General features: G+C 39.1%; 10 protein-coding genes and 1 long non-coding RNA gene across 18 annotated transcripts in view; 7 read left to right on the plus strand and 4 right to left on the minus strand.

The window, feature by feature from the left end:
- Window positions 1-1,446: 1,446 nt before the first annotated feature.
- phactr3b (phosphatase and actin regulator 3b) lies at window positions 1,447-64,105 on the plus strand. Of its 2 annotated transcripts, none has more exons than XM_088083884.1 (13): window positions 1,447-1,714; window positions 23,426-23,584; window positions 25,559-25,633; window positions 25,779-25,919; window positions 27,780-28,007; window positions 28,085-28,292; window positions 29,903-30,093; window positions 32,213-32,366; window positions 59,120-59,175; window positions 60,924-60,985; window positions 61,158-61,298; window positions 63,027-63,103; window positions 63,555-64,105. In XM_088083884.1, exons 1-13 carry the CDS (start codon window positions 1,606-1,608, stop codon window positions 63,568-63,570), a joined length of 1,617 nt encoding a protein of 538 aa, XP_087940010.1. In that variant the 5' UTR covers window positions 1,447-1,605; the 3' UTR covers window positions 63,571-64,105. The 2 variants fall into 2 exon arrangements, with proteins under 2 accessions (XP_087940010.1, XP_042349787.1); XM_042493853.2 differs by lacking the exon at window positions 1,447-1,714 and adding an exon at window positions 16,954-17,257.
- A 1,135-nt stretch (window positions 64,106-65,240) lies between these two features.
- On the plus strand, window positions 65,241-71,043 carry LOC121953773 (uncharacterized). 2 transcript variants are annotated; one of them, XR_015777865.1, is made up of 3 exons: window positions 65,241-66,439; window positions 69,268-69,907; window positions 70,746-71,043. It is a non-coding gene; the product is annotated as an uncharacterized LOC121953773 (long non-coding RNA). The 2 variants fall into 2 exon arrangements; XR_006106527.2 differs by having other exon boundaries at window positions 66,280-66,439; window positions 69,268-69,527; window positions 70,746-71,026.
- Window positions 71,044-71,053: 10 nt separating this feature from the next.
- Window positions 71,054-75,128, minus strand: ppp1r3db (protein phosphatase 1, regulatory subunit 3Db). 2 transcript variants are annotated; one of them, XM_042511524.2, is made up of 2 exons: window positions 74,905-75,128; window positions 71,054-74,307 (listed from the first exon to the last, which is right to left on the minus strand). In XM_042511524.2, exon 2 carries the CDS (start codon window positions 74,285-74,287, stop codon window positions 73,391-73,393), a length of 897 nt encoding a protein of 298 aa, XP_042367458.2. In that variant the 5' UTR covers window positions 74,288-74,307; window positions 74,905-75,128; the 3' UTR covers window positions 71,054-73,390. The 2 variants fall into 2 exon arrangements, with proteins under 2 accessions (XP_042367458.2, XP_087940012.1); XM_088083886.1 differs by lacking the exon at window positions 74,905-75,128 and adding an exon at window positions 74,714-74,890.
- A 3,783-nt stretch (window positions 75,129-78,911) lies between these two features.
- LOC121952610 (solute carrier family 41 member 1-like) lies at window positions 78,912-112,099 on the plus strand. Its single transcript, XM_042499388.2, has 10 exons — window positions 78,912-79,834; window positions 81,667-81,774; window positions 83,160-83,231; window positions 84,636-84,780; window positions 84,916-85,062; window positions 85,482-85,626; window positions 85,807-85,886; window positions 89,757-89,891; window positions 91,705-91,853; window positions 109,537-112,099. The coding sequence occupies exons 1-10, from the start codon at window positions 79,640-79,642 to the stop codon at window positions 109,714-109,716; spliced, it is 1,356 nt and encodes a 451-aa protein (XP_042355322.1). The 5' UTR covers window positions 78,912-79,639; the 3' UTR covers window positions 109,717-112,099.
- Window positions 112,098-136,909, minus strand: chst13 (carbohydrate (chondroitin 4) sulfotransferase 13). Its single transcript, XM_042497245.2, has 3 exons — window positions 136,459-136,909; window positions 122,082-122,161; window positions 112,098-114,328 (listed from the first exon to the last, which is right to left on the minus strand). The coding sequence occupies exons 1-3, from the start codon at window positions 136,550-136,552 to the stop codon at window positions 113,483-113,485; spliced, it is 1,020 nt and encodes a 339-aa protein (XP_042353179.1). The 5' UTR covers window positions 136,553-136,909; the 3' UTR covers window positions 112,098-113,482.
- Window positions 136,910-145,633: 8,724 nt separating this feature from the next.
- On the minus strand, window positions 145,634-164,608 carry txnrd3 (thioredoxin reductase 3). Of its 2 annotated transcripts, none has more exons than XM_088083906.1 (16): window positions 164,265-164,608; window positions 163,516-163,576; window positions 161,435-161,544; window positions 158,842-158,949; window positions 158,639-158,711; window positions 158,332-158,514; window positions 158,105-158,247; window positions 156,523-156,638; window positions 155,686-155,911; window positions 155,250-155,342; window positions 153,872-153,948; window positions 152,709-152,865; window positions 151,254-151,361; window positions 149,818-149,913; window positions 149,565-149,699; window positions 145,634-146,871 (listed from the first exon to the last, which is right to left on the minus strand). In XM_088083906.1, the coding sequence occupies exons 1-16, from the start codon at window positions 164,379-164,381 to the stop codon at window positions 146,803-146,805; spliced, it is 1,872 nt and encodes a 623-aa protein (XP_087940032.1). In that variant the 5' UTR covers window positions 164,382-164,608; the 3' UTR covers window positions 145,634-146,802. The 2 variants fall into 2 exon arrangements, with proteins under 2 accessions (XP_087940032.1, XP_042355334.2); XM_042499400.2 differs by having other exon boundaries at window positions 158,395-158,514; window positions 164,265-164,606.
- A 3,451-nt stretch (window positions 164,609-168,059) lies between these two features.
- bin2b (bridging integrator 2b) lies at window positions 168,060-181,380 on the plus strand. 3 transcript variants are annotated; one of them, XM_088083941.1, is made up of 13 exons: window positions 168,060-168,516; window positions 171,572-171,652; window positions 173,148-173,202; window positions 173,662-173,756; window positions 175,770-175,865; window positions 176,034-176,141; window positions 176,249-176,334; window positions 176,944-177,019; window positions 178,089-178,171; window positions 178,370-178,730; window positions 178,761-179,096; window positions 179,483-179,575; window positions 180,885-181,380. In XM_088083941.1, the coding sequence occupies exons 1-13, from the start codon at window positions 168,424-168,426 to the stop codon at window positions 180,993-180,995; spliced, it is 1,674 nt and encodes a 557-aa protein (XP_087940067.1). In that variant the 5' UTR covers window positions 168,060-168,423; the 3' UTR covers window positions 180,996-181,380. The 3 variants fall into 3 exon arrangements, with proteins under 3 accessions (XP_087940067.1, XP_087940075.1, XP_042355345.2); XM_088083949.1 differs by having other exon boundaries at window positions 178,370-178,724; XM_042499411.2 differs by having other exon boundaries at window positions 168,061-168,516; window positions 178,370-179,096.
- Window positions 181,381-190,905: 9,525 nt separating this feature from the next.
- On the plus strand, window positions 190,906-236,336 carry LOC121952645 (integrin alpha-5-like). The gene is made up of 30 exons (XM_042499446.2): window positions 190,906-191,281; window positions 199,677-199,801; window positions 202,321-202,421; window positions 204,170-204,293; window positions 205,368-205,429; window positions 205,605-205,650; window positions 205,847-205,972; window positions 207,536-207,580; window positions 207,824-207,867; window positions 207,973-208,029; window positions 211,411-211,463; window positions 213,247-213,455; window positions 213,927-214,118; window positions 214,211-214,256; window positions 214,344-214,457; window positions 216,013-216,068; window positions 216,618-216,775; window positions 218,863-219,000; window positions 222,755-222,822; window positions 226,993-227,143; window positions 227,562-227,654; window positions 228,149-228,228; window positions 228,877-228,957; window positions 229,079-229,184; window positions 229,674-229,832; window positions 229,961-230,068; window positions 233,748-233,861; window positions 234,179-234,280; window positions 234,385-234,507; window positions 235,524-236,336. Exons 1-30 carry the CDS (start codon window positions 191,085-191,087, stop codon window positions 235,605-235,607), a joined length of 3,162 nt encoding a protein of 1,053 aa, XP_042355380.1. The 5' UTR covers window positions 190,906-191,084; the 3' UTR covers window positions 235,608-236,336.
- Window positions 236,337-237,312: 976 nt separating this feature from the next.
- fbxo2 (F-box protein 2) lies at window positions 237,313-250,491 on the plus strand. Its single transcript, XM_042505405.2, has 7 exons — window positions 237,313-237,560; window positions 243,796-243,917; window positions 245,442-245,507; window positions 247,665-247,791; window positions 248,198-248,290; window positions 248,368-248,506; window positions 249,910-250,491. Exons 3-7 carry the CDS (start codon window positions 245,471-245,473, stop codon window positions 250,042-250,044), a joined length of 531 nt encoding a protein of 176 aa, XP_042361339.1. The 5' UTR covers window positions 237,313-237,560; window positions 243,796-243,917; window positions 245,442-245,470; the 3' UTR covers window positions 250,045-250,491.
- A 913-nt stretch (window positions 250,492-251,404) lies between these two features.
- svbp (small vasohibin binding protein) lies at window positions 251,405-254,812 on the minus strand. The gene is made up of 3 exons (XM_088083978.1): window positions 254,652-254,812; window positions 254,021-254,143; window positions 251,405-252,856 (listed from the first exon to the last, which is right to left on the minus strand). Exons 2-3 carry the CDS (start codon window positions 254,132-254,134, stop codon window positions 252,770-252,772), a joined length of 201 nt encoding a protein of 66 aa, XP_087940104.1. The 5' UTR covers window positions 254,135-254,143; window positions 254,652-254,812; the 3' UTR covers window positions 251,405-252,769.
- wnt4 (wingless-type MMTV integration site family, member 4) overlaps window positions 254,028-285,518 on the plus strand; it is a 160,222-nt gene continuing 128,731 nt past the window's right edge. For both annotated transcript variants that reach the window (XM_088083962.1, XM_088083971.1), the window contains exons 1-2: window positions 254,028-254,161; window positions 270,290-270,432. The gene's annotated coding sequence lies outside the window, so the exon portion shown is untranslated. The remainder of the gene's footprint in view (window positions 254,162-270,289; window positions 270,433-285,518) is intronic.

Consider the following 285,518-nt stretch of genomic DNA (forward strand, 5'->3'; position numbering starts at 1 on the left):
CAATAGATTTATTCAATTCGACACTCTAAAACACAGTGCAATTAAAACTGTAGTAGTTTATAGGCCATTGTTATCAGTTTTACTCATTCACTTGGAGCATTTTCAGGGCTTTACAATAATTGACTAGCCTTATCATAGCATAACTAAATAAACATTAAATGTCCCATTTCCCCCTGTGTGTTTGTCTTCCATTTACAGCTGTACACATTTTCTATCATATCCTGCTGTAGGACCTCACACTATTCAATATGCAGATGCTTTGGTCCAGTGGGAAAATGTCATTAAGAAAGTCCTCATTTTCTACCAATCCCAAGCGGACCTGAATCCAACGCTGCCTTCAAGGGTTGTGGGATATTTTGCTTTAAATGTTGGCCTCACATGAGCTGTGAGCTAAGAGGTATCAAACATTTGAAATTGTCCATAAAAAGGTTCTGCTCGCTCACACCCACAAACATGAGTCAAACAGTTTAGTGAATAACATATTCCTGTAGCCTAAACATTTAATATGTGTAGATATTGAAGATGTAGTCATTATTGTGGACAGAGACCTTTAATTTCAGGTTATTTCTCCTAACATATCAATACAGTGCAGCAACTCATATTGTAGATATATTATGTTTGTTAGAGTGGCCATACTTTCCCGTTTTCCGGTGACAGTCCCCTGTGTTTGGAGAGGAAATGTCCCAGTTTTGACTGCAGGACTGACTCGGAGACTCATTTCACATGATGTCACCCGATATATCCATGGGCAGACTATAAGACAATGGGCTCCTGGCCACAGCTATGTAAATGGCCCTACCACCTTTCCAACACACTTTTGGTGCTTTTAAATCCTCTTTTTTAATTTTTAAAATTTTTTTAAGAATCCTTTTTTTTTTTTAGATTATTTAACATCTCTTTGTTGTCTTATTTTGTGTCCCTTTGAGATGTTTTTTTCTTTTGTTATTTGGGGTGGTTTTGCCCGTGTTTGTATGTATTTTGTTTCTTTTTGCAGTTAGTTAGCATATATATATATATATATATATACTGTATATCTTGAGAGAGAGAGAGACTTAACCATGGTCAAACAAAACCGAAATGTTCTTCCTTTTTTATTTAATAAATAATAACGCTAAATATTTAATGATGATGACTGCCAAAATAAAAATGTCCCCAGCTGTCCCAAAATCTGGTCACTTTAGCCTATGTTTGTCGCCATGGCAGCATCACTGTAATTGGTCTCATCAGTCAGTGGGGTGTGACGCCATTTAACATTTAGAGAGCGGGTTTGTGTTAAACACGTTATGCATCTGAAGCTCCTCTGCAGTACCACGGCAAATTGTCTTTTTTGTTTTCCTTGTTTGTCTTTTGTGTTTTTTTGAAACCACAAGAAACGTCAGGTGGTGTTGAGATTATGCGGTTTACGAGCAGCACTTGAAGAAGGCATGATGCTGCGCGCGTAATGGATTTCCCCAGCACTGCTGCTGCTGCTGCTTATCGGGGACCAGGAGCTGCAGCTGCAGCAGTCCAACCTCTTTAAAATCTGCTCCACCACCACTTGATGCCGGTGACCTTGGCTTACGGTGATTACGCCTCTCAGTCTTGCCTTTTGCTCTTTTATTCACCATGGCATCATCGGACGGGCTGGATGAGGATTGCGTGTTGCAGCGGGGAAGATCTCAGAGTGACCCGAGCAGCATCACCGAGGTCCGCCTGGGCGAAGCGCACAGAGCAGGTAGGAGGAGAGGAGAGAGACGGGTGGCTGAACGCATGTTGGACATCTGTCATCTGCTCGTTAGGTTGTGCTTTTGGGCAGGTGGTAGATGAGGAAACACATCACGATGTTTGGGGCTCGCCTGCAGTCTATCACGGTGATCCCTGTGAATTTGTATGCAACAAACGTAGGCTGTGTTGTAAACGTGCGTCATTTACTATCCCCTACATGTAATCACTGCTGTGCTCAGCTGTAGGCGTTATATGTTAAATTATCATAATAATAGATGAATCATGTTCATATGTGTCATGCAACATGATCTATGAAATGTTGTCCAACTGGTGTCACACCAGTTAAATCTGATTCTCTTTCAGCAGTATATTCATTTAATACCAATAAAAGCGTGCACTGATTTCCAGATTTAACTCTTCTGTATGACCATGTATGCTATGGCAGTGGTGTGTTACCTCATGTCGTCCACTGCCAATTCCTCTCCATATCATCAAGCTGCATCGACAACCCTAATTGTTGTCACAGGCCTACCTACAGTTGATGTCATTAGTGCAATTAAAACCAGCATGACACAACTGAATGTCCTCTATGTATGTTTTATGATCCAGTTTTTGTATTTCTGTACATGGAAAGATAGAAAGTAACCTGCCATCACCATCACACATGGACTGCAGTATAGCCGAAGCCGATGAGAGGACTGGTTGTGTATTTGGTTGTTTCCATGGTGATCCAAATGGCAGAAGGCAGCACTTGGCTCTCCAACTGTGAGCCGACATGGTGTTTGTCTGCTCCACTTACTGATCTTTTTTTTTTTCAATGCACTCGGTGATGTATAGCAGCCAGCCATTCAAAGTGAAATGCCACTTAGACTGTGAATCGTGTTTATTTGCGAGATGGGATTCACAGTTCCACTGGGAATCTCTGGGCCCGCCATTCGCCACTCCTCAACAGCTATACCGAGCAGCTCAGAAGATGTACTGCTTTGAAAGATAATGAATGGTGGATCCATGGAAAAACGGGATAAGTAACTAATTTTACCTTGCAGGCCCCTTTGATGTTTGCCAGCAGTCATAGAGTACCCCAGGGATGCCATTTTTATGCTGGATGCAGGGAAATTTAGCATAGCTCGTCAGAAGGCCTATGAGATTTTTCCATTGCATTTTTGCGTGTGGTGGAAAATAAGTTCTATGACAAACAAACATTTATGACACTCACTCGTTTTGTTCAACAAGATAATCTTCACAAATGAACACCATTTTTAGGATTTTTGATGATGCATTTGCCTTAAGTAAAAAGCTTACAAGAGGTTATAAATGAACTGCACTACAATCACATTACTTGGCGTTGCCACCACTACCAGGTTGTAAAGCTGTGTTCAGTGTAGTTGGCAGTGTTTCCAACAGTATTAGTGTGTATGTACGATATGTTCTCATCTCAAATCCACATATTGCCACTTTGCAGTGGACTTCTCTAGGTATCCTTCTACATCTGCTTTTCACATTCCAGGATGCGGCTACCATGAAGCCAATACAAGCACATGCTGGAATTATGCTGCAGGTTGTTATGTTTAGGCAACAAAAGCACATGGCAACCAATGCCAGGACATCAACAAACGCATCATGCTAGCATGGATGGTTAGGATAAGGCAACAAGGGCACGGGGAGTTAGAATTAAGGAAAGGAGGCATATAGTCAAGTGTAGGAAAAATATATCACATTCAGACAGGAAGGGAATACCAGACTCCTGCATGAAAGTCTAGGGTTTATTGGACCCATCCACTGCTCCTCCCGCTTTTCCTATAGACGCCCTTGTGTTCCTTTTATTATATTGATACCGATAGTGTTTCAGCCTGACGCAGTCCAGGAGATAACTATGCCGAAACGGCCATCGCGAGTCATTCTCAAGTGGCGCTGCCCATCCGCATATCATGCTGCCAAGACATGTGCCAACTGGCCGTCCACTGGCATGTAATAACACCGCAACTGGTTCTGTTTGGGTGTGTTCTCAGCTGGTGCTGTCCAGTGATGTAGAATGAGGATGTGAAAGGTGGCTCTTGGCATTGGGATGTTATGCAGAAAGCACTGCAATAGCGGCAATATCTTAAGACCTCATAATGAGAGTGGACTGGTATGTTTGGTGGTAGCTGATGAGAGAGGGTAGCTGATGGGAGGGGGCACCTGACATTCGGTATATATATACCAGTAGCGCTCACATTAATTTTGAGACCAGGGAACCAGGAGTGCTGAAATGCTAACTCATTTCCAGGTTTTAGGACTCATTTCTGGGGTACAATTACCCACGTACTACATGTTCACATGCCAGAGGAGTTGACACTGCAGCTGTTGTATCTCTACAAATAAGGGGCTCAGTTACTGAGTCACAGTCTGACGTGTGTGGGGGTTGCAGTATAATGTACGAGACAAGATTCTTGGCTTGATATTATAGCACACATATTGAGCCACACATTCATTTTGACTTATGTGTGATGTTACAGTCTGTTTGAACATCAGAGCATTTGACAGGGCCGGCTATCTTTAGATTCGAGGGCCACAGTGATACTGCGGGAAGGATCTTCAAGTTCTCTTGGATATTGTTGTGCTTCATGCCCTCCAATCCAGGGCTTGTCACGTTGTCGTGGTTGTTATGGTTACATAACAGCGTTGGTGTATGTGCAACCCTGAGACAACACTTGCAGGAATGTCCTGTGATATGCACAATTTGTTAGTGATATAAGCTTAACATCAAATTCACTCGGACCCCCACCCCCCCACCCCCACCCCCAAATGCAGAAGCAGATTTCATCCAAGTCTGACGTTTCTCTTTGCAGCTTCAAGGCAGACAGGGCTTGGGCAATGCAGCACTGAAAAAAAACGCCCGCCCTCCCCCACCCCTCTACCCCTCTCTGCTTGGTGCTAACCCTTTCGTAGCCCTGGCACCCCCACTGCAGCTTTGGTCCAGGCACTTTAAGAGCCGTTTCCGGTTAAGGGCAAAGAAGGGGGGACTGACAGATCTCTGATGGCGGCATTATCATGGCACCCAGCTGGGCAATGTCACAGTGAATCAGCTGCACTACTGACTGAAGATACAAATGACTTATTCCTCTATCATGATGCTTTTGATGATTTGTCAATGCTTTGCAGTACCAGCTAGAAACAGCAGACTGAGAACAGGATTAAAATATCTTTATATGGAGTTCTGTAGCTTCATTTGGAGCATTAATAAGCAGCCACCTTGTTCAGCCCATACAGGTTACAGTGCATTACCAGCTCTGTAAGAGATGATGCAGAACAGCGAGTGCAGCCAAGACAGTTTAGCCCAAAGGTGGAACTCGTGCTGCATTCAGATTTTGGCATATGCAGTCGTTGGCAAACTTGGTATTCATTACTTTCATCAAGAGAGAGACGGCGCGGGTGCAATGTGACACTTAACGTGCCTTCAAACAGAACTTGGCAGAATGACTCGAATTTTTCCAACTTGTACAGTCTGCTGGCAGTGAAGACGAGTGTGATTTTTTAAAAAAAGCCAAATTTGATGTATCCACATTAGGCAAATACCCAATTGTTTCATCAAGCAACAATATAAAAACCGTATAAGATATGTCCTATTAATGGGTTTGGCTCAACATGCAGTTGTAATCAATATCTAATATGTAAGAGATACTTTTCAGTGCAGTATAATCTTGGATCTGCTTTGAACTGAACTCAAAGCTGCGCTAATCAGTCTTTATTATGTCTGCCAGACGTATACCTGGAGGTTATTATACATTTGGTAGTGCGTGTGAATGTTTGTGAGTGTGTATGTGTGTAAGACCAATTTTGCAAACTACTGGATCAATCAGCCTAACAGTTTGTGAGCACATTAATGACTGTATTCTAAAGGACCCTTGTGGTAATTCATATTTGGTGAAAAACCTGTTATTATGGCTTATAAATAAGCTTGAAACAGCCACCTGCAACACGCTAGACTAAATAGGACAATTTTACTGTATTTGGTTGTACTCACGGTTATGTTTGATGATCCAGGGTGCTTGGGGTGTCAATTGATTTGCATGATGTGTAACGGCGAGGTAAAGCGATTGAAATACTCAATATAACAATTAGTCGTCAATCGGTCATTGAAAATTTAATCAAATGTGAAATTTAATCAATTAATCGATAGACTATGCAAAGTTGTCAAACTATATGAAACATGTTGCTGTTGGTTTTGATTTAGGAAAAAATCCCTTTGGAAATTTTGAAATAAGCAAAGTTTTAATGTTCTTTTTAAATAACAATTAATTGATTAATCAATTGTTAATTTTACCAATAATCAATTAAGGAAAGTGCTTTCAATTTGCAAACCTAGTCCACTTGGAGTAATGTTGATTTTTTTTTCATTATTTTTGTATTAGGAAATGTTGGTGTATGAAAAGAATACAGTGGATATGTACATAGACGAACATTTCCTTTTTTTCTTTTTTAAAAAGACTGATATTGATTTTTTTAAGAGGGCCTTTTTTAAAGTGGCTAAAATACATTTTGATATTAACCCATGTGGTGTGGGCACCCTGTTTGTTTGTGTGCCATCCACTACCTACTGTATGTAATACACTGTGTATACATAAGTATCTCATACAGTTCCGCCTCCAAAATCCCACACTATCACTTTAAATAAAATGAAATATTCAAAATGAATAGCGCTTCTTTTTTTTGTTGCACTAATTAGCATCTTTAAGGTATTTTGACATAATGTAGGTCTCTACAGTGGAGCAATGTTGCAGAGTTGTTTGAATACAGCATCAAACTGTAAATATCCTTTATGAAGCACATTCATAGAAATGATCGAGGTGCCTGCAGGAGTCTCTTCTCTAGCTTGCCTCATCTCCCTTTTGGAGCTGGTGCTGTTGTACTAATCTGACATGCTGCTCTAACATGAAAGGCTTTCTCCCTGGGCTGCTCCGCTGTCCTCCAACTGCTACACACCCTCCACCACCGCCCCACTCCCACCTCTCAGCTACTGATAGGCGTCAGTTTAGTCCTCTCTTTCAGTCAGAGGAGGCAGAGGGGGCCTGATGAGGAGATTAGGATTCCTTTTATTTGATTCCGGGTGCCTCATGTTTTATTTATCAGGAAGCCTATACATGAGCCAGTTCGTCTCATTCCATATTCAGAGCTGTGATTGAACAGAGAGAAAAGCAAACCTGGCACCTGGCAGCTCACTCCTACATGCATGTTCAGCTCAGCATGGAACGTGCAAAATCTCCTCACTGCCACATGAGTCATTTCAAGAGATGAGATGGGATGACAAATAATAGATAGAAAAATGATAAAGCATTGTCACTTCCATTGTACACAGGTGCTTCAATGGAAATTTCATTAAGGCTTCTGGCTATCCATTATGTCACAGTGTTGACTAAATCCACAGAATACACTGAGCTCACCGAAAATGTCTTCTAGTTCTTTCTACAGCGTAATTTTTGACCATAATACTTACAATTCGCACCTTAGCAGTGTCTGTGAAAGCACTGTGACAGAATTCGTGTGACGCTGAGGGTGTAGCGATTTTAACACGAGATATCACCAAAATACTAAAGTCCAGCTGCAGACCCCCGTGCTTGAATGTATGATTTACAAGAATAAAAGCAAAACAGGCATACTTTTATGGTTAGGTTTATTGCTTTTGCTCAGTTAGAGGGTAACAGTCATGTAACAGCTGTAGAGAAGAGACAAACAAGAGTCTACAGCCATGCTGGAGGCTCTGTGAGGCGGCTCCCGGGCACGGCGGTGCTTTGAGAAAAATGCCAAATTTAGCATGTAAACATGCTCACAATAACAATGCAAACATGTTGATGCTAAGCAGGCCTAATGTTTGCCATGCTCACAATTGAAGTTCAGCATGTTAGCTCACTAATCTTTGCTAAATAGCACAAAAAAGTACATCTGGGGTTTATAGAGGCTGGAGAATAGCTGACAGGCATTTTAAACACCTGCCAAGGAGGAGAGGTCTAAAAATGCTGCTAAGTGGGATCAAGAGCAGTTGAAAGTGAATCAGTGGGTGAAACTGCCACAAGAGGGCTCTACATGGCAGATAGATAGATGAAGCATAAATGAGGTAAGCTGTCACTGTCACAGCGGCTCCAGCACTGCAGTCACCAGACCTCTCATGTAGAATAGGGACAAATGGAGTGTCCAAGGTCATGCTGCATATAGAGCGGAAATGGTCCAACACTTTCTCAGGATTACTCAGCAATATACTGCGAGCTTTACGATGAGTTGAAATTAGACTTAAGGGAGAAGCTCTTGAAGTGAATAGTTACTTTTTGGCAATCAAGCCTCAGACTGTGAGACATGGATGAACAGTGGTGCTGGCAGCATTAGAAAAAGGTTTGAAATATTTCCAAATTCAATCAGAGGAGGTTAAAATTGAAAGCTCCAAACAGAAAACCAAACTTTGCTTCTACTTCACGGCCTTCAGTGGGTATTTTTAGAGCTGATGCAACTCCTCCGAGTTTTTTTGGATCTCATGTCATCTCGTTTCAAAAGTGGAGCATCGGAAAGCAGTGATGAAGGATTTAGCATAGACAGCGTGGTGATGATTAATGTGGAGCATTGCAGAAGTGATGTGACTAATCTAGGGCTACAGATGAGAATGTGACTTTGCTGAGATGGTAGTAGGTTGGTCCTTTAGTGTGTTTTACCCTTGAGTCTTTGGTGCAGCATTGATTCTTTTTTTATTAGCTGGCCAAGACTCAGTGGTATGCTGGCTTATTCAAAAGCACCTCTTTTTTTTGTGCCAACTCATCTCTCATGCCAGTATGCACTATGCTGAGACGTCCCCGGGTCCCACTGACGACAGGGCCCCGGGGAGCGGTGCAGAGGCAGGGCAAAACATGACATCATCCTCCAACAATGTAATGAAAGGACATTAACACCACTACGTAGGGGACTGTCATAGATACAGGGCTGTAGCAAGAATTTTAGAAATGCTGAGGTCACAAGCCCAAATCCAACCAAAGACAGATAAGTTAGGCAAGGCAAAACAGCTTTATTTGTACAGCACATTTCTTATAACAGGGCAGTTCAAAGTGCTTTACAGAGCAATAAAATATTATAAAAAAGGACACAGATTTATAATAAGAGTAAAAAGATAAGATATACAAGCTAAGATTAATTATCAAATGATTTTAAGAAAAATTAAAGTAAAAATCACATTAAACCTAGCAAAAGTGCAGACAAGATGTGCAAGGACAAAATATGTTTGTACTTATTACCGGGTGGAGTAGGTAGTGTAAAAAAGAAATGTTTTTAGCGTTGACTTAAGATTGGTCAGAGTGGTCAAGTCAGCATCTGTTGTAGCTTAAGACTACAAATTTGAAAATGAAACTCCTGAAAATATCTGATTAAGCTGCTAAATGTTCCACAGTGTTAACCAGCTTGTTTCGTGAGTCTGTCTGCTGTTTGCTGCTGAACAACTTCAGGTTTTCAAGTTATTTATTGCCATATACACAACGATTACAGAGAAGCAGTTGTTTGCAATGAAAATCTTAGATCTCAAGTTCCAGCAAGGCTCATTAAATTAAATTGTATAAAAAGTAAATCACACAATTGAAAAAAGTGAATGGAAGAAGATGTTGCAGCATGCTGGCATTCCAGAGGCAAAAGAGGCGAGGCGGCAAAATGGGGTGATATTTTGCGCTTTTATGCCACCCTGCCTTTCTTCATAAAAGGCACAATCCTGGAATGGGTTACAGAGTTGTCTTGCCTTGAAGTCAGCAAAGGAGGTAGTAACAGTGTCGAGGTCTATGTAAAACTGTGAGCTGACACAACCAGACCATGGGCAGGACAGATGTGATGTTTTCACTACATCTGATGCTTGATACCCACCATGGGAGATTCAAAAGGCAGATGATAGCAGTTAGCAGCTAACTCAAAGAAGAAGAACTGTCTGTAAATAGGGGTGGGACAAAAAATCGATATGGCGATAATCGTTGTCCTTCCTATATATTGATATCTTAAATAATAAAATATGGCGCTTTAAACAGATGTCCATGTTGGTTTGTCAGTCGGCATCACTACTTTAGACTCCTCGCGGGGGCACTTCACACTTTAATGAGTAACATCTGGTTTACTAAGTTTACTAAGATCCTCCAGCCTCATTTAAATCCAAGGTATGGATACACTTCAGCTTCTACAACACTGAAGGGACAAACAAACTCGACAAAGACTTTGCTGTATGTAAGAACTGTCTGACAAAATTGAAGTACACAGGAAATACCATAAACATGCAGAGCCACTTTCAGCGAAAAATGAAGGTTTTCGCCAGATGCTACAGACGCTGGAGCCAAAGTATGAAATATCGAGCCGTCAATATTTAATCCTGCACTTGACCGTTGTACAACTATTTTGTATTTTCTGGTTAGACATATTTTGTGATGTATCGTTAAATGATTTTCTTGCAATATATCGATTATTGCAGAATTGCTGTATCGTGATAATATCAGTATCGTTGACCATGTATCGCGTGTCGTATTGTGAGGTACCCTGTGATTCTCCCCCTTAGCTGTAAATGTCTGCAAATTTGAGCACAATAAAAGATCAGCCACCATATAACAGATGATAAATGAACTTTGTTGACATGTTATGCCATTGCTATTGTTAAAAGCTGACAATGCACATGTTATATGTCACAGTAGAATCAGATGCTGTTGTGTTAAACATCACACCCATTAGGCTCTCTTGTTTCAGCGATGCCAACATGCTGTCTAAAATCACACACCGGAGCGGCATGATGCCGCCATTGTTTGGTATTGTATAAAAAGGCAAAGGCGACTTAAAGAAGGGACTTTGTAGCGTCCCTGTAATGTGCTTAGTCATTTCTCATAAGTTGTTGCTGTAATTTTTGGCTTGATTGCATGTGTTATACAGATTTGGTGCTCAATTCACAGCATCTGAAGGGATGGGAAACACCAGCATCCCCATTGTGTAGAGGAGGTTAAAGGAAGAAGCACTGAAAAACAGGAATAAAACAGTTTAAAATTGAAATTGATGGCAGTCAGATAATAGGCTGGTACTAAAGCATCTTAAAAGTGAACCACTATCATACTTTTTGTCTAGCTTTGGATAGATTTAGTCATCGGCATGAATGGAGGGTAAATTTTCTGAAATTACGGGACATAATTAGCATCAAAAGCATAAATAATGAGCTAATTTTATCCCAAGCGGGTTCTCCCTTTCAGAGAACAGACAAAACATATTATTATGGGGAGACAGTCTTTGTCTTCCTGCACAGACTTGATTGAACGACAGCAGAAACAGAAATGGTGAACTGTACAACCCCCTCCCCCACTACACACACACACACACGCACGCACACATGCACGCACGCACGCATGCACACACACACACACACACACACACACACACACACACACACACACACACACACACACACACACACACAGCTTCCCCTCCCCCAAGAACTAAACAATATGGGATTTTCAAACAACAAGCATGAACACATACAGAAAGACTTAAAAATGGTTAGTCTGCTGTGTTCAAGCTCTCTATAAAACAGGCCAAATTATAAAAAAAAGCTGTGGTGAAGCCATGGCCAAAGAGATGAAAGGTTTGTTGCATGTCATCCACAGCCAACTCACAGTTTTCTCTCCCAGCAGACCTTTGGTTTTATGCTCTCTATATCCATGATTTGTACTTGAGCAACACTGCCTTTATGAATTGTAATAGACCTTGCTCTGCATGTCACACATGTGTAGTAACTCCTGAGGATGGATGTGCACATGCCACAATGTGAAAGACAGTGGAGAGGCAGCAGAGATCTACCCAGCAACTGGGCTACGCATGTTGGGGAGAGCTACTTGACTTAAGCTGTCAGCCATTTACACATAATGTATCTTTTATGAATGTTTCATGTGCTGACCTAATTCCTTTCAGAGCCGAGTAAAAGCAATATGCTGCACACAAGAACACAGCGGGGCACCCAGATGATCCTTTAGACATCCTCATCCCACAACAAGGGGGTAGGCAGGGCCAGGCAAATGGAAACAGAGCTGCGATATGATCACTTGGATGGCCTGGAAAAGGCAAGAATAAAGGCTGTAGACCACCCCAGCTGAGTTATTTTTAGTCGTTTGTTTTAACAAAATCTCTACTGCATCCCACAGAGAAAGAGAATAGAAACAGTCAAGAGAGAGCTTCATCGCGAAAAGAGATATTTTGTGCTGTGTGGCAGATGTAATTAAAGCAAATGCTTAAGCCCAGAGAGTAGGAACGGAGAGCCTGATCACTCACAGACTTGAATCTCTCAGCAATTTAAAAGAAGGAAGAGGGAGGAGGGGCAGGGGCAGCAGCTGCACAAATCTGCCGAAACTGGTTGCTGGATTTGAAGCCCTTAAAAGTAAAAATGAAAGCTACTAATCAGCGCCGAACGGCTGTTGTGATGTGACTCGAGCTAACCCCATGAAATGCATGCAATTAAAAAGTATGGCTGTTTACAGGGAGCCAAAACGCAGACATGGGCCTATTATCTATTCTACAAATACATAGCTTATTCTCTAGTTTTCTTCCAGACAGCCTCCCTTGTTGTGAAACATGACGACACCAGTGTTACCAAATCAGGCTGTTCTCATGCAGTGTTGGTATGTATATCTATAAAAAGCAATGTACCAGACATGTAATATAACCAATGTTTTCATGAAGGCTGCAAACATGTGACCAGTGCGTGAGTAAAGAAGGAAGTACAGTATAAAGTGCAACAGACAATCTAAAGACATCACCATGGGCTCTGGATAATGTGTTAGGCATTTTTCAGGGTTTTCTGACATTCTTAACCATAAAATATAAAGTGATTAATCAAATCAAAATGGTACATCCCCGCAATGTCGAGGCAGCACCAAGTCCGACCTGAAAACCTGGCCTCCTCCCAACCTTGAAACATCCCCTCCAGAGGAATCCCACAGACTATTTTGTTTGCAGCTCACACACTCTAGTCTACGCAGTCGAGGCTGTGTCTTCCCCGCTGCTTCAGTCCCCTATCTGTCACTGTGACTCCGCGCTGGCTCGTAGGCTGTGGCTCTACCTGATGAATGATTCAGCAGATTTAAAGGGGAACAGTGCCGGAGTTGAGCAGCAGCAGGGTTTATGAACGTCAAATTTATGTTTTTAAACTGGCAGCACCGTCGCTAAGCAGTGATTGTTCAGGAGGTAAATGTCAAACGCGTCATGAAAACACAGTCGCCCTCCCACTTGCTGCCTGTGGAGTGGTTCCCAGCCTAACATGACAGCCTGGGCTATAGTCTTTGGATCCTAGCTTCAGTGCTCAGTTTCGTTATAGCCATTGGCCTGTTGTGGCTTGGGGCACATGTTTAAGTCATTTGACATCTTGTCATTAAAATGTCTTTTATAGCCACTTTTGAACTATTCATAAGTACTGTATTTGATCATCTAATATTTGCTGTGTCTAACACATTGCTTCCTCAACAGAGGAATAATTGCTGCTTGCATGAAAGATGGGGGAGCAGGAACATGCAGAGAAGCATCCTAAATTGTTTCTGTACTCCTGTTGCATTCATATTTTATTATGTGACTCAAGGTCTGGAGGTTAATCAAGATTACATCATTCTAACATGATGACCTTAAGGTATAAACTTCATAAACACTCAGTCATTAGTTAAAGGTCCACGCATTATAAATTACCACATATTTCATTTCATTTCATAAAATGTAAACAACATGTAAGGACTAAAGTTTTGATGGTGTGTTATGATGGCGACCCATTTAAATAGCAGCGAGTAGCCAGAGGAAGAGTAGCCATAAATGTACATAAATTGGTGAAAAAAATTATGTCCAGGAGCTCCTTACCCTCCAAACAGAGGGTGAGAACAGCTGCCATGTAACAGGGATGGGAAATGATTCTTATTGCCATGTTATGCCATTGTCGTACACCACACTTCAGGCAGATGATTGTCATGCTTGTCACCCCTCTTTTGGTTCCGCGATGCTGGCATGCTGTCTAAAATCACACACTTCAGCAGCATGATGCCACCGATGTTTGGTTCTGAGTAAAAATGCAAAGGTGGCGTAAAGAAGGACTTCGTAGAGGCCCTATAGTGCGATCTATGTGAAAAAGGGCGTTTGGTTCTTGTCAAGTGACGTGATAATAGAAGGTTCCCAATGGGACAGATACTGTGTAAGGCTGAGATGACTGTTCTGCATTTAAGGGTTTTGGTGTGACTATGTCCATACGTACCAAGATCTTCTCTGATTTGAGATTTGTGCTGTAATTTATGTCTAATTATACATTCAAATAAGAACTGAGGCTCATTGAGTTTATTTTATTATTCATAAAAAGGAAGACTGAGTTAAAATATTTCTACATCACATGCCACTGCTGCTTCAAAGAAAACTGTGCAATCATCTGCATATGTGAAAGAAAGCAGGAAACAGTTTTAACTATTTTGTCTTTTTTTTTTTAGCTCTTTATAGCCCTTGTATAGGTATAATGCATTAGTTCCTAATGCAGATCTAATGTAAATGGGGACAATCCTATAACAACATTACAAAAATGTTTATTATGTGTAAAAAAAAAAAAAAAGTTCAGCCGAAGCTAATTTAAAAACTCCTACAGTCCAAGCCAATCAAAATGATTTAAAAAAAGGTAAATTAATCTAAAGTAAATTCAAGCTTTTGTTTAAATACTGAATTTCAAATAATCCACACAGAACCACACACAACTGCTACGACTGTACAATTAGTCAAAACATTATTAAAATCACAACATGTTGCTGCAATTTTTGATGAAGATCAAATGTTTCACAACATACTAATAAAAATGAGGCACTGTAGTGCTATAGAGATGATGATGATGATTACATTATATTCCAGATGTAAGGCAACAGGCTTGTTTGTTACAAACCTGAGCAAAAATTACATCAGTATCATTTTACTTTTTTTGTGTGTGTGTGGTGAAAATGAAATGTAAAAATGAACATTCCCACTAAAACCGTAATAAATTATTTGCTTGCATATATATTGTGCAGCCCTAACTACTCATAACCTAGTTAGCTGGTCTGCTAGATGAGACTGTGTTCAAAATTACTCCCCATTTAATGCATATACATGATATTGTGTCCCTTAAAAAATTCATTCATTGATTGTTATGGCCTGTACTATACTTTTTGCTAAACATAACTCAATGCGATGCATTCTTGCAATATTGGCAGAAAAGGAAGAGGAGGAGAGAGGAGAGCTTCCCATTTTTTTATTTGAGAGTGTTTATTATTATTATTCTATTAACATTATTCTAGGATGGTTATAACTACTGGTGGCGTTTTGGTCACATGATTTATTTTCATATACTGCACGTTGTGACTACATTCCTGCAGTCACTTCAGATTTCTTCATCGTCAAGTTTGCAAGCCTGAGGTCAAGTGTCAGTTATGCAATAAGTGACGGCAATTTGTGTGCACACCCTTAAGGCATTCCCTCCATCCTCAGCCATATTAGATGTCTTGTAAATATTGAATGAGATTCATGTCGGGTGAGTAGCCTACACCATTGTTTACATTCTTTGCTTACTGCTTGTGTGTCCCCAAGGAGAAATCCAGCCATTGACTTTTATCATCTCTGATGAAGCTCAGACCTTACTGCCATGTGTATGAGTGGCCCTCGAGAAAATCGATTTGAAACCACAAAGGCTTTGTTTACACACCACGTGATGTCTGAATAATTAATAATTATTCTCCTGTGCCGATGCAGTGTGTGCAAGTAAAGGAAGATAAAAAATATATACATTTTTTATTATTAGCAGTGTGGGGAAAAAAAATCACATAAGTAGCAAATCACAATTTATTTTTTTCCATTTTTTAAAAACATTTTTCTAAATATAATTCTTATTTACAAACCCATGTCTACCTTTGCAAAAGCTTCAGTTTTCAGAAGGCAGGGCCTACTTTGATCATTGGAAGGTATCATGTGAATAAGTGCTTACACAGAGGGCATAAAAACTGCATGTCCTACGATACGCAATGACCTATTTCTCAGTTTTCATGCAACTACATATCTGACATTATATATTTATTATGTAGTACCCAGCATAGGCGGTCCCATACTGTAGGGAATTCATTCACATATGATAATACGGAGATATGGTTTTAAATAGGCAATACCAAAATGAAAACTTGAGATAACTCTTAGGCTATGAATATTACAAAACTAAGACATACATTTGCAAGTTTGTTTACATATTCACTCACTTTTTTAGTGTTAGTGAAATTTTATGGTCATTTTGTAAGCTTTAGTTTGTTTTGCTGTTATGATGAAACAATTTGCTGATTAATCAAGTGGTCAACAAAAAACAAACAAACAAACATAAAAACATAAATTTGCTAATAGTAATTGTAAATTGACCCCCACACAGGGGGGATGTAGTGGGGGAAACTGATTACCAAGGACCTCAGTGAGAGGGGGCTCTTAAAAAGTCTAACATGAGGTATGCATCTGTTTGCAGTTAGTCTAATCAATACCATAACTAAATTAAATTTTGCTGAAAAAAATTGACTGATGTTGGTTTATTATTTGGTTGGTTTATTTCACTGTCTGCAGCAGAGTTTGGCTCTAAACACTGTGAGAGCAGATTGAGTGACTGCTTATGTTGCTGGAGCAAAGACAGAAAGGAAAGTGAAAGAAAACAAACTGACTTTAAAAAGTAAAAAATGAAAGGTGCATGAGAGAGACATAGATCAAGACATGGACCAAAACATTAACAAATAATTGAGAAAATATGTTGAATTCAGATTAATTCAAATTTTATTGATATAGCGCCAAATCGTAACAAAAATGATTTGAGGACACTTTATTTTATTTATTTATTTATTTTATTTTTTGCAGCTCTACATTTTATTGCATTACACTAAGTTGTAATTCATTATTTTTTTCCGCCCCATTAAATGTGAGGAAGGGTAAACTAAATAGGTTTTTAGAAACACTTGTCTGTACGTTTAATATGTATTTAACGGCGCTACCAACTTCGCAGCAGCTGAGATTACTTTACTGCACACTGTTGTGTTCTGGTGTGTGTGTGTGTGTGTGTGTGTGTGTGTGTGTGTGTGTGTGTGTGTGTGTGTGTGTGTGTGTGTGTGTGTGTGTGTGTGTGTGAGCGCGTGTATGAATTGTAACATGCAGTTATCTACTGTAATACTATGTTTTGCAGTAGGGGGGCTGAATGTGTGCCAGTTTCTTTGCCCTCCTCCTCCCGTCCAGAGGGGCGGGGTCCACATGGCACATCAACACTAGCAGCTAGCCGCAGATGTAACCCGGCGACCCACACTTTGTTTCCGCTCACTCGGACCGCTCCCGTCGCCGGTAAACTAGACTTCCACACCTTTGTGAACGAGGTGCCGTTACATAAAGTGTTTTCTTCGTCTGGTTATCTCCTAAAATACACCGCGGCTTCGAAGTCACCCGTTCTCCGGTCAGTCCGATCCCGTCGCCCCCGGGAGCAGAGGATGTGAACACCGGGAGCTGGAGGAGGACACGGCAGCTGTGTATCATATGTTATGTACGTAACTTCTGCTTTATTCTGAAATATTTGTTTTTGGCTCAGTATTCCATTGAAATACAGTCAATTTGCGGTTGAAGCATCCCATGTGTTTACACTAAACATACTAATGTGAATGCAATGTGCCTGCTGGGACTCGTAGTGTTTGACTTTACGACCAAAAAGCACTTAGAGGTGCTATTTCCTCCGATGATATCAACTTAATATTCCCAAAGTGACATACACAGCGTTCATTTGCGAGTTTGTGGTGACGTACTTTGGGACTCTTCTTTATTTTTCAGAGGAGGAGGGTGGCTGGGGTGGGATTTCACTTGTTTTTTTGCTGTTTTACCTTCCCTAAAGCTACAAATCTAGCCTATTTTTAGATGAAAGTTGAAGACAAAATCCTGCATTGGTTTTCCACTCTTGTTTTGCATGCTAGTTAGTTAGTAGTCAATAGGTATTTTACAATTTTAAATGAGACAAATAATTAAGTGGTTTTGATAAAATATTGCTTAAGCTCAGAATTGGGTAATCTTTATTTTTTAAATTTTTTTTAATTTGTTTTTCAAATATTGAACAGAAGCATCCTATACATAATGTGTTCATGTCGGACTTACTAACTGTTTAGCCATGAGAAATGGTGTAATTTTGGCAAATTTGAAAAAAAAAATAGTTTTATGTTTCCCAAACCAGCCTTTCGAAGTCATGTTTTCTTTGATAATCTGCTGTAAGTGAAAAACAGTCCCTCCACAGTGCTTAAAAAATCATTTGACATGGCTACCTCATTTTGCCTCTCCCCCTCCCCTCGCATTTATAGGCTATCAAACAGTCCCAAATACGATTTTTCTTTTCTTTTTTTATGTGATATTACAGTGATAACATTTTTCATTCCCACTACGTGGTTTCTTTGACTTTTTCCTTGTGATAAAAAACAGTTCTCTTCCACCCAGGAGCATTAACTCTTTAAAAGCCACTTCAACATTAGTTTTCTTGTGCTGCATTCAGTCACCTCTCACAAGCTATTTAAACCTTTGAAACCTGAGCAGATTGGTTTGATTTCTTTCCAGAAACATTGGAAAAAAGAGCAGTGACCAACTGGAAAAGAAATGTCCGACAAATTGCAAGAAATTAGTAAAAGGTGAAGAAGAAAATGACCTGAAAATTAGTTTCTAAAAAAGAGGGAGTGTTATTAGAAAATTGGGAAAAACTTGGGAAAAATGTGCAGAAATATATTCATAATTGTTTTAATTATATATTTGAAATTATTATACAGGAAAAAAAAGATTTTTTTGACACCTTTTCTTTTAAGTCATTATCTTGTTTTATTTGATTATTTATTTTTAAATTTAATTTTTGCTGTTTTTCTTGTCGTTTTCTGATACATTTTTTGTAATTACTTGCTATTTTTTGGCCATGTGTTTCTTATTGACTTCTTCTCACTTTTTTTTTTTTTAAAGAAATCAAACCAATTTGCCCAGGTTTCAAGGGTTAAACCCCCAACAAGTGAACAAATGTGAGTGATGAGGATGTTGTGAGTTCCCAGGTGCTCTGTGTTTGGCTCATTATCTGCAGCAGCAGACCCCTGCTGCACGTTACAGCACACTGTATGCCTACTATCTGAATTAATTTCCTTCTTTCTGCTTAAAAAGATGATTGTTCTACTTGCATTTACAGCAAAAAAAGTGTGTTAATGTTCACTCAAACCCCTACCACCTGAATGAATATTTCAACATAACTCGCAAATTAAAAATACAGTGGCTCCCTGACTTACATTATGCATCGTTACACGCTGGGCCGCGATTGGCTGCAGCTCTCCATCTCTCTGTGTGGCAACAGCCTTCCCATCCGCCCAGCAACTCCCTATTCCTCATGCTGTGGTGCTTCTCTGCCTCCGAGGGCCTTTTCTGCAACATCCAGCGTGGTAACCATGGCAACGGCAGCCTGACCCTGGGTGTGCTGCTACAGTTACTACAAGCTTGACCTGAATTCGTCATCTGAGGCAGGCGCACATGACTTGGGTGACTGACCTGCTTCTCATTGTTGACGGTCAAGCAGCTCTGAGTGTTGGTGGAAGCCGAGGCGTCAATACGCTGCTGTCCAAGGATCAGTAATGATTGGCCTCGTGTTGTTAGCGGAGTCTGTATGTTTGTTATCTTATCTCTTGAGTGTCGTCACAGGTTTGTTTAGTTGCATTTCTGGAAGTGATTGGTGAAAATAAGATGTGGCTTCTGTGAAACAGCCGGAAATGAGTTTCTAGCTTGCTAGTTTCTATAAAACGCAAAGCAAAAGTAAAAATGCCAAAAAATGTCTGGTTTTAGCCTCTCCATTGTGAGGACTGCTGCTTTTCTTTTGTTCATCTTCTAGTGAATGGGCTTCCTTTGGCTTTTACTTCGTTGGTCACACAAAAAAAGACTGAAATAATAAAAATTATGAAGGCCATTCATAACTTTTTTTCTGACATTTTATTGACTGAATTTGGGATAATGAACTTGCGTTGATTTGGAGTGGTGGTGGGATGTCAGAATGGTAGGAATCACCAGAAACCCCACAATATGATATTTTGAGGATACTACATATATTGTGATATATTAGGGTTTTATCGCCTTTGCCTCAGCTGTAGATTATGTACACTCATATGACTTGATGATCACTAAAATAAGGCAGGGAAAAAAGCGGATATATCGATATCGCCACTCATCAGACAAATGAGTTGTTATATTTGACATATCAGATATCTGCAGAAAATCTGCATCTCTTTCTCCTAATCAGTGGTCCATTTTTAAAAATTGAAAATGTGTTTATGGTGGTTATAATTGTAGGCTGCCACAAATTAAGGACTTTGTGGGACACCCTGTCTGTTTCTTTATAAGGTGAAGTTTTAAAAAATAAAGTTTCTCACTTCACTTTTACTGCAACAAGATGTAGCCATTATATTGGAAAAAAAAGATTTGTAAAAAAAATATTTTTGTATCAATACTTGGCGTCACTGTATCAGTATAGTATTGTCAATTGCATATAATTGCCTGGTCAATTTTCTCCTTCACCACTACCAGTTGATAAACAAACATTAATAATGAATATATAAATAATTAGCCTGGATCTCTGTCAGGGGGCCCAGAGGACCCATCTCTGGCACTTTCATTTATTTATTTATTTTTTACAAACAAGCACTATTTTCATGCTTTGTATGCACTCTGGCACCTTATTTACATACAACAATTTGGGTGTGAATAGATATATTTTTATTGTGAATTAGAAAATGTTTGGCGAGCCACTCGGCACTCTTTTGTGGGCTGCATTTGGCACATGGGCTGTAAGTTGAGTATTACTGGACCAAACCACCAGTCAATTGTGAAAATAATTGGCGGGCGAATTGATGATGAAAATGATCTTTATTGGCCCTCTTCTCCTTGTGAACATTTTGATACGAAACATTATGCTGACATGATGGCTTGTATCTATGTAAACGTACCTGACAGTTTATATCCCCGGCTGCTCCCTGCATCATTTTGTCGAACAGGAGAATGTTTTTCGGCTCGGTTTTGACCTTGTTTTTAATGTCACATATGTGCCCTTTTGCTTGGGTTGCTGTTAAGTTGGCCACCTTCCACATGCCTGCACCATCAACCCCAAATCTCTGCCAAATCCATCCTCTCCTCTGAAATATCCAAGTATAAATCGCAACACACCTCCTGCTGTCCTCCTATCATGTGACTGGGGGCAGTTATAAGTGTATGTAATTCATTTCTTAAGGGATATAAATGAGCAGATGTTGTGGATTTAGATGCAGAAAATGAAAGCCTTCACGGAGCGATCCCTGCACAGCCCACGACTCAGCTGTAGGCTCCCTGAGGTGTTAGCTTGTTGTCGGAGCCAGACTGTGTAGGAGGGCCTATTTCTGTCCTTTCTCCAAGGAACCTCTCTCTCTGTCTCTGCGTCTCTACGCCACTGAATGCAGAAGTCGGCCTCTGAGCTTCTCTGCCTGCCTGTGTGTCTGTCATTGTCATCCCACCTCTACGGCCCAGCCTGCAGCATTAAGAGAAGAGTATCGACTGACAGGATAAGCTATTGATTGACAGTCTGTGTTGATGGAGAGAAATCAAGCTTCTGTACATGATTAGTCAAATGATCTATAGGCTTATTAACCTTATTTAATTTTTTAATTTTATGTTTGCTTTGACTTTATGATAATAAACTGAATATCCTTGAGATTTAGACAAAAGAGGCAATTTAGATGTCGCCTTCAGCTCAGGGAAAACTGATGGATGATTTATCACAATTAATTATCCCCAAAATGGGGTAATGGATTAATAAAATCTTCAATGATCATTTTGCAGATACCTATAGTAATTTTTTTGAAGCTTTCAGTCGCACAGGCTTTAGTTACAGCATGAAACATACATTACTGCAACACAGCAGTCACATGTTGTAATAATCACAGAACTCTTCCACTGATTTTTTTTTGTTATCTGCGTCCAAAAACAATCAAGTACTGGAATTGTTTGACTGGATGAGTTCCAGTACTACATGGTACTGGTTTACTTGAGTTGATACCATAAAGGTATCAAGTACCAATACCAGGAGTGTATAAAACATTCAGTGGGGATAAATATATCAATTAAATAATCAATGATTCATTGTTGTAAAGACAAAACTTAGATACATATTGCCATCATTAAGTTCTGCCTTTTTTTTTTTTTTTTAAATTCCCATGGCGCCTGCGTTACCTTTTCTGTCCAAGCTCACACACTCGTTCCTAAACATTCACAGTGCTAGTGAACTAGCACCAGGAAGATAATGGCAGCATATTTAATGATATTTTGTCAAGTGAGTTGCAGACAGCTGCATTGAATTGGATCAAAATTCAGTTGAGTCAGACATTGTGACATCAGAAAATATGGTATCTTTGTCCTAAGAATCGATATATCGTATTGTGATGAAACTTGAAATTTACACCCCTAATCGATGCCAGCCCTAATTACTAATTCTATTTTTTTCATTGATGTTGAGTATTCTTTTGATTAATCAAAAATTGTTTCGTCTTAACAGCCCAAGGTGACATAGTCACGCTGCTTGTTTTGTGTGACTAAAATGTAAAACCCAAAATATATTCCATTTACAGTGTTATGAGTCTGTATTATCTGTCAGTTGATTAATGTAGAGCTGAAAGGATTAGTTGATTAATCGATTAGTCAGTGGCCAAACAAATCCAGAACATTAGTTCAGTTTTTAGTTTGATGAGTCTTCTATGATAGTAATCAGAATATATTTTGAGTTAGGACGCTTACGTATTCAAGCTTTGGCTTTTGGAATTTCTAATGGCCATTTTTCATAATTATCTGACATTTTAAAGCCCAATTAGTGAAAAGAGTCTGCTGATTAATTGATAATAAAAAAATGCAGCCCTAGATTATTGAACTAATTGTTGCAACCCTCATGAACATAAATGTGTAAATGTTTCAATATATACATTAAATAATAAATATTACGTAAAAACACTTAAACTGCAACTACAAGACACCTTCATCCCCAAAACTGGCCTTCCAAAACACAGGAATACATGTTTGTCATTACCCAAAAATAATGACAAATGCAAGAAAACAAAAATAAACAATTGCAACATGGATACACAGCGGGATGCTCTAAAAAAAATACCAAACTGTCAGCAGCAGAAGGGAAGATTTGTACAATTCTGTCACTACCGTGCTGTAGATCCACCAAGATAAGGACACAGCCTGAAACAGTGTAAAGTCATTGAGGACAGCATGCTGCAGATGTCTGCACTGACCTTAGAAAAGGCATTTGTGCTGAAGCTGATTTTATTTCTTCTCTGTGTGTCTTTAAAAAGTGCTCTATTGTCAGTGTGTTTGGGGCAAGGAGGGTCTGGCTGCCCTGAAACCATGTGAGTCACACAAAAACAATGCGATTCTCTGTCTTCTCCCCCACTGCTCGCTTCTCCTCAGAAATTAGACTGGAATCAATAAGGCATTTACAGCCAGTGACCCACATTTGCTACTCTCATACGATGATGGGGGGGATGTCAGGAGGATTCAGCCAATTGTGTTTGAAGGGATTTAAGAAATTCCTTCAGTCCTCGCCACGTCAGAGCTCTTATTGACGTTGCTGTGTTCAGGATGGATTTTTTTCCCTGCAGCCTGTGTTAATGCTGTTTGTTTTGTGTTGCAGACGTGATGGACCAGCAGAGGGCGCTACATTCAGGTTGCCTCGTCTCAGGTGTTCGCACACCTCCCGTGCGGCGCAACAGCAAGCTGGCCAGCCTGGGACGTATCTTCAAGCCCTGGAAATGGAGAAAAAAGAAAAACGAGAAGCTGAAGCCCTCGACAAGTGAGTGTGAAGCAGGACTCGTGCTTCCATCACCCAGCTGACAACCAGTGTTGTTAGACATTGAGATTTGGTTGAGACATCTGGGGACCAAAATATAATGTTTGGACAATGTCTAACTAAAAACAGATGACTATGATATTTTGTTGGTTTAAGTTTTCAAAGCCCTACATTCTCCAAACGTCTCATGCTGACAACATCTAGACGTAGAGTAACAACATTTAATCATAAGGTATAAAGTATGAAACCAAACATCTGCAAAGCAGCAAATTTTAATGTTGACATAACAGGAAATTATAACGTTGTTAGACATAGAAATTATCATCAACGCAGTTATAATTCCAACCAAAATTCATCATCTGTCAACAAGAGTCCAACATCTTTCTGGCGTCATACTAAGGTCTGGTCCTGCTGGTGGTTCATGAATGCAGTGCAGGCAGAACTTGTCATGAGCTCTTTTTTTCACCAGCAGCACTTTATGAAGTTTGAGTCATGAGCTGGATAATTGATCTGTTGATCCGATCGGAGCTGATCAGATTGATTCATAAGAGGAGCAGCTGCTGCAATTGCAAACTTTTAGACCCAGCACAATTGCGGATTAACCTTCACTTTTACTGTGCCTGCTGCTCCGTCTGTGCCCAGAATACTCTCTGTACTCCAAGATTGTGATGCAGTGAATAAACAAATGGTATATATATATATATATATATATATATATATATATATATATATATATATATAATATATATATGTATATATATATATATATGTGTGTGTGTGTGTGTGTGTGTGTGTGTGTGTGTGTGTTTGTTCTAATAGCGCTTCTAAAGAACGGATCAGCTCCAAAAATTTAAAATCTATTTGTGGCTGCAGATGTTTACATTTATTTGCTGCAACAAATAAATAAATCTGTGGGAAACCCTGCTGTACTCAAACCTGACACTTCTATATATTATATCTGGACCCTACCTGAGCTAGACGCACCTAAGGTAACGTTATTTTTATTACCATGATTACAGCTTGCTTGTATGCGGTGATTGCACAATTAAAAGGCACGCACACACACACACACACACACACACACACAAACATAATGTAATTTCAAATCTTTAAATGTATTAGTCCTGAAAAATAATTTTAAAAATATAGTTTAAAAAAATACCAGTAATACTGTCTTCTTTGGTGGTCATTGTGTCAGTGAAATGAACTGAATGATCGAATTGTGGAGGGTCTTACCAAGCTAACTATGTGTGTAGCATGTCCATATTGACAAAAGTTGAAACATATATAAATATTGTATGTGTAATCCAAGCAGCTAACTAACCTTATCTTGTGTTATCTAAGTTTTACGGTAATGATTTTTGAGTCTTGCTGTTGGCGTATGTTAAGTCTGAATGTCTACAAACTCTTCTCAAACGTTAACTGCTGAACTACTTGCAATCCAACCGTAGTGTTTTATTTGGACTCATCGTGGAGGGACAGCATCCACCAAGGATGGCTTCAGTACTGTCCTCTTTTCAATAGTTCTTCCAGTAACACTTAAGTTACATTTGCTGCTGCTGCAAGCTGAAAAGGCAAGATTGTCCTGAGAAACTACACCAAGCTTCGGGTAACTTTAGGTGATGGCAACGTTTGCTTGACATCCTCCAGCTTTAGCCAGTTAACTTTAAAAGATATTTATTGGCTGAAATAGCCAATATGTCGTTTTCAAGTGATGGCATGTGAATGACAAACTTTTGCACTGTACAAGAAGTAGCCAAACAAAGACAATGGGTCCCTCATTCCCAGGCTGAACCGGAACATTATTTGTAAATGTTTTGCCTGACCCATCAGGTCCTATTGGGCTCGGGTTGGATCTCCACATATTATTGGGAACAGTGACACAGAGGGTGTATTTGAAAATGGACTCTGGCTTGTTCATGTTTTCATTGTCTGTGCAATCAGTGGACCAGTTTGATAAATGTTTGTGTTGTTTAGCGGTGGAGAAGAAGGCAGCTGTACGACAGAAGAGAGATGACCTCGTCAGGAGGAACCCCGGGGAGACGGAGACAGGTGCAAAATGAGAGATGAAAACACACACACACACACACACATGCACATGACTCCAGGCTGATCACGGTTCACTTGTTTAGCCACATGATGCTCCAACTGCTCTGCAGACTCATTCCTGTCCTCTTCCACTGTGCGCTGTGTGCAGAGTCAGACCTTGCTTGTGGGGGGAACGGTGAAGATCCAGACACCCCGACTCACTCTGATGTAGAGGACAGAGACGAGGAGCCCGTGGCACCTCTGGCCAGCACCAGCGAAGACCTGGGCAGTGATTTAGAAGCCTCAACAGGTACATTACCGAGGTCTGAGAGAACACAATCAGAAAATGTATAAGCACAGCACTTGCTTTGATGCTTTTTATGTTACGGTTTAGACAATTACACATGCAGAGAGTACAAAGAAGTAAAACAAGGTAACTGTTGGACTTAAAACTGCTCTAATCAAAAGCTCTAAGCTGTTTTAGAATACGGGGAGATCATTTCTTTTTGTTTGATCACATTATAGGTATAGTTAGGCTTTCCTTTCCACTTCCCCATTTATTATATAAAAAACAGAGAAAACAGTGAGAGACTGCATCAGCAAGATGAGAGAGAGCAACAGTGGTGCAGTGCTGTGAGAAAGCCAGTGAATGTGAGAAATTAAACCTTATTTTCTGATTGTTTCACCGTCAAACACTCAATGGATGATTTATGCTGGAAACAGAAGCTCTTAGTTTCATTCTCCTTCTTTGAATTTTATACCTTTTGTACCTTTTATACCACATCCAACTTGCAGCAGTGCCATGCAGCAGTAAATGTCGTCACAGTGAGAAGACAAAACCTAAGAGGGTTTTTTTTTTGTAGATTAAGCAGGCAGGCACACTGAACTGCAGGGTGCAGAGTGTGTTCACCATTGCGACCAGCTGCAGCCGTCGTCCTGTCATGTTACGTTTTCACATGTCAAGCGGACGAATTTGCCTCATCTTCATGGGTCTTTAGATCTCGAGGAAACACAGATTACAATGGTCATGATGAATCTTTCAGTTCCTACAAAAGTTGTCCCTGGGGCTACAAGCTCTGCGAACTTTGGTTCAAAACATATCACAATTTGAAAAAAAGAAAAATATAAAGGATCCATATCAAAATGGACTGTTGAAGTGTTTGCGTAAGAAAAAAAAGATCTGCCAATAGATCGTCACTGAGTATTGGCCTCAGAACTCCTGTATCAATTGAGTAGTGCATGTCTTTGGACTGTGAGGGGAAAGCCAGACATGTAGAGATTAGAACAAACAAAGCACAGAAAAAATGCTAAATTCAAACCACAGACTTTCTTGCCATGATGCAACAGTGCTAACCTCTGCACCACTGTGGAACAGGATGTGGAGTGAGAATAAGAGCACCCTCCATAATGGACTTGAATTATCCCATGGTGCATGGTAAAATTAATGTACCACAACTTCTATCATGCATTTTGCAAGAGATGAATATAAACAAATTAAGCTGTGATGATTTCCTGTCAGTGGCCATATCCAGTGCCAGTTTCGTCATTTTTTTTCAATTTTATTTATTGTTGTTTTATGTACATTATCTATAAATGTATGTACACAAGAAGTAATCAAAGGAATAAAGGTTAGAAAAATATTATTAGAAAAATGAAGGTAAGTTAAATAAGTACATGAAAATCTCAGGTAAAGCAATAAAGTGTCAATGTCAGGCAAATCAACAAGGTGTAAAAAACACAAAAGAAGGTTTTCAGCTTGTACATATGTTACTTCAATAATGCTTGTATTTTAGGACATACCATTCTTTTGGGGGAATCCTCCATTCTTGTATTTTTAAAAAAATATTTTTTAGGCTCTCACTGAATATACTCCCTTTCAACATTTAAAGTTTTCTTTTTTTCTTAAGTTTTCATTATTGCAAATCAAAATGGAATACTTCTCTATGTTGTGGCTCCACTCAGTAATTTGGGCTGATAAAATGATTGATTATTAGTGATTAAATGAGCGATTCTGGTTGGGAAAACTGCCTTGCCATGAAAATCGTTCCTGATGCAGCTACTGTACGTGGATGGCAGCTCCAGGTACGCCATGTCCCTGATTGTCCACTAGGTGGAGACAGAGACTTCCTAAACAAACCAAACCGCCTAATCACCACTGCTGTCATTTCAGTGCAAGATGTGACTGAGGACACGAAGACGGTGGGAGATCCCAATCAGAGTGAGGACGGAGAGGATGAAAGCACCTCACTGAGCGATCCCGGTGACGGGCAGCCGAAGGGGAAGGCAGAGGCTGTCGAAGGGAAACAGGAGGCGACGGCGGCCCAGCCGGGACGAGCCAACACCTCTCCTCCACCCAACCTCCCAGTCAAACTGCTCACCAGACTGGGCAGCCTAGAGAGTGAGTTCACCAGGAGAGCTCTGGTGTGAGGCCCCGCTGGTCTGCAGCAGTCTCATGTTGATGATTTTCCTTCCCAGGTGCTCCTTCAGTGCCAGTTAAGAAGTCCCCAGCCACCTTACCCAGGAACTTCACTCTTCCCAAAGACCCTCATGGCTCCCTGTTGAGAGGCAGGATGTCCACACCCACTGGGTCCCCCCATCTCGGGGCCCTACACTCCCAGCTGCCCCCTAGCTGCATCATTGAGGAACTGCACCGCGCCCTGGCCACCAAACACAGACAGGACAGGTCAGACTTTGGAGCAAAATGTGCAGCATTTGTAGTATATGTACTTGAAAGACTCTATATTGCATCTTTTTGTATATAGTTTTTATTTTGTTGGTGTTAGCACATGAGAGCCACATTATATGGTGTATTTGCATATTTTTACATTTTTATTTAATTTATTTTATTTATTATTTCCATTTCTAATGAAAAGCAAATCCATTCAAAAGTAAGGGTGTTTGAAAAAAAATGATACAACCTAGTACACTGATACACTGTGTAGCAATATTGTGTAAATACACGGACCCCAGGTATTGATTCTTTTATTATATAGCTTACTAATATTGCAAATACAAATACAGCTTTTGGAAGCCAACTAAATCGATTGCTTTTTCAGTCCACAAGATACATTTCACTGCAATAAAAGAGATTGAACTGATGAACGCTATCGTATTAGATAAAACAGATTTTGGCAAAGTTTTCCTTTCGCAGTTGAAAAAAGGTAATTAATCACAATATTTATTATAATAATATCATATCATGGTGATCCCATGATATGATATTATGACATAATGATTCCCATACCTAAATGATATGGTGTTAGCTACATGTGAAGTGGTACAGCAGATTCACGGTTTGGTACATAGCTTTTTTGGGGGTCAGAATTTGGTACTGTACATTTTGGTACAGCAAGGAAAACAAAAATAATGTAGAAATTAATTTTGTATATTTATTCTGAAAAATGTTAACAGTCGATTGTGGCTCATTGGCCATTATCCCCAATGTAAGAGGTGAGGCACTCAAATACTGCCATATTGTCACTTTCAAAAACTGAATAACACAAATGTAATGTAAATGTAATGTTCTATCATAAGACTCTGACCTGTTTATATTTCCTGTTATTACTTTGGCATGGTCCATATTGGTAGTCGGAGGCTGCCTGAATGCTGTGGGGAGAATGACTCACCTTCCAGTCTGTTTGTGTTATATTCCGCTAATCGACACATTTGGGTGATGTCGTCATAAATGGAATGTTGAAATGTGGCCACTCGAATGGCCACTTTAGGCTGGCTCCAAACCAGAGTCAGTCCCCGTTGACCCCCATGTGAAAATGCCCAACTTTACAGCAGAAATGAACATGTTCACAGTCTGGTACAAAAAACAGTTTTGGTCACTTTAGCTAATATCAACATTCAAGACAGCTGTGCAAGGGGTGAAAACCAGTTTACATTTTATGAAGTTCCAAAGTTATTCATATTTATGTGTGGGGCTATTTGAGTGACAGGCTGTCTGCAGATAATGTTGCTCTCACCCAAACATAGCCATTTCTAACTCCAAAAAAACAAGATGGTGATATTCCAAATGCCACACTCGATGCTTTAAAACAGCAGTTGACAAACCAATGGTTGGCGTCAAGATAGCTAGGTTCATTATTTATACAGTCCATGATTTAGATTCAAATGGTTGTCAATTGAGTTTGAAAATATGAGAAGAAAATATGGAGATTTGCTTTCTTAACCTACAGTTAAATACTAACACATTCAATAGATCTGTCTATCTATCTAAGAATTCTCAGCAGCCATGGAATAATGAAGTTGTAACTGACAGGCTTGTCTTGTGATGTGTGAACTCAGTTTCCAGACAAAGGAGGCGCGCTCCTCTCTGAAACGCCGGCTGGATGGCCGTCTGTCCCGCACGTCCAGCACAGAGAGGGAGCCTGCCGGGGAGTCGGAGAGCAAGAAGGAGTCAGATGAGAACAAAGAGAACTGGCGTCTGGACGAATACTTGAGTGACCAGGACAGCTGGAACGAGTCTGTCATCTCTGGTAGGTCTGCTGACTGCACACACGCGGTGCAATATTTGCTCCGCTATTATCTGACGCTTCATGTGCAAAGCCAGCAAATTCTGGGCACCCTGTCAGTGGATAATGAAGCAGCATAATCTCTGCTGATGTTTGTTTACAGTGGGAGCATGACAAGGAGATTTACAGCGGTGATGAATAGCGGACTTACTGGTGTTAAATTTCAGCTGCCCGTCAACATCTGCTCTGGTGGCCTAATTCTTGGCCATTCATGTGGGTCATTGACGCAAAGCCGCGTGCACTTAACATGTCTGTGACCCGGGGGGATAAAAATATGGAAATGGTAGACTGTGAAGTTATGATGGATGTGACAGACACACACACCACCAGCATGAAAGTGATGTGATGCAGATATCTGCAATGTTTGTAATGTCTGGTGGAGGAGATGTCGACAGAAAAGGGAAATTAGATTTGAATTTACAGGACTAAAATTAAATTTTTGCAAGACCCCAAAATATCTATCAGTTGTGCTGACGACATTAATTGTATTGCAACGTCAAAACCGACCCAAACTGACTCAAAGCTGTGACTGTAAACTGTGATGTATTTTGACTGTTTTCTATGTGTCTTCTCACTTTTAGACTATGACTAAGTTTTAACTTCCATTTAACCCTTGAAAACAGACTGTATGAGGTCACATTATTCTGTTTAAATATATCTATAATAAGAACCTTAATAGCTATAACAATTATTCCTTTTGCAGCAGAGAGCCAGGACTTCTCTTTTCTTTCCCATCATGTCATGACCTTATGTGCAGTGCAAGTGTGGTATTTTGCTGCAATTATGCTGGTATTTCCTGGTAATGACCACAGGAGGTTGCTGTTTGCACAATGTCATTGAGCTATGTTACCCGTAGTGCCAAAACAAAATTTTTGCACTCTGCTTATAAAAATGAGCATATCTCAAAAGCTAAATAATATGCATACATCAAATAACTTATGGAGTGTTAACAAGTAGTTTGTTTCTATATTTGAAAAAACAGTGGATCAGTATGTTTTGTGTTTCTGATGGAAAAACAACTCTGATGTTTTTTAAAAATTTCTAATGCAAAGTTAAAAGGGTTAAACATTAGGAAAATTAGTCGTAGGGAACACCCCTTTCCTTATGTCCTAAGAGGTAAGGTGACAGATAAATGTTTGCGAGCAATGTTGGCCAAAACCTACGTATGGCATATCATCTCCTACATATGGGATGTTATTTTCCATGCAGGAGATAATGCCTCCTATGAACTGACGAATGAACAATCTGTTATGGATGAATTAACGTTAAAATCGGTGCCTCCTTGCCCTCTGTGAACTGTGGTGCTGAAACAACAGCTAGTAAACACCCAACTTGTTGGTTGGTATTTGAAATGCTTGCAGTTGGCCTATCAGAGTGTTCTGGTGGCATTGTATTGGTATCTTTAGTGCAACAAAACATTGATCAATCTCTCTTTCCTTTGCTCACTCAGTTGCTTTCTGAGTAGACTACGTATGTGTGTGTCCTTAGATTATCCATTAGAGTCCTGCCAGCACCACACAGTCATATTATGGTTTAAAGTGGACATTTGTAGATAATTAACTAAGATAAAATCATTTGTTTATGCTGCATTTGGCTGGGCTGTTTGAAGCACTAAGCACTTCATTCTGCATGGCTTTCTCCCTCTAAAAGCAGCCTAAATAAGCCTAAAAGTTTATCTTCTACATTGGAGGTATTATCTCTTTCATTGAAGGTATTTAAGTATTCAGATTAAAATTGTACATTATGTAATTTTTTTCTACATTGCCGCTCAGGGCTTCCGTACTGTACTGTATTCAGTTTGTTGTTAATAAATATGTTTGTCTGTAGCTAATTTTTTAAACAGAATTGTTTCATTCATTCATGATTCAGAGCTGTACTAAAATCATGAAAAGGTCTAACACTTAGTGCACACTCTAACATCTTGAAATAAGTACACAGACCTGGATTTAATTAATAAGGTGTTAGCTTAGGTCTTATGAGTGGACACAAAAGCACACTGTGTGGTGATTAGCATCAGTTCAGAAGGTTTAGCTGGAAAACCACTGTGTTGCTCCTGACCTTAATTTGTGCTCCACAACAACAGGGACCCTCCCACGCAGGATGAGGAAGGAGCTGCTGGCCGTGAAACTTCGGAACCGACCCAGCAAGCAGGAGCTGGAGGACCGCAACATCTTCCCCGTCCGCAGCGACCAGGAGCGGCAGGAAATCCGCCAGCAGATAGAGATGAAGCTGGCCAAGTGAGTTGCTCTGTGTGGACCCAGATCAGCCTGCCATCAGCCCCCCCACCCCCGCCCCTCAGCCCCCCTCACCCTCCTCTGCACCATGTATGTCTGTTTCATCACTCAACATCACTTTTGTCAACACTTTGGCTGGTGTGTGTTTCCCCTCCACCATCCCCTAATACATGCTCATTCTTTACATATCACAAAGGCTTTTCACTGCAGACGCTCACTGCAAAGCCAAAAGAAATCTGAAAAAATATCACCTTAAAATCTGAAGGTGAACCCACTCAAACTCAGTTTAATGACCATTTGTTTCAGTTTACCTGCAAATAGGATTTTTTGACAAACCATTCAGTGCTCATCATTTATCCACATTTACCCCATAAGCATCCTGGCCATATGTCTGAAATAAAAGCCAGGAAGTCTTGCACACTTAGCTTAATCCAGTGCAAGTCATGTCTGTCCTGCAGTTATAGGAACAGTGTTTATGTTTTAAAGGGATTTAGTGGCATCTAGTGTTCAGGATTTCAGATCGCAACCAGCGGAAACTTCTCCCGGTTAGAATTCCTCCAGTATTCATTGTTGAGGACGTTTTGACCAGGAGCTGAATTATCTGCAGAGGTCTCTTCCTCTCCACAAGAAATGGACCCAATGATTTAAACCAGTAAAAACACTGAATAAAGCAGTTTCATGTTACAAATCAGTGTTTCTTAAACGCTGTTCGGTATGTCAGGGACGGCTTGTTAGCCCAGCACCTGTTAATGCGCGCTCAACTTTTTTCTCAGATAACTTAAGCTCTAAATGTTCAGGAGGTTTTTTTTAGCAGCTGAATCATCTGTAGAGGTCTCTTCCTCCAAAACAAACTGGTCTTGTGATATAAACCAGGAAAAAATGAAATTTTCACATTTTAAAAAAAATCAGTGTTTCGGATACATAGATGCTGCTATCTTCAATGCCTGATGCGAAAACATGAATGGCCTTATTCAGAGCCAGGGTTTTGCTTTTCTTTGTTCTGGGCTGTTGTAGAAACATGAAATAGACAAGAACCGGCTTTCTATGTAGACATAAAAGCCAAATTCTAGGGAAATGAAAACACAACAATTCCTATTTTCAGATGATTATACACTAAAGAAAACAAACTTATTATATTAAATTATTTTTCTGCCAAAAAAATCCCCCTAAATCCTACACGCAACCTGTGGTGTTATTGACCTGAGATAAACAGCAGTGTGCAGACAGAGCCAGGAAAGAAGAAACCGGTAAACGTGGATGTAAACAATGCAAGTTTCAAACAAATTAAAATCAGCTGTAGAATTGTTTATCAGGAAAGAAACTCACTTTACATGTTAGACCTTAATGATACACAGAATATGTTTTTGTGACTGACAATGAACATAAAAGAAAAAAAAACCCTCAACACTTTGTATATTATATTTATGCAGGGTAAATATTAGCACACCTTTTAATCACTGTATAGTACGGTACACAGTCCCAACAATGGTCAGTTACACAAAGAACCGGAAAAGGGAACAAAGCATCTTGACTTCTACTTTCCTACCAATGCACTGTGTGTATTGCTGTTTATCCGCCTCTGTCTCTCACAGTTCATCATATCATCTTTCAACTCTCCGCGCATCACGACGCTTTCTCTCTATCATTTCTGATGCATGTTGCAGACATATACTAACAAAAGTCTTGAGAACTATGTGGTAAATTGCAGAAAATGTGACATCGTAAACAGTCACAACAAAGGGTTTTATTCAAATTTTTTCCTCTCTTTTCCTTGGACGTAGTGTTTCTGGGTCAAGTGGTCGGATATTTGGAGTGTGGAACAGGATTTTCTGAAAGGCAGAGGAGGAATGCGACAGAGAATATAATCGTATTTGTCGTGTTATGTAAAAGGCCATAGGCTGCTATTATGGTGACTTTAATAGGATTAACAGTCAAATCAGGTCTGTTTTTTTGTGAATAATACAGTGGCAGGGTGTGCTGGTGGGCTTATGCAATGCGCGGGGTGGGAGGAGAAGGCTTTGTGTTTTTGTGTTGTGTATGCAACGTAGTGACTTTATGTTAAAACAACACGGCTGCCTGCTGATATGTAAGTCAATTGTGGGGACTTGACAGTAGAACTGCAGCTCTCTTGACAGTGAGTTGTAGCGGTTTGCCGTGCTGTTGTAGCGGTTTGCACTTTCCCCTCTTTCGACTATTAACACATTTAGTTGTTTTTCATACCTTTGTTAAAACAGGCAGCTGTGATAATAGCCTGTTAGCGAAATGTTCACACTTCACTGTGTGCTGAATGCTTTAATTTGAGGTTGACCTGCTTTCAGCTGCCAATTTGGGTTGAAACAGGAGCTATTCTTCTCAGAAAATGACAAACAAACCCTAAACTTCTAATTAGCATTTTCAAATGCATCATTACCTTAAATGACAGCTCGATATAGTCGGTAGGCCTGTTGACTAGATGCAGCTTGAAAAGACCTAAGAAGCCATCACATTGTTAACATCTGTTTATGTCAGTTTGCATCATAAGAACATTATAAACACATTATAACTGCATCACGGAACATCCTATTTATACACAACAGTGTTCCATTAATCAGTATTGAGCACATTAACACACTTTGTTGTGGGATGTACTTTAAAAATGCTTGTTACTAACTATGTTTTAATTTCACTGCAACCATTTCCACCACTTCTTATTGCAGTGACAGAACTGAATGCCCTGTAAAAACACTAGTACCCTCCTGCCATTAAAACTGATGTGTGCTTGCACGGCTCTCAAAAGTGGGTAAACCCACTAAAAATAGGCTATAGACTGCTTTCCCATTGCCAGTAGAGCAGAGCTGTGTACATGGCTCTGCAGCAGACGAGTGTGCCTTTCTGTTTGTGCGTGGGTTTCTTTGGTGTGTCATTTCAAAGTCTTGGACGGGCCGGAGAACAGTTAAACAGTAGAAAACAGCATGGACAGCAGTCTGTGAAAACTTTCATTTGGTGACTCCTCTTTATATATCTCTTATTTATTCAGTTTCTCTTTCAAATTTTGTGTTGACTTATTTGGATTGATGTTTTAGGTACTTAGGAGGAGACAGACAGTAAGTAGTGGCGGAATGACGTTGCATCTTACTAGTTAAAGAGCTGAAATTAGTGCGTTCACCTGGGTGTTGTGTTTCCATCAATGCTGATCAGAGCTGCTGATTTGACCCATGTTGTAGCGATTGTACACTTTCCCATTGCATTAAAAAGCCGGATGTTGGCGGGTGTTAGTGGTGTCTGAGACTTGACTGTTTGGGTTCAGTCTCATAGCTCCTGCAACAGCACTATTTTCAGTGAAAAGAACCATAAAAAACCCTGTTAAAGAACTGCAAAATAGATGCCTGGTACCGAATAATGCACACAAACTTAGCAGCTGATGATATTGGAACATTTAGCAGCAAAAGCCAACTTTTTCCCTCAGGAGTTGGTGGAGACCAAAATAGGGCTAAAATGAGGCGTGTCATTTTAGTCCTGTTTATTTACTTTTTATGAATTTTTTAATTTTTAATTTTTCTTTTTGAATGTATGATTAAAAGACTCCCATTTGTTATTTTACAACCACTAGTCGAGCTGACTCTGTAGATTCATATGATTTGAGCCAAGTTATTCACGTTTTGTTTTTTGGCATAGATTAATTTTATAAATATTTACTTATGTTTATTTTAATTGAATAAGAGTGCATTTATGTTTCTTGTAAAACAGTACATGCACCATCATTGTTTGTGGTGTCTTGTTCAGAGTATGTGAGCGGGGCGGAAGGATTTTTGTTGGAGTGCTTGAGTGGATTTTTTAAAAAGTTGAAGCGTCACCTTATCTCCCACTCCATCCCACTCATAAACAAACGGAAATTCTCACCGCTCCGCTCTGCTGCATGCTCTGTTCTTGATAAACCTCACAGTGACTGTGTCAATAGATAAATAATAAATAAGCCCGAATGATTTTTAATTACATAGTCCGGGACAGTCAGGACTAGGCTTTTAAGTATTAAACATAACAGCTTGGTAGGCAAACATATGCAATAATAATAATAATAATAATAATAATAATAATAATAATAATATGCAATAATTAAGATAAGTGTACAGTATATGATGGAACAGTGAGAATGTGCCAGAGACCACCAAATTTGGGCTTTTACAGCCTATTTTTTTCTTGTGGAAAACCCTGCTTTCATTAACAGAAAGTCCAAATAAAAATAAAATTTAGTTTATTGTGTAAAGCTAAGCTTATGCAATTGCCGTATCTATTAGGAAATTATATTGCTTGTTGTACTGCAATCAATTTTTTTCCCAACAAAACGATAGTGTTTGTGTGGCGGAAGCTGTCGAAGGGTAGGGGGTTTGTTTTTTTGGCATCTGTTAGAGGCATCTGTAATGCCTGTGTGTCATTTGTGTCTCTCTTTCTAGAGTTGGATGTTTTTTTGCGAGTCCATGAACGCAGCAGGTGGAGCTCTGGATTTTTTTTTGTTTTTCTTTTTTTTGCTCAGCAGCAGTTTGTTTCTTGCAGAGTGTATAATTAGTTATTCTGTCGATCCATTCACAGCTGATCAGATCACATGGATGTATAAAGCGATCTGTTTTTGAGGTGAAAATAAACTTTTAGACCCAGCAGAATGAATGGTGCAACTTTAAATGCATTTAAAGCATTAAAACTGACTGCAGCTTAAAGTTGCCAGTAGATTGAAAACAATAAGCAGGCAGCAACAGTGTTACTTGTCATTTGCTAACGTAACTTAACAGCTGCAGTATGTGATATAGCTTGTGTGGCATGAAAGTCTTTCTATTTGCTGCTTGCCTTGTGTTTGGGAAGTTTAGTCAAGATCTGTTAGGATTTGAGCAGGACTCTGTTGTGTTGTCATCTAATCAGTCTTATTGGGTGAACTTCTGGGCATTTTTGGCCATTATTAGATAGGACAGCTGTATCGTTAAAGGGGGAAAGAACGAGGGGATGACATGCAGTAAAGAGCCGAGGGTGGAATCGAACCCGGAGGTGCTGGGGCAAGGACATAGCCTTTGTACATGGGGCACCCGCTCTACCAGGTGAGCTAATGGGCACCCCCAGGATGTTGTCTTGTTGAATAGCAGTCCTAAAAATACTCTGATGAGAGATGGATTAATATTCTTTCTTGTACCTTATTTTTGTTACCTTCTAGCAAAGGTATAAAAAAAACATAAAATATAATCATAAATGTTTTTATTTTCTGTTAGTTTATTACAGGGCTGTATGTTGGGCAGGGCAGTTAAGAAATGCAGGTCTGCAGCATATTTTAATATACTTAATAAGAAACAGATGATTAATACAGTATACAAAGCTTCTTGTAAAAACAAAATATGTATTTATTATTAATTCATAATGCTTTACAGACTAATGCTTCACCACAATATACTTTTAAATACATTTTATATTCACGCTTTCAAGAGTCCATGTGTCCATGTTTTCATCCACTTAAACTGATCCCAGGCTCATTTTCTGTGCTCAGGACCTGGCTACAGGTAATACAGTATCAAATAAGATAAGCCTTTAATGATACCCAGAGGGGAAATTCAGGTGTTGCAGCAACACAAGGACAAAAAATAAGCCCAGATAAATAGTAAAGAAAATAAAAACTACTATAACTACAAAACTCATTACTCAGGGACATCAGAGGAAGACAGTGTGCTCATGTTTACAATCGAGCGTGCCTGTTAACCAAACGCCTCCATTATAAAGAGACTTTGCAGTGGTGATTTTGTGTGTAATTGTTCCTTGGAGTGTGCCACAGTGGGTGCTGAGGAGGTGTCAGAGTCGAAAACAAAGTCATTACATTTCAAAAAATCTGAAGTCACTTTGCCTTCATCACCCATGGAGTGGCTCCAGAAAGTGACATAACATCACAGATGGTTTCTTTTATTGGGTCCTTCATGCTCACACATTCTTATTTTACTGTCAAGCTAAATTAAGAATGTCTACAGAGTCGTAGTGGAGTAAAAGGAAGAGAATCTACTTCTGAAATATAATAAAGTAGGAATTCAAAGTAACAAAAACTGAAATGGTCATGTAATGTACAGGTACCTCAAAACTGCGCCGAAGCACCATACTACAGTACAAAGTTATGTCGATGTCCAGTTATGCCGGTCCAGTCCGGTGTTCAAGCTTTAACAAGTTTAATTTCATGCAAATTGATTAAACCAGTATTTGTCGTTACGACATATTTGAGCAAATTAAAAAGTTGCCTATGTTAGCTGAAGGCATCACAGCACTACATGTAAATTGTACTGTAGGTTCAAAAATGTAGAGATTTAATTATAGATTGTTTTGTGATTCTCCAGGTATTCCACAAAAAACATTTTTTCATTTTTAATTTATCAATGAAAGAAAGAATGCAGAATTTTTTTTAAATTGGCAAATTAAGTTTTGAAATTTAGTGTATTTTTAGTGTCATCTTCATTGAAATGCAAATCGATTGTTTCAATTAATTTATTTATTTATTATAATTAATCACTTAAAAATGTGTATGTTCCAGTGGCACAACCCAGGCTGTAGAGCATCTTCATTTATCTAAACAATTGCAATTTTTGTCTTTTTTTGTGTAGAACAGTTCTGAATGAGAGAATGTGAATTAGTTTTAGGGAAACTACACTTCTGGTTGTAAATGGGATATAGATTTTGAGCTACAATCTGGTAAATATGTAGGTGCTTGCAAAAAGTAACAACTGTTTCATTGATGTCTGAAATAATACTATATGGCCTGTGTAGAAATAGTTACTCCATAATTTGTGCAGCATAAAGGTCATGATTGGACTCAGTGAACTCCAGGGAGATTGCCCCCCTGTGCGTCCTGGGCGTAGTTTCATTACATCCCCAGCGCCATCACACAGGTCAAAGCAGCTAATTAGAGAGATGAAGACTTTGAGCTGAAAGAGGCAGAGAGATGGTTTCCGCTCCTGTCCGACCACACTGAGAGGGGAAGCAGCGAGTGTTTGATGAGGCCTAATTAATTTACGGCTCAGCCTTTTGCTCCTCGCTTTGTAACTAAACTGTGAGAGATGAGTAAGGCAGGGTGACATTCACACAGGCTAAATAATAATACTGTCCATGAGCTTCTCTGAGCCTGGCATCACGCTCCTCCATGTGCCTTTTTCCTACGCCCTCATCTGAGGCATTTCACAGCTGCTCGTCAATCTGGATAGTCGGAGCAGCTACGCGTGCATCTGATGTATGTGACGCTATCATAAACCAAAGCTGTTCCAAACACGCCTCGCTCCATGTGAGCTCTTTCGTGTGCACATGGACAAATTCCAGCGGGTAATTGCGGAATAGCGAAAGGCTTTATGCAGCATGAAGTTAATGACTGAACTTCTGTACATACCAGAGAGGATGCTGGGAGCACTCTGGCCTGCAGTCTGCAGGGGGCATTATTGTGGGACATGGCCACAAAGTGCTTACATAAACTGAACTCCTGATCACTCTTGCATAATAAAAACAGGAAATGATCAATTATGTGTCATAAGGGGGGAAGTGTGACAGTGGGATGCTGGGTTACGGACAATATGTACACAGTGCTGGTGAAGAGCAGAGGTCAGAGCAGCAGGTTTGTTGTGAGCCAAGTTCCCTGCTGCTCATCGAGTTCACTCAATGTGTTACATTACTGCACTGATTAATTCTCTGACAGGGGCATCTACGTTAAGCACTTCAGATTTTTTTGAGTTGGGGTTGAGGTACTTATCCACTGAGTCAGTGTATTACTGACAGTGGATGTTGTTTAGCATGCTTCCACTTTTGGGGACAGGAAAGAGTCTGTCATGGAAGCTAAGGGGCTGTTTACACAGCAGTAGTTTGTAAAGGTCAATTGGGTTTACCTTTAGAAGAGGGCATTCTGCGATAGAGAGTGTTTTTTGCTCTGCTATCACTTGTGTGAGTGCCGAATTTTAGTTGCCTGTTTATTTACTTTATATATCAGGGCACGGTTGGACAGAGATCTGATATCATTTATGTTTGTAGAGTATTTCTGTGTATGTATATTATGTTTATTTATACTTAACTGATGTATTGTAAGGGGAAGTGATGTTGAAGAGGGGCGAGGAGTCAGTGTCCGCACTCGGTGTTTGGGAGGTCGGCACTAGGAGCTCCAGATGCGTTTTTTGTTAAAGGGTTTCAACTGCAAATTGTGGATTTTTTCTTGCATGAAACGTTTGAAAAGGCCACACCTTCTGTCACTGTGTAAACTGGCAATGCACAGATCCTGTGAGAACAGTGAAGTCACAGCCGCACTTTGCTCATGCACATTACATTTCAGACAAATAGCCGATCAACACCCTGTAATTTGGTTGCTTTACAATTAAGCATCACTCAAAGTAACAGTCCCACTTCATCGTCCATCCAGACAACGCTGTCGGCTCTGATATGTGCGTTCGACATCATCCTCTGGTCTATTTATACTCACCGCTCTGGATAAGAACACCTTTGTGTGCATGTGCGTGGTGTTCTTCTATGGTGTGTCATTACAAAGTTACACTGCCAACTACCGGCCTTGCATGCATATTTCTGTTTTTAATAGGGCCGTTTTTGTCTAAACGTGTCTTAAGTAATGTATTGCTATAGAAAACCAGCAAAACCAGGGTACCTGCAGATCCTAAAAAAGTCATTTTGAAATTATTATTATTAAAAAAAGGCATTAATTGTTTTTTTTTAAAATGCCTAAAATCAAAATTTCAAAAGTCTTAAAAATGCTTTGACTTGGGAAGTAGGATTTTACGAAATAAAAAAATCCAAAAATGCATTGTAAAAAAATAATAATTTACTGAATATTTTACCAGAGCAGAGGATCCGCTGTCTGCTCTTGCTGTCATTGTACTCTGTCACCAATGGGCAATTGCGGTTATTGTAAAATTGGTATTAAATTTCCATCTGAGTGGCATTAAAATAAGTCTTGCCCTAAACCATAGGGACTTTGAACCTAGAAAAAAATCAGTCGAAGTGAACACTATATTGAGAGTATTTTCATCTTGTTTTATGCTGACAGACAGCCCTTTCCTTCGGCATGTCATTTTCTCAACCATAAAACTTCCGTTTTCATAAGCATCTCTCTTTTTCGGCTCATTCAGTCTCCCCGTGCAAAACTTCTTCTGTATACTCTGGGTCATAATGGTATCCTTTTATCTCCACAGTGAATGACATTACGTCATCGCTGTCATAATCTTTTTTTTTTCTTTGGTTTTGTCGTCTCTTACATAAACCACCGAAAGTCTGACCCAAACATCTGATCTGCGTTGTACCACAGCGAGTGGAATGCTTATGCCTAGGAATAGAGAAATACAGTTGAGAAAATGTAGTGCCAAAGGACAGTGGCTATCCATGCAAGGTAAAGTAGTGAAAACATTGTCAATATAGCATCTGCTTAACCTGATAATGATTTTTTTTAAGAACTTCCTTTTTGGTGGCTAAAATATGTTTTTCTGTTAACCCTAATCCAAAGCAGTATATTACTTAGCCTCAGAGTTAGCACTCCTGCTTGTTTCTCCAAACTGGGAGCGTACTGATAGACATGTATTGTGGTTAATACATTGACTATGGAGAAGTACCTTTTACAGCCTTACTCCAAAAAGGTTTTTATAGTAGTAAACCATCCAATAAAGCAATTTGAGCTCTTCAGGTTCTGGTGTTGGGCAGCTTATCTCAGGAAACCTCCCATGACACACATAAAGTGGTCTTTTTTATGTTCTCATTAGCAAAACACTAACAACTAGATAGTTTGCATTAGCAGTGATTGCCACCGTGGGTGAACTGAAAAGAGAGCCACCCACAGAAACTTCATCAGCAGAAAGTCTGAGTGGGAGGCATCACACAGGGGGACATAGTTAGGTCTTTTCCAGGGATCTCTGTAAAGTGCAGAACAACAAAACAGCAGCAATTAGCACCCAAAACAGAGCCAACAAAATAGTATCTTAAAGAAATAGTTTGGATTTTTTGAAAAAATGTTTTATGAAGTGCTTATCCATAGACAGTATATTGCAGTACAGTAGATGTCAGTCAGCATGCCCCCAGTTTGGAGAAGCAGGCAGGACCTGAACATAAAAGCTAATTAATGTACTGCTATGGAGGGCCCAGCAACAAAACAAATTTTAGCCTGTAGGAGCAGACCTGTGTACACAGTGCTGCAGCAGACAAGTCTGCCCTTCTGTCAGCTTGTGAGTGTGTGTGCATGTGTGTGTGTGTGGAGGGGAGTTGTTTTGTTGGTGTGTCCAGGTGATGTCGCTGATAGGCCAGAGAGCAGGTAAACAGTAGACAACAGCAGAAACATTGGTATGTGGAAACTTTATGGTGGTTACTTCTCTTTATATATCTCTTTCAAAGTCAATCGCTCTCTTAAACTTGGTGCAGACTAATTTGGATAGTTTTTTTCAGCGCTGCTTAGGAGGACACAGATTGTAATTGGTGTTGGTGCGTCATTGCATGTCCTAGGTTAGGAGCTGAAATTAGGACATTTACCTGGGTGTTGTGTTCTCATCAATACCGAGGTGGTAAATACCTGTGTCTACTGCAGAGTCATTTTACCGCGGTATGAATACTGATTATATGCATTCCCATTGCACTACAAAGCCAGATGTTAGCAGGTAGTTAGCGGGTTTTCAGTGCAGTGGGAATGAAGCTTTACTACGTGATCGAAGCAGCAGTAGACCAGCAGCTCCTGTGTTCAGAGATCTAAAATGACTGTTTTTCTCAATAGAGTCTGGTGGCTTTGACAAGAGCATAGATGGGAAACTGAAGCCATTAGCAGCTTTCCAGTGGTAACGGGCTGTGTGACAGTAAGGTAAAGCGGTAAAAATACTCTCAATATAGCATACAATTAAACTAATATAGATTTTTTAAGGTGGGACTTTTTTTTTAAGTGGCTAAAATATGCTTTGCAGTATATTGCTTAGTTTCCTTGTCTGACCTCAGTTTGCTTCTCCAAACTGGGGGCATGACTACTGACATCTACTGTATGTAATACACTGACTTTGGATAAAGATTCCCTGTAAAGCTGTAGTGAAACAGCTTGAATCAGGTATTATAAAATAACATAAAGGCACATAGACACAGAAGATTTATGCTATTTTCGAAATAGTTTCTGTCAGGTTTTTGCTTTCTCCTATGAAAAATGCTTCCAGCACAGAGAAATGGACTCAAGTTTCCAGAGTTGAAAAAGAGCATGATTGTGTGCAACAAGTGTCCGTGCTAACAGAAAAGGCTGTGGCAGAGTTCTGTGTGAATGTCACCATGGGGCCAGGTCCTGTGGCAGACGCTGTGTCTGCAGCCTGGCTCCGCTCTCTCAGGTGCTGCAGTGCTCAGCTCTGTCTGTGACTGACGGCAGGACTGGCTGGTCAACACGAGTCGTTGAGATGATCTGACTCAGAGCCGTGGACAGCTGAGGCATGCCATTGTTTGGGGTGACGGCACCATGTGCTCGTCTGCCAGCGTCTCTGTCCTGCTGACCACATGGTCTGCATGAGGACATGACGAGCCCCTCCCTGGCAGCCCGAACAGAAAAAACAACAAAAGCTGAAGGGACCCTCTCTAAACATCCATCCTGTAGCAGTGATTGTTCCATGCCGAATGAATCATACTGAATCTGTCGCATTGAATAAGTCGTGCTGAATGGAACAGGGCAGTGTTTGTGGAGGTGGATAGCACACTGTGTCCTGTCTGAAGCATTCACGCTGTGTTTGAGTGCTGTTAAGGGCCTTGGGCAGTGCAGCTGTTTGTACAACATCAGGAACAGAACAGCCTTCATCAAGGACTGAGAACAAACAGTCATTTCCACCTTAACTCCTCTGCAGAGCAGCAGCACCCAGCCAGGCAACACAATGCAGAGGCATTCATCTGAGTTACCACGTGCAGAGTCGACATCAAGGGTAAACAGAAACAGAGATGAGCTGTCTAGCTGTTTGTCACAACTGGACTGAATTGCTTTACAAACTTTTGTAGATTATAACTTTGATTTTAACCCTTAGAAACCTAGTTAAATTGTCTTGATTTTATAATTTTTTGTTTTGAAAACTGGGAAGAAGAGATTACCCAAAAATGAGCAAGAAATTAGTAAAAAGTGCAAAAATTACCTGAAAATTAGCCAACAAACATAAAATGGTGAAATTTAAAAAAAACAACAACAGGGAAATGATCCAAAAAGTGCCTAAAATATTATAATAATTCTGTAAAATATCTTTAAATATATAATCACGATAATTATAAATTTAGTGTAATTTTAGACATTTTGCCAAGCCTTCTTCGAAAGATTGGAAGAATCGAAGAATTCGAAGAATCTTTTTCCTGCTGTGACGTTCTGAAACAGTCAGACATGTTATAATAATATCCTTTATTTTTGGTCTGTGTCATGTAAAGAGTGAAGTTCAATGATGTGAACATTGTCAATCCCAGTCTTAAAGTGTGTGACGAAAAATTCACATTGTCTTTAGATTTGAAAGGGTGTCAGGCTTCAGTTTTATAATAGTTATTTTAAAGTCCTCTAGTGTATGGTAGATAAAAGTGTACATTTCTGCATTGCTGCACTGCAGTGACATTACCTGGAATACAAACACGGTGAGGACATGAGACACAAAGGTACAAAATAGGTAACTGGCATTAACCATTTGAAACCTGGAACAACATCTGTTTTCTTGTGCTGCCTTCAGATGCTTTTCACAAGCTATTTAACCCTTTAAAATCTGAGCAAATTGGTTTGATATCCTTGAAAAAAAGCATGGGGATAATGGCAAGAAATATTCCACTAATTGCAAGAACTTAGTAAAAGATGACAAGAAAATGACCTGAAAATTGGGGTATTTCAAAATTATCAAAACACTAGGTAAAAATGTCCTGAAAACTAAACTTCTAATTATTCCAATTGCATATATTCTGAATTGTGTTACCTAAAAATGTATACATATTTCTTTCATCATGTTCTTTGGGTAATTTTCTCTTTTTTTTGTTCTTGTTTTATGTTTTTTTTTTCTTGGTTTGTCTATTTTCAGATAACTTTCTTGTAACCATTTTTTAAAATTTGCTAATTTCTGGCTAATCTTTGGACCATGTCTTCTCATGGTTAATGCCTTCCCCCTATGTTTCTGAAAGAAATCAAACTAAAATGCTCTGGTTTCAAAGGGTTAACCTTGTAAAAGAATTATTTTAAGCATCACTTACAAATAATATATTTAATAAACTGCATTTTTCCTCTTCTGTTATTCATCAGTTAATTGTACATATACATGGATAGATTTGAATATGTTACAAAGTTGTGTCAAAGGTTGAAAGACCGAAAGAGCTAAACAAAGCTAAATGTCTTTTTTTTACATGCAGTGCATGTTTACAGTGTGCAGTGCTCTTCTCATTTGTCCTGTGATGCAACACCTCCTCTGATATACAGTGTATTGAATAGCTCTCGGCATGTTGCATTGATTTGCAGTACATAAGCGCAGCACTCTGCAGCAGAATGCAGAGCAGTGGGCTGGCCCGTGACAGCAGAAGGGAACCCTCTGTTTCTAAATATAGCTCGCATTGGCAAAATGCTGCTGCAGCAGCCATAATCAATGGCCCATGTACGTCACAGCCCAGCTCTCCTTCCCTCCGCCCTGGTACCCGCTGATGGAGAGATAACACTTTCTCTCTCCCGCTCCCCTCTCATTGAACCCTCCCCACTCCCCCTGCGGTGCTGTTCTGGAGAGCTGGACACAGTTTACTGCAATGATCTACATCTCCATCTCTGTCCCCTGTTACATGCGTCTATGCAGGCATCCTTGGCCGTGCCCTCAGCTGAGGACACTGTTATATAAATATGACAATGCGAAGACCTTTTATAACACTGGTGACATTTTGCTGCAGCCCGCATGATCCTCTGTGAAGTTGTGAGAGCGTGATCATGGGTCTGATGACTTAAGAAAAGTCCCTGAAGCATCAGTGCCCTGAACTCCCCCGAAGAAACGTGTGGCTTTTTATTTTTAGAAGGGCAACTTTTTGAATCCATTGTTACCTTCTACCTGTCATGTGACAACCCTGCGGGTGACGACGCAGGAGAAAAGAGAGGGAGAGGAGCTGGAGCTGCCAGCAGGAATATAAAAGGAGGATAAGCAGATATTTTGAAGTGTATTGTATTCTTTTATGAGCATTTTTGTGCAGATTGTAAGTTTAGTTGTGCAGTCATAGCTTGGTGGCAGAGCTGCTGTGGAAGCAAAAAAAATGGGTGAATTAAAGCCAAAAGAGCAAAGCCAAGAGCCACAGTGTTAGACTGTAACCCAGTGCACACATTTACATGCACACTAATATTAATTTCTTATTTTGAATACGAAAATATTCTGAATATAATATATTTTGAATTGTATGCAGGCCATGCAGACAATATATTCTGCATTAGGTCTTATTCTGGACATAGCATTTTCAGATTAAGACATGTGGCGTATGTTGGTAATATTTGGGTTTTCGGAGCATTCTTTGGTCATGTATACAGCACATTTTGAAAATGTGTCTAAATTGGAGTTTTTACAGCGGTTTGCTATACATAGCCTCTTGCCTGTTTATGGGCCGCCCAGTGTGTTGTCATGGATACATTTTACACAAACCAACTAAGTAACGCTGTGGGGTGGAGTTGAAACACCCAAAATAAAACCCCACAGTTTTGCTCTGAAGGAGAAACACATTTAATTCTAATCTTCTTCTCCTAATCATGAAACCTTGGATATCAGTAGGTGTTTGGATATGCACTAAATCCTGCTCCTACATTACCCACAGTGTAATGTAAAGTTAGCGTGTGTTATGCTAATAGCGGCAAATGTAGCCTCGAGCTTCCTGCGTCAATCAGAGATGAGGAGCGTCTTCAGCTGACACTGACTCAAGCGACATCATTTGAGGCATTTTGGATATTTTTGACAAAATACTTTGATATCGATATTGCAACAATATTGTAGGGATGACTGTTGGTGCTTTCATAAATATTTTCACAATTAAATTTTTGATAAATAATCCTCAGTATTGTGGATCTAAAGTGGGTAAAGGCAAATAATAGAACAGCTAGAAAAGTCTGGTAAGTTCTGAAAATTACAACAATTTACTGTAATGCAGCCTTTAAAACAAGGGAAATTCACAATATTACAATATCAAAGAATCTAGGACGATATCTTGTCTCATATTTAATTTTAATATAATGTCGATAATATTGCCCAGCCCCCAGTTTATGATACGATTAAGTTAAGCCCTCACCTTAAAGCTTTCACTCACAATAACCACTTAAAGAGGAAAAAAAAAAAAAAAAAAAAAGAAAAAAACTAGTTTTAGACTATATCTTGTGATCCAGAAGGACAAAGATATAATCTCAGTAGATCAAGACGCTGTGGATGGAATAAGACATTGTTTACATGACTTAATGTGTGTGAACAAAAACACTGTGCTCTGGCCAGATAAGCTTGTCTGAACCTCCAACTTTAGTCTAGACATGTAGCATGAAGCTATTAACATAAGCTATTTACTGTAGCTGACTGACATAACAAGATTATGAAAATCATGTTCGTGAATTCATGAATTGGACTCATGCCATTGCTATGATTGTGTTTTATTTATTCCCCCCCCACAATATTTTTATTTAGATTTTCCATTATGTAAAGTACAGGTTTTTTTGTAATCATATAACACATTACATAACATATAATTATATCTTAATACAGAACAAAATAAAAAGAGATAGAACAAGAAAAAAAATAAAATAAAAACAAAAGTGTTCTGCATATGATAAAAAGTGGTAACCTATACAAAATAAAGTACAGTAATTGCGATAAATGCTAAATTATGAGAGGAATTTAAAAGACAACAATTAAGTAAATAATTTACACTGGCTCAAAATCTTTACTTGATCTTGTGATAGATCTAAACACTTTCCATAATTTATCAAGGGACTCCATATATTCTAAGATATGTGCTGATTACCTTTTAATATTTAAGTTATGCTCTCTAATAGAAGACTTGCTAACATCAGTCTTATCCACGGATTCGTACTTGGTCTGTTAAAGCTTTTCCATAAAGGTGCAATATATATTTAAGCATAAAGCAAGCTAAAGTCTATAAATACTTGTTCATTTTTACTATAGTTTTGTTTCACTGGATACAGGCCCACCAAAAAAAAACCTTTGGGTCCAGTGGTTATGTTTTATTTAAATTTCCACAACAGCTCTCTGCAATTCAGATCAGCTGTTAGCTCATTTACCTACTTGTCTATGCTCATTAAGGTGTAACTCCCCAAGATCATTTCTGCCCCAGTGATTATCTGTGCAGCTAAATCTCCAGTCAGCAGATAGTGACAGGAGCAATGGTACAGGAAGAGGAAGGCAGAGGGAGGAAGACACCCAGCAGTGATGGCGATGATTTCAGGAGCAGTGTTTTCCACAGTCCGATGAGCCACGGAGGAACCAATAATTGGATATTTGTGGCACATAGAGCAGTTTCTGCTGACACCACATCTCAGCTGCTTTCCACAATCGCTATAAATAACTGACACGGCAGCTGACTGCAAGACAGCAATATTAGCATTTTAGAAATCCCAATGCTTGTGCTTACAGTCCAGCTCTTGCCTGTTTTATTCTTTGTGAGTCACTCTGAACAGTTAGATTCAGTGGAATATTATTGTATGTCCTGAGATTTTCAGCCAGTGTGTCCACAAAGGAGGCTGCATTGATAATTTCACTGACTTCAAAAGAAACTTGATTGTTAATCCCATTCACGTTCCTTTGCAAATATTCGGTATTCGACACAAAAGCAATTTCCAGGCAACCAAGTCAGTCTGATGGCGGCTGGCTGCTCTTCCTCTTTGGAGCTGCAGAGAATATTTTCAGTTTCGTAATCCCTTTCACCCGTGATGAAATATTAATGCAGGCTCCACTTGGGTTTCCCTCCCTGTTTTTTTCCCTCCTACGGGCACATAAACTCAGCCAGGCCAGTGATCGCTTTGATACCAGAAATGTCTGTATGTTCAGCTTTCACAAGAGCACAGTCATGTCCGATGCAACAAAGACATGGCATAAAATTAAATAATTAAAGTGTAATCGATGCAGAAATGAGGACCCAGGAGTCCAAACCAAGCCACCAATGGGTGGAAAATTTCAGTATCGGAGTAAAAGTTTTAGCTGTCCCCACTTTGACCTTTTTTATTCTTTTATGTAATGCTGTTTGTGTGTGTGTAAGTGTGTGTTTGACCTGCAGGAGGTAAGGGTTTTGTTAACTGGAGCATATTTTCGGCTGAAGAGTGCAGAGAGAGTTATTGAGTGTCCTCTGTCCCCCCCAGACACTTCGGAGAGAGAAGGAAGCTGTACATGTATGGAAGTAAAATGGTGCCATCGTATCAAAAAAGAAAAAAAATGCTTGCTTTCTTGTCATGATACGAAGTAGTTCTTGTTATAACAAGAAAATGTTCCTGATATAACAAGATCATTTTAGTTGATAAATAATTTTCTCGCAAAAAGTAATGTAAAATTATTCAGTTTCAACAAAAAAAACTTTTGTGATATCAACAAATTACATGATCTTGTTATATCGTAGCAATTTATCTATATAACACAAAATCAGAGTATCTTGTTGGTGGTGATTATCATTCGTGTGTGCACTGCTGTTTTGAAACTTACAGTTCGACATTTGGGATGTCACCATCTTGATTGTTATTACACGAAAAGGGTTTTTTGTTCTTGGAATGGAATAATTTGGTGAGTTCTAATAATAAGAAAAATCTATCATTTTTACGACATTTTTCACAAAATTAAATATTGTTATTTTAAGCTAGTCTGTTGCAGAATGTATGCTGAACTTGTGTGGCCACAATTGGCAACTTTATTTTTCTGTTTCACTATTTATTTGCAGTTAAGTTTGTCACATTGATGACGATGATGATGCTTATCACTATTATTATTATTAATGTTTTTTGTTTGTTTTGTTTTGTTTCAGCTAACAGGTGTTAGGTTGTGTAGAACTTGAAACACACAAAACAGCAGCATTAAGTGTGTTTTGTTTTAAACTGCATTCATTGCCTGAAGGGGTGATAATATCATGTAAATAATCCAGTTTCTCTTAAATCCTTTCTGTTTATTTCTGTCCTCACTTGGTCTCCCTCCCCCAGCACCATCTGCTTGCCTTTTTACTATCCTTTTATGTGTAATTGCTCTTTTTGCATGCTTTTGTCCAGTTATGGTTACAGGCTCTCTCTTCACCTTCCTACACACGTATTTTGAGTGTAATACATTTGCCAAATAAGAGACAAAACACACACTTAACAAAGGTTGTTTTTTTTTCAAGTGAATTTTACTTACAACAGAAGTATTTCTGCCTCTTTTTTCCCAAATTTTCTATAGATATCACAATAATATCATTATTGTGAACTCTTTTGGCCATGATAATAGTGCAGTGAAAATATGATATTGTGCCTGCCCTGGATGCAACTGTAAAAAAAAAAAAAAAAAAAAAAAAACTGTAGGTAGGAACATCAATATGTCTACATGTGCAAGTCTGAACTGCTGCTGCTATTTCTTACCTCTCCTATAGGTAGCTCAGTTTGATAGATGTGGAACTGGTCTGAAAACGGCCGCAAATCTGCAGCCTACTAAATGTGAATCAGTGTGTTTGTGAGTGACTCACAAGCTATTTATTTTATCGTGTGTGTGTGTGTGTGTGTGTGTGTTCGCAAAGAATATTTTGCAGCAACACAACAGTGTAACAGTGTGATGCTGTGCTATTTTTTTTAAAAACAAAAGAGCACTATCACTGAATATTTGTTTGCCAAAATCCCCTTGACTCCCTTTGCTTCCACCCACTACTGTAGCTGAGAACACGTCTACAGTCAGCTGAGGGTTAAAATACTTAAGACAGCATGTAGTTTTTGTCTGTGCGGTTTTCACACGAGGAACGTTCCTCTCAGGATGTGCCTCTCCACTTTCTATTTATGCCTTTGAAGCAAGCGGCATCACAGCCGGGCATCAATCCAATTACACGACTGGAGTTGGCAGATATTGTTAAGAAGTTGGAGAGACGCAAGCACCGGATGACACAGCCTGCACATATATGGCATGAAGTGAAATCCTCAAATTACACGTTGTCACCGCTTTAGACCATCCCTGTTCCACATGCAGTAATTAACGTTACACAATGGGTTTTTTTCTCGGGATCTGGCTGCAAGTACCCTCTAATTGAGATGTCAGAAGTCTCAAAGCCTCAGCACCCACTCAAGGAGCAGTGGTTGTTTTTCTCTCCTCTCTCGCCCTAAGTTGGGGTTAGATCATCAGTGATCAGGAGATGCAGCCCGTGTCATCTGCGGCTAGATTTGTTTGCTCGTCAGCTTCTGCTACATTTCTCAGGCTATAAATAAACATATACAGTAGGGTGTATATTTGCTCTCTCAGTCTGGCCTTTGTCCTTTTTTACAGCACTGATTATGGCTTCCCAGTTGACTGTGTGAGTGTTCATTATGCAAACAGAGCCACAAATTGATTTTTAAATAGGGTTCATCTGCCATGTTGGCTAATGGATGTCCATTTTTTAAGGAAATCAATATTTGGTCAGTTGTTTCCGGACAGTTAATGTACTTTGAACAGATAAGACACTCAGCTCTGACTCAGACATTTAGCCGAGCGAGTGGCATTGCTCTAGGGGTGGCCGTGTCGGTCTGTTTGATACAAATATTCAAGGTCCCCAGATGATGAATTCTAATGACTCTCTCGCCATCATGACATTTTCATTTGTTGTTATGAGTGAAATACCTCCACAACTATTGCATGGATAAAATTTGGTGCAGACAGTCATGTTCATCTTAAGATAATTTTTAGGACCTAAAAGTCCGAACCAAGGTCTAAGTCAAGGTTTGTGTTTTTGTTACATGGTATTTATTTTCATAAAGTTGGTTTTGGTTTTGCATTTTGATGATGCAGGAACACAAAAAAATTATACATGACATACCTATGTCCTGTCGCCATCACCTACCTGAGCTGCGTCTACTTGACATTGATTGGTTTTGTGTCCCATCATCCCGTATCCCCATTTTCACATCCTTAAAAATGATTGAAAAGGCTCAGAGCTTTTTCCAACTGATTCTTTCTGTTCTTGTGTTGCTTTGTTCATGGACGAACTGAAACATATACTGTACATTTTCTACCACTTGACAATAGGCTTGGGCGGTATGGGATATTTCATATCTTCGTGCTTAGCTGAAATTTCACCAGGGCAGATGGTATATGGCAGTATATACTAGTGTGGTGCTAATGAACTACCCGGAACAATGTCCGAACCAAACAACTAAACCTTGATCTGATGAGAAGAGGTAGTTTTTGTCAGAATGAAACTGAACCATGCTTTGGTTTGCTTCTCGGCTGAAAACTTTTTTTTGAATGGTTCTGACTTTTGCTTCAATTACAGGAAGTTTTGGCAGGCTGTTGTAGTGTATCGCAACAATACTACGCTGATACTGCTCTCTGTCCAAATCTTACATTGAGCATTTCAAAAAGGTAATTGCTTACACACATTTCCACTTTTGCCCTCTTTATTCCTCTTATTTCAGATGTGTGTGCCCTGCAGGTTACACCACATTTTCTTTACTGCTCCTTGGTCAAAAAACTCTTGACGGTATGGAAAAAACACAGCAAACTGAACCAGTTCCAAAAACTTTAACGATGGACAAAAGTTTTGGAGTCGGTGAGCACACATGATTGACACAGTATGAGGTTGTATTTACTTTTAAACCAGAAACAACTTTGACTCTTTGAAGGTGTAGTGGGAGATACTTCAGGGAAGTGAAGCAAGGGAGCAAATATGTCTACATGTTTCCTTGTTATGTGTATTTTTGTAATAAATAGAATAAAACACACAAGACTCATTGTGCAAGGTGTATGGGCATAATGATTTTTATTGGATGATGGATTAAGAAAAAATACATTCCAAAAATATTTACTTGGTGTGCAGAGTCCTTTAGTGTAGTCTCATAATTGTTAAACCTAGATTTAAAACCTAACTTAGGAAACAGCTACTGTGAAAGGTCATGGTGTATGTACAGAAACCTATAGTCCTCTTTAGTGTTAAAGTTTATGGATTGCTATTTGAAGTTGCCTCGTACACACTGAGCTCCCACCAGGATGTTCAAGAGCCAGACATGACCCCTCCCTCCCCCGTCCCCTTGATCTGTGGATGTGCGCTACAAGGCAAAGCCTCTCAGACAAACAACTGGCTAGATAAAGAATTGATTCTAGATTTTATGTCTGAGCCTTTGAATGTGTTCCATTCATTTCCCATCAATAGCACTGTGAGTCCTTGAACAGACAGAGTTTTAAAGGGCAGCTGGAAGGCTCTTATGTGATCAGCTTTTTCATAACTTGGAATGTAGTAATGAGTGCAGTAGAGTCTTCATTGTATATATATATATATATATATATATATATATATATATATATATATATATATATATATATATATGTATACAAGAACCATTTTCCTCACACCCAGTCTTTCATATTCTTGTGACCTAGTAACAGTTGAAACATCCAGGTCAACACTTAAACACGACCGTGTCCTGTTCCAAGTTACATAAACGTCAAGCTTCTGGTAGGCTACGATTAAAGAGGGTTCCTTTAATTATTCCTGGCAAGTACTTCCCAGCCACCCCCTCGCATCCCCCGTCCCCTGGGTGTCCTGGGCACACTCCGACTCCACATCCGACCGTGGCGCTGCTGTCCTCGGGCTCTGCCACTGAGGGGAAGAAGCGCGGGATTAGGATACACCTCAGTGGGCAGTAGCAGGCCGCCGCCTGGCCCGTGGCGCCTGACTCATCCCATTCTCCTCCACTTTTCATGGGCTGACATTCCCATCAGCACCTGCTCTCACAGGCAGCTCATTGCTTTGACATGCTGGTGAGTTCTCCAACAAAGGAGGAACTTTTACCTCTGACCAAGCAGAGTGGGTGAATACTTGTGAAGCGCGAATCGCTGCAGGAGGCTGTGACTAAAGGCCTGTTAGAGCTGTTTGGCAAAATAGAATCAGGCTGACTCACCCCAGCTTTTCTGGTGTTTAGCGTTTTTGTTATCTGCGGCACCTAAATTGTCAGATGTACACATCAGATGCATCTTTTCTGGCTTTGAGCGTGCGGCTGCAGCAGATTTGATTGGCTCTGTGAACTGAGGCAAATGCTATTGACCTGAAATGTTTTCCACTGCAGACCACACATTCTGCTATAGCTCTGCTCCATATAGCACATCCACTCCCCTCAGATTCCATTGTCATGTCCGTGGTCCTGTTTTGTAAGCCGTCAGTGGTCCCAGTTAGAGCTGAAGCTGTCACAGAACGGGAGGCTTATTTTAGAAGTACACTCTGGGTGCCATCCACCCTGTCAATTACAGGGGTGTGGACAAAATGATGCAGCTTATAAAAGGTTTTCCATGATTTTGTCCTTGCCATAGTTTAAGCTCAGCTGATATTAATCAAATGCAAATAGGTTGTTACGTCTGTCAGAATTACAGGTGATGATATGGAGAAAATCAAAATCGAGATATTTTTGACCAAATACCTTGATTTTGATATTGCAACAATATTTCAGGGTTGACTATTGGTGCTTTTACAAAATATTTACACAATGAGATTTCTGATAAATAATCATCAGCGACATATATATAACGAAAAAGTAGGTCAAGGCAACTAACAACAGCTAGAACAGTCTGGTAAGTTCAGAAAATTACACTGTAATTAGCCTTTAAGACCAGGAAAAGACAACACCTATGATATTAGGATATCCAAAATCTATGACAATATCTATCATTATAAAGCCTGGCCCTAATTACATTGTTACAAACTGTTTTTAAAATGGCTACATGGACTTTTTAGCTCTTATTCCATCTGCTGTTTTCAGTGTCAAGTATTGCTGAGCATGACTTTACATTTGAGTTAGTTGCAGGCTCGGTGCATCTCATTAAGAAGCTAAAGGGTGCCTTTTGCCCCAATATCACACAGTGAGGGGCATGACTAAGCATCTTCATTTAATGTCTTTGGAATGAGATCAGGCTGTTACTAACTGTAGCCACAATATTTTCTAAACCTCAACTAAGTGTTCTAGTTGCCTCACCTTAGCCATACCTTGGCATTAGCATTGGGCACGGTTATCCGTGGTTTTGCTGAATCGTCTAATATTCTTGTCCAGAAATAGCATATAGCATTGATGCATGTAAGAATAATACATCTAAATGAAAATAGTACAAATAACAAATAGAAAATGGTGTGTCTGCGAAGTGTTTTTACATTTTTAAAGATTATACTTCGTTATCAAGCCTATCAAAAGTCATCACAAAAGTTTTCCAAAATCCCTGTTACGATTTTTTTACTTTGGAAGAGCAATTGGAGGGGTTTAGTAAGTTACTCAGTATCATTTTGACAATTTAAAGATGATGCCAGCTTTCCTTCGGTGAATCCAGGCTTTAAAAACTGTCCGTCCACCTCAATAATTTGGGGGATGGGGGTTGTCCTGCTCCGAAAAAGACACTGTGTTCCCAGTAAATGCAATGTCCCTTTCTCGGTCAGCACTTTATGCTCCTGAGCTGGTCAGAACAACATCTGATCTAATTTTCTGCTCCTTCAGTCTGCTGTACATTGTCCCTGCTGCTGGTGTGAATCATAGTTTCATCTCCTGGCAGTTAGAGTGTGAATACATCGTGGTCTGACACTTTGTCTGGGTGATTGTAAAAGTAGATTTTATTATGAGCTCCCTCACACCTTTTTCTCAAGTGTGTCGTGACTGATTATCCCTATTTAACCTGTTTTTTCAGGGAGGGTCTGTTCTGTGCACCCGTTGTGTTTAGAAACACTTAGCATCGCATTAGTGCATCTAGTCGTGGTTGCATCTGGGGGCTCCACAGTTAAGCATTTTTTGTCTCCCCTTAGGGCAACGTGACAGCTTGTGAAAAATTCTGACTAAATGGTACTAGTAGAGAAAATAGAGTTTAAGTTTCCAGGCTGGCCGGTAAACTGTGTAACAGGTAGAACAGAAGTAATGCTTTAGTTTTGTGCCTTATTAGGATAATTATTTTACCCAAAAAATCACTGTGAAAGGACCTACATTACCTCTGAAAAGACTGCCTTTGGACAATCTCATGAAATACTGCATGAAAATGTGTTCTCTCAGCTTTCTTATGCATTCAAACTAGTCTGTTTTAGAAAATTATCCTAAATTTGATTTTTATGAATTAAATTTTTTATTTTATATAGCCCACTATAACAAATCACAATTGGCATTTTGACAATTATCTGTATCAGTGTTTTGTGATAAATTAGCTATTTTGACATATTATTTTTGATAAAACATTTGCTAAAGGCATTTAAACAAGGTTTTGATTTTGAGTTTGTCATATTCCAAATTCTAAATATTGACAGAAAGATTTTCATTTTTATTGTAAATGCACATCGGTTCCAAATATCTGTCATTGGTCTCATTACATATTTATAATCGGTATCGGAATTAGCCATGAAATACCAATATCGGTCGGTCCAGGCTGTATACTGTGTATAGCAGAGAATGTTAATGTGATGGAAGTTAGAATGTGTCTCTGTTAGTTACACTAGTGTCAGAAGGTCCAATCGCAGCAACTAAGCTAATTAGTTTAAGCAGGAGTTTAGCTGGGGGATGTGGTGGGGATCCTCATGAAGAATAACTAACTTTATTACCAGACTGTTGGTTCATTTTCAATTTTTTTTTAAATAACAATTAAGGTAAAGCAGTGATGTAGCTTTAACTTCAGAGGTCTTTCTCAGCTGTGAGCTAGCCAGTTATACTTAGCCAATAAAAAATGTTTTCACAGAAATTACACATTTTATTCTATTATATTTTGAAATTATGGCATAGATTAAAAAAAAAAGAAAAAAACAAAGTCAATTCAGCTCAGTTTCGTTCACATTTAGGCTACTGTCTTGGTCTGGGGACTTAAACTAGTAATCTTTAAGGTAGAATACAAGTATGTACATATAAAAGATTTTATCCAGATAGTTAAAGGGTTTTTTGAGTAATAACATCAAAATTGAAAAATGTCACAATTGCCCCCGGTCTCCCCTATATGGGCCATTTTATAAGTAATCACTATCAATTTTGTCCATTTTACCCATGTAAGGAAAGTAAGGAAGGTATTTTTTTAATACATGGATTTGGATTTAACTGTAACATTTAACTCAATCTACATTTCCTGTGAGGCACTATATGAGTTTTCTTTGTGGAATCCAGTGCTGTCTTATAACAGCTGTGTGGCAAATTTAGTGGCAGTGAGTGTGTTGGGGGTGGGGTTGATTTATCTTAGAAAGTCATGTGAGGAATCCTACAACTCAGGTGATGTGGAATGCTGAGAACTAACACAAGCTAAATCTGATTGTGCCAAACCACCCTGTCTTGTTAAACACGCAGGCTGCATAGAATGACCACGCAAATACAAATGCTGATATCGTCAACCACATCTCTGATTTCATTTCCTCTGTGACCATGTGACTGCATTTATACCACCATTTCACTCTGTAGTTCTTGTTTGTGTGGAAATCATTCGTTAATTAATCAACCAATTAATTAGTCAATAAAGCCAGGGTAATTTATTAATTATTTAAGTAATGTGATAGGCAAATATGCCAAACATTTGCTGGTTTGAGCCTCTCAAAACTGATGTTTTTGCTTCTCTCTGTTGTATATCTCCGTAAATTTTTGTTTTTTGTTTGTTTGTTTTTTCTTGATTGGGTATCTTTACTTTTAATACTTCAAGTACATGTTCGCAACTTACTTTTACATAATTTAGTAACATTTTCAATGCAGGATGTAACAGTATTTTGCAGTGTTGTATTAGTACTTAAGTCAGATACTTCCTCCAGCGCTAGATATTGATTTTTATTTATTTATTTATTTTTAAAGCCCTTCAAACCCACTTTGGGGGTCTGGGGTTCTGAGGGTGTTTAAAAATAATTAAATAACATTTAAAGTTGAATATCCCTCGCCTAAATAAAAACAAAACAAAAGCAAGTCCCTTTCTTAAAAAATGATTTGTGCTTAAAAATCTGAAGTACCACCACATTTTTACACCACCCTCTCCCCTCTTATAAATAACGAACAGTCCCTTATAAAGACTGGAATAAAGTGAGTTTAGATGGGTTTGCCTTTAGTTAAAGATTGTTTATAAGTATGTTTTTTTCTGATAGAGCTGTCAGGTCCTAGGTTTGTGTGAGTGCGCGCTCGCGCGCGTGCCCGCATAGGGAATCTCCTCCTCAGTCCCTCCCCTTCACATGAGTATAATGTGCATGTGGTAAAAAGGAGGCAGGCTGTGCTGCAACACTCACTCCACTCAGCGCACAGCTCAGCATCCTCCGCTCCGCTCCGCCGGGATTAAACAACCAACGCTCCTCTCTCTCAACTTCCATCTGACCAACAAGCGAGCCGCTCTTAGAGGGGAAACTCTACCTCTTTTTTCTTCACCAAACTGGCACTGACGCGTGACATTAAACGCGCAGCCTGACTTCTTTCCCGATGTGGAGCCTTACATGTTATAATACCAAACTAAGCCGCTTTTTGGACTCGAGGTGGGACGCGGTGTTTGCGTTTTGGATGTGCGGATCTTGGCGCTCTGCGCACCGGCTCAAGCATCCAAAGTGCTAGTATTAGTGAAAAGACTTTGTGCCACGAAGGGGGGTTGAGGAGAGAAACCCCGGCAGCCTGAGGGGGCAGAGATGGTCCAGAACGTAATTCTGGTGTTTTTCCGCAGGAGACTGAGCCAGAGGCCGGCCGTGGAGGAGCTGGAGAGCCGGAACATTTTAAAGCGTAAGTACTAAAACCATCCAGAGCGGTTTATATCGCTAAAGCCAACAATGATAGGGATTATGTTGGTCTCTGATGACGATCCAACACATTTTCTTCTGTTAAATCTCGCAGTAGAACGTCCCCAGTTTATTTTAGTGTATTTTATTTTATTTTTTTATTTCCGACATTTACCTACACTTTTAATTTGAAAAGCTTCCGATCAGATTTGATTCGATTTTCTGTTGATTTATGTTACTTAAAAAAAAGTTAATCTTCAATATCTCTAAAGTGACTATAGACTGCTCTGATGTGTCATAAATTGGAATTTCAAAGTAAGACGTTTTTATTACTATTAGTTCATTTTTTTGTATTATTTTTATTGTTTTTGAGCTTTTTACAACCAAATTAATTATTCTATTAATCAATTTGTGGATAACTATCATAAATGGTCAACTATTGTAATAGTTGGTTATAATAGTCAACTAATAGTTTGAGTCATTTAAGAAAAAAAAAAATCCTATTACTTCCCATTTTCAACTTTATATCATTGTAAATTTAATATATTTGAGTTTAAGACTAAGTAAACTAGAGACATTACTACTGGCTTTGAGGAGCTGTGATGGAATTTTTATTTATTTATGATTTATTTTATTTTATTTTTTTAAACTATTTTCTGACACTATGAATTAAGTTGAGAAAATAATCAACAGAGTAGTAATTTTTATCTATTAAAAAATAACATATTTGCAAAAAAACCCCAAAAGCATTCAAATACTGACGTCACATCTTTTTTTGTTCTGCAAAAAGAAAAAGCACCCTTAACTATATATCTAGTGGCATTTCTCTGTTATTTCCATGGGGACTTAAAGTATCAAGATGGTTGACCATAGTCAAAGTTGTATGTTGTTTTCCCTTAATGATCTGAACTCATAATTGAATCTTCATAATTCCTTTTGCTCCTTGTTGACACGCTGGCAATGTTTTATTTCGAAGAATCGCTTTACTTGAATGTGTCAGATCGTAGCACTTCAAACTGTGAAACTGCTCGTGCTGTCCTGACGCTACAGAACAGTTATAAAACATCAATGTGAAGAATGGGATTCCCACGTTCGTAATGAACTGAGCCTCCCAAGTCGAGACGAGCCACCTGTGAGCTCCGAGCAGCTGCCTGTTCCATCACTGACCCCCGTCTCTCTGCACGGGGACATGTGTCGTAGCGAAACGCGACCCTTCGAATCACCCTGAACCACAACAAATTCTCTGACCCAATATCCTAAAAGCCTTTTTAGTAAAAATGCAAATAGTTGACTCATGTTGCGCCCTAAGTGAAAAACAATCCGACAGTGACAGGTGCCGGCCTCGTGTTAAGCTGCCAAACTAGTTCAACGGCCCCAAAATAAAACTGAATAAAAAAAAAGAGAGATTAAAAATAAATGAAGCGACATCTAGTGATGTTTCTGCCGCATCTAATAAAGATCAATCCTATTAGTGCTCTAATCCGCCCGTGTCTCGCTCTCCAACTCCCATTCAGCACTGATCCACAGCAGAAGTCAGTCCCCGCGTCCTGTCCTCAGCACAGTCTCAACACAGCTTACTGAGGGGTATTGATTATGAGGAGGATCACACACATTAGCTCCGTTAATCATCAGTCCTGACTGCATGTTTACGTGGCCTTTGCTACCATGACTTGGCATCTCCGAGAAGCCAGTCAGTGTAAGTGATTTAGAGCTGCTTTTTGATTTAATATTTGTCTTTTGTTGTGTCAACAGAAAGAAATGATCAGACAGAGCAGGAGGAGAGGAGGGAAATCAAGCAGCGGCTGAACAGAAAGGTAAGCAGTGATCCGAACACGCCAGCCATCACACACACTATTAACCTGTCAAAACACAACCTGAATACCCCACCTGCTTCGGTTTTTAATATTTAGTTTCCATCGCCAATCTCTTTGTTGATTAAATGCATCGATACGCTGACGAGAGCCGATGTTTCTTTTTGTTTCGCAGCTGAACCAGCGGCCGACGGTGGACGAGCTGCGGGACAGAAAGATCCTCATCCGTTTCAGTGACTATGTGGAAGTGGCCAAAGCTCAGGACTATGACAGGCGAGCTGACAAGCCCTGGACCAGACTGTCAGCTGCTGACAAGGTAGCTAAAAACACTCTCTGGTGTTCAGCAACACTGGTATTTTAAATATTTAAAGAAGTACAACTGTTCCATTCAGTGACTATATTCTGACATTTTCCATGAAATAGAGCTGTGTCCGCCCCTCTCCAGGGTTTCTGCAGGTCTTAGATAGACTTAAAATCATTGTATTCACTCCAAAAGCCCTTAGCAAAGTATTAAAAAGTCTTAAAATTAGATTTACAAAAATATAAACTGTTCTTCTGGGCAGGCTTTAAGGAGAAATTCCACACCTGTAGACTAAACATGGGATTGTTGTGCGGTGGATTTTGCTGATAGAGGCTGTTGAATTGATTTTATGGAGTTTCAGTCAGCATCTAAGGATTTAGATTTGTCTAACATTTAAGAGGACATGTTAAGCAGGGGGTCTGGGGTTCCTGCCCCAAGAGATTTTGAGTGTCAAACAATTAATTTTCTGCCCTCTGGTTATTTTTTGTTATGCACCGATTGTAACCTTTTGAGGTTGTATCTTGCCACCAACTACTTTACAGGAGGCATTGTTAGATCCATAAGTTGTAGCAGAAGGGGAGTAACGATACATTGATTGTTCAGATGGGGTGACAACAGAACACTTCCCTTTTTTTCCTTTTTTTATGCCTTAGTGTCCCTTTGAGTCATTCTGTGTCCCCCCTCTAAATTCTGAACTTTTTGCAGGTCACTTTGATGTTCTGCTGCTCCGTCTCTGCCCAAAGTATGCTCTGTGCTCTGACAGCGTGGTACTATAAATAACCAACCGGCACATATATGTCAGCAGTGCTCCTAATGAACGGTCCAGCTCCAAAAATAGAAAATCTATTTGTGGCTGCAGATGTTTTAATCTTGGCAGGCCACCACAAATAGATGAATGTGTGGGACATCCTGTTACTGATTTTAAAAGGGCCCTTCAGTTGTATCAAATAGAAATTTAATCATAGCAGACTTTGTGGCATCAGCAAATGCTATATTATTTCTAAAAAATGAAGACAACATCATATCGTGATGAAACTTGTGATTTACAACCCCATTTTTTCAGTGTAAAAGTCCTTTGCTTATTTTATTGTTTTTACTGAAAGGGACAAATGCATGGTCTAAATATTGAAGGGGGTATGTCCCCTGCATCCCCCCAAATTACGGCTATGTCAGCACTATGTCAGTGATGACAGTAAACTATACTATATAGAAAGGTTATCATCTTTTTATGGGCAAGTGTCAATTTAGCACTTAAATAAACTTACATGAATTAATCAACTATTTTTTATGTCTTATGTCTCTTATCCTGGTCCAGATGGCTTTCTTTAATTGATAATGTCATAAGGATTTTTATTACATACTGCTTTGAAGTACTGGAAGAATTTTTATTGTTCTAGGTCATATAGTTCCTTCTGGTTTTTTATTATGAAACAGGTAGTAAACTGCATTCTGTATGGTATTAAAAGGTCTTAAAACATCTTAGATTTAGCTTTGTGGACCCTGCAGAAACCCTGTCTCACACAATGAATTTTCCGAAGTGACATCCTGGTTTTCACAGACTGCAATATTTTTAGTGCTTGACATCGTCAACAATATTTCTTTGACATAAAACACAGTTAAAATTACATAATCTTCACCTAAACAACAGATGTTTCTCCATTTTTACAACATCCTCATTTGGGCTCACTTCACTTACGATCAGACACACCTGGGCTTACGCTCAAAGTCTCTTTTGTTCTGCAGGCGGCGATACGGAAAGAGCTGAACGAGTTCAAAAGCAATGAGATGGAAGTGCATTCTTCAAGCAAGCATCTGACAAGGTTGGTTTGAGCGCCTGTTGTTCGCTTTTGTGCTCCTTGTGTCTGCTTTACAAGTGGATGATGTGTAAGAGGGTCAGTGTGACTTTGTGAAGGTGCACTATCCCACAGTTTCACATCAGTGAGTGCACACCCTGCAGAGTAGGCCTTAAATTTAGCTGCAACCAGGCCTCTTGAGACGACAAAGTTGCACATTTTTGCACCACCTCTCCACTATAATGAATCGCCATGTATTTTTAGCTTACGTTTTGCTTATGTGAAGACTGTCTATAGCTAAAAAAAAAAATCCCTGAATTAGCCGGGGTTGTGCTTACGCAAGACCCCGTTTTCAAGGAGAGGCCATTGGCTGATTTTAAGAGCACTGTCCATCAGGCTAATAATAGGACTTTTGATTAATGAATGCCCAGTATGTGAATATTTTCGCTCACACTTTGCCCTCTTTTTCGCCTTGCAGGTTCCACCGGCCATAGCAAGGTTTCTTCTGTGAAGAGTTGCTGATACCTGGTTCTGTCAGTGAAGACCTTTGCACGGAGTCTTCCAGCGCCCTGGCCCACAGTTAGTGGGTGTCCTGGTATTTGAGTCCAGTGAACCTTTGGAGGCTATGTCTCTAGAAATGGAGCCGCCGGTAGACAGGGACGCATGCAGCGAGCTCCACTTCTGCTCAGAGGAACATCTCTTTAACCCTCACTTCACCTTGTCAGAGGAGTGGGAGGAGTCGAGGTCGTGTATTCGCCATAGACAAGCAGAGACTTTTTTTTGTAAACAGACTCTTTTGAAAGACGTCCTTTTTGATGCCACAGGGGGGAAATGTGCATGTGACCGAGTCGACCAGTCCCACTCCAGTATCAGTAGTCACATCCCCGAGCTGTGTCTGAGTCTCACTGATTCAGTTGATGCGTTTCATATCAACAGTGTAAACAGAATCCTTGTCTGTGTAAAAGACAAAATTCCCTTTGTAAGCACTATTTATTGTCTGCACAATACAGGTTTTCAATTTCTAACAAACGTTGTTTGTCTTGTTTAAAGCTGGATGTAGGTGCTTCTTCAAACACATTTGAAAGGAATACCTAAAAAAATGATTATTTATAAATCATTTGATCTCGCCATGTCACCTTGAATATGTGAAGAAAACTGTTTTTCTGGCATGCTTCCACAGAAAACAGCTCATATATTGATTCGTTGATTGAGGGCTGCGTTCACAAAACTACATCAAAACATCCCTTTACAGACTCATGCAGTATAATTCAGGTCTCATTAATCCAGTTGTATGCTCAGTGCTTTCCAAACACACGCATTTTCACTGTAACATTTTAGTATTTAAGTCTGGCTTTGAAGAGAGCATAGATAAGTTTCACTTTCGGTTCAGTGTTAAATAGTAACGTTTTGTAAAAAGGCAATGCCTGTATAACAGAACAGTCGATATACATCACTTTACTGTAATTTAGCCCGTAAAACCAGGAATACACAACACTTACACTAGATTACAATATCCAAAATCTAAGACGATATCCTGTATAATATCTTGATATCAATATAATATTGCTATATTGCCCAGCTCTCCATCAGATCAAGCAGCAATTAGTTTACAAGTGTAGGCAGTGACCTGTTGTGTTATAATCTCACAAATAAGGACAAGCATGGAGGGCATTAAGCAGGTTAGTCATGTTCAATTCCCTAATGAAAACAAGTTCACCTCTGTTGATCTAATAGCTGTTTGTGCTGCTGCGTCACAGCAGCAGAGAAACGAGCCACTGACTGATGGCGATGTGGCATCACACTCCCTGAGCTTAATATTCCCAGACAGACACAATTAAGTGATAGGTGCACGTGAGGCCGCCGAAAGCCTCTTTCAGAACCTTTTACCTGATATTAAATGTGGGAAAAAAATATGAAAAGCAACCCTGGCACAGTAACAGCTCTATCAGGCACATTCAGATTGGCAGTGCAGTTTTTAGCCTCACTGCTGACATCAACACGTACATAACGTGAGTCACAGCCCCCGTCCTGGCACGGGTGCAGGGACAGATGGCAGCTCCAGTTAAAATAACAGCGTACTCCAGGACCGCTCACTGTCTGGAGTAACGGGCAGCTACTGGCCGAGAGCTGCTTCAGCTGATAGTGGTCAGTCCGGTCCAGAATGACCCGCTCACCTGTGGAGCTGTGTGGGAGGAACAAGGGATGCTCTCATGGTCGTGAGAGGGATGTCCTGACTTCCGGGTGTCCCCTCAGATGAGTAAAGGCTCAGGGCACGCTAAACATATGTTCAAGAGTTTTAAGCCAACTGTAATCGTGATTCAAAAGTAGGCTATGGATTATGAATCACGTCATATTTTGGAACATTTCCTTTTTTTCCATATATTCCTGGAAAATATTTTTCCAGTAATTTAGCTGCGTTACGTAAGAACAAAACGCGTCACCATGCACACATGCAGCTTTACATTAACCCTTTAAAACCTGGGTAGACATCATTTTTTTGTGCTAAATTTAGACCCAAGTATTTAAAACTTTCAATCCTGAGCAAATTGGTGTAATTTCTTTCACAAACATGGGAAAAAAATAATATGCGACCTGGCAAGAAATGTCCCATAAAATGTAAGAAATTAGTAGATTGAGAAAAAAAAATTAAAGCTAGGGAATAATTTCTAGACAACAGCATTTCGAATCATCATAAATATACATAATTTCTATAATTTTCTGCTTTTTTTCCACAGGTTATTTCCGTGTTGTTGATGTTTTTCTGTTGGTGTTGTTTTTGCTGTTTGTTTTGTTTGTTTGTTTTTACTTCCCTGTTTGTGTTATACGTCTGGGTTTTTTAGTGGTAATTTTCTTGTACTCTTTTACTAATTTCTTGCTCATTTCTCGGTCATTTAATTTCAAGTTGCTCATTGCCTTCCTCCCATGTTTTTGAGGGAAATCAAGCCAATTTGCTCAGTTTTAAAAGGGATAAAACATTGCTTCTCCAAAAAAATATGTCATATGCTTTAGACTAGCAATAAACAAATATTAAGGGTGACACAGTTCTTTAATTCCAACACATTATGGTTTTTTAAAGACTCATAATCACTGGGATGCATAATGATGGAATTTTTACATTTTAATCCTCGCTGCAAACGTCACCATTGAGCGTCATGTTGGCTCCTAATATGGTGGCCTCTTATATAACTACCGGCAACAAGCACAAGATGACAGCCCCAAATAAAGGCACAGCGCTGCCAGGCAGCATGGATGTGTGCCCCAACAGCACACTGGCATGACAGCAAAGACTGTCAGTGAAGAACATCGGTACAAACGAGCAACGTGTCAGAGCGATGAAACCCAGGCAGCCCGGAGCATCTGAGGGTATGTTTGTATTTGTTTCTGGTGAAACTGTCAAAGGTTTGGGAGAAACAATGAATTTGTTTAAAGTAGAGCGACACACTAAAGCCTCAGAGCACTGAGAGCATTTCTTGTTGCAGTTTGCCCTTTATTGCTACATGCCTTTATCCACCGGGCCTCCCGGTGACTGCTACAGTCACCGTCTGTGAATTCAGTAATTACAAGCAACCTACACAGACCAAGTGCAAGAGACTAAAAAGTTGCCAGGTTGTGAGTGCTCTCTGAGGGTCCTGAATACAAAGCACATGTCTTTAGAAAAGGGCAACTGCATAACATACACAGAGACGGAGCTACATGTTGTAAACATTCAAGGCTCAGCCAAAAACCTGGGGGGGAGGAGGAAGCAGGACCATTTTTATTCCCATTAACAGCAATATGCACTAATTAGGGATGTCCAGATCAAGGTTTTTTTTTCGCCCACGATCAGAGTTATTTGATATTGAGTATGTGCCGATACCGAGTCCTGATCCAATACTTGTTTTTTCCTGGAGCTGCAGAAAGCACACTTCAAGTGCTTTAAAGTTATAAAAATAAATCCAGTGTAAACACTTCACAGACTAATTGCTCTGTAATGCACTGAAAGAAAAAATTTTCTGCATCAAAACTGTTTTTATTTATTTTATTTTTACAAAATAACAAAGTAAACACACTAAAACTATTTTATACTGCTCTTATCACAATCCCACTTAGTGAAGCATTTGGGTTTTATTTTTCAACAAAATGACAAAGTTGAGATATAAAACATGTCTTTTGAAATTGCTCTCAATCCCGCTTAGTGAAGCATTTTCTTTTTTCAACAAAGTAACAAAGACAACCAAATTGTGTCTTCAGAAACTATTCTCAAATCCACTTAGTGTACCTTTGTAATAAAAGAATACAGAACACTAAAAATGAGTCATATAATCACAGTTCCTCTCCAAAGTAGTGTTACAGCTTTACTTTAACATTTCCAGTCACAACAAATAAAAATCTGATCTGATCAGGACATCCCTCGCACTCATTTTCAAACCATTTAAGATAACAGAAAAACAAAAACCTGTTTATCATTTAGAAAAAAAAAAAAAATCAAAAACAATCATCCTGTAACGCCTACATCTTTTTATGGATCTAATCGTTCTCCCGCCGTCTTCATCGCTCTGAAACCATAACACAACAAATGTTGAGGATGACTCATTTTCACTCCTACAAAGAGGTGATAATTGTCTGATGTCTGACTATTTTTGAGTTACAGAAGTGGGTCAAGAATTTGGCGAAAACAGCCTTGCTTATTGTGAACCCTTTTATTGTTGTACTTTGCTAGAATTCACAGAAGTAATGTCTTGCGGACAAATCTGCAACATTTGAATCCATGCCATAATAATCTGGGCTACTCTGATTGCAAATTAAGGATTCCCAACAATGCCAAGTAAATGTGGTCTTCAGTAGTCTAAAATACTAATTGAAAATTAGGCCAAAAGAAAAACACTTACTTAGTTATATTACATATGTTTGGGGAATGGTGTAGAATGGCATAAAACCGTAGTGATTCAGGGATTATGAATCATATCATAAAAACTATCAGTTTGTAGTCCGTTTTTAGTCCAAGTAGTTGTTGATCAATCATATTAAAATGTTAAACAATCAGCATGGAGAGACTGAAATGCAGTCTTGGAAGCCTTCTGCTATCATATGACAAAGAGTTAGCATTATATTAGCTTGTTTTTACATTTATCTGGATTGAGTTAATACAGATCAGCTGAAATGAGGAAGTATTGGCCTGGATATTCTCTACACAGGATCAGCTTGAAATGTTGGCCCTTGCCCTCAGAGGTGTATCGTTGTCAGACAATAGCCAGTGGGCTGTGATATTGGTGATAGGATGGTAAAGGTAAACAAGCATGTTGATCAATCTACAACCAATAGTGCTGTAGTGTTTTTTTTACAATAAGAGATCATGCTGACACTGGTGATGCTGTCCATTAATTCAAAAGTCATACAGTCTCCTCTACTTGAGTTAACCCTTAGAAACCCAAGCAAATTGGCTTGATTTCTTCCAAAAACATGGGAAGAAGGAAATAAGCAACCAAAGAAGAAATGACCATAAAATTACAAAAAATAAAATAGTAAAAAGTACAATAAAAGTACCAATAAGTTTAAAGCATTTTTCTTTTAATTAAACCAAATTGAAAAATTCAACTGTAAAAAAGGGGGGGAAAAAGAAAAAGAAAATGACCTGGAGTGATTAAAAACTAAAATAATTATGTGAAATAATTTTTAATATGAAACTTTATAAATATAGTTTCTCCCTAGATTGTTTCTCTCTTCCCTAGACATTTTCTTCATCCTATGTTTCCTTTTTTGGGGGGGAAGAAATCGCATTTATTTGCTTAGGGTTTGAAGTGATAGCACAGGATAGCACAAAAAGGAGTAATAGCACAAGAAAAGTGATATCACTCCAGATTTTGAAGGGTTAAAAAGTGAATCAAGAAAGCATCAACAAAAGGACTGATGTTTACTTTGGGCATTTATATAGTTTAAACAGGAAGAAAAACTATGAAACGCTTTAGTTACATGGATCTGAAACAGTGGGAGGTGTAGAGACAAACAGGTGAAATGCTACTTTGTACATTTGCTTGATTACTGTACACAGGAGGTGTGAATCTGAGGTACTTGTACTCTGCTCGAGTGTAAAACTTCACACTTTTTCTACAAGTACGTATCAGGGGTAAATACTGTTCTAATTATTTCAGTACTTTTACTTGACAGCTACAGTTATTGGTTATGGTATTGTGGTGTCTCCCCTGGCCCCTTAGTAAAGAAAGCTGGAGAACAGGGTGCAAAGGACATCAGGTGTGTATGAAAAATCTGGAGTATTTCCACTGCCAGCTCAGCCACAGCTGCAGAGATCCCAGCTGAGGACGATCAACAATTAAGACCTGCTGGATAAAGAGGAGAGCAGCAGCAGTCAGAGGAAGAGGGACCATGGTGGCAGTGGGACAAAATGAAGAGCACAGCTGCCTGTCTGTTCCTGTGTGTTCCTCCAGGAGGACTTCATCCCCACATCACAAGGGAAGTGAGTACCCAGATTTGGAGTGACATTACAGTATTTTCAGTTGAAAAGCAGTATAGATGGGTATTTAGTGTTGATTGATTTAGGTCAATATTTTGAGTTTTGAGTGCAAGGTATTAAGTGAAGGCCCTCTAAAGACTAGCCCTCTGACCAACTGGCCCCACCCTGATACCTGCTTATCTCTGCCTCTCCTGCAGAAAGCAGCATCTTCAGACAGTGCAGACTATGGGGGGAAGTTCATGGGGCAGACTGTATGGATTGAGACTGGTGATTGTTTTGATTGATGCATGCCTGTCTGTGTTTGGCAAGGATGGGTCAGCACTGTTTTGTTCCTGGCTGCAAACCCCAAACCCAAACCTCCAAACTGCACATTTCTTTAACTTGTAAGAGAGTGTTTTGACATTATTGCACTGCTACTTTTATATAAAGGTCCAGTGTGTAGTATGATTTAGGCATATTATATTTTGGTCATTGGATTTTCTGTTCAAAAATGGGTATGTAAAAAAATAATAATAATAATAAAAATAAATAAATGATTATTTTGGATTATTGGATTTTTGTTTTAAAATGCAAAAATTGAAATACAAGGCGTTATTTCAAATACAAAGTTGGTGTGATTTCGATTTTCTATTTAGTGTATCAAAAAACCAAACCACTTAAAGGCAGAAATGAACATAGGCCAGTTTTTTTTTTTTTTTTTTCTTTTTCTGTGTGCAGATATGGTCATAGCAAGAGCGCCAAATACAGTGGATCAGAGTGTCAGTCATGGATGTATTATAGTGAGGTCGGTGCCAGTGAGCACGAGATAAAACGAGGGTGACCACCAGAGCGGCTTTTCTGAAGTGGCGAGAGCTAAGGGGAGCTGAAAGGACTCCGGGGAATTGGTCTCATTTCTGCTTTACAGCTAAATTATTGCATCGTACCGCTGCAGGCTGTATGTTGTTACTGCGGTGTTGCTGTGGAGCTAACGTTAGCGTGTTTCCAGTGCTAGGGCTGGTTAGCATTGACTTGCTGCACAGTGTTTAAAAATGCCTTTGAAGTGACAGATTTTGTAAGTTTGGGTTTATTACTGGTGTTTATATATGCGGTTTAAAGTTGTCATCACCACTGTTGTACCGCTTACTTAGCTATCTGTTTACCACAGTCTGAAATGGTAAAATGTATCTGGTGGTGAAAGAACTGTCAGATTACACATCTAAATATTTGTTCCTTTTCCTACAGGCCCGACGTCACCCCAGAGAGAAGACTGGCCTTTGCATCAGGCATCAAAACTTCCAGCACTAAGTAATTTTAGCATATTATGGTCTTGTCTAGTACTTTTTTTTTTACTTTTGTTTTCATTTATTTTATTGTAGCGTATAATGCACATATTTTTAAATAGATTTTTTAAATTGTGTATATAGATTAGAGAGCTAATTGTAAATGTCTGTTTCTCCTGGGAATCAATAGGCATTTATGATTCTATTCCAACCATAAATTTTCTATTTACCCATGTATTCTACCTACTTTGTACTTCAGTCATCTACCAAATAAAATGTGAAAATATGTAAAGTGTCATTTGTTTCATAAGCTTCTCAGGTATTACTTTTGAGACATTACATTCTAGTATTGACTGTGAATCTCAGTGCTACAAATGTTGGTCATTATATTGTTCAAATTTGTTTCAAAAAGTAATGTGATAATGTAAGGTATGAGGTAGTTTTATGCAAGTAGAAACAAGTCACTTTGTAAAACTTAATTGTAGAATAGTAAAGTTGCATATGTTTTAAAACAATTTGATATAAGGGGTGGCTGAAACACAATCTATTTACAGTACCGCACTGACCACAAGAAATAAAAAATAAAAATACAATTTTAAAGTCTTTTTTCCTTTCTGCCTCTTAAGGGATTTTTTATTTTTTATTTTTTATATACTAAGTATAAAATGAAAAACCAATTATCCCTTTTGGCCATGGAGGAAAAAATGCCTTGTATTTCAATTTTTGCATTTTAAAACAAAAATCCAATAAGCCTTTTTTTTTTTTTTTTTTTTCTTAAATACCTAGTTTTGAAATGACCAAAAAATACACCGACCTAAAAGCTGGTTGCGAGCTGCAGTCCTTACTGCTGGATGCCATTAAATCCCCCTAAATCTTATGCACTATTCAAAATAGTGTGGATACTTTCTCCAGTCCACCACTAGGGGAAAAAAAGCAAATTCACTTTCATATTTGCTGTATTTAAATGGAACATTTTGGTTTGTACATTTGAGCAATGCTGCCATCTAGTGCCCTGCAACTGTGCACCATCTCACTGCCTCACATGCACATGGAAGTGCTCTGGATTAAGTGGCTGCTGAGTGTATGATGTTGCTCCAAAGTAGCACTTGAATCACCAGTGTGCAATTTACATTTTCAACACAATGTAAATATAAGTATCAGAAAAAAAATTAGATTATCTACTATCCTTTTGTCCACATTTAGATCACACACTGTACCTTCAATAAGCACTCCCTTCATTTTGTTTCCTCTGACTCATTGATTCCTTCTTTATAGGCTAAAAATGCTTGGCAATGTTTTGGGTGGTCAGATCGCTGCGATCATGTTTAAAGCATGCCATGCAGCTGTAGTGTCTAATGCAGGCGGAAGAATTTCCCCCCTGTGAGCCAAACATTGCAGCCTGCCAATAAGTTCTCTGGCATCTGGCCTCTGATATCAGTGGAAACTTTTTGGTGAAAGGTTAGTGCTTTGGGGGGGATCTAAGGGGAAGCGGGTCACAGTGCCACAGAGGACCTAACACTGCTCGCTGTAATCCTCCTCCAAAAACAAAACAAGCTCCAGAAGAATGGGGTCGAGCCCTGTGGGTCACGGCAGAAAGCACACAGTCACAAACAAGCCGCTCAGCAGATATTAATCCCTCTCCACGTGTGTGAAAGCAGCAAGGAATATGGATTTGTCACTTTCTACATATTGTGTTAAACTTTCAATCATCGAATGAGGTCAACAGACATGCTAAAGTGCAAAGTGAGCAGATTATTATTGTACAAAGGTGTCAGGGGTTTAGACTAAATAAAGGCTCAGCAGGAGGACTGAAATCCTCTCAGGAATTGAACCAGACTGTAATTTTAAAGGGGTTATCTCAGGTCTCACTTAAGACTTAAAATGTAATCAGAAAGCTGTTATAAACTACAGGTGTGGGTGGTGGTGGCGTGCTTTTGTGCTGCATTGTGGAAGGTGTAGGATTCTGTGTTTTTAGAGCTCAACCCATATTAAAAATCTGGCTAACTTGGGCTTCACTGCTGTTTTGTATAAATGCATTACTCGTAAAATTACTCATTACTACCGTAAAGGTTTATTTTTTTTATATATTTAGATTTGTTTCTTAAAGTAATTCCAATAAAATAGAAGATTTTTTTCTCTCAAAAATGTTATTTTTGTTGTGTGACATGTCCCTTGTAGTGGACATTGGGTCAATCGTTTCTACAAAAAACATTTACATTGCATTAAATTCATGCTGAGGGCAATAATATAGGTGTGTGTGTATATATACATATATATGTGTAACTTAAAGAGAGAGAGAGAGAGAGAGAGAGAGAATATAATTTTCTGGACATCCTTGTTTTATGATAATTTTCTAATAATGCTCTCTCTCTTTTTGTCATGAATTTGCAGGACATTTTATGCCATGTTGCTTATTGCCATTTTTTTAAAGTAACTCAACAAATTTGCTCAGGTCTCAAAGGTTTAAATGCTTGTGTAAGGTGTCTGAAAACAGCACAAGGTACGTGTTGTCGATCCAGGTTCCAAAGGGTTAAAGGGGGAAACAAATGTGATATACTGCACTGCATTTTGCTTGTTTGTTACATATATCTATGTGCAGGTGGACACTCAGGTAAAATGCAGCATGCTGTCCTCACACTCCCTCGGCACAGTCACCTTGTAACTGTGGCATGACAGTTTGTAGTTTTGTCCGTTGTTGTTGTCCCAGTAATTAGATCCTTTCACACTGTAGCAGATGGCAAATTCTAAAATGGTTCCCGGCTGCAAAATAAAAGGCGGGACAGGCAGGCGAAATCTGAAGATATCAGTTTCTGGAGCGTCGTACTCCCCCCCGTACCCGCTCGATACCCAGGAAGCTGTTGTCACTGTTTGAGTTCTCCAGTTTGTGAAAGAGTAGTGCACTGTTACTACCTTCTCGTAAGCTAAATTAAGGACTTGTATAGTACCTGTTATCCCCTGCTCTGAGCACAAGACCTGCTCCAGACACACACTCTGAGTGCAGAGGTGCTGCAGAAAGTCAGATTCAGCTCCCATATTTTCAGGGAAACAAGGTTTGAAGTAAGGCAGAGACAACTCCAGTGACCTCCTGAACGCCAGTTCGGAGCTCATCAGTAGTCTGAACATGACATGTTGGGGTATCAGGGGGCGCTCTTGAACTTTGAAGACCTTAACTTCCTCTAATTCTAGGCCCAACGAGTCCACAAAGCGTACCTGCAGACTCTGAAATTCCTTTTTCCTCTCTGCAGTCGAAGGAAGAGACTGAGTTCGTCTCCTCATGATTGTCTTGGTCGGAGGATCACTGGGCGAGCTGTGCTTTAAGTTGAGTTCCTTTACTGATGGAGCTCTTGGACCTGGAGGGCGTATCCGGACCGGGGCTTTGGGAGGTTGAGGCTTGGGATCGTAAATGTCCCGAAGACGAATGGTGGTGTTTCTAGTGGTAGATGCATTACTGGAGCTGCTGATGAACCTTGACTGGGTCCTGCTCTTCTCACCAAAACTGGCCATGTTTGTCACATTAAACACACCTGGAGAAACAAATCATTCAATACATAAACCTAATCATTAAGTTCTTGAAACCTTTACATGCAAACATGCTGTTACAATCACCAGTTTTCTAAAGAAAACTGTAATTATTTGACAAGACCAATAGTCATGCTTATAGCTTTTTGAAACCTGAGAAATTGTCTGGATTCCTTTCAAAAGCATTGGAAGGCAATGAGCAATGAAAAAGAAATGACCCCCAAATTAGCAAGAAATTAGTAAAAAGTACAAGAAAATTACCTGAAATTTGTAAGAACAACCCCCATAAAAAACAAGTTCTATAAAAAAATAAACCAAAAAAAAGAACCAAGGCTAACATCAGCTATCATATTTTATAAAAAATACTTTCTAAATGTACTAATTTCTTGCAATTTGTGGAACATTTCTTACCAAGTTGCTCCTCGCTTTTTTTCCTATGCTTTTTTTCCAATTTGCCCAGGGTTTAAAGGTGTAAATACTTTTGAAAGCTGCATCTGAAAGCTGCACAAGAAAAGTGAAGATGATCCAAGTTTCAAAGGATTAAAATCTAAAAAAATCCAAATGTTGCTGCATGCTAAACATGCTAAAAAAAAACCCCAAACCTTTTCAGCAGAGACTTCTTGTGTTCTGTTGTTGATCTGGCCCCTTGCACTGACCTAGTTCACTGTCTGGAAGTTGCTATGAGCCCAACTGCCACCAGATGACAGACAAGAGCCTTCCTTTGCCAGCAAATGCCAGGAATGCTTCACAGGAAACCAAACACAACATCTTGAGCAAAAAATTAATGCAGCTTCTGCAAGCCACAGGCAGCAGATGATCTGGCGAGAGGACTTTATAAACAACAAAATCTGCCTACAAAGCTGCCAGTGACACAAACTTGATCCAAAGACCCAACCGTGATATATGCTCACACCCTTTGAGCTCAGCCCTTGACATATAACATGACCCTAACTGGAGATGGGAGGTGTAGTAGAGTGAATATTTATAGCAGGTAGTGGGTTGTGTCTCTGTTCTTGAAAGATGCCATTCTTTGCTTCTTTATAGGTACTGACATAAAAACACCCCAAATCTATCGTCAGACTACCAACTATAGTTTAGACAAACAACAAAAAATGATAGACTTTAACGAACATTTAATTGCAAATACTTAAAGGAATAGATCCATATTTGTAAGTGGGGTTGTATGAGGTAATTATCTATAGACAATATAGTGCAAGCAATAAATGTCAGTTGGCACGCCCCCAATTTGAAGAAGCAGGCTGGAGCACCCCATAAAACCCCACTTCAAAAAATCTGTGCTTTATCTTTAAGTAGATTTTTAGATCAAGACTTCTTGAGTTGTATTTAAGCTTGAAATAATTAACCATTGATCAATACATTCAAATAATTCTGCTTTGGTCTCTCTTTAAGTTTTTATTTAGGACTATATGGTATTGTATTTGTATTCAGACTGAATATGCTCATATGTTTGTAGCTGTTGGTGCAGATTCTCTGTTTTAGATAGAAGTAAGCCTCTTCTGCCTTTGCCTGATTCAACTCTTGGAACACACAGAGTAAAAAGTCCCTACTATGAATTTGGAAATGCACAAATGTTTATGATACATTATATTTACCTTTACATTAACAATTTTAAACCCTCGAGACATTGTGTAGCTCTGCATGAACAGAGTGCAAAGTGATCTCATCAAGTCATTCTGAATTGGAAAAGTCTCAGGGAAAACTCCGACAGGTCTAGTATGTTCTAACTGCTTCCAGTTCTCTAGTTTCACAGAAAACAGCAGAGGAGTTTTATGACCCATAGGCATTTCTCCTTCATTCTCAGCTCATTCTGTCAGATGGTGAAAAAAAGCAAAAATACAGAGGATACAGATGAGTCCTAAACTATCATCAGTAATCAGATGTACAGTATAATATCATAGTATTGTCTTTGACATATCAAGCACGTGGGTGACCATGCAGGTAGATAACACAGGACAGGGCAGGCTGACAAACTGAAAGACAAACAGTGTTGTGCTCTTCTAGTTGGCAGCAGTTTGGTTTAAATGAGCTCAGAAAGTTGGCAGCGGTGCAGACCAGACATGAATCTCATCAACAGGAGCTGTCCTGACGAGACGGAGGAGCAGAAGCTTCACATTTCCTCCAGAGAGTCATCCACGGCCACATTCCTTCAGGTGCTGCCCTCATACCTGCTGGCCGGACTGGGCATGGTGACGGCCGGCATGCTGCTGGACCATGTGCAGGTCAGTGACACACTGATGTTCAACCACACAGCTCTGTGACACCAGCAGACTACACATGATATGTACACTGGACTACAACATAGTTATCTCCAAAAAAACATCGAATAAGATTTGTTTTAAGTTCATCTCAGTGTATGCTATAACTGATGAAGTGGAAAAGTGTTCTTAGATTATTTCTAAAGAGTGGACCTAAAAAGAACCTAATAATAGGAATATTAGCACATAACTATTCCACCTGGGTGTCTCTCTGGCTCTCATATCTCTCTGAGGTGAATAGACTGAGCTGTGGTGGACGGGATTTGGAGGTCACATTGACCTAATGCCATCTAAAAAGTGACTTTGCCCCATGGGAACAACAGGTCGTGGCAATAAATTACAGCTAAACATGGATTTACAAGTTAATTTAAGCGTAGAATGCAACTTTTTGTGTCATGCGAAGGATGTGGACCCAAGTGCAGGAGATGGCCGGGAATAGGAACTTAAAAAGATCAGTTTAACTGAACATCACATGACCCAATCAAGGATCCAAGAAAGACTGAACTGAAAACCAGGACTTAAAATAAAAACTAGACTGATGAGGGGATGAAGTGCAGGTGGAGAAAAAGGGCAGAGAAGCTCAGGTGAGGTGAATAAGGTGATGAGGTATAAGAGCATGTAGGGAGCTGATTGGCTGAGAAAAACTGAGGAGCTGGAAGGACTAATGACACTAATTGGGGAAGGTGTAGTGGTGCGCTTATTTGGGGGTTGTTTACTGTGTTCACCCCCTCATCTGGTATCTATGACCTCGTAAGCAGAAAGTAATCTACTTATTATTAACTTCAGTAATACCACACCATAAAGTTTAATAATGCTTAAGAAGTTAAAAGTGACATTATAGAGAAAGATGCCTTAATTAAATAAATAAAGGATTTTTATAAAAGGGCATTTTGAAATTATAATTCTTATTATGAAAATGAAAATTACAATTTTAAATGAATTGAGGGGTAATTTCTTTCATTCGTGTATTTTATGCAATTTATTCATATGACAGTTTATCATATTTAAATGTATTAAATATAGAAAACTTTGGGGCTCTTTTGTGTCTGATGAAAAACAGGACACAAACTTGGATAGAAGGCAACAAATGGAATCACTTCCTTGTTTTTGGTAATGTCATATTCAACACTTACTCAGGCCGAGCCGCAGTGAATCATTGCTGACATTGAGACGTGTTGACAGAAGCTGTAGTTGCCACTGTTTTTGGACAGAGGCCATTGTAAGCATTTTATGAAAAGTAATGACAGGTTGAGGAATTAGAAAAAGCTGTTATGGGTACCTCACTAAACTGTGGTGGCCTGAGTTCAGTTTCTGCCTGCATGTGAGTGATTTAACTCCTTTACTCAAACACCATAAACCTCTAGCAACTACTCCATCTTTCACAGCTGTTGCTTCACAATACAAATTACAGCCAGAAGTCAGAAGGGGGAGCTGCAGAGGGAGCACCCACTCCAAGCCATGTCTCAAGGACATTTTTCAGCTGAATCACTGTCCTTGTGTGTATGTGTGTGTATGGACAATGTCTTACTGAGTATTCTGCTTTGTTTCTTCCATGTTTTACAATATATAGCGTGAAGAAATTAGTGAGAAGAGTCCAAAAACTAAATTTAATTCTGTGTGTCTTTCACAGCTAAATAGCACTTTAGATGCATTTAGAGGCAATTGATTTTTATCTCCGTGCCAGACCTTGGCAAACTGACAAAAAGACAAAAACAGACAAATGAGTGACGTAATACATTGTGACAGAGTGAAGAGGTCCCGCAGACAACGGTGCACGGCAGCCTGTGTGTCTCCTCCAATCGAGGACGATAAAACTGTGTCCTTCCCAGGCAGCAGCAGCACCACGTGTTTGTGACAGGTACAGCACCTGCTGCTGCTCAGAGTGCGTCACCCTCTTATAGTGAGGACATCGAGAGCGGGGAAAGGAGGAGCTATCAAAGAGGGGGAGAGCACAACTGCAGTATCCTCAGTCTGGACTGATCTCAAAAGAAACCAGAAGAAATAAGAAAACTGAAGAAAAAGGAGTCAGTCTCGTCACTTTGCTCATACAGATATCGCCAGCATCTTCCCCTCACACACTCACACACTGTCCTCTGTCTTGTCCCTCCCTTCATCACACAACGCCGTCACGACTCATCTATCCGTCTGGAATCAGAGGGAAGCCCTGGCAACGACACGACAGTCTCCGTGTCTCTTCAGACAATCCTTACCGTCCATCAGCGTCACTTCACTCAGCCCGCAGCCTGGACGGACATCCCTGCGCTCCCCTGATCAAAATGAGGAAGGGGCATCAGAGTGGTCAAGCTCACACGGGGCACCAGCACAGTGGCGAGGACAAAGAGAAGGAGGTGTGGAGGGAGAGGGAGGAAAAGGAACGGCAGCACAGGAGGGCTGAAAAGAAGCTGCTGGCCTTTTGGATGTCCTTGTCCCACAGGACCTGGACACTCTTCAGGCCCCGTGAGAGACCAGGCTTCCAGCGCTCCACCTCGGCCTCTCGGCTTCTGAAGAGTGAGGCATGAAGAGAGAGAGATAGTGTGTGTGTGTGTGTGTCTGTAGTGAGTGTGTATGTGTGTGTGGAGGTCTGTCAGGAGCAGAGTGTCAGAGGAGGCCTCACAGATTGGCTGTCAAGTGGACCCGTGAGTGTGTGTGTTAATATGTGTGTGTATGCCATGCAAGTGGATGAAAGCTTCCTCCGCCTGGTCCACCATTTGCAAAAGTACTTATGTTGCTGCCCTACCAGAGCCGGAGTGACAGGTGAAGGGCAATACAAGCCTGTTGAATCCATCTTTGTCTCGTTTATTTGCGAAACTACTCAAAACTACTTTGTGGAAACTGGTTTCCAGCAAAGAACCATCAGCTGTGACTTTTGAAAGAGCCTGGGGTGAGCTGAAGACAACTTGGAAACTGTCAACTGACTCATTAGTGATCCCTCTGTTGAAATGAATCACTTCATTCTTCTCAAATCAGCTTGACTGATACAGCAAAAAGCTTGGGAGCTCATTTTTGTGGTCCTTCCCTAACAACACTACAACAGGCAGGGATGGGTTAACAGGGATCAGCCATGGTGGTGACCCATCTTACTCTGGAGCTGCGTTTTGAAGGGAAGAAGCTAAGGGGCTTCACATGCAAACTGACCCGCTCAGCCCATGGCTTACTGTTGGAGAGCTCGTGGAGCATCGCAACCCAGATCCTGCTCCCATACCTGGTGTCCGGTCTGGGATTGGTGGCGGCTGGGATGGTCATGGATGTAGTGCAAGTATGGAAAAAAAGTGCTCCAAAGTGTGTCTCTGTGTGTGAGATGGCACTGACATTCATTTTTTGAGTCTTTTGTTGTTTGGGCCTGTAACACTAAATGCTTGACCATGAGGGGTAGAAGTAACACAAGTTAACTGATGAAAATGTATGTGAATTGGAAAATAGATTGATATGTAATTAATCTAAAGGTTATGTAGGTAACTTTTACACTTCTTAATTGTTTTTTACATGTTTATTGCCAATAAGTAAGCAGATTGTAACGTAACACATATTGAATATAATTTAAATTGCATTATTCCATCAGTCTCCCACACTGCCAACCCCTCTTGGCGCGCTAAAGTATTGTCCTCGTGGCAGGGAGTCAGGCTCATTTTTGATCTAATGAACAGTAAATTGATCAAATTCTTGTCCTTGGTGCTGAAAAAAAATCGTGGAGGAAAAACTGATGTGAAAAAAGTGCCTTGAGTGGAAAATGTCAGCTCATTGTAACATACGTGATAACTTATAATAATAATAATAATAATAATACTTTTTATTTATAGAGCACTTTTTACAATACTCAAAGGCGCTTAACAGAAACAAAAGCAAAGTCAATTAAAGTCAGTAAAAACCATACAGAATAAATAAAATCGCAATCAGTAAAAGCAAGTCAAACAAGCTTTATCTTCTTACAAAGTAACCAGATCCAGTGTTGCAAAGCCACAGCTAGCTGACTAACCTTAGCTTGCTTGTATTACTGATAAATGCAATGCATTACTTTGTAATGTTACCTTATAATGCAGCGTTACTTTGTCGTTACACCAAACACCGATCTTTACAAAGCAAATACATTGTCATTTTTGTTGCTTCCACCCCTCATATTAAGACAGGTGTATTTAATTCTGAACACCGTGTTGTTTTATGTTTCATGACTCACAGAGGTAGACGGAGTGCGACAGAGGATGAATGTGATACGTAACACATTTCTCATCTATTTATCAAGGATCCTTGCAAACAACAAACAAAAGCATGTTAGAAATACAACAGAGATTACAAAAAAGAATGCTGTCTGCAAAAAATAGACCATTTCTATCTATTGAGCTCTCCTTGCCAAAATAACAAATTTAAAAGACAATTAGACAATCTGCCAAGCATCCTCTGGCTAAAAACTACAATACAGACGAATGTTCATGTCTGATAATATGTGGCCTTTAGACAAGATATGTCCGAAAGGCTAGTGTACTTGTGCAGGCAATCAACAGAACACAATGTACGGGACAGAGCCAGGCAGACAGCAGTATCAGAAGCCTTGTCAGATAGAACAATGCCACCTAATAGCGGCTCCCTGTTTAACCTCTTGTAAATATCTCACCAGCAGCTTGACATGACTGACACCATGAATTATGCAGCAGGTTCACCAACTGCTATAGTTGAAGTATAATGTGATGAAAGATCAAGTTTCATGGGAGACAGAGCATGGAAATACAAGCACTTATCAAATCAGTCAATACTCGCTGGTCGAACAGTTCGGAATGTCTTAATTCTGTGCCACATGTGAGGGGTGGTAAGAAACACGATTAGGCATTTGGATTCTAGACACTTACTATGTATAGCCTTGTAACAAATAATAGGTCACAAAGCCTGACAAAAGATATGCTTTTTAAATAGAAGTATGACACTCATGAGGTCTTGATTGACAATATGATTTAGCGCTGGGAACTTGTGCAAATAACCTGTCATTACATTTTATCTGGTGACAGCCCCGCTGTGTAATACTACTTAGTTTTACTCTGATATATTTAAAATGTGGGCTGCATATGTAGAGCTCGTTGGGATCACTGTGGTGTTTTTCAGCACTGGGAGGTGTTCAAGGAGATCTCGGAGGTGTTTATCTTGGTGCCGGCCCTGGTGGGACTGAAGGGGAATCTTGAGATGACATTGGCATCCAGACTGTCAACAGCAGTGAGTGCAAACACAGTCACAGAGAACACACACACACACACACACACACTCACCTGCACGTAAAAAGAGATGATGACAATTGGATACAATGTAGCCTACACACGTACAGTGGTTTGTATGATATCAAATGAATTAGCGGCCAATGAATTAGTACCTCTCCCTAATTTTAGGAAAAGAATCATTGTTGGGTATTGCCTAGGTATGTACTTGAAGTAAAGTTACCTAGGTTAGGTTTAGGAAAAGAAACATGGTTAGGCACTGTAACATAAAGTTACATACTTGACATAATGTGACGTCGTACCTTAAAATATCTTATTTCCATACAAGACACGATCACTACTTCCTTCTTTACTCCCGTCAGCGCATTGATCACGTGTTTGTAGTGTGATTGCAGCCTTCCCAATCACATCTTTATGTACCAATTACTGGCTGATGATAAGGTAGGTTATGGGTTTTAGGTAGGTTAGGAATTTGGGTGCATTACTTTTAAAATTTATACATACCATGAACATTGCATGAGAACAGCCTGAACTGTGATATTGAAAATTTTTGGTTGTTTTTATATGGAAATGTGGCACACGCTGGCCACCATCTTCCTACAGACTGAACTGATTGTGTGCATATGTAACAGGTATTGATTAATATGCACTTGTCATGCTACCATTCTGTCTGCCAGCTGTCTAACATTAGCAAATTTCCAACAAGGTTCCCACCGTCATGGAAAATCTGGAAAAGTCATGGAAATTCACAAAAACATGTCCCAGGCCTGGAAAAGTCATAGAATTAGTAAGAAAAAGTTTTGAAAAAGGCATGTAATTTTGTTGTGTGTAATGAAATTGTTGCAGCAATCTTCTCTGGATAACCTACCATGTATAATGTAACATAATTGCAAATTTATTTTCTGTAGCTGTCGACCTAATGAAGCTCTATTTGTTTACCATCATGTAGGTGTCTCCATTTTTTTATCTTAATGTTCTCCACTGTCTCTCTGTGTTTGAAAACCCTGCGCAAGTGGGATAAGAAAAAAAAAGGTCCTTGAAAAGCTTTGGAATTTTGTCGATTAAAAATGTGTGGAACCCTGTTTGAAGCCAGATCCACACAAAACTCAGAGAAATATGCTTTGGGGAGCAAGAGCCTTAACCTTGGCATCCATCTATAATAATTATCATAATTATAAGTCACTCAATGAGTAACCTCCTGACTACAGTCCAAGTGATAATGACTCATTAGCTATGCAGACTGTTGACCAATCAGGCCATTTTTCAGGGTAACTCTGTCATGATGTTGACATGTTGTTTGTTTTATATTTGCACCTTGACACTTGAAAACAACTTTGAGGTCTTTCTCAGTGCCATATGATTGAAAAATTGTGTTTCCATCTGCAGGCCAACACAGGGCAGATGGATGAAGCTCAGCAGCAGTGGAGGATGGTGTTGTGTAATCTCGCTCTAATTCAGGTGACACACTGCTCCGCCACACACTCTCCATCCTATTAATAACACACTCCATCATTCTGCTGGCTTCAAGACAATTCAATTTAGTTCAAGAAGCTTTGCTGGTGTGATAAGATTCTTCTCTCACTACGCTAATGCATCTCAGCCAATTAAACACACAAGATGACAGTTGGAGATGGTTTCCAAATTGTAGCTTTACGATATGGGATCGTAAAATTAACAAATTGGGGCGATTCTTCTATTGCCTGCTAATACTTTTTATTTAGGTAACTAGATGTTGTGCAGCAAAATGCATATAGGGTTAGATTTTCACCAAAAGCCCAATATCCGAAAGCCAATTCTTCTGTCAGCCCATTATCCCAAATACATATGGCCATTGTGCTGATGCCGTTTTTCCAAAAATATAGACTACCTGCAGTTAGTATCACTTCCCAGCCACTTTTGAGGCACTGAGCCGATGTTTTTACCAAGCCTTCGCTTGATGTGTTTGAGACTTTTCTGCCATCAAAAGAGTGTTTGCCTGTGCCTGAACCACACATTCACCGCAGTATTGTTGACAAATATAACATACATATGGTTTACTGAAATGTATAATGCAAACATTTTTTTCTGGTGATTCGGTTGTCTCACTGCAGAGAGTGTGTATTTTTGGAGAAACAGGATATTGGGGCAAATGGATGTTGGTTTGTGGGGTAATTGGCTGTCAGGACTTTTCAGACTAACAGGGCTATGGAATTTTGGGCTGTTGGAACAAAACAGGAAACTCCCCATCAATTCAGCTAATTTTATGGTTGCAAAACAATGTTATTCATTCTTTTGTTTAACTTATGTACAGACTACTGCAACCAGCGATAAAATTTTCTGTATTTTTCTGACACAGAATTGAGTGTTGCCCTGGTTCCCTCCTCAAAAAGCCTGCGGGATTTTTCCGTTGGAAAGAACGTTTTAAGGATGTTAATCGTTTCAAATAATGTTCCTTTAAGGCTAAATGCTGACTAAGACGTAATGTTTTAACGGCAGCATTCTGAGGATGTTTTGGTGATGTTGAGAGGTGGCAGATCATAGAACGTTCTTTTTATAAAATGTTCCCACAATGTTACATGTTTATCAAAGAAAGAACATTTTCAAAGCAACATTGAGAACATGTCATTGAGGACTAAGATTATGGACCTTTTTTAATGAAATTTAATGTAATGTGGTATGTTGACAACAAAAAAACTTTTAAAACATTTTTTGCCTTAACTTTACGAAAAACTTGCCGCTGAAAATGTTACTAAATCATTGCATTGATTGCATTCTCAAAATGTTTTTGGAACCAAAAAATGCTAGCTGGGTATATTGGCTTATATTGAGATATATACTTTTGATTGATCAATAGCGTCCCTCTCATGTCTCCTTCATTCCCAGGTCCAGGCCACAGTTGTGGGCTTCCTAGCAGCTGTTGCAGCAGTGGGTCTCGGGGTCCTGACCAGGGGGAGGGTGGATGTTACCCAGGCTGCTGTCCTCTGTGCCAGCAGCGTCACCACTGCTTTCATCGCGGCCCTGTCTCTAGGTCAGACAAAGACACAGACTGCCGCAGAGGATGATGGCTGAGAATATACAGAGTACAACATAGAGCACAATAGAGTTAATGAGCTTAGTGCGTTGTTGAACCTCTTTGTAAAGCCTTCATCTTGTGCTCTGTCAGGTGTGGTGATGGTGGCAGTGATTATTGGATCCAGGAGAGTGGGCATCAACCCAGATAATGTGGCCACTCCAATTGCTGCCAGCCTCGGAGACCTCATCACTCTGTCTCTGCTTGCTGGCGTCAGCAGCCTCTTCTTCTGTTACAGAGGTCAGAGATCACACATTACATCAAGAAAGACCTATGAGTCGCTTTCAGTACATGGTTTGTCTGCAACAGCGACATGTATGGACAGTAGTTTGAAAAAGGTCTCTAAAGTAGAAAAAGAGCAAAAGATGATCAAAAAAATTACACAACTGCATAGCAACAATATTGTGGTAATAAAGGAGTATTTTGGCCAGACGAGGGCAGTATAGTCAAACTTTGATTCTAGCAGAAGTGTACCGACAGAAGGCAGCAGTAAAACGGTCCTGATTTCTGTCACTCTTTAATCTCTTTTCCACTGTTCACCCTTTTCTAAAAAGACAAAGACAAAAGTGTAATTTCCATTCAAACACCATTTTCTTTATTACATGAAGAGTGTAACCAAATATTTTTACAGATGTATTTTGTGCTTTGTTGCTTTCCAGACATGTGGTACCTGCCTCCTGCAGTGTGTGGCCTCTTCCTCCTCCTTATCCCAGCATGGGTCATTATTGCCAGTCGCTCTCCGCCCATCAGTGAGGTCCTAAAGTCAGGCTGGCAACCAGTCATTTTGGCCATGTCCATCAGCAGGTGATTCTTACCTGTGACATTATCTGCAGCAGAGAATCCAGCAACTTGTTGCTCTGACTACAATTGTTTTGAAATATTTTGATATATGTGATTTCTTTTGTATAAATCAGTAAATTTAGGATTCTATTTTATACTAGTGTCCCACACGGACTTATGTTCTATACCTTGTCTTCTTCCCAGTATTGGCGGTCTGATTCTGGATAAGACAGTGAGCAATCCGAACTTTGAAGGGATGGCAGTGTTCACTCCTGTCATGAATGGTGAGTGAATTTCTTTAAATTTTCATCATTTCATTATCTTTCTGAACACTTAACCTTAACCATTTAATTTATGATGTGAAAGCATTGTATCTGTATTTGTGAACTCTAAAAAAAATATGCTCAAAATCAAGTTTTTGAAATGGAATAACTTGAAATTGGCTGATAAAAATCTTTGTGAATATGAGTTCATAAATACTACAACAACAACAACAACAACAACACTGAGTACTGAATGGTGATTAAATGTACCAATGTATTTTCGAGTTGCTTATATTCTTTATGGTCATAATTTGGTTCCATATCAGTTATAATGAGAATGAAGAGCAACTATTTATAAATAAATTAAAAAATAGATTCGATTAAAGGGCCAGTTTGTTGGATTTAGTGACATCTAGTGGTGAGGTTGTAGATTGCAGCCAACTGAAAATTCTCCAAGTGTGCAGGAGATCTATGGCAGCCAAAGCTAAAACTTGAATGGTCTGCTCTGGGCTACTATAGAAACCACATGGTAGACCTGATCCTTATGCAGATATAAATGGGACACAAGGGCTCTTAGTTTCAGGTTGTGATACACTAATGACAACAATGTAGTTATCAATATTAAATTCCATTTCTGCTAATAAATCCCACACAATGGATGAAAGAGCCACTTAAGTAAACATATATTCTTAGTATAGGTTCAGTATATTAAGGATAATATAGGTTTCCATTTTAGTTTATATAACAGATTTTGTGGGTTTGTGTTGTGTGCTTATATTTTGTGTTGTGTGCTTATATTTTTCTTACATTTAATATTATAATTAATATATATGATACAGGGTGGTGTCGTGGTTAGCACTGTTGCCCCACAGCAAGAGGGTCCCTGGTTCAAAACCCGGTTGGAACGGGGTTCGGTCCGCGTGCAGGGGCCCTTCTGTGCGGAGTTTGCATGTTCTCCCCGTGTCTGCATGGGTTCTCTCCTGGTTCTCCGGCTTCCTCCCACAGTCCAAAGACATGCAGCTCAGGTTGATTGGTGACTCTAAATTGTCTGTAGGTGTGACTGTGAGCGTGTAGGGTTGTCTGTCTATATGTGTCGGCGACCTGTCCAGGGTGTACCCCGCCTTCTGCCCGATGACAGCTGGGATTGGATCCAGCCCCCCCACGACCCTTACGAGGACAAGCGGTTACAGAAAATGACTACTGTCTGACTATATATGATACATTACATGTCCCCTTATTTGCGACGCCTCACAAAGGAGATAACACTGCAAAGGGTTCATTCTCAAAGACCTAAAATGTTGCATGTTAACAAAAAGCCAAAATGTATAGAAAAAACAATGTTTTCACATATATCCATGTGCATACGGACTAGGCCTTGATCAGCTTTGTGTGAACTAATTTGGCAAGGGCTTGAATGTAATGGGCGCTCATTTTTGTGCACTCATCCTACACTCCAGCTTTAAGAAAGTGCTGAGATGTTTCACAGGATAAGTGGAAACACTGATCTGTTGGTGGTGCTGGATGACAAGTCAGTACATTTAATGTGGTTACTGGTTACATTGCAAATTTAGAGCTTTGCACACACACCCACACAGGTGATTTCCTCAGGTGTAGATTGGATGTGGCTAAGCTTGGAATTTTGTGATATGGGAATCAACTGGGTGACTTGCCTCGCCCTAACAGGTAAAACAAAGTCAGTAGAAGAATGCAATCAAGCACATTTATATTATATAATTATATAATTATATACCTTCATTATATATAATGCATATCTGTTGATTAAACTTCATAACAGTATAATAATTATGTACCTAGCATTAGCATCTCAACCAAAATTGAAATGCTTCTTATACTTACATGCAACAGTATAAACAATTCTATAATCTATAATAATATAACACTGACAGGCTACCTTTTACTTTTGATACTTTAAGTATATTTCTTTCGGGAAATACTTACATATTTTGTAATAGTATTTCTACTATTCTTTTTGTGATCTTACTATTGTTCCTTAATAAGTAAAGTTAACCACCTAACTACTTCTTTCCCCACTGCATAAAATTATGTTAAATTTATTTTAATTTTAAGGATTGAATGTGCCTCAGAGACTGTGCTCCCCACAGAATATGTTCTCAGAGGTCATTTGTACAAGCAGCTTATTACGACCTATATTAAGGTTTATTTTTAGGTGGTGATTTTGACTAAAATAAATATTACTGTGGATTTAATCCCCTCAATTGAAGCTAAAACAATTCATGTAATTTCTTCCCGTCTTTTCAGTAAAGTAATGAACACCGACATGTTTTCCTGAATGAGTAAGCAGATCTGGGATTTGGGGTTATGGTTTCAACACTCCTAATCTTTCAAGAATAATATTTAAGCTTCATAATTAGCTTCATTATTATCAATAATGTCAACTGAAGTAATGTGGAAATTGTCAGAGCATGTAGACGCCCAGCAGCTAATCCCATTATTATTTTAAAGGGCCTCAATTTTGAGCAATTAATCAATCATGAGGCATTAAAGTGCTGCTGAAGTTGAGCAGCTCCCTCCCCATCAAAAAAAAGGTTAGAGAGGCGTTTGGGGCCACATCTTCACTGACAGAAGTTTGTTTTCCACAAAGCAGCATACTAAGTAGAGAGCTATAACAATGGTCTTTACATGAACCACAAGCCTGATCAGAATGCTAACTATGCATTCACTGGCTTTCGTTTGCACAGCATCTCTGCCAAAGACTCCTGCATGTATTACCACCCCGGTACAGGAAGCGCATTTGCATTCCAATTCAGCGCTCTTCCCTTTTGGCCTGTTGACCAGACACCAGTGGTGGAAAAAGTGTTCAGATGCTTAAATTTGGTAGTTTAGACGTAGTATAGATGTCTTTTCTGGACATAGTATAGATGTCTCTTCTGGACATTTGCAGGAAATTTCATTTCATGTTTGTAGTAAGCAACAGCTATAACGTTTGTGGGATTATTATATTAAAAGCTGCAGATTTGTATTACGTTTGTGGTTTATTACATTTGTGGGTGTTACAGGATTGTTTTGCAGTGTTTTGACAACTGAAGAATGTATTTTCAGGCAGACAGTATGAGAAAAATAATGTGTTTTTTGTACATTTAAGCTTGTAAACTGTTGTAGTAGAAATCCAAAAACAAGTATGAAGTTCTTTGAGTTCTTTTCACTAATGAATACATTAGGAATTTTCAGTGCTGTAGTTCATTATTACAAAGCCAGTTTTAGAAACTTAGTGTAATAATTTGTTTAATGGAGTAAAAAGTAATGTAAAATGTAGGGGAATTGAGGCATAAAGTAGCAGAAAATTGAGATATTTGAGAGAACTACTTCAAATTTCTACTATAGTCCAACATTTGAGTAAATGCAGGCTACTTGTTTCACCACTGCCAGTAACACTTCCCCTGTTTTGTGTAAATGATCCATGTGCTTCACAGCTCTGCAAGCCAAAAGGTTTTGTTCTGCTCCTAATGAACTCGGCCTGAGGGGAGAGCAGTGTTACAATGAATATGGCACAACATCTACGCTGCCTGTTCCAAGCCCTCAGAGAAAGAGTCCCCTGGGATGGCGTGATTAGGGATAACTGCTGAATAGATTTCAGGCAGAATTACTGTTTGGACAGTGAATCATTTTTCCGAAAACTGTTTACTCGGATATTCTGCAGTGACTGCTCAGCCTCTTGTATGGCAGCTTGATGACACATTGGCAAATATTGAAACATTGCTAAATCTAATACATTTCAGTAGCTCAGAACTGATTATTTACAAAACATGCGCACCGTCCAAGTCCAATCTTAAAATGCACTTGTATTTTCTTAGTTTTATTGAATATTTATTATGGAATTGATGAGTGCAACACTTTTCCGTGTCCATGCAGGCGTAGGGGGAAATCTGGTGGCAATCCAGGCCAGCAGGATGTCCACCTACCTCCACTACTGGAGTGTTCCTGGAGCTCTTCCATTTGCAATGAGTGTGAACTGTCCTGGACCCTGTGCCACCCTCTGCTCCTCAGGTCAGACACAGAAAAAAAAACATACATTTAAATGTGCAATGTACAGGTGTAGCACTTCCATACAAGAAAAAAAAACACTATGTCAAATTTGTGACATTATTAAAGCCATTTCAGTTAATGTTTTTATATATTAACGAATCAAGTTACTACATATGAAATGCAAGGACTTTTCCAGCAGCTTTCCACTGAAAACCGATGGCAGCACTGTCTCTGTTTGACTTTTTTGTCTGTTTTATCTAACCATTTCCAGTCATGTTTCCGACAGCAAACTTCAGCAAACTAGCTCCAAAAAACTGTGGCGCCATTGAAAAGGGATGACAAACACCCTGATAGAATCGTTGAATTGCAAAACTTATTGGAGCCGTCTGTATGTTTTTTTTAAACTTGTGCAGGATTGTTCCCATTATTTTTTGTTCCTTATGTTCAATATGCTCCTTCAAATAAAGCTATGTATTTGTAGTGGGAGGAAAAAAGGACAACCAGACTTAATCTGAAGAACAATGATTCGCCTCAAATGTAGATACAGATACAAAACATATTAAAACAGGATTGCTCCCGAACTAAAAATGTTGAGTGTGCAGATATTAGTCTATGCACATCATATAATTAGTAACATTAACTGTAAAATAAGAAACTGAAGTAGTAAGCAAATCCCTAACTCTCATATTGACATAGTTTTCAACTAGCCTGCTGGTTTTGATTTTCATGTTAAACATTTCTGGGTGGTGTCACTGCAACACACCAAATTTATGCTATCTGCTCAGCACCAGACACCATATAAATGAAGTTATCGGCTAATTTCTGTGGCAGCTATGGCTCAGAGGTAGAGTGGGTCATATTGGAAGGTCAGCTGTTCTATCCCCAGCTCCTCCAGTCAACATGTCGAAGTACTGAGTAGCAGGTGGTACCATGTATAGTAGCCTAGGCCATCAGTGTGTGAATGGGTGAATGTGACATCTATATTAATATATAAATTAATATAGTGGAGCATATAGCAGTTTCAAGGTTCTTTATGCAACATTCTGAACACTAATAAAATAAATCACAATTTGGTATGCAAAGATAGTGTCCAAAGCAAAGAATGAAATCTTGCTACCTCTGTGTGTGTTGTTATCTGAGCTTCTCTGTGGTTTGTTGTGGTAAGCCAGTCCAGCCAGGTGTACATATTAGCCCATATGTGTATCCAACTGGCTAGCTTATTGCCTCCTCTTTGCACTGCACTCATATAGTGGTTACTGCTGATATAAGGATCGTGTCGTTGTGGAAGCTTAGCATTCACCATCCAGTTCCCTACAGATTAACACCATTAGCTCTGTCGGCACTGTTGGCATTGTTAGCACTGTTTGTGTAGTTAGCACTGTTAGCTGCTGGCCACCGGCTCAGCCACCTTCACATCGAAAACCCTGTCCAGACAACTTTCCTGAGAAATTTCTTAAAATTATGTTTTCAATGAATTTACCTTTTTATTTATATTTTCAGAATGTTACCCCTCCTCTCCTAACCCCGTGCTGTATTTTTTTTTTTTACATAGAATGGATGGTCCTAGTATGATGTTATAAGTGTCTTTCCCAAATTGGTAAATGTTAAAATATGTCTTGTATGCTCAAAAAAGAAACTGGGTATATGGAAAATATTGATTGAATAAGACCCAAATCCAATCCAGTCATCTCTACCTTAGGCTCTATAGTTGTTCACATGGTCTCAAACAATTGGGTCATAATTAATTTGAAAATAAAGAAATAGGAGAGCATCTTTTTAGAATTGACACTAAACATAACAGTACATACAGCTTGTTACTTTTTTTTATATCTAGATGTGAACTCCAAATCAGCCAGAGTCCTGGTCCTTCTTGTAGTTCCGGGTCACCTCCTCTTCCTGTACACCATCCACCTCTTGCAGGGGGGGCATACCTCCATGACGCCAATCTTCATAATCTGCTACCTGTCTGCGGCTCTGCTTCAGGTCAGATAAACCAATAAAAATTTTGTTTCCCACACCACACCACCAGAAATAAACTGTGTACTCTACTCTTAGATTTAATGCAAAAACATTAGTCTTCTTCTTCTTCTTCTTCTTCTTCTTTTATTTTTCTCGACTAAAAGTGTTTGTGCAGAAAAAACACAACAAAAACTCACCAAAATTGGCAGGCTACTTGTAAATTTGACCCACTTGTATTCTACTGATTTCAAGGTTGTGCTGTAACAATCAACTTTACATTTAAGCAGTTACCTATGTATATATATGTATATATATATATATATATATATGTATGTATGTATATATATATAATGGTGTTTTTGGCGGCTTTTGCAACACTCTGGGCTTTAGCGTTTCTCGGCATGCTACTTTATGTGGTTTTATGTGGGTTTCAGCTGGTTCTTGGACATGTCATGTTTTTTTTTCACCATACTCTAGTATGGCATTTTCCGTCATTTTTTCGACATGCTATGTTTTGGCATTTTCAGTCATTTTTTTGCACATGCTATCTTATGTGTTTTTGGCCGTTTTTTGCAACATCCGATGCTATAGCGTGTCTCTGCATGCTATTTTATGTGTCTTTCAGATGTTTTTTGGACATGTCATATTTTTACATTTTTCACCATGCTATAGTATGGCATTTTCCGTCATTTTTTTGTAACGCTATATTGTGCTGTTTTGGTCCCTTTTTGCAAAATCCTTTCCTATGGAGTGTGTCTGCATGTAATTTTATGTTGCAATATATGGGTTTAAGTTGTTTTTGGGACATTGCATATTTTGACATTTTTGGCGTTTTTTATCGTTTTTTTGACATGCTATATTATGTTGTTTTGGTACCTTGCATTATTGGTGGATTTTTGGACATGCTATTTAATGGCGTTTTTGGCTGTTTTTGCCTGTTTTGTTAAGTCCTTTGCTATGGGGTGTCTCGGCATGCTTTTTTATGTGGTTTAAAATGGTTTTAAGCAGTTTTTCTAAAATAGCATTTTTTGCCATTTTTGCCATACTATAGCCTTGCATTTTTGTTGGATTTTTGAACATGCTATTTAATGGTGTTTTTTGCAGTTCTTGCAACATCTTTTCCTATACCATACTATTGCCTTTTATTTTTGTGGGATTTTGTGACATGCTGTTCGATGTTGGTTTTCATGGAGGCTTTGAATAGTTCCTGGAAGTGTCTGGTGGGCCATTTGAATACATTAGACAGATAGACAAAACTCAGATTTTCACTAAATAGCAGCCAATAGCTGGACTAATTTACAATATACACGGAGCACATTGTCTTTAGTTTCATTATTATGTTGTTTTTTAAAGTAAAACATGCTTATATTTGAAGATTAATGTTAACAGCTAGGGTTAGATTAGACTAATTAATGTCACACTTGATAGATTCACACATTTCAGCAGCTCAAGAGTCAGAGGCAATAGAAAATAAGCAACTGATTGCCAAATCAGGGTTAAATATGAATAAATTACAAAAAATAAAATATATTGTAAAACATAAAATATATAAAATAAATCTATAAATGAAAATACATACATATATAGTACTTTTAATATATAAAATGTACAATTACATTGTATAAATTTGAGTGATGTGGATATGACATATGGTTATGGTGACATATTTTAAATTGACCATGGTAAATGAGCAGGTTGCTGTTTATTGCTTATATATATATAAACGTGTATTCTATTTATCTTTGTCTTTCTGCTGACTTACTTACTGCAATTAATTAATTTAATTAATATCTAATGAACTCAGAAACATAAATAGCACATCAAGCAGTTGGTATATGTCCTTCTCTTGTGGTGTCCTCCCAGATAGTCTTCATCGTGCATTGCTGTGCTGCACGGAGACGATCCCGGTGTGTAGAGAAAGGCACGCTGACACGCAGATGAGGAAAATGTTGTTGAGTAATGCCAGCAGAAGTAATCTTACACTCACCACACACTACAACTACAAAGAGTATGTGAGGTTATCATTTTCAAAAACTGCATCTGAACATTTTACCAAGAGAGCACACCATTGAGAGGCCTTGTATATGGTTTAATAAAAATAAGAAACAGGGAAAGGCTTGCAGAAGACAGGGAGCTGACACTCAGGATGAGGGTGCTGTCTCAGTGCAGGAGTCTCCAGGCTCCATTGAATCCTGTGTAGCTCTTTTGCTGAAAGAAAGAAGGAGAAAAGGACAGGAGAGAGAGTTAGACGTACCTTTATAGGCCTGGGTGGGAAACCCCTTTGGGAGATGAGGCGTGTTTGTTCCCCAACTTCAGTTATGGAACTTTACTAGTTGTGTTAAGTTTGTGCTTCTCATAGTGAATTACTGGCTTGGAAATTAGCTTTTGCTGTGTTAACTTTAGCATTTGTCTATAGTGTTTCATATAATGGGCCTACAATTATTGATCCTTTTTTAATCATTTATCAGACTTTGATCCTTTGTCAGCCTGCCCATCCCTGTTTCCAAGCTTTTCCTTTGTTTAAAAAGGTCTAGGCTACTTCATTGTTCTATGTTGTCACACTACAGTTAATATAAGAGAGTGATTTTAATACAAAGCGAAAACCACTGCATGTGAATGCATAAATTAGTCAGATCTGTGCTCCACAGGAGAGCCTTCATCAGGCTGTGTAATATTGCCCTCTGCTGGATTTATACATTAATGAACTGCATTAAACTAGAGCTCTGTGTTTTTATAACCCGCTTCGAAATAGTTCTTCCAGCTCTCAGTGCTCCTATTGTACGTTACCAATATACAATAACAAGAAATCACATATAACATCATAATAAAAAATAATGTAATGCAGTAGTGTAACAATGTCAGTGTGTCGAATAATTCCCTATTAAGCCTAGTATGTTTCATTTTCTAAATGACTTAAAAAAAGATAAAATAAAAGCATTTTTTGACATACTTGCCTTACTATAGCCTTACATTTTTGGTGAATTTTTTTGGCATGGTCTTTGTTTGTGTATTTGACTGTTTTTGAAAAATCCTTTTCTATGGCATGTCTCGGAATGGTATTTGATGTGGTTTGAAATGGTTTTAAGCAGTTTTTTTAAAATGCCATTTATTGATATTTTTGCCATACTATAGCCTTGGATTTTTGGAAATTCTATTTAATGGAGATTTTGGCTGTTTTTGCAACATCCTTCCAACATCCTTAAATATAGCATTTATTGACATTTTTTTTTTTGGTGGATTTTTGGACATGCTTTTTAATGGTGTTTCAGGCTGATTTTGCAAAATCCTTTGTTATGGCGTGTCTCGGCACGGTATTTCATGTGGTTCAAAATGGTTTTCAGCAGTTTTTTGAAAATGGCATTTTTTGACATTTTTGCCATACTATAGCCTTGCATTTTTGGTGGATTTTGAACATGCTATTTAATAGTGTTTTGGGCTATTTTTGCAGCATTGTTTGCTATGGTGTCTCCCGGTATGCTTTTTTGTGTGGTTTAAACTGGTTTTTAGCGTTTTTTTGAAAATAGCATTTTTTGACATTTTTTCCATACTATAGCCTTGCAGTTTTGTGGGATTTTTGGACATGCTATTAAATAGTGTTTCGGGCTGTTTTGGCAACAACTTTTTCTAAGGTGTGTCTCAGCATGCTTTTTGACATTGTTTAAAATGGTTTTTAGCAGGTTTTTGAAAATAGCATTTTTGCCATTTTTGCCATACTATAGCCTTGCATTTGTGGTGGATTTTTGGACATGCTTTTTAATGGTGTTTCTGGCTGATTTTGCAAAATCCTTTGCTATGGCGTGTCTCGGTATGCTTTTTTGTGTGGATTAAAATGGCTTTCAGCAGTTTTTTGAAAATGGCATTTTTTGACATTTTTGCCATACTGTAGCCTTGCATTTTTGGTGGATTTTGAACATGCTATTTAATAGTGTTTTGGGCTATTTTTGCAGCATTGTTTGCTATGGCGTGTCTCTGCATGCTTTTTTGTGTGGATTAAAATGGTTTTTAGCAGTTTTTTAAAAATAGCATTTTTTGACATTTTTTCCATACTATAGCCTTGCAGTTTTGTGGGATTTTTGGACATGCTATTAAATGGTGTTTAGGGCTGTTTTTGCAACAACTTTTTCTAAGGTGTGTCTCAGCATGCTTTCTGACATTGTTTAAAATGGTTTTTAGCAGGTTTTTGAAAATAGCATTTTTTGACATTTTTTCCATACTATAGCCTTGCATATTTGTGGGATTTTTGGACATGCTATTAAATGGTGTTTCTGTCTAATTTTGCAAAATCCTTTGCTATGGCGTGTCTCGGCACGCTATTTCATGTAGTTCAAAATGGTTTTCAGCTGTTTTTGGAAAATGGCATTTTTTGACAATTTTGCCATACTATAGCCTTGCATTTTTGTGGGATTTTTGGACATGCTATTTAATGGTGTTTCTGGCTGATTTTGCAAAATCCTTTGCTATGGCGTGTCTCGGCATGCTTTTTTGTGTGGTTTAAAATGGTTTTTAGCAGTTTTTTGAAAATGGCATTTTTTGACATTTTTTCCATACTATAGCCTTGCATTTTTGTGGGATTTTTGGATGCGCTATTTAATGGTGTTTTGGGCTATTTTTGCAGCATTGTTTGCTATGGCGTGTCTCGATATGCTTTTTTGTGTGGTTTAAAATGTTTTTTAGCAGTTTTTTAAAAATTACATTTTTTAACATTTTTGCCATACTATAGCCTTGCATTTTTGTGGGATTTTTGGATGCGCTATTTAATGGTGTTTTGGGCTATTTTTGCAGCATTGTTTGCTATGGCGTGTCTTGGTATGCTTTTTTGTGTGGATTAAAATGGCTTTTAGCAGTTTTTTGAAAATAGCATTTTTTGACATTTTTGCCATACTATAGCCTTGCATTTGTGGTGGATTTTTGGACATGCTTTTTAATGGTGTTTCTGGCTGATTTTGCAAAATCCTTTGTTATGGCGTGTCTCGGCATGCTTTTTTGTGTGGTTTAAAATGGTTTTTAGCAGTTTTTTGAAAATAGCATTTTTTGACATTTTTTTCCATACTATAGCCTTGCATATTTGTGGGATTTTTGGACATGCTATTAAATGGTGTTTAGGGCTGTTTTTGCAACAACTTTTTCTAAGGTGTGTCTCAGCATACTTTCTGACATTGTTTAAAATGGTTTTTAGCAGTTTTTTGAAAATAGCATTTTTTGCCATTTTTGCCATACTATAGCCTTGCATTTGTGGTGGATTTTTGGACATGCTTTTTAATGGTGTTTCTGGCTGATTTTGCAACATCGTTTGCTATGGGGTGTCTCGGCATGCTTTTTTGTGTGGTTTAAAATGGTTTTTAGCGGGTTTTTTTGAAAATAGCATTTTTTGACATTTTTGCCATACTATAGCCTTGTATTTGTGTGGGATTTTTGGACATGCTATTTAATGGTGTTTTGGGCTGTTTTTGCAGCATTTTTTGCTATGGCGTATCTCGGTATGCTTTTTTGTGTGGTTTAAAATGGTTTTTAGCAGTTTTTTGAAAATAGCATTTTTTGACATTTTTTCCATACTATACCCTTGCATATTTGTGGGATTTTTGGACATGTTATTAAATGGTGTTTAGGGCTGTTTTTGCAGCATTGTTTGCTATGGCGTGTCTCGGCATGCTTTTTTGTGTGGATTAAAATGGTTTTTAGCAGTGTTTTGAAAATAGCATTTTTTGACATTTTTGCCATACTATAGCCTTGCATATTTGTGGGATTTTTGGACATGCTATTAAATGGTGTTTAGGGCTGTTTTTGCAACAACTTTTTCTAAGGTGTGTCTCAGCATACTTTCTGACATTGTTTAAAATGGTTTTTAGCAGTTTTTTGAAAATAGCATTTTTTGCCTTTTTTTCCATACGTTGCATTTGTTGCATTTGTGGTGGATTTTTGGACATGCTTTTTAATGGTGTTTCTGGCTGATTTTGCAAAATCCTTTGTTATGGCGTGTCTCGGCATGCTTTTTTGTGTGGTTTAAAATGGTTTTTAGCAGTTTTTTGAAAATAGCATTTTTTGACATTTTTTCCATACTATAGCCTTGCATATTTGTGGGATTTTTGGACATGCTATTAAATGGTGTTTAGGGCTGTTTTTGCAACAACTTTTTCTAAGGTGTGTCTCAGCATACTTTCTGACATTGTTTAAAATGGTTTTTAGCAGTTTTTTGAAAATAGCATTTTTTGCCATTTTTGCCATACTATAGCCTTGCATTTGTGGTGGATTTTTGGACATGCTTTTTAATGGTGTTTCTGGCTGATTTTGCAACATCGTTTGCTATGGGGTGTCTTGGCATGCTTTTTTGTGTGGTTTAAAATGGTTTTTAGCGGGTTTTTTTGAAAATAGCATTTTTTGACATTTTTGCCATACTATAGCCTTGTATTTGTGTGGGATTTTTGGACATGCTATTTAATGGTGTTTTGGGCTGTTTTTGCAGCATTTTTTGCTATGGCGTATCTCGGTATGCTTTTTTGTGTGGTTTAAAATGGTTTTTAGCAGTTTTTTGAAAATAGCATTTTTTGACATTTTTGCCATACTATAGCCTTGTATTTGTGTGGGATTTTTGGACATGCTATTTAATGGTGTTTTGGGCTGTTTTTGCAGCATTTTTTGCTATGGCGTATCTCGGTATGCTTTTTTGTGTGGTTTAAAATGGTTTTTAGCAGTTTTTTGAAAATAGCATTTTTTGACATTTTTTCCATACTATACCCTTGCATATTTGTGGGATTTTTGGACATGTTATTAAATGGTGTTTAGGGCTGTTTTTGCAGCATTGTTTGCTATGGCGTGTCTCGGCATGCTTTTTTGTGTGGATTAAAATGGTTTTTAGCAGTTTTTTGAAAATAGCATTTTTTGACATTTTTGCCATACTATAGCCTTGCATATTTGTGGGATTTTTGGACATGCTATTAAATGGTGTTTTGGGCTGTTTTTGCAACAACTTTTTCTAAGGTGTGTCTCAGCATACTTTCTGACATTGTTTAAAATGGTTTTTAGCAGTTTTTTGAAAATAGCATTTTTTGCCATTTTTGCCATACTATAGCCTTGCATTTGTGGTGGATTTTTGGACATGCTTTTTAATGGTGTTTCTGGCTGATTTTGCAAAATCCTTTGTTATGGCGTGTCTCGGCATGCTTTTTTGTGTGGTTTAAAATGGTTTTTAGCAGTTTTTTGAAAATAGCATTTTTTGACATTTTTTTCCATACTATAGCCTTGCATATTTGTGGGATTTTTGGACATGCTATTAAATGGTGTTTAGGGCTGTTTTTGCAACAACTTTTTCTAAGGTGTGTCTCAGCATACTTTCTGACATTGTTTAAAATGGTTTTTAGCAGTTTTTTGAAAATAGCATTTTTTGCCATTTTTGCCATACTATAACCTTGCATTTGTGGTGGATTTTTGGACATGCTTTTTAATGGTGTTTCTGGCTGATTTTGCAACATCGTTTGCTATGGGGTGTCTCGGCATGCTTTTTTGTGTGGTTTAAAATGGTTTTTAGCGGTTTTTTTTGAAAATAGCATTTTTTGACATTTTTGCCATACTATAGCCTTGTATTTGTGTGGGATTTTTGGACATGCTATTTAATGGTGTTTTGGGCTGTTTTTGCAGCATTTTTTGCTATGGCGTATCTCGGTATGCTTTTTTGTGTGGTTTAAAATGGTTTTTAGCAGTTTTTTGAAAATAGCATTTTTTGACATTTTTTCCATACTATACCCTTGCATATTTGTGGGATTTTTGGACATGTTATTAAATGGTGTTTAGGGCTGTTTTTGCAGCATTGTTTGCTATGGCGTGTCTCGGCATGCTTTTTTGTGTGGATTAAAATGGTTTTTAGCAGTGTTTTGAAAATAGCATTTTTTGACATTTTTGCCATACTATAGCCTTGCATATTTGTGGGATTTTTGGACATGCTATTAAATGGTGTTTAGGGCTGTTTTTGCAACAACTTTTTCTAAGGTGTGTCTCAGCATGCTTTCTGACATTGTTTAAAATGGTTTTTAGCAGTTTTTTGAAAATAGCATATTTTGACATTTTTTCCATACTATAGCCTTGCATGTTTGTGGGATTTTTGGACATGCGATTAAATGGTGTTTCTGGCTGATTTTGCAACATCGTTTGCTATGGCGTGTCTCGGCACGCTATTTCATGTAGATCAAAATGGTTTTCAGCTGTTTTTGGAAAATGGCATTTTTTGACAATTTTGCCATACTATAGCCTTGCATTTTTGTGGGATTTTTGGACATGCTATTAAATGGTGTTTCTGTCTAATTTTGCAAAATCCTTTGTTATGGCGTGTCTCGGCACGCTATTTCATGTGGTTCAAAATGGTTTTCAGCAGTTTTTTGAATATGGCATTTTTTACATTTTTGCCATACTATAGCCTTGCATTTTTGGTGGATTTTGAACATGCTATTTAATGGTGTTTTGGGCTATTTTTGCAGCATTTTTTGCTATGACGTGTCTCGGTATGCTTTTTTGTGTGGATTAAAATGGTTTTTAGCAGTTTTTTGAAAATAGCATTTTTTGACATTTTTTTCCATACTATAGCCTTGTAGTTTTGTGGGATTTTTGGACATGCTATTAAATGGTGTTTAGGGTTGTTTTTGCAACAACGTTTTCTAAGGTGTGTCTCAGCATGCTTTCTGACATTGTTTAAAATGGTTTTTAGCAGTTTTTTGAAAATAGCATATTTTGACATTTTTTCCATACTATAGCCTTGCATGTTTGTGGGATTTTTGGACATGCTATTAAATGGTGTTTCTGGCTGATTTTGCAACATCGTTTGCTATGGCGTGTCTCGGCACGCTATTTCATGTAGATCAAAATGGTTTTCAGCTGTTTTTGGAAAATGGCATTTTTTGACAATTTTGCCATACTATAGCCTTGCATTTTTGTGGGATTTTTGGACATGCTATTAAATGGTGTTTCTGTCTAATTTTGCAAAATCCTTTGCTATGGCGTGTCTCGGCACGCTATTTCATGTAGTTCAAAATGGTTTTCAGCTGTTTTTGGAAAATGGCATTTTTTGACAATTTTGCCTTGCATTTTTGTGGGATTTTTGGACATGCTATTTAATGGTGTTTCTGGCTGATTTTGCAACAACTTTTTCTAAGGTGTGTCTCAGCATACTTTCTGACATTGTTTAAAATGGTTTTTAGCAGTTTTTTGAAAATAGCATTTTTTGCCATTTTTGCCATACTATAGCCTTGCATTTGTGGTGGATTTTTGGACATGCTTTTTAATGGTGTTTCTGGCTGATTTTGCAACATCGTTTGCTATGGGGTGTCTCGGCATGCTTTTTTGTGTGGTTTAAAATGGTTTTTAGCGGGGTTTTTTTGAAAATAGCATTTTTTGACATTTTTGCCATACTATAGCCTTGCATTTGTGTGGGATTTTTGGACATGCTATTTAATGGTGTTTTGGGCTGTTTTTGCAGCATTGTTTGCTATGGCGTATCTCGGTATGCTTTTTTGTGTGGTTTAAAATGGTTTTTAGCAGTTTTTTGAAAATAGCATTTTTTGACATTTTTTCCATACTATACCCTTGCATATTTGTGGGATTTTTGGACATGTTATTAAATGGTGTTTAGGGCTGTTTTTGCAGCATTGTTTGCTATGGCGTGTCTCGGCATGCTTTTTTGTGTGGATTAAAATGGTTTTTAGCAGTTTTTTGAAAATAGCATTTTTTGACATTTTTGCCATACTATAGCCTTGCATATTTGTGGGATTTTTGGACATGCTATTAAATGGTGTTTTGGGCTGTTTTTGCAACAACTTTTTCTAAGGTGTTTCTCAGCATACTTTCTGACATTGTTTAAAATGGTTTTTAGCAGTTTTTTGAAAATAGCATTTTTTGCCATTTTTGCCATACTATAGCCTTGCATTTGTGGTGGATTTTTGGACATGCTTTTTAATGGTGTTTCTGGTTGATTTTGCAAAATCCTTTGTTATGGCGTGTCTTGGCACGCTATTTCATGTGGTTCAAAATGGTTTTCAGCAGTTTTTTGAAAATAGCATTTTTTGACATTTTTGCCATACTATAGCCTTGCATTTGTGGTGGATTTTGAACATGCTATTAAATGGTGTTTTGGGCTATTTTTGCAGCATTTTTTGCTATGACGTATCTCGGTATGCTTTTTTGTGTGGATTAAAATGGTTTTTAGCAGTTTTTTGAAAATAGCATTTTTTGACATTTTTTTCCATACTATAGCCTTGCATTTTTGTGGGATTTTTGGATGCGCTATTTAATGGTGTTTTGGGCTATTTTTGCAGCATTGTTTGCTATGGCGTGTCTTGGTATGCTTTTTTGTGTGGATTAAAATGGTTTTTAGCAGTTTTTTGAAAATAGCATTTTTTGACATTTTTTCCATACTATAGCCTTGCATTTTTGTGGGATTTTTGGACATGCTATTAAATGGTGTTTAGGGCTGTTTTTGCAGCATTGTTTGCTATGGGGTGTCTCGGCATGCTTTTTTGTGTGGTTTAAAATGGTTTTTAGGGTTTTTTTGAAAATAGCATTTTTTGACATTTTTTCCATACTATAGCCTTGCATATTTGTGGGATTTTTGGACATGCTATTAAATGGTGTTTAGGGTTGTTTTTGCAACAACGTTTTCTAAGGTGTGTCTCAGCATGCTTTCTGACATTGTTTAAAGTGGTTTTTAGCAGTTTTTTGAAAATAGCATTTTTTGCCATTTTTGCCATACTATAGCCTTGCATTTGTGGTGGATTTTTGGACATGCTTTTTAATGGTGTTTCTGGCTGATTTTGCAAAATCCTTTGTTATGGCGTGTCTCGGCATGCTATTTCATGTGGTTCAAAATGGTTTTCAGCAGTTTTTTGAAAATGGCATTTTTTGACATTTTTGCCATACTATAGCCTTGCATTTTTGGTGGATTTTGAACGTGCTATTTAATGGTGTTTTGGGCTATTTTTGCAGCATTGTTTGCTATGGCGTGTCTCGATATGCTTTTTTGTGTGGTTTAAAAAACTTTTTAGCAGTTTTTTAAAAATAACATTTTTTGACAATTTTGCCATACTATAGCCTTGCATTTTTGTGGGATTTTTGGACATGCTATTAAATGGTGTTTTGGGCTGTTTTTGCAACAACTTTTTCTAAGGTGTGTCTCAGCATACTTTCTGACATTGTTTAAAATGGTTTTTAGCAGTTTTTTGAAAATAGCATTTTTTGCCATTTTTGCCATACTATAGCCTTGCATTTGTGGTGGATTTTTGGACATGCTTTTTAATGGTGTTTCTGGTTGATTTTGCAAAATCCTTTGTTATGGCGTGTCTTGGCACGCTATTTCATGTGGTTCAAAATGGTTTTCAGCAGTTTTTTGAAAATAGCATTTTTTGACATTTTTGCCATACTATAGCCTTGCATTTTTGGTGGATTTTGAACATGCTATTAAATGGTGTTTTGGGCTATTTTTGCAGCATTTTTTGCTATGACGTATCTCGGTATGCTTTTTTGTGTGGATTAAAATGGTTTTTAGCAGTTTTTTGAAAGTAGCATTTTTTGACATTTTTTTCCATACTATAGCCTTGCATTTTTGTGGGATTTTTGGACATGCTATTTAATGGTGTTTTGGGCTATTTTTGCAGCATTGTTTGCTATGGCGTGTCTCGGCATGCTTTTTTGTGTGGTTTAAAATGGTGTTTAGGGTTTTTTTGAAAATAGCATTTTTTGACATTTTTGCCATACTATAGCCTTGCATATTTGTGGGATTTTTGGACATGCTATTAAATGGTGTTTAGGGTTGTTTTTGCAACAACGTTTTCTAAGGTGTGTCTCAGCATGCTTTCTGACATTGTTTAAAGTGGTTTTTAGCAGTTTTTTGAAAATAGCATTTTTTGCCATTTTTGCCATACTATAGCCTTGCATTTGTGGTGGATTTTTGGACATGCTTTTTAATGGTGTTTCTGGCTGATTTTGCAAAATCCTTTGTTATGGCGTGTCTCGGCACGCTATTTCATGTGGTTCAAAATGGTTTTCAGCTGTTTTTTGAAAATGGCATTTTTTGACATTTTTGCCATACTATAGCCTTGCATTTTTGGTGGATTTTGAACAAGCTATTTAATGGTGTTTTGGGCTGTTTTTGCAGCATTTTTTGTTATGACGTGTCTCGGTATGCTTTTTTGTGTGGATTAAAATGGTTTTTAGCAGTTTTTTGAAAATAGCATTTTTTGACATTTTTTTCCATACTATAGCCTTGCAGTTTTGTGGGATTTTTGGACATGCTATTAAATGGTGTTTAGGGCCGTTTTTGCAACAACTTTTTCTAAGGTGTGTCTCAGCATACTTTCTGACATTGTTTAAAATGGTTTTTAGCAGTTTTTTGAAAATGGCATTTTTTGACAATTTTGCCATACTATATAGCTTTGCATTTTTGTGGGATTTTTGGACATGCTATTAAATGGTGTTTCTGGCTGATTTTGCAACATCGTTTGTTATGGCGTGTCTCGGCACGCTATTTCATGTGGTTCAAAATGGTTTTCAGCAGTTTTTTTGAAAATGGCATTTTTTACATTTTTGCCATACTATAGCCTTGCATTTTTGGTGGATTTTGAACATGCTATTTAATGGTGTTTTGGGCTATTTTTGCAGCATTGTTTGCTATGGCGTGTCTCGATATGCTTTTTTGTGTGGTTTAAAATGTTTTTTAGCAGTTTTTTAAAAATAACATTTTTTGACATTTTTGCCATACTATAGGCTTGCATTTTTGTGGGATTTTTGGATGCGCTATTTAATGGTGTTTTGGGCTATTGTTGCAGCATTGTTTGCTATGGCGTGTCTTGGTATGCTTTTTTGTGTGGATTAAAATGGTTTTTAGCAGTTTTTTAAAAATAGCATTTTTTGAAATTTTTTGCCATACTATAGCCTTGCATTTGTGTGGGATTTTTGGACATGCTATTTAATGGTGTTTCTGGCTGATTTTGCAACATCGTTTGCTATGGCGTGTCTCGGCACGCTATTTCATGTGGTTCAAAATGGTTTTCAGCTGTTTTTTGAAAATGGCATTTTTTGACAATTTTGCCATACTATATAGTCTTGCATTTTTGTGGGATTATTGGACATGCTATTAAATGGTGTTTAGGGCCGTTTTTGCAACAACTTTTTCTAAGGTGTGTCTCAGCATGCTTTCTGACATTGTTTAAAATGGTTTTTAGCAGTTTTTTGAAAATAGGATTTTTTGACATTTTTTCCATACTATAGCCTTGCATTTGTGGTGGATTTTTGGACATGCTTTTTAATGGTGTTTCTGGTTGATTTTGCAAAATCCTTTGTTATGGCGTGTCTCGTCACGCTATTTCATGTGGTTCAAAATGGTTTTCAGCAGTTTTTTGAATATGGCATTTTTTACATTTTTGCCATACTATAGCCTTGCATTTTTGGTGGATTTTGAACATGCTATTTAATGGTGTTTCTGGCTATTTTTGCAGCATTGTTTGCTATGGCGTGTCTCGATATGCTTTTTTGTGTGGTTTAAAATGTTTTTTAGCAGTTTTTTAAAAATAACATTTTTTGACATTTTTGCCATACTATAGGCTTGCATTTTTGTGGGATTTTTGGATGCGCTATTTAATGGTGTTTTGGGCTATTTTTGCAGCATTGTTTGCTATGGCGTGTCTTGGTATGCTTTTTTGTGTGGATTAAAATGGTTTTTAGCAGTTTTTTAAAAATAGCATTTTTTGACTTTTTTTTCCATACTATAGCCTTGCATTTTTGTGGGATTTTTGGACATGCTATTTAATGGTGTTTCTGGCTGATTTTGCAAAATCCTTTAGTGTAATGTGTCTTGGCACGCTATTTTATGTGGTTTAAAATGGTTTTCAGCAGTTTTTGAAAATGGCACTTTTTGACATTTTTGCCATACTATAGACTTATATACTCCCACAAAAATAAAAGGCAATAGTATGGCAAAGATTTCAAAACATAGTATTTTCAAAGAACTGCTGAAAACCATTTTAAACCACATAGAAAAAGCATACAGAGACATGCCATGGCAAACAATGTTGCAAAAAAAGCCCAAAACACAATTAAATAGCATGTCAAAAAAAAGGCCAAAAAAGGCCAAAGGCCTCACAATATAGCACATTGAAAAACAAAAATGGCCGAAAACCCCATAGTATAGTATGGTGAAAAATCTCAAATTTTGACACATCCAGAAAATGGCTGAAAACTGCATATTTTACCTTGTAGGGACACTTCATAGTATTGCATGTCGCAAAAAATGGCAGAAAATCTCATAGTATGGTATAGCAAAAAACTCAAATTTTGACATGGCCAAAAATTGGCTGAAAACCTCATCGAAATAAATGCCAAAAAATGCCAAAATAGGCCAAAAACATCATAATATAGCATGTCGAACAAATGGCTGAAAACTGCATAGTATCGTATGGGGAAAAATTTCATATTTTGTTATGTCCAAAAAATGGCTGAAAAACGTACGTATATTATAACTTGTAGACATGTACTAGTATAGCATGTCGCAAAAAAGGCCGAAAAAGGCTGAAAAAGGCAGAAAAAGACCAAAAATTTAAAAAAAAAAAGTAGTTGGACAAAAAAATGGGCCAAAACGGCATAGTATATAGTATATAGTATGGCAAAAAATCTCAGATTTTGACATATCAAAAAAGAAATGGCTGAAAACTGCATATTATAGGTTATAGGGAGACGTCATAGTATAGCATATCGAAAAAAAAGGGCCAAGAAAGTCCAAAAACAACCTAATATAGCGTGTCGAAAATGCCGTTGCTCCAAACGTCTAACAGCGTCCTAGAATATCATGTTAAGGCAGATTATAGTATAATACGCTGATAAAATTGTCCAAAAAGTCAACATCTCAATTGTTGTAAGTACAGTATGTTGAAAAAACTCCATACTAAAGCTCTTCACAAAATGGTCAGAAATTTCATCTCTCCGAAAAATGTCCTAGAATAGCACGTTGAGGAAAATATAGTAACTAAAAACCTGTCCAGAAATTCATTATTTCAATTGCTGTAAGTCATTTTATAGAATGTCACAAAAACACCATACATTAGCATGTTGAAAAATGGTCAAACTCTAAATGTCTAAAAACATCCAAGAATGGTATATTTAGGAAGATTATAGTATAGTAAATGAAAATCTCTAAAAAAGTCATTTCTATTACTGTAAGTCATAGTAAAATATGACATACTATATGTGAAAAATGTCCTAGAATAGCATGTTGAAGAAGGTTATAGTTCAGTGAGCTGAAAAAACTGTCCAACAGTCAACATTTCAATGGCTGTAAGTCATAGTATATTATGTTGAAAAAACATGTCGAAAAATGCTCAAAAATGTAATCTCTCCAAATGTCTAAAAACGTCCCAGATGTTTTGGAAGATTATAGTATAGTAGGCTGAAAAAATTGTCTTAAAGTCAACATTTCAATTCTTGTAAGTCACAGTATAGTATGTCGAAAAAATGCCATGCTATAGCATATCGAAAAATGGTCAAACATGTCATCGCTCCAAATGTTGAAAAATGTACTAGAATAACGTGTTGAGTAAGATTATGATACAGTAAACGGGAATAAGCTATAAATACCAATAATTCTGAGCTGCTGAGAACATGTGACAGATGTGACATTTTACAAAATCAAACGGCTGCAGACAGCCTTGCAGATGGCATACATCCAACTAATGAGTTTTGATTACAATAAACATTTGGCTTGCATGACCACATACACCTGTAAACAAACTGAATACATTGCTGTACATACAGAGAAGTATATGTAATTAACTCAAAATAACAATAAGGGTTTTCTCAGTTCATTGCTATGTTGGTCAAGTTTTGGCTGAGTTGATGAGGTGGTGCTGCTTGGCCTTGAACACACCAAGTGTATCCTTCTTCACCCCCGGACACCATATCACATACCATCCTCATCCGCTGATCATGTTCTGAAAATAACAACAAACACAAAACAAAATGCAAGCACGTCCATTATATTGCACCCATATTACACTGTACTTATTCTTGGTTTAAATACATTTTATTATATTTTTAACTCAGGTTTTTAAAAATACATACCTATTTGTTGTCTGTGCTTTCGTCAACAGCTAATGAAAAAGCCTGGTATCTGCGTGTCTCTTCGGCCAGCTGTGTTGTCAGATTGCACGCCAGTTTTTTAACTCGGTCTGCGATGGTGTTTCTTGACAAACCGACGTTTTGAAAAGTCTGTATCTGGTCGGGCTACACCTGCTGACATACTTTTAGCATGCTGCGCTTCAAAAAGGCACCCTCTGAAAGACACTTGGAAGCTCGGGTGATTTCTTCAGCTACAATGAAGCTAGCTCACTGCTGCATCATTTTCGGCCGTAGCTTTTGTAAACATATTCTGCCTTTTAATTTTTGGACAATTTGATGTTTTTCTTGAAGGCTAAATGTAGCATACTTGGCTCCATGTTTGCTGACGTAATTTGCATTAATTCATCACTGACACTGCCTCGTAACACAGAAGACAGGTTTTTCTCCTTGAAACACAAACCAGTATTTGCTTTACCATCTTTCCTGTAATTACTTTCCCTCTGCATCATCAGTTTTTCTCTTCTTGGACATTTTGGGATTGTTTGTAGATATTTTTCAACTCCATCACTTGTTAGAAAACCACTTAAGTTAAATGCCAATATGGAAACACTGCACTCTAGCGGCAGGATGCCATCATTTCGCGGGTCACAAAATTGACATGCATGTTACGGACATGCTTTGTATGTCATCCAAAAATAAAAAACACAGTACAGTGTGTTGTCAGAATATCATAAAAAATGACATAGTATAGTAGCAAAGTAACAGCATAATAATAGTAATGTATGCTGAAAAACTTAGTATAGCATGTTCAAAAAAGTATAGTAACTCATAACATTCATTCTGAAATGCTGTTATGAAGTTTTTTCTGTTATTTCAATATATTTTTTATTCAATTTTTTTTACAAACTATATCCCAACCTTTTTTTTTTTAGTTTTTCAAGGTGCTATATCATGATGAAATTCTATACTATGACTGCATTTTCAGTATTTTGGACATTCTGTGCTATGATTTTCTGCATTTTTTCGACATAATATGATACGATTTTTTTGACATGTTATACTCTGACTTTTTGTCCGTTTTTCTGACATACTCTAGTATGACTTTTTTTGACATGCTATAGTATGCCTCTTATTTTCAACATGCCATACTATGGCTTTTCTTTTTTTGTGACATACTATACAAAGACAGTTTTTCTCAACATACTGTATTATGACTTTTTTTCTTTTTTTTTGTATACTTATGTATACTTATTTATTTTTTAAATATTTTATACCATGACTGAGTTGCTGTTTTTTATCAGAATGGTATGGTATGACGTTTTTTTTTTTACATGCTAAATTACTTTACTATTAATTTCAAAACCTAATATCCCAATCTCTTGTGACAAAAATCAAAAAAGCCTACTATGACCTACATTTGGCAGCTTATTTGTTCATTGGCTAAGTGGTAAGTTATGAAAGAAACAAACATTCAAAAGCTTGCAATCTGCATGGATCATGATCTAAATGCAACTTGTTGCTTTAATTGAAATTTGGGTTTTGTAAGTCTGTGTTTTATGTAACTTTTACAATTAACATATCTCTAATACTCTCATTTGAAATATATTCAACCATTGTCATTTCCTAGGTGGTGATTTTGCTTTATGTGGCCAGCCTGATGGTGCGGTGGCTGTGGCGAAGGGGGCTGGATCCAGACAACTTCTCCATCCCTTACCTCACAGCTCTGGGTGACCTGCTGGGGACTGGTTTCCTGGCTCTGAGCTTTAGACTGATGCTGACTGTCACTTCTACTCGGACAGGAGTTTAACACACACACGTAGTCCGATTACCCTGGATGAACTGTTCTTAATATGCAAGACACTGAAACACACTTGCAAAGCTTACTGGATTTGAGCAACAAGTTGTAAGGTAAGTATGGTATTATATTTGTGCCTCAAAACCAATTGAACAAAACAAGAAATTGAACTTTTTTTTTTTTTTTGCAAGCACATCCATTTTGTTTTGTTGATGTGATTCCATAAAGGATCATATAATTTAAGCAAACAATAATCTATTCTGTGCTCAATAAATGCATCTGTGTGTTTTCTATTATCCATATAAGTGGACAGTAATGACCATGCATCAGTTTTACTCATTTGCTCTTAAATTCCCTGCTCTGTATGCTATCAAACCCCTTGAGCACTTGCTAACTGCATCTCTTTCAACATCTATTCAAATTGTCGTGTTTACGTGTTCTCAAGTGACCATATGAACGCCCACTGATGTGGTTTTTTACTGACTTCTAAGTGGAAATTTTCAGAGTTCCTTTAGAAAGCAGTATGTGCTAAACTTTTCCTTCACCTGATGCAGTAGTGCATCTCTTTTTGCTTGCTATCTTACAGCTAAAGCACAGTTGGTACAATATCCGGTTTGGGGATGTAACACAAACCATGCAGCGGTCAAATTTGTGCACCTCCCTTTCTGTCTGAACAAGCCTTTACAGATATACCACCACCCAGTGCTTCCACGCACCAGTCAAGTTGGACCTACAGTTTACATCCGTGTCTGTGAAAACACGGATGCTTCACACACACACATCTTCCCCCCGGCAGCACAGAAGATCTATACAAAGCACAGTTTATGCCATATTTAAAGAATTACAAGAATGAGACAAATGCAAGGTCAGAGCGACCTTGACCACCAAAATCCTATCAGCTCATCCTTAAGTCTACTTGAATGTTCTGTTGCTGCATTTAGCCACTTAGAAAATGCCTTTTTTTTAAAACAAGTAAAGGCTTCAAAATTCATGTGGGGGATATTTACTGACAAATTTTATGCCGGAGAACAAAACACGGCAGTCTCTTTGGCTAAGAGAAGCTAAAATGCAAAAATGCTAACTCATTTCAACATTTTAGGACTAATTTCTGCAGCACTCTATTAAAATAAAATGTAGCACACAGTCTAAAAAAATCAGACCACAGATTGTTTGAAGATTGTTTTACTCTTGATTCGTGATTATAATGCCTCAGCTGGATAGGTGAAATATATCATCAAATATAAATAGTTATCAGCTTACTTCTGGCAAAACCGAGATTTCACAGGAAATTAGTAGAAGTCCTTGAGATTATTACTGTGCTTACATAGATGATAGCAAATACACAAAACAGATTTGTTTACACAAATTAAAGGAGGTTTTGTGTAAAATGAATTTATCCTAACTAATGCGTTTGAAAAGACAATCTGTTTTGGGGACTGAGGCACAAATCTAATGCTGTAGATAATGGGCTGCAAAAACTAAATTGGAAACAACCTCACTAAAGATCGAAGAACAAAGTGAAAGTGTGTCCTTATTTTGCACTTTGATTTCCATATTTGCCAATTCACTGTGGTCAATAGTTGTACTCTGTTCCCACGAGTTGCCCTGGTCTCAACAACACCCAGCTTGGCTCTGTAGAAACAACACCCATCTAAAATGATTACAAATGGGAATAGTGTAGAAACACTCTATTGTAAACCGTTGACACATCTGTACACCTGTTGTCAGCTCTTCAATGTTAGATGGCAAATGATTGTATTAAGGCAATAATTATATATCACTGTAGTGTAAATGTATATTAATACAAATCAGATGCTGCACTGTCTGGATGAATGTTAGATTTGATCTTGTTTATTTTTTGTAGGTTTGTGCCTTTAAACCGTGATAAGCCTTCAGTTCTCTCGTGTTCCTACGAACAATGAGTTTCGTGTCTCCAAATTTCTACTGGTATTTTATTTTTTTGTGCAGCACAGTACAACCAAATATAGCCTGTTGTACTTCACTGTCTCTATGTTAGTATGTGTACCAGATATTGACAATACAGATATTTATTTGTGCTTATTTTTGTGAACAAATGATTTAGTAAGCAACTCTCCGTATGGGGGCATTTTCAATTGTTTGATATGCATTTTTAGTAAATGCTTTACTGATCTGAAAATAGCATCCAAATATGGTTATGATCCTATTTTCACAGTAACATCAAGCTTAACTCAACATCTGACATTTGTAAAAACTTCTAGATGACATCTCTGCAGCCATGATTTGTCATTGAAATAAAAGACTGACATGTAAGTTATGACTGCTGTATTGTCAAAGATGTCAGGTATTACGGTTGCGGCCCTCAAAACCTCTACACAGTAATATTCAATCCAATACTCAAACCAATAAACAAATTCTTGCTGAAATGCATTTATTTGAAAATTGTGAGAGAAACTATATATCTATTTTGGTTTGTCTGACTTTGTAAAGTCAGCAATAACACAATAAATAAAGACAAGATCATTGTTGCACAAATATTTCTTCCTACAGCACACAAAAAGGAAAAAAAAACAAAGTCACAGTTACAAAAGTTATCATTGTCTGCTGGGGTCAAAATAAGGCCCATTACCAGAGGCACATGTTTGGGGACATTCACTGTCTGATAGGGTTGGGTACTGTTTACATTTGAAGCAATACTGGTTCAGGTTGAACTTTGGTAATGGTACCCAACAATACATTTTTTTTCAGGTACTTAAGTTTTTTTTGTGATAAGAAAAATTCAGTTTTTGAAAACAATGCAGGGGTGCAGTGTTTCCCTCAGAATGAGAGTATTTGTGTCAGAACTGACGAAGGGGGTTTGTGGTGTGGGATGTCATGAAAGCAAATTTTCATTTATTTTCTTTTAAATACGTGTGTGTCCCTTTTTATTATTCTGTGTGCCCTCTCTTAAGTCTGAGGTTTTGGGGGTCTGTGAACGTATCACAGGCGTAGCTCTCCATCTGTTACTTTTCTCCTCAGCAGTTTGTCCGATGTGATCAATTTATGACAGAAGCAAGTGACTGCAAACTTTTATACCCAGAAAAATGAACCTTTAAGTTTTACTTGAACCTGAACCGGCACCTGACATTCTGCTGCCCCGTCTCTGCCAAGAGTACGCTCTGCGCTATGACAGTATGGTGCTATAAATAACTGAATGATACATATATATATATATATATATATATATATATAGATATAGAGCACTTCACTGCACTCTGCTTTTTTATTCTAAATCCAGCATTCTTACTCAGATATGCTCTCAGGTGCACTTGCATCTGGCACCAATGGATTTAACATGAATCTGTACTCGGTAGTACTGGTGTAATTTAGTCAATACCAAAAGTATTGAGTTGGGTACCCAACCCTACTGTCTGAATATGATTTTAATACTTTCATGAAGTTACCGCAGATTACATTTTTCGTGCAAATTATACTTTTTAAACAGCAGATGAAATTAAGTTAAACCAAAATTTGAGCTGTATTTCACACTTTCAAAGGCAGTGACCGACATCCACTGGATCACTTTACAGTAAAATATGATATGCCTTCTTTAGGCAACAACAGTCATTCTGCAATTAAGCATCCTCTCATACTTGTATCCTTTGTGTGCACAGTTCTTCAGTCTGTAAATATTAATTTACTTTGGACTTCTCAGGATACAGCAGTATTTGCATGTCCTTGACAAGGCCTACACAGAGAGAAACAAGCGTCCAGTCTCTACATGATCAAGTTGAGTCCGTGGATGAGTGATGTCCCAGCCTCATCTAAACTTGAGGTAGGCTGGTATCGAGTAGTTGAAGAGCAGGAAGTCCATGCGATAGAGGTTGTACAGTTTCTTCTGGTAGAAGGGGCTGATGTTATGGAAGAACTGGGCCGCCATGTCTCCTGTAGTCCTCGTGCTCTTGGATGAGGCAGGGAAGCTGACCTGGTCCTCCACCCCAGCCAGCTGTAGCACGTAGCGGGAGTCCTGCTCCAGCGTCTCGTATTTACCCACCACATCGTAGTGGATGAGGCAGGGGTGGCACAGCGAGTGCACCCGCTCCCAGTGTTCGTTGAAGGGCTCTTCTCGCTGGGTTGCCGGGTCCACAAGGTAATAAACAAATTCCTCAAAAGAGACGTCGTTTCCTCTCTCCAGAGCTTCTGGCTGTGGGTCCTGTCTGTGCCGCCGCACTATCTTTGTGCCATATCGTTTATGAAAAGCAGTATTGTAGCTCCGTGTGAATTTGTTGCGATACGCAGAGACCAGCCGCTCAAAGGGTTCACGTACGAAGACGAACTTAAGGTAGGAGCGCAGGCGCTGGTTGATCTGTGAGGTGGAGTACTCCGACAGAGTGCGGAGGTTTCCAGGGATGTGGGCTTCATTGGCAGGGATTGCCAGTGGGTCTCGGAGGGACCCAGCGACACCTGTCAGGACCATGAGCACCCGCTTCCAGTTGGTGCAGGCCACTTTGGGCACATAGCAGTACAGTAAGCCATGCTGGTCATCCACAATGACGTGCTTCAGGTCCTCAGGGATGAGCACTCTCCGTTTGCGGGTGTAGGAGCGGCAGGCTTCATCTAACACCTCCCGTCTGCCCTGATGGATCGCCTGTACTGCTGATTCAGCCTATAGTGAAGAAAAAGAGGAACTGTACAGTGAGAGCTATCGGTGAGAAAATCTAAATCACGTTCCATACAACTTGGTTTTATTTTCATAGTTTTGACTATTATTCAGAAGGTTATAATAAAATTCTATAATGAAATGTGAGTGAGCCTGATGTGCTTTTCTGCTTCCCCAGAGCTGCAAGAAACTCAGGCTGGATCAGTGGAGTTGCAGTCTGGCAAGGACATAGCCACAATCCTTCTTAAAGTGCTACACCCATTAGCACTGCACCAGAGATATCATCTATTTTTATTCCATGCATTCTTCTTTCTTATAAAAACCAGTGGCCTACATTACCCAAAATGCAGCTCAGCCTTTGTGCCTGATGACGTAATGTAATGTACTTTGATTTATAGGAAGACATTTAGGGGAGAGTTGATGAGCATAATGTCAACAAAACCCAAAGCTATAATAGAGGATACTGAATGGCTGTGGTAAACATTGTCCAGTTGCGACTTTCACAAGCATTTTAAAAGTTTGTCTGACTGGGATGTGCCAGTTAAATTAGTTTTTCGGAGCTTACTGTAATGGACAGAATTTTGGCAGTAGCGTCTTAAATACTGCTTTTACTGCACAAGAGATTAAGGAGGATATTTTTAAATTAAAACCAGGAAAAGCAGCAGGACTAGACAAATACTTAAAAAAGTAAATTAAAGCACTCCATGCATATTTATGCCCCTATATATCTCTTTGTCTAACAAGATTTTGAATTCTGGTGTTATCCCAGAAGACTGCATTGAGGTAATTTACCCTCAAAAAAACAAAACCTGTAAACAAACTTTGATCATGAATCAGTTTAATTTAAGGCAGGAGTTTACCACAAAATCAATCCACAGACCTTGCTGTGAGCTGTTTTATGTAGGAACTATTTTCTTTCTACCAAACTTCACCCACCAACTGTATCATCCAACAGAAGGAAGTGTGCATCTACTCATGGACAAGGGGCTTGTGCTCAATACAGATCTAGATGTTAACATTGATGTTAGGTGAGCTTAACAGTAGATGTACATTCTTCTTCTTCTTTTCTTTTTTTTTGTTGTTGGTGCTTTGAGCAGCACAAGCCAAGTGCCTTCTAGTTCCATAACAAGAGAGAGAAGTCAGACATCTCTACAGCGAATATCTCCAACACCCGACACACTGAAACAACCTAAACTGATAAAAAGCACTACAGGTAATAGGAAAAAAGTATGTACTTTTGATGTTGGGGTGAACTGTCCCTTTAAGCATTTGTTCAGAGGAAAAAGACACGTCACTGTAAGGTCAGCCTTACAACACCATACTGAGAGAAACAACCCAGAATGTATAACATTAACATTAGCCAAGTGGAGCAGATAGCCTGCATATTCCCAAAAGATCTCCTAAATGCTCTGAGAAAGTTTATTTACAGATACTTCTCCTCTGGAGGTCTTTATCACGGTGACGTCCACACACTGCCTTAATAAGATCCCGGGTCAGCCAGTTCAGCTTGGCCTCCTTGTGGCACAAACGCCTTATTTACTTCTTTCATTTACTCAGCCTGGCTCACCACTGCAGCGGTCGGAGCCCGGAGTCTCTCAGTTTGACTCAGTGCCTGACACTATGTGTGGCTCTGTATTTACTGGCAGACATTGGAACATCAAGGATAAACCGGACTGGCCAAAGACTGTAGAGCCAACACTGACCCATCTCTTGTGTACTATATGTTTAACAACGTCTTTCCACCTCGGACTTTAATTCCTTCATGTAAGCAATATGGAGATTCTGAGAATATAAAAATAGCCACCAGGACGCACCACAAGACAAACATGCTTTTCAGAGAGAGTACTGAATGCAAACACGTGTCAAATGTGGAAAAACGGCACTTACATCTGAGCCATATGCACTCAGTAACCAAATCCATATGTCCAACTCTTCACCACACCAAAGGCAATCTATGCAGAAGCCTTAAAGATATTGTAGGGAAAAAAAATTAAACATCAGCGAGACTGTTTTATCCTACTATTTGAAATTTGTGCTCAAATCATACAGGTGTTTTGTGGCAGAAAGGAGGCCCTTTTACTGGATTATTTTCACTTGCAATTTGTGAGAAAGGAGTTATTTGCTTTTTTTTTGGTCTTGTCACAGACATGCTTTCTGTGCTAGTCAATATTTTTTTATATTACCAAAGACAATGTGTAATGTGAGGGCATCACCTGTAAAACAACAAGTAATTTTCACTCAAAACTCCAAATTCCTATTAGATCTACAATGCGTCTTAGCGTCTTTCAGCTTTTGTTTTGGTTTTGCGGCCTGACACTTCAACATTTGGGTTCATTCTCACCATGCCCAGCAGTGAACAGCACACAAACACAGTTAGCAACTGGAGAAAAAGCCAAAAGAGCGCTTAATTCTACTTAGTTTTATTAAATCGCCAGAAACATGACTCCAAATAAATGCTGATGTTGACCAGATGTGTAAATAGGCAGCTGTCTGCAAACACCCAATAAGTTTATATGGGGGTTAAAATGGACTGTTGTATTATTTACTGCTTGTTCCATTGCTCTGAAGTAGAAAAAATATTGAATAATATTAATAATAATAATAATAATGCAAGAATTAAATTAAATGTCAGTGATGAAACTGAGGTGTACGATTAGAATCTGAATGGAATAGTTTTGAGGGTTTTTAAAAATTAGACAAATATCTGAATCTCGGTTCCTATCTGAGCTACAGTGGCTGATGCAACCACAAATGGCTCTTTTTAGATCCAGTGTTTGATTTGTCTGTTTTGGGCTACTGTAGAGCATCATGGCAATAATCCCTATGTAGATAATCAGTTCATTCTAAAGTAATGAAAACACAACTATTCTTATTTTAATGTCTTTCTAATCAAATGAAAACATAGTCATGAATATCATATTGCATTTCTGCCAATAGATCCTTTTAAATCCTACACAGTGGACCTTAAAATCCATAACAAAAACATCTCCAGTAGTCCATAGGAGCTGAATTTTATTTTATCAGCTAAATGGTATGCTAGTGTGCCAGCCATTATCCTCCATTTCCTTCTCCGAGCAAAGGAACACAAAAGCACGGTTATGTATTTATTTACATATAAATACACAAATAAATCTCACATAAATCCAATAATCCAATTCACTGCCCACTTCCATCCTGACAGCTGAAGTCGCTTCCTCGTGTTGAGGGGAAGCGTTTTAAGTGGAAAGGAAGAAAAAAAAATATCACAAGTAATTAAAAGTAAATGATGTCTGCTGGAGCTGGTTTGTGTTCTGGCATGTACACCTTCCTTCTCCTCACAGGGAGATTTAACTGGAAGCAGCTGTTACACCGCCTTACAGCACCGTGCCCCATGGATTCACTCAGAGATACAGTGATTGTTTGGAGCCCCACCCAAGGATGTTCATTAGAGATTTATAAGCAATGTCATAATAAGCTTAACCACAACATTTTTTTTTGAAGGTGTGTTAAGTTGTCTGTGTATTTGTATGTGATCTTGTTTTAAACACAGCGATGTGTGGATTGACACCAGTGATCAATGACTCTGTTGTTGTTATCAAATTGAGAAAGAAGGTCAGGGTGGAGAACCTCATGACAACAATGGAAACAAAGGCTCAGATCTTTGTAGTCATGAGCTCCAGAGACATCTAATACCATTCAGTGTTTTTTCTCTTGAGCTTTCAATGCTTTCAATCTTAGGCACATCTGCAGGCATCAATGTCTAGTTTTAACATGTCCATCATCAACATGACGTCATGAGGTACTGCTTATGTTAAATGATCTTTTTGATCTAAGAGCAGACCAGAAGCTACAAAAAAAAAAAAAAAATCTGACTTGTTTTATAATAAAAAAATAAATAAAATCATTTACGGACTGCTTTATATGTGATAATGTACCTAAACGGACAGTTCATGCCAAAATCAAAAATACATATTTTTGTCCTATGACCTGTAGTGCTACGTATCAATCTAGATTGTTTTGGTGTGAGTCACCTGGTCTTGGAGATTAGAGATCTCTGCCTTTTCTCCAATATAATGGAACTAAATGGCACTAAGCTTTTGGCTCTCAAAGTGCCCCAGAAAAAAAAAAACATTTGAAAAACTCAACAGCAATTTGTTAAGTGCAGTTTAGTAGAAAGAAATTAGTTACATGAAGCTGACAAATAAACAAGACAAGGTCAGTGGATAATCTTGAGTTACCAATGATATCACTGCGTAGAAGGAAGCGTGCATCTACTCATGGATGAGAGGATCGTGCTTCTGACAGCTCTCAGTAATATCTAGCTCAGTAATGTTAGTTAAGGTAGCTGCACCGATAGGGTGGTGACACAGTTGGTGGGTGTAGTTCGGTAGAAAGAAGATAGTTCCTACATAAAACGGCTCACAAGTTCTGTGGATTATCATGAGCAAGTGGGTCGTGATTTCTGGAAAGGGACATTGATCCTGAGTATTTCAAATGTTGTTGGTTTTTTTTAAAAGATAATATGAAAATGATGAAACTGTATTAACACATAGTTTCAGTACAAAAAACAACACAAAACATTTGTTGATATGTTAGGATGTCAAGAACTACAATCGTGCAGTTTCCTGTTATCCATTTTTTCTGTCTCTGCCAACTCATGATAAAAAGTGTAAGTATAACACGATGTTGTTGTTTGAATAGTTTGAATAATAGTTGACTGATCAGACATCTGATCCGGTATAAATCTGCAGTATCTATTCTTTTCTCATTACTTTCACTTCCCTGTATCTTTAATGGCCACCTTGTGCAGCACAAGAAGAGCTATTATACTAAAATAAAATCTCAACTCTGCAGCTCTGCCACTTCAATCAAATCTGTTTTTCTCTCTCCTCGACAGCCTGACAGTTTACACGATTGAGCAATCTGTTATCACATTACACCCCACCCCTACATTCCTACTGTTTTGTTGATAAACAACCCTATAAACTCTTTATAGATAGTGGACATTACTATGGGACAGCAAAAAAAACCCAACAAACTTCCTTACCACTTTAGCGATACAAGCTTACTGCAATAACTATTATGTCAATATTGTCTTAATGGACATTTGATTACTGCTGTTTATTGTGTTGAACAGCAGAGGATAAAGACACCACCCTTCACTAATAAAGCAAATGGACACTAAAGGCGCCAGTGTACTCCATCAGAACGGCTTGTCAGACAGTTAAATAACACTAGTGTCCCTTTCCTAGCCTACACAAACTGACACTGTATGCTCCTGTAATGTACAATACTGAGCTCACTCGGTAATAAAATCCCTATGTGCCCACAATCAACTGCTCGTGTTATTATTTGATGATACTGTATGTAACATATGCATAAAAAATATACCTCCATACTCTTTATTTCTCTCTTGCTCTTGATAAATGCAGCTCTTAAATTACTTAGCTCTTAACTGGCTAAAGTGTGACAGTTCCCGTACGAACCCGTAAATCCTCCTCAGTAAATGTCATTGCTGTAATTCAGCAAAGCTGGTTGACCTTTTTTGTCTGCCGGATAAAGCAACAGAACCTGACATGAAAAAACATTACATCAGTTAAGATATCACAAAGATCGGGGTGATTTATGCAGCAGCCCACTACGTTACTCAAAGTGGGAGATACTCTGCTTATAGTTCAGCTGAGATGGATTCAGAAGAGCGGGTGCAAAACAGATGGATTTAATTTGATTGGTTTAAGATGTCAAGAGACAAAAGACATCCATGTTCTTTTTTTATACATCTCTATGCTTAATGCTCATACTCAGGTTCATACATGGCTGAGCATATCCCACACAAAGTGACCTGGCAACCCAACTGGCAGAAAAAAATGTTGGCATTATACGTTTGTACAAACTAAGGATAATTTGTTCATAATTATATAGTTTACAACAATGCTTTGGGTAATGTGTGGTTAGGTTTAGGCACAAAAAACACTTGGTTATGGTGAAGAGGACATCAAGTTTTGGTCAAAAACCCTGCTTGGGAGACACTATCCTAGCAGGAAAAGCAGCAACTTATGACAAGTACACTTTTCATGCCTAAAAGCTGCTGGAAAAACACTGATATGTCACTACAAAACACCAGTGTTTTGTGCCTAAAAATCCGCTAGGTGTCACGATATATCAGTTCATGTATTACATATCCCGGATACAGCCGCTGCCATCTTGCGCTGGTGACATCATGCGGAGCCAGAGTCTGTGCTGATAGTAAGGGCGTTCCCGCCAAAACACCTGTTCAACCAATTGCAAGAAGCCCCATTGAACGTGAGCGCATGGATTGGCTGACACAGCTGTCAATCATGGCAGAAATTCCCCTTTTTGTAGAATCTAATAGATCGTTAAAACCAAACTTATCACATACACAAACACGAACAAACATCAGGATGATGAGAACAACCTTTAGTGACAGAAACCATCTTTTTAGTTTGGCCTATGTCCCGTTCACTAACACGGAGGGGCGGGCTTTATGACCTATCCTGTAGCCAGACACCAAGGGGCGATCAGGTTTGAAAGCTTCACTGTGGGGGAACTGTTATGTTGTCCAGCTTTACAGTCTAAGCAACAGATATTTTAACATGTGCTTAAAGCCATGCTACTGACTTTGTGAGGCTATCGTTACTGTCCGCAGTGCTAACATCTCACAATATGTTTAATATCACATTTGCCATCTCAATTTAGCATGTTAGCATGCTAAAATTTGCTAATTAGCACTGGACACAAAGTATATGTGAGGCTGATGTCATCTGATGACCTCATGATGGCACTAGATTAAAAGTCAGGGGATCAATAGATCAGTTTTTACAATTCTTCCACTGGGGAGAATGAATATGTGTACCATTTCACAAGAATAAAGAAATGTAAACCAACTTTCTGAAGAAGGCTGGAGGTCGAAGGTCATGTTCTACTTTTAGAACCTACCAATGAAATAAAGGCATTTTCATTTTTTTTCCCTGAACACAAGTGCCTTGGTTCCTGTTTTTTTCTATACATGTAAACCTCAAAGTGACTGCTAGAGTCAAAGTCAGGAAGTCACCAAAATTAAGAGAATTTGGTGCCAGTATATCTAACTTATATGAGATATTTCACTTAATAAGGAGAAACTGACTTTCCCTTTAGTGCCACCATCAGGTCTGAGGATGACCAACGTCCGTAGGATCATCCAACAGGACCATGAATATCTGTACAAAATTTCACATCAATCCACGTGATAGTTGAAAAGCTATTTCAGTCTGGAACGATTTAAATTAATACTGTGTAACACCAGAAGCTACCATAAAGCCACTTTAATGTTAGCTTACCACACTCTAAATTCAGATAATTACATGGTTAAACAACTATGATCCAGGCCTACAAGAAATCTGATGCAACCTGATGAAATAAGAAATGAATGCTTTCCCTAGCATGGAGCTTGTTTGACTTTATTCAACTGAAGTTCTTGTTAATCTACAAAAACTCAATCAGCACATGAATTTGGACTTTTTTTTACTTATCTCTCCCTCAGGATAATAAACTCTTCATCTATCGATTCATTTGCCCAGAGTGCTCATCTGAATTTATCAATCAGAGCTTGAAATTGAGTTTGCATTCTAAAATATGTAAATATTTTGCCAAAAAAAATGCATGAGTAAGCCTGAGAAAATAATAACAGATTAATATTTATTGTGTGCAAAGTGAGTTCAGGCTAGGCTTTAATAAGGAGTGATGCTGCTGATGATACTGTTTGTGGTAAGGGAGGACTGACCTGGTCACCGTCATAAAGCGTCTGGAGAGGACTCCTTCTCGACTTTTGTCCACTGCTTCTTTCACCGACCGTCTCTGAGGCTGAGGAAACACAACACATGGTTATATCACTGCCTTTGATCTTCTTGAGGGACAAAGCTTTTATTGAATCTGCCTTTTAATTATACAGCAGCAAAGATAGATACTGTGTTTTGTACCATTCGCAACTAGAATAAAAAGGGATTTAAAACAAAAGAAACTTTGCAAGCAAACTGCAGTAACAAGGTTCTTCTACAAGGTCATTTTCTTAAACGTGGTTTAAGAAGAAATGTAATTAAAGTTTACCCTAAATCCTGCTAACATAAAGAATAAAACATTTTGCATAGGAAAAAACTATAATTTTATTGGTTTGTTTTTGCCACAGTTTAATCTGCTCCAGTGCTCTTGTAATGGTAGATTAAAAAGACTCCAGTCCAGAACCTATCAATTCAAAGTCCTATAATTTGTTCCTCTATATATAAAAAGTTAATTTTGTCAGACTCTGTGGGTTGAAGACAAGCAGAAAGGCAAAGAACCTAGATAAAGTCTGGCTGTGTTGACAAGCATTGCTGGATGAGCTTTCACACCAGCATCAGGTTACACAGCCTCACAGGGTCAGGGCCACAGTGCACTGTTTCACTGCCTGATCGTGACGTTCATTTTGGGCAAACCTAGTGTGGCAATATGTGGCACTGTGGCTTTGTAATCCAATGCAGTGGAAACTTCACTCCAAGGTACTGAAGTCAACTTTACCTCAAACATAGTTTAAAACAAAATGTGACATGACCTCTCCAACAGGTTCGTATCCTGACTGTCAGAAAACATTGGCTAACATTATCAACAGGTAGTAATAATGCTTTAAAGAAACAAATTTAATCTAATGTTCAAAGAAACTTTTCAACTTTATCATTTCAAATAATGTCCCTATAAGTTAAAAGCTGACTAAGACGTAAAATTATAACTGCAACATTCTGGGGATGCTTTGGTGATATTAAGATGTGACAGATCATAGGCTGTTCTTTTATATATAAAAAAACCATTCACACAATGTTACATGAGAACAAAGGAAGCACATTTTTAAAGCAACATTCAGAACATGTTGTTGAGGCCTGAAATTACAGCACATTTTTTATGAAACATCCCTGTAATGTGATATGTTAACAATAAATAAATAAGTAAACAATAATATTTTATAATATTTATAGAGAATGTTACCCTGATTTTAAGAGGGACATTGCCACTGAAAGCATTACTAAAACATTGCATTGTACCATTCACAGAACATGTTTAAAACCAAACATTGCTAGCTGGGATTTACCTGCAGTTTTTAAATTACTTTCTATGTAAAGAAAGGTCTTTACCATTACTGTTGTAATGGTAACATTTTATGTGTTTTATTTTATTTTATAGTATCATTTAGTAATTGATTTTACCTTGTATATCTTATCTCTTTTCTTTAATTGTAAATCTGTATCTTTTATTATGTTTTTATAATGTATTGCTCTGTAAATCACTTTCAATTGCCCTGTTGTAAGAAATGTGCTATACAAATAAAGCTGCCTTGCTTTGCCTTGCCTATATCAATCTAATCAATCTCCCAGGAAAGTAAATAAGCATATTTCCCCCCGAAAGCAATAATTTAATAAAGATTTCATCATATTTAATAAAGTGATCAGAGATAACCCAATGAAAACAAGACAACTACTCAAGAAACAGCCTGACTCTGTCCCTCAGGTCTATGCCTGCCATGTGCAATAAATTCAATATGATTCATTTTCCTGAAAATCCTGACTTTTCACCCGGCTCTTAAGCATACAGGCGAAAGTGGCTGGCATGATATCCACTTAAGTATTCTGCATTGACATTCTGTGCTTGAGGCAAAGTGCATAGCAAGTAAAAACACACAAGTTCTCCAGACGTGGCTTACCAATGCATAATCAGTAAAATTGAATATCTTTAAAAGAGTCATGAATCAGGTCAGGAATCAGCAATGCAACTCACTGTTGAGTCAGTGCGCAAGAAGTCTGTTTCAGCTGATCCTTTTAAAGATCTTATGACTGCCATTCTACAGTGTTGTCATTCAAACTAATGTAAAAGTCCCACTAACTGCAGTATGTTTTTCAAGTAGCCTACAGTTAAATCATCCACATCCTCTGTGCATTGTATCTGTATGCGACTGAATTTACAAGTACACGGGACTCATTAGCGGCATTCATTCAGGAACATCGAGAGAATGATGCATTCTCACAGAATACTGAGACTACAGGAAGATTCAGCTGAGTGACCACGTCTGTGTGTGTCTGGCTCTTTCCACACTGTGGTGTGATCGGGCCAGTCATGTGTGCCAAGCTGCTTATGAGCTGTAAACCCACTGACACACTCATGGTGGAGACATGAGCTGATGAGACATGTACAGTACTGAACGTGTAATTATGGCCAAATATGGAGGAAAACAGTCGATCTTGCAAGTAAAATTTCCTACTGGGGTATCATTGTTAAAGGACTGAACCCACTAACTTCAAATTAAATGTGCTGCAGGCAACTCTAACTTAAACAGAAAAATGAATCGACATATCTTTTTTGACATGGCAAGCTAACTGCAAACATGCTATCCAAACACAGGAGCTCCTGTGGCTTAATTCTCTCTTTTTCTTCTTCTTCTCCTTCCTCTATTTGGGCTTCTTCTATGCAATTTTATTCAAGAACTAGATTTACTGCCTCATGCTTATATTTCTCCACATACCAGTCAAGTTACAGATTACTTCCATGCCTGTCCAGACTCAGAAGGCCACTCATGTAGCCATGACAATTGACAATTCTTCAAATATGGATGTTGATGCTGCAAAGAAGACAGATTCTAAAACACCTTCAATCTTCAACCCGGCAGCACAGAAGTTCTACACATTCAGTTTCAAGCTATAAACCCAAGATTAGTGTCACCAATTTGGTTTTTGAGCAAACGTCTCCCATTACTGTTCCTGAGTTATGGCACTGAATAACAGCAAGAGAAGTGTTTTTGCAGAGCATTATCATGTCACAGGGAAGTTGACCTTTGGTCTTTTGGACATAAGATGTCTTAGCTTCACCATTTTATCCCTTTTAGACATTTGTGTGATTTTTTTTTTATAATAAGCATATAAATCCTTAAGTTATGGCCAAAAATGTGGGTTTTAATGTCAAAATTTAATCTAATCTAATCAGCTCACTGTTTAGTCCAATTGGATGTTTGTGCCAAATTTGAAGATATTCCCTCAAGGTGTTCTTGAGATATCTCGATAAGAAAAACGGGACTGACTATGTCAAAGTGATCTGATTTTTGACCACCAAAATTTAATCTGTTCATTGTTGAGTCAAAGTGGACGTTGGTGTTGAATTTGAAGAAATTCCCTCCAAGCCAATTTTTGAGCTATTGCATTCACAAGAATGGGATGGACAGACAGATAAACCAAAAATCTAATGCCACTGGCCTTGGCTATTGCCAAGGGGGAGGCATAAAATGTTATTGAAAAGAGATAATGAAGTGCTCCAGGCTAGTGTTCAGTTAGCAAACAGGTTACCACATCAGCTTAGCTGAAATTTAGGTTCACACAGTTTATATAAAAAAAAACAAAAAAAAAACCATTGACTCCTGTCTTGTAACTTTCCACAAACTCTGGAGGAGCAGTTTACACTGACAGAGATTAAACAACAGAGAATGCTGACACACTGCAAATAAGTTGCCCTAGTGTCTTTTTCTTTGGACTGTCTTGCTTTCTGGCCCCTTAAAGTTCAGCACTGTCAAGATGGCTGGCTATTAACATCAGTCTGCAAAAACCCCACATGCAGATCACTGTGATCCATTTACATTAAACAGCCAATTTTACTGTATGAAATGCTGAAGTGTCAATGCCACATTGTGAATGAGATGCCAGCTTATGCCTTATTAGTGGAATGAACAGAGACAGATGCTGCTGCCAAAGGACGTTTTTGTCCTCCGCCTTGAGCTAGCAACGTGATGGGATCATTCTGCTACAGTACACTGATTTATCTGACCTGTTTTCAGAAACCCATTAACATGTCTTTATGGAAACTACCAGTGATTCAGGAGCTCGTTTCCAATATGACCACTCCCACAGCCATCTTTCCTACCCTTCTTAAATGAAACACCAGTCAGCAGAGGTAACGTCTGAAATAATGTTGGAACTGACAAATACCTGGCAAGACTGCGAGTGTTTCAGCAACAAGCTGAGATGGCACATTGACTGGGCTGAAAGAGTGCATTGTGTGTCATCACTCCACTGCTAATGTGGCATTACTCAGCAAGTGAGGAAATTTACAATCTGCAATTTGTTATTCAGCGAAGAGCCAGGAGAAAATATCAGGGAATTAAATGATTCAGTTGCTAAAGCTGAGTTAAGAAATGTCTCCCAAAGTGCAAAAAAAAAAAACTACCAAGACATACACAACTTCGAATGTTATGGACTTAAACCATGAGCGATTAACCAAACACTGTCTCAGCTGTTAGCTCAAATTCCTCCATTGAGCAGATTCACCAACCCCACCTAAGGCTTATTCAAAGGAAGGAGTAGTCCTGTTGGTTTAACCCTGTCTAGACCCAAAACTCCACAGCATTCCTCCACACTTGCACAGAACCAAGGTCTTCGGAAATGCAAAATATAGAAAGGCCGATGTGTGTTCCTCCTGTCCGGGTCATAAACGGAGCTCTGTGTTTGGGTCCCACTGGGAAAACTGGGGCCCCCTCCCCCCTCCTTGGCCTCTCCTGCCAGAGAGCAGCTTTACTGAGAGACACACTGTACAAGGGAAAGCCTGATCCTTTTCAGCCACAAATGTGTGTGTAAAGGGTGTTAGTGCAAAGGCAGAGGCATGTGGGTGGTGTACTGTCTGTTTATTGAGACTTAGAAAAATGTAGGCAGATGTGAGTCTTTCTGATCCTGTTCAAAAAGAAAGGAAGTGTTAGTTGGCCAATTTTGGTATCACCTGCATTTAAACGGGGCCAAAAACTATCTGCGAAAAGTGATGATTAAAAAAAACACTGGCAAAAAATTGACGTGCAGCGGTTATATAAGCAGATGTCACAAGCTGTCCCCACTGCTTGTCTGGATCCTCTCCAATGTTTAAATCATTAACTGGAGAGCTGATTGCTTGCAACACTCTGCTCCACACTCTGACAAGTCCCTAATATGTGCCATGAGTACCTGTCAGTTTGTAGGGAACGTTCCATCTTTGTTCACTGAAAACCAGAATTTTAAATGATGTGGATAAAAAACAGACAAAGAGCAAGTCATGCTGGCAGCTTGGTGAGGAAGTTCTAAGGTACAAGGGTGCTTTGAGCTAAATGCTGCCACAGCAAAATGCTCACAAAGACCATGTTAACTCGCTAGTATTAACCATGTTGGCCACTTCAGTTTATGCGGCATTCACACAGGAGTCAGCAGAACAAGGAAAAAAAGGAAAATATCCTGTTATAGAGTACCCTAGGAGTGAAACCCCAAACCCAGAAATTAGTTAGCATTTCAGTATTCACAGTTACCTTGTCTCAAAGTCAATTTTTTCTGTTTTAATGGGTTTTTGGTAAGATATCTGAAATAAGGTCTGTGGTTAACAGAAGCTAAGAGACTTTCATGTTTTGTTCTGCACCGTAAAGTCCATCAGTAAATACCCTGCTCGTAAGGATATTATGTCTTCAAAAAAAAAGCAGCTGCTAACAACTGGCTGAAGAAGAGGACAAAACGTCACCACACCAAGCAGCACCAAACACAGCTTTACAGCCTTGATGTGGTGGTGAGGTTAAGTCATGTGACAAGTGTAGTTTGTTTAGCTTTTAACTTCTGGCAATTGCAATGGAAAAATCCCATAGGCTTTTTGATGAGGGAGCCTCTCGCAAAGATATAGTGATGTAATGGCATCCTCAGCAGAGAATGAAGTCATGCACCTCTGTGTGTGCTGTAATCTAAGCTTCTCTATGGTTTGTAGTGGTTAAGCCTGTCTGGCCACACGTGCATGTTAGTGCATGTGTAAATCCCACTGCTAGCTCATCGCCGCTGCTTTGCACTGCACTTATACAGCTGTTACCGCTGATATCAGGGTGACAGTGTTGCGGAAGCACAGCGCACTTACCCTCCAGTTTCCCTGTTCAACACCATAAACTCTGTCAGCACTGTTGCTTAGTGCTGTTTAAGGAGTTAGCACCGTTACTTGCTAGCTCAGCCACATATATTCTGCAAAGCATGTCCCGCAACTTCTATGCTCTTAATGTCAAATAAACTGAATTTTTAATTTGATGCAACTGCCAAGCAACAGTGGCTTGGAAGCAGTTTTGCCAGCATTCAGGTGATATTCCTGGAGTCGTTTTCATCAAGTGGGAGATAATGTGCCTGATGTAAGCAAGTGGGAATTATAATAAGGCAGATGACGTAAACTGTGGTTTATAGAGAAGCCACAGCTGCTGTTGTAGTAAACTGTGTAAAGCACAGCTGAGGCCGATGGGAATTGCATTAGCTTTGCAAGTATTTGGTTATAAACCAAAGTACTGGAAATTCTAACTGGTGGCAAAATGTGTTCCGATGACTCATTTGACTGGATAATTAAACACTTACATTTGAAGGTGGTGTTGAGAGTCAGAGAATCCCCACAGTCATTAAGATTAATCCACTGGGAACCTTGACTTTCTATATCAAATTTTATGGCAATGATCCAACTGATATTTTTTCAACATATAGTTCAGTCTGGACCACAGTGGTGGAACGACTGACTGCCGTTGGTGCCAGAACCACACGGACTTAAGCAGAACAGAATTCTGTCTTATTGAGCACTATCAACACTGAAAGGACAAACTTGCTAATCAAATCAATGGAGGATTTCGGCTCAGAAAGCAGATGGTCTTCATAAAAAAAAGAAATATGCTCTGGGGCGCTTGCTGAATCATCAGCCCCTGCAGCTCTGTGTCATTAATATGCAGCTGGCTTGAGGAGAACAGGTTGGAACAGCAGGGCCACGCTGACCTGTCAGAGGATGGCCCCGGATGGCTGAGGATCTGACAGCAGTTAAAAGACTGAACTGATTTCAAGTGACATCTTCAGCATATAAACATTAGGTCACAGTGTCCCTCTGCGGATATTTCGTTGTGTTTATAATTGGACAATGTCACATACACATCAGACTTTAGGGACCAAAGCTGATGCCATGTCTATATTATGTCCAAATTAGCCCTGGAGGTGTTTCAATGAGGCTGGAGCACTGAACAGTTCATTTTTAAGAGTCTATTAGGGCCTCAAGTCAAGCCCAGGCAAGGAAGGTATGAGGTGGGGGTACCTTTGCTGTACAGGAATAATGACAATAGCCCCAAGGACCAAGCAGTCTCTGAGGTTCTGCTTGATAACCATCAATTCACATCTGTATCTGTAAATGTTACTGGAAACATGTAAATCAGTATTGACAGCGCTATAAAAAATGCCGCGTACCAGACCAACCTGCCCAAAACAGCCCTCTGACTCCTCAGTCTTTGTGTCCGTGTAAACCTTATAGAGGAAACAACAGCTGCCCTTTGTAGTAAAGACACCACATGCTGGAATACATGCTCATCTTAAAGGGACAGTTCATTCCGGTTTCGGTGTGAGTTGCAGTGTTGGGAGATGTCTGCCTTATATCCAATATAATGAAGCGAGATGGCACTCTGTTTATGGTTCTAAAAGCACACCAAAAAAATACATTTGCAAAACTCAAGTCTCTTCCCCGAAATCATGACCCTGTTGCTCAAGATATTCCATAGATCTTGTTGTGAGCAGTTTCACATAGGAACGACATACTTTCTAACAAATTACACCCACCAACTGCATCCCTGCTAAGAAGGAACCGTGCATCTACTGCTGGCTTACATCACTGAGCTAGCTAACATTACAGCCTAGCTGAAGAGGAAGCCATTAATGTTTACATCACACACTGTCACAAACATGAGCCTCTCCTCCATGAGTAGATGCACACTTCCTTCTGCATTGTGATGCAGTTGGCAGGTGTAGTTTGGTTGAGAGAAAATAGTTCCTAGGTCCTTAGATTCAGATTATTTTCATTGTCACACTTGTAGGCTTCCGGCCCAACTGACACTGACACAAGTGACATCACTTCATCACTTGAGGCAATTTACCAGACTCAGCTCACCCGTTAGGGCCTGTAAACAAACTTTGATCAAAAATCTGTTAGATTTAAAGCAATAGTTCACTTCAAAATCAATTTACAGACCTTGTTGTGAGCTGTTTGATTTAGGAACTATTTTCTTTCTAACAAAGTACAACCGCCAATTGTATCACAATGTAAAAGGAAGCGTGCATCTACTCATGGACAAGAGATCTGTGCTTGTAACAGTGTGAAATGTAAACTGAGCTGAGCTGTAACCTTAGTTATCTTAGTGTTGCCAGGTGAGATAGCAGTAGATGCAAACAAAAAGCAACAAAGTCCCGCCAGTAGATGCTTCTACTAGGCAATAAGGTTGGTGGGTGTAGGTAAGTCAAAAGAAAACAGTTCCAACATGAAACTCCTCACAATGTCTGTGGATTATTTTGACTAACCGGAATATGATTTCTGGAAAGATACATTGCTGTTGCGTTTTTCTTTCCTTTTTTTTGATGTTTTGAGCACCACATGTCCAGTGCTGTCTAGTTCTATTATATTAGAGGGAAGGCAGACATCTGCATGGCCTATATCTCCAACACTCGGCAACTCACACTAAAATTATCTAGACTGATTAATAACACTATACAGGTAAGAGAAAAAACCCGTTTTTTTCTAATTTGAGGGTGAACTATCCCTTTAACAAGTCATTTTTTTCTGCAAGTAATTCTCAAAGAATGAAGAACAAAATTGCCAAAGCTGTGAAAATTTGAGATTTTTAAAACTCAGGTTGCTTGTTATAAAGTGGACTTGGACACAAGTTAAAATTGTCTCGGACCAACAGGCAGATTTTATACTTGAGGGGTAAAAACCAGATGTAATGTCTGGCTAAAAAGGTCAGTTTTTCCAGTGGGGAAGCATTTCATGTTCTGTAAAACCACTGTTTCTACCCTCTGTGTCTATGACAGTGCAGCACACTCAACATGTACTGTAAACATAGTCTGCATCTCTGTAATTATCCTAAATTTAGATTGGCGCTGTGATTCCTGCGTGCAAAGAAGGGTACAATTCAGAAAGATGACATTTGATACTGAGTAACTGAACTGGCAGTGCATTCCTTTGTTATGTGGCTGCTCTCTTGCAGCTTTATATAGTCCTTGAACAAACAATACGACCTTTACCCCAGATGGAGCATGAGAGGGAAGGTGTTCTAAATGCAAATAGGACGGACTGGCTGCATATCTGAAACCAATTTAAACTGATTTAAAGCTGACTGAAAGCTTTAATGCCTGAAACATGAGATGCATTCCATGTACATACAGGCTGCTCGAGACTAAAACACTAGAGGGAACCTCTGAAATGCTAAATAATCATCTTCAGATGTTTCACCGTTAGAACTGGGTATCAGTATTTGATGCCTTTAAGGTATCAAGCAAAATAACCACGTGTCGGATTATTTTGCGGTTTGGCTCAGAGGCAGAGAAAGGTCATCCGCTAATCGAAGGTTGGCAGTTCATCTCCGGCTCCTTCAGTCAACATGTCAAAGTATCCTTGGGAAAGACATTGAACCCCAGATTGCCTCTGGTGGCTGCTCCATCAGTGTGTGAGTGAGTGTGATAGTTAAAAGTAGCAGGTGGCACCTTATACGGTTGCCTTGGCCACCAGTTTGCAATTTGTGCGTGTTAATAGCCACTTTTACAAAGAGATCGCGCTATACGGCCACAACAAAGTCCCGCCTCCATACTGACCTTTACACAGAACGAAAAGTTGGCTGCATCATTCTTCTCCTGTGTGTGATTATACACTGGATCGCAGCATCCCGTTATCAAAAGAGGCATAACGGGCATGACGTTTAACAGCGTACGAGCGTTGGCCTCTAGTGTGACATAAAACATGCATCCGCAGCACTTTCTTAACAATAACAAAGGCAAACGTGTTGATCACAATCATTTACCGTCTCTGTTACATGGCAGCTGATCTCGTTCTCTGCTTAATTAGTGATCAAAATGTCACACTTGTGTCGTCCACCATCACGTCTTTTCAGCTTTACGTTAACTCAAACCTTGTTTGGGGGCTGTTACTTCCTCCGTTCCCGGCTCAGAGGCAAGACCAATCTGCCCCCCATTCGACAATTGGATGTTATATACAGAACGGTGAAGTAGCATAACGACGTGATATCCCCACCTTGAACAGGCAGTGTAAATGTGGATAATAGATGAATGTGACTTGTAGTGCGAAAGCACTTTGAGTGATAAAAAATTACTTTTTAATAATTATGTGAATTATTAATGGTGCAACTACAAAGTAAACTTTTGATAGCATACTAGAATAATAAAATCAACTGATGTTTCAGTCCCCTAAACGCATTTTGCTGCAATAAAAATGCCTGAAATGAGATGCACAGACTGAAAACTTTCTTCTTAGTTAAAACAGATTTCAACAACGTTTTTCTTTTGGGGGACATAGATGCAGATTAAAATAGGTCATTAATCCTAATTCATGGCAATATATGTTTTCGCAAAACACAGCATATTGTAACACATTTACAATCGCAATAATGTTGCATTGCAAACTAAGTACTGCAATAATATTGTATCATGGGACCTCTGGTAATTCCCACCCCTAATGATGGTTACCTCATGTACATTTTCAGAAATTAACCCTAGACATCTTCAAAATGCAATTAAGTACATTAACAGTGTACTGGCTGTATGCCAGAATGTGAGGTAAGGTCAGCAGAAGACTAAACAAACTGTGGCTTTAGGTTTTTAGGAGCGATTAAGAGAGATGCCCTGGTTTGTAACATTGCCTCAGCCACTTTTGTTGATCTTAGTGATGACCTCATCAGTCACCATGTTTTGCTATGGCTTCTTTGTGCAAATTCAGAGGTTCTCAAGGGAGAAATTCTGGCATCGGCTAGGGATGATTTAGCCCTAATGTGTCCCTAGGGGTAAGGTGGATATACTGTTTGATTCCCCAGGGACATGTAAAAATAAGCACTAACGTAGGTGAAATATGCTGCTCAGAGTGCAGACGGTCGTCTTGCCACATGCCTTAGCAAATAAAATTCTACTTTTAATTATGGCCTAAAAAGCCCAGCATTTTTTAGAACTTTATAGAACTTCAACATGAGAATTTGTTTCATCGACCAATAATCATCTCTCCAGTGCTGACAGAACCAGAGAGAACCAGAGAGTACAAAGTAGAGGAATCATATTAGCTGTTGCAGCATCTCATTTCTAAAACCCCAGGGTTTCCTACACATTCATTTATTTGGGGCGTGAACATGATCCGTCACCAGAAGAGCATTTTTGGGGCTGGACTATTTATTAGGAGAGCTATTGGTATATATTCATGTTCGGTTATTTATAGGGCACAGAGTTGGTGCAGCAGAAAATCAGGCACACTGAAACCTGGCCGTTCATCGTGGTCTTGGTTTTGCCATTGCTGTGGTCCTGTCTGAAGCTGCGTCTGTGTTGTGGGTCCTGGTTGCGTCGATGCCGTGATCGTTCTTGACGCAACTTTCTACTGTCATTATTATGCGTCGTGCCTCCACTATCAGTATACGCATGGACTTTTATCAACACCCACAACATTTGCACGTAACATCACATGCTACTATAGAGTGCCTTTAGTAATTTTACACCTATAATTATTGTAATATGTTGTGCTTTTGTTACCATTATTGTTGTGCATCTCCCCCCTCTCTCACTCTCTCTCCCCGTCTTTCTCTTTCCTTTTTGTCATAATTGTAATTTAATTGCTATTTACGACAGCTATTGCACGTCTGTCCGTCCTGGAAGAGGGATCCCTCATCATCCTCTGCCGCTCTTCCTGAGGTTTCTTCCATTTTTTGCCCCAGTTACAGGGTTATTTTTGGGAGTTTTTCCTTAGTCGATGTGAGGGTCTAGAGACAGAGGGATGTCGTACGCTGTAAAGCCCTCTGAGGCAAACTGTGTTTTGTGATGATGGGCTTTATGAATAAAATTGAATTAAATTGAATTGAATTCTGCTGGTTCTTAGACTTTGCTTTACCTAACAAACATCTGCACAAACGTCAGATTTTGGGTGGCCAAACAGTGGAATAACATCCGTCACATGATGAACTGTGGCCAAAAGATACTTTTTCCCATAGACTTACATGGCAAAGGAGAGATCTGTAGATTAGTGGAATGTTTTTTTTAGCATCACATCCCCCCCATGAAATGACTCATTTACTATCAGGATTTGATCCACTCAGTACAATAACATCTGGAGAGTAGAAGAGCTGCACAACTGAATCATTGTATCCCCATTCAGCAGAATAAAGAACAAGATGAGGTTAAAAAGTAAAGGGTAGAGTACGTACGAAATGTATAACGCCAAAAATGTATCCACGTTGTCGTTGTTGGATATTCAACCCATTTCTAACTTGTTTGGTATGTGATGTAATAGATATTAACTTTTAACGTTTCTTCATCAAAATCAAAGAGAAAATGATGATCTTAAGGACCATTGAAAACAGAGGAGGATAATTCAGGGAGGCACATGGAGCCAGCTACTGTGAATGAAACATCACCACAGAAAAAACTCCCGGAATGCATCGAACGTGACACACCGATGTAGTGTACAATCACCACAGGATTCAAGGCTTTTTATTTCACCTTGAATGCTTTTAGTGGTGTTTACAGCTCATTTCAAGCAAATACTTTCAGAGTATGATAGAATGGAATCTGTCTCCACAAGAGGCTGGTCTTTCATAAATTCCAGCAGCCTTTACACCGTGTCTCACATCCAGAAATGACTGACTCTCTTAAAAACCCCAACGCTCCTCGCAGTATGGGCTATATAAGCTTTTTTTTGGCCCGTGATATAGCTCGGCGTGTCTGAATGAGGCCATTGTATGAGGCAGAGAGGGACCTGGAAGAGGTGAAACTGACCGAGGTCCAGCTCTGCTACCAGCCAGCTGCAACCTCTCCACATAGCAGAGGAAACACTCCACTAATCAGTTTGTTAATGAAACTGTTCCCCCTCTAAGATCTGTGGCTCTTGGAGAAATCCAGACTCAGGTTAGGAGTGTAGAAGGAGGAACATAATGGTAGAGAAGGAGGACATACTGTACTAAGAATCAAGACATCCCTGTACTATCATTTGAATGGCTTAAAACACAGTTTGTCTTAGGCTTTGTTAATTAAAGCACACTTTGTTTCAGAATATCACAGTGTCTCACAGTGCATGACATGAATGGATTTCATTATAATGACGTGGACGTAACATGAGTGAACCTGATACATTACGGGAGCAGCACGCCTGCTGCTCAATGTAAACTATTGAAATCACACCAACAGACCATGCTAGTGGACAATTAGACATCAGGTAGTATTTGTTACACTAAAAATATTAATAATAATTAAATAAATACAATCTTATGTCGAATATTGAAGGAAAATATATTCATTACCTCATGGGACTTTCATAAATAGTTCGTTTAGAGTCTGTATCTTCTCATGTAGGGGTGTGGGGGGGGGTCAATAAAGTACAGTACCGTGATATTTTCTGTGCCAATATTGTATCAATACATGAATGCTTAGTATCATTTTGTTTTATTATGGAACTAATTATTAGTGCAAACACAAACTAAACTTTCTGTAGTACAATACAATAATAAAATCACTTGCTTTTTCAAGCCACTAGATAAATTTTGCTGCAATAAAAATGCAATAAAATAAATATAAATTGAGAATAACAGATGGAAAACTTGATGTTGTTAGATAAGACAATGGTGAAAAAGTAATAAATAAATAAATTGCAATACATCACAACATATTATATCTCAATATATTGGAAGATATAAATTGCAATAACATTGTATCATGACTTATAAGTAAAATCGCGATAATAGCGTATTGTGGGGCATCTAGAAATTCCCACCCCCATTATCTTTGTCTACAGCCTAAATTAGATCCTAGCTGTTGATTCTTAAATTATTTTTGTTGTTTTTATTTGATTTTTTGTGAATAAATGAGGAAAATTTAGACTTGACATTATTCTAAGAGAGGTGGAGAAGAACGGATGGATTCGACTGTTATATTTAAAATAGGCCTAATTTACTTTGATGGAGACTTGGTGTTCTTTTCTTCACAACTACTGAGGCCTTACACTTGTTTTATTTTAGAGGAAAATTAAATGTTTCGACAGTATTTGCCACAAAGGCTTAAGATTTGAATGCATTTGGCTCAGCTGTGACGCTGATAAAGAAGGAATTCCTGCTCACTCACCTGGCTTCAGACTGCTGTTAAAGTAAAGGATGACCATGATGAAACATCCCAGACACAAGGCAAAAACCATCCGAGTGACTTTGGGTTTCCTCATCCTGAGTCTCTGCAAACGACCGAGCCGCCGAGCGGGATCCAGCTGCCAGGGTTCATGCGAAAAACACGCGTTTTGGGTTTTTTTTGTTCGAACGGCGGGGTCTACTTTATCACCGATAACAGCATCGATCCGGCGCGCTGACCTTTGCCGCTCCTTATCTCCCTGCACATCCTCGTATGTGCAGTGTGGAAGTCGCGGTGGTGAAGAGGGTGAAGGCAGGACAGAGGCGAGCCGGGCTGCGGACACCGCTGCTCCGCCGGCTCTCACGGTTACAGAGCCGCTACAGTCCGCCGGCTCACAGAGGCTGGAACAGGCGGCATTTACTGTCGGTGTAGTCCGAGCACAGGCCGCCGCTCTGTTTGTGTAAGGGGGGGTGTAGGGGGGGGTAACAGCCTCTTTCCAAACCTTTACTTCACTACTTAACCCCTTTCTCCCCAAACACAAGCGGCGCCTCAATAAATGTTAGTCGAGCCGCCCCCTACACCGTCCAAATACAGACACTTCCGGTTTGACTTTTCAAGGTAAAACTCCAGGGGCCTTCCTTCACTTTTTTCTTCTTTAATATTTTTTACTATTTAATATTATATTTAATAATTTAATATATTTTCTTTTTTTTTTAAATATAAGTTTATTTTTGTTTTACATAATTCAAGTAATTGTACATGTCCCTTATGGTGGTCAATCTTTGCCTCAAAAAAAAAACCAAAAAAACTGCAGGGCAGCTAACACAATTGAATTTACTCTTTAAAATGCAATATTAAAGGTTTTGTACATGCTTTTAACTGATTATACATAGGTGTGTGAGAACCTTACCCTAAATATTTACCCTCAAATTTTACCCATTGGATTTTAGATTGATTCCGATTGAGATTAAGAGTTATCTTTAAATTTTGCTTTTTTTTTAATGTAAAGATAAAATAGAGACTGAGATACAGGTTCAAAAATATACGATTGAACAGCTAAATGAATAAATACAATGTAGCCATGACCTCGGCATTTCCAAAATTATGGCTATGCCACTGGATGCAATGGACTCCAGTGCACATAGTGTAATGGCAACGTGAGGCAACTGATGTTCATGCTTTTATTTTGAAGCCAAAATAAAGACATCCGTTGTTATTCTGCTCGTCTCTGCGTGTCTTTACAGCACTTTTGCGTTGCAAACAGCCACATGTGCTGGTCCAAAATGAGACAAAGTAATGAATGAGTCTGTAGTGAGTCATCTGCTACTGATTTTTCCTCTCATCTTCTCAACATTACTTCATTATTTACTGTTAAAGCAAAGTCTCAAATTCTGGTCCTCTCAGATTAATCATTGGCTGGACTGTCCAATAAACTTTGATAGTGCAGTGCCATCCCACCAAAACCAACTGAGACACAAATACAGTGTAAGACAAAGGTCAGGTCACTATAACCCCATTATTGAACGCCACAACATAGCTGTACCCTGATAGAAATAACAACATGAATACAAGAATTTACTATATTTCATCATATTTTATCAGGGCGGTATGTTCAGGAGATAAATTCAAATTCATTATAAACACAGACGCATGGTTTTTGGTGATACCTTGGACAAATAAAGTCATAAATGTGATTACACTTGGCGATGCACTTCTGGTGATATTTATGACCACATTTTCCAAATTCAGTTCCTTGTGTCCTCTATTTAAGGCTCTAATTTGAAGCCACTGAGGCCTGAACAGTGAGTCCTGGATGATACAGGAAATTCTTGTCTTTCAATCTTGCCAGTGTAAAGAAAGTTCAATTAAGGGGATGAGTCTGATGGAGCAAATTTCAGCGAAACCTTAATCTTTTGATCCACTTTGGAATTTTGGCTCCCGCACAGTGTGTCGAGCATCAATAAATCTGAGACTGGGATGAAAAGGAAACAACTACATAAATGTATTTGACACATGTCCTGTCTGATGGAGGCATCATGGGAAGTCTGACCTCCGCGGGAGAGAGCACATGACTGTGGCAAGGCCCTCAAAGACTGACTTAAATCCGACATGTGATACGACAGCTCCTATCCTGAACCCCCAGAACCAGAGGTGAAGCAGAGGGCACCTTGTTGCTCCATCCACTGCAACTCATGTTTACCTTATTAGAGCAGGCAGGACTTCCCGCAGAGCTGCTTTTGACCTTTGCCCCTTTTTCACATTCCTCACGTCCATCTTTGCAGGCATCATGGATCAAATCCCTGGGTGAAGTCAGGATGGGTTAGGAGTCACGCGACTGATCAAACCCTAGGCCTGATGGCAAGACGGTGTGAAGCCTGTCAGTGTTTACTGTCTGAGATTGGAATGATGGGTAAGCGTCTGTGGGTTAGGGTTGGTCAGGAGGCAGCACTCACATTCTCTCAGCAGCTGACCAATCAGACAAGAGGTGTCAAGCAGAATCAATACATGGTCAGAGGGTACAGAGGTGTGCTCAGCATGGAGAGTGTGAATGTGATCTGTGAGGATAGTGATAAATGAAAATGACTGACTGACTGACTTCAAAGAGACATAAGACAACCACGACGGATACAGTACGGCCACAAAGATACATAAAAATAAATACATAACCACAAGAGACACAAAACAACTACATTCAGATATCAAATTACCACAATGCAAATAGGACAAAAAGACATCAAATAACCACAAAGGAAACAGTATGACTACAAAGACACATAAAACAACCACAAGGGATATAGTAAAAGTACAAAGAGATATCAAATAACTACAAGGAGAACACAGTATGACTACACACAGATATAAAACAACCAAAAAGAGACACAGTACAACTAAAAAGAGACATTAAATAACCACAAAGGAAACAGTACAACAACAAAGAGACATAAAACAACTACGAGACACAGTACAACTACATAGAGACATCAAATAACCACAAAGAAAACTTTATTACTACAAAGAAATTAAAAACAACCACAAAGAGACACAGTACAAATACAATCAGACATCAAATAACCAAAAAGACACTACACTACAACAAGACCATAAGACTATGAAGTGACATAAAACAACCACAAAGAGACATACAACAACCCTAAAGAGACACAGTTCTACTACAAAGAGACATAAAACAACCCCAAAGAGACATAGTTCTGCTACAATTAGAAATGAAATAACCACAAAGAGACAGTGCATGACTACAAAGTGATGCAAAACAATTGCATAGTTATTTTGTGTATATCTTAGTCTGGGGTGTCTTGCAACTATGTAAAAGTGTTTAGGGAACAAAACTATTTATTTAGGTTTAGAAAAAAGATTATGTTTTGGGTTAAAATAAATTATTTTGAAAAAAAAATGAAAAAGAAAGCTCATATAAAGCTTAATCATCATCAGACAGTTGCTGATGGCCTTTGAGACTGCGTTGTGGCTATTGCATTCTCCACATGGACTGTTTACCTGCCCTACAAACGTAACTAATCAATACTCCTCACACTACAAACATAAACCAGATCACCTCAGAAACCAAAATTGAATCCCTTTGCCCACAGATTCTACAAACACATGCAGAATGCATACATTTACAGAGTCTGTTTATAGGTTTATATTGTTCTATGTGCCTCATAATTTAGAAGATCCTGGTAATTTTACAGCTGTGAAGTCGAACTTGTTTTGGCTGAATGCGCCACTGAGCAACTTTCATAAAGATGAGAAACACTATATGTATGCAGCATGGAGCCGCTCAAGCAGAAATGAGGAGTGGGCTGCAGAGGTCACTTGAGGCAATTTCACAGACGTCACACAGCTTCTGCTAGGGCCAAACAAGGCTCTATACAATTTGTTTATGCAGTCACACTCCCCAAGACCTCTAAACACATTCTGATGTTACCCTTAAATATGCACAGCCCCAAATGAATGAATAAATTAAGTAAATGTAAGTAAGTGCAACTGAAACAGTTTTCCAACACTGGCTGTGCTGTGTGGTGTCTGTCCAGCAGTGCAGGGGTGTGTGTATGTGAGATGAGGATACAGTGACATAATGCAGAAAGAGCAGCTGTGTGTGTTTTTGTTTTTTCTCTGTGTCTCTGAAAAGGCTCAACTCCCAGCTGGAGAGACACTATATGCTTCAAGCCCTCCTCTCCCACTATAAAACCTGCCCTGAGGATCCATTAACAAACACATTTTTTGAAGGATGAGGGACACACTGGTTTAAGGGGACTTCATGTACAATACAAACAGAAGAGTGCAGCCATGTCTATTAGTGCAAAAAAAAGAAGTTTCTAAAATAAAGGATGCCTTGTTTGCATGTCATTTGTGTATGAATGAATAGAAAAATGGGGCGTGCAGTTGCTCACCTGATAGAGCAGGGGGCTCATGTACAGTAAAATGTTCAATTTCGACCTGTGGCCCTTTGCTGCATGTCATCCCCTCTCTCTCTCTGTCTTTCACACTTAAGCTGTCCTATCTAAAATAAAGACAAATGCAAAATAAGTGCTTGAATGACTCATTTGGAAGCAGAAAACAGCAAAAACAATAAGTATTCCTAAAGTGCCTGTGCCTTGATAAAAAATGTGTAATGAATTTCTCATGCTGGAATAAAACATAATGTTCAGCCCATAGAAAAGTTTCAACACAGGGCCAAGACAGGATACCGACATTTGTAAGCCTGAGCTGTCCTCTAGAGGCCAATGACTGTAAGCAACATCAGAGTTCACAAAGCTAAAGAGAAGTTAATCCAGAGCAGGGCACGTGAATCAAATTGTAATTCAAATCTATATTTAAGCACATTTTGGGTCTTTTGTTAAATAAACACAGTGTACAATATAAAACTGCATGAGCTTTTGTTTACTACAAGGAGAGAAGTCATTTCCGTTTTCAAGGATTGCTTTCCAAATCCTGTTCAAAAGTGGAAGGCCCAAATTTTGTTCCCTATTCTATACAGCACTTAAGAGCTTGTAAATCCCAGGTATCATATACTGTACATAGTTTCTGTATTAAATTCTAATTAAGTGCCAGAAGCTAACATTAAATGATTACTGTCATCATATCTTAAGAAACAAAATGTATGATGGAACCGGTCATATTGCTCTCCTTTGGTATGATGGAAGTCCTAAGATCATATAAAAACATTGTTTTGTATATTTTATTTATTAATTCAATCACTGATGTTAAATGTCTTAATTTATTTAACCTTTCAAAACTGGAGCAACATCACTTTTTTGTGCTGCTTTCAGATGTCTCTCATAACTAGATATACTAATATCTAATAGACCTTTGAACCCTGAGCAAACTGGTGCGATTTCTTTCAATGAATGTTTCATGAATCGCAAGAAATTACTAGATTTTAGAAACTTCTATGGAAAAATTATTGGGGAAAAAATAGGGAAAAACTACATTAATAACCATCATAATTACATATTTAAAAATATGTTATAAATGTTTACAATTTTTAAAGCACTTTTCCCAGGTTGTTTCTTTTTGTTTTCAGGTAATTTTCTTGCATTTTTTTTACTAGTTTCTGGATATTTTTTGGAGACATGTCTTCTTTCATTGTTCATTGCTGTCTTCCCATGATTTTGAAAGTAATCAAGTTAATTTTCTGAGGTTTCAAAGGGTTAAAGGCTTAATGGTTCCCCTAACTGAGCAGTGGTCCACCCCACCTTATAAAGCTGCTAACCATTTACCTTCATTAGTCTGCAATTATTATTTTTTGTCCTGTAATCGTCTTGTCGTATGATGAAAAGCAGAGGGAGCCTCAGGCTTCATACACTTTTCTGATTCTTTCAGGAAATAACAAATCACTCCTCATGACATGACTCAGTCTCAAACTGACATTTTATATTTTAGTAATCATCATAATTTCAACCGATATATTTCAAACTTAACACCTGACTTTATCTCATCCTATTTCATAAAGGTTAATTATTTCCAGCATCACACAAAAGAATTTTCCGCTCACTATACAGTACGCCCACGGCTGTAATATGTGTATGATGTGATTATGTAAGCGTGGGGTTTGTCAGCAGCTTGTGTTGTGCCGTGATGATAAGGAGTGTGTTGTGAAACTAGCAAGTCATAGTGAGACGGGGATGACTTTTGACTTCTCAGTGATTACACTCGGTGGTGTCAGCAAAGGCTTGAGTTTCATTCTGGCAACTCCCCGCTTTTCCAGGACGCTTGAACTACATCCTGAGCTACATTGTCCACAAGGTTGTCTAATCAAAGGAAGCCGTCCTTGTCTTTCAAACGAGGGTTAGGTGTAAATTTTTAACACAATTACAAAGGTCTTACAAAGGTCAAAGTTTTACTACAGACAGATAATATCAGTCATTATGAAAGAGAAGCAAAGAAATTTAAGTTGCAGGAGAGAAGACAAGGCCAGATTGAAGTCCAGTGTGGTGAGTCTGTGCTCTCGTCCTGAGCTGTTTCAAACGTCACAAAAAAACCCAAACTTTTTTTCAACAGTTGTAGGTTGCCGGTTGCAAGTTATTCTCAGAAATAAATGAAAATATATGAGCCAAGACACAAAGAAACTGAAAGATGTTGCTACTTGCTTAAGATTTCGACCATTGTTAGATTGATTTTGATTAAATGCTTTGCTATATTCTAAAAGATACTGAATATGCAGAACTATACATCCTCAAAAATATCTGGTTAAACCTAGATGCTCAGAGGACATTTAATTAGTTAAAGAGTCACAAAAATACAAAGAATTTGCTAAATGAACTCAAAGAGTCACAAAATCCCTACAAAGAGATGCAAAAAGACTACTGTCAGAGAATGGCTGCAAAGAGACACAAAATGACTACAGAATCACAAAATGACTAAACAGAGTCCAAAAATGAGTAGAGTCCCAAAATGACTACAAAGAGACACAAAATGACTACAGTCACAAAATGACTACAAAGTGGAAAGATGACTAAGAAAAGACACGCAATGACAAAGACTCACAAAATCAAAACAAACAGACTTAAAATCTACAACCACGGAGACACAAAAACAGACATAAACCCACACAAAGAGACACAAACAAGATTAATTTGTTTCACTTTCACCTTTTGTTCTACTACTACCTACTGTTCTGCATTATTGTTTTTGTTCATTAAAGGGAGCCAATTTCAAGGGAACTGCTGGCCCACAAATACTGGACAAATATCTGTTTTTGTTAGACTAGCAATAGGTGACAAATGGAGATACAGGTGGTCTAACACTCCGACCCCTCCTCATTCCTTTGGTTGAATGAAGATAAAAATAAACTGCACATAAAGTGAGTTGGCCGAGCATTACTCAAGCAGCAGGAGCTCAGGTGCCTTTCAGCTTTGAACCCCTCAGCACAGCCTCACACATGTTTAAACAGGCCTCTGTTTTATGTGCTACTAGAATAACAAACACCAGTGAATCATTTAGCTCGTATCCCCGCCAGATTGTCCCCAATCAAATGGGTATCTGCCAAATAAAACCCATCAAAGCCTGAGTTGTCATGGCAGCCCGTGCAGGTGACAGCGGTTTCAGATGTGAGCCGCCGGAGCCAACAAAGGCTTCACACCAGCCCAAACGCTATTGATGAAGACCGCCACTTGTGGAGGCTGAATAGTCCCACAGAGACAAAGACACCCAGAGGAAATGATGCTATTATTTCTCCACAGCTCTCTGATGTAGATGACATGAATAGGCTGCCGATTTTGATCCACTGAATCTGCGAATCAAATAACATGCAACCATCTCACCTCTGTGTTATTTACGCTGCACTGCAGTGAGGCACGGGTGACACAAGGGCCCCTGGGTCTGTGAAGTGTTTAATAGAAATAATAAGACATTATGGAATAAACAATGTTAAATACTTAATGAGCCAATTAATTATCAACAATTAAGAAAATTATTAAAATTCAAGAGTATTTTTAAGTAATTTGCTATTTTATTTTTATTTAATTATATATTTTTAAAAAATGCTCTGTTTAGCTGTCTGCCTTTATTTTATGATGGAACATTTCCTAGCAACACCTTCATTCTCTCACATTTTGTTTCACGGTTAGCAGATAGTAACGTGCATGTGATTGGCTAAAAGACGTGAAGGTGGTGAAACCCCTGACATGAAAAATGACATTTTGAAATAAAATGTGACATGAAAAAAAACAAAAAAACATCACAATGAAAATATAATAAAAACAGAGCATTTTGAGAATTCTTTTTTCAAACTTTAATTAAAAAATTAAAAATCAAAATTCCATAATAGTCAATTCCATTAATATGATTTGATTTTTTTTAATTACTGTATTTGGTCATTTAAATATTTTGCTGAAAATATAGTCATTTCAGATTACTATTTTTCGAATCCTTTCAGGATAACAAAGACACCTGGTGGAGTAATGTCTCTATCTTTGTCATGTAAGAACATATTATAAACTTAATTACTATCACCGGCAATACAATAAGAAAGAAAAGCTTTAAGTGTCTTGATTTAGTGGTTCCCACACAATGGGACACAAACATGTCAAGTTAGTAAATAACACATTATTTTGAAGTGCAGTGAATTTCCAGCACAGAGCTTTTAATTTGAATGGCTGTTTCATATTACTTTCGTTTGTTTGATTTCTTTGTGGTCTAAGCTAACATATTGTTTACATTCTGTGGAACAAAACTGATGGTTTTGGTCATTTATAATGCGTGGACTTTGAACTGTAATGACTAAGGGGAAATCTGGAGCCTGTGACTGGACCAGTTGGGAACCACTGTCTTAATTACTGTTATGGTTACAGCTATCAGTCATATTAGTTTTTTGTGTTGCATCTGTTGTAGAAAATGTTTTTATGGTTATTGTAAATCTGACAGATTACAATTGTCCAGTTAGTGTAATAAAACCAATGTAGCAACACAGATTTTATTATATACATACTAGATAACCTTTACAGCTCAATGGAAAATGTGAGTATTTTTTAAATCACTTGTTAAATAACAGACTCTCGTGAGGAACTGTAGCTCCAGTGAAACAGGTCACATAATATCCAGATCCTCTTTTCCAGTGCAGGGCTGCCAGTTAAGAATATATAAGAAAGTAACTTGTTGTTAAGGAAAATTTCATCTGTAAGAACTTTGTTCTACACAAGTGAAAAACATCAGACAAAACTGAAGTTGAATTCATCCTTTATTAAATCTTGAGAGAGAAGTAATCTACAGTGGTTTGACACCAACGAACAAGTCATTTATACAGATGACCAATGTCACTCGCTGACAGCAGTCACAACGCTGTCATCTAGAAGACTGAATATATCTTTTACATACACATAAAGCAGAGGCAACAGCAAGAAGCGACAAACAAGCATTAAATTAATTTAGTATAAACTTGTGAAAATGTTTGTTTTCTTTAAACATATCTTTTCAGTACAATCCAAGTTGTTGTTTTTTTCCATTCAATTTAGCCTGAAGGTGTTGTGATGCGGCACCACGAGGTTTCAAAGGTGTAGATTTTGCGGCGTTTGATCTCTCTGCAGACTTTAAACACTTTGGTAGAGATAAAGGGAGTTCTCTTTAAGGCGGAGAAAGCCTCCACACGGCAAAGACGAGTATTGACAACTATATGTAACTCAGTTTCACCTGAAAGACCTGGAAGAGGAATCTCTGTGGAATGATGAAAGCTCAACAGAAGAGACAATGACAACATTTAATCTACACACACAAACAGACCAGATTGAGTAATAAATTCAGAGCCGTGCATCCATTCAAACCTTAATTGTGCGCCGCTTTAAAAATCTGTCTTACTAAAGTCACTTTGTGTGTCTGCCGTCTGTATGCAGGGGCTGAATGAGAAGTGTTTGAAGTCATGAGTTGGACGAAGGGTTTAGGCCGCCATCAGGCGCTTCTGCAGAGGGACATCGATCCTTGCCCACCTCAGTATTTAAGGTTACGGGCCAGGACGTCACAAACAGCAAAAACACACGCACATACTCAGCAGCAGTGTGTGTGTCGGTGCTCCTCTGAGAAGGACACGCTGGTGGAGTCCAGTAGAAACATCAGCAGAGTAACCCCGCTGTTCAGCAGGCTGCTCTCATATCAAAACGACCTCAGCCGGAGCTCGCACATCCTCGGCTCTGGCTTCTCTCAGTCACCTCTAAGCTCCCAGCGAGCCTTAATGAGTGCTTTCACTCGTTCAGACAACTGGCCGCGGTGTTAGGTTTGTCCTGAGAAACAGCTGCTCTGTAAACGGAGCAGCTGGAGGTGAGGCTTACAGGTTGAACTGAGATGAGAGGAGTTGGTAGGAGAGTCTAATATGAAAGCAGCCCGCTAAACGAGCAGGGTTTAACCTCAGCAGCCGGCCTGGGTGATGTCTCCACCAGAGCTCTTGGTCACCTCCAAAGTGGTGAAGATCTAAAAGGATAAAGAGAAACGAGCGTCAGGAGGCACAGCTTTAACTGCAAGTTTCAGGAACGCACACTGGACTTTTTTAAGGCATGCTAGAATTAAAAACTTAAAAACTAGAATCACCATAGTTTCAAGGTAAACACCGAAGATTAGTGTCATAAAATGTCGGACCAGATGTCTCCCCTTCTGTTTCTGAAATCTGATGTTTCAGTCATGGCCAGAGAAGTGTTTTTGCAGAATTTTATGATGTAACAGTAAAGCTGACATTTTGGATACAAAATGTCATCACATCATCATTATAACCCGTTTGACATCTGTGCAAAATTTAATGTATGAGTTTCTGAGTGGCTGCCATAAGCATGTTTTGTGAGGTAACAGTGACCTTGACCTTCGACCACCAAATTCTGATCAGTTCATCCTTGAGTACAAGTACACATTCGTGCCAAATTTGAGGAAACTACCTCAAGGGTTCTGGACATATTGCGTTGCTGAGAATGGGACATACATATAAACATACGGGCAGACAACCCGAAAGCATAATGCCTCCAGCCACTGATGTCTCCGCTGTGGAGGCATAAATGGTAAAAAGTCTGCACTTGTATCGCACTTCTCTAATCTTGTGACCAGTCAAAGCGCTTTTAGACCACATGTCACATTCACCCTTCCACACACATCCACACACATCCACACACATCCACACACATCCACACACATCCACACACATCCACACACATCCACACCCTGGCGACCGAGGCTACCAGACATGGTGCCACCTGCTACTCTGTAACCATTCATATGCACTCACACTCCGATTGCGGAGCATCTGGAGCACTTTGAGGTTCAGTATCTTGCCCAAAGATACTTTCACAGTAGGAGGAGTCGGGGATCAAACCACCATCCGTCCCATTACAGAATGACCCGCTCTACCTTTAAGCCACAGCCGCCGCATAAAAACCAAGACTCACTGGTCGAATGGTTCCTGAGTGAACATTGTGGTTTGGTTGAAAACAGTATTCCCATAAAAGAATATTAAACCTGGACACAACATGGTCCAATTAACACTTTTCTGCTTTCATTTAGAATGAAGACATGTGGGCCAAACTTTAATGGTAATGCCGGTAATGTAAAACATCAAACATTGAGCAGCCTAATGTGCTGCAATTATCACTGTGCTTCATTAACATAATGAATGTGTAACACTGAGATCTTTAGTTAAGCTAATTCATGCACAGTGTGTATCACAGTGGACAAACAAAACAAATATTCAATTATTCATTCAGCTTACAATCTGTGAAAAATAAATAAATAAATAAAACTAACCTGACTGCTCTTCAACAGCATGATAAAAAGAATGCGAGGCCTCTTAAAACAGACCTGTTAATACTTTAAGCCATTGCCTGTGGCTGCCCTGCTTCATGTATTCTGATTAAATCTGTTTCCGGCACAATGAGATCATTCACATAGATTTAGAGTGAAAAACGAGCTGAGCGAGGGAGCAGGAAATATTTTAGCAGGAGGCAAAAAGGTTCATGACCCTGGCAAAGCTAAGCAAAGTGCAGTAATTTTGTTTTTATCGCACATCGGCAGCCAAATGCAAATCTTTCAAATCAGCCTGCCGTGTACAGACAGGACAGCTACACACGTACACCGCTTTCTGTTTGAGTTCAACACGTTTGTCAAGAAAAAAGCCTTCTACTCTTTGGCATGTTGTCATCTCCTGCTCATTCTTACTGGTAAGTCAACACAATACTATTGCAACATGTTGTACAAAACAGTGTTTCATAATTACTGTAGTGTTAGGCTTCTCTTCATTTTGCTCCTGTGTTAGTCTGATACAACTTAGACTGCTTTGACACTTTTCGGATTTTAGTTATGAATGAATGAATGATTGATTTCTGTTCCATTCATCAAGAAACAGATTACTTCAATATTTTAAATATCATAATTTTTCAATGTATTGCACAAGTTAGAAATTCAAGTATTGTGACGACACTACTGCAGTTTTTTTTGTATTCCTTAAAAAAATGTTTCAGGGTTCCCACACATTGTCATGGACAAAATTTCAAAACTCTTTCATGACTTTTCAAGAACCAAGCATACACCAGGCAGTTTTTTTAAACATACTAGCTTCAAACTATTCAACCATAATTTCAGCTCGATGCTATGCATGAAGGGAGAGATGAAAAGCAGGGAGACAACTGAGAAGTGAACGTGATAGTACACGTGATGAAAACATTACATCGACAGCTGCAGAAAAGACATTTGCCTCAATGTTACGTTACATGGAAGGTTATCCACGAATATTACTGTCATGATTTCATGACGCTACAAACAATTCCATGATTTTTCCAAAACTTTCAATGATTTTTACTAATTCCATGACTTTTCCAGGCTTGGAAAACATGATTGTGATATTCCATGACTTTTCCAGGTATTCCATGACCATGGACACCCTGATGTTTCCTGGATTTTCCTAGTAGGATGTCCTAACTGTTCCAGTTTTTTCTAGAAGGCAAACATATTCCGCTACAGTAAACAAAAAAAAAACTGCACTTTGTTAAACGTTTGACTGGTATTTAGATCATTTACAACGCTGCTTCACTACTGAAGAGCTGTTTTCAGCTTTGCTCTGAGCAGATGAGCAGAACCTCTTGATCTACTGTAAATCCTGATACATGACTGCAGAGTTGACCTCTTACCTCAGCACAGGTCGGGTGGATGCCGATGGTTCCGTCCAGCTGCTCCTTGGTGACGCCACACTTCATGGCTGCACCGAAGCCCTGCGTCACCTCTCCGGCATTTGGCCCCAGGTAGTGGAACCCGATGACTCGATCCTACAGCGTGACAGTGTTACAGCAACGTGATCATTCATGTGACACAACAAGGTGTGCAAGTTGCCAGTTGTTACGGGCTCAGACATGATAGTGTGTGGAAAAGTAGTAATAGTCGTACGTTGGCCAGTTTGTTGCAGATGATTTTAGCATAGCATCTGTTGTTGTCTCTGCCGGGCACAGTGAACTCCAGAGGCCAGAACAGACTGTGGAACACCTGAATACACAGAGCAGACACAAAGGGATGGGCTACATTATATGAGCAATACATAAAATCACCTCAACATTCAGTCCCATTAATTACACTTATGTAGGTTGTTTTTTTCTTCTTTAAACCTTAAAAATAAAGAGGAAATGTTTTGTTATTCAACTAAAGCTGCAGACAAAGAGTGAATAGAGGAGCTCATATTACTGTAAATGTGTGTAATTATACACCATACAGGTTCCTGTCTGGCTGGCATAATGACCAATCTACATGCACAGACAAGTCAGGGTAAAGATCAGCAGATACAGTGCCTTGCAAAAGTATTCATGCGCCCTTGGCGTTTTTCCCATTTTGTTGCATTACAACCTGTAATTTAGATGGATTTTTATTGAGATTTTTTTGTAACGGACCTACAAAGAATAGTGAAATTGGTGAAGTGAAATGGAAAAAAAAAAGTTAAAAAAAATTCTGAAAAATAAAATAATGAAAAACAGTGCTTGCATATGTATTCACACCATTTTCTATGATGCCCCTAATTAAGACCTGGAGCTACTGATCACATTCAAAAGTCACATAGTTTGTAAAATAAAGTCCACCTGTGTGCAATCCAAGTGTCACATGGCCTTAGTTTGTATACATCTGTTCTGAAGGGCCCCAGAGCCTGCAGCACCACTCAGCGAGGTCTTCCACCAAGCGAGTGGCACCTAATAGACCAAAGAGCTCTTCAGACAAGTGGGGGACAAAGTTCTGGAGAAGTACAGATCAGGGCTGCGTTCTAAACAACTATCTGAAACTTTAAACATCCCATCATTTTTCATTATTTTATTTTTGAGAATTTTTGAAAACTTTTCTTTTTTTTTCATTTCAATTCACCAATTTTGACTATTCTCTGAGGGTCCATTACTAACAAAAATCCTCATAAAACTCAATTTAAATTACAAATTGTAATGCAACAAAAAAGGAGAGGAGTAACTACTTTTGCAAGGCAGTGTAGCAACAAGCACATTCAGGTTGCAAGAATCAACTTGCAGGAAAACCAAACAAAACTAATCTGACTGGATGAGTTCTTTATCCGGTCAAAGGCAACTGCACACACCTCAGTCTGCACGACAGCATAAACATTTACAAAACACGATCATTTCAGTCAGCTATGTAGAGAATTTAAAGAAAACTGAGGAGTTTTAAATTAAGGAGAAACACTGCAAATACATTTCTACCCAAATCAGTAGAACTTTTGTCTTAGAGGTGCACTTTACTCCAGCCTGTCACAAGGTTCACACTCAGGTGAACCGGATAATAAATTATTCAGGTGACTGTGTGTGCGTGTGTGTGTGTGTGTGTGTGTGTGTTACCTCGAGGTTTTCCTGCCCGTAGAGCTCAGTGGCTCTCTCTTCTGACAGACCGCAGGAGCCGTACTCCAGCGGGGTGAAGACAGTGGTGGGGACGTTGACGTAGTCGCACTGCGCAAAGACAGACTATTTATTACTATTTGTTAGGGGAAATGAATCATCTTGCTGCCTCAAGTCACAAAATATTCCAGTGATAATTGAGGTTGAAATTGATTTTTATGGAAGGTTTCACAGTATTTTAATAAGCTTTAGTAAATATAGCAGATCAGGTTTTCGCTGTAGACTCAGACTGCCACACCTGTGATCAAAAAAGGTGTCAAAGTCAAACAGACAATTATTTCTGCAAAGTCCAAATCAAATACAAAAGGTGCAATAAACTGTAAACTATCCACCTCTGTTGCTGTGGCACATCTGAGTCATCATTAATATTTCTGATCGTGACAAAATCAGTTTAATAATGGAGATCACCTGCGTGGACTTGGAATTTCTATGTACTTTATAATTAAATTCCCCTTCAGAATGCAACAATGCAATCTGAGCATTATCATTAATATAAATCAAGAAAGAGCTGATGATGGTTTTACTTTCACTATTACTTATCCAACTTTACTTGCTCTTTTGTTTTGCTTTTGTTTTTATTCTAGTTGTATATATCTCTTTTTATTTATTTTTTTTCTTCTCTCTTTATCTGTGCTTTTTTCTCTCTTTGTGCTGCTACAACACCTGCTATTCCCCTCTGGGTATTAACAAAAAGGTATCTGATATAATTAATAATAGAGTTTTTTTGTTTATACAAATTATAATTTCGATGGCATCACTATCACATACTATTTGCTCAGTTTTGATAATTTTTTTTTAAAATTCTCATCCGTTGGTTTTTAAATGCCTTCAAAACTGAGCACCAGATATTTTGTGCAAATGTATCAGCAGGCAGAGCAGTGGTTTGAACAGCAGGGGCACAGCGAGCAGCAATTGTAAAATCACATGTTGGAAGACCTCCTTGGGGCAGTCAGCTTTTTCCATAAAAGGCTCAACATGTGAAACACTACCAACCAAAATAAAATATTTAGTATTTAAAAATGTCTTTTAGTTGCGTGTTGTAAGTGTGTGTAACATCGATATTTGTGTCTTTGTATTTTTTTTACTGTAACTGTATGCTGTAATTGTAATCTTGATGTAAATATTCACCTTTTTGTCTCTTTACTGTAACTCTTACTGAATGCAAGTTATTATATGTAATCTTGATATCTTTTTTTTCCTTTTTCTTTATTAAAAGCCTAACAAGGGACAAGAGTTGGAAACTAGCAATAGCTGTAAACTCTATATGTGAAACATCAGTTTCTACAGCTTGTTTGTAACAGGCTGAAGTTGTACTATGTTAATTTGCATTGTCCCTATCAAATAAACCATATAAATAAATAAACAAAATGGTGTGAGCGTCTCTAAGTGCTATTGTACCTTGACTGTTGAGCCCCCGTACAGGCGTCGTGCCAGCAGCTTGCCTGCCTGGATGGCTACAGGTGTCAGCTCCCACTTGCCTTCCAGGATGTCTCCGATGGCGTAGATGTGGGGCACGCTAGTCTGCTCTTCATCGTTCACTGGAATTTTTCCATTCCTGTAGAAAAATTGTGTGGAGGTTACAAGGAAGAACAAACCATAACTGATAAAAATGTTATGGATTTTTGTAGCGAAGAATTACTTTTAAGGAAAACGGTCCAGAAAGGCAGATTCTGAACCAGAATCTTTTCTCAATGCTAGAATTTATTCCTACTTATTCCATATATCTTGACAACAGAACAGCCGTATAAATACGGCAGAGGAATGTGTATCCTTCACAAGGCAGAAATCAAATTAAGTGAGCCAAAGGTCATGTGAGCCAGAATGGAGAAACATAACTGTAGCAAGGATTTATATAAGTCTTATTTACACTGTACAGCAGCTGAAAAAGCAAACCTGCTGATGGCCCCTGAACCCAGCGGCCCTCAGGCTGTGTGTCGGCTGCATCAGAGTACTATAAGGTCATGAGACTGGGTCCATGTGACCCACCGAGTGCTCTTTTAAGCTGGCCTCATGCTGTCTTAATCCTTGTTGGCCTCATAGGCTGAACTGTTCAGTCATTCACAAAATAGTGGAGGGACAACATCCTCAAAGAAAAGGCCACTTTATCTTCTCATCTTGGAATAAGTAATCAAATTGCAAAACACAGCGACTTAATTAGATTGCTATAACCTTAACTGCAGTTTTCAAATTCAAGCAGAAAAAAAGGGACAACAGAAAATGTATATCAAAGACATAAACCCAATTTGTGTCCAATAATATAATCTATACTGACAATGTATGCATAATGACGCCAGCATGAAAAGCACTTCCATTTGGATAATTCATTTTTTACAGCATTACAAAGCAGCTGATACACTATACAGGGACACCCCTCCTCTCTCCCTATCAAATCCCCCGACGCACTCACACACCACCCCTGCAGAGAGCCATGGGACGGCAAGAACTGCTGAATCACCATGACTGTAGCACGAGTCTTAAAGGCACAGGCCGCCCCATGTAAAGGGATGGCAGTACCAGTATGCAGGAAAAGAAATATATATACAATAAGATCATAAACTTACTTAGAGTTGACTTTGACCCCGATCTTGGCCAGGCCAATTTTGTCTGTGCATGCATCTCGGCCGACTGCTATCAACACCTTAAGGACAAAGAAAAGGTGTGTCGTTTAAAGGAAGTCCTCGGGTTGTTCCTGAGAGGAAGTAGCTGGTATTTTATTTACACAAGGATGGCTAAATGAAGGCTTGAGACAAAATACAAGAGGTCAAAACTGGAGAAAAGAAGAAAAAGTACTGCAACATATTAGTGTCTTTGTTTAAATATTTCTCACTCTCAGACCATTTTACACAGTTTGACATCAACCCTGTGTGACAGCTTAAATTCAGAACAACATGGTAACTTTCTCATTTTTTGAGATTGGCAGCAAAACATGATGGTTATCTTTGATTTTTAATGTATAAATGTCAAAGATCAAATTACATCAGAATTTGAAATTTACTGATCGTGTAGAAAACATGCTCGCATCTTCCAGCCAATCACATGTCCCCTGCCTCTTGGGGAAGCAAGCTCTGACTGCTGCCAGATTTATCCAGTTAGCATGTTAGCTAGAGCAACAACAATGTCAGAGTCATTCTGAATCAGCCTTCTGGCTGCTACTGAAAAAAAACACAAACAGAAAATAACATCTCATTATGTTTTTTGGCTTAACAAGGCTGCCTGACTAGTCAGGCGGGTTGTGAACTTGAATTATTACTCAACGCCAAAGTTAAGAGGCAGTGTGAATGGCTGCAGCTAATGTTAGCTATTGATTCTAAAGATGTTTCTCAGATAATAAAGACAAACAACTCTGAGGAGTAAAAATACATAGTGTTTCTCTGCAGATGCTTTAGTAAACACAAGCAAACTCATAATGTTTGACGATGTTTGTATTGTATTGATTGTCCTCTATCTCTGGGAGGAAACTGAAAATTCAATAAATATGAGAAAAAACAGAAGGGGGGGTAGAAGGGGTGGCGATGACAACGCCACAGACATGGAATAATAATAAATGGAATAACATTATGAAAAGTGATATAATGTAATAAAATTGTGAAAAATGCCAATATGAAATAAAAACAGACTTTTAAAAACATGGACATTTTCAGATAAAAATGTCTATCATAAAATACAAAATTATATCTGATCAAATCCAGTTATGAAAAATAATTTCATAATAAGGCATTGCATTTTGACAATTTCTTCAATTATTTTACATGTACAATTTTGTTAATATCATTATTTATTTCATAAATTATCATTAATAAAAAATAATATTTTTATTTATTTATTTTTGAACAATTTGGGATTACCTGCAAAAATGGCCCCATTCAGAAACAATCAAAACAATTGCAAAAGTACTCTACAGCAGTAACAGATGGAACGAATGAGCTGATCGATACATACAGTGTTGTACTCTCCCTCGATGATCTCATCGGTTTCTGTGGACTTGGCTGTCACCTTCAGCCTGCCAGGAGTGCCCGCTTCCAGCTCCTCTATCTGACACACAGACGCAAGACAGTCAGACATGTAAAAAAAAAAAAAATTGTGCTTCCGCCAAATGTCTAGCCGAGATAAAACTTATGATGCACGAGGGTACGACAATAAATCTGCACAGTTCAATGTCTGCTGACTACCAGCTCCTTGATTAATATGAAAATGTTGAAATATCTTCCCTAAAATGGTCAAATTAATAAAAATTGAGCTGAAGAACATGCTGTAATTTTGTTCTACACATTTCCACTGCAGCTTGCTAAGTTAAAACAAACATGCTTCACGTTGCTGTGTGTGTGAATGAAAGTGCTGAATCCGCTGAAATACTGTCAGTCTAGTTAACACTCACCTTTGTAGGGACATATTTGCGGAGGAACTTGACACCGTGCTCCTCCATGTGCTCTCCGGCGCGGTTGGCCATGTCCTGGTCGAAGCCCCTCAGCAGGATGGACCGGACCATGATGGTGACATCGAGACCCAGGCCGGCCAGGAAACCACCGCACTCCAGAGCCACGTACGACGCCCCGATCACCAGTGTCTTTCCCGGGCAGTGAGGCAACGAGAAGAGGTCGTCACTGGTGGAGAAACACAGACAGACAGAGGAAATCAAACTGAGTGGGCCTTAAGCACGAAAATGCAGCGCTAACTTCTCAAACATTTGTTTGCTTCTAAGCGACTGCGGCAAAAAGAGAATTTCTGGTTAAAAATAACGTTGAGACTGATGATCTTTGATGCTTTTTCCAAGTGTAAAATATGCTGCTGTTTGAAAACTAAATTTGAACTTCATTCTTGACTCTGTCCACACCTTTCTGCCTCAACACCTTCACAGTGGCACAACAACCTTTGTTTGAGGCTTTTTGGGCCTGAATAAGTAGCATGAGGCCATTTGTGGGTTCCCCTAAACCAACAGTATAATCGGCAAAGACACCTGAGGATGGTCATGCATAACATTTGAGATAGCTGTGAGATTAACGGGAGCCCTGAAACAAAGCCACCTGCAGAGGACACAAGAATCCAGATAATTTAAGGGCGTGTTTATGTTTTCAGAGATCTCACACTGTGGCAAAGGACACTTTCCAACACACCGTCTGGTCTTAAAAATGAGCTTAAGTGGGGCTTCCAGGAACAAAGCCTGTCATTAGATAAGGCTGGTGGTGTTACAGCCTCCATGTAACTGGCATCTCACCTTGTGATACAGTACTCCTTGTCTCCAGGGATGCCCAGGTAGCGCGGCCTCTCGCCTGTGGCTAAGACAAACGTAGCTCCTGTGTAAAATGTCTCCTTCCCTCGTTTGTTTACTGCCTGTCAGAAAATACAAACAGAAGCTCTGAGATACTGTTGAAGCAAGGAACAGAACGACAAAGTGCAATTTTAATTGAATCATCAAGCACAGTTTTTTGTGAGTGATGCAGGATGTTTTTTTTGTTTTAGGTGCAGGTAATCATGTTATCACAAGTAAGAAAGCCACAAACAACGATGCTGAAAGTCAGCCAAAAAGGCAGATTGAATCTTTAGCAAAACCTGTTCAAGACAAAAAGTTTAAAAAAAAATAGGCTGCCAGGACAGGCTTGACAACATTTTAAAGAAGACAGTTAATTAAGCAATAAGCAAATTTGGCAGGTGAGGAGGAAAGAAGGGCTGTCCTGAATACTATTTTCTGGGCCCCGGGGCTTTGGCATTGTTTAACAGCAAATAATCAGAGCTTCGGTCAGCGGATGGATGAGGGTGCGCAGACAACAGCTTGTGACAATTCTTCTAATCATGGACAAATTATTATAGACCTACAAACTACTCATAATAACCTGAAAAAAACCCTGTGAAACAGAAGCAGAGCATACTAACTTCAACAAATCTGACATTTAAGATCGACTCTTCACATTAAAATGACATTCATCCTCTGCAAAAAAGAATATTCAAATAGCTGAAAATTCGAGTTGAGTTTGCAGTTACAGTTTACGCCCATGTCTGTGAAAACAGATGCGTCACCCCCCCCCCCCTTGACCTTGACCTTCACCCACCAAATTCCATTTAGTTTATACTTAAGTCCAAGTGAACACTTGTGCCAAATTTGAGGAAACTCCTGCATTTTTTAAGATATTGCATTAATGAGAATGAGATGGACGCAAGGTCACAGTGACCTTGACCTTTGACCACCAAACTCTAATCAGTTTTTCCGTGATTCAAAGTGAACTTTGTGAAAAATTTGAAGAGTGAAGGTGTTCTTGAGATAACAAAGTATATACATGAGATGAATGAACACAAAAACTCGAATCAGTCATCGTGGATTCCAAGTGGATGTGTGTGCCGAACATTCACGAGAAGGAGATTAGCGAGGTCACAGTGACCTTGTCTTTGACCACCAAAATCGAATCACTTTATCAATGAGTCCAAGTGATCGTTTGTGCCAAATTTGAAAAAAAAATCCCTCAAGGTTTTCTTGACATTTTGCGTCCACAGACTGAGACAGATTAGTTCACAGGGACATTCACCTCTGACCTCTGACCACCAAAATCTTATCAGCTCATTGAGTGCAAGTAAATGTTTGTGTCATATTTGAACAAATTCCCTTGAGGCGTTCTTGAGATGTCACATTCACAAGAATGAGATCATGCCTCCGGTCACAGCCATCGCTGGCACATAATAAAAAGCTGAATATCTGATTTATAGAAACTTCTGATGCTCAAGTTTCTCAAAAGTGGAAAAAAATCCCGGTTTAACATCTGTGCAACTACATTCAAGAATCCTTCATATCACAAGCTCTCATTTACCTTGATTTTGTGCGGTTCGATGAACTCTGCATAGGCGTTGACATAGGTGACATTCTTGTCTCTCAGCGCCACCCTGTAGCCCCAGTTCAGCGAGCCGATGTAGTTGTTCACCGCCGTCTTCATCGTGTCCCAGTTGTGCTTAACTGAGTACAGACAGATAGACGCCCATCAGTAGAATCAGTGGAACACTAACATGTGTCGATTGATAAGGCTTGCCTCTGATTTACCGCGCCAAACCGGTGCGATGTCCCCCCTTCGTGACCTCCTGGGTCGCTGCTCTGAGCCCTCACCTGTCTCTTCGAACTCCCAGCCGAACTTGCGTGCGTCCTGCATGGCGGTCCCGAGCATCGCTGTCTGGTGCATCAGCTTCTTGGGAATACAACCCACGTTCACGCAAGTTCCCCCGAGACCTGATCACCACAGCAGAACACATTAAACAACAGGTTGATATGGTCAGTTAACAACCAAACTAGATCTGAAAATATACTACACGGCATGAATGTAACTCGGTATCTTAAAGTGGAAGTATCTTACCCCAGGTGGTTCCCTTTGGTGTGGGCACAACATAGTCCAGTACCATGACCTTCTTCCCCAACATAGCAGCTTCCTATTGTAAACAGAGCCGAGGTTAATGCAACATTACATGAATCTGTAATTTACGAAAGACATTTCTGCAGCCTGCATGAAAGTTAATGGCTAAGATAACACTGTGAATGTGCTGCAGTTAGATGTGTCACCTTTGAGCAGGCCAGGCCTCCAGATCCTCCTCCGATAACGATCAGGTCGTAGTCGTAAGTTTCACTTTCTCCGCTCAGTAGTTGCTGCAGGCTGCCATCTTTGTGAGCCTAACAGGAACATTAACACAATGTTGCACAAAATGTATGATCCAGTTGTGACAAAATGCGTTAACTCATTTCAAATATAGTTACAATGACTAAAACCATCAAATATTCAACAGAGCTTTCTTGTGACAAAGTGTCCCAGTAAGAGCAATGCTATCTCAGTAGGAATTCACTGTTTATTGTCATGGCTTCTTGTTAGCCATTTTCAGCTGGCCTTGATTTTTTATCAGATCATTGCGACATCAAATGCAACACTGAGGTTGCATTAGCCAGCAGATATTTAGAAATAAGTCAAAAATGTCTATTCAAAAAAAGAGGTTGATACTCAGAATACATGTTGGTTGTGCCCTAAAACTGACCCTGTACAGTGCTGGTTAGGCATGGTGTCAATTGGAAACATCAACAGTGCGTGCTTTGTGCCTTGTGTTAAATTGAATTGAATTGAAGGCTCTGTGAAGCATGTAAATAAATTATCATTTATACCAAAAGCATGACAACAGCACGTCTCTTGTTCCCTCTGCTCTGTCACTTGAGAAATTTAACAATACTGACATTTTGAAGTCACCGCATGTAAAGGCAAAGGAAAATCGATGTTAGTGCCACCTTTCCAGTGTTGTCTGCCCCACTGCTTGACTGCACTTGTCACACTCACTCAGTCGTCTTATCAACGACATGCATCCAGAACACTGTAGAAAACAAAGCCGAAGCTAGACCGGACACCACCAAACGGCAGGCTGCGGTCAGGACGCTCACCACAAGACACTTCTATCTGGACCAGTGATTCATTTCTGATAAATATGTGAGAATGAGTAACGATATTCACCAAGCATTGTTTCTAGGCACAGCTAACCCATTTAAAATGGCAATAACTTCACTCAACTAAGCCAATCATGTCGACTGATCTGTTTGTTTGTTCGCGTTAGAGAGATGTGAGAGAGATGACAGCATTCAGCAGCTGATCGTCCTGTTTTCTGGCTACAGTCTGTATCTGAGGCTGCTTTCCCTGCTCTCACCAAGCAGCATCCCATTAATTTAGACCTGCGAGTCAGTTTTCTCCACTATGAACATTATTAACACCAAGTGCTGTATAATAAGCACCTGCTCCTGTGCATGTGAATCTCAAAAACTTCATTCTGGCAGGAGTCACAGGTGCTTTCCTTTTATTAGGAAGTAAAAAAAGTTTGTTTTAAAAAAAAAAAACTGAGAAAAAGAGCTGCTCAGAGCTCTTTTTGTGATTTTCTTCACAAGATTCTGACGTTTTTCTTGAAATGTAGACCTTCAGTTCATTGTGCTCAGACTAATTTTATTTACGGTAAAGATGTCTACTGGTATTTGTAATCCACACGAGTATAATGTGTCAGTATGTTAACCCTTTGAAACCTGAGTAAAGTGGTTTGATTTCCTTCAAAAATGTTGGGGAGAAGGCAATGAAAAACACGTCCCAAAAAATAAAAAGAAATTGGTAAAGTGTTGCATGAAAATTGCTTGAAAATAAGCAAAAAACAAAACAAATCAACAAGAAAATGACCTGAAAAAAGTGAAATATATATATATAAATACATGTATATTTCCTTCCTGTGACACAGTTTGAAATATAAAATTATTATGGTTACAAATATAATTTTTTGTACATTTTTCCCTATTTTTCTTTGATAATTCGCCACCCTTTTTGTAAAACACAATTCAGGTCATTTACTTTGTCACCTTCTTCAAATGTATTACAATTTGTGGGACATTTCTTGTTGCCAAGTTGCTTATTGCCATGTGAAGCAACGTGTTATGGATTAAGTTCCTTAAATGGAAAAGAGCTCATAGCTTGTGGTGGTTAGATTTGAGCAAAAAGGTTCCTGTGCTGTTTGTCAACACCTAAATGCTGTCAAAAGATGAAGTTACTGCTAACCACATCATTAAACCTGCCGCCTGCACTCATTTAAAGAACATTTGCCTGTCAGTGGCGCAACATAATGTATCCAGCAGCACAGACAAACCATTGCAGACGCTGTTTATATATTTACCAAAAAACAAGAGTTCCCTCCAGAAAGCCCACCGTGTTCCTGCCTCAGGACGCCTCAGACAGCATTATCACATTCACAGTTAGCGACTTTCTCACGTTTCAAGTAATTGCTCACAAGGAACACAGATGCTCACCAGCATGACCACTTGGCACACCTCGATGTTTAGGTTACGCCCGTTTCATTCTTGTTATATCTGATGTGGCAAAGATCCACCAAGTAATATTTTGATATGCAGTTGGGAGGGAAGAACACACTGTGCACGTCAAGGGTAATTTTTTATGCAAATAAAAACTAGTTGGTTGAGCTTCAGCCTGAACCAAACCAGCTGGTTTATACGCAGTTACCGGAGTCTGTAAGTCACTTAACTGTGTAAAATTTCTTAGCAATCGTGTATTAAGGAGATATGAAACATTTACAGTAAGAAGAAAATCTCTTTTAAAGCCGTCCATTAGATGCACAGAATTGCTCCTCACCTGCATTGTTTTGTCACAACCGCCAAGGTGCGTCTTGTTGATGAAGACGTTAGGAACAGTTTTCTGTCCTGTCATCTCCAGCAGCATGTCCTGGTAGTTGGTCCCATCCTCTGGACAGAAGGGTTAATATTGTTTAAGTGCAAGTTAATCGGGTAGTTCAATAAAAACCAATCCTTCAATACATCTTCCTTTCATATGGTGATATTCTTACTACCTTTCCATTAGGAGTCCAACCTTACACAAAGAATATGCAAATAAAAGGGGGAGCATGACATGCCATGAAAGAGTGTATCATTTTGTGTTTCAGCAAACCTTCAAGAATCTTTCTGAGCTTACACCATGGCCACTTACTACAAGTACAATGTTTACACTAATAACAGTAACAACAAGAGTAATACTAACAATATTTAACCCTTAGGGTCTGCTTTAATAATACATACACTCCCTCTGCACACAAAATGTGCCTTTCAAAATCGAGCTTTAAAAAAAATTATATTACACAGGAATATTATTTTCTACTTTCACCGGGTTGATTTTTTAACCAGCATCAGTACTAATCTTAAATGTACACATTAATTTTCACAATTTTAACCCTTTGAATGCCAGGTTTTTGTCATGATGTCTATATACTAGATGAAAAGTAGAATTTTTTAAATAACAGCATAGGGTATAAAAATGATTTGCAGCAACATTTATTGTGACAGTGCATCTAGTGGCAATAGCATGTACTTTCTCCATATGCCAAATGTGGTAACAAAAAGGGCATCAGGTGGAAAATAGTAAAAATGACAAATTCCAAAGCAAAAGCCCAAATGACACCCAAAAACAATACAATGCATGTTTTTGTATTTTTGTACTGCTTTTTTGCACTTAATAGTATGAATGTAACATTTTTGTTTCCATTGTGTATTTTAGACTTATTGTAGGAGCTGAGCTGGAAATTCTAAGTACAAACAAAAATACACAGTTTTGCCAAAATGTATATCAAATGCACAAACAGCCAAAATTAGCAAAATATAAAGAATGAAAAGCATGTAAAAAGCACCAAAGGGTTAATACTCCCACAAATTTTGAGATTTTCAGTCAGATCTTTGCTTGCTAACAGACTGGTCAGAATCACACGCACCAGTACCAGTGGAAATACTCTTTTCCGCCTTAGCAGAAAGATATAACTATGTCTTACAAAATTTGATTGTTGTGAAGTCAAGTTTCCTCTTTGTGGGCAAAGTTTGGCTCAGCAGTCATTTCACAGATTTTAAGTAATTTTAATCTAGCTGAATCTAGTGGCACAGTGTCGTGTGCATGCAGACAACGCAATTTTCTGAACTGAAGTTGTGTTGGTTAACAAATATTATGATTAATCATAATCTTAATAGTGATAAAGTTTGTCAATTATTCATCGATCAGTTATATACTTCCTTCAACATATAGACGAGACCGTGACAGAATTAACGCTGCAAGACAGAGCAGCAGGTTAGAGTTTACTGAGATATGGCACGGGGCCAAGGTATCTTCAGTGAGTGACTCAGCATGTTCGGAGCTGCTGCAGGGGAAGACAACATCCCTTCCACATCATGGGGGATGATTTTCAATAGTGTGGATACAACCTCAACCATTAAAAATCATTTTCAATCTACATCATAAGAAATTAAGCAAGGTAACACTGGCTACACTTCACTTTATATCTATAAGCACTACATACTCATTTATTAAATCGTTTATAACACCTACCTAAACACATTTGATGCAGATTTAAAGACATGTGCATCTCTTTATGAATATGCAGTGTTAGTCAACAATGACAACATCCTCTATAAAAACATATTTTATATTGTTACAGCTGTGTTTTACATATGTCATCTGTTTACACACCAGCCTCCAATTATGGTTTGCAATTGTTCAATCAAATGCTAATTACATTATAATCTGATGTCAAACATTTATTCAATGCTCATATATGTCTTATAAATGTTAAATAGATGGGGTTAAGTGTTATCAGTGTACCAACTGTGTAACAGAATGCGACATGGCATAATTTTTTGCACTTCTAAAGCAAAGTGAAGAAAGCATCTCAATCTTACCTATGAGATCCAACTCCATCACATTACATTCGACTTTCAGCTCTTTGAACAGGTCTTTCACCTAACAACAAACAAATGTGGAAAATAATCCATCAATTTCCTCAGTCACATGATAGATATTATTAGAAATACACAAGACAGCAGTACAACTCGAAACGTCCTATCCTATTAGCAAAGATAACCTTTAAATCGCTTTATTTGGACGTCGACACACTCATTTGTCATTACTTAGTCACCAAACATAGGTTCGCTGCAATAAATATTATATAATCTTGTTAACTGTTAGCTAACCCCCCCGTGTGTATGTTATTATGTGACGTTATCTAGAATAAACCAAATCGTAAAAGTGGGGGCTTCAAAAAAACCAGGGAAACTTTGTAAACAGATGTGTGTCGAATTGACAGTGTCTTATACTTCAATGTAAAGTTGGCTACAAAATATGACATAACAAACGCTAACTTTTTCAACAAGTGCAACCACATTTAGATAAGCGGCTCTGAGATGATATTATCTCCAACACACATCGTCCCAACGTAACTTCTGTTTAACTGTTTGACGTTACTTGTGCAGTGTGGTTTGGCTATTGTAATAAACTGCATTCAGCCTCCATAAAAGCAAAGTCAGAGGCTCCACTGACGTGACCAGGAAAACCCAGTAAATAGACCAAGCCCGTGTAGTTCGCGGGAGAATATGGAAGTTTCCGGCCAGCGTAAGCAAGGGCTCCCCCTTTGATAAAATACAAACCTTACCTTCACACAATACGGACAGTAGCTTTTACTGAACACCATCACTTGGTTGGAGTCAATAAGCTGCTGTATCCGAGATTTGAGTTCATTCTTCCCGGTGTCATTTTCGATGGGAGGCATTTTCAAGGTATTTCCGTCTGCCTGCGCAGAGCAAGCCTCGATAGACGGCGGACGAGAGAATGAAGAGAAACCCCGAATAAAACCGCTCCAACTCTCTCTTAGAAAAACCTACGAATGTCTATCGGTCTGTTTTTTTCAAGAGAAAGTACTAGAAAGCAGCCGCACCGCAGGTTTGACCTCGGCTCCTCTCCCCCCGCCGTCAGCAGACTGTCTACCAACCGCGCCAAATGTCTTTCAGCATTTCTTGTCTCGCTACTTTGGGTGCGCTCGATATGTGACACCGTGTGCACCGCATTTCCCCGTGCTCATCATTGTCAACAAGAAGAACTCCACCCACACGGCCAACGCCGTGCTTCAAAACGTTCACACCTACTCAAACGTCATAGGGTTGCCTATTTACATGCCGTAAAAGCACAAGAACTGAAATAATCTAGAAATATTCTCGCTGAAATCAGTATTTATTTAGAAGCCTGTTTATGTAAAAAAAAAAACCAACTAAAGAATACATACCACTTATGGCGACGACAACAGAAAGAAGGGGGCCTACAGGCGCCCCTGGAAGACAGCTAATCTTAAATGAAGAAAAAAAGTGACCTGAAAAAGAGCATAGCCTGTGTCACCAGATAGCAACTTTGAGTTTGAGTTAATACTTGATAATGTGATGGGTCCTCTGAGCATTCCAGATTTTTACTCCTACATTACATTACAAATGTTTGTCCATGAGCTAATACGCTGATATGTAGCGCCATCTGCCGGTAAAAATAGTCTACGACAACTAACAGGTGCACTGTGTGTCCCCATACAGTTTCTAGTCTACTACTGGGTTTCCTCCTTCCCCAACAAGTTGTTTTTGTCTAATTAGAGGTCATTCCCATGATCATGTCAGCATTTTATTATTTATTACCATAGATCCAATTTTGCGACAGAGCCAATAGATGTGATCTAGAGACACTGGTGATTACCTGAAGACTCAGACCATTTATAAGATAAATGCACTGTATGTTACAGTAATGGAAAATATTATGATCTGAATTGATAAAGATTGCTGCCTATTTAAACCAGTCTCAGTACTGTAACATTATATGTTCAAATAGTCAAGTAAGTGAGTTAGTAGGCCTATTGTACTTTTCTTCTTTTCTAACAAGAAACAGGTCAGTAGAAAGAAATGATTTTTTATTTTTTTTTATTTAAAATTTTAAGTTTCAGGCCTAAACTAGGATTAAAAAAATCCAGAATGAACTCGGAAAGACAATGTAGATGACAGCGAGCCCCCTGGGGAATGTTCTCATTATGGGTACATTTCCTGTTCAGAACTGAAAACGTCATAACTCCTCAGTCTTCAGATCTTTTTAATAAGATCCAGGGTTGCCAAATAATGGAATGTCTTTTCCCAACTGGTGAAAAACTGTTACTATATAAAAGAGTATAAATGATGCTTAAAAGACCATTTAGCTGTTGTTTTGTAACTGCTTCTCTCCATGTATTCCTTTGCATGTATCAATGTTTATTTGTTTCACTCACAGTGACATGTAGCCCACCACTGCCATTTCTGAGAATGGAACCTATAGACCAACTTCATAAAGAGCTGCGCACACACATTCACATACAACCACATACACGAACATGCATATATAGACTTTTATACACATGCTGACATTTTTATACTTATAAATTGTATCTAAATCCTCAAACCACTTTTTTTCAGTTGAAAAGCAATATTCATGGGTATTTAGTAGAGCTGTTGATTGAATTATGTCCAACTCTTGACATTTGAGTAAAATTCTATATATTGTGTTATAAATATGCATGGTGACTGCCCTCCAAAGGCTGAAACTTGCTATTGCAATTGAATTTTGCTGTTGATTGATCCTGGTAGCAAGAGCCTGCTTTCATCACCAACCGAGCCCCTGTCGCCGCCTTCTCACCAACCGAGTTGTGTGTGCAAGGGGCAGGGAGGTGCTGTGGATCGAGAGGCAGCAAAATTAGGTGACTGAGCGTGTCTTAGTCCCTTTCCCCATTTTTTAAGACTTTTTTCACTTTCCACTTGAGTGGAGGAGGCACTCCAGCCAAAAGTGGGGGGTTTAGTTACACTACATAACTTTTTGGGTATTATTGTTGTTGTTTGTAATCACCTTTATGGTGTCTCTGTGGATTAACATTTGTGTTTCTTTTAACATTGTGAAACTTGTTAAAGTCCCTGCACTGTATATTATGTTATTATTTATTTATTTATTTGACATTTTTCAATATTTTGAATAGAACAACAAAAATCAATCAAACATCAAAACTTAGAAAATAGCTCATTTGGATATAAAAGACAAAACATTCTGTCGATCCACAAAATGAGTCTTCCATTCATAGGGAGTAGCCTTACACTTAATAGCCTATGCTTGGCATGTCACCATTTAAACAGCTTTTAGTTCAAAATGTACTATGGCCCCAAAAATTTCAAGTTAATCAACAGTCACTTTGCTTGTTTTTTTTTTTCAGATCACCTCAGCATGGCAGGACTATCGCACAGTTTATAGACATGCGCCAAGAAGGAACTGTGCCTGAAAAAACTAGTGTATTTTTATTAACAGACAATAAACAAGCAAACAAATGGTAACCTAATAGGAGACATTTCCTGCAAGTTTTTGAGAATCAAGACGGTATCAAATTTTAACTAACAGTTTACATGTGTTGTGTTTAAACCCCTGACTTCTAGATAGCAGTGTGGTGATCTATCTTCAGCCACTTGACTCTCCCACTCCAATGTGACAACATATCGCAAGTGTGTTACTAAGGCTGGAACAAATACAGATCCTACTGTTTTGACTGCATCAAAAGTTACATTTTTCCTACTCAATTTTTATGTATATGGTTGAGTGTTCTTTCTGACATTTTTTAAGATTTTTAACCCACATGATGCAAGAGTATTAACACCCCATATTTTCACATTGTCTAATCTGGCTCCCACTTGTTTTCGGCTTTATTTAAAAAAAAAAAAATGTGTAAAATCGCCAGACTAACAACAACACAGATATACATGAGAGCACTAAAAGAAAAAAACAGACATACTACACAGTAGATAATAAATAATAAACATTGTATCAATACATGAGGCAAAAAGATATTTAAAATTTAATTTTAAAAAAATCAGTCAAAAAAAAAAAAATTAAAAGAGGGGTGTGAGCCTAAATTTTTTTTGCTTGTGAATAAAGAATTTCTCCATTAAAATAATAAGAAAAAAAAAAACATGATTTAGATATTTATTACATTTATCATCATCACAATAGCCAATTATATCTTTGAGGGTAATCTGGCCCCCATTCCAAAAAGTTTGGACACCCCATGACATCACAAGTTTGAGATTAATTTCTCTTAATTCAGGCTTTCAGAGAGTATTAGATCGTGTTGCAAATATTAAGCTATTTGGACTTTCCTAGGCCATGGAAATAACATGTTGGAATTCTTAATTTAGATGTTACTCCCCTTTAAATACTTTCTTGTGATTGATTCCCTTCTTAACCACGTTTTTGGAAGAAATCAAGACACCTTGCCGAGGTTTCAAAGGGTTGATCTTGTAGAGAAACCGCTTTTAAAGAAGCAAAGCCTCGGCATTTTTCCGCGGCTGCCCTGTTGACGTCACGCTGCTGAATCAGGTACGCATCATCAGAGAGACGTAATCTGCTCACATCGTTTTCAGGTGAGTGTCGTTGGATGACTTCCACCTTTGAAGGCAGATGGGAGTGGAGAGTTTTGCAACAGTGTGCGCGATGTTGGATGAGCGGATCTGGACACGCAGAAACTGTAGGCATTAATTCCTCGGGCAGGTTTGAACAGGAGCGGACTCCCTCTGATGATGGTGGTGATGATGTAAGGAACTAAACGTCCAGCTGGGTTTAACACCGCCTGTCTGTCTTCAGACCTCTATTGTTGCTCCACCTCCATCGCCTTGAATTTGAAGTCGCATTTGAGCCGCAGCGAAGTAGTTTCTCAAGAGGAAGCGAACAAACAGGAGGCGGATTACTTTGAGTGAGCAAACAGAGAAAAGTTAACCATGGCAGAGAATAAAATGGGTCCAAACCTCCAGGCTGGAGCTGGATTCCTCGCCAAACGGGTCCAGAAGTCTTTGAATCGAGCTCAGGAGAAGGTGAGTCAGACAAATCAACTTATTTTGGGTCCGTTTAACTTAAGATCTGTGGAGTTGAAGTACTGACATTAGTTTGACAAAGTATGAGACTGACTTATTCAAGCATTTTTTGTCATCTAAGTTTACCCCGTGGATATATAAACTCATTGGATGTAATCAGATGATTGCTGATAACAGATTTTTCTTCAGAATTACTCACATTAAGGTTTCTTTTGTAACTGATGTATTAGTCTGGGGGGTGGGGGGGTGGATGTTCTGTAAGATTTGCAGCAAGGTTCCCAAACAAGGACAAGCAGCTTTTTCAGGAGACTAGTTTATTTAACTTGTAATGATGTGCAAAAATAGCTGTATTGCATCTGAAATATGTTGAACTGTTTCTCTCCTTATCTATAATTCAGTTATCTAACTCCATATCAAACTGTAACTCCTAATGAAATGCTTCCAGGTGAGTGGACACAATCATGTCGAGCCTATTTTCTGGATGTCATCATAACAAAGATATGTAAAAACCTGTTAAAATAACCATAAAAGAAAAGGAAAAGTTGTCTTCTACATTCTACATTGAACCACGTGGTTCAATGTAGAAGACTGTCAAGCATGTGCTATAAACCTTGTCCACTGTATGTTTTTATTGGTCTACATTTGAATGATTGCCCCTTTGATTGTTAACATTAATAAAACTCAGCTCAGACTTTCCCTGGTCTAAGCATCATAGTGTTGTTCAGTACTGTACAGCTGTGTGTGGACACAAAAGCTGCCACTTCCTGACTGTGCACTTCCTCTCGCTCACTGAGCCTTTCTCGCACTTTTGTTTGTGGTTGACTTGTTTGATTTCACTGCTGCTCCACCTAAAAACAGTAGCTGCATGCACTCTGAAATTGAAAGATCGTAGCCTACTTTGGGGAGTCAGGGGGTTTCATATGGAAAATGGAAGTACAGACACAAAAATGAGAGCCTTTTGATGCAGATTTTAAGTTAAAAGTCATGTGATGTGGCATTTCAAACATATGCATGCAGCGAACTGTGAAGGACTCTGTAATAGTTGGACATGCGTGTCTAATTTATGAGAGGCATAGGACCATTAATTTGTTTAATATTAATAGTTCAAGACTGCTAAATTACCAGGGCTCATACACCCCGATTTGTACTGACAAAAGTAACACTGTTTCTAAATTACCTAAAATCCTAAAAGCCAATTTTGTTACGGCAACTTTTTATTGGCCAACATTTAAACAATACCTGCAGTGAGCTGATATGGGCCAATATATCAGCATGGTCAGTTATAGAATAAGCCTCCAGTTGAGCACTGCACTCCTAGAACACTGCAAGACTCACAATGGATGGGTTTTTTTTTTGTTGTTGTTTTTTTAAACAGCAGAACTCGAGATACAATCTTTTTTAGTCCATGCTTTCGTCTTCCTCGTCAAAATCTGGTTTCTAGATTATCCACAGTGCCAATGAACTGCTGTCAAGACATGTAAAGCTGTAGCCACAATCCATTTGGAGCCAGCCTCCAGGAAAAGTGCCAGGCTTTGAAGTATATTTTAGACAATGTCCAAACATGAAATTACAACTTCTGGGTCAGTCACGTGATGTCATGGGGAACCAAAAAGACCTTTTTCCATAGACATACATTTGGAAAGAGACAGTTGATGCATTTTTTTGAGCATCACACCACACAAAATGATTCATCTACTGTCAGGATTTGATCAATTTAGTGCAATAACATTTTGAAAGTCTGGAAGAGCTGCAAGATTAAATAATCCAGTATCCAGTTCTCTTACATCGATGGTTTAAAGCCCACACATCATGGCCCTTAAAAATGCAGCCACCACCAGCACATTATAACCACCAACGCAATGATTATTTGAACCCTGCTACATCATGATATTGTAGTGAAAAAATATGTGGCCAAAACTAAAAATAATCCACTTTGTAATTTATTATACATGAAGGCACTATTCACCTTTTAAGAAATGAGACCTTAGTCATATAACCCTAACCTGAACGACCTCTGTTTTAAGCTAAGACTTCATAGCTAGCGTAATTTTAACAGCATTTTCTTCAGGGCTTTCGCTTCTGAACCAAGAAGAGAAAGGGCTGATAAAGGACTGATGTGGAAGTATTGTGGGCAACACACCTAGCTGGTGAACGGGTTGCACATCTGCTGCTGTAGCTGTACCTAGACTACTCAGCTTAGCCAGAGAGGGTGCGGTGTGTTATGCTAGTTGTGGTTAATGTAGCCTCAACCCTCGAACTTGCAGTAGATGAGGAGTGTCTCCAGAACTCACTGTTGTCAAATTCTGCGTTCCATTCAAAGTCGGAGGTCGGAATATTCCCAGTTAAAACTTCCAATTCATAACTTCCAAGTGTTCCTGGTGAACAACACCAAACATAAAGAAAAAGCATGACAGGCGGTGATGAACTGGTGTTTCTGTGGCCAGGCCATTGACAATTGTAAGCAGGGCCGCCTCTTTGAATTTTAATAATATATTAATATTAAATACTAATATTAGAAATTAAATATATACTTTACGTTGCCTTTTAGTTGATTTCTTACCATTTACAGTGTGCGCCTCCGTGGATGCTGCCATTGTTGTGTGACGTCAGACCACTGAAGTTGGGGTACATGGATTTGCCCTGAGTTCACAAGTTGGAACTCCGACTTCGAGTGGCGTTTTATCGTACTTTTTCTAGTTGGAGGTCTGAATATTTTGACCTCAGAATTTGAATGGAATGCAGCATAACCCAATACCCCCAGATTTAAAAAAAAAATTCAAACTTGTAGTCTTCAGCCCCAACGGACATCACCTGAGGCAGTTCAACAGATCATTTGCATCTCCCTCTGGAGCCAAAAAAGTCTTATACACGGGGTGGGTTAAAGAGTATGTATCCACCCTGAATAAAACTTTTTCCACATATGCAGTAATACTCCCCAACACCTGTCAACAGATGCTGAATAAATTGTTGGGAGTTCCCCTTCAACTAATCTAGCTCTATTATTCATTAATGCTAGGAACCTATGTCTGATATTGAATCTTACTCTCTTTCTCAGGTTCTTCAAAAACTGGGCAAAACCATGGAGACCAAGGACGAACAGTTTGAGCTATGTTTCCAGAGCCTCAACAAACAACAGGTACACCAACACGTAACCTTTCTCACATGAGAAGCTCTCTTTCCAAGGTAGTCCTTTGCTATTTAGTGCAACACACAAAAAGGTTCATGTAAAGTGCTTTGCTTTATTCTATTTTTGTAGTTCCAAACATCTCTAGCTAAATGAAGCAGTCTTAAAAAAGGGACTACTGGGTTCTCTTTGGATGTAGTTGCGCTGAGATACCAACCCACAAGTTCACACAATCAGTTCAGCCTTGACAACAGGAAATGCTTCTTATCTATCCTGCGTAAAAACTGCTTGTTATGTCTCCTAGACATCTGTACACAAGCCATATTCTTGATACTGAAAGAAATGTGCAGATTCAAGAAATTATCCATTTTAAGGATGCTCATTAACTAATGACTAGGGCCAGTTTTAGTCTTTTGAAACAACTGAAAAGTGAGACTGTAAGTTTGGAAAGAGGAAATGGCACAATCCTCCTTTTGGAAACAAAAAGTTAAATTTAAAGGCAATAAAATCCCCCCTCACTCAGTGTGATACACTCAAAGACTATGTTGCTAACCTTCTTGTTCTGGTATGACCATATGCTAATGTTAGCTCACTAGAGACAGTTATAGCTCTGTAATGAAAAAATATTAATTTAGTGCACTGACTGCAGGTCTCATTTTTACTTATGGTACTGTAACACAATATTTTAGCCATAATCATGCCATAAGGGACTGTTTGTTATTTCTGACAGAGGAGGGGGCGTTGCGTTGAGGGAGCCACTTCATATAATTTTTTTAAGTTTTTCTATTGTTTTGTATTTATTTTACATATCCTCTGAATCCCAAACCAGCAAGAGGGTTCGAAAGGCAAATTTCTTTAAAAATCTCCACAAATCACATAATTTATCATAGCCAAAAATGGTAAAATTATTATTTATCCATGTATTTTTTGAATTATTTTAAATTGTATAATTATTTTTTTTATATGATGTAGTTCCCCAGTTACTCAGGGAGGTTCAAGGACAAATATTTGTAACACTGCAGGATATGAAAAAATGAAGTTGCTCCCTAGCCACCCCCCTGCTCTGAAAAATAAAGTACAGTCCCTAACTCATGGCCAGGGCAAACGTTACACAGATTCACCTTTTAAACTGCTTAAAGCTCATTCACTGTTTAATGCAACAACATTTTGGAGGGAAACCGACAAGGAGCAACAGGAAGGAAGTCTACACGCTGACAAGACACGCTGCTTTCACTTCACCACTGCCATCGCCACATCAAATGTTGTGATTGTTATTTAATTTTAAACTTGACGTTGTGGTGAGACGATCAAGCATTGTCAATCATGTGCAACTCGACGTAGACAAAGTACACTGCAAGTAAAAGCAGCCTGCAGTCCAACAGAAGCACGGTGATTTCATAATTCGAGGTAGTGGAGGAAATGATGTAGCATGAATGGCACTGATCTGCCATTAAGATACTGCTACTGGGCGTCACTGAATTTGACTTCTTTGTATTTCTGCACACAGATCGACGGAAGCAGGTTGTTTAAAGATGTGAAGGCCTACCACACAGCAGTGAAAGGTACGTTATGAAAGCACATCCAGCAAAAACAGACCCACAGCACAGTGTTAACAGAACACCACTCTTTGCTGAGGACAGTTGGTGCATAAAAGGGAAGTGGATTTCTTCCATTCTTGGACCCCTGTGTCGACTTTTGCAACTCTGTCTGCGTTGCCATGTCGTACAAGAACAAATAAAATCCTGCAGTGAAAATTGCAGACTCAGCACTGCATATGTGATTCATGCGCAAGAAACTGCTGTGTTTCTCATGTTGTCAGCTATTGCTCCTGCACCACGAGCTCCACTCAGGAAACCAGTGTTGTTCTGACCTTCTCGGTGTGGGTGTAGCAACAACGCCACAAACCCAAAAAAACAATACAGCCACAATGCTCTGGGCTGCTGATGCTAAATGATAAGTTGATCTTTATGGAGTTATAAATAGCCCCCCCCCCCTTTCATTTTCCCTGATTCTTTCCACAGCTGTTCATGAGACGTCTAAGCGGCTGTCTCAGACGTTGCGAGAAATCTACGAACCAGAGTGGAACGGAGTGGAGGATCTCGCTGTTATTACAGAGGTATGTTCATATTGTGTTTTTGTGGATGTTTGCTTGTACAGTATCCTAAGGGCAGCAAAGGTCCACAAGGTAATGTGATGAATCATGTCCATTTCAGCAGGTTATTTCCAGCAATTTGGTCTCACCAAGCAGGTTTAAAGCTACAGTAGGCAACTTTTATGAAAAAAAAAAAACATAAATATTTGTCATATATGCAGACGCTGAAGTAGCTTGTCCACGCAGTAGTACACAAGACTGATAATCTGTAATAAAATCACCAATTTTGCATTTGGCTCCTCCTAGTGCTCCTTATGGCATTTGCAATAATCTATTGTACCTGAACGAAATCAACCGTTCAATGTTAGAGGAGTCTTTCACTTGGTGTCAGTCACTGTTTCTGCAATGCTGGCATCTTTGCTCTGATTGGTTGTTTTTGTTCAGGCATTGTAGATTTTTGCAAATACCATTAGGAGCACCAGGAGGAGTTAGAGGAATATGATTTTTTTAACCATAGATTATCAGCCTCATGTGCTACTGTCAGCATAGGGTGACAGTTTCAGCAAATATGACAAAAAGTTAATTTTTATATAAAATGTACCCACTATAGCTTTAAAGAAGCTTGTTTTGAGTTACCATGGAAATAAATGCATCCAGACTAAAGTGGTCCCCATTTCACAAGGAGGCATTTATGCAATGTTTAGGTTTTAAGTAGCTTCAAGTGTGTTTTGGGGGGCAGAACTCATTAACAGGTTGAACATGACAAACATCACATATTATGGTCTTATTCACCTTGATGTCTAACATCTTTGCAAACAGATACTTGTTTAAATATCCAGCAGCAACATTAGTATTCACTCAGGATCATGTCTCTGGCTACCTGGCGAATTTAAATCCAATTTAAGTCCTCCTTTTCGCTCTTTTTTGGTCCCGACCAATTCCTGAGGATAGTTTTTGTATCTTTAGTTGCTAAGTGCTACACAAATGTCCACCAGCTAGTTAAACTAACACCAGCTGGAGACATAGCCTACTTAGGGGAGATGTTGTTGTAGTTTAAAGGTGACAAACATAAATCCCGATGTTCAAAATGAAATGATGCAATAGAGTCATTTATATTAAGATGCAGCAATATGTTTGTCATTCAGTTTTTTTAATAGCAATAACTGTTTAACCTTTCTTTTCCATCTCCAATGGAAAATACTGTACTTCCAATGCTGCAAAATTGGAGCAATAAAGAAAAACTATCATGAAATACTAAAGTCTAAGTAAAATTGATTTTTTTTTTTGCAATATTTATATTTTTATCTGTCATGATGGCAGCCCCCTGTTATGCATGCATTCTGGTTTCTGTCAGTGTGGATGGAGACCTTGTTTTGACACAGTGAATCAGTCTTGCATAAACCCGTAACGTCAGCCTTCTATCATAGGCAGGGTCAGATGGCAGACACACCAGAAGCCAGACTCTGACAACACCCACATTAGCTCTAAAGTCTCCTTCTTATCGAGCTTACAGACATTAGAGCATGTCTTGCTCTTTATCCTCAGCTTGCTGAATGAGCCACCAAACAAACATTCACTGTGTAAAAGTGCACTGCTGAGTCAGTTAGCTGGCTAGATACCTAAAAAGCTGCTCAGCTGCAGCATAGTCATAATATTTCTCCATAAATGTTCTTTCTTCCTTTTTTAGAATAAAAACTAACAAAGCCTTTGAAACATGTTGGCATTATTGTTTTCTACAAAAAAGTACAATTTAATTTCAGTATGTATTGAATATTTTTGATTGGCTTTCTTATTTCTAAGGAATTCCTCCTCTAGACTAGTGTTGATGTTGGTTTTACTGATATAAGGACGATCATCTCCTTCATAGATCATTTGTTGTATATTGTTCGTTTAAGATTGTCAAGCTTTACACATTGTGCAATATATACCAATTTGCATATTTGCTGAAATAATATTTGTGGTTTGGTTACAGTTTTTTCATTATCTTGAGGCACTTGTTACAGTTGTACTGATGTGATAACAACTGCGTTTCTTTAGAGTGAAGACTTGCTGTGGAACGACTACGAAGAGAAACTATGTGACCAGATTGTCCGCACCATGGAGAACTACACGAGCCAGTTCCCTGAGGTCAAGGTACCCTGAGGCTTTTTACCTGGGACCAGTTCCTGCATAAAACTGCACACAAATACTAGAATGGCCCCTGGGGGTTCTTAGATACCACCAGTCAGATTTTAATGACACACACAGAGATTTTGGATGACATGTTCACCAAAGGAGCTCTTGCCTTTTTTTTTTTTTCAGGAACGAGTAGCTAAACGTGGCCGCAAGCTGGTGGACTACGACTCAGCTCGTCACCACCTGGAAGCTCTACAGAGTGCCAAGAAAAAGGATGAAGCCAAAATAGCAAAGGTAGCATTTAAATTAATTTGTACGTACCACAGAAATGCATAGAGGTGATGGAAAAAAGTGTGGTACAATTTTTTTTTTTAAATTAAACTTCAAATTCTTTTTAACAGGCGGAGGAAGAGTTCAACAAAGCCCAGAATGTCTTTGAAGAAATAAATAACGAGCTGAGGGAGGAGCTGCCGGTTCTCTATCAGAGGTAGGAGTGAAATCAACACAGTCCAAGGTCACACTCAGTGGAACCACACAAGATCATGATGAGTAAAGTTATCATTTCTGCGTACGGTTAATAACTTAGAAGCTGCCATGTCTTGTTTGGTATTCCAGACTAACACAACGTATCAGGGCTATGTTGAATATACGGTATATGAGCAGGGTGTGCAGATGTGCAATTAAACAATTTAAGTGGTTTTTAAAAAAACAAACAAAAGAAAAATATAGAGATTTTAAGAAATGTGTGGTTTCACCTTTTTAAAATCTTTTCGGTAGGCATTCAGATATTGAATGAGGATACATATGAAAGCACACAAAATAGCTTCATTTATGCTTCATTTATGCAGAAAAAAAGGTTTTCACACCACATGTCTTTTTATTTTTGTTATTTTTTTTCTGAGGCTTTCATGCCTCTAACAGATAGCAGACAGTGGAGTGATGACAGGAAATGAGGGGAGAGAGATGTTTGTAAAATGTACAGATGGAATTAGAAGACATTTTTACAGAATGTTTGTTAAACAAAATAACTTAACTCGATTTAGTCATGTATTGAAGAAGACCAATGGACTGAAAGAAGCTGTTTTTGCCTTTGTAGCCGGATAGGTTGCTATGTGACGGTGTTCCAAAACATATCAAACCTGAGAGATGTCTTCTATAAGGAAATGAGTGTGGTAAGTTATGACACATCCTATTACTTTCACACTTGCGTACAAGTTATATGAAGTACATAAATGTTTAAAACAAAAAAAATAACAAAGTAGGCCCTTGCACAGAGCTGCATCCTTAACTCTTACGGCCCACTTTAATATTACACACACACACACACGTATCACTCTGCTCACACAATGTGCTGTTCAAAATAAGGCTATAAAAAAATAAACATTAATAAAATTTTCGTCAAGTCAACTTTATTTATATAGCACGTTTAAAAACAACCAGGTTGACAAAAGTGTTTTACAGGGTAAAAGGCAAATACATGAGAATACATCACACATCCTAAAACAATATCAAAACAATCAGCAATAACAACAATAACAGTAAAATCTGTTGGGATAAAAACATTTTCATCTTAAACGAAGGCCAGGGAGAAAAGATGTGTCGTCAGTAAAGAATTAAAATGCTCTAGCATCGGACAGGTTTTGACATTTTTTTCATTATGCTACTATATTTTTAGATGAAAACGCGCGTGCGCACACACACACAAACAAAAAGAATTATTTTCAATATACGATATGCAAAGTAGATTTTTTAATATCAGAGTGACAGTGCACCTTGTGGAAATAGTATGTATTTTCTCCATATGCCAAATATGGTGGAACATAGTAAAAATTACAAATTCCAAGGCAAAAGCCTAGAATGACACCCAGAGATGACAAAATGCATGTTTTGATGCTATGATGGCTGTGCGGATGTGCAAAGTGCAGTTTGAATGGGTTTCAGTGGCACATTTTTTTTACACTCAACATTATGAATGTAACAATTGTGTTTACACTGTGTATTTTAGGCTTATTGTAGGAACTGAGCTGGAAATTCCAAGATTAAAAAAAAATACACAACATTGCCAAAATCTATGTCATATGCATAAGGACAGCCAAAATTATAAATAAAAAAAAAGCAGAATATAAAGCGCGTAAAATGCACCAAACAGTTCTTAAAGGTTAGAGTAATGTTTAGGTATGGTAGGTTTGGTATTTGTGTTGCAAGTTGGTTTGTGAGTTTATGTTGCACGTTGTGTTGCAGTTGAACCGTGAGCTGTACAATGTGATGAAGAAACTGGAGACTCAACACTCGGGAAAAGCTTTCATCATCAAGGGTCTGAACAGGTAAGGCACCATGTTGCACATGTTTCCTCACTTGTGTTTGCACTCTTCCCAACAATGTCTCGTCTACTAAGTAAAAGAAACACCTACATAATGCTGCCTGTCATCTGTTTTTGTTCAGTATGCTGGAGTGCTAATAATGCAGGTTAAATAGATTTAGAAAATCTCCAAAAATAACAAATGTACTTTTTCTTTAAATAGCACAACAGGCAAGTCAAAGAAGAGAAAGTCTCTGGTTATCTCCAACCCCATCCCTTGCAACACAGCTTTCCCAGCCGACCACGTCTCCATCCACTCATCCTCCGAAAATGGAAAAGACGCCGTGCCCTCTTCTCCTGTCAAGCGACCTCAAAGCGTGTCTGAAGAAATCAGCTTACCTGAAGAAAACTCAGTCTCATCCAAAGATGTCAACTCATCAGACTCCGATCTCAGCTCCAGCAGCGCCAACACACCCAGGAGACAGTCAGTGTGCGACAATGAGAACAGCGATCAGAGCACAGGGAGTCTGGAGGAGGTGGAGGCAGAGGCAGAGGCAGAGGCAGAGGCAGAGGCAGAGGCAGAGGCAGAGGCAGAGGCAGAGGCAGAGGCGGAGGAAGAAGCTGAACTTGCTACGAACCAGTCAGATGACTCTGGGGTGGGAGTACCAAAGTCAGAGGCTGCAAGTCAGGAAGCGTCCAATCCCTCTGATTCTGCAGATAGTGCCCCACAGAGTCCAGAGCAGGAGACTGCGAGCGAGCCGCCATCAGAGGAGGCCAAACCCAAACCTCCACCGGTTCCGGCCCCTCGCGTGTCCTTCCGTTCCACGAATAAACCCGTCATCCCACCGGCTGAGGAGCAGGAGGAGACAGAGGATGTATCAGTCCAGCAGGAGACAGCTGACTCAGGAGAGGACTCCAGTTCCTGCAATCCCCCAGGCTTCCTATACAAGGTACACAATGTTGATTTAAGGAAGGCAACATTTTGGTAAATACATTCATTTTCTTTCAAGGAAAAACATGACAGTGTCTTTTTGACATAGCCAGGCTGGGGTTGTTCCCCCCTGCCTCTAGTTCTTAATGCTGAGCAGGGCTTAACATGTTCAAACTCCAGAGAATAAAATAAAATAGAAATTTGAGAACAGCAATGTCTCTTTCCAGAAACCATGACCGTGTTACTCAAGATAATCCACAGACTGTGTTGTGAGCAGTTTCATGTAGGAACTATAAGCAAAATGCATTTAACTCAATTGTATTGTGTTAGAACAAATCTTCGATATCCCCAAACCTGGAAACTGTTTTCAAACCCTTTTAAAGCTAAATTACTGTTTTACACCAGGGGGTGGCATTAGAGAGCCATGCAGCGTCTGAAGACGGCATGCTGCAGTTTGAAAAGGGAGACGTCATCCTGGTGCTCACTGACTCTCAAGAGGTTTGTAATATTCTACTAAGCAAAGTTTACTTTCTGTGGCACCTTAGACATAAAAGATTACATGTTTCTTGGAAAATCTACTCACTTTTGTAGAAATTTGACCATTTTCTGAACCTTATGATGTTGTTAAGGCAAGTATGTGGTATTTGTTCTTTTTGTTTGAGGCATATATGTGTCCTACTGGTGATCTACTTTTCATCACATGCCTGGGTTCTTTTTTTTTTTGAGAGATGATTTTGAATGTTTCCTGTGGATAACTATCCAAGGTAGTATCACATTGAGATATTTCCACTGCAGATAAAATGAGGATTGACAGCAGGAAATGTTTGAAATGTCTAAAATGTCTAAAATTTAATATATCAGCTAAACATCAGGCACCGTCTTCACAGAACCTCCTGAGCCTGAGGCGAAACAGTCCACGAAATAAGGATCCCATCCACTCGCCCACAAATCAAAATAATTCAGCAGCATCGCAGATGACAGTTTGCACAACTGTCAACTGCTTTTTTTTTTAATATGCTGGCGACATGCCGTTGGCCGATGGTGAATTGTCTGAGAATTTATCATCAAATCAAAAATGCACCTTTTAGATTCACATTTGTTTCAGTTGAATAAGTGTACACTAAATAATCACCAGCATAAATGCATGAATTAAGCTAATTTTTATGGACATGGAGAGATACCTGTCAGTGTGTTTAAAAGGAGACTTTACCCATCAAAGGCTAAAGTTTTCAATCACAAAACAGTCTGATTTATTTTGTTTTACTATATGAACATTATTTTTAACAAATTAAATTCAATTAATGGCTTTTTTATATTCTATTTTTATATTATTAAATGTGTAATTTAAATTATTTAAACTTCAATTAGATTTCTTTTAGTTGTGATTCTATACATTTTATGGTAATTAATTCGTTTTACAAATAAATTTATTTATTTTAATTTTGGGATTGATTTAATTATCCATTTGATTTATAATTTTATCTGTCTACTTTTTTAATTATTTATTTTATTTGCTAACACGTGCACTCGATCAACCCTGTCCCTTCTCTTAGCTTAGGAGTTCTCTCAGTCTCTCAGCGGCTTCGTGAATGGCTCTCATGTGGAAACTTCTAGTCACATTGAGATTCCTAATAGCAAGAAAAGACGTTTTTTGAAAACAACCCCAAATTTCATTGTTCGTCCCCAAGAAAGCAAGAAATCATTCCAAAAGCAAATCGCAACACTCATTCACAAAGTATCTGATCAGAGGGTGGATTTGTTTCCTTGAAATCTATCGCATGTTTTCTATGTCTGTGTCCCGCAACAGGACGGCCTGGTGAAGGGGATCAGGGAGGAGAGCTGGAACCAGCACAGGGATCTACAAAATCACTCCGGGATCTTCTCGGAAAAACTCCTCCAGCCTGTTGAGGCAGAGTGAGGCAATACTCAGTCCTCAGTCTGTAATACTTTATTCTTTCATCGTGCAGTTGGTGACTCATACACACACACACACGCACACACAAGCACACACACAGAGGGAGTGAACCCATATGTTGTGGGTGCAGAATCTGTATAAACAGATGAGCACAAGTCCCACGTGGACCCTCACATGCTATGATGTTGCAACCTGTGGAACAAAAGTGACTAAGTTTTAGAACATTTTGTAAAAGATGTTTGGATTGTTGAATGTTACAGTATTTTCCCCGCTTTGCATTTTTCAAAGTCTTTCTGTGAAACACTGTGAAACAAAACAAAACGTTTTTATACCGATGCTGTGATTTTGTGTAAAATTGCCCTAATAAAGTTTGAAATAAAAGAGGAAAGGATGTCATTCTGCAGATTTGAATACAGTATTCGGCTGATGTGGGAATTTTCAACCTTAGAGAAGTGGATACATACAGTTAAATGGGATTTGCATTTTGTAAATAAGGGAAATTGCTGCCATAAGACTGCAGATAAACAGTCTGGGCTTGAGAAAGACTAAAATGATTCACCACAATGGAATGTGAAAATATTGTCAAGACCTGCAAACTGAGACAGACAGACTGATTGACTGTGAGCAGTTTATGGAAGAACGGTCTGTCTTTTATAAAAACATAGTGAGCTGGGGCTCACTTCAAGTTTGGTAGTTCTACTGTGTGGAAATGAGAACCCTCAGTGTGCTAGAGTTTTTAAATATTACCAGACACAGTATATATATATAGTAATAACTGGGATCTGTAATTTTAATGATGTAATAGACAGGGTTAATGGCTAATTAAAGGTGTTTCTGAGGTTGCCTTCTGTTCCACATGAGAATATACTGCTGCTGCATGACTCTTGTCAAAGTCACTATTATTGGAGTAAACCTCATTCTGCACCATTCCTGCCATCTGAAGTCACCACAGTGACACAGGGACTTAGTGTAATACTGGCCTGACTTGGATTAAAATCCCCCTTTGCTCCTAATTCCTGGAAGAAGAGCATGAGATCAGTGAAAGTAATTTTTTTAAGTAATTCTCTTATGAAATAACATCTGGATATGAAGTGATTTACAACTTACGTGGCCTCTGATTTATGGCTGTTATTTTTGCCGGTGAAGCGGAGAAAACGTTTACTTTCTCTGGAACATTTTGCTCAACGCAATACTAGCACATCTATCACAATTAACCCTTTGAAACCTGAGCAAAATGGCTTGATTTCTGTCACAGACGTGGAAGGAAGGCAATAAGCAACTTAACAGGAAGTTACCCAAAATAAACAAGAAATTACCCAAAATAAACAAGAAATTACTAAGAAGTTACAAAAAAAGTTCTGAAAATTAAAAAAAAAAAGTAAAATGTTAAAATAGTAATAATTAAAAATTAAAATTAATTCTGGAGATTTTTTCCTTTTTCTCTCTCTCTCTCTGTCTGTCTATCTAAACTCTAAATTTGCTTGATTTCTTCAAAAACATGGGCAGAAAGCAATTAGCAATGAAAGAAGAAATGACTGAAAATTAGCAAGAAATATGTAAAAACATAAATACATAAATAAAATAACAGGGAAATGACCTGTTACATAATTTTAAATATGTAGTGATGGCAATTAGAAATATAGTTTCCACCTTTGCTTCCCCCCCCCATTTTTTTTAAAATTATAAGTCTACTAAATTTGTGGGACATTTTTTACAAAGTTATTTTTTGAGTGAAAGCGCACCAATTTGCTCAGGGTTCAAGGTTTTGTAAAAGGCATCTGAAAAGCAGCATAAGAAAAGTGATGTTGCTCCAGGTTTTTAGTTAATAGCTCTTTTAAATTATAAGTAGCTTTTTAAGGTGGATGTTACAGGTTGACAACAGCATTTTTAACAGCTTTTTAATTTTCTTGATGCTTCTTATCAAAGACAGAATAACAATGTTGTATTTTCTTTCCAAACAGTTTCCTCAACAAAAACATTTTACTCTTGGTTTGTCTTTCAGTCGCAGTGAAAAGTGACTGAGGGATTGACAGAGGAACCAGACATTATTGTAGATCACCGTAGACACTTCTCAGTAGATCATTTTTCAGGCATCCCAGTGGAATATAAACTGACAGATCAGGACAAGGACAATCACTCACAACTCGCCCCTTCTGACCGAAATCCAACAGTAACTGAGATGGTGTTATTTATAGAGCTGCTCTGTCACTGAGAGGTTAATTTAGCAAAGTGATATTCACAGTGGAAGAGTCTGGGCTGTGCTCCAATATGAATATAATGCGTTGTTACTTTTTCTCAATGCGGGGCCTTTATCTGGGCGAGAACATGTCAGAGGCCTGTTTCTACTGCGCTGGCCTCATGCTGCTCTGCTTGTTTGCTGTGTGAGTTTTCCTCGTGGCTCCTCTGGGGATCGGGCGCGTAGGTTACACAGGGCTAACTTAGCTCGGGTCTATTAGGCGGTTGTGTTGTGTTGACGTGGCGGATGACAGATACACTTGGATAAAGTCCCCAGGAGAGCTCTGGAGTTTCAACTGCTGCTCGGTCACATTCCTCGCCAGCAGAACTTTCATTGTATGCAAATGCATAGGTTTCCAGTGCAATGGCTCAACTTCATACTGCTGTGAGACTATCTTCAGCAGAATTAAAAGTCTGCAGTGTACATAGATCATACATTTGCACCGGGATAGCACAAACATTGCAGAGACAGGGTTATGAATCATGTGAAAAACCATGAAGAAATAAATTACTCCCTGTGGGGAAAAAAGAGAGGAAATCTTTAATCTTAATTTCTTCCTGTAACGATATTCTTTTTCCTCTTCCCCAATGCTCAGGAAGAGTAGAGGTCAGGGAAGGTCAGAGGTCATGTTGAGCAACACACAGAGCTGCTCAGCTACACTTTAGCAGGGTGGATGTGTGCTAACACTGGAGTTAGGTCCTTCAGTTTAATAACAGTATTCCAACCTAAAACACAACCTTACTGCTTGTTGGGTGTTCCGGGATACTCAGTTTGCTGTGCACAGGTCACTTTTGCAAACTTGAGGCCACTTTAACTTCAACTTGATTTATGTTCCTGGAGGGCAAATGGACGCACAGCAAATAAAAACGCTGAAAAGGCATGAGTGAACACATGAAAATGTACATTTATAACAAATGAGGTGAGCTGAAACAACAGTGGACACTGGAATGCAACTATTTCAATGTAAAAGCATCTCAAGTACAACTGAAGTAAATAAAGTGCATAGTATTGCTGAAAGATGGGTAAGATGGATCAAAAGATCAGCATCTCCCCATCATGACAAGGTTTCAATATAAAACACCCTACGTATCTGTAGACGTGTAAAAAAAGGTCATCCACAAAAAATATCATAATAATAATCCTTATCGTCACATCATCATCATCATCGTCATCATCACACTGTAAACTAGGGACCATATTCACAAAGCGATCAGGTATAAGGAGTTTCTCCTAGTGATGAGATCCATTTATGTTGTTGATGCAAACACATTGACCTTTGCATCTTTTTAAGGTTCACTGTGGAGTTTTTGACCTCTTTAGTGCCATGGAGATGTTTGTCTATGAAGGGGTCCCTTGTTTGCATGCACAAACAATATCCTTTCTTGACAATGGTTTCACAACATATCTCTGATTCACAGGCAGAGGTAACATGCTGCAGCAGTGAGCCAAAAAGACAGTGAAGACAAAGAATGCAAGCCAGCAAACGTGGCTGTTAAACTACAGGCTTTTCTCATTTCTAGTACATGCTCGATACATTTCCTCGCCTCCTCTCCTCACGTCTTCCTGTCCCTCCCACCTGAGATGCAAGTGGAGGAAGGAAGGAAGTAGCACGAGGCGAGAGGAGTCGAGGCAACAACAGGTATTTAAACAAAATGAGACATCTGTGTTGTCAGAGCCGTCATTTTAGAGTGACGTAAATTAAATATGTCTTGTGGCACAGCTGCACTTGTCACGCCTCTTTTATAAGCCGGAAAGACTTCCGAAAAAGAAACACCTGTGCATCTTCACTCATGGCTTTCCAACAGGCCACCTCTCCCCTGGAGATGCATTTTAGCATCCATCAAGATGCCACACTGAGATCGGGCAGGAGGACGGAGAAGAGATGAGACGAGGAGAGGAGCAGAGGGGGCACAAAATATAGAAATTATTATTATTATATTTACTATATGTTTTGTTTTGTATTTTTAAATTTCGGTATTTTTTCACTTCATGTTTTTTTTCTTATTTCAGTGTTACTATGTCATTTAATTTCACCAAAAAAAAAAATTAAAAGAAAAGAACTGCATTCAACTAACACATTTTCATCCCAATTCATCACATATTGCTGCCTTGTTGTATGTATGTATTATGCTCTAGGTATTCTTCTGCATCTGCTGTTGACGGTACAGGATGCCACTACCAATACTGGGATGTCAACAAAAGCACATGGTGGGATTGCGCTACAAAAGCACATGATGTGTAGGAAACAAAGGCATGGGTTAGGTTTAGGCAAAAAAGGCACTTGGTTACTTGTATAAAAAATACACCACATTCAGACAGTAAGCGAACACTGACCTCTCATGGTAAAGTCCGAGGTTTTTAGGGACCTTTGTGCTCCTTATATTTCATCATTACAAGCAGCATTTCAATTTGACATGGTCCAGCCGTGTATCATGCGGCCTAACAAGTTCCATGCGTCTGAGTTCTCACCTGACACTGCCCGTCCACGTGTCGTGCTGCCGTGGCAGGTACCGGGCGTTATCAACACTTCTGTCTGGCCGCTGTCTCAGCTGACGATGCCCAGCAGGGTATCATTCATCCGCAAAAAGTGGCTTTTGGTGTAAAAATCACCGCTAAAGCACTGGTATTTAACGACCTCAGAATGAGAACAGGCCGATTCAGCACATTTGTTAGACCTCAAGGATTCCCACAGTGCATTTTGGTGAGAAACACCAAACGTAAACACAACTTTTGTAATCCACTGACACTGATCCCTAACCTGTTTTAGTGAACATAATCACACAGAGTCGTCTGAACCTCTGGAGGCACACATTAGCGGCCATGTTGTTTTAATTGTGGTAATCCTGTTGCTTCCTGTGTGCGTAGGTGGCCTTGTGTGTGTCTGTATGTGGAGGGAAGAGTGCTCTTTCCTCCATCATCAGCACTCGAGACAACATGCAGACACTCCTGGTCCTAGTAGGCGTGTGCTATGTCTCTTATCACCTTTCCTCTGACATAATGCAGGCAGTCCTGTGTGTGTGTGTGTGTGTGTGTGTGTGTGTGTGTGTGTGTGTGTGTGTGTGTGTGTGTGAGTGTGTGTGGGGGGGTGGGAAGTAATTTTGGCTGTGAAAAGACATAAATAAAATCCCCCCACACGGCTGGCGAGTTGACCAGCGGAAAATGAAACCCTTTAAACTTAACAAGCCTCCACATAGCAAAATAATTGCAGAAACGTTGAAATAGGTGCTGCAGCGGGCTTCTTTTCTCAGGCTTTTTCAATTAGTCTGCAGATGTAAACTAGCTCAGCAGGCCTTTGAGCTTTTGCAGTTTCAGCGTGCAACTGGTAGTTTGGAACATTCTCCTTTTCCACAGTCTCGAGCCAGATCAGTAAAGGTCACCCATGTTCACTTTTTCCTCTTTTCTCTCTGGATATAAAGTAAAACAACACAGTTCACACTGAGGCAGAGAGTCTGTACATAAGACAGCAATAACCTTCTCTCAAATCGGATTCATTTCTCTTTAATATGATAACTGCCTTTGGTTAGAGGGACAGTATTCACTGTAAAGTAAATTTAGAGAGCGCAGACTTCATGGTTAGCTTTAATGTTTAGCTCTCTGTGAGGTTGCAGAGCAGAGACAGAAGAGAGGTCATCACAATGTGTCTAAGTTTAAATGCACAGTCAGACTTTGAAGTCATAAGGAAACAGCGCTTACTCTAAATGAACATATTTCAGAATGTTGAGAAATAAGACAAGTAGATACATCTCAAAAGTTTAGTAAATAGTGAGTATCATAAAAAAATTAAAAAGGCAGGAATATCGGTGTGGCTTGTGTCTTCTTTGGTTGTTTTAAAGTTAAAGTTATGTTGCAATATTGAAATTAGCCATAAAGTTTATTCAGCCCAGTTGCTGGAAAAAAATGTTGGCATTTCAGAATTCTGCAATCAAGAATAATTTACATATGTGAATTTCATTTGTATCATGGGGGGGACAGTTCATGCCGTGTCACTTAGGCGAGACGCCTGTAAACTACTGAAACCTACTGTTTGAGACCAACAAACACAATTTTATTCTATTACTGTTTTCCAGCGAGGATAGTACATGAAAAGTGGTTGTTTTTATGAAATTGCTGCTTTTCCAACAGGATTGTGCCACTAAACTGGGTATTTTAAGCCTTTTCCTAACCATAACCAAGATCTCTGAAGTCTAAACCTCTGAACCTACGTGCTACATAATAATGTACAAATGTAACATATCTATCAAGGCCAACACTCATTCCAGTGATTGGGTTTATATATTACATTACTGTTATGGGTGAAAGTTTGGTATGCCCATTTTTGTGCCTGTTTTTGTGTTCTTTTTGTGTACTTTTCCAGGTGCCACCATGCAGAGAGTGATCTAGCACACCTGTGCTCAGTCAGCTGATCAGGAGCAGGCAGTATATGAGGACTGAAGAAGCCAAATTTTGGAATCAGTGGGTTAGCTTGTGTGGGTGCTGTGTGCATGTGGGATTGCAGACCAAAGAAACTAGTGTGCAACAGAATTGGTGATCTTAACTCCTGTTTTGGAGGTAGGGTGGTCAACTTTTGCGTATTCATTTATTTAGCCCTTTAATTAGTATGGCTTTCTTTTTGTTAAACTTTTTAAAACCTTGATTGTACACCTTTAATGTTGTATTTTTTGTAAATAACTTGCAACTTCTTAATTTAATAAAAAAATTTTATGCACCTACTTTCGCTTGTCTTTTTCTGTTTCGCCCAGTTTCATTTATATTATTAACCCCCTCATCCCCTAGGCCAGATTGGGAAACTTAAACAAATGAGGGAGACCATAATTTTCTTAATATCTCTTTAAAGTTCTGTTATTTTTCTTGGAGATAGTACGCATTCATATATTTCCTCAAAAAAGTTGTTATGGTGAATGTCTTTACAGCATATTTCAATATTCAGCAGACACAGATCACTGTCTTGCTTCAGGCCACCTGTTTTGGGCCACCTGACTCACTGGAGTTTCCTATGAACACTTGAATGCACCAACACAAAAGCTGTTTTTAATGTAGGCTGGGTTTTTTTTTCATGTTTGACCATGCAGCAAATGGCATAACTATGACACACAAAAAACAACTTGAAACTTTTTTCATGTCTGCCCATACATTTTCTAAGTGTAAATTTGCCTTAAAAAAGGAAAAACCCCATTATACAATGGAATGCTTTAATAACTGTAATTTACTGTCCTTGAACTTCGGACTACTCATTGAAAAGATTTCGATCAATGCAAAATCAGCAGTTACTTCACCAGATAGTAAAGCAGTGTTCTGTCTGGGAATACAGCTGTAGACCATCTTACACTTGTACAAAACACTTGTTGAATGTTGAGGCCAACAGATTGCAGTTCATATTTCATGCCAGTAGAGGTCAATAAAGGTCATAGATTGCTTGATCTCTTTTTAAATCACAAATATAATGCAGTACTGCATATGGTACTTCCTTATTTTATTGTCTCACAACAGCTGCACTAACTCTAATTAAACCATTTATAAGCTCAAGCACTGCCAACTCAACTGAGGGAAAATGTAATAAAAAAACGTATAAAAAATCATTAAAGTTAAATAGACTGGTTAGATTTTGCAGTGAACTACGGGTCAGGCAGCTAATAATATCATAATGTCTGTGCTAATAACTTGTCAAAATATGATAAATTTTCCACTGAAATTGGTTATAAATGTTGCTATTTTAGCCTCAACATGAAATAAACTGCTGGATAAAGGCACCCAGCAGCACATTACTACATCATGGCATTTGTTAATTTATGAGGGGAACTAACTGTGATATTATCAGTTGCCATAGGACACAGCGTACTACTTCTGTGCCATGTGAAAATCTGTTTTTACACGAAGAAAATGCTCTTTGTCCAAGTTCCTGTTGCCTTTGGCAGGTAACACATCTTGACTCACTGCTTTTGCAACTTAAGGACCCTCCTTTTCTATAAGCTACACACACACACACACACACACACACACAAAACCATACAACCATGAGGAGACTCTCAAATAATCACGTACTTATGCTTGCCTGCCTGTCAGTCTGCCATGATTGCAAGTTCACTTCCAACAGTGTGATGAGAGACAGCGCTGGAAATGGATGTCTGTGGGTTTTCCAGGTTTAGTCACAGTGAATTCTGTCCTGACATGTCAAGTATGTTTGAACAAAACCAAAACTTTCTGACAGCACGCTCCTTGTGAGGATTTCTTGTGTTCTTAACATTTTGGATGTGTCGTAACATTCATCACCGTCCTGTTTCCGCAGCTAACTCTGTCTTATTCTATTTACGTCGAACAGACTGAACATGTAAAACACTCACCTACATGATATTAATGTCAAGCGTTATAGCGGCTAGCTAAATCACAATTGTCTGATGTGAATCTGCTATAGTAAGTAGGAAACAATGTACAATTTTGGCACAAGAGAGACAAAGTCACAAGCATGAATCTCATGTCTTAGCTATGAAGTTCTGAGTTAAGTCCAATGTCCAGATCAACAAGTCGAAGTCGTAGATGTTGCATTTTGATTCCTAAAAAAAATGCAGTTTTAAAATGTTCAAACCGTAGTAATAAATGCTTGTGTTTATTTAAAAGTTTCTAACATTTAATATGATCAGGTGTGTTTTGATACGCTGATCAACTTTTACCCCACATCATTGTCTATAAATCCCCAAACATGATGAATGAGTCTGAGGAATGAGTTTTTCTAGAGTTTGAAATTTGGGCCACAGTCTGGATCTGTGTAGGGGGTGTAAGGGGGTCATCGAAGTTTTTCCATTTTGTTTTCTTAATAACAAGCTTTATTTAAATGTTTTTTATTGCACTTTGTCACCTTTCTTAAATTTAACGTATATGTCTCGAAAAAAATAATTATGTCCTTTACTTTCAAGACTAATTGTGAGTTGAGAAAATTAAAAATCTTGTTAGCGTTTCGGTATAATCTGACACACTTTTTGCAAATTTTATACAACATGGCTGGCTGCTGTCAGACTGAATCATCGGTCAGAAAAATGACAAGTTAGAAATTTATTTAATTTGTTTTTACCATCAATTGCTGTCACTGTTTCCATGCTTTCTGACTTTTCTGCTGCCCTGAAACGTCACGCAAACGTCACAACTCAGGTATCATTGACATTTGTGACTTTGAAGGCCACTCATGTGCTCTTACCTCGTATGTCCGATATTTCCCGAGGAGCATTTGAAGGCAGCCATTGACACTGCTTTGGAGACTCCTCCTGGCTCTGATTGGTTGTTTTTGTTCAGGCATGGTGGATTTTTGAAAATGCCATTAGGAGCTCTTCGAGGAGCCAAATGAACATGTTTTTTTTCCACAGATGATCTGCCTTATGTACTACTGTCAGGATATAGTGACAGTTCCAGCAATAAATGCCTACTGTAGCTTTAATGATAACTTTGTATCATATTATTTTTGTAGTTTTTTTTTTTTTTACATAAATATGATAACATATTGAGTTTTTTCAAGGATATTTGTAAATCATTGTTCTGTCATGTCTTACAACATTACAGCAGTCTGTTTTCTTTGGGGGTGCAGACTGTCTAATATTGAAAGCTCCACCCCAAATGAGGTTGCAATCATTCCCCCTTCCCTCCCTCCTTCTCCCTCCCTCTCTTTCCCTCTCTCTTCACTCTCTCTCTAACTCTGTTTGCCTTCCTTCACATTTAACCATGCACTGTGGATCAGTACACGGGACTTGTTGGAGCTGAAGGGATTATTCAGGACACCAATTTATGATTATTAGTCTACAACAGGGAACAGCACGGATGATGCGTTTTGCGCTTCGGTTATTCAATGAAAGAAGAGACGCGCAAAAAAAGAGATGGGCACCGTTCCTGGACTTTCACCTACCCGGTCATGGGGAAAATGTCATTACTCCGCGTTGGTTGTACCTGTAGTGGTGGTTTGGGTCCAGCTTTGCGCCGCTTTTAACTTGGACACGGAGCAACGCGTCGTTTTCACCGGACCACCGGGAAGTTATTTCGGGTATTCAGTGGAGTTCTTCAGTCAGTCATCCAGGTAAAGTCTTTATGCAGCATCACAAAGCTTCATGCTCTCCCTCACTTTGGCAAGTCAGTGGGAGGACGTTTACAATAGCCTGTTCTTTACAGTTCAAAGTCACTACTTTATTATAGGCTACTCTATTAATAGTATTGTGGGGAATGAAAGAGTAAGTGACCTCTTCAGTTGAGTGGCCATCAAAACTTTTAACTTTATGGAATCACCAGCAGCCTGGAAGCTTCCTCATGACTACTTTACACTGAGATCTTTCATTCTACTGTCTCTTCCATGATATCATATTCTACAATACAATGTGTCTGTGCTTCTAAGTCACTTCTTCTTCTAAATCTCATATTTATTATATATTATTATATATCGTGCAATATTTACAGGCGATTATTATAATATTCCTATGAAAACATTGAAGTGTTAGCCTATATGTAGTTAGAAGGGGTGATACAATATTATCACGATACTTAAGTCACGTTACAACTTCACTGCGGTTTTAAACATGCTGCAACATGCACAAGTACTGCGGTAATATTGTCATGTATCATTTTTTTCCAACTGTAAATCATATTCCTGAAAGAAAACTTTGTCAACATATGTATTTAGGGATCCATGATAATGTCGGCACCTCAGTATCGGTAGATATTGACTTTAGATTGAAATAGATTGAAACGATATCACAAACCGTTATACTTCTTTTTTATTTACATGGTGAACGTGTACAAAACGTCAACCTTATGTCAAGTGTTACTGCTATTTTGCAAAATGAATGAATAGGCACATTATGTACACTGAAAAGCATCATATTAAATGTCTCTATCTCCTGGTGGGTCATTACCACAAGCGTATGCCTAATATGATGCTAATTTCACTACAGAAGAGACCTGATGATCACAACAAATATGTGGGGATAAAAGTGGATAGAACGATATTGGTTCTCAACCAAATGAGTTTTTATATATAGGCATATTGGATAACGTGCATCCCTATCTGTATTATGTAATTAGGTTTTTAGTCTATTTACTTTATTTTAATTGCAGCAAAATGTGTCAAATGGACTGAAAAAACAATTGATTTCATTATTCTAGAAGGCTACCAAAACCTTAATTTGTATTTGCATTATTCATTATTTATATGATTAAAAAATCAATACTTGAAGTCCATGTAAAAATATGATATTGCCACACAAAATATTGCTATACTACGTTGAATTCCCCCCCTCCCAAGTAGGCTTGTGAGTCTAAGTGACTTTGTCAGAGTCATTGATATGATCTTATTTTTGTAAATGTAGGGACTTAAACTTGCATATGTGTTTGCACAGCAGCCTAACTTGGTTCATGCTTTCAGATTAGTTACAAAACTTTCAAGAAAATATTTGATCAGTCGTGTGTTTAATATTTTTCACAGTGATATAGTGATGTAAATGTTAGGGTATGAAGTTAAATGTCACAAATGTTGCTCATATAGGCTGAGCATCCATCTCTCTCTCTCTCTCGCTCTCTCTCTCTTTCACAAACACACACACACACACACACAGACATACACACACCCACACACTGGATTCAAGCCCACGTGTGATTGGAAACAGACATATAAGTCTGTGTTTGATTCAGAGAGGAGGGGGTTAACCTACAGAAAAGTAAGAAATATGCTAATCTTCAGAATATATCCTATAGGGACAGTGGGGGTTTCCTGCTGGGTTTTTTGTTTTGTTGACAGATGGGGAACTGCTGAGTTAGATAAACATGCAAGTCTTCCTTTACGCAAAGCCCATACCGTCACCTGTTTTTGCTCATTGAGAAAACTCTCCCCTGGGCACTAGTGTGGAAAACACACACACACACACACACACACACACACACACACACCTAATCCAAATATAACTCTGATATGAAGGAAGTGTAAAGTATTTCAACCGACTAGATGGTTCTCCATGAATTGGCTGCACAGAGACACTTTGTGCCTCTCATGTAAGTATGCAGTGATATAGGCCCTGTTACACTCCAGTATTTTATATTAGAATATAAAATAAACATGAGTGTTTTGCTGGTGTTGTAGACTATGTACTCCAGCTACCTGAAAAGCTAACAGTGTCATTTTACAGGTTAGCCTACATTTCTCACATGCTCAGTTAAGGTAAGACTATTCAGGGTTTTTTATAAGAAAAATTCTTCTTTAACAGGTTGAACTTAAAAGCAACACAATTCAGTTGGCTCAGTTCAGTGCATCCAGAGGTATTACTGCTTCAGCCTTGGCCTTGTAAGCTTTTGGTGGCTAATGTTAGCTGTCATTAGCAAACTTTAAATAGACTGTTTACTGTTTTTTTACTACTCTAGCATACTTTTACTACTTTTACGCCATGTTTTGCTATTTATTAGAATCTCAGTTTGCACTTGTCACCAAAGTGGTTGCCGTTAAGCAATTAAGCCACAAAACTTTTAACAGAACAAACTGTTAGCTAGCTAGCTAGCAGGCTCAGTTAGCAAACAGCCACCAGCGGGCTAATGCTAACCACCTGTAAGCATAAATCAGATGTAAAACACACAATATACAGAGAAATACTGTTACTTTATTTGGGTAGTTAATAATGGATAATAATTCCAGTTAATAGATAAAGTATGATGCTTCACTGTAGTTGAGAGTAGCTATCAGTATAAAGCAATAAGATTGGTTCGACATAGCGTCACCTGGACTGCACATTATGAATTTGTCATACCTAGTTATTTATTATTATTTATTTCAATAACTGATGTGAAATACCTAATCTAATAATTGATTTAAACTCCCCTTTTTCACCTCTTCATGATAGGGCTGAAAGTTTTATAGGAAGTCAAATATCATTATATTTTTGACCATGCATCTCGATATTGATATTACAACAATATTAGAGTTGACCATGCTTTCATAGAATATTTACACTGAAAGACTTTTGATAAATAATCATCATTAATCTGGACAGAGTGACTGGGTGGCGTAAGGCAATTAATAGAACAGCTAAGTTCAGAAAATTACATCACTTTTTTGTAATACAGCCTTTAAAACCAGCAAAAGACAAAACTTACAATATTACATTATTCAAAATCTAAGATTATATCTAGTCTCATATCATGATACTGACATAATTTAGTGTTTTGCTCAGCCAAAATTGAGACAGTCAAATACACTTTGGCTCGCCCAGCCAGAACACCCTCTCAACCAGCTGTTCACAGCTGCTGTTGTTCAAGAGCTGAGGGCCTCTGTAGGGCGTGGTACATCACCTGATAGCCATTTATACATGATGACAGAAATCTACTGCATATCAGCTGTTAATCTGCTTTATGATAACCTGCTGGGAAGAAGCTTGTAGTATCTGTACAATATTTGGTAAAGTCTTCTGTTAAAAGGTGCTCAGGGCTTTGCCTTCAGTGTCTCAGTATTCCCTTACCAGTGATGGAAAGTAGTTAAGTACATTTACTCAAGCACTGTATAATTTTGAAGTACTTTAGTTGAGTATTTTCATCTTCTGCTATTTTATAGTTATATGTCCACTACAAATCAGAAAAAATATATTTTTACCCCACCAAACCTATTTTATAATTGAAATTAGCCTTACCTTTATCAGCTGTATGAACACATGACTACACCATAATAGTAATCCAAAAACATGAGTGAAAATGACCATTCTGCATATTGAGTACTTTCCATTTGTTCTTTTACTTATCTACACTTTTGAATGCAGGGCTTTATCGAGTAACAGAATACTTCTGCACTTGGTTATTGCTATTTTTATGTCAGTAGGAGCACTTCTTGGAGGTCTCACAGACTAAAATCACTGTTGGTTTAATGAATGTTGATATATTCCTGTGAGGAAATTGGTTAAGATTCTCTCAGTTTTCTCAACTAAGCTTCTGGCAGTTAAGAGGCCATGTTATTGAGTCACTACTGAGATGCTGATTTAGACCGATGTTTCCACACTCAGCCCCCTTTGTCTGCTTATAAGCTGAACATTACCTAAATTTGTTTCTGTGCATCTTCATGCATTTGACCGCTTACAGCTACTGTTGAACATCTTCATGTGAATGTAGCGGTTCTTGTTTTGTGGTGGGTAAACAACGCTGCAGGGAAAAGGATGCTTTCCTGAATGAGATCAATGTTTTCTTTCTGCTGTTGGAATGATTCGGCTTGTTGTCATGCATTCAGACAACCACTGCACTGTTCGGTTGTAGAGCGCCTTGTTGAAAGATGCTCCTGTTGCCTACCATGCCATCTCTGTTTTCAATGTCTCAACACACATGTTCATTTTTAGTCAATAAACTAGGAGGCAGATGTCAGGTGTGTTGGTAGAGCTGGTTCACTTTGACCAATTTTGAGGTAAACAAGAGTGAACTGAGGGAGGCTTGAAAAACCACCTTAAATATTAAGCTGTGATACTTATATGTACTGTAAGCTTTGTCCCTGTGACGATATTTAATACGTCTGTGATTTTCATGTTTTGACGTTTTGCAGATGCTTTATGTTCTCCATACCATTATTTTATGTCAAGATGTTTGGAAGGCATTTGATTTTTGTTACTTTACAACACAACTTAAAACCATCAAAATATCAACGTCATTTGTAATCACTATTTTATGTTGAATTGACATTGGCAGTAGATGTTCTGACACTGATTTTTGGTCGCCTGACATCATAACCTGTATTCAGCTGGCCACAACGTCACCGTTGTGGCCAGCTGAGAGCAGGCGAACATTTTGGATTGAGAGTGAAATATCTCCACAACTATTGTATGGATATTTGCTGTATTTGATTCACACATTCATGATCCCCAGAGGATGAATTTTAAATGATCTTCAGACTTTTCATTCACTGCATCAGGTAAAAAAAAATCTGTTTGTCCAATACTTTGGTTTATGACCAAAGCTGCAAAGCTAATGACAAATCTACAAGCTTCATCTATACTGCTTACAACATATGCAACATATTAGCATTGTCATTGTGGGTGTGTTAGCATGCTGATGCATTGTTTCCCACAGAATTAGATTCTGTTTGTGGCGGTAGCTGGTGAAGAATGAGTCTGTAGTGTGGAAATGGGACACAGCTGTTGAAATCCTGTGATGTCCATGAATTTCTTTATGTTTACCAACCTGTCTGTGAGCTTTACATTGAAGCCATATGAAGCCACCAAAGGGCGAATGTTGCTAGCACAAATTCTACTACACAGCCAGTCATAGTCAGTGCTGTGTTGAGTTTTACTCTTATACATCCAGAAAATCTTAATCTGGATTTATCTTGGTATTAGAACAAGTTAAAATGATCAAATGTCAATATAGGTGGATATTTTCTACTGCAGCCTTTAATTTAGTGTTGCTTTAATGTAGTGTCAAGCCAATGAAACTGTGCATTTGACTATAGGAAAACACACTAATTGAAAAAGACAGATTATTCTGGGCCACCCACATATGCATGAGATTAATGAATGTATTTACATGCACACCAAACAATGCAGATGCTGGAGTTGGGGATCTGGCTCATACAAGCATCATATCCTGTTTATTATAACAACCCAGATATGATCTTGAGAAAACTGAACAGGGTTAGCTGGGATACAGAGGCTATGCTGGTTTTTATTGACATATATTGTGTTCATTACTGAATGAAATGGAAGATCATATCATTATACCTCAGTGGTTCCTGACCTTGTTTGGCTTGCACCTCTTAAAATGATATGCAACCCCCTGGCTGATGTATAATATATCTATTCTCTGACTAATTTAACCTGGAGGCATAAAAGGGCAAAATTATTCAGTATTTTGGAGAAAATGACTTGTTTACGAAAAAGAAATTAAGACACAAAATTTTGTGTAAAAGAAATGTTTATGGGGTATAGTAGGTTATGATGCATTCATGGGATCAGTTAAGCTGGGTAAGACCTACTATTAGGATATGACTTGTTTCAAAATAATGTGACCAAATGCATTCACTAGAGCTCATAAATCTCTTAGTAAAAATTACATGTTGCAACTTTGACCAGGCTGTGCGTGTAAGCCATTTCCCTGTTTGCAGATGTTCCTGTTCAATGTGACCTAAAGGCAAGGAATCCTTTTTTTCGGGTCCCAACACAAAAACATCTATCATCCAGCGGATATACATCATGTTTTTGAGGAGGCTGTTGTTGTGCTGTTAAATTTTCATTACAAGTGCTTTTAATTGACTCTTAAATCCTTACATGCAGAGATCACAGGGGGTGGCAGTGGGTTTAAAGTTCTGTACCTTTGTAAGAGAAGGCCATTGAAAGCCTGCACCCTGGCCGGCTGAGTAGCTGTGGAGTGAGTGGTTTATAAGGAAAGCTTATCCAGCCATGTAAATATTCCTCTTGTGCTCTCCAGACGTTTTGGGGGATGGGGGGAGTACAGAGTCTGTCTGATCTCTGCTAATGTCATCAGTCACCAATGTCTTAAGTTGTGCCATGCGCTGTGGGCCAGGCCTTTTTAGCAGGGCTGTCTGCAAACCTTAGCTGATTTGTAATGCACACACACACTTGCACATGTAAATTTGCATGTCTCTTGTAGGTTCTCGCTTTTCAGTTATTTCCAAGCTGAGGAAATTTGCAGATAATTACATTAGCTAGCGCTGCGAAAGCATTTATTTCTGAAAAACTTTACAGATTTGGCACAGGACCGTGTATTTGTAGTGCAGTTGTACATAATACATATTTTTTCTCTTACCTATAGTGATATTTATGGGTCTAGATTGTTTTGGTGTGAGTGGCCTCAATATCAATGTCTCTTTCCAAAAATCATGACCTGGTTTCTCAAGATAGCAGTTTCATGAAGGAATTAATTTCTTACTACCAAACTACACCTGCCAACCGTATCACTGTGCAAAAGGAAGCAGGCATGTACTCATGGACAAGCTTAATGTTTACAACTCACGCTCGCCCATGAGTACATGCCTGCGTGTGAGTTGTACACATTAAGATGTCCTGGGCTGGCCTATAACGCTATAGCTCAGTGGTGTTAGATGAGCTAGAAGTAGATGTACATTTTCTCCTACATGGTGATTTGGTTAGTGGGTGTGATCTGGTAGAAAGAAAATAGCTCCTACATGAAACTACTCACAACAAGTTCTGTGGATTATCTTGAGTAACTGCGTCATGATTTCTGGAAAGAGACATTTCTGTTGAGTTTATCAAATGTTTTTTTATTTTTTTTGGCACTTTGAGCTCCACAAGCTGAGTGCCGTCTAGTTCTGTTATATCGGAGAGAAGGCAGACATTTCTACAGCCGATATCTTCAACACTCTGCAACTCACACCAAAACAATCTAGACTGATATGAACAGCACTGCAGGAAAGAGGGAAACTATGTAGTTTTGATTTTGGGGTGATCTGTTCCTTTAAAATGATCACATCTCTGTCTGGATAATGTTGTAAACTACACAAAAACTAACCAAACAGGGCGTTTCAATTTATGTTTTTCATTTCTTATACCAACTTTCTCGGTTTGACGGCTCTTGCCTTTGCTGTTTTGAGTCACTCTCACCTCTCATGTCAGCATTGTTTCCAGCAGCAGTAGATAGCTATTTTCAGAAAGCAAGCCCTGATAAGCACACTGTGCAGCACCTGCGCAGCAACAAACAGCACACAGACACATGATAGAAGCTAGCTGGTGAACATCTGCTATATCAACTTTATGAGGTGATTATAGCTCAGTGTTTTGTTTACAGCTCGTTGCGCCAAAAATAATGAATGCAGGTTTAAACCTAAAATTTTGACTTCAAAGACACCCCATTGGTGCACGTAAATGAATGAATAATTCTTTTAATTTTGAATTGAAAAATGGCTTTGCAGCACTGCAGTGTTTTTGGCTCCTTCAAAAGACTCCTTTAGGTACACTGGTTTGCAATTCATACAAATATTAACACAGAATAAGGCCGACTTTGACCTCACGCTGAGGTTTGAGAGCTTTAGCTTAACCTGATGTGACATTATGTGAACACTATATGAACACTGTTGATCACAGACAGATGTTTAACCTTCCAGGCACTAATGCTGGACACAGAGTGTTTTTCCGGTATCTAATATTTAAAAACCTCCATGTCCAACTGATAATGATCTGGGATCTGCAGAAATACAGCCACTGAGGTAATAGCTGCAAACTGATCTTTAAACTGATAACTGATACCAAACAGTTGTGCTGTACCTTATAAGCTGCATATAACTAGAACAGGGGATGATGAGAGAGGAGTCAGCCTTGATAACACATCTATAGGCAGTACTTAGGGTTACATCTAACTTGTTATTGTAGCTGATGCAAATGCATATGAGTTTACTGTCAATCAACACAAATGTTTCTTGGTGTTATCTCAGATGTTTCCTGCAAACACTACCTCCCCGCAGTTCAACATTTTGTTTCCCCTCTGATGTCTAGTATCAACGTTTTGATCGGCGCTCCGAAAGCCAACACCAGCCAGCCCAACATCACTGAAGGAGGAGCAGTGTACTTGTGCCCCTGGAGCCAAGCTAACTGCAGCATGATCGACTTTGACAAGCAAGGTAGGGTGTCTTGTTAAGTCTAAATTGACGGCCGGCCTCTTTGTACCCAAAAAGATAAAAATATGAGATGTTAAAAATCAAGCTTAATATTTAAAATCCAGGGGAGAGAATTCTCCCTACATCATAATCACAGCAGTAGTTGGTAACTCACATTGTTCCACGATATAAAAATGTCACTCTCCCCGATGGTGCTGTTAAACATTCGAGACAGGACTGTGCAGTAAATGCCCAGCCGCCTCTAACCAGCCATAAAAGAGGCTGAGAGGAGCTATAGGTAGCATCCTGAGTTTAGCACCACTGTGTTTGACCCTGAGGTCAGATGTCTGACTTCTTGCCATCTTAAAGCTCCTAATCTAACGCTTCTCAGTTTTGACTGAAACCAGCCTTTGAAGTCTTAAATGACGGTGACTGCGGCTTTCCTCCACACCACCCCTCGCTAAGGTCTCCATTTTGGGACACCGGCTGTGTTTTGCAGTGTTTTCACAGAGCTTTGATTTCCTCCTGGACTCGGGCCCAGTGTTGTACAGCGCTCTTTAATTAGGGCAGAGTCATTACAGGGACAAGGACCCCAGAGGAACTGGGGCTGCCCACAGCTCTGCCGGAAAAATAATCGCCTCCATCAGAAATGCAGGAAGCGATAAGGACCACCGTTTGAGGATCACAGGGTCGAACTTATCGTATATGCTCGTGCATGCTGATAACGAGTGCCGGTTTACACAGACCGAGAGCTGTGACTGAGCAAACTCTGCGTACATAAATACACACCTACTAACTGTTTACAAATGGTCTCTGCAGACGGCCTCGGAAACGTGATACAGTGTAGAAAAAAACACGCTAAACCACACTTATGTTCACACACGCATTTATCTACACACACGTGCTCAAGCTTTTTACATTTAGTAGTCTTGCATTTCCCATTAAAGGCCTCAGGATTGAGGACACAGCCCAGACTTCTTAACCTAAACAGGCACAGTGAGCTGTAGCCAGGAGAGTTTAATGTCACCACTCTGCGACAGGCAGATAAGTGTGATATAAGGTGTTGGGTTTTGTTTAAATGAATTTTCAAGGATGCTGAATGGCAACAAAGGTATGACAAAAATCTTGCACGCCTCTGCACCAGCGATAGCCAAGGCCGGAGGCATGTTTTTGGGTTCGCAGTCCGCCCTCCCTACATTTTGTGAACACGATATCTCAAGAACACCTCAAAGGGATTTCTCTAAATTTGGCACAAACATTTACTCAGACTCAAGGATGAACTGATTAGATTTTGGTGGCCAAGAGTTTAGGAAAACTGTGACCTTGCATCCGTCTTAGTCTTAAAACATGATATCTCAAGAAGGCCTTGAGGGAATTTTCTCAAATTTGGCACAAACGTCCACTTGGGCTCCAGAACTAACTTATAAGAATTTGGCTGGTCATTGTGACCATGTGAAACATGTTTTTTGGCCACAATTCAAGAGTTCATATGCTAATTATGACCAAATTTCACACAAATGCCTAATAATGATGAAGTGATTACATTTATATCCAAAAGGTCAAAGGTCAACTTCACTGTGTCATCATAATATTTTGCAAAAAGACTTTTCTGGCCATTATTTAACATAGATCTCAAGAGTAGAAGAGGAAACATTTGGTCAGATACTGAATTGGTGGCACTCATCTTGGGTTTCCACCTTGAAAATGTGCTGATTGTATCTTCTGTGCTGCTGGGGGCAAGATGTGTGTGAAGCATCCATGTTTCACAGACGTGGATGTAAATTGCAAGTGCAACTTGACTGGTGTGTGAAGGCATATAACCACAAGGCGGTAATTCTTGTTAGGTACTTAAGGATAGGAGCAGTATTTTCAAGTCAGGAATTTGTTTTTACAGTCTTCCATAGGACATGAAGGCAACCTGGCTCTCCTACCTGGCTTAAAGGTGTTGCAGGGAATAGCAGGCCAAGAAGCAATATTTCATTTTTCCACATTAATTATTATAAGAGCACGCTGTTGTTGAAAGCAAAAATCATGGAGGTGTAATGCTGCTGAGGCTGCAAAAGTAAAACATTTGGTCGGAAAACTGCGCACACACATACACACACACACACACAAACACAGACTTTTAGTATTCCACCCCCTCCCTCATCACTGTTCCTTGCCTTCGTACTGCCAGGGCCTCTTCTTAAAACAGATCCTGACAATGAAGTACAGCCGTTTGGGTTACAGTAACAACAAGGTCCAAGTCCCTTTGAGCTGTTTGATGTGTGCCATAGCATGGAGGATGGATTAAGACTGCAGACCCGGGGAACAAGGCCATAAAATATCCATGTAAAAAGCCAAGAACATGTGGGGAACGCTCTAAAATGAAGCCCCGACAGCACAAAAATCAAACGCCAATGACAGGGGGATCTTTGACTAAGTTAAAATAGCAGCCTCTGACATCATTGAAGTTTCTCCCAAGTTAGTCAGTCATAGAAAAGCTGCGTACGACTGTGTAAACATGTTATTTAAGGTGTTTTTTCTTCTCTTTGTTCTTCTAGGCGATCGACATTTTTATATAAATGAGGTCAACACTCAGGTTGAGTTCAAGTCCCATCAGTGGTTCGGAGCTACTGTGCGTTCCCATGGTAACAGTGTCCTGGTAAGAGTGGGTTAGGTTGATGGGTCTGTTTGGATACTGTACATTATGCTGTGTGATTACAATGTAATTAAACAACTTTTTTTGTTGATGTACCAGTAGAAATTTTTCAATATGGGGTTTTGAGACTCGTGTGGGGTTGCATGTTGTACTGTACAGCTAAGGGCTGAATATTGGAATTTCATACGTTTAATCTTAGATATTTTGCTCGATACCTTACAGGTACTGAGCCAAATAACTTAGTGCCTTGTAGTATCACATCTTCTCCAGTAAAAGAATACCTGCATTTGATCTCTATGTACCAAGATCGACTTTTTCAGTAGCTACAACCCATACAATCTATGTTGTGGTGAACACGGTATGATTTGATGGAGTTTGCAGGTCCGTGTGCCACCAAAACATTCACAAGTATGGCTATACTCAATGTATCCTCATACTATAGTTTGTATGATATCCTATGAATTAGTGCCCCGCAAATTATGTTACGGCCTTAATGTAAAGCCATGCGATTTATGTATAGTTACGGGAGGTTAGGTTTAGGCAAGTAAAGTTACTATGCATAGCTTTAGGGAAAAAAAAAGATAAAATGACTCAAAGTTCACTCAAAGTTTACACGGTTCCTGAGTAAAGTTTGGGAGGAAAGTCTTGCCCCATCCACTGACCCAACCTGTCTCCTCACTGATCTGTTCAGGACCTCTTTGGTCTTTACTACTGTCTACCGCATTGGTCAGGTGATCACAGCGTTCCAAAATATGTGGATTATGTGTGAATTGCTGGCTCATCTTTATGTGAATCTTGGTGAATTACTTTTTGTAGAAAAACATACACAGTGCATGAGAACAGTGTGCTATACTACACGCCAATCCATTCACATGATAGGTATCAAATGAAGAAGAAAAAAAAGGATCTCCAGCCCTAATACAGACTAGGTCAAAGAACTTTCTTAACGACTCCGTTTGTGCTTTTATAATGGAAAACAAGGTAAACTCACATAATAATCTGAAAACTCATAAAAAAAAAATACCATACAGTATGTTTTGGCACCTAAAATATTGTGCTCAATTAGAGTCAGAGAAAACTGAATTTTAACAGTAACAATAATGGTTATATTCATGATATCATGCTAACTTAGCCAATGCAAGAAATGTACAGGTCCCGGTCAAAAAATGTATATTTCATGTCATGGAAATTAGGTAACAATTTTGTTCTTGAATCGCAGGGTAGACAAGATGGCAGTAGTACTACAATCCTGTCTCAGATTCAAAATGAGCACTAACCCACGAGTATGGTAAATGACATAAAATACAAATGAAAAACAGAGCAGCACACAGCTGCTGCTTCAGTGTGGGCCAATAGTAAACATTTGAGACTTTGAGACATTCTTGAGCAATGCTATTTCTAACAACCCATTATCCCACAAAGTCTAGTTGGCTAATGTGATGTAACCTTTTGGCCATGGCAGTAGGTACTTTACAGCACACATTGTTTCATCCATGACTTGTACTTGCTGTTGTGTTTAATTTTTGGCACGAAAGTGACCCACCCTCCAAACTTTTCTGAGTATTGTTCTCACTGGTCCCCCATGTTTGAAAGACTCTAAGGACAGACCTTCTGTATGTAGTTATAGTTGCTTAGCTATGATTTCACAATTGATGTTTGAGGAGTTCAGGGTCAGTGTAATTCTTCTCAGCCAAAACATGTTCAGGTTGTATGCTTTTGTCATTGAGTTGTGTCTCTGTGTGTTCTTCCAGGCTTGTGCTCCGAGGTATTACTGGAGGACGGAACATGACACACCCTTCGCCGATGTCACAGGAACCTGCTACCTCTCTGTAGACAGTCTCAAAACATTTGTGGAGTACGCCCCCTGTCGAACAGGTCAGTTACTGCAACAATAGCCAACCTCCAAGGGAGTATGGCCAACAAGTTAGCAAACTTACCTTACCTCCAACAAACACTGAGCAAGATTAGCATTTGTTTGTTATCATGTGTCTGTTCACCTTGTCAGTGTGAGACTTATATTAGATATTTTATCAGCTCACTTTTGGTCTCTGTAAGCTGAGAATGAAGCATTAATGTCTATTTTGCTGCAATTTGAGTCGGACTCTTTCTCTGAGTCATATCTGCTCAGCTTCTCTGTTCTTGGTTGTGGTAGTGCATGTGTGTAGTGTGTATCCTGCTGGCTATTTAATTGCTGCTGTTCTGCACTGTGCTTTTATGGTGGCTCATGATGGCAGAATAATGTCATCATCGAGAGCGCAACTCCCACCTCCTGGTGGCCCTATGCTCAACACTGTTAGTTCTGTCAGCACTGTTGCTGTTGTTTAGCACAGTTCAGTCTGCTAGCACCATTAGCTACTAGCTTCCGCTCAATGACCTCCATGTTTAGAGCCATGTGCAGACAGTGCTGTCACAGATTCTGAATCATAGAGATGCTCTGAATGTTGCAAAAAGCTCTACTGATTTATTTTAGGGTTAAATACAGTTTTGGGTGCTGCAGCACCCCCAGCACCCTTACTTCCTGCAGTGATAGATATAGAGAAGTGTGCCAATATATGTACTTTGATGCAAACCTATGACACTCTATATGGAGGAAAAGACAAAGGTTTAGTTCAGAATTAGTCTGAAACAGTTTGTTTTACATTTTTATTTGCTTTCTGTTTTTTTTTACAGTTGGTATAAAATGGGCTTCCATAAAATATTCAGAATACAGCTAGCAGAGAACCAGATAGCCAAAACAGGTACCAGATGAAGCCAGAGCTATGAATTTACCCCAAAACTTTGTTTATTTGTTTTTTCTTCTGTTGTTTCCAAGGTGTCCAGTTTTGATATGACAGACATTACACTGGTTATTTCTGCCCCTCAACAGAACAGACTGTTTCATCATTTTCATAGTTTTCATGAAACAGATAGGTTATTAGTGTTTCCCTTGTTTGTTGCTGTTCTCTGCAGAAAGACATGGACCTGTTGGACAGGGCTACTGCCAAGGGGGATTTAGTGCCGACTTCACCAAGGTAAGAGAAATATTTGTTGGAGTTTTTGCTGGTTTCTACATAATCACATAGCTACTGTTTCTCTGTTTTGGTTGATGTAAGCAGTGTACATGAGATTTGCAGAGTTTATTTGAAACTCCTGGTAAAACTTGTGACACACAGACTCCTCAGCTCTGGCAACTGTTGTGTGTTTCAGGATGGGAGGGTTGTGCTTGGAGGACCAGGCAGCTTTTACTGGCAAGGTGAGCTCACAAGAATGTGGAACAGCATGGATTTTTGAGAGATATCTTTTAATAGATTTTCCTTTGAATGAATCATAAAATCAATCTTTGTCTCTGATCAAACTTTAATGGAACAACTCAGGAGCCAGAGTTCAAAAGTCACACATCTTATTTTAACCTCTGACCTTTCACCCTTTGTCACCCATATATCCCATAGGTCAGCTGATCTCAGCAACCACAGAGGAGATTGTTAAGGCCTACTACCCCTCGTACTTCCTGCTGTCAGTCGCCGGGCAGATTCAGACACGACAGGCGCAGGGGAGCTATGATGACAGTTACCTGGGTGAGGACGTACACTTGAGTCAAAAAGGATAACTAAATATGCTAGATAGACTGTACTATCTCTAACAGTACTGCTTCTGATGTGACACATTTTACTTATATTACTATTGTTGCCTCTAATATTAGACAGCAGAAACTACGTTTATTGCTGCTATGCATTTTTACACCTGCCAGCAGCAGGACCTCATGATCCAAGTTAATGATTTTGCTGATCGATTTTGCTGATCGTCCTAACAATTTGGGCAGGAACTACATATCTTATCTGCAGAGTGCCGTGACATTTGATGTGGATATTCATGGTTCCCAGATGTTATTATCTGGGGTTTTAGTGACCCCATGACCTTTTGTCTAACATCACAATGAGGTCAACATTTTGGCAAGGACTTTGGAAAGTCCCTGCAATGGAAAAAATTAACACATTGAAAACTAATGATGGGATTTTCACACAATTTGGTTTGGATTTCTATGGACTTTATGTCCAGTCCCACAAGGCCAAAATGTAAAAATTAAAAAAAAAAAAAACGAATAAAAAAGAAATCTGACTGGAAAATCATTCTAAAATCCGCCCATCTCATTCAAACTCAGCGGAGGAAGAATTATTTCCATTTGGGACACTCCATGAGCTTTCCACTAACACCACCCTCATATCAAATTGTCAACTCTATACACAGAAAACTGAACCATTGGATTGCAATATTTCTGCTTTCTTTATTCAGTCTCTTGACCTTTCTTCTATCAGGCCAAAATATCAGCAATCACTTGACTCATGACATGACTAAAAGTTACAGTATGTCATAATCTCTAGATTGCCATTAAATATACTGAGCACAATTATGCTCCTGAGGAGACATAAACCTATGATTATTCCTTGAGAATAATAAATGATATTGCAGCAAACAAAATACACTTGTATAAACAAAGTTTGGGTTGAATTTGTGAAGAAAACTTTGTTTTGCTTGCGTGCTTCCAAGTGAACGAAGAATCCAAAAAACAAGAAAATTCTTGTTGACTTCAAGTAAAGGGTGCTGTGCTTAACAACAGCAAAACTACATCAAAACATCCATTTACAAACTCTGTAAATACAAGTCATTTATCAGGTCATATACTCAGTTAGTCTTACATATTAGTCTTAGTCTTACACTTCTACCTACAAGTAGTGTACTTGGGCAAGTGCTTGCGTTTGAAGTCTGTGTGATTTTGCTGAAGTGTTTTAAACAGTAAGGTTTTGGAGAAAATGCATGTGAGAGTTTGCGAACATGTTTTGAAATGAATTTTCTCTGTTTTTGGATTCTTCGTTCACTGTGGAGGCATATGAAGAAAAAAAAACACAAGGCTTCTTTACTAATTTGACATGACATGATATACATCATTTTGTGGGTGAAGTATTCCTCTAAGTAGCAAAATTGTCATTTATACTCACACTGCAGGGCTTAAGGTTTAAGGGCCACACTAAACTGAAAGTGTGGCCCTCAGTGATCTATTATAAAACATTTCTTTGCATCCACCACTTTCAGCCTCAGCTGTTTTCTCTCATTCATGTTCTTTAATCTTATATCTCCTTAAGGTTACTCTGTGGCTGGTGGCGAGTTCAGTGGGGATGATGAGGAAGGTGAGGGTCATATTTACAGTACAGAGCCAAAAAATGCATGGTTGAGTACAGGGTTTGCTGACCCCCCACCCCAAGCTGTTTAATGTTTAACTGCTCAGTCTCATTTGACCATCTTTTGATGGAAAAGTTTACAGGAAGCAATAACATTTAACCCCCAAAGAATCATACATAAATCTCTTAAGTATGTAAACAGTGTTGTTGTCACAGTTGATAACCTTTTGCCCCTTGCTTTCCATGTTGCAGATTTCATCACAGGAGTTCCAAAAGGACTCATGCTGTATGGTGTAGTAAGGAGTCCTCACATTTTCATTTCACATTGCAAATATTCTGCAGAGCATTAGGTATTAACATGCAGTATACTCAGATAATGACTTTTTTCCATCTCAATTTAGGTGACCATATTAAATGGAAGGGATCTGAAGTTTCTGCTCAACATAACAGGGGAGCAGGTATGTGCACATCTGGCTGGAGATTTTCTGTAATAGCCTGGCCACTGTTTTTTTCATATGAGAGTACACATTTAAAGTGGCATTTGTAAAAGAGGGCTGAAGATGAAGGAATTTGCCCCGTAGAGAGGAGGCCTATATCAGGGTCAGAGGTCTGGCTTACAGTATACACAGCTCATGGTTTCTGAGAGCTGTAAATCAAACCCAGAAACAGCAGACCAGGATAGAGTTCATGTTGTTACTGTATTGATTCAGCATGTGCTTTGGAAACTGGAAGCAAAGAAGAGTGGCAGCGTCGGTGAGTCAGACACTGGCTGAGCTTACTGTCATATGTCTTAAAATATAACCCACAGATGAATTATATTTAAAACTAAATGTCACCAACTCCCACACAGTCATTGAAAATTGCTTTCTAAAGTTCAGCTGAGACTAATATTAGGCTTAAACTGTCCGTAGAACAAAGTAGGTATCAAAAAGTTTTTAGTATGAACTTCCCTCTTTGTGATTCCACAAATAGCTAGTCAGACTTGTGTCCAAATGTAGTGCAAATTTGACAGAATTTCCAGAAAGTTGGCAAAAGAAATGGCAAATTAGTGTGTGTTTTGATCCACTTCTGTCATGAGAATAAAAGTACTTAGACATAAACTGTGGGTGGAGCTAATACTCCAAGTGGGTACCGTTAAAACATCACAGAGGAAGACAGTGTAATGAGATGAAATCATTAAAACAGTGCCATTAAAACAGTCAAACCCAAGCAGCAACCTTCATGGCTGATAAATTACGCGAATGCAGAAGTAGAGATTTGAAATAAACAGGTTTACAGCCTGGTACCACAAATGGTTTTGGGGGATGATTTTTTATACAGCTCACCAATTTACATTTTCTGAAAGATTAAAGTTGTATCTAAGAGTGATGCCGTTTGGTTGATGGTCAGACCGAAGCACTAACCCAGAATGTCTTAATTTGACAACTTGGGAATGAGACTCAACAGTCAACTAAAAGTTGCATAATATTGCTTTAAGTATTTTTTTCTAATTTCCAGTGTTTCATGTCACATTTTAACTGCATTTTCCCATAAAAACAAACTGAATTGCTTGAAACACTGAACGTGCTTTGTCTAACTAAGACTGCTAAAGCTTCATAGTTGTCTTAGTTGAACTTTGGAACATATTTTTACATAAAATGAGGAATGTGGATTTTGTCCCTCATTACTTACATTGAAATCACTTCAGGAAGGGTTTTACATACAGCCAGCATGGACAGGGAGAATGATCACGTCGAACAAAAACTCAAGATGCTACTCACATTCCCATATGTACAGTGAGACAAAGTACACCATGGGGAAACTTTTTTTGTGGCTTCATCGTGTAAGTTCTGCATGATGAAAGTGCATGTGACCCTGCATACATGGAAATGCATGTTTGTGTGTGTGTGTGTGTGTGTGTGTGTGTGTGTGTGTGTGTGTGTGTGTGTGTGTGTGTGTGTGAGAGAGTGTGAGAGTGAGAGAATGTCTTCAGTGTGGGAGGTCATCAGCGACTGCCCAGTGGTGTCAGAGGGCGCTGGGTAAACTGTTAAGTCCTAGTGAGAATGATCTGAGGTAACAGTCTCTGCTCTCTGTGGGTGCATGCTGGTGCCTCTGTGGGTTCTTGGACCGTGAAGTCGAAGTCAGCTGCAAAAACACACCAGAGGGTCTTTGTGCAAAAACGCTGTGGTTTGATGAATAAAACCTCAAGTTTTGTCATTTGTCGTGCCAGCTAACAAGGATTTCTCTGTTCATCCATGTTTCATTTGCTTATCAACCCATGTTGTATCCAAAGAGCATTCTTTATACTTAATTTGAGCAATATTACGATTTTATGAAGACAATAGAAATGTGCCAAGCATCAGGATTTTTTCTGTTCATACCAAGGTAGCTTTACTTAATATCTCTGCAGGCAACAGATCATTATGGGCTAAGTAGCAAATCAATTAGCCAGACTGCTGTGGGTCTTGCTTATTTTATCAATTTTCGTTTTCATAAAAAAAAAAAAATATGGATACTGGTCAGTTTTCTCATATTATGATATGCTACAGACTCTTAATTTATTATATGCTGATTCTAAAATAGTACAGAGGTTATATATAATGTATTCTGGTAATATGAAATTTTGCTGACATCTGCTTAAAGATTATTCTTGGTATAGGTTATGTTTATACGTATACCAAAATACCTGATAAGTCATTTAGAGTCCTATAGATAAATTATGCAATGCAGCCATAACTAATAAAGAGTAAAACAAGAGACATGTTTTTTTCAATTTTATCAGCCACTGAATATTGAAATTTAAACACCACTGAATTAAAAGCACAAAATGTTTTACTTTGAAATACATGTATCTGAATTAACTTCTATTAAATAAAAATATGTTTTCTTAATTTGCAGTTTCAAAAGCTGAATCTAATACATTTAAGCAACAAAATCTATCTTTTTTTTAATATAGAACTTTGTTTTTGAATTTTGAATCTGAGTTTGTGGACACTGAAAAAAAAATCTCTTGAATCACAAATCAAGAAATTCCCCAATTGAATTTTAAAGCAGTTAATACCGAACAAATAAATTCAGATAGACTGGTTTTCAAAGTAACATATATTTAAATTCACACACCTCTACTATTTTCATAAAAATGTAGGTCACTTCTGTAATATGAGAATATAAGAAATCTAGTCACTGATAACTGTGAACACTGATCTGTGGACAACATCTCTTAGCTCGCTGATCTCACCTCAGCCGAACATTCCTGGTGCTTCAGCTCTACAGGAAGTGTTGATCATATTTCTCTGAGTGTCAACTGGCAAAGCAGTACTCCTATAAGGTATCAGAGTGAATTTGAACTCTGTCCTGAGCCTCAGTTTGATTTATGTTGATATGAGCTGGTTTGCATGTGCGATAGGCTGCAGGACGACAACTCCAATATTCAGTCTTGTTTTTCAAAAGGGTCTCGACTCCTTTCTGCATAGCTACGATTCACTTTGAAGTGAGAGTCACCCAAGGATGAAACGTGACCCTAATTTATCATATGTGGTATGAAATTAAACCGGAAAAACCCAAGCCCTGTGAGCATTCTCTCCAAGTGAGTTTTAAAGGACTTTGAGTCCCCGATCCTCAGACCCCCTACCTCTCCCCAAGCTTACAGAAGCTCTAACACTGAGCTCCATGAAAAGAGAGAAGTGAAGACCCCAGGGGATTGTGGGATTGAGAGATTGAAGAGGAAAGCTTCTGGGGGTGGTGTTGGAGGCTACAAAGGAGAAAAAGTACATGGAGAAACAAAATGAAAGAAAAGAAAGGGATCTATGCATGGTGGTGTGATTACAGGCTAACTGGGTCTTGTTTGTAATGTGTTCCAGATGGGGTCCTACTTTGGGTACGCGGTGGCAGCCACCGACATCAACAACGATGGGTGAGTGGATGGAGTGACGGTGAGACAGATGATGGAGAAAAAATGGGGTGAAATGACAGAGAAGCGAGAGAATCAGAAGCTAAAACAAGAGGCCTAAAGTGAAGGATGAGGTCACTGAAACAGAGATAACAGTGGGAGTTTTTTGAAAGTATCCCACGCTTCAGTTCAGTCACCCTGTCACTCTCTCTTGTGTCATGAAAGTTTCTGAAAATACTCATTCCTTATGTAGTTCCTCTCAGTGTGAAGTTTACCCATGGTTAATTTCACTTCCTCAACCGAGGCACACAGCAAAAATTTTTTTCAAAGTTTCAGTGTAGCCTGTAAATATGACTGTTTACTGGTAGTTGTATGTCATATTGTTTGTTTTATAATTGCTTTTGTTTATTCTTTTTATATTGCTGTTAATTTTGTATCAAATGAGCAAGAAAATCATTATCTAAAGTCCACAACTTTCAAAAAGAAAGAACAAAGAAATTTCTTCATTTTCATAGTTCTTTTTCTTTGTTTCAACCATGATGTGGGATTTAGTTCTTTTATTCCTTTTATCATCATTTTTAAATTCTTGATTCCCTTTTTATCATTGTTTTCAGCATATAATCCGGCCGCCCCTACCTATGTCTCTGGCCCCGCTTAGCCAACTCATGTGATGTTTTCTTATTTCTATCCACCTTCAATCCTCTATTTTAGAAGATTTTCTAAGAACAAAAGGAGATTTTATCAAGTGAATAATTTTTTAACCTGTGTGCCTGTGCTTTTTGAGCATCCTTTTAGAATGCTGTGATTTTATCTTTACATAACCCAAAGCAATCACACTCCTCTTGTCTACACCTAAGCAATCCAACCAACAAAAGCAATGAGCACTAACCAATCGTAGGGACAGTAGGGCGGGCCATTCCTTCGCTATCCTAGGATTACGAAATTTGCTTCCTTAACGGCGACTGCATAAACAAACATTCCAACAGGAAATACACTTGGACCCATTTAAAGCGTTTACATCGGGACGCTTTTCATGTAGAGCAGGTCTAGACTATGCTATTTTAATTCAACCAACAATTAACACCGTGAGCAAGCATGGCAGAAATTCCCACCAAGATTAAGCACTTTGGTGGCAAGTGGCGAGTAAAAACTTGCATTTAAGGGGCAGAAACCTCAAGCAGAACCAGATTTTATCTGGGCGGCTGTCTACCGGTTGAGTAGCTACACATTATTTTACAGTAAATACCAGTGGGAATTCTTGTGTTTTCCCAGATACCAAATATGTCTTAATTAAGGAACAATTTGTATAAAATGATACATTTTTTTTGTGATGAGTCATGTAGTTGAAAGTGTAAACATTATATAGCTTCAATAAAGATAAGATAAGATAAGATAAGATAAGATAAGATAATCCTTTATTAGTCCCACAGTGGGGAAATTTCCAACATTGCAGCAGCAAAGGGATAGCAAAATAGCAAGATAACTGTGCAAAATAAACTATATTAATAAATAAGTACAAAAACGTGCAGGATGAAGATGAAGGAAATAAGCACAGAGGACGACATAAACAAACAATATATACAGTATTTACAACGCCGAGAAACTCAACAGTTAAAAAAAGAATGTTCACAGTTGCATGGGTGAAAGTGAAATTGCACTTGTGGTACAGAGCTGTAAAGAGCTGTAACAAAGTGAAACGAAAACTACAATATGATCTGGTTTGTTCCTATATCTATATTCCAATAGAACCCCTTCTTGTCCATCGTCATCCCCTTTATTTTTCTCCTGTCCTTGTTTGCCTCTCCAGTTTGGATGACCTGGTGGTGGGAGCTCCAATGTTCATGCGTCGAGGGTTCAGTGGGCGTCTGGAGGAGCTGGGGAAGGTGTATGTGTACCTCCAGAGAGGCCCTCTGCTGCTGGAGCCGAGCCAGTCCCACCTCCTGGGTCAACAGGCCTTCAGCCGCTTCGGTACCTCGCTGGCTCCTCTAGGTGATCTCAACCAGGATGGATTCAATGGTAGGTGTGCTACATACAGTGTGAGTTAACTGTTCGGTAACAATAGCAAAAATTAGATACAGTTATTACCATTATGTTATAACAGTCATTTAAAAGTTTGCCCAGTGTCAGGTTTTTTACATCAGTTGAGGTCATCATAAAATAGACCAAAATTCCATTCCAAGTGGTGTTAAAAAATTCTTTAAAAGTCCTCAATCTAACTTTCCTTACGCTGTAGGAACCCTGAGCCAGTCTCAAGAAGTAAATTACTGTGACCATTTTTACTGGCCCTCAAATCCACTAGTCCTCCCATCCTGGCCTGTGACAACTGTTACTTCTAATTTTCTGATCTAGGAGCTAAGTATACGTTGTGCAGGACTCACGGTAAACTGCTTTGTCAGCTTTAGCTACAGACATGAAATATAGATGCACAAACATATATGTGTTACATACAGTATTTGATTCTTCGCATATTCCGCTTTTTACAATCAGACATGGCTATCGGCTGTCCCTATGGAGGAGACGACCAGCATGGATTGGTTCTCATTTATAACGGTCATGCCGGAGGCCTGATGGAAACGCCCACACAGACCCTCTCTGGCCAATGGGCTTCCAGCTCTTTCCCTGCCAGTTTTGGCTTTTCCCTGCGAGGTAACAGAGATCTGGATCAAAACGGCTACCCAGGTACTTCAGAAAAACTGTCAGCCGCCAGGCATCCAATAACACTTTATCCTCCTCTCTGATGTCTTTATTCAACTCACTTTCTTTTCTTGCAGATCTGATTGTTGGTGCTTTTGGGGTTGATAAAGCAGTGCTATACAGGTATGTCAAAGCATGTAGGAGTACGGAAAAGAATTTATAGACATTTCTTTTTATTCTTATTCTTTTATGGTCTTTCTCTTCAATCAGGGCTCGGCCGATAGTGAGTGCCAGCGCGTCTCTTACAGTGCAGCCGACCATGTTCAACCAGGAAGAGAAGACTTGTGAGCTAAACACAGGGAATGAAACCATCACTGTGTCTTGGTATGGATGTCGACATTTTTCCCTTAAAAAAGTTCAGCTCTGCTTAAATCTTAATAGGATGATTATACACAGTTTAATCCAACATACAGGGTTTGTCATTGTAGCGGAAATATCTTTTAATGTTTAACAGAAAGCTTAAGGGTTTGAGAGCAGTTAAAGAGCTTTTTAACATAACAGAACATGGAAAAGTCTTGCAAATGTTATGTAACGCACATATTACTTCAGCTTCGGCTTTCCAAACTACCTCACGAGAATGTCAAATGACTTCATGTTTGCCAGTTTCCTGTCCAGCCTGCTCTGAGCTACACACTCAGTATTCTTAGATCCAGTGAAGAAAAAGGGGAAATTCACCCCGCTTTAGTCTCAATGAAGCTCTTTCCACAAGTTCACTTCAACCATCATATTAAATGTGGAATGTTTTTAGACTGCCGTTGGAGACATCTGCAAAACTGGCTGGTGTTTTTCAGTGTCTGTAGGTTGATACAAGTGAGTCTTGTTTTTGTGTTTTTTGGTGTTTTTGCTGCCTTGGTAACTAAAAAGGGGATGAAGGGAGTACAGAAGAGGAAGTGGGAGAAAGGTGGAGTAGTAGTGTGGAAAGATGAAGTGCAATTATTACCATTGAAAAGCTTGGAAAAGTGTTGTAACTTTCTCAAATGAATGAGACGTTTTTTGGCATTAACAGGACTGCTGACATAGCATGAAGAGTACCTTACCGTTATGTGTTATACGACCACACAAATATTTATTACTATTATCTTTTGTCTAATGATTTTTTTTAAGCATTTGATACTTTAAAACTCCTGGTCGATTTGGTAAAATCTGTGGTTACTGTGTTAACAGTATTTGTGGTTTAATAGTGAATGGTATTTTCTTCTTTCTCAAAAATAAAACAGAAAAACTGTTTACAGTGAAGCCAAAAAACTCAATATGTTTCAGTAGTGAAGTCAGCCAATATTAAATTCAACCACAATCAACCTTTTCTTCGTGCTGTGAGGTCTGTCGTCAGCCTCTACTGAATGGAATCAGTGAGACTGACAACTGTGTAGTTAGTCTTGCTTAGTCGTTTTCCAACAAACTGCCACATATTTGACTTTTAATTTTTTTAATTGACAATTTTGATTGACAATGACAAGTGTCGCTTAAGGCACAGTTCAAACTGGGAAATTTGTCTCTCTCTATTGTAAACATAGGCTTCATCTTTTTCCCCACACAACTGGAAGGGACTTTGCCTCTCTATCTGAGCCCTGTGTGGGAATGGCGGACTCTGCCACTACCTATTGAAACTACGATATAGTGGATTTATAAAAGATTTAATATCTGAGTGTATTTACATCGAATGGCTATTGCAAAAAAAACCAAAAAACAAAAATGACCATAAATCTTATCAAAAACTTTATTTGATTTCATCAAAATCCTAGATTATAATAATAAATAATTATGAATTCAAATTTAAAAAAAAACTATGTACAGATGTACCTCAAGTAAGTGTAAACACATCTGTATCAGCTCAACGTTAATTTTCTTCCCCATATTTCTGTCTGTGTTCAACCTCCAGTGTCAGCATCGGTTTCTGCCTGCTGGCTAATGGGAAGCACCTCCCCTCTCATCTAGGTGAGGCACGCACACACACACACACACACACACACACACACACGCACACACACACACACACACACACACACACACACACACACACACACACAGATGGTCCCTATTACCTTGCTTTCTTTGTGCAGCCGCAAGTATGCTGGACTTCACTGTGGTCAATTTGGCAGTTAAGATCAAGATAAAAGAACAATCATGTAAACACAGGGTAACTTGGTGGGCTCCGGCAGTTTAGAAAAGTGTGTGTGTGTTTATTTTAAGTGTGCGGGTGTGTGTTGTCTGTGCTCTCTACATAGTTATTGTCATGTGGGCCGCAGCAATGCCCTGGTTCTGTATACTGTACAGAGGACAAAATAAGTGCTTTACCATTATCATGTTTACCACTGTATGTGTGCTCATTTGCAAATGGTGAGGCATGCAGATAATATGTCTGTGCAAATATGTGCCTGTGCATAAATTTACATGCATTTTTGTGTTTAATACGACCTTGAAGATGTACAAATGATGTACATATTTACATGTATGTGTGTGTCTGTATATGTGCATATTTTCAAGGATTTGTGGTTGAGGTTCAGCTGGACAGCGAGAAGCAGAACCAGAAGGAGTCCATCAGGAGGACGCTGTTCCTGGACAGCCAGCAGCCCAGTCTCCTGAAGACTGTTAGCCTCGTCAACGGAGAACGCTTGTGCCATGACACCAAGATCTATCTGCGGGTCTGTCTTTCCACCTAATTTTTTCCTGTAGCTAAACCTAACCCAAATTTAGTGTATTTTATTGAATGTAGGATTTGTAGTAAACTGTACATTGGACAAACATGGAACAAACTGCTACAACGTCTAAAACAACACTTGCCTTATATTGATCAAATATATAAAGTTACAGAACTATACAAGCATTACCATCAATGGTAGACTGGACCAAGAAGCATATACTGATATATAGCGTAATGGGAGTAAAACCCTAACCCCCCTACGCCTAACCTCATGCTGTCATGTGGAGATAAAAACTGACAAACCATTTACTAACTTTGAAATATTATATGTAAAAGTCTATGAACTACTAGTCCAATGTTAAATATCTTTTTAGTTGTGTATTTGCCTTATCGCCAATGTTTTCAACCATGTTCAAACATAGGGAAATCTGAATTATTAACCACGTCATTTGGAAGCCATATCCTCATCCATCAGGGTTTTGGTTGTCTGCCAGAAGCCATCATAAATTGACTATTTATCCAGTTTTTAGCCACATTTTTACAATACACTTTTAGATCTTGGATATTTTTAAATCAGTGTTTTAACTAGACGAAGGATTTTAGTCATTGACATCTAGATCTTCAGTTACTGGATAAACAAGCTGAACAAATTTTAGCGGCAGCTTGACTCCAGTCCCTGTTGCGCCAAACAGCATCAGAAACACTGATTTTAATGTTAAACTTTAGTTAGTATTTTTACCAGTTTAAAGCAATACTATGCAACTTTTAGTTGATTGTTGAGTCTCAAATCGTCAAGTACTGACGTTTTGGGTTGATGACTGGGAATGAGCATAATGTTGCTTTAAATCACCAGGTTTGTTTGCTTTGGAGAGGAAGAGACCTCTGTGGATAATCTGGCTCCTGGTAAAAAAAAGACAAAAAAACTCCTGAACGTCTGGATCTTAAGTTATCAGAGAAAAAAACTGAGCACACATTTGCAGGTTCTTGGCTAATGGCCTGTCTGCAATGAGTCAAACAGTGTTGAAGAAACACAGATTTTTAATGTAAAGCTGCTTTGTATAGTGTTTTAGTCATTTAAATCACCTGGTCCCTTTGTTGAGAGGAAGAGACCTCTGCAGATAAAAGCCTCTGAAGGATGAACAAAAAGGAACCCTAACTGAAGGAAAACCGGGAGAAATATTTTGATTGAGAGACACTTGGAGACCCACAAACTTACACATTTTATTTTTGAAAGTACGGCGCACTATTTCTCAGGTCAATCATCTCAATATTATGCCTTTTAAGTCTTTCACAAATTTTCCGGTTCTTAATCCTGGCCCTCAAAGGCCAGAGTCCCACTGGTTTTCATTCGACCCGTCTAATCAGAGACTATGTTGCACCTGCAGCACCAGGTGAATGTAATTAACTGGCTGCTAAGACAGAGGTTAAAGTCATTTCCTAATATATGGGGTTTGAAGTTTCTGTTTGAAGTGCTGTTTGAGGGGAAAATCGTACAGTACCAATCTTCTCATCTCGCAGTGGCCATCTGATCAAAGTGAACTCCTGCCAAGAGCACTTTAGTCACACTCGTAGATGTTCACTGTAAGAACAGAACGACCAGAGCACTTTGCTCTGTGACAGGATAAGAGATGGTTTGAGTAGAAACTGCCAACCATCCACTCACCTGTCAGTCAGAACATATCTGTTTGTACACCACTTCTTCCTTTTAGGGGCCCACAACATTACTGCTGGTTAAACTGAACTCATGTCACATCTTAGAGAAACTTAAAGCAAACTAAATTTTACATTAAGGCCAGTAGTTTCTGTGACATCTGCTTTTGATTTTGGAGAATGCGGCAACTTTTTTTTTGTACATTTACTTTGAAGGGGATTTCACAATAATTGGCAAATATAAGAGTTTGGAAATTTCTACCATGACAACATATTTCTAACCATCTTTTGCCCTAATCAGAAGGTTGAGCTTGTTTCAGAATATTGAGAACAGACACTGATACACCAGACAAAGGTTTATCAGTTATTGGAGAGAGAAGGCAACCCATTGATTTGTGTCATTCGTATCAGTTTCTCACACATCTTTCCCTGCTCCAGGGTGAAGAGGAGTTTCGGGATAAACTCTCTCCTATTTACATCAGCTTGAACTACAGTCTGGATCCTCAGGCCCCAGTGGACCAGCATGGCCTCAGGCCAATCCTGAATTATGAGACAGAACAGCGTATAGAACAGAAGGTATGTGTATTAACTTATGATTCAAAATAAAACCATAGCCACATAAAGGGTGACGCAGTATGTTAAGGTTCAGTATGTTTGATTATTTTCTAACTTTTGCATTAAAGCTGTAGTTGTTAACTTTTATAAAAGTAACTTTTTGTCATATTTGCTGAAGCTTTGACTGTGGAAAACAACCAAGCAGTGCTGGGGAGTTTCTAATGCAGCTGTCAATCACAGCTCTTGAACAGGGGTCAAACTGTCAAACTAGGAGGTGTTAATTAAATATGAATTAAGACTTTGTTGCTGCATTGCTTATTTCTCGATTCAGCCATTTTTAGAAACATATTTTAGTATACTGTGTAGCTCTAAAATGTTTGTGACCAGGCTGCTGGGTTGAAAACAACTGAGCAAAGCCTAAGCACATCCCACTGACTGGAGCCTCGTGTTCTTGATAGTTCTAGGGCTGTTGCTTGAACTAGAGACTGTAATTCCTTACTTTTGTATGCCTGCCTGAGTATAAAAGCGGATCAAAAGAGAGACCCACCACCTACTCACAGACTAAACTCCCCTGTTAAAACGAGGCAGTGCTGATCAAAATGTAAAACAAGATTTTATTACTGTATTGCCTATTTCTCACCTAAAATGTCTTCAGAAACAGATTTTAGTATCCTGTCTGGCTTCTATATGAGTTTGTGATGTGGGCACCACATTGTTCTCTGTAATGCAAAAATGGAGGCTGAGGAAACGGAGATTGAACAGTTAAACAGATTGAAATTATCACTTTTGAATGTCCGACACCACGGAAAAAGAGTGTAGAAGCGGATCAAACTCAGTCTCTGTCAAACTCAGACCAAACTCCAATCAAACGGTAAAACTAGGCAGTGTCAATCAAATATAAACCAAGCCTCTGTTACTGTGCTGCCTATTTTTGCTTTCAGAACATATTTTACGTTAATGTTTAACTGTAAAAAAAACACCCAAGTGCGGATCTCTTATTACCGGCCATATTGGTTTACGGACAAGCTAATGGGAGCATTTGTTGGACCCTTGTGGTGCAGTGCTAAAAGTAAATCTTTTCTCTTTTTTCTCTGGTCATGTAGCACCATTTTTAAAAGCATTTGCATCTGTAACTGCATGGACATTTTTTTATGGAAAGACCATCTTTCCAGCAGTGAAATACTTCTTAAAATATTTCAAAGTAACATTGTTTACATGCTTGAACATTATGCACAATGTCAAAAATATGCATGTCAGAAATATCACATTACAAATGAGAACTATCCAACCTGGAAATCCAAGACGCACAGCTCTGTTTCAACTCTTCATAGGAGTTCAACTTCCACAGATATGAAGTGTATCTCAAGAGGTTGAAAGTGTATCTATGTATTACATTACCGCACTCAACATCTGGACCACACCACTTAAATGGCCTCACGCCATGCATGTTAAGAACTAAACAGATAGTCACCACAATAATTAGCAGTGAAGAGAGAGCAGAACAGATGGCATGATGAACGTTTTCACAAAACCTTACCAAACAATTTAAATTGAGTACAACAGTGGTTCTCTGTACTGTATGAGTCTAAATTCAGCCTCCATACCACCACACATCTCTCACTGTTTACATTCTGCATGCAGAAAATTTATTTGAATGGCAACGGCGGAGGTTACGGGCCGCCGTTTTAAAATTGACATCAAATGTAAGGCCCCTCTACAGTGCCGAACACCATATGGTTAGAGGTTCAGGGTCAGCCCTGGTAGTGCATGAGCTGATTACTGCACTCTGGTCTCCATTGGTAGTGCTTTTTGTTTCCTACATGAAGAGTCATGGAGGACTGACGAGTCATGGCTGTGCAAAAACACAGAGGGAGGACTGACAGCTCCGTTTTGGGTGGGGTGGCGCTCGGCTCTCACACATCTGGTTGTGGTTTGTTTATGTATGTTGCCAGTGGTCTCCTCCACCAGGCGAGAGCCAGAGCCTGAAAACGTGCACATGTTTATGTGAGTGATAGAAGGTAAAGTGAGTGTGATGTGGGTGCGTGAGCGTGCACATCATGTACTTGTTTTTTTCATCTTACAAACATTTAAGGCGACATCAGTTTTTTCTGTTGCTCTCTTTCCTCCTGTGAAAGGAATCAACAAATTTTTCTCCCATTGATCTTTTAGCCAATGTGATGAAAACTTCATCCATGTTCTGTCCTGTGGGCTCTCATGCTTTGTAATAACACTTCAGTTATTATTGTGCCTTTTTTGCATTCACTTGCTCTTGTCTTGTCTCGAATAGATGCATTTAAATGAAGTGGATTCGGCTTTTTAAGTTAATCAAAACAGTACAATGAAGGGTTGTAGGAAATGAATCACAGCTGATGGCTTTGCAGCTATTTTTTATATTGTTGCAGTGATGTAATGAATGATGTGAAATCATCGCTGGGTGTGGTCACTGTGCAACAGGCCACAGTTCTGACCACACTTACAGACATTTTGGTGTGTTATTTCAGTGGTTTAAGGAGTAAGAGTATAGCTGATGGACATGTACTGTAGTTAATAATTAACTTTTCCTGCACTCAGTTCTCCACCTTTTCAATGCCACTCTTCGGTCGGTGCCGTTATTCTGATTTGGGATGATGGTCTGTGTGCCCTGACTAAGAGTGCCATCTAGTTCCATTATATAGGAGAGAAAGCAGACATCTCTATGGCCGAAATCTCCAACACTCGCCAACTCACACCATATCAATCTAGATTGATAAATAGCACTACATGTTAGAGGAAAAATATGTATTTTGGTTTTGGGGTTAAACTGTGCCTTTAAGAGCTGCAGGGAAACATGGATCAAACGTTGGAGGATGCAGAGATGACAGTGAAAAAAAAAGATGAAAAATTGTTAGAAGTGGAGGGAAGATAAGTTGGGACTCATCACTTGATCTTAGAAAGTCTATTACAGAGCGTGTGTGCCCCTGTCTGTTTAGTGTTAAATGACCGATGGCCTCTTGAGTCCTGAGTGAGTGTAAAAGCAGCGACTTGAATGAGGAATCTCCTCTGAGACACTGTTAACCAGTGCCAGGCTGATTCTTTGCTCTCTGTAGCATTCTTTTGGAATCTAATGTTTCCCATATGTTGGAGACATGAGGGTACGGCAACAATGACACTATGAGAGAAATGGGGGAGACAGAAAAGGAGAAGAGAGAATAAAGCAAAAGGCTGAAGGGACACTGGAAAAGACAATGCCCCCAAATCACATTTATCTTTTACTGTGGTTTTTACCAAGTCATCTGTCATGAATAACTAAAGAGCCGATTAAGCCCTGCTCTCTTTTAAATGTGAGGTTTTTACTCGTTATGATCGAGGCCTTCCCGCAAAAATGTAATACTTGTTTGGACGGAATTCATCATGCTTTCATTCTCCTAAACCTTCATCATGTTTTCTCTATTCTTCGTTTTCGATGTTCCCACATGTAAAGCGCAAATTGCTTTTATCCAGCGAACATGAAAGGATGCTGCTTTCACGCAGCTTTTTTGGCATCTGGTTGTTGCAAATATTGTTACAGTTTTGTGCATATAAGGGAGAGATGTGTAGTCTATATCCTCTCTTATCCTTTCATTAAATCATGAATCTAGTGTGCAGGCTTCTGTAAACATCCACTTCCTCAAAAGCTTTTCCCTCTCCATACCTTTGGACTCTGCTCCCAGAATACCTCTCTCTCTTTCACCCATCATAACCATCCCTCGCTCCTCCCTCTTCCTCCGTTTATCTCTCTGCTTCTTTTCTTTCTCAGGCCCAGATTCAACTCGATTGCGGAGAGGACAACATCTGCGTCCCTGACCTCAAGCTGGCTGTTTATGGGTGAGAGGAAGTCGCAGTTCTATTACTTTACCTGATTCGACAAACAAATTCTCCAGTCACGCTTTGCTGTTCTGCTTCGTCTGTAAATGATAAAAACACAACAGAAATTGAAAATATACCCAAATAGTTTTTCCATTTGCCATGTGCAACACCCAGTATGCTGGGTCTTTCTTCTGCTGCACTTGAAGTGATGCATTTTATGTTTCTGGTTAGTGTGGAATGAACACAAAAAGATCTGCATAGTTAGCATGAGCTGCAGTTACACTTTTGGCTGAACAGACAAAGTAAACAACACCCCTTACTGGAACCCCACACACAAAAAAATGCCACAGCACAGGCCACGTGGCTTAAAGCTGTGTTAATTGAGTTATTCGGCTGTTTGAGGAAGTAGAACAAGCTATAGACTTGAAATTATATTGATATGGCCAAGGCATTAGCAAACAGTAGCCTATTAATATATTCAGCAGATAGAAAGCAACATTAGAATGCATTAGTATCCCTGTTTTTTCACGACCCAACGTATGTAAGTTTGATAGCCATTGTCCTTTTAGCTCATTTTTTGGTCTCCACCAACCTTGAATGGAAATATCTGCCTCTTTAACTGGCAAAGGCTTCATTATGTACCAAGCCAGCTGCAAGAATAAATAATGGCATTGCATGTTTCTGCAAACCACACGTGTTAAGTTTCTAAGATGATAATTTGGTGGATGTAAATGTATGGTTCGATTTAGGCACAAAAACAAAAAAAAGCTTACGGTTAGGAAAAGATGATGTTTTGGTTTAAAATGCCTGGTCTTGGGTGCAAAATTCCAGCTTGAAATGCAGCCATGTCTCAGTAGAAAACAACTGCTTTATTTACTTTTAACAAAGCAACAGGTAGTTAAGAAACACCCCTGGTAGGTGACTAAGCCTCAGTTGGCATGACTCAGAGAATTAAAGACAAAACTGTTAAGACATTATAAACAGCTCGTAACATACTTTCTCCGAAGTGCAGATAGAGAGGAAAGATTCACACATTATTGTTAATAAATCATGTATGTACGTATGTATGTATGTATCCTTGTTCTTGAATGGACGTCAGCCAAATATTTGGAGATGTCTCAATCCATTCACAGAGAATACACACACAAACACGCGCTCTCTCTCTCTATCCTCCCAGACAGCTCTGACAGAGGAGTGTTTTGCATTATGATGGCCATGTGATTTCTCTTAGCTGCAGAAATACAATCAGAGCGAAAAAGTCTCCCACGAAAACTCAAAGATCTGCATTTGTCGTGGCCACGGGACCAAACTCAAATGATTCAGCACTTTCACTAAACTGAATTTCCCTTCACTGACATACTATAAGACGCAGCATTTTTCTCTTGCTAGCCAAGAATTTGCAAACAGCAGGATGTCTAACATTCGCAACCCTGTCACTGGTGTTTCAGTTGTATCCTCTGGCTTCAATTATGCTTTTATGAGCTTCATAATCCACCGTTATATTTTCCCAACACATGAAACTCAGTTTCAGCTATACAGCTGTAGATTTCTGTCTGTTCTCAGCATCTGTTGAGTGTTGGTGTTAGGGTATCAGTGTTGTTTCCTCTGAATTTGCTAAACTTGCCTGGGCTTAATTAAGATCATCTGGTGGTTGTCTTACCTAGCGAGGGGTCACTGCGTCCAGTCCCTCTGAAGATGGGGGGAGGGGGGGGGGGGGGGAAACAGGGAATGCAAGAAGAACCCTGATTCTGACCCTCAACCAGACTCCTTTCTCCTCTTTCTGCTCAATAGGAACATGGATTTACAACCACAAAGTGTAGCTGCAGGGGGAGGGCCAGAGTCACAGAGTGTCGAGAGGATTTATCACTACACTGAAAGTGTGTTTGCACACAGGGGCGTCACTGTGAACATGCGTAATAAGGAGGGGGTCGGTTTCCTGAGACAAATCACAGTGATCAGATTTGGGTCATTTCCCAGGTCAGTCACGGACAGATATGCAGGAGAAAATGGCCCTTGGGGACTGTCTAAAACAGAGATGCATTGTTTGGAAAGACTTCACGTCCCTGCTTTTCATTACGTTTTACAATTGCTTCTCGGGCATTTTGGTCATGCCTCGCACCAAGTCACTTCAAATGAACATGGCAGCGGAGGTAGTATGAGCTAAACTGCCAGGAAATAAAGGTTGTGAAAGGAAGCTGCTATTTTTTTAGCCATTTGATTCCAGTAGATAAAAATGGCCCTTTCAAAGCCGACAAAAAATAATAGCTGTAATAGATACTCATGGGAAAAAAACACTTTAAAAAATATGGCTTTGCAAAAGAACAGTCTCTATGAGGCTGGATACTGATGAGTGGTGTTGCCTTGAGCTAAATGTCAGCATGCTAACATGCAGGGGCGTGGTACTGGGGGGAAAAGTGCGATTACCTGGAAATTGGAGTGAGGCCCTCAAAAAGCCTGGAATAAAAGATCGAAATATATATGTATGTATACAGTATATGTGTGTGTGTGTGTGTGTATTGGAAGCTCTTTAAGACCCATCTGTCCCCTTAAAGGTGCAAAATGGTCTACTCCCCCCCGCACTAGGATTTCTCTCAAACCCAGTTAGACCCGAGTGACTGCTTAACCTGGCGAGCATAAGCCATCGACTATATAAAGACACCGCATCCCCACTTATTATGCTTAAATGAAGCTTAAGTATCCCGTGGATACGGATGCTGCATTGAGAGTATTGTCATTGAGTGCCAGATTCTACGCAGTAGCAATATTCACGGTGGGGGAGTTCACGCCAAAATAACTGTCCAACCAATTGCAAGCAACCCCATTGAATGGGAGCACATCAATTGACTCTCACAGCTGTCAATCTTGGTGGAAAATCCCCTATATGTAATATTGAATAACTCATTAAAACCAAATTTATCACAAAATCAGTCACTTGAACAAACATCAGGGTGATGAGAACTACCTTCAGTGTCAGAAACCATCTTTGGGAAAAATGTATTTGGTGTGTAGTTTTTAGTTTTGCCTATGTCCCATTCACTGACATGGAGGGGCGGGCTTTTTGAGCTATACGGCAGCCAGACACCAGGGGGCGATCAAGATTGAAATGTTACACTTTGGTGGAGCTGCCATGTCATCCATCTTTAGTCTGTGGCATAAACATACACTAGCATGTCTTTGCCCAAGACAGAAAAAATGTCGCTTCAAAAAAGAAAAGATAAAGAGAGAAAGGAGAAATGGATCAAGATGGGGGGGGCAGGGGGCTCACATAGAACGCCTACGCGTAGGGCACAGATTTTGGTGCTTATAGTGACAGTTCTGTTGTTTAATGTTTGATTTATTTACTATTAGTGCTGTAAATCAAAAGGTTCATTCAGAGAGGATATTATATCTATGCTTTAGACAACAATATGTTATTTGCTGATATCACAAAGTGTGCCATGTACAGATTTATCAGTGACAGGATTTCAATTCAATTCAGTGATTAATATGAGATGATTTGAGCAGGCCGCTAGTATCGTTTGAATGTTGATAAAGGAGGTGCACTTATATGGAAATGGTGAGAGACTTGCCAAAAAAAAAATAAAAGATGTAGAGTTACAAGACACATCTGAACCTCTTTCATTTTCAGTACTTTAAGGTTTAGCTTATCATTTTTTCATACTACCAATACATACTGACTATGTGTTACATGAAAGGGGTCACTCACAGTAATAAACCCACATAGAATTATCTGCCGACTGCATTTTTCCTCAGCTCTATGGATCTACACATTTAGCATCTTTCAGCCGATTGTTTTGTTTCTGTGGTCCTTAAATTTACGTTTTGACTGAGTCTTATTGCTCTCATCAGCATTTGCTTCCCACTTCCAGTCTCGGCAGGCAGCTTTTTTCAGCAAAAAAAATGCCCCAAAATCCCACCGTCCACTATTAAACAATAGACAGGCAGCGTTAGCAACTAGCTGGTAAACAAAGTGCTGCACTAAACAGTTAAAGAGTGAGTCATTTCCCTTTGGAGTTGATGGAGACCAAACAGGGCTGTAACTTCTGGCACAGTGTAATACATGTTTTGAACTTCGAATAACATTCATTGCACAGACAATAAATGTGTATGCATGGACATGTTTAATAATCATAATTCTTTTACTGTTTTGTCGACAACTTTGTTGTGATTGTGCTTCTCCTCTCACAGTGACAGAGCAGAGGTTTACCTGGGTGATGAAAACTCCTTAAGTCTGACGTTCAACGCCAGGAATGAGGGAGAGGGAGGGGCGTACGAGGCGGAGCTTTATGTGGTGCTTCCCCCAGAGGCTGACTACAGCGGGATAGCACGCAACAATGTGGTGAGACTGATTACTGTTTCTGCAATTATACCTAGAGCCCTTAGCTATAGTGTTAATAATTATTATTTTATTATTACTGAACTACTATTGTTCTCCAAATTAAGTACAAATACCAAATATTTGTCTTTAAAATAATATATCGTGCGGCATATATGCTCATTATTTGAGTTTTCTTTGATTGAACAACAACGTATCACTTGAAAACAGTGCTGCTGCTGGAATCAAACACAGAATAAGAAATATGCCAAAAAGTACCAGAATCTTGTTGTGGCAGACAAAATCCTCATGTCCGTCCACCAGAACCTGTTGAGATCTCTTACTGAAAACTGAAAGCACACTATTTTCGGTGACGTGTTTAGTTATGTAGTACTGTTAATATCAGAGCTGACAGTATTTGATGTTTTTGTGTCCTCTCCAGAGCTTCACTCAGCTGACATGCAGCTATGAGGCAGAAAACCAGACCCGCTATCTTCTGTGTGATCTGGGAAACCCCATGAAGTCTGGTACCAGTGTAAGAGCCAACAAAGCCCACATGTTGCCTTTGGCTTCATTCACTTAATGTGTCTCAGCACAATTCATTCAAATTGTTCTGGCACAGCATAATTAGAACACAGCCTTTTTTTTTTTTTTTAAATTGAATTTTTTTAAATTACAAAACATTAATCAAATTTTCATGTAGAAAGTCCCCTGTTTCCACAAGCACGGGAATACCTGAGGCCAAGCTTTGTTTAAATGTTTTCACAGTGACAGAAACTGCTTGTCAACTTTTCATAGTTGGACTTCAGTATTTTAATAACGGACAGACACCTTTTTAGATCTCCTGAAAGCTGTTGAGGTATTATAGAAAAGTGTTTAGTGCATGGTAAAGTAAATAGATTAATCAATTAATTAAATAAGAAAAAGAAAAACAGAACTAATCCAAACGAAAGAAATCTCTTTCATTTTTCATTCATTTCTCATGTTCTTTGGACTAATTGTATACATATTCTGTGGTGCATTTCTTAGTTATGGGCCGGCCTTCGGTTCACTGTGCCCAGACTGAAGGACACTCACAATACTGTACAGTTTGAGCTCCAAATACGAAGGTAAATGCAATGCAGATATATGTTTCATTCTGAAACAGCTACAATTATTTTCTTAAAATCCATTCTTCAGTTTTCTTTTCTTTTCTTTTCTTTTCTTTTCTTTTCTTTTCTTTTCTTTTCTTTTCTTTTCTTTTCTTTTCTTTTCAACATTTGACAAGTATGAAATTAACAAGGCAAGGTAACTTTTTTTGGAGGGGCAAAATCGTCCAAAACCAATAAAAGATTATCTCCTAAGAAGGAGAAGTGATATCCTATGCGGGAAATAACATGCATTACATAGGAGATAATATCTCATACATAAGAGATAAAGTGCAATGCAAAAAAAAAGTTTCACCTTGCCTCTCAGGTCTTCAATTCATTATCTTTTATGTAGGAGATAACATGCAGTTTGTAGGTGATAGTATCTTGTACACGAGAAAAACTAAAATGCTAAAATACAAACAAATTTTTTTTTACCTTGCCTCTCAGGACCTCAGTACAGTTTTGATATTTGTAGGTATAACTATTATTTCTTTTCTGTTTAAAATAATTACAAAATCAATGAAACCTTGACAAAATTCTATGCTGAAAAGTAGTTATGCACTGTTTTGTCAGGCCATGATTAAATGTTTTTGAACTGAGTTTTTTTTCTGTTGTTGTCCATTTTAGTAAAAATGCTAATAACTCAGAGAGCGAAGTTGTACTGTTTGAGCTGGAGGTGGCAGCTATGGCTGACGTCATCCTGCAAGGGTGAGGCTTTATTGCCAGTTTTCCTCTGCATCATAACATTACCACCATATAATTGTTCTCATTGTGGTTCGTCCAAATGAACTGCAAAACAAAAAACAATCTTTGCATCTGTCTGTTGCAGTGTCTCTCGCCCAGACAAAGTCATCTTTCCCCCGCCCAACTGGAGAGTTAGTCAGAGTCTGAGGGAAGAGCAGGACGTCGGCCCTGAGCTTCAGCAGGTCTATGAGGTATGACGATATGCATGTTTTACAAATCATAGTTTAGTAACCTAAAAGCAGATAGTGATTTAGTATATATGGATGATGCGCAAAGATTAAGTTGGTTATATACATATGAAACATTCTGATTAGCTCGTTACCTCGAGAAAGCATGGCGCGATGACAAAACAAGCTCTTAATCAAGATAAACTGTAAATTCGTAAAAATCTGTAAAATTCATTTTTCACTGTACAATTCCCTTTTATGCAAGAATATAGGTCATACATTATTTTGTAACTTAATTAATTTTATGTACCCACTTTGTCTTTCTTTCTGTTTTTGCTGATGTCGGTAAAACCGTAAGATGACGCATTTTTTGAACTGGGATGGCCAGAAACGGCAGAAATAAAAACTAACTAACTACTCTAATATATCTGTAAATATAATGAAATTGTGGGTAGAATAAATTCCCATAGTGGTAATTAAGAACTGAATGAAAACTCAGTCTTTCTCTTTCAGTTGGTGAATAACGGTCCCAGTGTGGTCAGCCTGTCCACATTAGAGGTCAAGTGTCCTCTGAGGGCTCACGGCCACGAGCTGCTCTACCCTGTGGAGGTGGTCACTGAGGGGCCGCTCAGCTGCTCCTCCAAACACACCTTCAATGCACTGAAACTCAAGGTGAGGACACACACACACACACACACACACACACACACACACACAGAGCTTGGTTTGCATGCTGAGACCATGGTCTATTTCTGAACATTTGACTGTGTTTGTTTGTGACTCTGGCTTTATGCATGCAGGTCCAGCCTCCTGCAGCAGAGGGGCCCACGTCACTGAAATCCAGCACGGAGCACCACATCCGGAAGAGAGAGGTGTACACAGATCTTCTGGCGGAACAAGGAAACCTGGTGAGACAGCATGGAAAGAATAGGAAATCCAGCTGTGAAAATAAGAGAGATGATGTTTTCTGCTAAGCTGTTTTAATGCTGGTCCACGCACATCCACAGACACAGTTCATTTACAGGTGCACACACATATATACAATATATTTCTATATTAAAAGAGTACTCTGGTTATTTAGCACTTAATTCCTATAACACAGTCACAGGTGTGGTGGACAGTTAAAAAACACTTCATTGTTTCCTGTCAAACCATGGTCCCTACATTACCCACAATACAACTGGCAGCTGACAGTTTAGAGATTCGGGTGTGTAATTCCAGTATAAGCTAATATATCCTAAAACAACTAGCCTCAGTCTATCCTTATGTCATCCCTCCATACCACTCTGCTGAACGAGATATCTCAAGAACAGCTAAATTTGTGCCAAATTTGATATGTGATGTGGAAAACCCACATTTTGTGCTATTTTTTTTTCAAATGTAGTATGTATAGTATATCCCACTATATGTAAAGCATCTTTGAGGACACTGAAAAGCAGTTTATTAATCTGATGTATTCTCATCATTATTATAACATGTTACATACAAAAGGTCAAAGGTCAACTTTACTGTAACATCATAATGCTCACAAAATCCATTTTTTCGGCTATTATGCAGTGTTATATCTCGGGAACAGGAGGGGAGACATTTGGTCAAATACTGAATTGGTTAAAATAATCTTTGGTGTCTTCTGCACTAATCCTGAAACCGCTGATTGTACAGATCATATGTGCTGCCGGGAGAGAAGATGTGTGTAAAGCATCCATGTTTTAGAATATGTACCTTTGTTGCAACAATATCAATATTTGAAGCACTGTCAGCTGTCATGTTTACATATGAGTCTGGACAGTCTGGATGTAAACTGCAACTTGACTTCTTGGTGGAGGCACACAATCGCAATGCAGTAATTCTAGTTTCATAAATGCAGTCGTACTCCTGTAAACAGACTCTGATGTATTAAATGTTCAGAGTTTCACTCTACATTTTTTAAACTTTAATTCTAAAAAAAACCCTAGTGACACGCCTCAAGTTTGTTCTGACATAAAATGAGGAAAGATTGATATCAAATTTGTATTTGTGTACCCAGTTGTAGTGTTTAGCCTTACAAAGACTGAGTGCAAGCGGAAACTATTTACCAAGTTATGTCAAAGGAAACAATGTTCCTTCCAGCAGCTCAAAAACTGCAGTATTTTTACTTTTTACTTGACATAGCCATTTTAGAAGTGTAAGCCAACAATATAAGCCGTTTTGGGTGGGTTTATCTTTTCTTTTCTCACTTCCTGAGAGCAGTTGTTCCTCGTCGGGATAGAGGAGTTGACTCCATGTGTCCCACAAGGACCCCAGGAGGTGTTTGTTTTTCTCCTTCTCTTTCCTCCTTGACTCAGCATGTGGAGGGAATCATGGTGATGCTGTTCACTCTCAGAACACACCACAACAGAGGCTCTTAAACTGAGTCAATAGCTCTTGTGTTGGGTGTGCAGACCCACAGGGTTTCTTATGGGAGTGTGTTTTCATTAGTGTGCGGCTCTTTACTGAAGTGCACTGTGCCTCTTTTTGGAGTTTCACGTGTGGGCTCCACACATTCATGTCGTACACTAAACCACAAGAGTCCAATCAGATTGTAGGAAGTAGCACTGGCCTCTGACAAGAAGATTTGAATTATAATGAGATTATTTCTTTCAACGGAGGAAATGAGGATAGATGTAATGAGCTCTGGTCAACATCTCCTGCTGCTCGCTGTAATTGTTTGTGAGATGAAGTTAATTAGGTTTGTGATTTACAGGCTTCTTTTTGTGTAGCTTACGTCACTCACTGTAATGTTTGACAGTTAATCTTTTGGTATTCAGATGATCTCCATCTTTAAACGGGAGAATCTAACCTCATGTTGAAAATTTTTCCAAAGATTCATGCTACACTGTTTGGTAGTTTAATGTTAGATTTAGTATTAAAATGACTATTGAATAAGTATCAACTAAAAACATTTTGTTTTTTCACAGACTCCAAGTTTGGTTTCAGAGTCTAATTTGCAAAATAAGGCTTCAAAATATGCTATTCGGGTTTATTTCTTTAAAACAGTTTAATGTGTCACTGGAGTGATTTTAGATCTTTAAATTGATGCCTACACATCTGTTTTCCTCCAGAGTTTTATGTAGAATGAATGAAGTGAAAAACATGCCGGTGTTATCAACCATGACTAGAGACACAACACAATGTGCAGCCACCTCTAGAAACAGAAAATCCTATGAATAGATGTCAAAGTGCCGCTTACGCTACTGACTACTTCAGCTTTACCAAAGATCAAATAAATGCGTATTATTTTTACTTTTTTTTTTTGACAAAGAAATGTAGAGCCTACTCTATGTTTATAATCAGGGGTGATCAATAACATAAAATTCTGTTGCAATTCTGTATTACTGTAAACCAAGTAATACAGGGCCAAAATAGCTGATATCAATACCAATATGTATGTGTATTTCTATGAATATGTTTACATTGCTTTATATGCTGCTTTGTGTTACTGCTGGGTACTGTACAGACTGTAGGTGGATTTCCATTACAGGTATGAGTGATGTCATGTGACTTCTCCTTTCACAATAACATTCCAAGAAGCATGGTGATGGGTGTTCAAAATTGTAGCAGGTTTATTTCTATTGCAGCCTCCTCACTAACCATCATTATTTCCAATTGAGGGCGATGTAGGCGTATTGTGCGAGCGAAAATGGAAAGGCAAGGCCCTTACACATGGGAGCTGCATCATATGAGGGATTTCTGGGAGATGATAGTCCACAATTTCACTGAGGAATTGTGGATTCAGAACTTGCAGGTGATCTGCTCAAATTTGTAAGAGCTTTGCGATGCAATAAAACCTCTTCTAGCACCTGATATTATCTGTTTGATATACCTACCCAAAAATAGTCAGTGATACACATCAGGAAACATCTTGCAAACTGCTGGCCCTCATGTTACAATCTTTCATGTGTAGAAATTTGCAGCATTTATTGAGCACTTTTATGCCCTAAGTTTAGTTTTAAAGGCAGCGCCTCCCAGCCAACATTAGCACTCCTGTAAAACTGTGGCAAGTCTGGAGAGAAGTGCAGTTTAAGGTCAGACTCAGGGAACAAATAAGCCTCTTGCTGTCCTTCCATGACCCGTGAGCTTCATAGTTTACATAGTGACACATATGAAGTGAGCACCTTTAAACTTTGTCAGCAAGTGAAACTGTCAGGCAGTGACAGACTGATGACAGTTATGAGTCAGAGGGAGACGCATAGCTTTGGTGGTCAGGTCCCTGGCCCCTGCACTGGAGCTATACTTGGGCAAGACATTGAACCCCAAATTGCTCCCAATGGGTATAACTTTGGCGTGTGAGTGACTGTGCTGTCGGCACACTGTTGGCAACTTGTGTGTTAGCTTCGACCACTAGTATATGAATTTGTGTGTGAAAAGGGTGAATGGTGCCTGTAGCATAGTCTGTTGTACTGTTTTACTAGATGGTATATTACTTTATTATTTTTAAATTTTTTATCTATTATTACTTGTTCTGTTATCCTTTCATTTACCTTTTATCTAGCATTGAGTATTTTATTTTTTTATTTTACTCGTGTGTTTGTTTGTCACTGTGTGTTTGACTGTGGCTCTGTGGCACAGACGTGTTCGACGGTGGAGTGCTGGCAGCTGCAGTGTAACGTCGGTCTGCTGGAGAGAGGTGCCAGCGTTATCCTGACTGTACGCTCCAGACTGTGGGCTGAAACCTTCATCGAGGTGAGACTACAGGATACGCTGCTCTACAGTGCAGCTCTGCTGTTATCTGTTAGTGCAGGAAAGAGAAAATGAAAACACTTAATGGATGAGAGAGGAAATATGAAGTCAGACAATCTGTGTGTTTATACTGCCCTCTGTTGGACAGGTTGTCAAACAACAATTACATCCAAATTTATACAGTATTTGCTAGACTGTACACTGTTTTTGTAGTATATTTTAGTAGTTATCCAACAAACTCATTCCCATTATCAACTTATAATAAAAGTCCTTGTTAAACTGTTAAACGTTTTTTTCAATGGTCTCTTGTTTGTCCACAGCGGGCCTATAAGCAGTATGTTTTTGAGTGCTCTGTTCAGTACAAGGTAGACAAGATGCCTTATGCCATTCCTCCTAAATTCAGGCCATCAGGATCCAAAAAGGTAACTTTATCAGTTTTTTAATTGAAAAGATTTACATGTGAATGACAGTGTAAGCTGGTACAAATCTGCAGAAATTCATCTGCTCGGGTTTCTTTGTTGCTTAGGTGGTGATGGCTGTAATGTGGAACAAGCCAGACAGTCTGTTTCCTGTTCCAGTGTGGATCATCATCCTGGCTATTCTAGCCGGGTTGATATTACTCGCCCTGCTAATATATCTTCTATACAAGGTAAGACATAAATAACTCTGCGTACACCAAAAGATAACAGCATCTGACTGGCTGAAATGTGCCAAAACTTAACATCAGGACACCTCAAGTATAGTTTAAATGGGGGTCAGCTGATGTCACTACCAGGACCAAATGACAAAATTATTGAACCGAATGGTCTCTTTCGCCATTCTCTCCAAACCATACCCATACGTGTTTAGTAAAATGATTAGGCTCAGATTTCAGACTGAATCTATCTGGCACAGATTATACAGTATGTTTAAAGGGAATGTTAATATTTCTTGTCAAAAGACACAAAACCACCATGAAGAAAGGCAAAACCAATACAAAACATGCCAAATTTTGTAGAAAAACATGCAAACCATTACAAAAACACACAAAACATAACAACATAACAACACGCAAAACCATGAGAAATCATGCAACGCCACTAAAAAAAAGGCTAAACTTCTATAAAAGCATTACATAGATACACAAAACCACTATTAAAACACACAAAACCACAGCAAAAACATGTAGAATTACTACAAAGACCTGCAAAACTACTAGAAATACAAACAAAACCACTGGAAAACACATAAACCTCTACAACAGCATGCAAACCACTACATAAAAATGCAAAACCACTACAATTACATGCAAAACCACTCCATCAATATTCAAAACCAGTAAGAAAACAAACCCAAAACACCCTGAAAAACATGCAAATCCACTACAAAAACACGTAAAGACTACAGATATAAACCAACGACGATGAGATGCTACAGACTCAAATGAGAGTCAAAACCTCTAAAAAGAGACAAAAATGTCTGCGAGACAACCACGTCGGTGGTAGAGACACAAAAGAACTTTGAAGAGATACATAGAGCGATAATACAATACAAAGCGACAATTTACACAGTACACGAGACCCATGAAAGAGATGTTTATCTCTACAGATATCCCCACCCTCACAGTCCAGACTTTTTGTCAGATTGATTTGTATCTGATCTTCCTCTCTCCGCGTTTCCCTCCAGATGGGCTTCTTTAAAAGGTCAGATCCGTACGGGACAACCATGGAGAAGGCCCAGCTCAAACCCCAGGCGTCCTCTGAGGCTTAGATCCAAGAAGGAGCCTCCCCTGCAGCTGTTCCGAAGAACTGGAATTATCCTCACATTCCCAAACAAACAAGGAAACTTGCTAACGATAAGGAGGCAACCCATTAATGAAGGGACGATTATGGTTGCTGTATCACTGGAATACACAATATCTGGTCCTGCACTAAAATGCCAAAGCAGGAAAGACTTCAAGGCTCATGCAGTTGAATATGCACTGCTGTTTTGGACATGAATTTGTACAAAAGTTTTATGAAGCTTCTGCAGGAAGAGCAGCAAGGATCTGCTCCTTGGAAGCTTGTGGACAAATGTTTCTTTAGAAAATACTCTTTGTACTCTGTGTTGACCTGAAAAAGATTATAGCCCGTATCAGTACAGGAAAAAAATGCACCTCCAACAAAAGGCACTAAATGCTACAGTATTTTTTTATTCCTAAAAGGTGTGTTTTAAGCCATGTTTGCAACCCCAGTGTTTGATATTTCTTGAATTGCCTGCCTTCGGATGATTTATACACCACTCTTTATTTATGGCACAGTGTTTTTCCTTTTGCTTGTTGAATGTTGTACTGTACCGCACGACAATCCTGATGAAACTGCAATGTTTAACTTGAATCATTCCTCTCCCATATTGGGAGGTATTTTGTTTATGTGGTAATGTATGTAATGTATTCATTGTGTTATGACCCATTGGTGTTGTGGCCCAGAATAAAGCCTAATTTTGTATACTCACCCAAAATGTTTTTCATGTGCTAGTCGTGAGTAAGCAAAAATAAAACAGCTGACATTAGATATCGTATGTTACAGGGTTCCCTTGGATCCTTAAAAAGTCTTTAAATTCAATTCTTGAATCTATAAATAAGGCCTTAATTGGTATTAAATGTCCTGGAAATTAAAAAGTCTTAAAAATGCTCAGATGTGGAAAGAAGGATATTATGATCTATGTTTGTCTGACGTTGCATCTAGAATTTTAGAATAATTGGTAATATCTTTTTTTTTTTTCATATTTAACCATTCTAACCAAATTTAACATCAAGCGTGTAAGAATATAAGAACCAACAATATTCATAGACATTAACAACATCCAATCAAATGTAAATGACCATGTTAACATAATTTTATTGTTTTCTGTGTTCCATTATAGAAATCTGAAATCAAACTTTTTTTTATATTGAATTAAACATTTGGGCAAAATTGCCCCTCAATCAAAGTAACTGATGTCGGTTCATGTTTATTTCTTTTTAGTTTCAGTTATTGTAAAACTGGTGTTAAATTGAATTCTGAGTGGCATTAAAACATTCTTAAAATGTCTTAAAAGTAACTTGCCACAAGCTATAGGAATCATGATGTTAAAAATACAAAAAAAGGCAAATATTAATCATTTACACCAACAACAGTCATCAAAGACATTATAATTTAGAATGAACATGCCATATTTTGTTATCTCAGGTTTTGAGATGAGAGGCAATGTCTTTTTATGTTATATAGCTGCATTTATCAGTCCATATTTAGTACCATATTTAGTTAAGTAAAATACTTCATTACTCTACTGCATTACCTCCCTCTGCTGGTGATTTGTGTAACTACCACTACACACAACCTGTTTTCAGATGCCATCACTGACAAAGTGGTCAATGGGTTAATATGACTCAGTGTATACAGTTTCTTTAGATGGCACTGATATGACCCAAATACCAAAATGTGACATTTTTAGAATACTGAAGCCATAATTGATACAAAAGCTGCAGAGTTAATGGCGAGCGCAACATGTGCTCTATCAACAGACAGAGCACGTGATATGAAAACAATGATGTGAGGGGATTTATGAGACTACCTGTTTATCTCTGCGAGCTGTTAGCAGCAACATTAGCTTCTCTGTTTCAACACTATCAGGCTGAAAAAAACGAGGACGCAGGCTGAAGTTGAACAGCGCTGTTTGGAGATGCAGTGACTTAAACCAGCGGTGAGTGAGAAAAAGTACAAATGATACATGTAAATTGTTAGGCTAAACTCTAGCCGCTAGGCTAATATCTGCAGTGTAAAACGAGCTAACTAGCAAAAACAGCTGTTTTTGTCTGTGACCTCTGACAGTTATCCAGAGCTGAGTTTTATACTTTTGTTAAAGTGTCTTCTTGTTTATCCATGTTTTATAGCTGTTGGGAAAAGTTTGACTGTCGAGGCTTAAAGCTGGATAGCTCTGAAGTGTTAGGAAAAAGATCATAATTTGGGTTTAAATTAAAACATTTTTGCCAGAAAGAGTTTACTAACTGAAAGCCCTGAAGGTTATCTTATAACGTGTTGTTTTTATGTGTGTTAAAAGACTCACTTTCAAGTGAAGTCCAGGTGATATGTGAAAATTATGCTCATTTTTTTTCATAAAGTCATGAAACTTGGTACACTTCCGTAGTTTGTGGCCCTGAATAAATCAGTGAATAAATTAATGGAGATGTGGCAATAATGCCTCACTGTGGCCATGGACTGTCGATATTTCTTATGCAATATATATTTATATTATATATCTGTTCACATTAATTTAAGACAGATTGGGAAGTGCAGGGCTGTTTGAGTGACAGGTTGTCTGCGAGGCGTTCTGCAGTCTGAGACTCAGATCCATCACTTGCTCCTCTGCAGCTCTGCCTTCTCGTTCAATTGTGGTCATTTTTGATTAGAAAAATGCAAGACAGCAACACTGAATTGCTGAACTTTAGGCTTTAAAATGGCAGACCGCAAAACCAATGGGTGACATCACGGTAGCTAATGTCCGTTATTATGCGCCAGGGATGAGATTTTTCTGTAGAAGCTAGCATCGCCCTGATTCCCTTGACAAAAAGACAATGGGATTTTTCACAGGATTATTGCAGGAAATAAGCTTTGTGGCAAACAAACATTTATGATACTTACTTGTTCTAGATGAACAAAGCTTAAATAATGTTTGTGTCCGAAATGCATTCACCAGTAAAAAGTGAAAAGCTAACAGTAGGCTATAAATGAACTACACCACAGTTGCATGACTTAACGTTGCCACCAAATCAAGGCTGTCAAACCGTGTTTGATGTGATGACATTCTGTTGTGTCTTTTAACGGCTTGTTAGCAACCACCTTTTTCTGGATGCAGAAAAAAGCTTCAAAGGTCACATGTGGGTTCTTTACTGACATATTTTATGTCATGGAACAAAACGTGAAAGTCTCTTAAGCTTGCGTGACCCACAGACCTTATTTCAGGCATCTAAACAAAAATCCCATTGACTTGAAGAGGAGGGAACCAGGAGGCATCAAATTCAGAATAAGTGTATGTTAATGAAAAACAATGAAGTTTATCAGTTTGAATGTTAAATATCTTGTCTTTGTACTGAATTCAATGGCGTAATGGTCAAAAAAGATTTTCAAATCCTTGCATTCTGTTGTTTTACACAGCATCACAACTTTTGGGGGGTTGTAGATGAAATGAAAGGCACCAGCTGCAGTTAACCCTTTGGACTCGACTTAATTACAGAAAATTATCCTCAACGATGGAAGGTCATAGACAGTAAATCTTTAAAACATGTAATGGTGGAGCGTTATTACAGCTGATTTAAAAAGAGAAATGGTCCGATAAAATTATTATTTCTATTATTTTTTATTATTATTATTATTATGGGGGGGGTGGTGATTTATTTACATTGGGGTGGGGGTGGGGGGTTTATTTACATTGGGGTGGGGGTGGGGGGGTTTATTTACATTGGGGTGGGGGGTTGGGGCATTTATTTACGTGGAAATACATTTTTGAGTGAACCGGATCACCCGGAAATAACTCGTGTTGTTGTTTTTTAAGGGAAACCGGATCACCCGGAAATAACCCTTGAGAGGAGAAAGGATGTTACTCCCCTCTCCTCTCTCTCGCCTTCCTCTCTGCCGTTTCTTTCTTCTGTGTTTTCAATTCCTCCTTTTGTCTTTTCTCATCTTCCTTTCTCTGTTTCTTTTCTCTCTTCTCTCTCTCCTCCCTCTCCGTCTTCAGCCTTTTTTCTTCCTTCTTCATTGCCTTCTTTTCCTCCTTCTTCATCTTTGCCTTCTCCTTGTCCGTTTTTTGGGCAAGCTCCTGGAGGTTGTGGTTGTCCTGCGTCAGGAGCTTGATTGTCTCATCCATTTGACCATTTTTCAGGCGCAACTCCGCCTCCTTCTCACTGCTGGTTTTCAGCAGCTCCTGGAGGTTTAGGTTGCGCCCCTCAAGGTCAGTCTTGTCCTTAGTCAGGAGTTCGATGTTCTCCTCCATCTGGCGAATTTGTCGGCGCAACTCCGCCTCCTTCTCACTGCTGGTTTTCAGCAGCTCCTGGAGGTTTAGGTTGCGCTCCTCAAGGTCAGTCTTGTCCTTAGTCAGGAGTTCGATGTTCTCCTCCATCTGGCGAATTTGTTGGCGCAACTCCTCCCCCTCCTCACTGCTGGTTTTCAGCAGCTCCTGGAGGCTTAGGTTGCGCTCCTCAAGGTTAGTCTTGTCCGTAGTCAGGAGTCTGATGTTCTCCTCCATCTGGCTCATTTGTTGGCCCAACTCCTTCTCCTTCATGCTGCTGTCCTTTTGGAGCTCCTGAAGGACGAGGTGACGCTCCTGGAGGTTGGTGTTCTGTTCTGTCAGGAGCTTGATGTTTTCCTCCATTTGACAGACTTTGTTTTGCCAACCCCCTCTGGCAAAGCTCTCCTCCTTTGCGGCCAGCTCGGTGTTCATACGAGCTTCCAGAGCGGTGAGTGTTACTGTCCACTCTGCCTCGCTCTGGATGTGCTTCAGGTCTTTTTCTTGGAGCTTGGTTTCGCACTCCAAGATTCTGGCTTCAAGCACTTTCTTTTCGGTGGTAAGTTGTGCTACCAGATTGTCCTTTTCCAGGCAAACCTGGCGCACCTCTCTGTCGTGGTTGTCTTGCAGAGTTTTGGTTTTGGAGTTCATCTCCTCCACCTTTGCCAACCACATCTTGTCCCACTCTGCTTGGGAGGCCGTTAAATTGTCTGAGGCAAGTTTGAGGTCACTGGCTTCCTTCTCCCAGGTCTTCCTCAAACTCCTGGTCTGCTCTCTCCAGAGCTCAGAGACCCGGTTAAACTCAGCACTCCAGTGGCGCTTGACTTCCACGGTCTCTCTCTGTGCTTTGCACAGTTGGTGCTGAAGGGAGCGGATCAACGTATCCTTTTCCTCCAACAACTTTCTGGTGTCAAACTCGGCCGCCTGAGAGTGGTGGTCTTTCAGTGCTTCAGACAGACTTTGCTGAAGTGAGCGAATCACCTCATCCTTTTCTCTGGCCAGTTTCTTCTTCTCACCCTCTGCCTCTTTTCTGATGGCCCTCTCTGACTTAAGAGCCTTCAGGATTTTCTGTTTTTCGAGGTCCTTGAGGGCAATCTGTTGCTGCAGAGTAGCAATGTCCATGGGCAGCTGGCAGACATTGTGCAGGTCCTGGATCTGTGTGGTGAGAGCTGGAGTGAAGGGTTCTCTCACCTGCACCTCCTGAACTGAGCTATCCTGGTCTGACATGTTGTTGTCCAAGTTGCTCAAAGTCACAGATGTAATATGTGTGAAAAAAGTCTAGCCAAGGTCAGCCTGACACTTCAAACTTGAGACTTCAACTACTTAGTAGTAGTTGTATTTGTCTAAAGTTAAGGCAGACTGGACTAGATCAACGGAAGGCTGAAGAAAGGTTTCTCGAAGATGTGTCTGGTGAAGAAAATCCTCGTCTCTGAATTGATGATAGTCGCTTTGCAAGCCTAAGGTATTTGATGCAGTACCAGAGAGTTGCTGAAGTATTGTGTGTCAGCTGACTTGTCAGATTTACTAACATAAGATCCTGGTGCTTACATCATCAAAGGATAGAATGTGATGTCATTGGCCGTTCAACTCCAAAAATGTGACGTCACACTGTGACGTCACATGACACGGCAACGTTACATCACACTGTGACGTCACAGCGCATGGTCACATGATCTATTCCATACTTGGTCACATGACATATATGCATATAAGATTCTGCAATTGTATTTTATTTGTTTATATCAACAAGCGACAACAGATTATGATTAGTTTGTTTATTTAATGTTTTTTTTGGCTCCGCCGACACAAATTGTTCCGCAACCGCTGGACGTGACAGCCGTTGCCTAGCAACGCAAAAACATTTTCCTGCACGCTGCTTGCTAATTTGTGTTAGCTCGGCCTGCATGTTATGCACAGAGCAGCTGCTCAGTAACATGAACATTTATCTGCGATTTCACTGAAATCAGAGTCTGTTAACAGACATTTTGGCGGCCAGTGTGATTCACGTGAGTTAGTTTGATCAGACAGGTCGTCGCTGCAGCGTGTGTCCGCTCGCTGCCGTCATCTCCGTCACCCTGTGTCCCTGTCTCACTGCACATCCATCTAACATCTGTAGCAGCTGCGGCCGTCACAGCTGCCCCCTCCTGGGCTTCCTCCTAACTTTGAGTGACTCCAATGCATGGACAGTAAGCTCAGCCTCAAGCCACACTTTAAAACTCCCGTCATCTCTCTCTCACCTCTCTCCTCTCTTCTTCTCTCCTCCGAACAACTGACAGCTATGTGAATAGCGCAGACTGGCTTTTTGAACCTATGCTTACACCATACTATAAACGGATGGATGGATGGATGGATCAGGGAACCTTGATTGTGAGGTTTTTAATGCATGGTATTGACCAAAACCAGCAATGCCAAGCTAGTTATTTTATGGCTTTCCATAGAAATCACAATGTCCTGTGATTAGTGTTGTCCACCCATAGCTTCAATACCTTACATGGCCATTGAAATGGATGGGGAATAATTTTCTTAATTGCAGATGTAATGTTAAAACCTATTAAATCAGAATTTAATAAATAAAAATTGATTGATGAAAAACTGATGAATTTGGGCCTATTCTTAGTTATGATATAACAAATAGTGGACTTATAGTAATAGTAGACTTGTGCATGATAGTAACTTTACATCAGCTATAGTTGATGGAATATGTTGTATTTCTACGCATAGATAACAACAGACATAGTGTTATTTGGCCCTCTTGTCGTTTAGTTAAATTGACACAACTGCAGTCTATAATGAAAAAAATGGTTGTGTTTGTATTTTTTTGAATGAATGTTTAAAAAAAAAAAAAGCTACAAACTACTAAAGAAAATCTCATTTGAGCAACTTAATTTTTTAAAGTGTTTTCAACTTAATAACTCCACTTCATAATTATGGTCATGAAGTGCATAACATTTGTAATTCTTTTTAAACCCCAAAGAAAAGCTAGTTAGAACAACCTAATTTTGCTACCAATTATTAAGTGGTGAATAAAAATACTTTGATTATCGAGGAAAAGCTATTTCCCCTAACTCAATGTACTTCGTTGGTTGATCCAAAAGATTGCTCTTTTTCATAAACATTTGTTTTAAGAGCTCTGGTGGGGGTCATTCAGAGGACCGCCGCTTTACTCCAAAAGATTTGACTGAATAAACTCAGAATCTGTGTGGAACATCTTCATCTATCTTTTTGATCTGTGGGAAAGCACTGAAAGTATTAAAAGTATTGAAAGTAATAGCATATGACTGATCTTATGTCTGTGTGGGGAGATTAAAATAATGAATGAAGCCACTGTTGATGTGCCACATGCATAACATGCATAACAAGACACAGCTTCCCTCTCATATTGACACATGTATGGCTCCTGTTTGATGGACACAGGTCTTTATATAATATATATTACAGATGCTGGAAACAAACTGAGCATCATGCCAGTTTTTCAGACATCATTATGTAATTGATGTGTGGACTTCTGCCAACTAAGCAGCGCTTGCCAAAAGCCTGGTAACACTGCCAGTGTAACCCTGGTTATTTCGCATGACCTGGAAAGGTTGGACTGAAGTGCCGTTTGGATATTGATTCATGCAATAGTTTTTGCAGTTTAGGCCGGCTCCTAACTTATCTCCTGACACCCTGTATGTTCATGCTTCTCTGTGTGCATTTGACATGTTTCTTCTGTTCCTTTTGTTAACTTAAACTGCACCTTTAAATAAGAGCACTAAATGCTTCCTTCAGCTATTGGTGTTGATGTGTTTGCACTGACATTTGTGCTGTGTGTGCATGTGTGGTTCTGCTGAGTTCTGCTATATGGATGCTTCCCCCAACCTACAGATCGGGTGTTTTGTGTCTCTCCTCCTCCTCTCCCTCCCTCCCCTTCTCTTTCACTGCATGTGTATGCGTGCAGCTCCATTGCTATAAAAGCCACACCGTCACGAGGGCGCTATACCCTGCAGAGGAGCTCAACTAATTCTGAGTCTGAGAGAGAGACAGACGAAACAGACCCCTGCACTTGCCTTCCACCGGGCTGTGAGTACCATGTTTGCTGTCTTGTGTCAAACAGATCCTAGTGCCTCATTTACAGTAGAGCATGACATTAGTGCACGCACTGCATCTTGTATTCCTGTGACTTTAAGTCTGCGGGGGCAGATGACTCAGCTGTTTGTGTTTCCTCAGTGAGCCATGAAAATGTAGGACAAATGTGCAACCAAGCGGTGTTTCATGCATGCAAATTGGCTTGACCAGAACGTTATATGTCCTCTGTGCCTCGGAGAAAAACCTCCACAGACACATCTCTCGCAAAAAAACCCCAAAACCAGCTACTTTGTGAAATAGTTATTGTTGTTTCTGTTGTAACTTATTTGAATGCCCAAAAGCTCTGAATAACACTAACATGAAATGCACAGAGACAAAATTGATGAAAAGTAACATTTTGGGGTTTCTGATGTGGAATGTACCCCTATTTGTGATGTAATAGTGGTTAGAAAAAGTTTATAATATAAACATTATTACAGTCTCTTCCACAGTAGAATTATTCCAAATAGATCATATTTTTGTGTCACTCGGGACATCAATAAAACAGTCCCAAAACAGACCCTTGAACCACAGCATCTCGCTGTCCCAGATTGTTCCTGCTGACTGGTGTGTGTTTGATGACAGGTTGATCCTCTGTGATACCTCCTATTCAGCATGTAAAGAGAATGGCTTTTGCTCCATCGGTTGTGCTGTGAGTCAGCAGACTGGGTATTAGTGTTTGGGTTTGGAATCTATGGATGGCCCGACCGTGTTTGGGACTCTGAGTTCACCTTCATACGGACTGCTGTTATTTTTAATCCCACTGGATCCAACACTGTGTCTACAGTAATTTATTTTAAATAAACACAAGATCTCTTAAGTCAGTCTAAAGCAGTTGATTGCTTTTGTTTTGCAACCGTCCTTGCATGTTGTGCGCCAGTTTGAGAGTAAAGAGTCTGGGTAAAGTCAATTCAGACGTTTGTTTCAAAATACATTCTAAATTTTGGAAACTGATTGTTGAAAAGATGTTACAAAGACCCTTTACTATATAGTACTGAATTGTGGAGTTAGACTGTTGACTGTTTTTTCACCATTTTCCTGTTTTAAGATTTTTTGGGCGGCCTAAAACCATAGCTCGATGATGCACTGGAGCTATATCTCATCTCATCATAACCCTGCCCCTGACAATATAGCAGAATAAAAACAAGAAGCATCATTAGCATAGTCCCGTGATTGGGCGTGGCCTCTGCTCTTCCAGGGGACACGCCCCCAGCGTTTCAGATCAGAGAATACTGTGCATTTTGTCATGATTTTGAGATCTTCTTCTACATACTTAGCGATTTGTTTGGTTATTCAATTGTGGTCAGGTGTTTAATAACATCCTTCTGTGATGTGACAAACTTATATTTAATATAAATATTTTAACTTTAATATGCGGATATAGCAGCCTCAAGAATCAGGAGGCAGTCTGGAACAAACTGAAACTGCAACCGAAACAAGTATTGATCTAAGTTGCTGTCTCCTTTCCCTCCTGTGCAGGCCCTGCCTTCTCTCTTTAAGCTGTAATCATGGCCAGAAACCTGCTGAAGAATCCCAATGGGGAAGGTAAGAGGTCATTTTCCTCTTTGAGAATTTGCAGCTGTGTAACTGGATCTTTTCTGGGGTTTAACACTCCAGGTGGGGCTGTGTCATTGAATGGGAGTCTAGGCCTGGGTATCGTTTAAAAAAATACAATGTAATGCCAGTGCCACTACCATAACTCTCAAAGTGATACTGACACCGAAAGAGTACTCAAGTCAATACCCATAATGTGAATGGAATGGCTTGTAGTATAGCTGTACTTTTGGCTTTTGATTTCAAACTGTGCTCGATTTTGGGATGTAGCTTCTGCTGTTGAAGTGTGATCTCCACAGCTTTGAGAGTCTTCCTGGTCGCACACACAGTGACAGGGCTAACTGTTAGCACCACACAATCAACGTTACCTTAAAGGTTATTATCAGGTTTAATGACAGAGCTGAGCCATTTCATGTCAGTGTGAGTGTCTTGGGACTGTTTAAGATTTTCTGTTTATGATGTTAGCCTTTTCTGCTCTGTTAGCTTGTGCTAACTGGGCAGTACAAAGAAACAAAAACCTAGATACTTCATTGGCTTTAAGATGCGTCTTATTTATTAATTATTTTATCAGTTAATTACTTAATTCGCAGTCTACCATTGAACAGTCTGAGGCGCTTCAGTTCATTTGATTATCCAGAAAGCTCTTGTCTCATACTTAGAAATTCTTCCTAATCTAGTGTACATCTGGGCACTTTATGTATTTGTATACACAAAATCCACATACTATGCAGTTGGAATGCACCACATACTTACCTTTATGTCACGCTTAGTATGTAAGTATATTCTGAACACAGCCTGAATCCGATTAAAAAGATCTGAGGGTCACTTGCTGTAGAACTGCGGTGTCTGTGCCAAAAGGCCGACTATTTTTATTCGCTTAGCAAATAAATATATTTATACGTGGCCTACCATTCATTTGCTAATCCTAGCACGTGAGTCGGCACACAAACAGGCTGCATCCAAGACTGTCAGACTGGAAATAGCCCAGCCATGATTTGAATATCACTCACTGTTTACTGGTTTGATTGATTGTACTTTACTGTATAAACCACACAGAGCTAAAACTGGGCTCATACTTAGGGAACAGATCAACACTTTGGTAACTATGTTTACTCATTTCTTGCCAAGACACAGAACAGAAGATTGACACCACATGTATGGTAAATACAAGGCTCCGGCCAGGAGGCAGTTAGCTCACGACAGACTGTTATCCTGGTGCACCATTATGCTATGGCTTCCAGGTCGATTGACATATTTTGTTGAAACATAGCTCAGAGCCTTTGCAACAGTCTTTGAGCTATGTTTTCTCTCATTTGGTGGGTGTGTCAGAGGTGTACCCAAACAATCAGCAGTGTCATGAATGCATACCAAATTCTGGAGATCTTTATTTAATGTGCATAATACTTTTGTTTTAATTACACACTTGCTTTGGCAATGTAGACATATGTTTTTCCATGCCAATAAAGTTCCTTTGAACTGAACTAAATTCAACTCTGTTGTATTGAAGGGCAATGCGCCTGTGTGACAGGGTGTTTTAAGGCATCTCTGTGTCTGTACAAATATATATTTTATAATATTTTGTCAGGGCTGAACGCAAACCTGACTCAGTCCAAATGTAACAATATCTGTCTGATTTTCTTCAATTAATTGGTTCCCAGCCTCCTGTCTTTTTGCATAACTTTCCCTGGGTTAAAGTAAGTGAAGTATTCACACAAGCCAGTGTTTAACAGACAGATGTGAGCAATATCTATCTTCTTATACAACTCTTGACAGTAAAGTGAGACATATTTCCCAAAATGTCAAGTTGTTCCTTAAAAAACTCTCTATTTCTACTACTGATTTTTTATTTTTATTTTTTTAACAACTGTATCTTATGATCGTCATTAGCTGCCACTTGAGATGCGGTTGTAAATGGCCCTTATATTTCGTCATAGTCACCTTTGACCCTCACGCCCCAAGTCTAACTTTTACATTTGGAGAAAAATGGGACACGGTTAGTTTTTTTTTGTTTTTGTTTTTGTTCCTGGTCAGTCTTAACTAAACCTGCTCCTAGAATTGAACTTAACTCACTCAAAACTTGGCCGTGTACACCATAGAAAATACACATTACTGCAATCTGCAGCCTCAGACTGTACTATTTCATCCCAGAGGAGCTGGAGTTCTGGGAGCTGACGGAGAACGGTGGCAGTCAGTGGAAGGTGGAGGACATGCCGGGAGACTGTGGCTATAACTTCTGCAACGAAGGAGTGACCAAATACTTTGCAACCTCCTTTGAGTGAGTGTTTATTACTGTGTGTTGTCATGTGACTATATTTAATCACTTAAAAATGTCAACTCACCACAGCAACGGTTTACTGAGAGAATATCTGTCAAATACAAAAAAAAACATTTTTATCACTCTGAATGAAATCTGATGTTACAAGTACTAAAACTCAAATTACATACATATATTTGTTTTTATTATTATTATAATCGCAAATATTGTCCTTTCAACCCATTTTCATACAACTTAGAACAATCAGGTAAATATATACTGTATGTATTCTCTGATATTTGAATGTGGCTTATCTCAAAATGTTCAACTATTTCTCATCTATTTAACACGTAATACATTTTCTTATCACGTCAAAGTGGGTTGACTGTTTTCGTCCTCCTGCTCTCTGAAACACTGTGCGTCCCAGGCTGTGTCTGAAGAGACAGGTGATCGACTTGTTAGCAGAGGATTTCACCAGTGAGCAGTTGGACGCTCAGCCTGCCGTCACAGTGGAGGACTGGTAAGACCAGGAAGGGCTGACACGCATGTCTGCACAGTGTGTAAGTGGCTGTGTTTAATAGGCGGTTCATCCTGCAGGTACTGCGGAAGGTCAGATTGTGGCTGCACCTACCAAATGACCGTGTGTCTGCTGGATGAGAATCAAGAGGTCATCCAGGAGTTCAAACCTGAGCAAGTGACTCTGGATCCAGACTGTGACGACTGCTCGTGGAAGCAGGTACGCAGAGAGGGAGGTGGGGGGGTGGTACATGCATGAACAACAGAGTCATTCTGCATTATTTAGTCCTTCATTTAAACAGGGAATCTCATTGAGATCGGAATCTCCTTCAAGAGAGACCAGTGTACAAAAATAGCATATAGTTCAAACAGATGCACAATATACATATTTACACTTTAGAAAAAGCCATTACAAGCAAGCGCATAACTTTTTAAATGTTCAAATGGAATAAGAGAGTCTAACTTTAGTTACAAAAGGCTAAGTTCATTAAAGGAAAAGAAAATGCACAATAAATGGTAACGCTCATTCTATACATTTTCATTCCCCACAATCAGCCGTGGTTCTCTGTCACTCACCATTGTAAGAGTTTTTTTTCCGGCTTTTAGACCCATGTAAAGACACCCTGATAGACAGGGTTCCACATATAGGAATCTTTCAAATTAAATAACAGACCGTGCTGTTTGTCAGTGCTCCTCTTATCAGCAGCACATCATTTGTCTGTGCCTGTGCCAGGGCTGAATGTTGTTCCCAGTCGGACCCCGGCTACAACAAAGCTTAAAACATGGCGCCAGTGACTTTTTTTTTTAAAACAACTTGGTACTTTGGAGCTTCAGGACACTTGGATTACTTGGGACTAGCAGTATGTAGACATTTTGTGGTTTTTATTATGTACTTTTTTAACGTTTGCATTGGTTACTATTTGCCTGAGTTGTTTGGGAGGTGAGTGTCACTCTGGCAGTGCTTTGTGAACTATAAAACCCGATTTTGCGTCAGTGTGAGAGTTAGTAGATAATGACTTAATTTTCATTTTTGGGTGAACTATCTCTTTAACGTGAGGGACACATTGTGGTTTTGAATAAAATGACTACAATGCTAAGCTTAGATATTAGGGTTAGGGGAGCCGTATGCCTCTCGCCAGGACTCTGACTGCTGTTTGAAGGTGGTGGTGAAACCGGATCTCCGTCTGTCTGTGGCGATCTGCACTGCTGTCTGATATAGAGGCAGCAGAATGAAATTGAGACTGTGTCATGACCAGTTCAAACTCCCTGTAGTCGCGTTAACTAGCCATCCGCTTTCATGTTTTAGACGAGTTGGTGTTCACAGCTGATACATACCACACCACAGTACTCATGAGCTGTACTCAAGACCGACTTTTCAAGTGGACCAAAGTATGGATTGGTGTACTGTGTGTGGGTATGATGTACAATGTTCACAATAATCAAATGAACTAAACTTTGGGGGTCAAGTGTGCTCAGATCCAGGCCCCTGCTCCTGATTTGAAAATCCCCTTCCTTTTTTGCTCCCATTGTAAGTACTTCAGCTGCTACAAGGCGCTGTCTACAAACTTGTTTTTGGACCTTCGTTGAATTAACAGTGTCTTTCACTCTCTGTTTGAACTCCAGATCAGCCATACATTTTCTGACTACGGCCCTGGATTGCGCTTTATCACCTTTGAACACGGAGGACAGGACACCAAGTTCTGGGACGGTTGGTTTGGAGTGCGAGTCACCGGGAGCTCTGTTACTGTCGAGGTCTGAACGAGAGGAAAAGAGGAGCTAAAGGAGAAGGAAACTAAGTAGTTAGCAACACTGAGAGGTAAAGGAGGAACAGAGAGCTAGAGTAACATAAGGACTCCAGGATGGAGTTTAGGTTTCCAGGTTTAAAGAGGACCAGCTTTGCCTTGTGCACGTAGCTCACACCTCTGTATATCATGCATATTGCTGTTCATGCTGTGAGAACATACTGCTGCTATGAAGACTGTACTGACAACTCTGCAAAAAGCGCTCACGGTAGCATGGTGGCTTTACTAACTAAACTAAAGTATTAAAATTACTGCTTGCAACACAGTCATTAATATGATCTGTTAAGCACTACCTCTGCACTGTGACTATCCCCGGTCTGTGTTTGGTGGCTGGAGGTGCTGTAAGCAATCAAGTGGTTTAAATTTAAATTGGAATAAAAATGATTATTTACACTGTCAACAACATCACCGCCTGTTTTATGAAGCTGAACTTTCATTTAACCCTTTGAAACCTGGATGGACATCCCTTTTATTTTGTGCTGCATTTAAACACCTTTCATATATATGTAAAGTGCCGAAACCTCAGCAAAATGGTTTAATTTCTGTCAAAAACACTGGAAAATGACAATGGGCATCTTTGCAAGAAATGCTCTGCAAATTGCAAGAAATTCATAGATTTAAAATGTATAAGAAAAGCTAAGGAAAAATGTCCAGAAAGCTATAATTATAATTATCATAATTGTATACTTAAAAACTTTATTTTTTATGCACTTTTCTCTGGTTTTTTTCTCAGGTTTTTTTTATACTTTGCTTTTTTTATTGCTTGCCTCTCTCCATGTGTTTGAAAGAAATCAAGCCAAATTTCTCAGGATTTAAAGGGTTACAGATCCAATCGACTGAGCATGTGTTTATCCTTCATCCCTGTATGACTGAATTGCTGCTGTTAACATACTTTAATAGTTTTTGCTTGTGGTTTTTCCTCATTAACAAGAAACTGACTGCAGGTTGGTGGAGATGTTTCTTTCTTGCGAGCAGTGGTGGACAGTGATGAAGTACATTTTGTTAAGTACTGCACATAAGTGCAATTCCAAGGTACTTGTTTGCAATAGAAGAGTAAGCCTGCAGAGGGGATGCAGAAAGCTGCATAGAAGTGAAGTGAGGACTGATATGACAGGATGTTGAGGGTTTTTTTTTTTAAACCACAGTGTTGCACGACTTTTCCCTCAGAAATTCTGCTGCTGTAAATCATAAAATCCTGCATTAACTTTTGAAATTGTCATTCAAAAAAAGTTACGTATAAATTTAGAAAAAAAATCACACTTATTTGTTTTACTTAAGTGTATGGGTAACATGCAGAAACCATAAAATTAACTCACTTTTTGTTTTTTAAAGAAACATTTTTATTTCCATTCAGTCAAAACTGTGTAACTCAAGTGAACGTTGACACACTGTAATTAACAATATAAATACTTTACAGTCATCAGACATAAATAGAAGGTGTTCAGATTGAAAAACTTGTCAATGTGACATTAAAATGCAATAATATACATGGAGAAGATAGTGTTCAGAGTGAGCACCAGTAACAGTGGGCTATTAAAGCTGGGGTATGCACTTTACAGGAAAAGCCCAAAAAAAACCCAAAACAGCAGAATCTGAAAACACATCCTCCTTCCAGAGCTCTCCCCTCTGTCAGAAGCCTCTGCCATGGGATAAGCACAGGCACACTCATACAGGAACCCAGCGCTTCCCTTTATTTAAAGGGATATTGCCCAATGACGAAAGAATAGTGCTAGAAAAGTGCCTACCCTCAGATTTAAGGGCGCTGTCTACTTTAAAGCTACATTAAGCAATGTTTATAAATCATTGATGTTCTGCCATTGTAGCTGTAAATTGCAGTCTTTCAACAGTCACTTATGTTGTTGGTATTTTGTCAGTTTAGTGTCATATTTGCCTTAATTATGGCCAGCATAAGTGCAACACTGCATCAGATCAAAGAGCCAAAAACAAGGTGAACTAGCTGTAGCACTGTTAGCAATGGAATCGCAAATTGCCGCTTCAGTGACAGAAGAAACTAATGAAATAAAAACATTTCAGCCATCATTCACAACTTTAAAACTTTACTGTCTTCACATGAATGGACGTTTCTCAGAGAAAACTGTTTTCCCCAAAAAGCTTACAATGTGTTTTTGACTTGAGATGGACGGATGATGAAAAAAAAAAGCCCCATGCTTGTTTTCAAGTGTGCCGTAAACTGGTGTTCTGATCTGATCAGCTGAAAAAATGTATAATCTTTGCTCTTTTTTGCCCTTTGCAGAGCCAGTAACACTGGTACCTTTTGGGTGACTTAACAGATCATCTGTGATTGAACAGGTCAACTTAAAAATCTCAACATGTGAATTTACACATTACTGAAAAAAAGGAGATGCAACGATTACATAAATGTGAAAAAAGTTGATATTTAAGCAAAGGAAATGTAAAAGACCTGATGAAATATGCAACTCAGCTGCAAGTTGTTCTTGTTTGGATACATTTGCCCACAAAGCTTTCAGTTAACAAAAATACTCTCTGGCATATTCATAGTCAGGAATTTGAGTCAGTAAAACATGAAGAGCAAAGATTGTCTTATTGAACATCAGTGTAAGTGTGTGATTGTGTGTTGGTGACAGTGTGGGTGCGTGGGTGTGTGGGGTGTTTGCAGGGTGACTGGTCCTGGTCCACATCAAAGAGGAAGGCAAAACTCATCATTCTCCTTGTGATTGCATCTGTTTACAAAAGGCCTCAAACTGCTGCTGCTCCAACTCTGTCATCACCTTGTTTAAGGCATAAATCTGTACATAAACACAGGAAGAAAACATACGCTGTTGTTATAAAGGAGTGAAAGGTAATGTGACATGTCATACATTTGGCATACTACCAGAATAAAATCATTTGGATAGTAATATAGTGCACAGCCATGATATTCACATTTTAGCCCGCAGGCTAAATAAGGTGGTGGGTGGCTGAGGATTTATTTTGTAAATAAGGTGCCAGGGTGCATAAAAAAAGAATGAAATTAGATCTTTTTTATCACTAGAAGGCACTAGAAGGGAGGATACCCCTGGACCCAGGGTTCTCGCAGATCCTTAAAGTCTTAAAAGGCACTGAATTCATTAATGTAAAAACAGGTCTTTAATTAGTATTAAATTGACCTAAATCAATCTTTAAAAAGTCTTAAAAATGCTCAGACATGGGAAGCTGGATTTTATTTTATTTTTTTACATTGTAAAATCTCAAATTAATTGTTTTTTTTTTTTTTATTAAGGAATTTAATTTATTTCTTTTCCTAAACTCATCATGATAGAAACCCAAGCTGTGGAATCTCACATGTAGAGTGAGAAACACAAAATCGTTCAGAAAACAAGCCAGAAATTCCAGGTATTTTCCACTTCTGTTGTTAAAACAAATAGATACCTTTATGAAAATACAACATTTTCAATATCTTCCACTCTAAAAAAGGGTTGTTTTTTTCCTAAATTTAACATAGATAATTAACTCTTTCAAAAGGCAGGTTTTATGTTACAATAAACATTTGTGCAAAAACAAAATTGTCCTTCAATTTAGTTAATAGGAAGTTGGTCTTACACTTAGCTCTGAGTGGCATTAAAAAAAAAAAAAGTCTTAAAAAGTCTTTAATCTATGGTGCCTTAAGCTGCAGGAACCCTGCCTGGCCCTCTGTCCCCAAATCCTAGAAACGCCCCTGCATACAGCTGAGCTGTGCAGCCTGTTGAGACTGGATTCGTCTCTGGGCAAATATTAGTGAGGACAGCAAACGTAAAAAAGGTTGAAACAAGCAATTTATTTATTTTATGCACCGACTGAATGCTATTTCTGTTTGATTAATAACTAGTCCCTGACCTCCTGTCATTTTGCAAAAGTGGCCCAGGCGCACAGCCAGCTAAGTATCTGCGCTGTACTGAGTGTGCGCCAGATTCAAACATGGTGGTTTTGGTCACCTCTGCTCTCTGTCGTTGTTTGAGCTCCTGCTGTGCGGACTTCTGCTTGGCTCTGTCTCCTCTGGTCGGAGTAGAGTTCAGCTTTGGCTTGTCTTTGCGGCAGGCAGGCTCCATGGCGACAATCTACCTGAGAGGTTTAAGGTAAGAAGATAATTCACATTTTGACAATCTGTTTTTTGTTAAGTTCAAGAAAGTTTTTTTTCTGTAAAACTGCAAACAAGACAACTTGCAAACTTGACACACAAATCATCGACAAAAAGCTTCAACTTGACTGACATAAACTGCTTATCGCTAGCAAACATAAACGCAACTACGTACAAATTATACAATTACTGAACGCGTTGACGTTAGTTAAAAATGTGATGGAGAGTGCAGGTTCAGTGTGTGGAATAGAGTACATCCTAACAGTTAAGAGACGTTTTAAATGTTGTATGTTGGCCATATGCAGCCTTAAATTTATATATTTAATTTTTTACTGGTTTGGTGTAGAGTACACGCAAGCCAACCTTCTGTTAAATTAAATGTTAGCTATTTGCACAGTTAGCTTATGTTAGCTTGTTGTCGTTTAGGCCACTTTTAATAAAGCAACGGTCCAAACAGTAATGACATATTATTCCAGTTAATGGCACACCTACCCGTGAAGTACAAATGCTGGGAAACAGTTAATATAGTTTGACTAACGGTAAGTTAGCCAATATGTTGGCTGGAGCTAGCTAGCTGCTAGCCGCTCAGAACAGCTGTTGCCAATGTGTCACCAATAAACAAATCCGAGTTTCTCGCAGTGCTTTTTTGTTCAAAGGTTCCGGCTGTGTGACATTGGTTCCGCCTTTTCTTCTTCTGTGTTTTACTGAGTTTAACTAAAATCTTAACCGCACCATACCGCCAACAAGCACTATTGTCTGCAAAATAATATATGAATAGAATTTAGAATAAAGAAGATTAAAAAAAAGTTAAATCAATAAATCTATTTATATTTTTCTACTCTGTTCAGTTTCATAATTTTAACATCTCTCCTACTCAGGTGACCTTATCTCAGGTTAGTCTGTTTACTTTCCATACAGTGAAGCCAACAAAAAAATGCAATCTGTTTTGTCATAAAATCTCCAAATGTCTTTTTTTTTTCTTGTCATTTTTATATATCTTTTCTGACCCCAATGCGCACAGAATTAAATAATGATTTGAGCATGAATCCATTTTGCATTTAAATAGCTTGTAAATAAATCCCAGAAGAGCTCACGTGTTCTTAACTTAACAATAAAGTAAAGGAACAAACACTAGGGGTACATTTCTTTAAATAGTGGATGCAATGACAACAGGGTGTTCAGCTTCCATTCATTTCCATTCATTTGAAATGAACAAACTATCCTTGCTTTATCTTTCGAAAATACAAAAAAAAAAAAAACACAGTAAACTCTGTGGGCTTTTTTATGGGAAAAACTGTTGTGACTTTGTCACATTTTGCGATTGTAAAAGCCAAAAATGTAATTCAAATCACATGTATTGTATTTGGGGACTGACTGTTATGTGTGAGAGCAGGGCTGTTGCTGGGATATGATTTAGGAATGGTGCGTGCTGTTGTGCAGAGGAAGATTATAGGCTTTTCTATGTCAAATGCAATGTCGTTGAGCTTGAATTAATAGCAAAACCAGCTTTGCCTGCTTTATTAAATGTTTGCAATTTTTTATAGTATACTAAATGCAGTTTCCTCTCAATATTTTTTTTTGTAGTGTAGTAGTTTGTAAATTTGTCTTTGTGGCACGACAGAGCTGGCCCTACACATGCAGTGTAGTGCACTGGACAAAGGGCCACGCACTTCGGTTTAGCAAGTGGGGCCTAACGTGCTAGGGCCCCAGCTGCATTCCCATTGGTTGGTTTGACAGGCGCGAGGGCAGGCACCGTGCAGGTACTGCTAGTTTACTTTAACTTAGGAGGGACTGTAGGTCTAGTTACATTGAATCGTGTGGACTATTTAACTACTGTGTGAATTAGCACTTTACCCTGAGAGCAGAAGGTGGAAATTAAACGTTTGGGACCGCATCAACCTGATGACTTCATCATATCTCAAGAGGGAAAAGATGAGACAAGATTACTCAGCCAGGAGTGGTTCAAAAGGAAAACTGCTGTGCTAACCGCTAGCACAGCAAAAAACAAAGCCCTGTTGTGCTTTCCATGTCTTGCTTTTTGCGGGGAAACTGTCTGGACAGTTTTGGATTGAAAGACTCCAAACATCTTTCAGAAAGGCTAAAAACATGAGAGCTGTTTATCGCATGTGGAAAATGCTTTAAGGCTTATTTGGAACCAAAAATGTTACATCGCAGCTTGACAGCGCATTAAGACGAACAACACAACCGACAGACTGAGGAAAACAGGCATGTTGTCGGCAGAATTCTAACATGCTTAAAAGTTTGTGGAAATTGCCCTGCGTGGACATGACGAGTCTGCCAGCTCGTTAAACCCTGTATTTTTAGGTGACATTTTTGTTAAGATGTGTCAGGGAGACTCCAGGCTCCGATGCTCAACCGTATTTTAAGGCACTTCAGCAATTATTCAAAATGTGTGGTGGACTGGTATATTGACTGTCATATATTAGCTGTGCGCCGTTCATGGCGTGAGTTTTGCATTTTATTTTATTGTACTCATGTGGGTGTTGTTTTGATCGTGATGATGTTGATGTTGGTGATGTCAAATTTCTTGTGTGGCCCCACCAGAATTTTCATACCAAAATCACCTCTGCTTAGGATATCCTTATATCATGACCTGCAGCTACAAATATTATTCCTTAAGCTTCCCAGAGTGACTGGGAAAAAATGTATACCCCTCCATCCATCATAAATAACATACTTTACAGGCCTTGATAAATGGTGTGATTTTGTAGATTTTTAAAGAAAACATGCCTTTTGAACCCACTTGTGGATTTTTGAATTCGTTTCCTTCCCCTAGGCCAAATAAAAAAAAAAATATATATATATAACTCCCTCCCCAGTGCTTAAAACTACTTGAAGCTCATTCCCTGTTTTGCACCCCCCATCTCATTAGTAATGAACAGTCCCTAAGGAGGGGCCAAAAATCTCAGAGGGAGACATCTTAAAATCCTATCAATATAATGAATTATTTATGTGTAAGTTGGAAATTAAATTAAACTTAATAACAAACGTAGCCAGGTTTGACCTTCTATGTAAACAATACATATTTTTAATATTTATATTTAATATCTATGTCATAACATGCTAAATATATGCCTTAAGAAAAAAGAAACTGGCCAGAGCTCATCAGCAGGATATTCAGAATCAGAAATACTGTTGATCCCTGGGGAGGAATTGTGGTTCATTACAGTCGCTCTGATGCCAAGTATAGAGAATTATAGCAAGCAGGAATAAGTGCAAGCACAAGTATATAAAAATATAAATGTAAAAATAGAAGTAAAGTAATGTTAAACAATAAGCACAATATTAAATATTAAAAAAAAAACAAAAGTATGTGTAATATGCTGAGTCTGTTAGTGTGTACAAATATAAATGTAAAGAAACACATTAACAGACAATTAGCACTAGCATGTGAACATTTAAATTATAATATGGATACTGTGATGAGTGTAGAAAATGTATAACTGTGCCTTGTGCAGCAATACAGTGTATAAAACTAGTATGTAAGTTCAAAACATAAAAAATATGTAAACGTGTGCAGTGCTACAAGCAACAACAGAGATGCACAAAAGTAAGAAATACTGGTAGTAGTGAGCAGTAAGTAGTTAGTAGTTAGTTAGTAGTAGGTTAATATTCTGCTGTCTGAGTGCATGACCGAGAGACTGATAATGTACCATTGATAAGTACCACTACTTCATACTCACTAAACACGTCTGACCACCAGATGTCGCTCCTGTCTAATAGTCCGGTTCTATTCTTAAGGGGTGCATGAGTTTGTAACACAGATATTTCAGGTATGTGACATCATTCAGCATTGACCTGATGTGTGTATCCGACTGTGATGGTATATTTGGATAAAAGAGTTTGTCAGGAGAGCTGACATTAAACTGAGTTTGCTAAAATCTTTAGTGTCATTAAGTCAGTTCCTCTTACACCTGTGGAATGAATGAATATTTCGATTATTTAATGGGTTTTCCAAGTGTTTTTCCCCTATTTTCACTTTTGATTTTGACTCTGACTGTACACACACACACACACACACACACACACATACTGTACAGACTCCTCTCAGGGCACCTCTTCGCTGCATAAATCAGCTGCGTGAGGAGTGAGTCTGACAGCAGCTGAGGGGTGGTCCAGAGCACGTTTATCACCTCCGAAACAAAAACAGTCATTACGAAGGGACAGAATCACCAAACACTCTCACATATGAGATGAGAAAATCGTCCTCTCAGACCCAAACTACCTGACAACACTGCAGTCACTGGGGTCGCTGTGAACTGGGGTCTGAATGTGTGCATGCGTGCCCTCTGGCAGTGCTACGCCATGGAGATTTATCACGCGGCATACCAACGGTTTACCTGGATTTATTCTCCAACTACAGGAGAGCGCTCTCCCTAGAAATAATATCCTGCCAAGAACAACTTCTGCTCAACGCTGCAGACAACAGCCAGACCCGCTGCTCCATATGCACAGCGGCATAAAGCAAAAACATGCTTTTATAAAGCTCGGCTATCAACAGAAGGGGTTAAATGCACATGTACATATCACTGCCTTTTTGGTGAATTTAAGTATGACTTTTTTGTGTCTGCTTTGCAGCTCTCTGTCAGTATAACACAGAAGGTATTTAGACTTAAGAAAGGTCACGAAATATTTAAAATTTCCTGCCATAAACCCCCAGGGGTCACGGAGGGGAAAATCCTCAGCGTGTGATTTATCTCTAATAGAAAAGTTCATCAGAAAAAAAAACAAAAAACGGTTAACAAAAATGTGCTGTTTGGAAGTCATCGTGGCTTTCAGAGAGCGTGCCTCCCAGAGAAAAATCCAAAGTAAAAGACGTCACAGTGCTGACCATGCTGTTTGATTGACAGGCGATTTCTGGGAAGAGCAAAGCACAAACACCCGCAGTGATGACCGAATCAAACTTAGCAACAAATCACCAGTGGTGCAGGTGCAATGAGCGACAACACGGCGCCTTAATCAACCTGCCGAGATGTCGTTTATACTGCGCAGAAGATGTTTAGTCAATTCAGAGGTGACAGTCTAAGTGTCAGATATACTGTTTATGTATAGCCTATATTGTGTAAAAAAACAGTGACGTATAAAGTTTGTGAAAACCTCAAATCTTGAGTTCTCCTAAACAGGAAATGTCTTGTGCTGTGCACTTCTGATCTGGGCTCTGTTTCCTTAAAGCATCCTAAGACTATGACCTTAGTCCCATTGTAAAGGCCATGGATTGTATATTAAAGATGACAGCTCACCAAAAGTGAGGGCAAAATGGATTGAATACATTTTTCCTTAAAATAGTTTCTGTGGTTTTCGGTAGTTCTTCTCATGCTTTTGTTGGTTCAAGTGTTTGTTTTTCTAAAAAGGTTTAGGGGTCGACAGCCTGGCCGATTATTGGGGGTGATAGTTGGTATTTTGTGGAATATCTGTATCTGCATTTTATTTTAATGATCGCCGATTAAAATTGATAAATGAAAAAGTGTGCTTGTTACACTCTACCAGCATCAGGAAAGGCAGCCTGAGATAAATGTAAATAAAGTGTCAGAGTGGCAGGAAGTTTTACTTTGTAAAACCTCAGGGAGCTATTTTTATTTATTCATTTTTAATTAAAGTTTTCATAGAACTTCAAAAGAAAAAGTTGCTTGGAACTTGAGGTACAAGTTTTTTATTAAATATTTGCTGAAGGAATTTAAACAAAGTTTTGTGTTGGAGCTTGTTATATTCTAAATATTGACAGAAATATTTTAATTTTTTTTTGTGAATGCATATCGGTTCCAAATATCAGTTATCGCTCTCATTAAGTACTAATAATCGGTATCCGCCCTGAAAAAAACAATATCGGTGGACACCTAGTTTGGTTTTAATTATCTATTTGATGCTATAACAAAAGGGGAGTTTGACATCATGATTGACAGCTGCATATGCCAATGAGTGTGCTTGTGATCAATGACGCTGCTCGCAATTGGTAGGACAGTGGGAACTTGATACCGTGGAGAGGGTTGCTGCACAGACACCAAATTACGTAACTGGCGCAAGATGACAGTGCCTTCATATTTTAGCTTCATTTTTAGCTTAATAGCAGGAAGTGGAGATGAGTCGTCCATCTTTATATACAGTAACTGATAAAAGTGCATTTACACAATTGAATGTCTGAGAAAAAAAAGACAATCATGAGAGAAACGTGGTGAAACAAGCCTGGATTTGCAATCGCTGCGACCCGGTAAAACACTTTCGCTGATGCCTAATTTGGAACTTTAGTGACCAAAGTCTCACAGTGTAACTCCTGCCACGAGACCATGTCTACAAAACAGCCAATCAGAGTACAACATGAAATGAAGCACTGCTGCTGTGAGTGCCAGTGCCAATTTTTAAATAAAGTTTAGTTGAAAAAAAACCCCACACTCCTCTCCTCCTCCTCTTTTGTGGTTTTCTGATGCATAATGTGTCAGCACTATTTCCAGAGATTGTTTATTGCTTTGCCACATTTTTCAAAACACAAGTTTGGCACAGATGGATGACATGAGCTGATGACACGTCTCTGCTCTCACAAGCATTTTTCTATTTACACAGTAGTGCTACAACCAGCTCAGTCAACAGAAAAAAAACGTTGGCGTGGTATGTTTCTGCAAAGCATGAAACCTTTACATTTGCATGTTTCATACGAATCATATCATGAATTCTAAGGTGCCGTATATGAGCTGACTTTGTTGTCTGGAGGTAGATGGCGTGTCACTGAGGCAAAATGCTGGCCAAGCTACAGACCACTGATCGAGACAAACACACAACAAACGCAGGGTGTGATTAAGAGTCATTTCTGTGTTTCCTGCAGCTTTTTAGACACGAAAATCAGTTGTTTGACTGAACGCTGGATTTCCTGCCTCAATAGTAGCACAATTTTATTTTTTATGTTTTTATACTGAGGTATTGTTAAAACCATAATAACCTTAATATAACTGTATGTTAACCACAGCATTAACTTAAAGTTTCAACACACCTGCTACATGATAATGTAAAAATGTAACATATCCATGGTTTGCAGAAACATAAAATGAACACAGTTTTTCTGGTGATTGGGTTACTGTAATCACCACACAATCTGAAATGACTCAAAACTTGTTGTCACAGTACAACAGATGCTTTGAGTCTTTGGGCTACCTTCCACATCCGCTGTGCAGTCCCATTCACTGATTCAACAACAAATAACAAAACAAGCACAAAAAACAAACTTGGAGAGAAATATATATTAACCAGTGGCATAGCAACACGTTTCCCATCCCAACTTGGCAAATATCGCCGCTTGGTCAGTACCATTCACATCGACATATGACGTGCTAGGTATCCTTCTTTGTCTGTTGTTGACATTCCGTTGGGTTGAAACTCTGCTGGTAGTGATTTTTTCATCTGAATGTGATGTATTTTTTTTCCTACACCTTTGCCCCCATCCCCTAATCCTAACCATCAGTACCAGCATGTGTGTATGTTGAGGTCTTGGCATCGGTTGCCATGTACATGAATTGTCTAAACATAACCACATGCAGTGTAATCTCGCCATGTGCATTTGTTGACGTCATGGTAGTTGCATCCTGGAATTTAAAGAGCATATGCAGAGGGATACTTAAAAGTCCACTACAAAGTGGCAGCATGATTATTCGGGATGAGAATGTGTTGTATTTATGTTTATTTTAGGTTTAGGCAACAAAAGTATGCGATTAGGCTTAGAAAAAAAACATCATGACTTGGCTCAACATTCATACAGAGAGCAGGCCCTGTTCCACAATATTCCCGCCTTTATGTCTCTAAAGTAACCCAGAACGAACAAACAAAACACTGCCTCTAGATAGGGCCAATCGGGTATTCACCGTAGTTCTCCTACACACTTAGCACACAGAACTTTCAGTTGATTGCAATCTGCAACCTTCCCTCTAGATGGCACTAAATCCCACACACTGGACCTTTAACGGCCTGCAGCCTGACATTGGATGTAGAGCAGAGGGAAGCAGTGGCAGACAGAGGAGGAAAAGAGATGAAAATGTTAAGAAGTAAGGGAAGAGAAGATGGAGAGATGGTTAAAGTTTTATAGAGTGGCAGAGAGGGCTGGGGAGGGGAGGGATGAGGTGTGGAGAGACGGGCCAAAGAGACGGCAGCGGCACAAGTGTGTGTTAGGAGCCTTGTTCTTCTAAATTAAACTCTCTCTCCAGGGGGAAGCGCAGCTCTGACTGCTCTTTCACACCAGCGGCCCTGAACACACAAACTCACCACAACCTCCTAACCCCGCTCGCCAGTCCACTGCCAAAAAACACACACACATACACAGTACGCACACACGTAAGCACAGTGTGTACAAATCCCCATAGACATGTACATGTGCGTGCACACAAAGTCTTTCAGAACTAAAAATAAACAACCATGGTGACTGTGCCTAAAATAACTGGACACACACAAACACATGCGCACACGTACTCTTACTGTACACGCATACACAAAAGCTTTCACGAATACACACACGGTTGGTTGCTCTCTTCACACCTGAACCCCAATAGACTTGCAGCCGCCAAAGCAAACCGCAAGCGGCAATCAGAAAAAAAAGAAAGAAAAAGATATGGACAGGATATGACCTGACAAGCAGGGGTCAGTGTGAGTGATGCCGCGCACACACACACACTGACACACAAACATGAGAAAACACACACTCTGTGCCCTGTCAGCTTGTATTTGAGGTTTCTTTTTTGAGGCCGGGAAAGGTTTTCAGATTTTATGCCTTCTTAACACCACTCTGCTGCACATATACGGTTAGAAGTAGCTGCCTGGTACTGTGGCAGATCCAGAGAGACGAGTGCGTGGCTCAAGGGCACCTCAGCAGTGTCTGTGAGGTGTTTAATGAGGAGGTGAGATATAGCGATAATGAAACTTAATGTCTTTCATTTGTGAAAAGTCAAAGAAAGAGGATGATCATGTGGTTTTATTATCCCTGACAGCAAACTTACTGTTAAATAATAGGGGTTGACATGCAGAACTGTGTCAGGGCAAGTCTGTGTCAAGTCTCAAGTCTGTCAGAGCAAATCACAAATTAAGTCTCAATACCTAAGCCAAGTCCATGTAAAAGCATTGAGGTCAAGTCCAAGTGAAGTCACAAGTCATTCACATCAATTCTGAAGTCAAATTTCCAGTTCTTGTGACCAATTAAAAGGCAGTTTTTATGTCCTTGAGACCAATCCAAGTACAAGTCTGTCAGCTCGGCTCTCAAGTCAACTTAGAAGTCCTTGAGTCAAATTCCAAGTCACGTGTCTGCATCAAGTGTGAAATCAAGTCTCAAGGCCTTGTAGTCAAGTTCACATACAAAGTCACAAGTCTTTCACGTGAATTCTAAAGTTAAATTTTAAGTTCTTGTGGTTAATTGAAAGTCAAGTTTTAGGTTGCTGAGGCCAAATCCAAGTACAAGTCAAGTCATCAAGTTTCAAGTCAACTTATAAGTTCTTGAGTCAAATTCCAAGTCAAGACACATCTCAGTCTCAGGTCCTTGTAGTAAAGTCAATGTAAAAGCCTTGAGGTCAAGTCCAATATAATAAAGTCCTTAATATCAATTCTGAAGTTAAATCTGAAGTCCTTGTGGACAAGTTTAAAGTCCTTGAGGCCAGTTCCAAGTCAAATTACATGTCCTTAAGTCAAATTTCAAGTCAAGTCACATGTCTTTCACATCAGGTCTCAAATAAAGTCCCAAGGCCTTGGAGCCAAGTTCACAAAAAAGCCTTAAGGTTGATTCAAAGCTGAGTCACAAGTCTTTCACATCGGTACTCAAGTCCCTGTGGATCTTTCAGATCAATCTTTCAGATCAAGTCTTAAGTCAACTCTCAAGTCCTTGAATCTTGTCTTAGTAGGTTAAATCTGAAGTCCTTGAGGCCAGTTCCAAGTTTTGTAAGCAAAGTAAAAGTCTGGTTTTAGGTATTTCAGATGTGAATATTGCCTCTGAAATGAAAATGAAATTTGACATTTTTTAAAAAAACTCCTTGTAATGTGGGCTATAGGCCTAACTATCAAATACTCAAGATGTGTGACTATGCAACACCTGCATCTTATTTTTTGTTGTTCTGGGATGTTAAAACTTGCTTTCAAGTCACAAGTCAAGTCTAGCCTTTGGGGATAAAGTGAGTCAATTATCACATCAGTTAAATTCAAGTCCATTTTTGTGACTCAAGTCCAAGTCTGAATTTCAGCTTTAAACCCTACAGCTCAAGTAATATGCCTAGTCATATTGCACCAGCACATTATATAATAGTGTGATTATGGCATGGTGCAGTATATTGATTTTGAATGTTTTAAGTGATATCAGAAATACAATCAGGTTCTATCAGCTACACAAAATAATGATGGTATAGGCCTAAATAATCTATTTTTATTTGATTGTTAGAATTTTCTAGCGGGGATGTGTAAAAATAAGTTGGAAGTAATGCTTGTAGTGTGGAATTATGGCTTTGGGTGAGGCAGTGGGTGTGTACACATAATGAGGTTGTTGTTGAGATTTTTGCCCTTCCTGTAAAGTAGAAGTGGGTGCAGAATGCTTTGGTACATTGAGTGATCCATCTTTGTCCTCCCAGAGTTGATAGTGACTTTTTGCAAACACTCAGGGGAAGTCCTAATGTCTACCGAAACCCCAAACTTTTGTATTCTACAGCCGACCCCGGCCCGCCCCCCTCTCAGCATCAGGATCCTCCTGGAGCCTGAGGGACTTTAGACCTTAATCTCCTGTCTCCTCTTCCAGTCTTTCACATAGCAAAACAGACTTGCTCTGTGCTACAACTGATCTCATGTACACGTATACACAGCGTTTTGTAAAAAATGCTCTCTCCTTTGACAAATGTAAGAAGGTACTGAGTGACATAAACTGTTTGTTACATTGTAGTGAGGGTGTGGACCTCAAATCTTGTACTGTTACTGTGTCCTTGAAGTTGATTTGACAAGACAGATACATATTCTAGTGTCCAACACACAGAGCTGAAGAACTTTTTCCAGTAGAAATGTAAGAAAGGAAATTCTTAGCTAGAAAGACATGGAAGAACAGGGAAAGAGGAAGAGATTGAGAAGGTGTCAGCATCGCATGTTGCTGTAATTTTGGACAAAATTTGCAACAGTGTCTACAGAAGAATTTCTGTATTCTTCACAGCTGAAGGAAAAAGCTGTAAAAACCTAAGGCGAGCCAAGCCGATAAGTCATTTCAGGAGCCATCAGAGCTCATTGGCAGTTGTCACTGTGTCCAAACGCAGGAAATGAAGGATTGACCAAATGCAGACAAAGCAGGCAGACAAAAAATGTTGTTTATTGTGAAGGTATATTTTTTAGCCTTACAGGCACACACAAGGTTCTTGAGGCAGGCAAGGGTCAAAACTGGGAAGGCAGTCCACACAGGCAAACAAATCCAAAGGGGAAGGCAGGAAATCCAAAGTCTAAAATCAAGCAGAAGGTCCAGCAGGCATGTACAGGTAACAGGATTACAGGCATCAAAGGCAAATGGCAAGAAGCAACATGGGAACGTTGACTAACTGGCAGGGAACGAAGACGAGACCTGAGCATGAACTGAGAGGCTGATGTGGGAATGAGATGCAGAGGAAGGCCGGGCAGAGCAGATGGGAGCAGGTGTGCAGATGGATGGGGCAGTCTGATGATGGGGAAAGAAGGTCAGAGAAAAGTCAGAGTGCATGGATGGAGTATGGCAAGGAAGAGACCTGGGGAGAGAAGGGACAGAGAGACACACTGTGAAACCCTGAGCTACTTGGTGAGTGGAGTCCATTAACAGACAACATCAACTAGTTAAAAGATGGTTAGTTTGACAGCTGTTACAATGTATTTAACCAAAAATGTCCTCTAGTCCACGAGCTTCTGTAATTCAGTGCAACCTCTTATTGAGCAGTGTTATGTTATATTGCAATTTACTGTCCACAGGACAACCTGGCATCCACAGCTACTAGAAGTTGAAACCTTTGTGACTTTAACAAGGCTAAGTCATGATTACTGTGTGAACCATAGGCTGTATAAAATACTGGACATAGCCACCATAACTTCAAAAACTGGTTGCTGGACTTTTGAAGCACTGAGTCTTGAATGTAAATGACATAGAGTGGATTTAATCCTAATACTAGCTGCTGGCTTGGTTAGCATGGTGGATTAGTAGATCTTTTAGTGCAACCAAACACTGAACGAGACTTCTACAGGTGACCAAAGTTTTACCGTTAACTTTCATGAACTGAAAACACACTGAAATAGTGGCAGCTACAGCGATGCCTTTACTCTGTGAATCACGGCATGGTAACATTACTTAACCAAAGATGTTGCCACTGTAGTGACTTATCAATGAAAGGCATCCACCTGTCACTCAAAGAGGCCACACCCTAAATCATGCACACCTATAAGCTTAAAAAAAAAATAAACAGGTAGGATATATAAAAATTTACCCCTTGTACAGTTGGCACGAATGAGGAATTAGCCATAGAGACCAAACTGTTTTTTTTCACCAGGCTGTAAACTGGCTGTATTACTCCTCTAAAGTTAGGCATTTTAACCATGGATGTATAAAGAGAATAAAATACATCATTGTAAGTGGAAGATTTTTACCTTGTAGGCAGCCTACAACATTTGGCTACTACAAAAACTGACTTCAAAGTCAGACAAACTTCGTGGGGACCTGATTTGAACATGGAGGTCTGTAGGGATTGACTGTTTTTTTGAGCCAGCCTCAAGTCGACATTCAAGGAACTGTAGCTTTTGGCACTTCCATGTTGGCTTCCTTTTTCAGGCCGTTTCAACCACAGACTGTATATAAAGATGGACAACATGACAGGTCCCCCAGAGTGAAGAGTAAACATCTCGATCTCCCCCTGGTGTCTGGCTGCAGTAGAGGTCATAAAGCCATGTAAGTGAATGGGATATGGGGCAAACTGAAAAGCTCAAAGTACATGGAAGGTAGTTCTCATCCTCCAGATGTTTGTTCAAGTCATTGTTTTTCTGATAAGTCCAGTTTTAATGAGTTATTCAGTTCAACAAAAAGGGGATTTTCAGTCATGATTGACAGCTGTCACAACCAATCCGTATGCTTGCATTCAACAGAGAGCTTGCAATTGGTTCGATGGGTATTTTGGCAGGAACTCCCCCACTGCAGATATTGCTACTACTCAGAGTCCAAATGACATCACCAGCGTGAGATGGCAGTGGCAATATCCCAGATATTTTAGCTTCACTTAAGCATAGCGGGGATAAGTGGGGGGCGCGTCATCCATATTTATATACAGTCTATGGTTTAATCTTTGTGTATTTCCGATAAATGTAGTCATCTGGACTCCTTCGGTTTTACTAGTGCACATTAATCAGCATTGATGTTAATGTCAATTTAAGTACACCGTGTGCGAGGTGGTGTGTCTGTCTGGATAGATCAGTGCCTATTTTAAGTTTATGTTAAATTTATGTATTCTCTTGTAGACTTATCAAGAAATGGTCTCTGATCCCATGCCTCTTCAGAAAAACCTGTTCAGCAGGGCTGCCCTGTGTTTCCCACACACATTTTCAAATGTACTTCTAATTGCCATCACTCACCTCGTACACTCCCCCTTCTTCCCCTATCACCCCCTTCACCCTCACACCTCAACGGTGAATAGAGGGGTGAGAGTCGGGGACAGGAAGGAGTGTGGAGGAGTGAGAGGGGTGAGGCTGATGAAGGTGATGGTCATGCTATAGGAGGAGGACAGAGGGGAACAGTGTATCCTTTAAGTCCATGTGAGAGAGACAGCGGGGTCAGTGTGTTTGGCCTGGCCGGGTCTCCTCCATCTCTCTCTCACTCTTTCTCTCACTTTCTCCCTCTCTGTCCCAGGAGCTGCTTCTCATTAAGCCTGTTTGTTTTGGCTGACACACAGTGCCACTTAGCAGCAACACACTCGCCCACGTGTGTGCGCGCAGACACAAATGCGTGACACACACACACACACACACACACACACACACACACACACACACACACACACACACACACACACACACACACAGACACACAAACACACACACACACAGAGTGTTGTTTGTTTTGGCAGTGACCAGGTGGCACTTAGTAAAGCCTCTAAACGCCAGCGATCAGCCGAACACACCGCTGTGTTTACTTTTGCCGAGCGGACACAAACACCCCCCTCGATCATACACACGTCTAACCAGACAGAATGTGTGATGAATATGAGCATGTGCACAAAGAATTGATATTCTATCCATTTTCACCTCCCATAGATGTAATCATATTCTCCAATATCCCACCTAACATTTACTTTGCATTTGGCTAATAGTTCAATTTAGCAGGAGAATTTAGTCAGGATTTTTTCAACAGGTGAACAATGTATTTACTGTTTGTCTTTTTTTTTTTCTGGCAACATTATACTGTCAGCACATGTGCTAAAACACACTAATATTCTATTCAAATCATGCTACCTATGTTCTGCACATCATCTATAGATTTGTACATCCAAACGCATAATAACTGAGATTATTTTCATTACTCATTAATCTGATGATTGTTTTCATCAGTTTGAAAATAATTGTTTTGTAAGTCACACACTTTTCAATTGACTGTCACTTCCAAAAAAAAAAACTGATATAGTTTTAACTGAGTTTGATGGATCGATCAGGGAAAATCATGTGCCCACGTGTTATGACGATTACCAAAGCGAGTGCACAGCCTAAATATGCATCACTTACACAGATCAAAATAGATTGCATCCTATAAATACCACAGGTCAGAATCAAGGGGTGCATTTATTAGGTAAGCTTCTAAAATTGTGCTAAAACAACATACTATCATAAAGTGATTGTAGATAATCAGTTTGTAGTCATATTACAAATGAATTGATGAGACCCTCTTTTTTTCAAGCAGTCTTGTGTGGTTGTTAAATCTGCACCAGTTCAATTGACAGCTATCACACAGGCCCAAACAAACTGTCTTAACAAATTTTAAAATATTTTAAATAGAACACCATATTAAAATACCAAGATCTTTAGACCCATGCAAAGTGGGCGGTTCTTCAAGTAATAATTCAAGTTGTTCTACTGTTGTAGGTAGTTTTCAAATAGGGCGAGGTTGTGTGATCACACGTTACGAGCCAGCACCAGCAATTAATTAACATACAAGCTAACTCTTACCTGGAATAGGTGAAACAAGAAAACAAGTAGACATAAGACAGAAAGGACTGGTTTCATAAAGGGAAACACACCGGTCCGTCAGGTCTCCGGCCGTGTTCATGCTGGATGACGAGGCGGCAAGCCCAAGCTTCGTCAAAATTTAGATTAAGTTTGGTTGGTATAACAAACAAAAAACAAAACTGGTTGCATTCAAGTCGACGAGAAAAGAGTCACCGTGGAGTCCGGTAGCTTCAACAAGTTGGCGTCCGTTTGTCTTCTCAGAAACCGCCAAATCCGCCATTTCCCTGTCTCTGGTGACGTAATTTAAGAGCGACACAGGACATGCTCTGTGCACACCTCAGGGATGGTGCGTTTGATACAATCGGTAATCACAGCTCAACCCCAAATGTTATTTCCCTCATGAAAACCAGTCCACTGAAACAGAAGAGAAAATAAACAAAAGAAGAGGAAAGCGACATGTCCTATCTCTCCTAACACACAGCATCATGCAAGGTGCAAATCTGGTCCAAATTCAGTCTGAAAGCATCTTATGGGACATGGTTAAAGGTAAAAAGGGACACCTCTATCATTGTGTTGGATTAGGTTTATAATTAGGTTTACTGTTGATTTTCTCTATTACACCTGAGGCATACAGTGTCATTTGGGTGTCATTGGGCAAAAATCTCATCAGAAAAATTAAAGCACAATTCAATTGGTTTGAGAGAAATCCTGCAGAGAAAGTTACTATTCCAGCATTGACAACTTCTTACCAAAAAGAGAGTCTAAAAGAGAGTCTGACAATAAACACAAATAAATGTGTTAACACTGAAACATTTCAGGGGTGAAGAGAAAATCGTAACAGTTTAGTCTTCTGCTAATGGGAGTCAAACTCAACGATGTGACCCCATGTTCACGTTTATGTGGATAACGTTAGCTAGAACCCTCAATCACAGTGTGTCCTCCGCCTCACTCCACACAGCTACAGACCACCTCAGTGGGAGTACAGGAGCTCCAGAGGCGGACCCCCAATCAGCGGCCTCAGCAACCTGAACCCAGCTGACGCAAACCTCAGCCCAGACTCCTCGCTGGATCAGCAAACTTTCTATTGCTGCCATTACACAGGTGAGACCTGGCACTACCACTAATCACCAAACGGCAGGACTGTCGGTGGTTAGCGAGCTGATTCTTGTATTATTTGATTAAACGGTGTTCAGGAAAAGCTGGATCACTGTACGAAGCACATGCATATGCCCGTGGTCTTATGGTAGGGGGGACATTAGGACAGAGAGGAGACAAAAGAGTTGCAGGAGGAGGGTGTATTTTCAAATTCTGCCTTTTTTTGGCCTTTTCACAGATTTCTGCCTACCCTAGCTTTAACAATCTCACGCCAACTTCTGTGTGCCACAATCCAATTTGCATAAGTGAATTACATGAAAACAGTACTACCACTGCATAGATTTGTGTCAGAGAGGATCATAGATCACACACACACACACACACACACACACACACACACACACACACACACACACACACACACACACACACAGTGGCAGTGTTTCTTGTGTTTACGTTCTGCTGAACACTGACACCCGTTTAGTTTAGATAGAATCGATAATACCCCTTAAAGAGCCTGTCAAAGCGAGGCTGCTCTCGCCCACAGTGGGCCAAGCCAGAGAAAAACATATGCCACACGGTCATTACACTCCGCAACACACACTCCCGTCACTGTACACGCACTGAACACACCGAGCAGGAAACAAACGCAGCGTTCTCTTCTCTCACCAAGTGTAATTTGGACCCCAACCCTCCCAATTTTCTGTCTGGGACGGCCTGTGGACGGGCTGTGGAGAGCAGCGAGCGTACAGCCCTGTTAGGTTTAGGTTTCCCTGCCTGTTTCCCTACACGCACCAGGAATGTGATAAACAATACATGCATTCTTAGGATCTGGCGCATTCACACACATACACATATATACATATATACATGTAAACATGCATATGCAGCATGACACAAACGTAAACACACATACAGACAGATCTGACCCTGCCTTCGAGCTGTTATAAAAACTATTGTACATAGGTTGAAACCCCATGGTCTCCTTCACACACATACACACACACAGCGGGACTGTGAACACACACTCGATTCAGCAAACATTCTCCAGAGCGGAGTGTTTCCCAACAGGGTCCAGGCACAGTGCAGCCCTGTGGTCAAAATGTTACAGAATGATGTTGGATTGTAACCAACAGTCACTCTTTTCTTTGGAAAATGGGGATCCCTTATGCAACGTTAAAGCCTGAAAATAATACACTGCTGGCAAAAAAATGACATTATTGCAAGTCGGGCATACAGGAACATTCACTACTTGACATCAATATGAATCATGTTACAATATCAACTGTGTGAAAATGAATAATACCCGCTATTGAGCCTAACCTCTCTGAACAGCTTATTAAGGGACCCAAAACTGGTTGGCTTCATGAGGCTGAAATAGTTGATACAAGAGTGGCGTATTAACCTCATGTATTTTTTATCTTTTTTTTTTTTAATTAAGATTGCCGACTTGTCATTTCATAGAAACTTGAAAAACTGCTGTGATAAATTGAGGTCCTACAGAGTTAGAGGGTGGAATTAGATATTTTGGGTGTCTAGGATTGTGGGAAAAATGTCCTTTTCACACTAGAAAATATCTGTGTTGACCTTGATAGCAAGTCAAAGCCTGCGTATATGAAAATGTGGAGTTAAGTCAACATTGACATTTGAGAAATGTTATAAAATAAGTCATCAAATTCCAGAACTTATAATTCAGTTCAAAGTAAGATGAAATTCATGAAACCTGAAATTACACTCTGCAGTCCAATTAAAAATTTGAATTTTGATTGTTAGTCAGTGTTTGATGATGTCTAAGAGTTTTGTTCTGAATTGCAGAAGCATAGTTTTGTTTTGTTTTTTTGGATCAAGCATCTTTGACAAAGAGAGTCCCCTTACTATAGTTACTACCTGTGTCATGGTTTGGTAACCATGGTCTTTGAGGAACAAAAACTCTTTGGCCTAAATTGTTAAGTAGGCTAGTAAGCTTATAGGTGAATGAGTCTCAACTCAACCTGTCAGCTCTTCACTCCTCGCAGCTGCAGCCTGAGGCCAGCTCTTTCCATCCTTCAAATCGTGAACTCAAGCTTTTTCGTTCTCAAAATGATATAGAAATACGTTTTTACCTGCAGGTATTGAAGTACTAAACAAAGCTAGCACAAGATGATGCACTTGGCACATTAAACTTTGGAGTGTGTGTGTGTGTGTGTGTGTGTGTGTGTGTGTGTGTGTGTGTGTGTGTGTGTGTGTGTAAGGCACTTTGTCACAACTGTGACAGTACTTCTTATATTTTGATGCTATTTTATGACTAGATTATAATTGTAATGTATTTTGTTTTATGTCATTTAAATCTGTACTGCTGTTATGTCTTGTCTTGGAATGCTGAATTTCCCCTCTGCACAAAAAAATTAACCCTTCAGTACTAACTGAATAACCTTGAACCATGAACCTTGAACCTCGGGCTAACTGCCATTCCATCAGCTTGTGTAAAGAGTTTTCTTTATTGGTCTTACTGAAAAATTAAATGTTTTCCTGGGGATGTATATTCTAAGTTAAATGAGTATCTGCAACAGCATGTGATAAAATAATTATTACCCTTAAAGACTCAACAAAGTAATCACACCAAGTTTGTAAGCATAGAAAAAGCTTTAGATCCCATTACAGGAATTGTTCATCCCAACATGAAATAACATATTTTTCTTCTTACTTGTGGTGCTATTTATCAGTCTAGATAGTTTTGGTGTGAGTTGCTGAGTGATGGAGATATCAGCTGTAGAGATGTCTGCCTTCTCTTCAGTAATGGAACTAGATGGCAGTCGGCTTGATGTGCTCAAAGCGCCAAAAAATACCTTTTGAAAATCTCAACAGCAATGTCTCTTTCAGAAATCATGATGCGGTTACACAAGATTATCAACAGAGCTTGTTATGTAGTTTCATGTAGGAACTATTTTCTTTCTACCGAACTACACCTGCCAACCGTATTACTGTGCAGAGGGTAGTGTGTTTATACTTATAGGTCACCTAGCCCCACTGAGTTAGTTAACATCACAGCTTAGCAGAGGAGAATGCCATTAACATTAACCATATTTCATCTGTCACAAACACAAGGCTCTCATCCATGACTGGATGCACTGTGATATGCCTGGCTCACACTAAAACAATTTAGATTAATAAAAAACAATACAGGTACAAGGAAAAATATGTATTTTAGATTTTGGGGTGAACTGACCACTTACGTTTTTAACAGCATGGCAGTTCCTTAAATATATCATGATAACTTTGGTGTCTCTGTTATCCATCACATCTACCCACCTTCTTTTGAGTCATCATTCCATAAAAACTGCCCCATCTGAACTTATTATGACCAGTAAACTTGCCTCTTCTTTTGAGTGCTTTTACAGTCATACGCCATACTAAGACTTAACTCTTCAGAAACCGAACATTTTTATTTACATTAACCTGTTGTGTACTTTATATATCCAGAAGACACTTTTTCTTTGGTCATGAGGAACTCATTTGAAGCAATTGTTACTCCGTATCGCATTTATATGTAGCTTTTCTCTCACGTATAGTATTGTCTCAGTGTGATGTTATAGTGAAACAGTTTGAATTTTAAAGTGAATGCTGTTGGATGAGCTTTTCCAAATGAAGGTGAAAAGATCTGTTGGCCAGTCAGCTGTCACAGGTTTAAATGTCCCAGTAAAACTTAAACTGACAGCAGAATATTCACAACACATCTACCTTAGCAGTAACATTGGGTGCTAATGAGGCGTTCCATTATTATATATACATACATTACATTTTTAATCAACTAAAAAAGCTTCTGAGTGTCAGTGTTAGCTTTTGAGAGACTTCCCAAAGTTCCCGGAGACTTGACATGTCTGTCAATTCATCGTTTGGACAATGACAATAACATCGTCCACATGATCCCGTTGCTGCACTGCTTCAGTGATAGCGCTCTCGTTGAATTCCAGCTATTGTTTACGGTGGAACTTTGGATGAACAGTTACCAGAACTTGACTGACACTGAGTACATGTGCTGCAGATGAATTGAGCTGCAGTGTGCAGTTGGTGGCGTGTGGTGGCGATTGAGGTGCCAGGTCAAGGGGTTATGGTTTCTGTGGGACGTCTGAGGACACTGTGCAGCCTGGTTAGACCCAGCTGTCAAAACACACACACACACACACACACACACACACACACACACAAAGAAACATGCACTCCAAGACAACCAGGTGTCTCCGTATGAATGAGTGTAGTGTATACCACCTGTACACACACACACACACACACATACACACACTAGTTCGGCATATAACCACAGCTCAGACAGGTGAGGCTGAAGTGTGTATCAGCATTGTGTCTGTGTGCAGAGCAGCTTCCAGAGGGGGCACTGTCTGCGCTTAAGGAGCAAACCACTAGGTAGACCAATTACAGCTGGTAACAAACTGTGTATGTGTGTGTGTGTGACTCATTTTGTGGGGCAGTCAGGGTACTGTATGTACACATGTGTTGACTCAGTGAGATTGGCGGCTTGGTCTCTTGGGAGCCGTGGCTTAGCCGACGCCGGCGCACTGTTAAAGCTAAACACTCCTAATTGAGAGGGACGCTTACAGGCCCTCCTCTGTGTGTGTGTGTGTGTGTGTGTGTGTGTGTGTGTGTGTGTGTGTGCATTTCATAGAGAGATGGAGAAAGTGTGAGTTAGACAAGAAGGTATGGACTGAGAAGAACACAGCAGTCTTGCTGTGGTAAATAAAACAGGGGAAAATGCATGAGCGGCTCTTTTTGCCATTTTGGTGGCAATTTACTGATGTCTAAAAGCCAAATGAAGTGTATGTGTTCACTATGATAGTGTTTGTTTTCTCACTGAGGCACTGCAACATTTTCTGTGGGGATTGTGCCACCAAAACCCAGCATTTTAATCCAAAATGTGATCTTTTCATAACCATAATTAAGTAGTCCCAGCTGGCACTGGATGCCAGTGTCACATCAGAAAGACTGTGGACTCTTGCATTGGACAGACGTTGAATTTTGTTTGGAATGAAACCCGGGTTGACGAGATTTTCAACGTCTAACATCGTTAAAATCTCACTTTGTGTGGACATTAGTATTACGACGTTTTGCAGATGTAGGGTTCTGTTCCCCATACCTTACGACTAAATGTCGTTATTCTACATCAGGATGGCATTAGCATGAGACATATGGAAGATGTTGGATTTTGGTTACTTAATAACAAAACTTAACAAAACAATGTCAAATGTCAACAAAATATCAATGTCTTACGTCAAATTGAGGTCATTAGATATTAGCAGTTGGCAATTGTCCTGACATTGAATTGTTGCAGCCTAAATTCAACTAAATATCAAAGTCTAATGACATTCGTGACCAGTTTTTGTGCCTAAACCTCATCACATGTCAACCATAGTGTTGTTGAAATATAAAGAAATGGAATTTTTCAACGTATCCTCTGCATATTATATAATATATGTTGACTAATGTATTCATGGTTCAAATTAACGCACAATGCCAGCATTTATTCTGGTCATTCTAGTTGAATGTGTCAGAAAAAATGTTCTGATTAGTCTGGATTGTCCACGGACCTCACTGTTGACAGCTTTCACTGGAGCATATATATGACAACTGTTAACAGCTAAGTATTGAAAGTCTTCAAACTTGCTATATGAATTTTAATGCATTAATGCAATGCAGAGAGTTCTGGTTTGATATAAAGTCAAAGAAATGTATTGAGAAGGCCTGCTGTTTTTAATAATTCTTGCATTTCTTTGTACAAATGAGGGCTTAACCCTTTGAAACATGGATTAACATCAGTTTTCTTGTAGTGTGCTTAGACACCTCTCACAGGTGTTTCAACCTTTGTACAAATCGGTTTGATTTCTTTCAAAAACATTGGCAAAGGGCAATCAGTAATTTTCAAGAACTGAAAAAAACTGCTAAAAAAGAGAATCATTGGAAAATTATCGAGTAATTAGGGGAAATTATCAAGAAAACTATATACATAATATTACAATTATATATTGACAATCATGTTACAGAAAAACCATACTATTATTATTTAATTATTTTGTTTTATTATTTATTATTTATTTATTATTATCATATATTTTATTATTTATTTAATTAACAGTTATTTTATTATATTTTATATTACAATTATTTATTTTGATTGTATTTATTATTATTTTATTATATACTAAATACATATCAATAATAATAATAACAACAATAATAACAATAACAACAACAACAACAACAACAACAACAATAATAATAATAATAATAATAATAATAATAATAATAATAATAATAATTATTATTAATAATATTATTATTATTATTAGTATTATTATTATTATTATTATTATTATTATTATTATTTATTTATTTATTTATTTATTTATTTATTTATTTATTTATTTAAATTTCAGCACTTTTTACAGATCGTGTCCTGTTTTTGTTTTCTTACTTTACTTTTTCTTACTACTTGTGATACCTTTAGGTAATTTTCTTGTAACCTTTTACCAATTTCTTGCAAATTTTTAGTTTGTTTATTATTAAGCTGCTTATTGCCCTCTTTCCATGTCTTGAAAAAAAAATGAATCCTGGTCAGCTTGAGCACCACCCACCAGCCGTGAAGGCCCTTTTGAAATCGCTTTGTTTCTTATTTTATTTAATGTATTTTTTTGCCCCATCCCAAAACAAAAAGAAACCAAACCAAACTTTAAAATGAAGGTAGGAACTTGTAGGAACTTGTAATACATACAGTCATGGAAAAAATTATTAGACCACCCTTGTTTTCTTCAATTTCTTGTTCATTCTAATATCTGGTACCACTAAACGTATAATACAATGAACACAACAAAAAATGCAGCTGGTCACATAATACTTTATGTCCTATTTGACATTCTTAAGCTTAATTGATTCCCAGGGTATATAAGAGGCCATTTCATGTCACAAGCAGCACTGCACATGCAAAGGCCTAGAGTGGTTTCCGCTTACATTCAAGCCGTAGCACAACTCAGAAGTTGTCAGCTCTCACATAATGCCTAAAACAAAAGAATTATGTGAAGCCACAAAGGCAGCCATCTTGGCACTGCTGGAAATTGGCAAATTGGAGAGACAGGTAGCGAAAAAACTGAAGATCTCCAAGACAGCCGTTCATTACAACAAAAAAAAACAAGCTGAACATGGCACTACCAAATTGCTACCTGGCCGTGGCAGGAAACGTCTTTCTACCCCACGAGATGACCGTGCACTCATCCGTTCCTGTGTCAGGAATCGTCGTCAGACCTCCAGGGACCTTAAAAATGAGTGGGCACTGTCGAGAAATGTGACTTGTTCCGCAAGGACAGTTCGAAACCGACTTGTTGAAGCTGGTTTGAAGTCACACAGAGCACGCAAGAAGCCCTTCATCAATGAAAGGCAGAGGAATGGCCGGTTACTCGTTGCTCGAGACCACAAGGATTGGACTGTTGATGATTGGGCTAAGGTTCTCTTCAGTGATGAATCCAATTTTGAATTGATGCCCTCCAGCCAACTTACTGGTTAGGAGGAAGCCTGGAGAAGCTTACAACCCAGACTGTCTTGCCCCTACAGTAAAACATGGGGTGGATCAGTCATGATCTGGGGTTGTTTCAGTCTGAGTGGAACAGGGCAAATGCAATTGTGTGAAGGCCGAATGAACCAGGTCATGTACAGGACTACCCTTGAAAACAGTCTTCTTCCATCAGCTGGAAAACTCTTTCCTGCCTCGAATGACTGTATTTTCCAACAATGCCCCTTGCCACACGGCAAGGTCAGTTAAAGCCTGGATGGAGAACCACAACATTACGCATGCCTTGGCCTGCTCAATCACCAGATCTTAATCCAATTGAAAACCTGTGGAAAATCATCAAACTCAAAATGGAGAACCACAAGCCCAAAAACAAAGAAAATTTGTTTGAATTTGTCCAACAGGAATGGGCTGCTGTGACAGCAGAACAATGTCAGAAGCTGGTGGAGAGCATGCCAAGACGCATGGCTGCAGTCATCAAAAACAATGGTTATGCAGAAAAGAAAACATGGAATGCTTAAAAGTAGTGTTTTTGGCGGTGCAATGCCATAGCTATTGATGTAAGAATTTAAGTAATTTTGGTTATTATCAAGAAAACCATGGAAAATGAATAGTTCTTAGTTCTTAAATTAAACTCTCATGAGCTATTTTTGTTGTTATCATTATAATTGTCCAAACAAATGTACCTTTAGTTGAGCCAGGCATTAAAATTAACAAGAAATTGAAGAAAACAAGGGTGGTCTAATAATTTTTTCCATGACTGTATGTGTGGAGAGCATCTTAAGAAGAAGTGTACACATATGGTCCCACCCCTTCTCCATAACTCAAACAATTACCTCAATATTCATGATATTGTTATCTTCTTGGATTTATTTAAAAAGAACATATAATTTCCAATTACACTCTTAACTGCAGATATTTCCCTCCACATACAGCAGGTTATGTCAAATAAACGCTCAGTCTTGGCCTAATGCCAAACCCAACTTGTTATAGTTATACCGCCAGAAAACATGTTCAAAGATATTTTTTGGCTGAGATTTGATGTGAACAGCTTCTCCGAGCAGGAATCCTGTATCTGCTGTCTCTCCCTCCCACATGATGTGAATGCTGCGTTTAACAGGGCAGGTGCTGCAGGTGTTGCAGATCTGCTCTGGGCTGCCTCGCTCGCTAAGCCTCGTTCAATGCGGGCACTGTTAAGTGAGTGCGTGATTCCAGCATTTTAGCAACTCCTCTGGCTGCTTCCCTCGGACGATTACGCCAGCAGGGTTTACTTAAGGATGGGAGCGTGACAGCTGCTGGAATGCCTCTACTCTGCCCACGGAGAAGGGGACATGGGTCACACCAACACTAGAGTTACACAGGCCTGGGCAGCACGGTTCCACCAGGCAGCTGAAATGGGCTGCGGATCAGAGCGGCTCTTGGCTACAGATGCTGCCATGGATTGTATATTGTAAATGTCCTGTGGAACATTTACATCCATCCTTAACTTTTACACATTTTTGTTGGTTTTATAAATATACAGTAATTCTGTAATTTTTTCATTAATTATGGGCAGGAAGAAATGTAATGGCGTGATCAACTGGGTTGTAGTTGCTCTTTTGTATGTGCAGGATAGAAAATGCAGGACTCACCCATTTAGGTAATTGGAATATGATCAACTTGTTTTTGCATGGTATTATTTTAGATCATTATTACAAATTTACTGTATCTATCATTTTGTAACAGACTGAAGACAGTAATTGTGTTTCTTTCGATGTATTAAACATTTGTGCAGAAAAAACCCTGCATGGTTTAAATAATCTTTAAATATCGCAAAAAAAAAAAAAAAAGCTGAAGTTGAAACAGTGGCATAATGATTAAAGCAAAAAGTGGTAAAGTGCAATGAAAAAGACTTAATCATCTTGAAGCATGTGACTCAAGACCTATTCGCACGGTACTGGTGTTACCTGGAGACCTTGTAACTTGTAATAATTGCTGAGGCTGTCTGTGATTTTAATACCTTGCGAATCTGCCATGTCCATAATTTGTCAAGTAAAAATGCCATTACAAATGATCTACAGTATTTAGTCAAACAAAGAGATTGAGTGATAATATTAGTCCCGGGGAAACTGGCATGTTATATTAGTGATTTGGTGTCAACTGCTGATGGGCTTTTCTGCCTCTTTCCAGAGGCTGCGTTGGCAATAATAAATGAAAATTTTGACAGCATTTTGGGTGCAGGAAGCTCATCTTCTTACATAACATGGATACCCATTCACAGAAAAAGCAAGCTCAAATCAAAAATCTCATTATTCTAATATTTCGCATTTTATCCTCCTAAGAAGCGTTAACAGAATACCTGGCAACAATCATTGCTTACTCTGAATGCAGCTGTGTGGATGCTTCTCTGTTCTATTGTGTCGGAAACTGTGATTTGACAAATCACATGCATCTCCACTTCCAAAGTTTCATAACGCAATCATTTTTTCACTCATGTTAACGTACAGTCGCTGACTGACATAATGTGTTTGAGGTCTTGTCACCGTCTCTAAAAGCCTGTCAGAAGTTTGTGTGCTGATCTATAGCTCCCCGTTCTGCAGAGGCTCACCTGGGACCAAACATAACTTGTCCAGCTGTATTTATTTCCTGGCTGGCAGCTCAGTGATGGTGACGGTGGTTCATGTTAGTCACGGCCTGGCTCCTTCAGAGCAGCCACAGAGAGTTACTCTTGGCCCGGCTTCAGACTCGACCCGAGACCTGATTGGACGTTCAGGACACCAGCCGGATATCAAGTCTTTGGACATGCATTCACAGAGCTAACGGTTTATTTGTCTCTGCCTGTCTATGTGTGTATTTACTTGTTCCAACAACGGAGGAATAGCGCAGTATGGGTAGAAATTCATGCCGTGCGAAAAGGTTTATTGACATGACCAGCTGCCACGAATACACATGTGATATAAAGATGGAAGCTTATCACTTGCAAGGTACCCAGAGCAACTTCTAAGCAGTTTATGTGTGGGGATTTTCTGCTGACTGTTCCTCCGCGCCATGGAAGAACAGAATCGGCTGGGCAAGAGCCAGATAAACAACTCAACATGAAAGGTGAGGAGGTCCATTAAGCAAATTGACTGAGAAAGTGAATTGACGTTGGAATGGACTTTAGCGTGAAACTGGCACTCAGAGGTCCTTCGTGCGAGACAGGCATGCCACTCACTCAATCCGAAAGTTATAAACACACGCAAACAGGTTCAGGGAGGTGGGTAAAGAGAGAGCCACTTGGCATGAATCTGTGCCCTTAGCCCATAGTGTCATGCTCTAGCTAGCTGCGAGAGATAAGAGCCTTCAGATCTCCAAAATGTGAAGGTGACTGCAACATGGGACCATGGCTGCTTGGCTCACCATAGGGGATGTCAGTCACTTAATCAACAGCGTATACAAGCAGGCTTTAAAAAGCACATACACATGTACAGAAAAAAAAAAATCAAACCTTCGAACAATGATAAGAAAGAGACAATCTTAGCCAGTGAAAGATTTGATGAATGCAGATTGTTTACCGGGAGGATAGTGCCACTCCAAAAGCACAAAAATCTCTCAATATTCTGGTCCAAGTTGTCTTTTTTTTGGCAAACTAAGACCAGATTGTTGAGAGATTTGTGCTGTGTGAGTGGTGCTTTTGCAGTTGCTATATTTCTAGCAGAACATCCTCTTAACTCAGAAACCCCATCCCCTTTAAAATAGTTTCTGTAGCCTGCTCCTAATTTTTTTTCAAAGACGCATAATTACATTCACTGGCAATTTTTTCTCCAATCCAGGAAGTGTGATATCCATTCCTGTGTGTGGCACAGGCAGAGTTTAAGCAGGTAATGAGTCCGCCTATGTAGGTGCAGCTCACTATCTGAATAATGCACCTTATAAATAGCAGGGAATTACCGATATGTGCCATGCTGACTTCAGGCCAGGTATCTGTTAATGGCCCAGTCACTTTCTGCTGCCTCAAAACAACAATGTGCCAATGATGCGCCTGACCACACCTCATTTTAAGACCTACACACAGGCACACAGAAAGGTGAAAGCACTTGGCTGTGACCGTCAAAATGACAACTGTGTCAGTCTAAAACTAGCAATCAAAGTTGCACTTCATTGCCTGCTGCGTTATGCGCAGAAGACAGGGCCCCAAAATGTTCATAATGCAAAATGATCATCTCTTTTACATATGATTTGTAAAAGCAGATCTCAGACTTCATTAAATTATCCTTATTTATGTATTTATTATATTTAAATATAGATGCAGTTACTTAATCTTTGTAGACAGCTTTAGCCAGATGAGAGTGACAGTGATGCTGCTGGCTGTCTCATGGAACAACTGCATTACAGATGTCCTGCAGGGTTTGGTGTCCAGCTGGACAAAAAGAGACTGAGCATCTTGAGAGACAGAAAAAGGCCGACTGAGAATCAGGTTAAACTTGGGAGGAGAAAGTGTATATGTGTGTGTGCATGTGTGTGTTGGCATGAGCACAGTACCACAGCTGCTTGTCATTTGGGCCTTAGCACGCATGGCCACCTGTTCTGAATAAAGTGGTGCCCCCCCTCCTCCCCTTTGCTCTCCCGTGCATTTATCATGTAGTTTACAGTAAGGTGATATTCAACATGAGGGCCATGTTCCCCATGTGCTGCTCCACTACAAATCATAGAGCATCTGATGAGTGTGATAATATGCAGCGCCACAGGGTCTTTTTCACCTCTCCTTTCACTAGTCATTTCCTCACACATCAGGTGAGACATTGACGTTCTCACAGTTTGATGCAGTTTGTCCAGAGTTCCTAAGAAATCCTTTCACATTTATGAAGTCCATGCTCTTTTTTTGGCATGACATGAGACTAACTCTTCTCTACAATTTCTAATTCTCCCAGAAATTTCTAAAATCCTCAAACTTTCCCAGTCTTGACTGCACTCCTCGTTGGTCCAAAATGTTCCTAAAAATTAAAAAACCAGTGGAAACCTTCGATTGTCTGTTTTTCCACGATGCAGTCCTTTTTAATTACATCATCTCCAAAAAAGGAAGGTCAGTGGGTTTATACAGGCCTGGTCTCTTATCTCTCTGTGATTAGCCAGTGTCCTCATGCTTTAATACTTACACTGTTGGATAACACAGTCCTCTGCCACATTTTGGCATAGGTGCATTGCTGCTGCTGTTGTATGTGGCAAGGTGCATTCACCAGTATGGGAACTGTGGTGAAGTGTTTCGCTATAGCAATGATGAAGGAGCTCTTATATATCATGGTACTGTCTGTATCAACATGAAAACAGCTTACAGTTATGTATACTGGGTTTTGTGGCTCTAAATGTTTTATTATCTTTGCCAGCAGTAAGCCTGGAGGCGTTATAAATCAGCCTTACAATAAATCAGCCCTATATTTTGTGTGCACATGTATGACCGAAAACTCAAGAACTTCTTGTGGTTGCAGTGATTCACAATTTTTGGAAAAACTTGTTTTATTGACTGTTGTATACAGTCACTACAGATTCTGCGCTCCTTTAATTGTCCGGTTGGGGCTGCAAAAGCTTGTGGAAATTGGCTCAGCTAAAAACAACCAGCCTCACTGTCTGTTGCGAGCCACATTTTGGCTTTCATCATTGCTCAAAATCTGACATCCATAAAAAAGTTTGGTCTCATTTTGAGTCGGAGCATCTGCACATTAATTCCATACCAGATATTTTATGATGAAAATTAGGCATGCTATAGTAAATCCCCATTTTTTGTTATGTTCACCATTATTTTGAATTTAAGGGAGCTGGAGAGGGTCACCTAGCAGAGATCTGCACTCTCCTGAGTGCCCATTTTTAGTTTTGATGTATTGGTTGTGAGAGGCATTATTGTTTTCCAATAGTGTGTCCATCTGTCCCATTTTTGTGAACACAGTATCTCAAGATGGCCTTGGGGGACTTTTTTCCATTTGGCACAAACATCCACTTGGACTCAAGAATGAATTGAATCAATTATGGTGGTCAAAGGTCAATGACAATATGAGCTTGCATCCATCCCATTGTCCTCATAGCAATGTCTCAAATTTGAGGAAGTTTCCTCACAAACATCCACTTAGACTCAAGAATGACCTGATTAGCATTTGGTGGTCGAAGGTCAAGGTCAATTTGACCTCACAAAACATGTTTTTGGCCATAATTTAAGAATTCATATCCTAACTATGACAAAATTTGAAAAACTGTATCCAAAAGGTCACAACTTTACTGCGACATTGTAATGTTCTGCAAAACACTTTTTGGTCATTTGGTCAATGTCATAACCCGGGAACAGATGGGGAGACATTTGGTCAGATATAAAATTGGTGAGATTAATCTTGGATGTACACCTTCAAACTGTGCTGAGTAGGAGACCAATCTAAGCAATAGGTACTAAATTGTAAATGCATAATAGACAACAGAGGTTTTCGTCCCTCAGCACAGATACAGACCTCAAAACAATCTCCATGTTGTTTGCAATAAGCATTCCTTCACCCATGTGTTTTATTGGATGATGTGTATAAAAAGTGTGTGCATATCTACTGTGCATACAATAAGATGTAGTTTTATTTTTAGGGTACCTTTTTTGTCATGCTAGCAGCATTGCTCCTGTGGTTAGCAGTATCAGTCAGTTGCTCTACCACTTTCTTACAGCCTCAAATATTTTAACAACTACTGGATGGATTGAGATAAAAACACACACATATATATATATATATATATATATATATATATTTTACAAACATTCATGGTTCTCTGAGGATGACTCTTTTACAGATACTTTGAATGTTCCTCTTGTGCAACAAGCTGGTTGACATTTCTTGTTTCAACTGTAATATTTCAACATCTACTGGATTTTATTCCCATGAAATCTTGTAGAGATGATTGTGGTCCTCAGAGGAAGAATCCCGATGACTTTAGTTATCCCCTGAATTTTCCTTTAGCGCCCCTATGAGGCTGATTTTTGTGGCTTTGAGAAATGTCCAACTTTTGGATGGATTGCCACAAAATTTTGAACAGATAATTATGTCTTCCATCAGCAGTTCCTTTGATGACTCCCTGACTTTTCCAAAAAGTCCTCCAACCCATATTTGAGTGAATATATACAGTACTTAGCCTCTCTCCACTATTGGAGTTATGCATGCAGTCAGTGTTAAATAAAGTCTCAACAGGTATCTTTCTTGTTCTTTGCTCTCTGTTTTATGTACAAGAAGTGCAACAGTCACTATTTCTGTTTTGGCAAATTTGTCCATTTGGGATAAGGTATGGCAAAATATTGACTCAGTTCCATAGCAGGACTCCCCACTACCTGTGTGTCAGTGATAGTCCTGCTCCTGGCAGAGAAAAAGCCCGGCACCATCAGATAACAGAGGTGCTGGAGCATGCACGGTTCTACACAGGTGAGGTGTATGTGTATCTCAGGGGTAGTGTAGCGTGAAGAGAGCAGAGCAGCACAGTAGATGACCCAGATAAGAGGATTATTAGTTTATAAAACATCTCGCCCTGCACAGCTGGGCCAGGATCAAGACGAGCCCGCTGTGGTCTTGCA

The sequence above is a fragment of the Plectropomus leopardus genome, chromosome 2 (genome assembly GCF_026936395.1).
Source record: "Plectropomus leopardus strain MGB_pleo_1.0 chromosome 2, ASM2693639v1, whole genome shotgun sequence".
NCBI lineage: Eukaryota > Metazoa > Chordata > Actinopteri > Perciformes > Serranidae > Plectropomus > Plectropomus leopardus.

What these genes read in the sequence shown, in the direction of transcription:
- phactr3b (XM_088083884.1), top strand. Translation starts at nt 1,606, where the DNA reads ATGGCATCATCGGACGGGCTGGATGAGGATTGCGTGTTGCAGCGGGGA. An exon ending in CCCCGGGGAGACGGAGACAG is followed by an intron (nt 25,634 to 25,778) that starts GTGCAAAATGAG and finishes CGCTGTGTGCAG; the next exon opens with AGTCAGACCTTGCTTGTGGG. An exon ending in CAGACTGGGCAGCCTAGAGA is followed by an intron (nt 28,008 to 28,084) that starts GTGAGTTCACCA and finishes TTTCCTTCCCAG; the next exon opens with GTGCTCCTTCAGTGCCAGTT.
- ppp1r3db (XM_042511524.2), bottom strand. Translation starts at nt 74,287, where the DNA reads ATGGCCAGTTTTGGTGAGAAGAGCAGGACCCAGTCAAGGTTCATCAGC.
- LOC121952610 (XM_042499388.2), top strand. Translation starts at nt 79,640, where the DNA reads ATGGTGGTGACCCATCTTACTCTGGAGCTGCGTTTTGAAGGGAAGAAG. An exon ending in GTAATCTCGCTCTAATTCAG is followed by an intron (nt 83,232 to 84,635) that starts GTGACACACTGC and finishes CTTCATTCCCAG; the next exon opens with GTCCAGGCCACAGTTGTGGG. An exon ending in CCTCTTCTTCTGTTACAGAG is followed by an intron (nt 85,063 to 85,481) that starts GTCAGAGATCAC and finishes GTTGCTTTCCAG; the next exon opens with ACATGTGGTACCTGCCTCCT.
- chst13 (XM_042497245.2), bottom strand. Translation starts at nt 136,552, where the DNA reads ATGAGGAAACCCAAAGTCACTCGGATGGTTTTTGCCTTGTGTCTGGGA. An exon ending in TAACAGCAGTCTGAAGCCAG is followed by an intron (nt 122,162 to 136,458) that starts GTGAGTGAGCAG and finishes GTGTTTCCTCAG; the next exon opens with CCTCAGAGACGGTCGGTGAA. An exon ending in CGCTTTATGACGGTGACCAG is followed by an intron (nt 114,329 to 122,081) that starts GTCAGTCCTCCC and finishes TCTTCACTATAG; the next exon opens with GCTGAATCAGCAGTACAGGC.
- bin2b (XM_042499411.2), top strand. Translation starts at nt 168,424, where the DNA reads ATGGCAGAGAATAAAATGGGTCCAAACCTCCAGGCTGGAGCTGGATTC. An exon ending in ATCTCGCTGTTATTACAGAG is followed by an intron (nt 173,757 to 175,769) that starts GTATGTTCATAT and finishes GCGTTTCTTTAG; the next exon opens with AGTGAAGACTTGCTGTGGAA. An exon ending in ATCATCAAGGGTCTGAACAG is followed by an intron (nt 178,172 to 178,369) that starts GTAAGGCACCAT and finishes TTCTTTAAATAG; the next exon opens with CACAACAGGCAAGTCAAAGA.
- LOC121952645 (XM_042499446.2), top strand. Translation starts at nt 191,085, where the DNA reads ATGGGCACCGTTCCTGGACTTTCACCTACCCGGTCATGGGGAAAATGT. An exon ending in CTATGATGACAGTTACCTGG is followed by an intron (nt 205,973 to 207,535) that starts GTGAGGACGTAC and finishes TATCTCCTTAAG; the next exon opens with GTTACTCTGTGGCTGGTGGC. An exon ending in AACAGCGTATAGAACAGAAG is followed by an intron (nt 219,001 to 222,754) that starts GTATGTGTATTA and finishes TTTCTTTCTCAG; the next exon opens with GCCCAGATTCAACTCGATTG.
- fbxo2 (XM_042505405.2), top strand. Translation starts at nt 245,471, where the DNA reads ATGGCCAGAAACCTGCTGAAGAATCCCAATGGGGAAG. An exon ending in TACTTTGCAACCTCCTTTGA is followed by an intron (nt 247,792 to 248,197) that starts GTGAGTGTTTAT and finishes TGTGCGTCCCAG; the next exon opens with GCTGTGTCTGAAGAGACAGG. An exon ending in GCCGTCACAGTGGAGGACTG is followed by an intron (nt 248,291 to 248,367) that starts GTAAGACCAGGA and finishes TTCATCCTGCAG; the next exon opens with GTACTGCGGAAGGTCAGATT.
- svbp (XM_088083978.1), bottom strand. Translation starts at nt 254,134, where the DNA reads ATGGAGCCTGCCTGCCGCAAAGACAAGCCAAAGCTGAACTCTACTCCG. An exon ending in AACAACGACAGAGAGCAGAG is followed by an intron (nt 252,857 to 254,020) that starts GTGACCAAAACC and finishes GTTTATGTACAG; the next exon opens with ATTTATGCCTTAAACAAGGT.